This window comes from Pseudopodoces humilis, chromosome 2, assembly GCF_049639895.1.
Source record: "Pseudopodoces humilis isolate 2021_Gansu_Grassland_sample_001 chromosome 2, ASM4963989v1, whole genome shotgun sequence".
NCBI classification, from domain to species: Eukaryota; Metazoa; Chordata; class Aves; order Passeriformes; family Paridae; genus Pseudopodoces; species Pseudopodoces humilis.
Window position 1 is genome coordinate 49,419,156 of NC_142201.1, and position 288,358 is coordinate 49,707,513.

Consider the following 288,358-nt stretch of genomic DNA (forward strand, 5'->3'; position numbering starts at 1 on the left):
AAGACAGAGTGGAATGCAAAATTATCAGGAGCCATAGAGAACACAAGACAGTGGGAGTTACAGGGAAAATTGGGAAAGATTGTCCTATACTAAGTCTCTATCTTACCATAAGAAATGGTAGCTCTAGTAAGAAATGGTAGCTGTAGTAAGAAATAGTAGCTCTAATGTTCCTGTGAGACTAGTGTGCCTCTCTTTATAAAACAGTTTAAGGGATGATCCCCATTTTTTTGTTTCTAAAACAACCAAACAACACAGTGTTTAATGCAAGGAGCTGAGATAATGGAATTGAATGCAGACTTTAAAATGATGTAAGAAATTTCATTAGGGTGCTATTTAAGTTCATAAATTCAGCTACAAACTGCAAATTTTTGAAATTAAAATCCAGAGCTATCCATTCCATTCATGGGCATTGCATTGACACGGTATTCAGATCCAGGAAGTGCTCATCTCCATTTTTTTGTTTGCTTTTTGTTTTGCAAGAATGTTAACCAAACATTAACAACATACACATATCAAACCTTCCCCAGAACATGTCCTTTGATGATTTCTTACTCCCTTTTAAATTTTGCCAGTCTCAGGTTATACTAAATAAGGAACTGTTCCTCCTGTTCTTCTAGATCTTGAATAAGATCATAAGCCTTTAAGGGCTCTTTCTAAAAGAAGGCAAGTTTGGAATAAAAAAAAAAAAAATAATGCATGATCTCAGTCCAAGGTTATAAAAAGGGCACAGAGCTTTTGGAGCAAGGGTGTGAAGCCTTAATACTTTGTGGCCCCTCTTTCCTAGAATATGTCTTGGCAACATTAGTAGTCTAAATCTGGCAAATTGAGTATTTTGATCTCTGTCCCTGGTGAAAAACATGCACCTATTAATTATATCAGATTATAATTTTCCTGTCTTGTGCAGTGTAACTGAACTACTCCCCATTATATACTTTATTGTATCATAGAGGCTACATTGAGTACACACTGCCATTTATGCAATGAGCTAGGTTGTGTATTTTTAAGGGGGTTTAATGACAGTGGGCTGAAGGAAAGATTTCTGATAGCCTGTTTAAGAACGAACAATTAGTTTATATGAAATACAGGCAAAAATACAGACACAGTGTCCAAAAGGTTCAACTATCATACCCAAGGAATAGTACTGCTGATGTTTGAGCAAGGCCTATGAAATACAACCCTAATACTTGATAGTTGTACTTCCATGTTTTAGACTGACTGTTTTGGTTAATGGCCACCTAGGAGTTGACTATAAAGCTTAGCATTTGATGGCAGTGCCATGCATGTTGAAACACTTCCTAAGTAGATTCAAAGAAACAGAAGTTGATGTCCTAGCCCAAAAGAGCCTGTACTCTCATGCTTGATGGCAGATGTCAGATAAAGGGACAAAGTCCACATATTCATGTTGACCACCATGTTAACACCAGTTTGAATGGAGAAGGAGTGGAGGAAGCACTTGGCAGATGTTCATAGGCTGGATTGCAAGACAGCAACCACACCTGAAAGGCTGTATCTGCTGGTGTGGTCAATTTCTTGGCAATGAAAACACGTTTATTTGCCTGTATCCAAAAGGGAAGGCTTGTAAAAGGAATTAGTAATACAATCCCTCAGCTGTAGGTATTTGAATTGATTATCTGTCAACCCAAAGGTTTCTCTAAGTTCAGCAAATGAACACAATCTGTCTTCTAAAATGCATCAAGTAATTTGTTAAAGCTTTTGTCTAACCATGCATCCCAAATAAAAATGCATTTAGGTTTCGGTTTGGGTAGTAAGGTTGATTTTTTTTGGTGTTGTTTATTTGAATTAGAAAATTGAGTACAATCTGAAATGGAATAAACAATAGGTAACTTAAGTGGTTTGGTTTTTTTAACTGGTATTAATTTAAATTACAAAATCTCTCAACATACACATTACTGATGTATTTCAGAAGTATTTTTTATGTGTTTCAGGCAGACATTGTTAAAATATGTTATTGATTTTCTGTTTTCTTTTGTTCTGAGGTTCCAGTGTGCTCTCTGCTGGTGGTGCCATTCTCCATTTTGAAAAATGATAAGTTATTAATACAAAAATAACCTTAATACGAGCCTAAAGGTAGAAGTTGCTAGATTGTTAAATTGTGTTGAAGAGTATTATTCATTTGCACATGGATTAAGATGTAAGAAAAAATTATAAAACACAGAAGACAATTAAGAAAATTTTCTATCAGTGGAGGACAAAAACAGTAGAGATGAGAGGCTGAGGAACATTAAGGGGAGATTTTGTAGTGCCTTGTTTCTGGTAAGTTTTGGGAAACTCCATTAGGGGAAGAACAGCTACAGGAAGACGGGATAGAGCCATCTGATATTGTAAGCAGCTGGACTCAATAAAAGTGATTCAGTAGTACTTCTCTGTAGGTAATTGGGCAGAATTGGAGCAGAACTACAGAAAAAGTCTAAAATCACACATAAACACACTTGTCAAGCTTTAGAAAATACAAGCAACCAAAAATGGTCAGTGGGCTGATTTGTTCTCCTGGCTTCAAAAGTAGGATTTTCTAATTTTAGAATAATATATGGCAGTACACTTTTAAGGTTCCTATTTCAAAATTTAGGACCATGTTTCTGCAAAAATGTTGAAAAGTCCTGTTGATTCAGAGGAAATATAATTAAAGTTTCTTCTTTCAAGCAAAAAAATAAAGAAGAAAAAAGAGCTTTCTAAATCTTGAGAAATATTAAATACTTTCAAAGTATTCTGTGTTAAAATGTAAGCCAGAACATTTTCAAACTAACGATGTATGCTCAGTTTTGTTAAGCTAGATGAGACTGGAAATAGAGGGGTCAGGTGTACAGAGTGAGCCAAGATGGTGATTTAGTAGGACAGGTTTTCCATAAAAGCATGTGATTGAGAACTACATTTCTCTATAAATCTGTGTTATATATCAAATACTAATGTGTAATATCCTTACTTCTGTATCAATCTATTGACATATAATCATGTAATACATTTCTCTTGCAAATGTAGCCACATATTTTTTTGCTTTAAATACTGCCCTGCAAATTCATGTATATAGGTAATAGTTTTTAGTAGCAGGCAATAGACCATGTAAACAGCCAACATAGCACATAATGAAACTCATGAAGAACAAATTTTATCATCCAATGTCAGTCAGCTAACCCCTCTTCTGGATGATTTCTTTAGATATTTTATATAAATGAATAAAATATTTCTAAGTATGACAAATATTGCTGTTTTAAAATATTTTATCTGAAATTCAATGGAAATGAGCTTTGTCTTTTTCTCAGGGCATAGCAATGTGTGTAATGTGATGTTTCTCTGTTACGCACCTTATCACACTGTCTACATGCAATCTTCCTGCTATCACTATTCATTTTTCATGTGCCAAGTATTCATTAATCCTTTAACCCCAGTAGGTAGAAACCAGTTTTTTTTCTGCAGAACACTCAGCGCTCCATGTTCCAAGTGGTTAAGAAGGATGAATGTTGTTAATACATTTTTTTTATTGATAAATCTGAATATAAGCTATGCATCTGTCCAGGGAATGTTTCCAGCTGTCTTCTATAGTAGCCCCCTTCCTATGGGATTGCATATTTTATCTTTTAAAACAAGTGTTACAATGTTAACTTTTGACTTGGGTGAAATCTAATGAATCACATATGTGACTTACCCAGAGTAGTTGGAGCTGGTTCTGATCTAAAGTACTAGCATAAGGAAATATGTTGCTTGGGTCATTAGACTGTATTTTAACTCTATGCTCACTTTTCTCCAAAGGAAATTATTAGACCAGAGGCAACATTACAATAGCAAATCATGCCTAATCCCCTTTACAGCTTGTTGAGACATATTTCTGTTTATAGCCATTTTAACATTTCTTATTTATTATTCTGCCTTTTTCTTTTTTTCCTTGTGGAAATAGAGGTAAGATGCGGAGACAAATAGTGAAGGACTGTATTATCCAAACCATTTATGCCAAGAGGAGGCAGAGGACCATTACAGGGAAAGACATGAGTAGATGTATTTCTGAGAGCTGGCATGAAATCCTCTTTGGGAACAAACATTGGTTCTGGTTCTTCTGGCTTCCTCGGTAAATACTGTGATGAGCAGCAAATATTAGTTTGTATTCACTGAAAGTAATAGCATTTTAGCAGTAATTATTTACCTGCGCTCCGCCTGGCTTTCTGTGTAAATACACAAGCTGTATGGGCATTTACAAACACCCTCACATGACAGGCCAACCTCCTGGACACGAGATCCATCCCTCTTTTTGCTTTTTATTTACCCAATAATTGCTATGACTGTGACTCTCAGAACTGTTGAGCTGACTGTGAATTTGAGAGAATAAGGGGGTTGGACTCATCAAGAACTTCCCATTTTCTACCTGCTCTGACCACGGCTTCTGCCACGGGCCGGTACAGCACCCTGATTATTAAAAAGGCCATTAAGGTTCCTTAAATTGAATGGCCCCCGACCATTGCCCAGAAACCATCTGAGCAGGCAGCGCTGGTCAAAGCTCACCTGTGCTCTGGCCACACCGCGTTTCCTTCATGCAACACGAACCACAGGAGAGGAGGCAGAAAACAGCCACATCAGCTTTACATTAACAAAAGGCTCTCCAAGGCAAGAGAATCCCTAGGTAACCTGTCAGGCCAGCTTAATAGCTTCAATACTGCCCAGGCATGGACCAGGATCTTTCCACCAAATATTTCACTGTGTAAACACGTGTAAGAATGCTTTTGAAAAGAAATAGAGGTTTGCTTCTTAAGGCTTAACTGACTCTTAGGGTTTGTATTTTTATTTCCTAAGGTTCTGAGAGTTCTTCTTTTAAAATGTTAACGTAACAAAGACTTTCTGTTTCAAACAAACTTTAAGATTATGGAATCTGTTCCCCTGTATGTTGTTATTAAAACCTTTACAATCCAGTATCTGCAGCCCTTACGTGAGAAAATTCTTCCCCATAAAGGAAGTTCTCAGTTTGCAGGGGCGCGACTCGGGCTTACAAGCGCTGACCAAAAAAAAAAAAAAAAAAAACCAAAAATCCAGCCCGCAGCCCCACGCCTCGCATACTTCTCACGAGCTGCAGGAAACAAAATAAAAGAGAAGGGAAAGGCTTGCAGCGCTCAGCCCCAGGTAACAGCGGGGGCCTGGCCCGCTCAGACCCTCCGGGCGGCCCTGGGGCGCACACATTGCCCAGTGTGTCCTCTCCCCCCGGGACGCCCCTCAGTGTCGCGACCGCGTGTCCCCCCCCGGGGCCCCCTCAGCGCTGCTACCGCCCCGTGCCGACCCCTCGGGGCTCCGCCGAGGCGTCCCCACCGCTTCGCCCCCCTCACTGTCCCCTCGGCGCTGCCATAACCCCGAGTCCCCCCCGGGCCCCCCCGTGGCCCCGCACCCCTCTGAGCCTCCCCCGGCGCCTCCTTCACCCGCCCCGCCCTCGGCGCCCCCGCTGCCGGCCCCGCCCGGCCCCTCCCCGCGGCGCCCCGCTGCCCTGCCCCTCCCCGCGGCCGGGCCGGGCCCGGGGCCGGGGCCGGGGCCGGGGCCGGGAGGCGCGGCCGGGCGTTCCCGTCCCCACCCCCCGGGGCGGGGCGGGCGGCGCACCGGGGCGGCCGCGGGGCGGGGGCGCGGCCCCTCCCTCCCTCCCCTCCCTCCGCCCGGCTGCCGGTGGGGGCGGGGACGCGCCGCATGCCAGCGACGCCACCGGCGCCCGCCGTGGCCGGAGCAGGGGCCGGGAGCTGGGGAGGGGGACACCGGTCCGGACCCTTTGTCTGAGCGGCCGGCGGGGTGTCGCGGCGGCCCCACGCGAGGCGCGGCCAGGCGGTGCCGGGAGCCTCCACCCCCGGCCCACCCTGCCCGGGCTCATCATGTGACGCGGGTAAGTCGGCGGCGAGCGAGCGCCGCGGCTCCCCGGGTGCCCCCATTCATTTCCCGGGGACGGCCGCCGGCTGGCTCCGCCGGTGCGGGGTGCGGGTGTGCGGGGCACTGCCCGGGAAGCGCGGGGCGGGCGGACAGACAGACACAGAGCGGGGACCCTGTGTCAGGGAAGGAAACAGTTTCTTCTCCTGCTCTGCCGCTTCTGCTCAGGTCTGTGCCGATTCCCTTTCTTACCAGGATAAACGGCTAACGTGTGTGGGTTTTGCTGCTGCTGTCCCAGCCGGCCCTCTATTTAAACAAACAAGCAAACAAACAATCGCTCCAATACTGAAGTTAAATAATTTTAAAGAACAGGAGGGGGGGCAGGGCGCAGCCCCCCCCCCCCCCCGCGCCCCCCCGGCCCCGCGGGCCCGAGCCGGGGGTTAACGGCGGTGCCCTCCCTCCCCCGCTCCCTCCCCCGCTCCATCCATCCCCTCCTCCCTCCTGCCTCCATCCCTGCCGGTGCCCCGGCGGCAGCGACACCGGGGTAGGGTGCTAGGGGCCGGCCCGAACTTTTCCCTTAACTTTCCCGCTGAGGCTTTAGGAGGGGAAAAAAAGGGGTGGGGGTGGCGGTGAAAAAAGCGGTGGGGCAAATAAGAAGCGATAAGCGGGGAACGATGAGCAGCGAGCTGGGAGCGCCCAGCCCTTTGTGCTGCCGTCCCCGGGGGGGGTGTGGGTGGGGGCGGATGGCCCCCGTGCGCATTCGGGGCTGGGCAATTAATATATAAAGACAAATATCAAGAAAGTAGAAAGTGGAGTGCTCTGTGGAGGGGAAAATCGGAGTGTAACGCTGTATGGGGGAAAAAATCGGAGTATAACACGCAGTGGGGAGAAAAAAAAAAGCGAGAGTGTCGTGCTGTATTACCTTCTACAGAAATAATTACCTTCTGTGGAACAAATGCTCGTTCTTGCAGAAGTCGGGAGCTTGGGGAGCAAACCGCTGGTATTTACATTTAACGCGTGAGCTCAGAGCCGCTGCGGGAGATTGGTTACCCCATGGCATCAGCGTCACCCTGTGAAGCCCTCCGAAAGCTTTCCGCTGCTGGGATGAAATTTCCTCTGGGATGAGATGTGGGCTCTATCCGCCTCCCCCAAAATCCTGCACCACCGCTGGTGGCTGGATGTTGGGGGAGGCGGATAGGAGCTACCAGACGGGTTATTTTATATTCCCCTCCCCGTGGTTTGCAGGGATGCGATGCTCTGGTCCAGACAGCGGTTTTTTGGGCTTTTTTTTTTTTTCGGATCTTGGCGTGGCGTTCAGTCCCGCAAACGGGCTTGCCTGGGAAATAAGATATTTTACGCGCTTAAGGAGGACGTACGAGCCCTTTCGGTAGGAAGCACTGAAGAGAAGTTCACTTGATCGGGGTCTGTATAGAGCTTGTAAAATCCTGCTAGCTCTTGGCAGCCCCCTTCCCCTGAGCAAGCCAGTAAACTAGTTTATTTTTTTAATTATCCATCGTGAAGTAAATGGTACTCTTCTCCCTCCCTCCACCACCCCTTTTTTTGGTATTTTTTTTTTTTTTTTTGCTTTCCACTTTTGGTCTCGCCACGGCAGGTAGATTATTCGCGGCAACTTTGCGAGGCTGCTTTATATAGCGCTGGCATATGGGCTCCATTTTCTGCTCTCTGGTTGGTCTACAACTCCGAAATGCACAGGAACAGCAAAGTGGTCGCAGCGTGGGATTAGTAACTGTGCTGAATAGGTCACAGATGGGGCGATAGGAACATTTTATTAGTGACGTAAGGCTGCATAAACCGAGCCTCCTGGTTTTCTTTTTTTTTTTTTTTTTCTTATAGATATTTATAATTTTCTTGCTGGGAGAGGGGGAGTGTCTTGAATATCTTTCTAATGGGACGTAATCAATTTGAAACCGCTCTCTGAAAGCTGGCATGTCACCTATCGTCACAAACCAACCGCGCATAGCGAAGGGAAACATTGCGGATTTTTTTTTTTTTTTTTTAATGTCTTTTTATTTTTTTCCCCTCCCCGTGCTGCCGGAGGCTTTGGCAGCCGCTGCTACGCTGCTGCTGGCAGGTGCCCGGGCTGGAGGCTGGTGGATGACATCACCCCCTTGGTGACACCCATGCGCGCCCCTCCCCGGGCCAGCACCCCCGCCCGCCCCCCCCCACTGCCTCCAGAACAACAGTGGTGGCATTTTCCTCTTTTAATTTATTTTTCTTTGCGCTTTTAGTATTTTCTTCCCACCCCCCCCCCCCCCACTGTTCGCGGTACCTGGAACTGGGAGGAGGGGGACAGTCTGAGGAGCCCCCTTTTTGTGTGGAAAAAAGCTTTTTGACAAATACGTAATGCTATAGGCCATTAGATAAGTGAGTGCACCTATGCTGGATGGGCTGTGAAGGAGTTTAGGATATGGGAGATACTGTTTGTTTTCTGCTTCTGATAGTGAGGCAATATTAGATATATAAATAGGGGGCATGGGAGATGATGTATTTTAAATTCTGTCTTTTTCCCTCAGCAGTAGTTCATGATAATATTTCCAGGCCTTTCTTCACTTTCTTGTAAAAAAGCATTTTCTGGAAAGGCTCCTGATAGCCCAAGAAGACTGTGTAACAACTTTTAAAAATAAACTTTAAGATTCCAGGACAGGCTAATCATGGAGTCCTCTGCCAGCTGTTTCTGTCAGGATCAGCCAGACCTGAACATGCATGTGCAGAGTTTCACTCCAGATGCGAGGGGGCTGAAATAGCTCTTCCCCTGGGAGATGTTTGAATGGGGTCAGCAGAGGGCTTGGGCTGCAGAACTCTCTGATAGTGACCGTTTTCCTCTTTGCCTAGACCAAGGTGGTGTGTGATGGTAACCACCACAGACAAATAGAAATACAGACCATGTATTTGGCTGCTTGGGGAGCTTTCTGCTGCACAGGGCGGGTTGCAAACCATCTGTTGGTAGAGTTTCCAGTGGTTCTAGGTTATCTCATTATTTAGATTTTGGAAGGTCTGTAAGATAATGTAAACTTGTGTGTCTTTTCTCATGGCTGGGTGCATGATGTCCAGTTATGCAAGCACATCCAGAGATAGAGTACTGTAGCCTCCTTGCTTCAGGCTGCTGGATGACTTATGCGAACCTTGCACAGCTGTGGGCACCACTTCTCTGTATGGCAAACCTCCTTGCTCTTTCCTTCAGTAAGTGTTGTTTGCTTTGTGGAACAGGTCTCATTAGTACAAAGTTGGTTTTGACCAAGTCTTAGTTTGAATCAAATAAAACAGGAGAGTCTGAATGATGTGTTTGTTCATTAATAAAGATGGAAATATGAAAACACTTTTACTGAAGTGTCTTGCTTGTGACTTTTGAAATATTTTATCTTGATTTCTTTTCTTGGAGAATGATTGTGGTTTGCCTTTCCTTGACATAACTACAAAATAAGTAAAAAAATCAATTTCCTGAAATAAAAATTTTGTTTTTAGAACAGCTGAAATGGATGCAGCACCCAGACTTTGACCTTCTCAGCTCCTGACTAGTGGTTGTTTACTACAGCTGCAGCTGTGCGTCTTTGAAAGAGGAGGAGCTGCAAACACAAGCATGCTCACTTTTCCTGCTAAGAAGAAAACATGTAATAAACATGCTCTGTTTCAAAGTGAGATGTTAAGTAAAGTGTTGAGCAGCCAGGTTGTGGCTTTTCCTGTCCTTTGTGCAAATTGCGCTGTGCTGTATCTGTAAGACAAGTTTTGAGTCTTGCAAGTGCAAAACATGAAAGCATGAAATGAGTACGTTTCTTATGCAGTAAAAAATAATTTAGTTTTTTTAAAAAATTAAATTCGTGCTTACGCTAGAAAGGAGAAATGCTTTTGCGCTGTAGTACTGAGGACACTGTCAACATTGTTTGTCATTGGAAAAAGTTCCATGTAACCTTACCCTGTGTTCAACAACTGAACTTTAGACAGTCCTCTTGCTTCAACTGAATAATTTTTTTTGAAGCTGCTACTAAATGCAACCCCCCCAAACAACAGCAAAAGTTATATTTGACGATTCCATTAGTTTATATGATTGCATTAATTTATAGCTAGACAGACGCGTGTTGACAAACTTGAAGTGTTGATCAGACTTTGTGGCACTGTTGCAAAAGTGGGTAAAGCTGGACCAATCTGAGGAAAGTTGCGGTGTCAATTTTGGTTTATATATATACATGTGTGTATGTATATATGTAAATATATGTATATAAACCCCAGCCCTAATTAGGCTGTGTTTGCATTTTGAACCTCTCTTCTGTGCAGAAAGTTTGCTTAGATTTTTGTGCCCTAAAAGTGTATGTAAGTATAAAAGTATGTAAAAGAAGTATGAAAAGTGAACTTTTTCATACTTCTGCAGAGTTTGGTGTGATTGATAGGTTTGAAGTTTGTATGAAGTCTATGCTCTTGTTTGCTCCCAAGCAATGACTATAGGAGATTAGCTCAGTTGGTCAGAGCATGGTGCTAATAATGCCAAGGCAGTGTGTTTGGTCCCTGTGTGGGCCATTCATTTAAGAGTTTGACTCAGTGATCTCGCAGGTCCCTTCCAAGTCAGAATATTCTGTGATTCTACAATATGAAAAAGGTGGACTGTTCTTCAATTAGTTCTATTTACCTTTTGACTGTAGAGAACTCTTAAAATAATACTGAGAGATAGAAAGAAGAGGGAAAATGAATGTGGTTTTGCCACAAGATGTATCTATGCTGTATGTAACACTTAGCTTATGTGGACTTTCTTGAGTTTAGTGTAATAGCTCTTCATATTAATTAGAAAGCCTTATCTAAACTTGGGACTAAACCAAAATTGAATTACTATATAATTTTTTTCTTTTTTTTCTTTTTTTGCATCTATATCTGCTGCAGAATGATGTGTTTTGATCTGGAGAAGACACATTTAAATTATGGCATGTCTTGGTTCCATAGGTTTTTCTGTAATTTCCTGGATTTTTGGGATGGTATGGTGGCATGAACCATCCCAGTGTTTCTCAGATTTATGTTAAAACTTGGGAGTGAATATGTACAGTCGTGTGATACATACTCAGGGACTGTATGCTCTATACTGTCTGTTTCTTCATGCACTCAACATCTGTATACATCAACTCCTGTGCCAGAAGAGTCCCTTCAGCCACAGCTATAAGGATAGAACTTACTCGGTGTTGGCTTGCTGATTTTTTTGTTTTGTTTTTTTTCAGTTCAGTAAGATCACAAGGATGCAAAAGCTAAGATTTATTGGAACTAAAACTGTCAGGAGCAAGGGAGATGATATGATTAAAGACTATTAAAAGTATATGCTCAGTGATACTGAATAAAGTCTGCCAAGACTGTGGCACAATGACGTTTCTAACCCTCTGAATGCGATCCTAGTAATGTCTGTGCTTTTTTAAAAAATCTGGTTTGTTTATTTGTACGTAGATTTGTGGGTTTTTTTTGGTTTTTTCTTTTTTTTTTTTTTGGTTTGTTTCTTGTAACAAACGCCCTCATGTGCAGTGGTGTTTATCCTTTTGTGGGTGGCTGGCAGTGCTGGCAGCCTTTGGAATTGCAGTGCAGACCAGCACCACTTGAGTTAAGGAATGTCTGGTTAGCAGTAGAAGCTTTTGTCCTCTCTGTGAACCAGCCTTCAGGACGGGAATGAGGCGTGCTCTTTGCTAATGGCTGGCACGGTATTTGCTACATAGCAGAGTAATGATGGGACTCAAAAATCCCGAGCTTTGTTCCTGGCCTGGCTGTGGGGCGAGCGTGTTCTCGTTGTTTAAACATAGAACAATCAAATGCATGACCTTGGACATCAGCGCTGCTGAGGGGATAATTAATCAGATGATGTATCATGCCGGGAGACCCGAGTTCTAGTCTCGTTTTTGTCATGTGTCACCTGGGACAGGCACTTTGTTACCTTCTCTGTAAGGTGGTAAGAAGTGACCCTAATTCCCTATTAATGCGGGCTGTTGTCCTGTGGTCAGAGCAGCAAAGGGCACAAGGTTTTGCGTGCTAATGCTGATCCTCCTGATGACTGCCTAAATAATTTCTTTTTCTCTGCCTTGTCCAAGAAGAGCTTTTCTGGCGGTGGTGGTGTGTCTGTTCTGGAGCCTTACAGGTCCCTGACAGCAGCATGGGCAGCACAGTGATGCTGGCAGGCTGCGTGGGTGCAGGGGGTGTGTGCTCAGAGCTCAGGCCAGCTGGAAATAAGGTCAGCTCCATTCGCAGAGTTGGAGATGCTATCAGTGAGCTCTGGAAGCCTTCCTGAGCATGAGTGAACTGTAGTTCTCATATACTTTGTTCAAGTCTTGACAGGCTGCCATTGACAGGGGTAAAGGCAACTATCTGTAACCCAGCATTTTCTCTCTGTAGATACCAGAAGGAAAAGCTTTCAAAAAAAGTACTCTTTACAGAAGCAATACTGAATTTGTTTTTGCTTTTTATTTCACTACCTAAACTGTCAGAAGTGCCTGGTGTGTTCTCAGACACTTCCAAATCAGACTTTGAAGAACCACTGAGCATTTCTGTTGAATTGATTGCAGTGTTAACTGGAATATGCAGTATTAAAAATTTGTTACATTAGTTTAAAGGAATACCTGTGGCTCATTGCTTAGCGTGGATATTATGCCTTTGTTTTTTCCCCCATGGTACCAGCATTTTCAGATGGTCTGCAAAGAACTGAGGTGGCTTTTATAGCAGACATAATGTTGTCAGCTGAGGTAGCCACTGAGATATTTAGGATTAATTGTATCAATTGCCAATTCCTCCTAGAAAAAAAGGAAAATAAGGACTATGAGTATTATGTAGTAACATTTGACAGGGATCTGAGCAGGACTTAATTTAAAATCAGAATGATATAGAAATGGGTAGGTTTTTTTTGGTTTTTTGTATCTGTCTTTGAGTGTTTAATGCTGGCATGAAACAGTTTTGAGTTAGACTTCAAATACTGGTTGGCAGTGCTCTAGAAGAGCATGTAAAGAGCTGTGATTGATGACACTTTAAACTCTTTTAAAGTGTTGGACAGTAGTTGGAGCTCTTCCAGTTCCTTTTTCAGAGAATCTTTCAGTTGCAAGAAAATTGCAAGTGGGAAATGAAAAGATTTTTCATAAGAAAAAAAGAAAAGTAGAGAAAAACATTCCTTTCCACTTTTATAAATTGGTAATAGTTACAGGGTGACTTAATTTTTTACTTGTTCCATCTAGCCAAGGAAATCTTTAGTATAGACAGTGCCCTACACAATTCTGAAAGGAAACATGAGCTTTTGAAAGTGAGAACATGCAGTAGGTCTAGTTAGGAGGCAGGTTTTGGGGGCTGCTATTTCTGATAGCATTGCCATTTTCACTTTTTTTTTTGAGGTCTGTATTCTACTAAATCAACATTTGACTAAACTGTTTTTGTTGAAAGAGTATATCTTAATACTTGGAGACCTCCTGTTTTGAGAAGGTGGTAGATTTGTAATTTTTGATTGCGACTTTAGTGGGATAAAGTTTACAGTAGTCACATCAAACAAACTTAGTAAACTGTAAAAAATAATGAGATTTAGTGCACTTTCTCTGCTTTGTATCCCGGCCAGTGTCCAAGATAGATTTATTTTGTGCTTGCTGTAGATGTGCTGTCCTTTGGGCTTCACATGTTGCTGGATTTAGGAGCACAGCGTTTACTTTGCATTGTGATGCTAAAGAAGTATGTGGGATAGGCAGGGATGGAAGGCTGAACTCTAAGCATAGCAGTCACAGACACCTGCCTAAGTCTGTTCTGTTAGAGAGTTTGTATAATATACTTTCCTCTTCCAAAAAAGAAGAGCTGAGCTCATTGTTGCCTCAGAAGTGTGTACTAAAATCACGACACCAGAATAATTCTTATGGTCAAAAGACCTTCAGAAAACCTCTCTGTTGGCTGACGGTACAGGAAGTCTCAGATGTTTAGTTCACACGTAAATGAGTACATTGTACTTGCTAAAAAGTAAGTGAGAGAGCACTTGCAGTGCTTAAATCCTGTGAGAAGCACTGGAGGCCCTGAAAGGTTTGGTGGTGGTGAGGAAGGAATAGTAGTTTCTGTGGGTTCTTCTTATGGCTCTAGTTGTTTGGTGTTTAACTTAGCCCATATATTGTAAGAGCAGGTAGACCCAGCCAGTCCGTGATTTTCTATAGTAGGGACAGCATCAGGGGCTTAGTGGTTTGGTACTCAAGTCCTCTTTAGGGCATAGCCTGAAGCCTATCAACAGAAATGAAAGATAATTGTACCTTCAGATCCCATTTCTTCCCACCCCCCCAAATACTTCTGAAGTTCCACTTGTGTGGCTTTCATGGACACATCTTTTTTTTCTTGCCTTAAACAAAAAGGAAATAAAAAAGAGGAATCAAAGTAAAAGAAGGAAGTTTCTTCTTGTGATGGATTATGAGTGCAGTTGATGCTGCATGTTCCCATCCATCAGTTCTCATCCCTGTGTGTTTAGTTATTGCGCTGCTTTCTGCTGCTTGCCAGCAGCACTGCCTGGCCTCTCTTTGGGCGAGGAATGCTGCCCTCTTCCTCTTGCTGTAACCCTTCTGTTGATAACCTTGTCCTTAAAAAGCTTCTGAATTCTTAAAAGCAACCATATTTTCTGGTTCCTGGATTATTTGAAAGTGGCTTCCCGTTCACAAAAACCATAGCCACTTTGACTACTCCCCACCCCTGTTTTTTCTTAGCATTTCCACTTGTACAGTTTTCAAGACATCTGACTAAAGAAGCCTTTATAGATTACATTTATATGTGTGTATGTGCATTTGCTGAAATGGGTACGTGCTTTGCATCAGGTTTATTTTCTCAGTAGCTCTATGCCTCACTGGCAAGCCCCTGGAGCAGGCCTGCCCTCCTGAAAGCACGGCTTTCTGTGACAGAGGGAAAGGTGGGGTGAAGGTGTTCCCCCTGCATTTGGCTGTGGGTGCCATAATATCTTTCAGCAGACCAGAGCAGGCCAGGGTTACTTCCATACCCAAGCTGACTCCTTGGATATTACTGTGTTATCAAAAATAGAAACATGAGGTTAGTGTGAAAAGTTTTTTCATATTGCTAATGTATTAGAAAGACAAAAATAATCAGTGGAAATATTCTCCTTGTAAGACAGTGCAAGAGCTAGTTCAGAAAATGCAAAAATTATAAACTCTCAATCTGTAACAGTAATTTTTAAAGGAGAAAACAGAAAGGAGACACATACTATGGCAATCACTTGGTGTGATCTAAAACAGCAATTCCAGTCAGTATTTGACAGACATTATAGAGTTTTCAGTTTAAAAGTTGAATGACTAGACTGCAGTTCTTTTGAAGCTTGAGGTTTGGCAGCTGCGTCAAGTACAGAAATTGTGTCCATAGAAGAAACGAAGCCACAAAGCCACATTTAACCAACATAGAAGTTGCAAAGACTTTTAAGGATTTCTGTCTGGATGAGCAAGTTTGAATTTAGCCACAGGTGTTCAGAGTTCAGAGTCTTAGCTGGTGGTGGACAGGTTGGCATTTAAGCAGATAGCACAGGAAGTGTACAGATTTAATATAGTGTACGCACTGGAGTCAGGTCTTAATGAAGATATATATTATATATTATAGTAATAATATATAATATATTATAGTATCTCTCATGGTATCAAATTGTGGTTTCATTGGTTTGTATATCAGAGGAGATCATTGTGATCATCTAATTCAACTTAAATACTTCCAGCAGTAGAGTATCACCTTGTCCTGCACAAACTGTGCGTGGTCTCTTGGAGCTGGAACATTCTGTGAGTAGATGTTTGTAATGTAAAAAACTTTATGCAGTGGGAAATCAGCTGTTGTCTTTGGTGAGAGGTTCCAGTGGTTCTAATTACTCTAATCTCTATGCGTTATTTCCTCCCTGAATTTATCCATATATTTGACTTCCAGCCACTTAACCTTGTTATACTTCTGTCTCTTAAATGAGTGGTCAACCAGTCTCCTGTCAATTCCTTCTCTGTCTTCATTCTCCGAATATGCATAATTGAACAGTGTTTTACTTCATGGCTTTAAAAGATGGTGAGTTGATTGAAATAATTTTGACTTCAAAGTAGTGGGCAGGAAAACTTGATTTAAACAATCAAGTTTAAACGGTTTAAACAGTTTAAATCTTGTTTGGTTTCTGCAATTCTTACTCATTTTCCATTCTCAGTACTGTCTTTTGGGTAAGTGATGCTTGCCAATGCTGATACACAGCAGACAATATAGTCTTTACGCAGAGTATACTCAAATTTTTATTTGAGAGAATGGATTGTATGCACACCCATATATTTTAAAAACTCATGGAGTTAATGTTCATTTGTTGCATTTGAATTCTCAGATGTTTAATATTACGGTATGGCTGATGTGTTTCTGATTTACTACATATTTCAGTTTTACCATTGACTTTATATTGACTTTGTCAACTATACTTAGAAATTGTGACTTGTAAACTGTGGAAAACATCATTAAAATAATTTTTAATAATATCTTGATTTCTTTTTGATATGCCAGGTTACTTTAAATATCTTAATAAAATGTATTAATGTTATAATTAAATTTCATAATGAATAAAGGAAAAGTAGTACTTAGTTTTAAGAGAAACTCTGAATTTCTGTTAAAAATACCCTGGGGACTTTTAGAACTAGTAGCTATCACTCTTCAGCATATTGTTTACATTAAAAGACTGTAATAGAAACATATTTACCTAGTTTATTTTGCTTGTGGTAGATTTTTCAACTTCTGAATGATCCGGTAATTTGTGGTGGTTGAATAAGCTGTGAGAAATAAGATACTCTGTTCTGCACCTGCTTATTGATTAGTTTGTGTTTCAGTTTTGTTTGGTCTGTATTTTTTACAGGGTAAGTAGTTTCTTTGAAACTTTAACAGCAAATGAGTACTGCTTGGGCACTGGTGAAAGAAGGAATGTAAATTGGTTTCATAAATTCAAGTGTAATTGTGGTGAGAAATTTAAGTAAGAGTCAGAATTTGTCACTGGAGCATATAATAATGATACTGGAAAAACCAATTTCTTTACCAGACAGGTTTTGGAGCAGCCTTGGTTAGCCTGTTCTTCTGAGCATTGTCAAAAGGTAGAATTGGCCAACTACTCTTGTTTTGTGAAACTGCATATGGAAATTTTTTTTTTCAAGTACTTAATTTATTCTCAGCTGATGACACTGTTCTGATGAGCCCCAGTTCTCACGTGCCTTTTTGGGCATGTCTATTCAGTGTATTATCTACACTATGAAATAGGATGCTCATTGGCCAAATGTACCAGCTGAGCAGGAGCACCCATGCCTCCAGTATTTGGTGTGCTTACCTTGTGCTTCATTTCTCAGACCTTCAAGTCTCTTACTCTGTTTGGGGTTTTATTTCCTATGCTTTTCCAGGATCATTTCAAATTTAATAATGCTGTTATTGGGATAGTCTGCTCACTCTCCCCTGCAACTGCTTTTCATTAATCATACCAATTTTAAAAGCAGTACTAAGAACACCTGGTGATTTTGCTGAGCTCTGCTCAATTTGGGGAAGTTTTGCTCTTCAGTGGTAATCTTATCTTTGAAGTCCTGCTGGTACTCAAACAAACCAGACCTTTTCACTTCAATTATTTCATGTTTTTTGGAGACATTTTTCAATGTTTAGGTATATGCTGCTCTAATTCCTCAGTCTTTTCAAAGAGATACAGTTATCTAAATAAAAATTTCTGCATGTTCTGGCTTCAAAACTGTGATCATAAGTAACCTTATTTTACAGGGAAACTAAAGATGTGCCTTTCTCATTTTTTTTCCCTGCCTTCTCCCTAACTTCTTGAAATAGCAGCTAAAGACCAAAGCAAGATTTTTCTTATTTGCCAGTTTTTTCATTGTGTAGTTTCATTCAGTGTGATAACTGCCTTTCTACCTGTATTTGTCATGAAGCCAGGCAAAATGATGTAGGACACATAGCTATCAAAAAGCAGTATGGTTGGAAAGGTAATTTGCTTCTTCCTCAAAGAGGGTGAAGGAAGCTTGTTGGCTGTTCTGCTTTCTTTTTGCAAATTGACGTAACTAGTGCAGATCCTGTGAGAAGGATCAGGGCTAGAAACAAGGACCATTGTGCAGTCTAACCTTGTGCAGCAAGTTAGAAAATTGGAAAGTGGTGGTCAGAGGAAAGGTTTTATTAATGCTTCAAGCTGCCTGAGAGCAAAATGAACCAGGTAAAGAGCACTAGAAATACATCTCAGCACGATGGAGACTCTCTGATGAAAGAGTATCTCTTTATGCTCTTGAGAGAAGTCCAAATGGGTGTTTACTGATCTTTGTTTTAAAAAAGGAAAACTAAATACGTTACAAAGCTAATTTTAGAATCACTTCATGCACTGCTGCTGCTGCAAAACAAATTGGCATGTGAGGAAAGATATAACCTTTATATGATTCAGATTAAGATAAGATTAACTTTTGGTGATTTGTTAGTCCCAGCATTTGATGCAGTTCTTCCTACTTGACAGACTGTTCTTCAGTGCAGTGAAGAGGTTGAGGCTTCCAGTGGGATGCTTTCACTTTCCTCTGTTGAGCTTGCAGCTCTACTGTTTGTGATCTTTATGTTCTTTAGGAACCACCAGATCATTAATCTATCATAATAGAATGTAGATCATAATCTACATACTATCCAGCAGTGATGTGCAAGGCTCCTGAATGAAGCTCATGAACGTCTCGACATGGAACTTCTGAACTTTGTCATCTGAGTACAGTGCTTTGCTTGGCAAAGAAGAAATGTGAGCCTAAAGTATTTGTGGTCATTAGCTTAAAATCTTTTCCCTGCAAAGGCTAATACTGATTTCATTTTTTTTTATTCAAGGGGAATGTTTAGGTGTCGTTTCTTCTTCTTCTTCATCAGTAATGTTGCTCTTGCTTTCTCCGTGGAATGACTGTTAGTCCTTTTATCTGTTTTTACTTTTAAGTTTTTAGGGGTTATTTAAATACAAAATCAGTTTCTATTGCACAATTCTCAATGTTAAAACCAGTCATACCTTAATTTACATTTTCATGTTATAGATTACATAGCATGTTATAGGTCCCTGGAGCCCTGTGTTTCTGCTGAGGATTTATTGCAGCAGTTCCTGAAAATAGTGTGGTGAAGCAGTAACCCCTTGGTTTCTGGGTTGGTGCCATAGGCAGCTGGAGCAGAACCTGTGGTGGTTCAGTGCTAGTGTCTTGTGTTACTGGAAAAACTTGTAATACTTCATAAGTTGCTACATGGAAAGCGATTCCGTTTCTTTCATTTAGGTCAGGCTGCCAGATGCTTTTTGTGTCCTGCTCTTCCCTAACTGGGACAGCTGAGCTGTGAGGTGACCATGACTTCACTTGCAATCTAGCAGGAGAATCCCGGGAGTCCTTTCCTCTCCTTGCAGTGTGGGTGTGGTCTGCCTTTTCCATGTGTCCTTGTTTGTTCTGCCTCCAGGATCTTGGGAAATATTTCTGTTCTTTCCCATCTGTTCCCCAGTTGTACTCTTGGACTTCATGTACTTCTCTGGGATGAAGGCAGGATGCAAGGGGAGAGAAGCTACTAAATAAAGGCATGTGGGGAGGGCTTAAATGGTCCAAGAAAAGTGAAGGTGTATGTTTCATGAGTAAATGGTGGCAAAAGAAAGCCCTTTGTTGCTCAGTGTTGACTTAAGGTCTTTTGAAAACTACTTACTGTGCAACATGGATTTCTCTTACCGCAGCACTGGTTATTATCCCCTGAACATCTTGTCCGTTACTATCATCTCAGTCATGAGCTGTGAAATGGCATTTTTTATTCTGCTGACGACTTTGAGACTTCCTGCAAGACAGGAACTGGTTTTCACTACTTGCCAAAGAAGTTTAATTACCTAGTGTGATGCCTGGTATGTTGCATTAAGGGATTCTGTTGCAGTGGGTTCATTTTTGTTGTTAGAACAATCCTCTGTTGTAATGTCAGAAGTCTTCTGACTTGTACTCCTTCAAGGTTTTGGGTTTTATTTTATGTGCTGTTCCTGAATATGTGTCTTTGTGGGTTGTAGATTTGTGCTGGATGCAGTGAATTGCTGCAGCCGAAGTCCATGAGTTTGACTCGATGCTTATTACATCTGGAGGAGGTTCTCAAAGGGCTGGTGTTTCTTTGTTTACCCTGAGCCACCAAAAAGCATCCATGTCTTAACTAGCGTTGAGTTTCTCTGAGTAAGCAAAATGTAGCATCCTAAGTTCTGGGTATGTTTTGTGTACTAAAACAGTTACTGAAGCTGTCTTGCAGGTAGATGTGAGCTGATGAGATGATGCGATATGTATCTTTCTAGTCTGTATTCTTTTGGTGATGCTTCACAATCTTTTTTCAGCAAAAATGTTTGGACACAAATGCTCTCTAAATATATAATTTTAAAACACTTTAACTGGCTATTTGGAAACAGAAGTCTTACAGAACTTCTAACAGACAGGAAAATTAATATATGTGTTGCTTTGATCTTCAGTGTGCAAGAACACAAAAATACCGTTGCAGGCATTTTGTTTTAAAGTTTTAAGTCTTCACATTTATCAAAGTGGAATTCATAAATTTGTTATTTCTGTTTAAGACTTCACTTTTTCCTCCTTTCTTCTTCGGGTAGAGATGTTATTGCTATTTAGCTTATAATCTTGTTTCTTCCAAAGATCCCATCAACAAAATTACTTTGAGTATATTTTGTGCTCCTCACCATTTATTTTATGTCTGCAGGATGCAGTGAGCAGTCATGCCTTAAATAGTTGTAAATATCTGTCAAATAAGAAAAATAGTAAAAAATATCAAGTAAGCAGCATTTATTACAACATGCTACACTGTTCCTAGATTTGGTTTCTATCTTCATTAACATTTGAACATTACTATGTGATGCATAATAATGTTTTTAGAGAGGTGGGTGAGATATGGACTGTAAGCAATGTACTGACTGATAATTTGGAAGTCATTTAATAAGTGCCTCATTTTCACATGTGCAAAATGAATGTAATGCTATTTACTCAGGACACTTCTAGGTCTGCCATTAGAAAAAATACGTACAAAAACTGAGTAATACAATGGTTATAAGATGTGTGCTTCAGACGTAAGGGTCCACGGAGATTTCTGTAGATGCTTGCAGTGTACATTACTTCAGTTGCCTCTGCATGATGATATCTTTTTTGGAAGATATAAGGAAAAGTGTAACTTCTTTGTCAGACTGAGAATAACTTCTGTGAGCCTTGTAGCCATGAAAAGTGTATTGAAGAAGGCTGTTTGCAAGAGGTATTACCCACTTGGTTTCCTTGGAAACATGAAACATGATTTACAAATATTGACTTCAGAAAGCTGCAGCTTAGAGGTAATCCTAAACTGTTGGTTCAGGCTTTTAAATTAATATCTCTAAAGAGTTCTGGCCATGTTGAAAGTCACTGCATGTCCACAAAATGACTTTTCTAATAATTCTGTGTTTCTTGGTGTAATAGCCAATTCTGAATGATGGAGGACTGGAAAGAATCTGAGTTCTGCTGGAAAAGGGATATTGAACTCAGAGCCCTGGCTCCAGTTTCACCTGTGTTAGACAGCTGAAGTCTGGACAAAATGAAAAAATTGATGCTCTTAGAAGTCAGATAGTTAGTGCCTTACCACTGATGGAGTTCACCTTGGAATGCTTTCTTCATGGTGAAGTTTAAACACTGTAAATTATCATTCGTGTCTTGTAAATGTTTTAAAACTCAGTGGAGGATGATTTGAATGCTCCTTGTTATGTTCGTGCAAGAGATTGTGTTATAAGCTTAAGTAAATGCCATTTACTGGATAACTTACTTTTATTGTATATTAATTTTCATATACACCTGCTTATAAAGACTGCTGGTCATAATTTGGTCTTGCTGGCCTTGTTAATTTTTTTTAAGTGAAAGCTGCTTTATCCCTGGAGCAAAGTGTTTGGCTACTTTGAAATTGGTGTTAAATTCATGCCGGGAGGATGGAAAGGGGCACCAATATGAGAGAAGAAGCATACAGCAGAGTATTGCATACATGTTGTGAATGCTGATGGCTGGGTAATGATTGCATCTGTGCACTCATTAGTGAGGAGCAGGTCTTGGTTCAGTCAGTCTAACTGAGGTGCTGCTGACTGTGGTGTAGTTTGTTCTTGTAGTGTCACTACTGGCTTATGTGGTTCCAGTTACCACCCATCTCCTAGGGTGCATGTCCCTCTGTCACTCAGCTTCTGCTGTCAGCAGACTGTCCAGGATCAAAAGATTGCCCAAACTTCTTCAGTTTCACTGAGTCTTCTTAACTTGCATTATTTTCCCAGTTCATCTCCCAAACAGCTATGGGCTCTGCAAGCGTAACCAGGTGGTTGGAGGCATGAAAGCACCTCTAGATATTCCCAAAGGTAAGAGTAGGAAAGCCTTGTATTCCCTGCGCTCTTAATCTAGAGGAGAATACCTCCTGAGAAGAGATGAAGAGATCTTGGGTTTTCTTGCAGAAAAGCCATGTCTGTTGGTTGTGGTGATAGTAGTTTCATGGCCATGAGGAAGTGGCAAGGCACAGTTTTTAAGAAGGTAGGATGCATTAGGATGAAAATGTAACATACTTTGAAAAAATACGAACATACAGGTCTGTGCTTCTGTTTTAGACCAGGGTAAGACTTTGTGTCTCAAGCCATTGGATTCTTTCCCCCCACGATGTCTTTCACGTTTTATACAAAATATCATTATTCCTTATGAACTGTGCTTTGCTTGGAGATTATAAATGTGTTTATGGTGGAGGGCTTAAGGAGGCCTTATGTAGCTATGTTAATTAAGGTAGGATAAGCCTAGGTGCGCCTTCATCTGGGTTTGCAGGAGGATTTTACCCTGGAAGTAGGAGGTGGGATGCAGGCAATTGTCTTGTAAGGATCAGGTTCTCAATATGCACAGGCATTGGTGATGTAGACAAGCAAGGACTGCTGGAACCTGTAGGTCATTGTGTCAGATAAGATGGCTATGTCTGTGAGCTGTAAGTCTTGTGAGTCAAAGGACTGAGAGCAGATAGGACAACACAGAAGCCTTCCTGCATGGGCCAAGCAGTGCTACTTTTCTCATCAAGCCAGTTGAAGTAAGCAGAAATGTTTTGCCCAATGGTTCTGTAAATAGTATCTGATATCCTGAAGGCTGCAAAATTGTTTATCTCTCTGGATGCTAGGGAAGGATTCATCTGTATTGTTATTCAGTGGCTGGTTCTAGCTGGTGAGGGCAGCTTGCTCTTGACTTACCCCATGCAATAGCTATGAATTACGGTGGAAGAAGCTGTGAGGAGGCCGAAGGATTAATGAACAGGAGGAGGGAATTAGGGACCCTGTGTGTGTGGGAGTGATGTTTTTCCTTAACACAAACTGCGCGCTTCTTCTTCCCCCTCTCTTGCTCCCAAAGCCAGTCTTAAAGGTGCAGAACTTAATATATAACATAAACCAGACGATTCGGGATACCAGTATCATAAAGTCACCCCAGGACACTGTGGAAAGAAAAAATACAGAAAAGTGGAAAATGGCAATGTTGCAAAATCCGAGAAAACAATAGAGAGACTCTTGTTGTTGGTAATTTGTGTGCTGAAGCTTTAAGCTGAAAGGGAGGTCAGTAAACTGCAAAAAAGTCTTCTTGGTGTTTGCAGAAGGAAGACTGAGAAAGGGCAGCACTTGAGTCTTGGGGTGCATGGTTTTTTGTTTGGTTATTTTTAAAGTCCATGGATAATCAAAGCAGAAGGTAGGCTTGTGTGTATGGCTGAAGTCAGAACAGATATACAGAATTGTTCATTGAGGATTGTAACCATGCCTCAAAAATTGAGTATGAAGGCGTAGGATGGCGAACATAGGAAGATAATGGTATCAAATGAACTCTAGGTTTTTGTGTAACCAAATAAAGTACATGGATTGCTGCAAAGTCAGTCAAGATGGGAACAAGGATTTACAGCGTAAGGGTTCTGCTAAAATTAGGGTTGTTTTCATGTGAAGCCATTGTGCCAGTACAAACTGAATTTCATATTGCAGGATTGATTGTAAGATAAATGCCTCCAGAGAAATCTGGAGAGAAGAAACTAACTTAAACTTAGAGGGACAAAGGAATTACTGCAGTGAAGACGTACAGAGAATTTTTAGAATACAAAAGTAGAAGATAAAAATGTACGAGATGGCAGTGTGATACTGCTTTTATTATTCTGGGTTCTTTCATTTTGTAATATGATGAGTGTCTTCCAAGTATCACTCACTTTAAGTGATTAGAACAGCCGTATAAGGTATGCAACCTCTAAGGGAGAAACTGGGAAAAAAACCTCCTTAGACCTGTTACTTTTTACTGATTTTCTAGGGCATTACCACTAAATCAGTAGTTGCAAAAACTCACTCCTGTAGAAAAATCAAGGGAACTTCATATATTCACTGGTTTTTTGGTAAAATGTTGATAATATTTTTAGGTTTAGAATCCTTGCTGTCCTTAGCATGTATAGGTAGATTTAGAAGCAGTTATGTGATATTTATTTAGCTGTTGCTTGTATATCAGAGCACCTCTCATCTTTGTGGTGGCTCTAAAGCAGCTCCAACCAGTATTAGTGTCAGTCTTCAGAGACATCAGCTCTTACTCTAGGTTGTATTGAATTTTGTGGATAAGGTGATCAAAGAAGTGAGAGATCACATTAGGCACAGATAAAGAGAAATACCAATTCAAGTAGAAAGTATCTCGTTCTTGTTTACCTAAAGCCTGTAATGTGTGTGTATCTCTGACTATCAGCCAGTTGTCTTACCAGGCATGAGAGCTATAAGGTGTTAAAGCTTTCTGGACAGAGCACTTGTGTTATTTGTAACCCAATTATGAAAGAAAGAGAGCTGTTTCTGCTAGAGGAAGATGGAGACTTCTGTTTTTGGCTCCATAATAAGGTGTTTCTCATGTTGAAGCTGAAATCACCATTTGAAGTGTTAAAGGCCAGGTTGGATGGGGCTTTGAGCAACCTAGTTTAGTGAAAAGTGTCCCTGCCCATGGCAGGGGGGTTTGGAGCTAGTTGATTTTCAAAGACCCTTCCAATTCGAGCCATTCTGTAATTCTGCATGAGAGGAGCTAGTGTGGAGGTGAGTTGGAGATGGCAAGTCCTTTGAATCAGAAAGGGCCATTTCATGTCTTCTGTTCTGTGTCTGTCACCAGGCTGTCATTGCTGAGTGTGAGGTTTGAGTCAGTGGCAGCTAGCTTCCTCTGAGAAGAGGAAAGGACGAGGAAGAAAAGTTATGGTAGAATTGGCAAAGCCCAAAGAGTCATTCTCACTGATTGAAAGGAACTAATTATTCTAGACTTGTGTTCCAGATTTACTTGATCTGGACTGGGATCTGTATGACTTGAAAATACATTAACAAAACAGCAATACACTGGACTAGGCATAGGTAAATAGTAAAGTTACTGGGAGAATAAAAATTACTAGGTTTAAGAGGGAATGATTCAATTATCAAATGGCAAGTTAAAGTAGCCCATTTTTAATGTACTCTTAAAAAAACAATTCCAAATCTGACATACTGCCAGATACCCTCTTCAGTTAGCAAACTGCAGAAGCATGTCTGTGCAAAATGGGAAATGTGTTTACTTGTCTAGCTTTTTTTAATGGAAACATTATAGGTGTTGTGAAATACTGTAGAATGTACAAATGAGCACGTTGTCCAGCAAATCACATTGCAACATATGGGGCAGTTCATACACTGTGGTGTGTCTCACTTAGTCATGGTTGTGGTCCCAAACTAATGAATGTTGAGATTTTGTGGACAGGACTTAAGAATCTACTCTTAATTGAAGCATTGTGAATATTTTTCTATGCGTGATGGGGTGAGATAGAGGAGGGAGGAGGAGGAGCATCCGCTTCTTACTGATTTTTGTAGACAGAACAAAAGGTGTTTTGCTTTTCTGAAATTATTCAGTAATTGAATTAAAGCAAGGCAGAGTTGGGGATCAAGGTGAGCAATTGAGAGGGGAGCTGCTGGAGAACCAAAGCGTTTTTGGGTAAGGGAGCAGTGGAGGTAGAGTGGAACACAGCATCTTGTGTCTTCGTAGTGAATCTGAGGACTGGCTAAGTTCCCACCTGTCAACAGGCTGTTTGGGAGAATAGCAGAGGATAACAGAATAAGGGCAGCAAGACCCAGATTGACTCACCAAATAGCACAGAATGAGGGAATAAGGTTGTGCTGCTCAGAAATGTTAAACTATCAAAAGTGCTGTGCTGAAAGTGCTGGGGTTCACCTGCATTGGTGAACAAGGAATATTGAAATGCGTTGGTGGGCTTTGTAATTCCCCGCTGTAGAGCCTGTGCCTCTGCAGGGGTACATCCAGCTTGTTTGGTTGTAAGAGCAGCTCTTTTCACGGAGTTGTGCACCTGCACAGCATCTGGCTCTTTTCTGACTCTAGCTCACTTTCCACTCATTAGCAGAAGCTTCATCCTTGCAGTGGACTGGAGAGCACACCTCTGAAGCAGAGGTTCATCTCAGCTGGAGCTGAGATGCTCTACAAATACTCAAAGACTGTGGCATAGGGAGAAAAAAAAAACCAACTATGTTAACCTTGGATTTACTGAAAGTTTAAAGAGTAAAGTTTTCACTGTTTACACAGTAGATAGAAGAGTATCTATTAAGGGAAATAAGCCACTTCATGTCAAAATCTAAAATGGCCACTGAGGGTTTTTTTTTGAAACAGCTGTGTTTTTGAAAAGTCTGGTTTTTTTAAATTTGCGAGCAGAAGGCACATTGCATAGTGGAGTTTCACATTCAGTTCTGTCACTAGCTGCTTTTTGCTTGGGGTATTACTTCAGCGTGTCCTGAACACCTCTATAGCTAAACTAAAGTATTCCTTCATAGTTTCTTTACAGTGTTTGGATTTCCAATAGTGAAAAATCCTGTAGTTTATAGATACTTTGGGGCCTTCCTTGCTGACTTTTCACCGATATTTAAGGTAACCTTCCTTCATGCAGATTTTCATTTTTTTCATTTTGTTTTGGCTTCAAGTTTACAAAAAAGTTTTTGTTTTTTTTTTTTTTTTTTGCTTTTTAATATTTGATAATTTGAGCTGCTGTTTGCTTCCTTTTCATAATAAAAGCAGAGCAGATAGAGGCCTCCATTCACATGCAGGTGATACCAAAGTAATTAAATACAGACTGCTGCATTGGCTACTTTTATTTCCCTCTCTAAGAAAATAGCTAACTTCATTGGGAAAATACAGGAGCTCTGCACTGTTCATCTTGTCCAAGCATAATACATAGAAGAAACTTAATTCAAGCTTACACTTACATTCTTCATAGCACTTAAAAGTTCCTCCAGTCTTATTGCCAGCTGTTCCCTCTTAATTAATCTCTGTGTATAATTTCCTTTTCCCCTTTTTTGTGGTGTTGTTACACTGTCCTTTATTGTTTGGGCTTTGAAATCTAACCTGGTAATTGGGCAACAGCCTTCTCCAAATTCACTTTCCAGTGGCTAACTTCTCTAGCTGATGCAGTAGTGTACAGAGGAAGATACAGACTGGGGAATGTAGGAGTGCAGGCAAGGGCTTTCCCTTTCTATTCCTGGTACAGGTTGTCTGTGTGAATTTGGAAATAGTATCAGTGTTCATTTTTCTCTGACTTAAGTATTGATGATAATACTTGAGGCAGGTGAGTGTTGCTGTAAAGCTACTAAAACTGGGAGTTATGTTAGAGTGGATTGAGACAGCCTGGGTGCAGACTAGAGGTGCAGAGCTTCAGTGCATTTGCTGAAGTAGTAAAATTAGCCTAAAAAATTACCCATAGGATAGTTGGTACTGAAAAAGTGCGTCTCCTTTTGAAACAGAACAGATTCTGGTATTAGTCTTCATACTGAGACTTTGAAAAATGTGGAGTTTGTATGTATTTATAAATAAGCATAGGATGTTAATGAGAAGCATTCTTTATAGATGACTCTTTTTAAAAGTTCTTGCGCAAGTAAGTAACTAAAGACAGTTATTACCTTTCCACATTTGGGTGGTACTGAGAGGCAACCAAAGAAATGATTACCTTTGCATATTTGCCTTTGTGTTCACAGGCATAAAACTTGGTTTAATATCAACACAAAGGAGATAGTAACCCTTTTCTCGAGAAGTGTTGCTGTCATTTTCACCAGTACAGATTGTGAATGGTATGAGATGTTCTTCACATTGTATCACTCAAAAGGTTTACAGATTTTACCAGGATAATGGTTTCAGACAGATGAAAACGGGATTCAGGTTTTAACTCTTGCGAATTGTAGCATAGTAGTGACAAGGAGCTGAAATCTTGGAGAGGCTGGCTTTGGTTAGTATGGGATATCTGCCAGTGTTTCTACTAGAATGAAGGGAGGAAGAACAATTTTGATCTCTCCAGATACCAGTTCTATGAATAGGTAACCCTATTTGTGTTCAGTGCATCAGAACTCAGTTAAACTGAAATTAGAAAAGTAAGGTTTTAAAACTATTTTTTCTGTCTTCATGAATTACATCAGAGTTACAGTGCATCCAAATGGATTATTCCTCTTCAGTAAGTCTTTCAGAAAGTGTATGAATACTATAATCAACCTGTTTGCCAAGATCTTTCATACAGGATTTTTTGTAGTTAAATCGGTACTCAAAGTGCACTTCAGTTTTGCTAACAGTAGCGCCTGATCAGAAGGCCATGAGGAATAACACCGAGTACATGGGTGGTCCCTTTGAAGAGAAGCTGATCTCCTCATTTGGGTCTGTCCAAAGACTCAGCGACTGTAAATTGTGTAATTTGCTTTGAGAGCACAAAAGCTATTCACTTAATCAGTGGTTCTCCATCATCACAGAGTTGAGCTGTGCTTTTCGTGTTCTGTCAGAGAATTTTATCTATAAATATGTTGTAAATGTTTCATTTTCAAATAATTAATTTGCTTTATTTGTACAAGACAGGTTATAGGTCAGGATCCTCTTATAAGCATTCTAAAAAGGAATTTTTAAGAGTCTTTAGAGTAAGACACTGAGGAATAGATGGACACAAGTAGACACACAGGAAAGCAATGAGGTGATACATATCACAAAAAAAAAAAAAGCCACAAACAAGTCAAAACAGATGGAAAAAGAACCCAGGTCTTAGCACATCAGCATCATGCAGAAAGCTTGAATGTGGACACACCCTTCTTGTGACTACAAAATGCACTCTGTAGTGTTTGTATATATAAAAAAATACTTTCTATAGATAATATACTTATGTATGTAGATAAAGATGGTCTTTTCTGTGTGTTTCAACCATTCTTCATTTGATTGTTGCTGTGTTGTACACGGACTTGTTCTTTTCTGTGTGTTTATTGTTGCAATACAACTGGTGCTTGTGCAGCAAAGGAGCTCGTTTATAGCAGTGATGGTTCACTGCTCTCAGTGGCTGTTTGCTCTTATTGACCTCCTGTTTTTCCTCTCTACTTACAAAGCAACTCCTTGCATCAAATCTACCCGAGATGCATTAAAATTACTTTTCCTTTAGCTTTTAAAACCATTTGCAACCCTTTATGGTTGAGGTTGGTTGGTTGGTTTGGTTACCCCCACCGCCACCACCACCTCCCCCAATCCCACCATGTCTCGTCTTTGTTGTTGCCATTCATTTTCCTCCTATTTTACCGAACTGGTTGACATTCAGGCCAGTTCAGACTAAAGGATACATGCATTCACGTCTGTCATATTTGCTCAAAATTCTTATTTGTCAAGGAGACAACTTTGTCCCTTACTGCGTGTTGAGTATCTTCTGGTCTGTGTCTTTACTGTGTCTTCTTTTGGAGACTTTGATTCTCCTGGATACACACTTAATCTGAAGTTGGGCTTCATGATGGTGCTCAAAACTGCTCCCCCACTCCAGCAGCCTGTTAGCCCTCACCCATCAGTAAAAGCTGAAAGAAGGACTTAGGACTGCCAGAGCCCGGTGAGGGGAGACAGGAGGCATAGAGTTAAGGGCTTTGTTGCCTCTGAAAGTGGAGAGCACCTCTGCCTGTGGCAGCTGCTGTGCTCTTGGCACGCCTCTTATTTTGGTGCTCTAGCCTGTGCGTGGGGAGGGTGCTTGCAGGCAGGACTAGTCCTGCTGGGTTTGCAGCCCTGTGCACAGGGAAAGAGCGTTTTGAGTGGAAAAGAGGGTTACCAGCACAGCACTGCTGTGTGAGCTGTGACAGTGAGAAGGGTGAAACATGATGCTGTGTGGTCAGCAACTTCGATGAAAAAAAGAAAGGTGGGGCAAAAGACGGTGCTAACAGTTTAATGGCAACTGGGAGGTTTTTACAGAAGTCTTCAAAGTTTATGACAGTTGTTGATAATAGCATGCAAATCCTTATGCTTAACAAAGCTTTAGTCAGCTATCAAGTGACACTAGCTGCTGACATGGTGCTTAACTCTTACGGCATAACATGTATAGCTGAACAAGAAATGAAAAAATGAGGGTGCTTCATGTCATTACTGGCTGAAAATGCCATCAGAGGTTGAGCGCTTACTTGGGCGGTGTTTGTTCTGTTTTGTTGAGTTTTGTTTTGTTTTTTTGGTGCATTATTGTGTGTATAGCAAGATCTTCAGGCAAGAGTGACTTGCCCAGGACGGGTTCCTCAGCCGAGGCATTTTCTGTGATGTGCTATAATGGTTTGGTCCCTGTGGTTCTGTGGTGTTGGTGCTTTGTGTGCCAGAGCTTCTGACAGCCTGTGGAACGGCCTTTGCACGGCCAGACTTCAAAGCTCACTCCTTCACCTCTGATTCATGCAGCGGCTGGGGCACTGACGTTGAATCCTGCTATGTTGGAAGCGAAAAAGAAAGTCCGTTGTGGACTGTTTTTAGAGAAAGCTTTACAGAGAATTTCCTCAAGGAGCCCAGAGCAGGATTTGGTACTTCCATGTATCTTTGTGGGAGGGAGTGGTTGGAGAGAGGAGGCATCATTGGGCATACTAGGGCCAGCATGTATTTCAGGAATCACTTACATTTTCACTGATGGTAACTTAGTTTTTCAAATACATGTCTTAAAAATGGCGTAAATAAATTCCTAATATATCTTATATAGTTTTAGAAGTAAAAAAATTCTGGAGTAGGTGGGGCTCTGCTGTACCTCTGATTTTCACCTGTTTTTCTTTGCCATTCAGTTGTCTTACACGTGTGTAACTTCAGTTGAAGTTAGAAACTCGGATAAGCTCAAGGTCAGACTTTTCCAGATGGTGACTTCCACTGTCTGGGGCATGAGCAGGCTGTGCCAGATAGATTCTTACTTGGCAATTATGTCTGCTCAGCAGTAACAAATGTAGCAAGGTATTAAGGAGATTTTAATGCTCGTTTGAACAAGTTGATAAAACATGATGGAAATAAGCCAGAGATGAATTGAGTGGAGTTTGTTAATAGTACTGCAGCAATTCATGGTAGCTTGAGTGTTGCCCACCAGCCAAGTTCCTCACTCTTCTACTCAAAAGTACCTCTGCTGTGCTGTAGAGAAGTGGAAATACTTCAGTCTAGTTTCTCCTTTACCTTCCTCTTTATAGCTTCTACCATCATCAGCCTTCATTGTCCTTGAGTTTTTGGCAGCATTCTGTTTTGGAGCCGAATACCCCAGTTACTTCTCTGTAGACTGCAGGAGGATGTGCTGGTGGTGGTGGGAGTCCCTCACCATGCTGTCTGTTAGTAAACATTGTAAGAGATGTCAAGTGTTTCCTTAATTTTGACTTGAAGAATGAGCCTTAGATGTAAGTACTAAAGATCCTTCCACTACTGGTTCTTAACCTGTGTATTCATCCCTCTGTTTGTCCCCCAAGAAATTAAAATTCTATGTATTTTGTATATTTTCTCTAGGTTATTTTCTTCCAAGTGCCCAGTAGTTCTGTCACCTTGTGGACTGAGAGGGTGAAAGTTGAGGAGGCTGATGCAGAAAATGTTGAGTAACAAAACTCGAAGAGGGTGCAATAGTTTTGGTGTTTGATGTATCCCCACAACAAGGCCTGAGTAAAAAGGTAAAGTTTCTTGAAAACTTGATTTACGTAACATGCAAGGGATTGTCAGATCAGTCTGGCACTCAGGTGAACATGCATGTGTAAATTTTCTCATTAGCTGCTCTTTTCTTTCCTTTTACTCTGAATTCCTATCTTTCTGTTCCATGATTTAGTGGAGCTATTAAAAAAAAAAATCAAAACAAATTCCTTACTTTTTTCTTCTTTTTTTCCTCCTAATTTCTTCCCTACTTCTGATCTGCCTCTTTGCAAATCAGGTTTATTCCCTCACTCCCTTCACTCAACAGTAAGTATATTCTGTTTTAGCTGAGGAAGAGGCATGAAACTGTCTTCCTCTCTTCCTTCTGAAAAGTCTATTTGGCAAGTTAATGAATTTCCTTTATTCCCAGGAGCAGCTCATAAAGGGAGGGTTTCTTCTCCCAGTGGCAGTGAATGTGAGGTGATTGCCAGAGCATTGTTCTTCTAAATAGCTTATTTTTGTCTGTGGCAGGACCCTCCCCCCAAATATTTTTAGAGTACTGATTAAGTGATAATTTGTGTTTAGGCTTCCATGAAGTACTCGGTAAGATAATGCCGGTTGCCAGTGGGTTTGGTATTCTGAGTGGAGCATCAGCAAACTGGTTCCCTGAAGCTCAGATGAAAAATGTAACCCAAGTTTTCCCAGGAGGGTTCAGGGATCCCTTTGCCCATCCATTCCACTCTGCAGTGTTGTCAGTATTCAGCTGGGCTGTTTGAGGTGGCAAGGAGAAGACAGGTCACCATGGTGAAGTGGCTGTATCAGTACTCACAGTTGCTATGTAAGCAGAAGTGTCCAGCAGCAGGGCTGCCCTGGCACAGAGCTTTTGGATGACTGGAGTGCACAGCTGTAGAAGGAGCCAACAGCCTCTCTCAAGGCTGATGTTTCTGGACTTCTTCACACAGAGCACTGTGTCCTGCTCTTGAGAACGAGACCCACTGGATCCATTGACACCTCCCCCCATCTCCTTCAAGGCTGATGGACATGTTTTGTGTTCCTCAGAACACAGGGCAAGTTTGGTGTGTGGGCTTGGTCATTCTGGCCTGAATTGCTGCCTCTCTGAGGAACTTCCTCTCCTTTCCTGCGCTCCCACCCAGTGCAGCTGGGTTGTGCCCTGGCTGCTGCTTCTGCATCTCTTCCCTTCTGTGAAAGGCTTGTGAACCTTGCTGTTGACCTCTCTCCTTTGCTAGAAGGTTGATGCATCTCCAGCACAGTCACTTTGTCCTGGGAAGAAGTGTTGCTTGCTTTCCCTGGCCACTAGCTCAAGTAGTCACTGGCCCAGTTGAAGTGCCATTCTGGGATTGAATAATTTGTGCCAGTGAGCCCTTTCAGGGGCCTATGGGCCTGACAGCTGTGAAATGACTCCTTAGTGGACAGTTCCCAGCAACTTTCCAGTGTTCTTTTAGTAATGTTTTTAGGTGTTGTAAAAATTTTGCTTCACATTGGGCTTGCAGTGATCCTGTGCTGTGTGGCAGGAGACAACTGAGCAGTTCTATTGAGCTCTGGTCATCCTGACTGAGGAGCTCTTACCTGCAATAACCTGCCAGGTAATTGCTGTTGAAAGTTCTACCGATGCTGTTGGCCTGTCAGCTGGGATTAATTTCTTTTGAAGTACAAAACTCTCAGAAGTATTTACAGCAAAGGTGCAGTTTGTGAGAGTGTTCACAGAAGCCATCTAGCAGTTGTGCAAGCTAGCCCTAAAGCATTAGGGTAAATAATGGTTGTTTTGTTAAAAGTAGAAATATCTCCTTAGGAGCACCTACTTGGAAAGGGCACTTTCTAGTAGGGAGGAAGTGAAGACCTGTGCAGCCATGAGATAGGTGACCAGGACACCCTGTCTTGCTGCCATCATGATGACTTTCTGGCATGGGTGTCACAGCTGCTGTTAAAACCAGTTCCTTGTCCAGTTCCTTCCTATTTCATGGTTTTTCATAGTGAATTTTTCTCTTCAAACCACTCATATTTAATTTATTTCTGGACATAAATCAAGAGTTAAAATTTCAAGAAGCTTCTTGGTGATTTTGACTTTGAATGAGAATAGGCTCCAAGACCTAGCAGCTTTAGCAATGTTTCTGAAGCATTTAAAGTGGAGACATAATTTGGAAAATGACCTGGGTGATAGTGAAATAGCATAGATTTCTCACATATACTCAGTTCAAACATTTTTGCCTTACAAAACCTCCTGTAGTATTGGCACCCATGACTGCTGCCAGAGCACTGTGACCACCCCTGGGCTTGGGTTAATATCTTACATGGGCGACTCACATCTTTGGTAATCTGATCCTGAAAAGATGTGGCCAAAAAAAAAAAGTGTGTTGACCATGCTGCCTCACCTGTAAACACAAATTGAGGTTGCTCCTCTGCACCTTGAGGTGCACAAGGGAGATGCTGAAGTCTCCTGAAACACAGCTCTGCAAGCCTGGGTGGTTGGGGCAGATGCAGCTGTGGCAGCATTGCTCTTCAGACTCTGTCTGGAGGCAGGACTGTGAAGTTGTGATGCATCATAGGCACTTGCACTCTGCATCAGTTTGTGCACTGAAATGTAAAACATTGATTTTAAAATATAGCCCACTCATTTACAATCCTAGTGGAGCAAAGCTTACCACAAATGTCCTTATGGTGAACTTGCTGATAGGCATTTAAGAAAGTGTACTGAATTTAGATCATCTTCTGGATTATCTTGTACTGTTTAGCAGGCTGAACATCCATCTCCTCCCACTCCTGGTTACATCTGAGGTGTTCTGGGTCCTATCACTCGTGCGCACTTTTCATTACTCCAGTTTTGGTGTGCCCCTCTTTACATCTCTTTCTAGTCAGCCCCTCCAGAGTACCTTGAAGTTATGGCAGAATAGCAGAAGTGTGAAATTTGAGCTTGCTTGTCAGTTTTGGGGCTGTCCCCAGGTTTTCTGGACAGGAATGCTTTTGTTCTGAAGTGGTGCAAAGAACTAGATCAACAACACAGAGCATTTCTGCATTGCTTTGCTATAAACTTGCTTGTGTTTGAGAGGTTATCTCTGTAGTCAGAACTTTCAGGTTGTCTTAATTTTTGAACAAAAGATTAGTTTTTGGAGACCCAGATTACACTGGTGAAGTTTTCTTACTTGCCAGGAATAGGTAGATGTGTGAATTTTTCAGATTATGTGTTCAAAAGAGAAATATTTTCTTTTTTTTTCCCATGTAGTCAAAATGAAAGTGAAAATTCAGACTTGGGGAGCAGGAAATAATAAACTATCCTTTTCTACCCAGAACAGGACTGCTGCTTCTGCCAACTGGCCTCTCTGAAGGAGCCCAGTGAAGTTGTCAAGCCCATCTGTTTTCATCCACTGACACAGTGCACTAAGGCAGCTGGAAGTGCAGATACACAACAAGCTAGGGAGGGAAGGTGGGGTTTATTTTTCCTTGTTTTGCTCTTTGAGCAGCAGAATTTTTTCCTTGCTCACTGTCAGCATCACCTGCTGTCAATATTTTGGTAGATGGAGTCATCTAAAGGGGTTGGAAACTTCTCAGCTAGAAGTGTTGAAGGGACGCCTCAACATTTGTCATTTAAAGAAGTTGGTCTTGGCCTCTCATGCATTTGTTTCAAGGTCAAGGTGCTGTTACTGACTGGGTTGCTGGGGGTAGGTGAAGCAGTAACCATTAGGGGCTGCAGGCAGAATCCTTAATTTAAACAGCAGAATGGTAATTATTGTTATGAAGTAAAGGTCAGAAATGCTAAGGCTGCTATTAGCTGACTCAATCCTGGAAGAGATGATAAGAAAAGTGGTACTACCAGAAGTAGGACACACATAATTTATAATTTATCAGTGTATAAGAAAACACATTTAATGTCCTGCTGTGCAATAAATGTATCCGCTACAGGATCACCAGAGAGCGATAAGATGCTCTGCTTGTTCTTTTAATTCACCCTTTTTTCACCTAGTTAAAGAGAAGTTGCTTTTGTTCTTTATTGTCCAGTTAATCTAAGAGCTTTATTTCCTGTGCTTGTGTGTCCAGGGTTAGAAGAGTGAATGACAAATAGGAGCCTGCCTTGAGGATTACATATTTGCCACCACAGCGTATTTAAAGGTGTACCATGAAGTTCATATTGCAGGCAATTAGTGAAAACTGTTTCTTCTGAAACATGAAAATGTGATTAACTGAAGGCAGCCTGAAGGAGTGTGCTGGCAGCCTCTTGGCTGGCTTAGGGAGGAGGCAGGCTGTTTTGGAGGTAGGCACTGAAGTGCTATCTCACTGCGGTGTAGTTAATGGAACTAGACAGAGTTGTGGCATGACTGCGTTCAGGGGTCACGGCGGTGAGGGATGCCATGATTCAACCTGATGTAGCAAGGGAGCCTTGGCAGGAAGCCGCTGTGTTTATAAGAAGCGGAGTAACCACAACTGCCAGCGGCCTTGAAAGATTCCGCTGTGGCTTTCGCTATGAATAGCAGGCAAGGCTGCTGAAAGCTCGGGTTAAAGAAAAAAAAGTAGATACCAGCAGGAGACACCGTGTGGAGGAGACATGAGTTTTGTCTCCCAATAACAATAAAAATTTGTGGTTCTGCACCTGTCATGGTTGTTGTAAGACAGAAAAGGATTGAAGATCAAGTAACTCCAAAACACCAATTATGCTGATGTGTGGGAGGAGTGGGGAGAGAGGACAGCCACCATAGTTCTAGTTTGTTTCAGTAGATGTGGAAAAAGATGGGCTTCTTACATTCTGCTGCTTACTTTATTGGATTAAAAGACCTCTCCTATCAGTGGTTTTGTTCTGTTGCAGAAATCAGATGGGTTTGTTTTTATTTTAAAATGCATTCTGAAAATGATAGGCTGCATTAGCCCAACTGTAGAAATAATGTCTTAATAATTTGGCTGCCACACAGATACATCTCACTTGCAGCCTAACTTGGAATTTAGATCAAAACGGTTAAATAAACTCCAAGTTCTGCAGTAGTTTTTATTTTGTAAAAGGGATATGCTTTTCTGTCTTAAGGGAAGGGAAATCCCTGGAAGTTACACACCTCAGTTAAGGCTGACTCTATCCCAATGTGTTTTGCAGTGTAGGTAGATTATATTTATGCATAAAGCGTCAGATGTGAACTTCCTAGTCTGTGGCTGTGATAACAAACAAAGCATAAGAGCCAGGATTTTTGGCTGATGTGTTGTGAAACAAAGTGTCAGTCAGTTTTGCCTTCTCAACATTATTTATGTGAAAATCGTTTAAATTGCCAAAGATGAATTGAGAATTTTTGCCCAAGATTTTCCACTGCAAATCTGTTTCTCTACCATGAAGGAGGCGTGGATTTTGCTTTTAACCTGCTATATTATTCCACATAAGAGGTGGTATAAATCAACTTTCAAAAGAAGTTTTGTTTTCTTTGTTGGCTTTTCATTCTGCAGCCTATTCATCTCTTTACTCTTTCAAGTCTTGGTTATCTTTCTCTAGTGTGTTACTGTGAATGCTTAAAAGGATGCTGAGCCTTTGTGGTACCAGGTTCAGTCCTGACTTCTGTTTCTTCTGTGTAAGTACCGACTTGTATGAGATTCCTCGTATTTTGTAGCTCTGAGCTGGGCTTGTCTTGATCGTTATAGGGCTAGGTAACTGGTTGGCAAAACCAGTGCCTTGTGCTGCTTCTGCTGTGCGTGGGACATCTCTCCTGGCTTTGCTTGCCCCTCCCAGGGAGTCAGGTCAAGGGCAGCCTGCCCTTGCCACCCATTGCTAACCTGCCACAAGGTTATTTGTGATGAATTGCATAAGCACAGTGCGTGAAATCAGTGAAGGGAAGGGGTGGGTTGGGGGTGGGGGGAATGCAGGGAAGGTTGCTGCACATTTATAGTTTGGTTCCTAACTGTTGCATCTTGGCATTTTGCATCAGAGGGAAATTTGACAAAATATAGTTAGTTTTGAACTTCACTGGTGTTACCTGCTTCTTCAGGAGTCAGGAAAAAGAAAATTTGAGCTTGGTTTGGTCACTGTTGGGTTTGAATTACTAGTATGGCATGTGGGTTGGGTGTATGAGGAACCCTCCAGCTGGGAAAGGAGGAACAAAGAGATGGAATCTGGCTGGTCTACATCTCATTTTGTAACTGAGTAACTAGATTAGAGTCCTTTTACCTGGTACCTTGCTTTTGACCAGCATTCACAAATAACATGTAGTTATGGGTGGTCTAGATTCCTGATAGCTTGGTTAAATGTAGTGGTATTGTCATAAAACGTCTTGATGGGTTGCAGAGGTGATGACACCAGTCCCCTGTCTTTTGATGTCTTTGTAGAGAATGTGAAATTTCCTTATATAGCTTGTTTGCATGGCTTTTTGTTTGACTTACCATCAGTAAATCTCTGGAGAGCAGCATGTTGTAAGAACCTCTTCCTGTCTGATACCTCTGCTCTTTCTCATCCTCTGATGAGAAAAATTACTTGAACCAGAGTATTTGCCACATTGAGACTGTTATTAACAAGAGGCTTTCCATGGGAGCTTTGGACTTTGGACTTGATGAATTTTCCCAGATTGGTGTTTGCTGTAGAGCACAGTGCAAACCACTCATGCCTGGATGTCTTCTGAAGAGCAGGGATCATTGTGATTTGTGTGCTAAGAAATGCATTTTGCAGCTGGCTTGGGTTTTGCCTTTGGTTTCAGCAGTTCCTGGCTGCTTTCTTGTGTTAGTAAATTTACCAAATTCAGGAAGTGCCTAAAACTTTGTAGAGGGGTTTTTGGTTGTTGGGTGGTTTTGGTTTTTTTTTTGTTGTGTTTGTTTTTTGATTGTTTTGTTTTTGCTAGTTTTATTTGTTTAGTTTGTTTTTTTTTTGTTTGATTTTTTTTCCCTTTTGCTCCCCTGTGATACTGCTGGGTCAGAAAACTTCAGTATTGTAGAGCAATGTAAATACATAAGGAGGCAGTAATGGCCTTAAGTCTGTTACAACAAATTAGTCTTCTGATGTCTTCATGGAAGAACTGAAGTTCAGAGTGCTGTTTTGCATTGACTCCCAAACTTTCTGAAAGCCACAAGAGTCTTAGATTTTTTGACAATTTGCTTCCAGCCTTAAAGACTAGCTTTGAAAGGAATAGCAAGCATAAAATCTAACCACTTTAGGACCTGTCCAGTTGGATACATAAGCTCTGAGAAGACCAGTCTTCTCTGAAAATGCTGGCTGACAATGCAGTTTTATTTCATTTTTTAATGTTCTTGGTGTTTGGATTTTTTTCTGTGGACTCCAGAGCTGGCAAAGTTGAGACCATAGGGTTTGCAGCAGCCTGAAAAAGCCCTGTGAGGGAGTCAGGGATGCATTGGAGATTGGACACTGTTTCTCTTCCATGCCCCTGTCTGTCCCCAGCACAAGGGTTTTGGTGGAGCACTTCATCTGGTGAAAGAAGCCTGGGTTTACTTTCATGTTGCTGTGATGCAAGTGAAGGGATGTGTAACTGAATGCAAAGACCTGAGGGTGTTTGGGTCTGGGAAAATGAGAAAGCAGCAGGCCCAGAGGACTGATCAGTCTAAGAGATGGGAGAGTGCACATGGGTGTGGGGAAAGGTGGTGGGGAGGCACAACACATGGTGTGGGGGTCTTGCACCCTGTCACATCTCTAGACATTGTTCTCCAGTGGGAAAGAAGGGGTTCACAGTCCCTGTGTGCTGCTGGCCTGACTGGAGCAAGTGATAGCTGCCTGTGAGAGCATGAGCCAGTGGTCTTCAGTAGCAGACATCCTCAAGAGGGGATTTTTCCCTCCTAAGTGAAATTTGTCAGGTTCTGTGATAAACTTCAGATTTTGGCTGCTCCCACCTACCTGTCCAGAGCTTTCCGTTTAGGTATTTAGCTTCAAAAGACATTGAAGAACTATTTGGGTTGGGCCTCAGAGATCTGGAATTTAAAAATGGGTTGGTAGACCAAGATTTGATTTTTGGAAGTTCATAGTGACTTCTCTTAGTTTCGCTGAAGTCTAAGGGTAGAAATGTGCTATGTCTTAACAGCCTGTACGTGAATGAGAAAGATACAGTACATTTGCCAAATCAAAGAGCAGGTGGTCTGATGACAGAAAAGCCAGTAAGGGAAGCCCTGGGAAGTAAGCATAGTGATTCAAGAGACTTTCCCAGCACAGATGTTTAAGTAAAACATGAAGGGTTTTTTTACGGGGTAGGAGAGGTAGAAGGGAAGATCTTTGAAGATGTTTTGGTGGTGATGGTGCAAGTCATGATTGAGAAGAACTAATTCAGTTGTGGACATGGTTACATTTTTGCCTCTTCTGTCCTTCAGAATTGGGCAGAAAGCTGTAATCTTTGTCTTTTCCAAACCAAATTCTGCTTTCCAGGCACAGCATACGTGTGGGAACTTGAATGCTGAATGGTAGGAGCTTCCTGCTGAAGTGACTGCAAGAGAGTTAGGGTTGCAATGCTTGTGTGACTCCAGGGTTCTCCAGGGTTAGAGTGCCCAATTTAACACCTTGTAATTAATTTGCATTACCCACTTTCCTTTTTGAGTATTTTCTGTTCTGAAGAGAGGGACATTAAACTTCATATTGGTTGCTGTCTGTAAATACCTCCTTGTGTCTGGGTCTGTGATGTGGTAACCAGTTAACAGTTGTGTTACTTTAAAATTGCCTGCAGTGCCTGAAAGATGAAATAAAGCCTAAGTGACATTCTCAGATGTTGCCTGGTACTTGTCAAATACATTGCAGTTTTGTCTTCCTCTTTGGGGCTGTTTCTTGTTTGAATGTGGTGGGGTTACGTCAAGAAACTTAGGTACTTTTTTTGTCCATTTATGATCTCGGAGTGGGATACTCAACCAGTAATTGCCTTTAATTATTAAGGAAAGAAAAAAGGAAACTGCTTTTATGGTGAGAGGCAATTGAAATGAAAAGAGTATGTTTGGGGTCTCTATCTTATGACACTTAGAAAACACTGAAAACCTTAATCTTCCCCAATATAATCCTTTTTTCTAGTCATTTAGAAAATTGAAGATGCACATAGTGTGTGTTGATTTTTATACATCTTGGATAAAGTGAGTTGTAGCTTATGTTTTCCCCTTTTTGACTTTTCTCAGTTCCTTGCTACAGACTATCTATTTCCTTAATGATGCTTAGACTCATCTAGATCTTGCTGCTCTATTCGTCTTCCCTGAGGCCGTTACCAAATCATCCATGTTCTCATGACTAAGGATAAACAAATGTGCAGATGCATGTGAGGGACAAAAAGAAGGATGAAAAAACTCCAGATCCCCGAAACACTGCAGTGCATGTGTGTCTCTTCCCAGGAGAGGTTTGATAGACTGAGCCTAAGATGACATGTATTAATTATGTTTCTTTGCATAATTTTAGAAGATGCTCAGACACTGTAGAGCAAAGGACCTGAATTCATTCTATTTGTTTAAATATACTTAATATACTTAAATATAATACTTAATATATAAGTATATATATATACAAGTACTTAATATATTTAAATATTCTCATACCTTTTACATTTTGCTTTCTTTATCTCAAGTCAGCGGACTTGAGATTGTTCTATAACTGCTTGATCTTTTTTTCCTGCCTGAGGCAAATATTTTAAATGTACTAACAATGCATGAAACCCTTTTTGAAACTAACATTTTTTTACTTATTTAGAATTACTCATACACCAAAAAAAAAAAATACCAGAATGTTGTAAGAGCAGGTTTACTCTTAGTACATTGATCTCTGCAGTTGTGAAACCCCTTACATGATAATCATCTAAAATTTCTGTGACAAAGGTTTGGCTTCTTAATGCCAAAGCATTTCCTGGATTTGGTTTTTACCTAGTATTTGTCAAGACAGTGGCATTTGTTTTGATTTCAAAGCAGCTCATTTTTCAGCCGGAAGAAGTCTGAAGCTGTATTTTTGATTCCAGACAAGAAGATAGAAGGCTAGCAATTCATTCTTCCTTCTGTGGCAAACTTCCTATAGAAAGCTGCTGAACTGCTCGACTCTTCTGCACTTCACTGTGTGCTTCAGTAATTTGAAATGTTAATGCTCTGGAAATTATTACTTTGGTAATTTAACTAAATTTGGAGATCATTGCATGAAGGTGATCTCATGCAGAGTTGATATCTTCATTATATAAATATACAATTTATATAAATGATATATATTTAATGCCTTACATTTAAAGATAAATATCTTAGCAATAAATGGCATTATCTAAAAGAGAAGGGGTTTTAATCTTTAAAATTCAAAATTATTCTTTTGAGAGCAGCTTACCATTTGCTCTTGATATGTTTTTTGTTTTGGCTTTCAGAATTCTACATAGGTTAGTTGTGATTCTTTTTCTCAGCCGTTACTGGGTGACATGATAAATACTTCAGGACTGGGAGGTGATGAGTAAGAACTGGAAAATAAGGGAGGGTAGTTTAAAGAAGCAGTGGGAGCCAAGCAGAGTAAAGGGAACCATAAAATACCCAACAAATACTGATCTAGTAATATTAAAGAAACATATATCTTAAGTCATGAAACATGACTTCTTCTTAAAAGAGATTTAAGGTGGTTGCAGGACCTTGACATTACCAGATTTAGACTTGTTTTTCCTACCTATGTGCTGGAGGCCATGTCTACATGAGCAGGTGATGTGCAGCAGCAGATGGAGGAGAGGGGAGCAGTTGTTATTGCAGGCCCTTACTACCTTTTTGGGATTTGTAGTACATTTTTGTGCCTCTGGAGAGGGGTTTCTGGTTTAGCTTTCCCCAGAAGCAGCCTGGTTTAAGTGCACTATGTTTCTCCTGGGAACCAGGGTAAGCTGATAGTCCAGACCAGTGTGCTGGAACAGAGGTGGTCTCTGTTGGAAGCTATCTCCAGAAATGGGCACATCTGCAGGGGAAGTTCAGCTCTTCTCTCTCTTGAGTGTGTTTGAAACTTAGGGTCACTAAACTAATTAGGAGGGCTTGGTATTTAGAGCTTACATGTAGTGAAGCTTCTACTGCTTGAAGATGGGTGAAAAATTGCTCATTTTGCAGCAGAGTTTATCATCTTGTCATGTAACTCTTGTTCTCACTTGTTTTGATGAAAGATTTCTTCCATACTAAATTTTCTGAAGTTTAGAGCAGACCCAAATTTGCTCAAGAATGCTTCTTCCCCTTCTCAGAAAGGTATGAGGTCTCACTTGATTTAATCTGAACTTGGTTTGTGGAAGGTTCTCTTTATCTGGCATCCTTATTTGGCCTGGATATTCCCAGGGGCACACGAATGAATCATTTGTCTCTGCACAGGGTGAGACACTTCAGTTTTTTAATGAACAGTACTGTGGCAGAACTTGTGCTTTGGTTTTTTTCCTTGGGAATTGCTGCTGCATAGATCAACCAAGTAAGAACATACAAAAGCAATTTGCCCCTTGCCTTCCTGTGTACTGGAGGATGTCCCTGGGGGTCACAGTGCAACATGCCATGTGCATGCTGTCCATTTAGGATTTAACCTTATAGAGGACCATTCTCCCACGTCCCCTCACTTGGGGTCTCTGTCCCTTTTGGTACTTGGAGAGTCAGTTAATTTAGTTCTTCCGTATTCCCGTATCTCCTACAAGCAGGATGTGTTGCCTTATAGTAAATAGATAATTGGAGCTCTAGATGTGTTTTATAATTTGTGTATCTTGCTTAATGTGTCATAATCATTTGGACTTTCCTGCCCATCTGATAAATGAGCTGTAGAATTTATATAATTATTGGCTTACACCATAATTTGTGTTTTATTTGTGCTTTGGACCAAAGGGCAAGGGAAAGGCAATAACAGTCATGAAGGGTTTAAAGTAATTTGACTTAAGTCAAACCCCCAAGAAGTTAATTCTCAGAGAATATTGGGATAGGAATGTATTTGAGAATTTCAAATACATGGACTTGCAGCATGGCTAATTACCTTAAGTTTCTTTAAAAATACCTTGAAATTCAGTTATCTGTTACATACAAATTACTGGGTTTTTTTATGCTACATGCAGGTTTTTGTAGAAAAAAGATTGGTTGTCCAAGCAGATTAATGCCTCTCACATCTGCAAGTCTTAGATCAGGTCAAAAGTGAAACAAGCCATACGTGTTCAGAGCGGACACATGCATACATCACAAACGCTGGCCTGGTTTGAGAGTTAAAAGCTCCTTTTTGTCTGTAGGAAGGATTCATGCTAAAATCCAAGTGTTTCATAAGCATTACAGATTTAGCCTCAATTATTACTGTCTTATTGGAAAATTTCAGTCAAACTTTTTTTCCTTTTTTAATTAAAATTAAATGTATGCTACAATTTTGAAGTCACATAGCCACAGGATTTGAAGGACTTGCATTGTCTGGCATTTTTCCAGCTAGTCCAGCTGTCTTCAGAGAAACTGAGTAGGTTGGCAAAGTGTGGTGCGAGCTCCTTTGTTAAATGCATCAGAGAGTGAGAGAAACAGGCAGTAGCAGTGGTGAGGGCTTTATTGTATGGGTACTTCGTCTTTTCATCTTGATCTCCTAAAATTCTCTCTTCTTCCGAGGCCTTTCTCTTTTTTATGCCAGGTTTCCTGATGATGTTCAGACATGGTAAGCCTGGAGTTACTACTCTGCTGTCTTCTCAGGAGCTTTTCGGGGAGCAGCATGAGGTTCTGTTATATTTTTTTCTGGAGTCTGTGCTGCCCTGAGGTATCCTACAAAAATGAGTGACACAGGCTTTGTCCTGAGAGTCTCCAGCTACAGGAATGACATCTGAGCATCCTGGAAGGCAGGAGCAGCATTCTCATCTTTCAGTCGTAATGTGTGAGGGATAAGATTTCTGAGACTTGTTAAGACCACTGGTGAGTGTGGGACTGGGGCTCTCAGGTGCTTATTTGACATGGCTTATTTGGAAGTATGGGTGAACAAATACAAAGATTAAAGCAAGCAGTGAGCTGCAGGTGTGGACACTTCAGCAAAAACAGCCGAGAAAAATCAATTTTTCACAAATTAAAGAGGAGGGAAAAAATCAATAGGGAAAGGACTGTTATTTTCAATTTAAAGCCAGAGGAGTTAGGGTTTGATGTTGGAGTTTATGCATTCCTGTTCTCATTCACATGTTGCATGGCTCTTTTATTGGGAGAACTGTAGACTATGTTGTATAGAGATCATAAAATATAAATGGTTGACAGAATGTGAAATGCTCCCCATTCTTATTTATTTATTTACTTGTCTGCCTGCAAACACTTCACCCACTGTACTTAATTCTTGTGGATGCTAACTCCTTGTATAGAGTATTGGAGTGCATTGAGATTTCTGTGCTGTGAAGTCCACCAGCCTTTTCCTCCTGCATGTTTTGACAATATTTAAAGCACACAAATCAGACTGTAGTTATTGATCTGTGTTTGTTTCTTTTCAACAGACTGTGATTCCATCTGTCTACCTGATGGTGTGTGAGTGCCCCAGAAAAACATGACCAATATTTTAAGTAGAAATACAGAATTTGACTTTGCAGTACAATCTACATGAGGTCTGGTAAATGCAGCGTGAGTGGACAGAACCAGGTGGAATGCAGAGGATCCTCTTGTCTCATCTTGCTGCAGCCTGCTGTAATGGCAGGGCAGAATGCCAGTTTTTGATGTTAAAAACAGAAGCAAACCAGTATTTTTGGCTGATTCCTAATTGCTAGATTCCACATTGCCAAACGCATGTGTATGATCAGTAACTGCGGGAGAGCCATGCCACCTTGTTAATCCCGTTGTCTGGGAGGTAGTAGGCAAAAGTGTGTACTGATTCTTCTGACTCTTTCTTTACTAAAGCTCTGCCTGCTTGGAAACAGCTGCTTGCCAGGTCTTGGCTCCAGTGGCAACGCAGGAAAGCAAGCAGAAGTGATCATTAGGAAGGTACTGCCAAATTCATGAGTGAGCTGCAAAACTACGCATCTGTCACTCTCTTTAATCTATGGTAACTACTTTTTCTGGAATATATATTTTAACTTAATTTGGATTATTTCTCTGTTGTGTATGACTCTAGCTATGCCAGTGTAAAAGTCTTTTGGGAGCAACGCCCTCACCCACTAAAGGCTTAGAGGTTCTGTAAAGGTGGGTAGAAGAAGTAAGTCTGTTCTGGCTTGTATCAATTAATTAACTTGCTAAAACAGTTTACTGCTTGAATGCAAGAATATCAAGAGCAGTTTTGCTGAGGAATGTGTAATTGCATGTATATGTATGTATTTCTATGTACTCATTCATGAAGATGTGTTGTATGTGTAGATTGGATATGAAATATCAATAACGGAAGATGACCTAGGCTTATTTCATTTTAACACCTGGTGGAGGCACTGTGCTCAGCTAAATGTGTAGCCAGCACAGTGCTGTTATGAAGGGAGAGCTGAAGAGCTAAAAAACCCCTCTAGATTTTGTGTGGGCTGTGACAACCTCCAGAGATGCCTGTTTCAGTGTAAACTGTCTGTACTGAGAGTCTAGAACATCTTAGGTCCCCATCTGATTGCTTTGATTATGTGCCTGACAGGGGGAAAGAGACAAAGACTATGATGGCAAAAAATCATGCAAAAGGTAGGAATTTTCAAATTGAATGTGACCATGGCTTGCAGTGGGGTGTGTCTGAATGGCTGAGATGCTCTTAAAAATGCCTCTAAATAAATGCTAATATGTAAGGACTTTCAAACTAAACCATAAGAAGCATACAAATGGCAAACCGTGTGATACCACATTCCCATATTCTAGGAGCTCCATCAGAAACCTGATACCCCTACCTCATCCCATCATAAGTTGCTACATACTCAAGTGTTTATGGTATTTGAGTGTGTTATTGTTCCATAACGGGAAATACTGGGTCTGAAGAGAGGGTAGCCACTGTCTGGGACAGATGTGCCTGAACCCTCTGGCACATTGCGTCACTGTTTGGAGAGTGGTGGGAAATCACAGCTCAGTCCCGTGTTTCTCTCAGTTCCTTGGCGGTTTCTTGAGGCTGTGCTGCTTTTTGTCCCTGCAGCTTCTGATGTGAAGTTAAGCTGGTGCATCTAATGAGGGAGAGTTGTTGAAGGAAGAATCTTTTCCAAATGTTTTGAGGAAAGGTGATGTAACCATTCTAATTTTTTTTTTTTTGGCTGGAACTGAATGATGATATGAGAGACAAACAGGGAAAAAAGAGAGCAATTTATGTTGGAAAAGATCTTTAAATCATTGAGTCCAACTGTTACTCCTCTTGAATACTCAGACTAACATTTTTAGGGAATTCTTATAATTACTATATATGTATGCACCTGGTGGGAAAGCAGACAAAGAAGCTGGAAGAAAACAAGATGTTTACTAACTAGAGAGCAGAAAATACAGAAGTGTGCTGGACCCAGAGTGCTGCTGCACTTCTAGGTGAGGTTAATGGTAGAGGGAATAAAACTAGCTCAAGGCTTTAAAAGCAATCCTCAGCTTTAATTGGCTACTGTAGGTAGGGGTTGGAAAAAGCAGGAACTTCTCTAGTATAGTACAGATCTCTCTTGCTGTGGGGTTTTATTCCTTCCACTGAGGTTATTGTAGTAGCCAGCAACTGAAAGTACTTTCGAGAAATTGTTCTTCAAGTTAAGCAGCAACCTGTGTGGAGGGAGGGCTCCTGTGCTCCTGCAGAGCTGGGGCATGAGTACAGTAGATGTTATTTCCTCTTTCTTTCTTGCTGCTGGTTTGCTAAAACCCAGAATAGCCAGAAATACTGGTATAATGAAAGTATTCCTTACCATTCCTATCACCATTTTATTATGCTTGTAAATACAGGACATTGCTAGATATGTGTATTGTACGAGCACAAACATTACCGCTATGTAACTTGATATTCTGCATTTTTCTGATTTTTTTTTTGTTCTCTCATTTCTTTGAATGCATTTTTTTATCTTTTTTCTGTATCTGGTTCATCTGCATACTAGTGTCTTATATTTGTCTGATGGCTCTTTTTTATGGTTCACTCACCTTTTTGTGTCTCTTTTCATTCTAGTCTCTTCTTAAGAGTATGCATATGCAAGGTGCTCTTGCTGTTTAAAAACTTGTAAAATCAATAGATAAAGCTTGTCTTAGTGACTTCATTTTACTTCCTGATAGTGGTTAACTCAATCAATTTTCTGATCTAACAATTTCTATATAAGCAGAAGTAGGAAAATAAAATCCCACTACACTTAATAAAGCAGCAGCAACTGAAAGGACTATTTTCCATCAGAGCCTCATTCTGAAGCTTCTTAATATACTTCAAAATTTTCCATACTGAAAGAACAACTGAAGTGTACACCATTTCTTCTGTATTTTGTCATTCCATCTCTTAGCCTGTTTTTCTTCCTTTTGCCCATAATTTTTTATTTGTATACTCTGTTTTTGTCCTCGTGCTTATCCATCTAGTGCTCTTTTCCCTTCCTTTGTCCATCATTTTTCTTTTTAGAGAGGAGGTTATACTGCTGCTGTTCTTCCTGTCCCTAAAGGTAACTGCTCCTGCTTGCCATCTCCCTCTTTGTTTTCCTGTTAGTGAAAGACTTAGAGGGGGCACTCCTCTGCTCTTGTGCAGCTGCGTTCTTTGTTGGATGGCTCACATGCTTGGTCTGTTCATCTTCTTCCTTCAGGGTAAAAGTTTAAGTGCCTAAAGCCTATTGAAAAATCAGTGTAACCTTATGTACTGATGAAATTACTGCCCCAGTGACTGTTTTAGGAGCTTCAAAGAAGAGTCTGGCCTAGTCATAGAGCAAGGCAAGGCAACTTGGTGTCCACCAGGGATGGTCATCCAAGGTATGCATGATGCTGGACGTCAGTGGGTGATCTAGCAACTTTCTCCAATGAGTATCCAAATGCCTGAAACAGTGCTGGGAAGGTGGGTCTGCCTTTGCTACGTTGGTTGTGCTGTCCTGTGCTTCTCAGTGGCTTCTGGAAGAGTGAGTCTCTTGTTCTTGACTGGAAGAAGCTGAGCATGGGTTTTCACCCTCTTGACTCAAGGGGAGCAGTTTAGTCCTCTCTGCAGCTTCTAATGGGTGTGGAGTGGTGCTAACCCTCTGTTGTTGCTGCTTTGTTTTAGTCTAGAAGAATGAAGCACTGTCAGCTCTTCTCAAGCGAATGTTTGTTCTTTGGATGTGGGAACCACGGAACTGGTACCTTGTGCAGAGGATTTGGGTTTAAGATCAGCCTCTTTTTGGTGCCTTAGCAGTTTGCTAATTCTGGTCAGCTCTTAAAAGTGTGGGTGGGGGCTTTGATCCTGCTGTGAAGTGTCTCTCTCTTCCCATGCACAAAATCCCCATCATGGGCTTTGAATGCCAGCGCTGCAGGACTGGGTACCTGTGAGCTTGGAGCTGCAGTGGGGGATGTGTGGACACTGCTGTATACTGGATCTGATCTTCAAGTCTGTTTGTAGGTGCCAAAAAATTACACAAAATGAGGAAGTTCCTTTAGCCTTGCTTTCTAAGCATCATAGTTTATGGGGATCCTTTTGTTTGTGGTTCTGATGCTGGAAGGTAGTTGGTATTAAAAATAGCTAGCTGGTGGTGAAAAATCATTGGGACAAAGTCAAAATGAAGTAGTTTGATCTGTAGTTTGAAGGATACTTCATTGCAAAAAGTTGTAAAAAAGAAAGAAGAAAGCTTTTAAAATGAAGGTGAGATAAGCACTATCTGTGAAAGGACTTAAAAATGTTGCAGCTTGTGGTCATAAAGATAGGATATGTATGGAAGCAATTGTAGATAATGGTTTACCTTGAACTGTCCATTTCTTTTTATACTGTTACCATAAAAGTTTTTGATAATCTTAAGTAGCTGAAATCCCATATTTCTTTTACCATCTCAAGTTAAATATGTCTGCTGGAAATCTCTGTCTTCAGGGACTGATAAGTCTCAGCTGTAAAAACGTGTTCTGGGCAGAAACTTTGCATAGGATAACTCAACAGAAATAGTCCCATCAGGTATAAATTACTGTCTGCCTGTAGAAAACAAATTAACAGGACTGGAGGAGACCTATTGTACTGTACTGCAAGGAAGTCCTCTGTATAACAGAAATGATGTATTGTCCAGAGAAAGGAAGCTAAAGATCTGGATATGAGTGAAGTTAAGGTGTTGCTCAGTAATACTGGTAGCTTTGAATTACCTCGGAGGGATCAGCTTTCTTAAAGAAAATGTTGTCTGTAGAGACTATGCCAAGCTATTTCTAAGTGTATGTAGGAGTGTGTGCTCTCCACTGGCTTAGCAGTTGGGTCCAGAATACTGCTTATCTTTTGCTGGACTTAGAAGCAAATCTTGGAGGTTTCATTGTAATTTTATTTTTTCCTCAATAAATAAAAATGTAATTTAAATATAACTTTTGTACTGCCTGTTGTCAGAGGCCATTCAAGTATAGATTTGAGCACCTTCACTTGTATGGAAGCCAGGTTCTGAAAATCATCACAGTCTATTCTACTTGGTCTCCAATTGCCTGGTCCTTGTTGAAGTGCCTGTTGACATTGTAACTGACAGATAAATAGCACTTGTGAGTTAATTCAGTTTGTTTCTAAAGTATATCTGTAAAGTAAAGAGAGAGTGTTGAGAAATAAAAATACTCCTGTGGACTTTTCATATCCTTTTGTGTTTGAAGAGTTCTTTTTATGTTGCACTTACTGTTTTGGGAGTAGAGTTACATTAAGGATTGATCCCAGTGAAGTTTAATGAGAAAATGTATAGATATCTCTGTCAACAGTAGACAAGTCCTGAGACAATTTCAGAATTTCAGGAAAAATGAAGTGATTACAGAGCCAGAGAACATCATTCTGCCAGCTCTTGCTGATGAATTCTTGACATCTCTATCTTGATATACCAATCTGAAGTGTTGTCTTATATGATTTTAAAAATTCATGCCATTAATGAAGACTGTAAAAAGTTTTGGGAACTTTTTCAGTTCTGCAGTAGCAGCAGTTTTCATGTTCTCTGATCTGTCCACCAGTTATAGTTTGGATGAGACCCTCAGCAAACCCTGCACCTTGCTGTGCCGAAAGCAGCGGTCTCCATTGGCCCTTCTCCTGCCATTTGTACTCGCTTCTGTGTGTTGGTTCCAGCAGTGATTTGGCCTCTGGGCAAGCAGAGTTCACAAATCTGGCTGAAAACTAATTATTTTTAAAAGTCAATCATAGATGTGCCCATTTGGTGACCTTAGTCCTCCAAAGCATTCAGTTCAACATCAGAGGTGCAGAACTTCTTGTGAACCAAGAGTCAGTGATGTCAGCTGAGAGTGGGGGCGGGGGGGAAAGAAGGAGCTGGTGGCATCATTGCATTTAGATATATCCCTCTGTTCTGGTGAATTGTGCCCTCCACCAGGAACGTGACTGTCTTCTGATAGAGTTGCTGCTCTGTTTTACAACTGAGGAAGCTGTGGCTGGGGTGGACAAAGGATTTCCTACGTAGTACAGAACGAAAAACATTGCTGGAGTTGGGAACTGCCTTCTGCTCTGTCTGGCACCTCACACAATGGAGGCAGTGTTTTTATGTGTGGATAAACGAAACACTAGTAATGCCTGTAGCATTACTAATACATTATCTTGAAAGATTAGTTACAAATTTCTAAAACTAAAATTTTGAACTAGACCAATGCAGGACTTTTCCCCTGCCTTGATTTATATTTATGCAGTTGTAATAATTGTCACAAATGCTTTTTATCCTCTGATTTTCAGTGAGAGCTAATAAGTAAAACTGTTTGCCATATTTCCCTTAATACTTTTATTACTCACCAATATAATAATTAAATCACCTGTGTTTTCCTCTTCAAAATCCAGGAGGGTGAAACTGGCTTTGTATTTCATGAATAGCAGTATGACAGTGAATGTGTCAATTAACAAGATGTCTTAGGCAACATGTATTTATCCTCCCGCCTTCCATCCCTCCCCTGGAGAATATGGGTTAAAAGTTAAAACAGCTAAGTCTTGTGACTGTATTTTGAGAAAGAGGATTCTTTGCTTTTGTGGTTGGGCTATGTTTTTTTCTCTCTTGGTGGTGTAGGTTTGGGTTTTTTTCCTCTTTTGTCTCCAGAGCTGTATATTTTTGTTAGCATATGATTTGATCACTTAAAAAATGTGGTGTTTCTCTTTGAAATTACTGTTGCAATGCAGATGGTTATGGGACAGAGAGCTGGATATTTGGTGTCAGTTCTGGGGTTTGTTGTTTTGTGGTTTTTTTTTTTTTATTTTGCATTGAGTACTGCTGCCAGTTTCTCAGTTGCTGCTTGCTTATACAGAAATGTTAAATGCTTATTACCCCTGGTGTGATGCTACACAGGGAGGAAGGTATGGTTGCTTGCCCTTGGGCACTTGATGGTGTAGTCTGTGGAGAGCTGTGCTGGTGAGCATTCATTGCTGAGGGCGGTGGCTGCTCTGGAGAGATGCCCAGGGGTGCTGTGCATGTAGTGAGCTGAACCAAGGCAGAGCTACTTTGCTCTGTTTGAGATATTTCCCAAGGATAGGTCTGTCCCATGACCTGAAACCAAGCGTGACCTTCATGATTTATGGTTGAAATGCAGGCAGAATTTTACACAGTGTGCTTTGTGTTCATTCTTGCTCTTTCTATATGGAATCAGTTACACTACTGAAAAAAAATAAAAATAAATTACTGATGTTGCTGAAAACTTCAGTTTTAATGTGGAGTTAAGTGTTTTGGAACTGACATACAATCTGGACACTGTTATCTTTCTAGAAGGGAGAAGGAATGCCATCTGAGGCTGTACCACTTTTGAAGTGAAAAGGGAACTGAATGTGTCCTCTCAGTGCTGTGTGGAGTCTAACTTTAGCATCAAAGTACAATAATAGTTGTGGATTCCATATGTAATTCTGCTGATGCAATCTGTGGAGTCCTGGGTGATTAATATCATGTATGTGTCCTGGTGCTCTGTTCACAGATGATGGGAAAATACAGAAATCTGTTGCTCCTTATGTTTTGTCCTGTGAGCTGTATTCTTTGTTTGTACATAAAAATCTGAAACTTTAAATTTCATTTTGGCATAAATTTTGTATCTCAGATGGATTATACTTGCTTACATAAGCGTATCATGTGTGCATAGAAAAAAACAATCCAAGCTGGTGGAATTACTATTACTTTGCTTTTCATGTCTTGAAAGTTTACAAAGTCTTTGCCAGAGTGGTTGATTTGAGCTACTGAAGTCCTCTAGATGTAGTCTAATAGTATGTACTAGTGGTGGCATTGATTTAGCACTGAAGTAATGCAGGTCTTTATTTTCAGTTGGAAACATTCTGTCACTTTTCTGGTGTCTGTACGAGCTGTGGCTATAGCTCTTGTTACACTAGTCGGCATCACAAGTACAGGAAACGCATTACACAGGAACTGATTTAAAATACAGTTTGTATTATGAAATGTCAGTAAGATAAATAAGCAATAAACAGTGAGAATTAACTATGTGATTTGTATTTCTGTGGCATAGTACTTAAATATGAAGCTGCTGCATTCTTTTACCTCTTCAGAACCATGAGTATTTGGAGGCTTCAAGATATGTTAGCAAATACATACAAATAGGCAATATATATTTTTGCATACACACTTATTTGCATATTTATGATTAAGTGTTCTGAAGAAAAAGTGCCTTTCTGTTTTAGTAGCTTAGAAGGAAAACAGAATTTGGAGGGGTTTTTTTTCATTCCAATTTTAAGAATGCTAAAACTTGTGTGAAGCACCCCTGAACTCTGGGTTTTAAAAATTTGTGTCACTGGAATGGAATCTTTTTATATTCTCAAGAACTGTATTGTCAAAGTCTTAATGCTTAGAGAAACCTGATATACATAGGAAAAAAGCCTCTAAATGACAAACTGACATAGGTTGCAGGTGTGTCTGTAGACCACTCATTTGGTTCAGTCCTTGCTCAAAGCAGGAGCCAAGTTCATTGAGGTTGCTCCAACTCTTGGGTAAGTAAAGTGTTGAGTATCTCCAAGGATGAAGATTCAGTGACCTTTTAGTCAATCTGCTGCAGTTTTTGATAACCTTTATAATAAAAAATCCATTTTCTAATTTCCTTAATTGAAATTCTTCTTGCTGCAGTTGTGGCCTTTACCTTGGGTTATGTTCCTGCCCGCTTCAGGGAGGAGCTAGACTCTGTTGTCATTGCACTGTGTTAAGCAGTTGCAGAGACCACTGAGTTCCCCACCAATTCTTCTCCTTCCTGAGGCGCAGCAGCTCCAACTCTTACTGCCGGGCCTCAAGAACCGTCATGTGCTTTAGCTTGGTGACCCGTCCTGGACACTGTTGTGTTCATGTCTGTCTTGTACTGGGAAGCTCAGCACTGGACCCAGTACACCAGATGTCTCAACAGAGCAGTGAGGGAGGATCATCTCCCTGGACTTGCTGATGATGCTCTTCCTAATGTATTCCATAAGGCTGTTGGCCTTCTTTGCCAAGAAGGCCTCTTTCTGGCTCATGGTCAACTTTTTGCCTGCTGGGACCCCAGCTCCTTTCCTGCCAAATTGCTTGTCAGCCCCCAGCATGTACTGGTGCTTGGAATTATTCTTCCCTAGTGCAGGACCTGCCACTGAATTTGCCTTTTCTGAATTTCACAGTGTTCCTGACAAAATATTTCTCTAACTTCACTTCAAATGGCAGTGCTGCCCTTGAGTGTACTCTGCCTCCCCAGATTTTGTCACCTGTAGACCTGCTGAAACTTTGTCCTGTCTTACCAGTTTTAATGAAGCTGTTGTACAGTGTTGGCACCTAGAAGTTGGCTGCTAGTGAGACTTTGAGTAGCTGGTGAATATATCATGAGGCCAAGTGATCTAGCTGTGCTGTGTAGTCCAGTAATTGGAGGTGAAAGATAATTTATTTGGTGTATGTCATAAATCATAGTGAGTTTTTTTGCTTTGCTCTAGATAGCAATTTTAACCCTTCCTCTTCTAGACTGCTAATCTATTATCTCATTTTTCTGGTTTTACATGAAAACCTCTGTCTTGGCCATGCTTCTTCCTTGCACCTCTCCCTGCACCCTGTTTGTAACTTCGGAGGCAGGGTTTCCTGTTAGCATGTGAAAGAAAACATTTAAGCTCAGGCTTGTTCACACAGGAAGGAATCACTAAAAATGACAAAACTGGGGCACTGGAGTGTGAGCAAGAAAGCAAAAATTTACAGTTACACCTGTTTTAAAGGCAGTAGGAGGGCACAGTCACAAAAGACCTGTCAGTTGCTGGCCTCATCTGCTACTTCCCTGAAAAAAACTCATAAAAATATTAGACTTACATAGAGAAATTAACAAAGCAAAATAAATGTAAATAGTATTTTTTCATTACCTGTATTTTACATATCTGTTTAATATTTTAAAGAAATTTTATGTAGAACCCTAGTTTTACGCTGTAGGGTTTGGAGGTTTCTTCTGTGGTGGCAGTAAGCTTGATGGTCTTCCCTGTGATTAATACACTTATGTTTCCATTTCTGAGGAGTTGAGAAAACGCAAATGTAGTAGAGTGAGTTGCAGCGAACGTATTTGTTTTCCTTCTCTACTTCTCAGCTGTGTTTGAGTAATCTTTTTTTTCCCCCTTCTTACTATCTCCTTCCCATTTCTGTTAGTCTGGCCTTGTCTTTCCCAAGTGTGTATTGATGCTTGTTGCTGCTTTAAACAGCATTGTTGTCTCATGTGATTGTAACATGTAAGAGAAGATAATTAAAAGTTACACAATTGCTCCATACCAGTGAAAGCTTACAATAATGGCTTTATTAGTACCCTTTTCAGACAGCGCATCCCTATGTCACAGTACAGCACTGAAGAATTCTGTCTGACCATTACCTATCTAAATATCCTTATAGCTAGAAGTACATTAACATTGTATGATCAAATTATAGTAATATTAAATAAATTAGCTTGTAAGGTCTTGTTATGCAATAGAAAATAAATCCTGGTATTATTTTTGGTGAACCTCTGTGTGTGACTAATCAGATATAACCAAATCCCAAGCGATCAGAGGTATTTAGAAGTGTCTAACTTCTTCATGTGATTACCTTGAGAGCGTCTACATTTTCTTGTGTCTTTTTACTGTACTAGAAAGATTTTCATTGTAGTTGTGAAAATAGTGTTGAGTGCATTCACTACTGTTCATTGCTAACATACAGACTTGGGTGTTGATTTACACTCACAGATTTACATTTGTCTTTTTGTATCTTGAGTTGAGATGCATTGAAATTAAAAAACAACAAAACAAAGCATGGACCAAGTACTGACTCATACTTCAGTAGGGATCACAACCCATTAGATCATCAGCTCCGCAGACTTTGTAATGACCTAGATGTGCCAGTATTAGAGTTCAGCAGTATTTCCAAACATTGTCTGACTAGGGTTAGCAATAGCCTTGCCTCTCTGGGAAAATAAATTTAGCCAAGGCAGCATAGACTTCTGCATGAAGGAACTGCCTTTTGTCACTCCTGTTATTTTTTGGGGGGCATGGATCACAAAGCTTGTGTATGAAGTCAGTTTTAAAGAAGCTGGAGGAATGATTGCTATTGTGTATGGATTTTTTTTTTCAATTTAAACGAGCACTCTGTTATCTCATACTGAGGAATGAAAACATATTTTTCTTATATTCACTTCTGTTCTTGACAGCTAAAACTTTGTCATAGAAGTTCATATTGCTTTTCATCTTGAAATAATTTTGCAGACATCATCTATGATAGTTGATTTGGAGAACACCCTTAAGAGACATGTAATTAGTAACACTTTGTGGGGGGGGGTTTAATCCTAATTTTGTGTTGAAAAATGTTTACTTCATAGACTTACTTAGGAGCAATTGAAGTAAATATTAGAGCTCTGGCAAGCTCCCAGCTCCGTATCCTGAGTATTGTTCTATTTATGGTCCTAGTTTCATGCTAAAGCAGGTGTTCTGTCTTCAGAATGAATCAGGGTGAAATCTTGGTGCTACAGGCAGTTTTTCTTTGCAGGTCCAGTGATTCTTTGCCTGAAGCTTGTCTATAATAGATATAATAAAGACGGAATGATTTTTTTAGGTAATCACAGTGGTTTGAATTGGAGGGAGAGACTAGATGATCTTTTGAGGTTTCCTTTACCCCTAGTTTCTACAATTTATGTGAATTTTTCATTGATGACTCTTTAGATGGCAACAGAGAAAATGAAATTGTGAAAGCAAGAAAGAGCCAGGTGATGAGGATCCTGATCTGACCTACTGCTGGCAGGAGTGGTGGAAATAATCAGATACTGTTCTAGCTATACAACCCCTTCCTGCTCAATTCTTTCTGTTTGGGAACAGCTTGGAGGACACCATGATCTTGTGGCGTCTTGCCTCCAGAGTGGTCGCAGCTTCAGCTCAAGCTAATGTAGACCAGTGCTTGAAGCTTAATGTTTGCTTAATATAGTGTAAATGCCCCTCACTTCTGTGGAAGGGGTGCTTTGTCTTGGTCTAGCTTGGGAGATGAAAGGGGAGATGACTTTGGCTGGAAGCTGAGTCCTGGAGTGGTAGAACTCAACACAGCAACGTCTTGTCCTTGTAGCTCTCCTCAAGAGAAGGTATGTTATGACTATCTACTAAGTCTTCTGTCTTGAGAATTTATTCTCCTTTTCTTAGCTGAGTCCAGAAATAGTGAAAGTCTGAGCGCACTGGGTGCAGGGTATGAAAAAGCTCGTAAGAGAGAGCGGTTACTGCGGTTGCCCTTTCTGGCATGCTGGTCCTCGGGAAGCTTTTCAAGAGCAGCTTCTGTGAAACTTCTGCATCCCTGATACAGTGTAGAGATGTTTGTTTGAGAGCATTTACAGGATAGTAGGAAGGTGTTGGTGAATGTCATCCCTGGGTATTAATACAAATGTGTCTCTCTGTTTAGATAATATGCTCCTCCTGAACTCATTCAATAGAGTGTTTCCTTGTGGGCTCTTTTCAAATGCAGATAAGAAAAACAACAATAAAGGAAATATGGCATTATTTATTTCAATACATGTTTGAAAGAGCTTACTTGTATTTGCTGAAATACTCAGGTTAAGATGTTTCCAGTTAAGCTTGTGGCTTTTTGGTGAATTTGCTTATTCAGAAGCCAGACCTCTTTGCTTTTCATTTTGAAATGGTGCTGGCTTGTTTTAATCCTTCTCTGCTTGTCAAAACCCTTTAAACTGCTGGCCATGGTCCATGAGATTTTTTTCCATATAAGAGGATGACTTAAACCATATTTGATGCCTTTAAGATAAGGGGCTTGTCGAGATTTGTTGACTGCTTGACACTTGTATTTTAACGTGCCTGCTGTGCGCAGCAGGACAGAGAAGCAGACAGGAGGATGCATCACTGGACTGATCTCACATTGTTGTCACTTGGTCAGTTGATAGATGAGAAAAGTGGGCTTTCTCCATGGATCAGGTTGGAAAAGCAAAATAATCTGACTAATGCTTGAATGGGATTAAGAATAAAAGTGATGGAGCTAGTGAAAATGGCTCTTAAATGTAAGAAGCCTTCCCCTGTTAGGCCTCCCCAGCTGTAAGCCTTTGGTTTGGTACCAGGGCCTGATGGGCCAGGGAGGGATAGTAAATCTGCCTGTGCTGAATATCGCCCTGTTGGGAGCAGTTTGGCTTTTGACCCTTTGTATGCATTTCCGGTGTGGGTTTGTAGAAATATCTGCATGTATTTTTTAATTTATTTTTTTCTTTTCTTTTTTTTTAAACTAAGCTGTGAAGGGTCTAGTAGAGCAGACATTGTTTTCACCTCCATATTTTCTCCCATATCAACTTCAGGCCTATAACACTGATTTTTGTTCTGTTCTTTTTAAACTGTAAATGCACACTCAGGGAACTCTTATTTTCAGTGGTTTACTTTTTATCGTCTATAAAACTTGGTCTGTATAACCAAAATTTATTATTTTTATATGTTTTTATATTACTTTTTCCCATATATATTGAAATTGGTTTGATTCCCTTTTTCCCCCCAAGAGGCTAACCTTTATTTTGTTTTTCTAATTTTTAATTCATTGTCTTACGAAAATCATCAAGTTACAACCTGCTTCATATTATAAGTCTGAATTACAGTTAATTAAAAATAGTTATTTCTAATGGGTATTTTAGCAGAATCTTAATTGTGATAACTCTACAGGATGCAACTCGGTAGGGGTTATCATTAGGATGATGACATTTGCCACTTGTGGGAATGAAAGTTGTTTGCATTATTCCTTATATTTATTAAAAGACTATTGCAGCTACCTCTGCTTTTAATAAAACTGTTCTCAGAAAGTCTTAATATTCCAATGTGCAGTGAAATTTGCTGTCTGGACCACTGTCAGTACTTTGTGTGTGGTGACGTTATTAACTGAAGTTTGCTCCTGTGGTGATGCTCTCATAATTGCTTTGTCTTTCGTAACAAAACCTTTCCAGCAGGAGAGCATTGTGTGAGACAGGTTCTGTTTCATGGTGTCTTGGAGTAGATAGCACCAGCCACCTCTGCTGCTAGCAGTGAATTCAGGATATTGAAAACTCAGAATGTAGAGAATAGGGAATATTTGTACCCAATGAATGATCAGGAGCACGTATAGGATATAGAAGAAATAATTAGCTTTTGTATTTAAAAAAGAAACCCAGCCTTGAAATCTTTCTTAGTAATGGATTAAACAGCAGGATGGAGTCAGGATTTGGCTTTTTAGTGGGAATAAAGCCACACTTTCAGTGAAACTGAGAGGGTTGTTGTTGGATTAGTGCCACTGGATGAGTGGTCTGCCCAAGAATGAAGCTCAGGGAAGAGGGTGAAGGGAGAACTATGGTAAGAGTAGTGATGAGGGTAGGTGGGACAAGTCACAGAGGAGTGTTGGGCTCGCAAATTCTACATCACCTTGTTTCAGATCATAATTTTAAACTCTTCTGAAGCCACTGAATGTCAGGCAGCGTAACATGAGACTGCTCACTCCATGGGGTGAGGATAGGGTGGTCTGGCTAACAGGCTCACACCCTCAAGTGTGGAGCTGTGAAGGTGCCAGTTATGGCACTGATGCTAGGGTGTGCATAGAGGCAGCTGCATTTGAGCTGCAGAAGCTGCCAGCTCACCTACCAGAAGTCTATCCTGGAAGCAGGGGAGGTGAAAGGCGATGTCCAGTGATTGAGAGGGGGGAGCATTTCCCTCCTGGGCCAGGACCCTGTGTCTCAAGGGTGTCTGAAAGGTTAAAGAACCTGAGAGAGATGGGAGGATCCTTAAGGATTGAGAGGGACAACTCTGCAAGTCAAAAAAGTAATCAAAGGGAACTGATAGAAAAACAAAAGCCTTGATTGTCAAGGATTTTTTGAATTTAATCTTTGGGGAAGTGGTGAGTCTAGTTGTTCATGTAATTCATGGTATTTTGAGTTGGGATAGTTCGTGGGGGTTGTGGATCATGGTGGTTAGGAAAGTATGGGTCTTTTGGGTGTCTTGGGTAGAAGGCATACTTAATTCAAAACAGCATCCAATATTGTCACATTGGTTTTGTTACACCTGGAATACTAAGGGGGAAGAAAAAGTTTCTTCTCAGTGGTATTGCCTCTGGTTTTCATGTCTCTTGTGATTAAGTGTGTTTATTAATTAATTTGTTGATTTCTCTTCCCTGAAAGATAATTAAATACACTTTCTACTATGGTAGTGGGAATACTAGGAGCATCAACTTAGGGTTTATTTGTTTCTCTGGAGTGACACAGAATATGGGATCAGCAGCCTGGCCAAGTTTGTGAAAAACCTTGGTCTTTACATTTGTGTGTTTCCCTGTGAAATACAGGATTTTTTCATTGCAGTGTTTTTGTCTCTCATTTAGTAAATCAGGCAATGTGACATTCTTACCATTCTCAGTTTCTGATTTTTGTAATAATTTTTTTATGGTGGTGTCTGTATAACTGATGAACTTTGGTGTATGGGAAACATAACATGGCTGATGTCACTAGTTCCTGACAGTAGTATTTAACCAACTCCAGTTAACTTTCTATTTTCCCTATTTTCCCTCTAAGCTCTTGTAGAAATGGATTGCTTTTCCAAGTCCTCCTGGCTCCATTAAAATGGTGTCTTCTTAAGTCTTAAAATTTAGTTTGATCAGGAAAACAAATGAACCCAAGTCTTGTTTTAAAAAACCAAAGCTCTGAAAACTTAAAGTACCCTTCAGTTTGCAGACAACTAAGTACTGTTTCATTTAAAATGCTTCTTGGTCAAAAACATATGCTGGACTGGCTACAGTGACAGTGACTCAGGCCCTTACACAGCTTCTTTCTGTCCTTTAGCTGCAGAGCCATGAAGGGCACCTAGTGCAGGTGTAGGTGTCCATCAGTAGGTGAGATGAACCCGCCCATTGGAAAGAACTTTGTCTGCAGAAGTTGCCCTTTAGGTTATGGTTTCTGGGCTGTGAATGTGAACAATTGGCAAGCCACAATTAAGGGGGTTGTTTGCCCACATTGGTCTGCAGAGTGAAATGTCACTGGCTTGCTTCATACAGATGGCGAGTCCTGCAGGCTGCTGCAGTCACCTCAGTAGGAGATTGGAAGGTAAAAATTACCTTTGGAAATCAGGCTGCTTATGGATTTTGGACTTCAAGTATGTAGTCAGATTTGCAGATTAATGTCCCCCTGGAATACTGCATGAAGTTATTTCCCAACCATATAAGAGGCAAATATATTTCTTTCTTAGCAAGGACAGGAAAATAATCAGAGCATCTGCATGTCCTGTCAAAACTGGGAGGGCTTTTGGAACAAGGAGAAAAATGATGAGGCCTAGGGAGGCTGATGGAATATGACCAGGTATGTATTGGTTGGATCTCCAGACACATGTAGCATTTCCTAAGGTTAATGATGGCTTTTGCTGACCTTTACTATGTATTGAGAAGCTTGAAAAGCTGGGATGAAGAGTTTTCAATAGAAATTCTCTAGGAACAGTACAGAGAGAAATTTTATTCTACTCATTCCTTCCGAAGGCATCAAGAGCATGAGTATGCTTCAGTGATTTTCTCTGGATTTCAAATTGCTACTAAAAGATTTGTAGCTGCTGAATCTGGTAGTGAAGCTGTTCCAAGCTGGTCAGTACCTGATGGGAGTGTTGTATTGACAAGTTGTGCGATTTCTTCCTTTTCTGAACCTTTTACCTCCAATACGCTGAGCGGTGATCATTAGTAATAATTCCAGTGTGCACTTTGAAGGAAGGGCAGGCTAGGAGAAAAGACATTAAAAATTATTAATTGAAACACTTGTGGTCAATTGATCAATTTTAGAGAGTGTACTTTCCTATTAAAATAGACACTCATCACCCACATTTGTAGGATGCCAGCCAAATAGGCTCCTTAAATTGATTAATAGCATCACTGATGTCATGTAGTGTCCCTCGTTTAGAGCCCGATTATGTAACTGCAGTCACATAGATAGACACAATGCTGTAGATACCATGCTGTTTTCTTGGAAAACCATTTTATTGATGTATTTCTAATGGAAAGCAAAAGAAGGGACCCAAATTCTCAAAAATGTAGTGTTGGAATTTGTTGTGGGTTGTGCAGAGGAAGGAATAGGACCTGATCATTATTATCCACTATGAAGAGCAGATGCATTCAGCTTTTGACTTTATTTCTTGGAAGCATAACTCTTAGCCTGGAAGCTGGGTTTCTTCAGTGTGTATCACAACTTGGAATAGTGCTTATTTGATTTTCTTTGCTCTTTTTTCCCAACTTCTGGGTAAATTGTGGAAGCCTATCCTCTCTTAAGTGCTGTGGCTGTAGCTTAGAGAGGTCAAGGCCACTTCATAACTATTGCCACCTCTGCTTTGGAGGATCAGAATAGATTTGTTCAAGCAGTTTGGCTTTTTGCTAACTTACCGTGCATTTATTGATGCAGTGAGGTAGAAGTTACATATGTGGTCACACCTAAAGTGGTGACCATCTCCAGGCTGGGGCTTGGTGGGATGAGGTGTTGGCTCTAGCTGCCTATGAAGGCCTCAGCAACATCAACACTGATTTTCCAAATTCCTTTTGGTGATGTATAAACTTGAAGCTTGTTTAGCTTTTTTCTGCTGCTTGTGGGAACAATACTGTTCCCTCTTTTAAAGGAATTCTAATGGGCACAACTTCTCTGTTTTTGTTTATTCTTTAAAATGGCTTTGCTGTGAAAGTTGGCTCAGAGTGCTTGACACTGTGGTTGAGAACTGCACAGTATTTTGTCCGTGGTGGGATGGTGGTTACTGCTGTTTTCTAACTTCTTTTACAACATCTTGCACAGTGTAAAATGGGAAGACATGCCAGGGTTTGTATAAGCTACTACATAGTGTTACATTTTTCATTCATGCTCTGATTTTTCCATTGTCTGTGTTCCCTCTGAAGTCAACTGTGAGGATATACTTTAATAAATTTTGAGTCACATAAGGGTAGTATTTGCCATCTGAGGCAGTATTGATCTGTTTCAGGTATTCATGTGTTTCAGACTTCTTTCCAGGCTTAAGCCACTGGTAGCTCTGCTCACAACAGCTGGCTTGACCAAAGAGCTGATTTTGACTCAGGTGTGCAGTGAAGTTGTCCTCATTCCTTTGGACTTGTAGCATGAGGCCTTAGGAGTTCATCCACCCTCCCTCAGATCAGGTAATCAGGAGGTTCCTGTCACATTGAGAAACATCAGAGACATGGTCCACACAGAAATTGTAGTCCTAAGTAAACTGGTTCTTAAGATCTGGTCATTTCATTTATAAGTGCATACAAGTGTAAGGATTATTTGTTCTTCTGGTGGTCTCTGGGATTCAGCAGCATCCTAACAGAATATAAAGAAAATCCTTGTTTTATTTTTGGAATGAACTAGAATATGAAAGATTATATTGCAACTTTGAGATGAGAGAAAAAGTACTGCTGCTTCTACCTCAAGTAAAGCTGGCTTGATTTTGGACTGAGCATAAGCCTAGTTTGAGTAAAAGCTTTAAGCCAGAAGTGGGACAGTGGGTAATAGTATCTGGTAATGCTAATCTGTATTATCAGGGCAAAATAAGAGTAGGAAACCTAAAAAGTTAGGACCTTTCCCGTGCAGCACCTATTGCGTCAGTCTAGATGAATCTTTTCTGCTGGTGAGGTTGGTCTTTATCCCTTCCCCCACTGTGGAGATATGGAAAAATCACTAGCAGGTATCTTCCCTCTTACTCTCCTCGAGGCATGAGCCGTTTTCCCATGGTTTACCTTGCTTTTCATTTAAAGTTTGACTTAATTTTTAGTACACCTAATCACATTTGTTTCATCTGAAGTCCAAACAAAATGTAGAAACAGAACATACATAATCCCAACCTGAAATTAGGAATAATCACTTCCAAAATTTTAAATATTATTTTAAATACTTCTTTCAGATGCCCATAAGCCCTTATGAGTGCAAATCTTGTATAATCCTTATATGGAGAGTAATATATACTGTTTGCTGGAGAAAGGGGAAAAACAAAGTCTAAAGGGGAGAAGATGACTTTTTTTATTAATTGCAGTTCTTTGTGAATTCAGAAATGGAGTTAGGCTTTTCATCCAACCTTTAAAATATGTGTTATTTTGAATGATATATTAGAAAGTATGCTTTCTGCACATTCCTTCAGAAAATTACTTACAAAAAAAAAAAACTAACCAAAAATTTGTGACTAAAATACATGCATATTTTTATATTAATATATGTACAAGTGTATATATATATTTAAAAAAAATACCATTTTTGTAATAAGAAACTGCTCATCAAGTTCTTTGACATTGTGCACAGGCTGGCAAATAAAATTTTAACTCTAATGGAGTTTGAGCTGTGTGCAAGGATAAGGTGGTGAGCTGACAGACCTTGTCCTGCACTGTAACATGAGCATTTCCGTATGTCAGAGAAGCTGCCCAAAGTGATGGGTGACTGTGTTTATCACTATTTGTTTTATTAGCATCTAATGAAAAACAATGCCATTCGGTTTAAGCTAGAATTGTGAAGGGAGTATCAAGGTTTCAGAGCTATCCACTCAAACAACTGAGTGTCAAAGTTTACTTCTTTTAGAATTAGAAGTCAAGGAGTAGTATTTGACTATTTTTTTCTCTGCTCCTTGCAATTTATTGCACTCTTCTAGATTGACTACTGATTCTTGGCTAAATCCAGTCATTTGAGGGCTCTACTATTTCTCCAGAGTTTAATTAATGAAGTCCTACTCTGTCTTTACAATATTATCAGTGTCCACATACACTTTCTAATTTCATGTGTACACTGATGCAGTAGCAGGGCTTTTTAAGTATTACTGAAGGATACTGTCTTTCTCTGGAACTTTATCTAATAATTGTCAAACTAGACACTTAAGTTCTAGGGTGAACAAATTGTTCGTGGAATTCATCTTGAAGACTCAGAAGGACTGGGATTTAGCCTTGAAGTTGTTAAGTTCAGAATAATTCATTAATGTCAAATAAAAGACCCTGTAAAGAATAATGTTTATTCCTGTAATCCTCTACTGAAGGACTGTGTAAACTTCTTGAACCTTTAGTATAAACCTTTTAAAGTGAGGAACAGGAGAAACATGGCATGAAGGTTGTGTGTGTTTGGTTGATTAATTATTCATCCACATTTGCCCAACTGCATGCTTTCTTCTATGGAAATCTGTTGCCAGAGTATAATGGTTTGGGTAAAAGTACCCCAAGCATCAGGAAAACAACATTGCTGTATGGTCAGGTAGCCAAGGATGTATTTACCTGAACTGCCACAGTTGCAATGGCATTGAGGTCATTCTGGTTTGGCATGAATGTATTGAAGATATCACTCCATAAAGGCTCAGAGAAAATTGGGGTAGATGCTTAGGAGAAGCTGCATCACCCCCATCCCAGACTGCAGTCTCCTCATCTTAGGTGCCATAGGGACCAAGCAGGTGGCAGAGCTGCTACTTCTTACTTTGAATCCTGATGTACTTTAGTACGTGTGTGTCTCTTCTCTGTGCTAGATGTCATTCTTTGTGGGAGTCTGGATAAATATTTCAGTCTGTAGGAGTTCAAGAGAGCTAGGTATCACCTAGCAACAAGCATCCCACTCTCCATCTCCTGCTTATCTTTACTTTTATTAAAGTATCTGAAAACCAGAAGTTGAAGCATTAAGGTAATTTTCAGAAATATTTTGAGCAACTTTAGATATTTTTGTTATTACATTATGCAGAGGAGCAAAGATATTGGTGTGGGGGTTGGCATCTTTAAGTGACTGTACCTTGTCTGAACAGCAGTCACAATCAAAAATTAGCAAAAACTTCAGCTGTTGGCAGAATAACCCTTATGATCACAATTGTTGGGATGCATAGCAAGTGATCCTTGTCTTGTGAGGTCTGCAGTTACACTTAACCTAAACTGAATTAGTTTTCAGCTGTACTGCCTGGTTCATCTTGGCACCTTGTAGTGACTGCTGGTGGGACAGTGCTGTATGTTGGAATTTAAAATAAATTTGTTTTGCAGACAGCTTTGTGGCGAAGTGTATTGGCTAGTTTCAGTCACAGTGGTACAGCACTCTATTTACAAAGCTCCTGGGGACCAGGCCCAAGCCAGGAAAGGGAGATACTTGAATTACAGTTGAGGAAGACTTTGGGATATGCTCAGTACAGTGCTGGACTGTATGCCAACATCTCCTACCCCTTGTCAGTTTTAAATGTCAAGGACTGTTGTGGATCTGTAGCTTGCGGTTAATGTATATTTTATTTGTAGCTTCTTTATGGAATTTATGGAGTTTATGAATGTCCCTGTAAGAGTCAGAATCTCAGGGGAAAAGGATTCATGTGTGGCTACTGTTATTACAAGGGTAGCTATCCTTAACACTGGGTTGAGGATAACTTGGGTTCCTTCATCTCTGAATAGTGCTGAAACTGAGCTTTCAGGAATCCTGCCTTACCTAATGGCCAGGGTGGTCTTGATGAGTTTGGGAGAAGTCATGCTGTTTCGGGGGGAAGTTTGGTGTGACTCAGGGGCCTTGAAAGGGGTTGCACAAGTCAAAATACAGATCTAAGAGCTTTAAAGAAGAAAAGTGCATACTTTAAAATAGATGATCTAAGAAAGTGACTAGCCCTCTTATGCCCAAATAAGGATTTTTTTTTTGTAGAGGGAAAAGTTAAGAAATCCTGATTCAGCAAATGACTTAACTTTGCAAATGAGATGGTCTTTTCCAAATGTATGTTCCCATACCTGAATCAGGAAAGAGTAAAAATAGCACAAGAAGTAATTTGTTACTATATTAATGTGAGTTTCCTTTAAGATTATCTGTTCGTAAAAGATAAGTAAAAGTGATAACAGTGCAGACTTTTTTTTTAAATGAACAAATGTGTTTTATATGTTCAAAAGTGTTCTTTTTTAGAGGTGTGGCTACCTCCGTACCCACAGGGACTTCCATTTTTCTGAAATATGTGCAGCATGATTGTCCTGAAACTCTTTTCATGCTCCATAATGTGGTCCAGGAGTCTTGCTCATCTTCACCAGGGGATGGCCATGCTGGTTGGGGTGGGACTACCAGGACATCTAATCTGATCAAGACAGGTTTTCAAAATGGACTGTTTGGTGTAACCAAATTTATTCAGTTTCTTCTTGCTGTAGAAAAAGGAATCTAATGTTTGGTGCCATTTGTAAACTCCTGGGGTCCTAAAACACTATTTTAAGGTGTTAGTTAGGCTTTGGGTAGAAGAGGACGTAATTTTGTTTGCTACTTAAATTTAATTATTTCCTTTGAAAATGATGGTTTGTGCTTTGCTCTGTGATTACTTCAAGAGCCTTTTTGACTTAAAGGTTTCAAATCAGAAATCTTGTGCAGTTGTCTCATTGGATAGATTTTCTTCAGCTATAAAACCTGCTGGATGCAAATGGAAAATGTTTCTACTTGCACTTCAATGTCTGATTTCGTCTTTCTTACACATATTTCATATACATTTCAGGGTAAGGGACTGAAAACCAAAGTCCAAAATGGGTTTCATGACAGTGATGCATTTGGCAGAATGGATGGTTCCTTTTTTCATATGCATTTCAGAGTCCTTTCATCTGAAATCAGAGCTTTTCAGCACTTTTCAGAAAATCAGGCAGAAGATTTGCAAAGTTACTAGTTAAATGTCATTTTCAGAGGAATGGTTTGCTATTAATCTCCTCAAAAGCAGCCTAAAATAGAAGCCCTTCCACAGAGGAGAACACCCCAAAGGTGTGAGGATATGGGCAGTTTAGTGTTTATTAATTGTGCAGACCTGAAGAGAACTAATAAGCAAACCCAGTTACTTGTCATTGCTAAAAAAGTAGCTTTTCCACGAGGAGGATCGTTGGACATGATTTAATAACGCAAAACCAGCTGCAGCTGTGGCTGGATGGATAGTGGTTTGTTAGTTCTGAAACACAGACCCGTGTTTGCTGCGTCACCATAGCCACCGTAACATAATAGGACTCCAGTGTTGGTGTGTAACTTGAAGCTAAGTTGTGTTGTAGGAACATGTGTGTCAGTGTGCATGTAGAGAGGAGTAATGATGAGAAAACCTGGAGAACTGGAAACATTTACAGGTTAAACTCCTGTCTTCCTCTCATGGAGACTCCATGAAGCTTTTGGCTACATTGCATTTAATTTAAAAAAAGGAAATTACTGTGTCATTTCCCATTCATGTTAGATGACCACATGATGTAAGTCCAGGATATGGAAAATGTGGTTCAGTTGTCCCATTTCTGGACAAGAGCACAGAGGAAAGAGGAATAATATATATTAATATTTAAGTTACAATAAATTAATTTATTTATTATAACATAATTTATTATAGCAGCTAGAAACTCAAATGTGATTCTTCAGGTGTGCAGTTTTAGAAGAAAAAAAAAAGTGGAATCTGCTACATGAAATTCTGAAGTAATCCAAATAATGCCAAGGGAGATGGTATAACAAAAGGGAAAGAAAGTCTACAAGATGCATGAGAGAAGACAAATGGTCTGCAACAGTTAGCATGCTTAAAGGCTATGGTATTTGGTTACTTTTAGTTAGGTCAGTGTCTGTGGTAACTTTGCAGCTTTTTATAATTCATACAAATATTTGAAACTTAATTTCTTCTATTAAACTTAAAATTTGCTTAGAAATAAAATCTAAGTGCATGATGTTTAGTCAGTATGATAGTAGCACACTATATGAATGGGCTATTTTTATTTTCTTAAGGGAGCTTCTTGTCTTTTTACTGTAAAAATTTGTGTAGTATTTAGAAACCTGTCATGTTGTCATGTATACAGCAGAAATGAAATACTGGAATGTGGTTTAAAATCAGGCAGGTGATGCTCTACTGCTATTTGAAGGATGACCTTATTTTGAATGATAGAAAAATAACAGCAGATTGTTTATAATAACTGACAGCAGATTTAGATTCTTGACTTCACACCATTTCCATTATTAAGAGAGACATATGTATGTAGCATTTGCTCCCAGATATATGCACGTATTCTGTCAAGGAGTCTAAGACATCCTGTCTATTATTTAAGTTTCGGACATCTGAAGATTTTTTCTCCCCCAAGGTTTTTCTAAAAAGTTAGACTACCAGGTCTGTCTATTTTCTTAAACCTGAAGGGGCCTCACAAAACATAATATAATAGCTGAATTTCTATATGCTTTTTGCTTTTATAGATTAACACAGAATCATAGGATGTTTTGAGTTGGATGGGACTTAATGTTCATCTAGTTCCAACCTCCCTGTCATGGAAGGGGATGCCACCACACAGATTAGGTTGCTCAAAACCTCATCCAGTCTGGCCTTGAACACTTTTAGGGATGGAGCATTCACGACTTTTCTGGGCAACCTGTGCCAATGCCTTGCCACCCTCACAGTAAAGAATTTATTTCTAACATCTAATTTACATCTCTCCTCATTTAGTTTGAAACCTTATCTTCTGGTATGTGCCCATGTAAAAAGTCCTTCTCCAGCTCTCTTGTAGCCTCTTTAGGTATTGGAAGGTGCTGTAAGGTCTCCCCAGAGCCTTCTCTTCTCCAGGCTGAGCAACCCTAACTCTTTCAGCCCCTTCTCACAGGAGAGGTGCTCTAGCCCTCTGTTCTTCTTTGTGGTCCTCATAACTAAACTGATCATGTATCTATAGGAAACTGAAAGAGTACATATTCAGATTTTGTAGTGGTCTTGGACAGTTTTTTTATGTGTTACCTGTTGGGACTGTGCATGGTATTTCTGGGAAATACAGTTTGAAATATTGGTAAAGAATGTTTGCCCTGTGTAGCTGCTGGAAGGTTCACCTGTACAAATGCAGGGTACTGGTACATAATGGGCTTAGAAGACTAATTAAAGCAGTTGGGATTTAGTGAGCTGAAATAGCAGCTCAGAAGTTAAAAACACAGAGCTTTGACTAAAATAATTGCTTAAGAGGAAACATTAGGCTTTCTCCAGTATACTTTTTTTGTTGTATTTATCCATTTTTCCTTTAAGTGCTTATAAACTTACTGTTCTTCTGACCTCTGTTTCACTATGGAATAGACGTCTATGGTTAGATTTTTTTATATTTACGTACACAACATATTTGAGAAATTACTGAACTTCTCAGAAAATACACAAATTAAATGATTTAATATTTTCTTTTTTAGGATTGAAGTGGATCTAGGGACAAATGGATGACTGAATATTCATATGAAGAGGAAAGCCATAAAAGTTGGTTGACATTTTTACAGCCATCTGCATTACATGTATTAATGCTGTTATCAAAAATTTATATTGTGTTAGAATAGCTTAAATAACTGCCCTGAGCTTTGTATGCTGTATTGTCTTTGAGGCCAAGGAAATACTGTAGCTTAACAGCTGTGGTTTGATGCAATGTTTGCTGACAACACCTTCCTGCTCAGCAGAAAACCCAGCAGTATGTTAAGGAAATGGGCAATTCCTTAGAAGCCAGGTGTTTGACTAGGCTTACACGTAGTGGTGCTCATCATTCTTCCTGCAAGGATGAAGAGAGAATTAGAGGGGTGTTGTCTTCCATTAAAGCTGCTGACTATGACACTTAGTGTGTTGTGGAGTGGCACTCAGATTCCACATTGGCAGGTGCTGTTTAAGAAATCAAACAGGAGATGATCTCTTTGGAAGGTATCTTGGTGCTTTGTTTTCTTGTGATAGAGAGAAGGTTGTTTTACACTGCCTTTTCTGTGATAGTTAAAAAGGAAGAAGCTATTGGTGGACCTCCATGACTGCTACTAAGCCTTGATTACTTCTAGTCTGAGTTATTGGTGACTATGAAGAATAATTTTTCCTCGGATGCTAAGATAACCAGTTCCTACCAAGGCTATTTAAACACAGCTGATGCTGCCTGTGGATTAACAGCAGAGCTAATGAATTGTATTGACAATTGCAGGGTGTTGTGCAGTGGGATGCAGGGCACAGTCCAGAGGGATGCTGCACAACAGCTTGGCTAAATAAAGCATTCTGAAAACTCTAGTAGTCAAGGAGGGGTCTTATTGTGGGAAGCTTGTTTCCTTGAGAGCTGCTTTCAACCCCTGAATCCCAGTCAGGGGCAGAAACAATAAAAAAAAAAAAACAACAAAAAACACAGTTTTTTTCTTTCAAAGCACAGTATTACTTCAGCAAAAGAAATGTAAGTCTACAGTTCTGTTAACTTAGCAAAGTAGTTCAAGAGGACAGAGTCTTATTTTTCTCAGTGCTAATTCAGTTTTATCAAGCTTTTAGTGGTTCAGAAATTTTACAGTTTTATGAACTACTGATCTGAATACAGAAGAGTGTAATTTGTTCTTGGGTAAACTTCTTGAATGTTCACTACAGGTAGTGGACATGCGTCCTCATACCTCCAAATTCACAAGCAGCATGAGATTTGAGGGAATTATCTGTGTCTTTGAATTTTGTCTCCTGAAATGACAGCCAGCAAAGCAATCTTCAGAAGCATCCATGGAACATCTTCTTTGTATGCTGTAGGTCCTGGAAAACACCTCCAGCCTCCCAGAGCCAAATTTAAACCATGATAGAGACAAAGTGGTATTAGTAGCTGTGCAGTAATGTACACAATTTTTTCCATGGTGTCAGGGGCCCATATGCCCACATGAGGCAGCAGTTGTTGCCTGCTAAAACCAGAGCACAGAATCTTGAGGAATTTCCCTTTGGTTTGATTGCTGACAAGTCAGCGGCTGCTGCCCATACCAATGTCTAATAGCTTGGGACGGGCCAGCGTCATGGCAGAGCAAACGCTTCCCTGCTCAGATCTCTTGGCTATGAATAGCAGAGTGAAAAACTGATACTGTCCAAACCTTACTTGCGTCTTTCAGAACTGCGGTGATAAAATTCTCTATGTACAAACTTGGGGAGGCACTTCACTGACAGAAAGTATGAGAGGGTAAAAATACCAAACTAATTACCTGGAAGTCATCTCTGGATATCATTATGTTGCAGTGGACTACTCTTGCTGTCCAGGAGACAGCGCAGAGCAGTACTACCATAGTGTGGTAGTGCTCTGTGTTGGATTGAGAAGTAAGTGGGACAGGCTGTATCTTAGGTATTTGCTTTGGGAAATGACACCAGGGCAGAAAATATTTCTTGGGAGGGGCTATCGTGCCCAGAGTCTATGCAGAGGATGGATGGCTTCCAGATCAAGCAAAAGCAAAAGACTCTTGAAAGAATTTGACCTTTTTGCAGGTTTCTGTAATTGCATGAGAGCTGTATCTCCTATTAGCTCTCTATCTCTGTTCCTCTCTCTGATTTTGCTTGTCTGGTGTAACACAGAGTAGTGGAATGAGGAAGGAAGAACTGGAGAACAGGGTGACTTCTTTCTTGTCAAGCCGTACTTCCACTCTCTCATGCCCTTCTGATGACATCCCACAGTAATTGTGGGGAAGCTGCTCAAAATCTGTACAGATAAGGAAGGGGGTACTGAGTTACTTCTTTACATGTTTTCTGTTTGGCAGCCTTTGCAAATGTAGGACTCTGAATCCTGCTGGTAGTCTTTTATATTAGGAAAGTACCATGACTAAATCATATCACTGAATAAGAAAAAAAATGTGGTTACATGGAGGAATTCAAAGTTCAAGGCTAAAAATGCCTTTTCTGGGAAGAAATAATTCCAGAAAGCTTAAGCAATAGAGGTGGAGAAGGCTTCTCTGTGGTCACTGTTAAGATCTGTTGATAAAGTTCTTGCTCCAATAGGGAAGAGGTTGGATTTCAGCCAGCACCTTGCCTTAGCTGTTTTATTGCTTCTCTACTAATCTAGTTTTGAAAGATTTTCACTGCTAACATGAAAATGTTGGTGTACTGTTGGGAGTGTAAACCACATGTGTTGCATTTTCTGTATGTTATATTGGTATATTTAAGGTCTTCTTTGGTCTGCCTCAAAATATATGTAAACATGGTGTTGTATAAATAAGTGACATCTAAGTACATATGCAACTGATTAAGGAAAAATGAACATAATTCTTTCTGTCTCAAAATGAGGTTAAGTGAATATCTACAAGAAAAAAGAAGTGCGCAAAATTAAACCTGCCATCAAATGTACATATTGAATACATGCAGCTTATGATGCTTCTGCATTTTCTATAATACTAACAGCTGCGTCCAGAGGTTCATATGTCTGTTGAATCAGATATTTAAAGTTTGTTTTTCAGTGTACAGTGGCTGAGTAGGGGTGAGACTTGGGTAGGTGCTGGCAAGGAAATGGGTAACTGAAAGAGAAAAACTATAGCTCAAAGGTTCTAGGCAAAATAGGCTTTCAAAACCAAGTAAACAGGACTGAAAGATGGTCTGAGAGCAAAACTAAAGGGGAAAGGAGGTTGTTCAGATTGTAAAAGCACGGATCTGGGTTGTACTTAACGAGTGGCCGTGGGTGCAGTCACACCACTTGCGCTGTGGTTTCATGAACAGCTTCTAGAAATAGCACCGCGTAGTTTAGTTGATCAGGTTTAATGATCTAAGTTATTTAATGCTGGAAAAGTGATTAACAACACTGAGTTTAATGGTGTAAGGATGACTCCTAAATTTCTGTGTGTCATGTCTTGGAAAAAACCCAAAACCAAACCAACCAAGAGCAAACTTTAGCTCACCTGTTTAGAGGAAGGGACTCAAGGAGGTGTTTCTTGAACTGTCAGAAGTCTCCCAACCTCTTAGGTGCCCTTGCCTCACCTCCTTTGGCTCCTGCGTGGAGCAGGGCATGGGAGGCTGCAGAACTTGCTAGCTGCTGGTTACATGCCTGGACTTCTACACCATGCTCCACTGCAGGCTGGGCAAACTCCCTGGGTCATCTCGTGTGACTCAGGATCTACCCTGGTTTTGTGTGGAGCTTGGATTCACTGGACTTCATCTTTTTGCTTTTTCATGCTTTTTAAAGTCTGGTCATGATAAAAAGTGATTTTTTAAAAAATGTATTTGAGAATGTTTCAAGGAAGTTTTATGGTTTTATTTGCATAGAGAGGATAGTGGTAACAATGTGGTGGTGTGTTTGGTTTTCCTTGTCATCTGTCCTCTCTGTATTGCAAACAAATGCCGTTTTTCTAGAAAGAAAGCAGCTGCTCTTAAGGCGTCTTTCTTGTCTGGCGTCATTCAGTGGATTCTTGGAATATAATTATGACTGGAAACATCAGCTTGGTAAAATATATTAATCTAGAGGGAATTACTTAGCACTGACCATCAATCTGTCTTTCTGTCATGTGCTTTTCAGTTTAGATTACTCTCAGGCAAAAGGGCTGTAGTTTGATGTTTTGTCTTAATTCATTATGGTTATAAATTAGTTGGATAAAACAATGTAACAAATGACTACTTGAAAATGACTGATGGCCCCATTCAGCAAGGCAGAGGGACTGTGAAGTTCTTTTGGTTTGGTCTGTTGTCTAGCATTTATCAAGATGGGTCCCTTAACAGTCGATTGGTGGTTGATTTTTAATGAATATTTCACAATGTAAATAGATAGCAGGCAGTTGTCTGGAGCTCAGTCATATTCGTAGGACAGATCCACTTTTACTTGCTGTCACTGAAGAATGTAAAAGTTACGCTGAAACTGTGGAGTGGGAGGAAAGCTTTTCCCCAAATCTTGTACTGTGGAAAGGGAGGAGCGGCAGTGAATTTCTTTCTTTTCCTGTTTCTTACATCAGCAGCCGTATACTGTGCTGTCTCTTTCTCCTGTCTTTCCCACTGGGTGCTGGAGGGCTGTGCATGGTGAGCGCTGTAACCTCAGGTTTGCTCAGTTGTAGACTCAGCCCTGCTGCAAGTGAGGTGAGGTGAATTTCAAGCTGAGGCCCATGGCTGAAAAACTGCTGGGGTCGTTTCCAAAACTGATATTTTCCAAGGAGAAGAAGGCATTTAAGATGGTTTGCAACAAACCACTTTAGCTTTGTGAGTTTGCATATGAGCTCCTTCCTGTTCCCCTTGCATTTGCAAAGTTATGGAATGATTTCTGGAAAGACCCTGGTGTTCTTACTAAGCTTTCCTTATGAACAGCAGTACAAAATTTGTTCTACACAGCTCATTTCTTCAATTCTGCCAGACAGATGCTTTCATAATCTAAATGGTTTCTTGTTTATGGATCCTGGGTCTTGGCTACATTCCATTCATTTCCCAACTATTTTGGTGACACACATACATGTAGATTATGGACAAATCATATTTAGCAGTTGGCTTGTGAGCTGACCTTGTTTAAATAAAACTGGGTTATGATTTTGAGGGTTTTGTTTTTGTATTTAGTTTCTGCCAGTGTGGATCGGGGGTAAAACGTCCATGAGGTATCCTAAGTTTTATGTATAAAAAATACAGTATATTTCAGAAGTGTTATTTTACTAGTTGAAGATAGCAGTGATCTTTTGCACTCACACTTTCAGAAAGGCATAGAAAGTAGGCACAGAGTGAGTTAGACTTGCCTTGTCAAAGTCCGGTCTTCGGCAAAATCTCAAGCTTTGCTCTAAAAGCAAAGGGATAATAATATAATACTATAATATAATATAATTATAATATAATATAATATAAAGGGATCTTCAAATGTTATAAATAAGGTTGTATTCTCAAATAGAGCAAAGTTGCCCAAAAGGCTTTGTTCATAATTGGGAAAAAGGTCTTTGGCTCAGCAGTGGTGTTCAGGGTTTGCATCCAGTGTCTGCACAGACTTCTGCTCTGCTTGGAGCTGCTGTGGAATATTTCAGGTGCATTGGTTTTTGAATTAAAATCTTTTTTATTAAACAATTTTTTGAAATAGGAAGAATGGAGAATTGTATAAAAGAGGATGGCAGCAATTTTCATGTGAGGTGATACGTGGGGGGAGTAAGGCAGCCCACATTGTAGTGCAATTCACAGGAGAGTAGTTTGTCTAGAATTAACAAAATGTGATAAAAATGTGGAATGCTTAAAATGTTCTTTTCACAGTTCAAGTCATTAAAATTACTGAATGTCATTGTAAAGCAAAGGTAGATCTTGCTGGTGTTGCCTGGATCACTTCTCCATAGAGACAGGTGATGAGGATGGTCTGTGGGTAGTAAATTGTGGATGTAGGTGAAAGCTGTTTAAGAGCTTGCTTCAGCACCTACTAACATAACTCAGTTCTGTAGAGTGCCTTTTAAGCTACTTCTGAAAGTTAATAACTAACCCTTTATCATCTTATTTATTAAATGCGTCAACATCTATAATTTGTATTACTTATTGCTGTTGATCATAAGGCTTGGGGTGTGGTAACTTCATCTGATTATTTAAGGTCATAGCTTTTAAATGCATCCTGTGATCACAATTCTCCTGTAGATGTTGCTTTGTTTTTTAAAGTTCAAGGATTTTTTGTCGGGTTGACGGCTTTCTTTCTTTGGTTTTTAGTTCATATTGGGAGTGAAAAAAAAAAAAATCCGAAAAACTTAATCTTGAAAAGATCAGCAAGAGCTGAAAACAGAGTTAGCAAAAATTAGCCTATGAGTATAAAATAACAAACAGCTTTATAATGTGAGCAAAGACACCCTTGGTTCCCATTTCTGGTGTTGAAAATATGTGGTGTGTGTTGGTGTGTGTTGGTGTTCCCCTACTGGGAGGGAGAGATGTGTTAAAAACAGAGTTTCTGCATCTCAGGTGGAGCAGAAACTGATACTGTGGCCTCTTGTCTCCAAAATTTGTCTTGTAGGCTATTATATATAAAGTAAAGCCTAAAGATCTAGATGAAAAAATTTCAGGTGAGCATTTCCTAGGTTCTGGCTATGCTGGGAAGTGAACCCAAGAGTGTTACTGGTTTAATATAGGTCCAGAAAATCTTCCATGCATGTGTTGGTCCATAGCAGGCTATGTTTCACCTCATGGCATGGCCCAGGGCTGCACAAGGTAGGTGACTTGGAAGAAACCTGGTTTGGTGTTTCCAAACCACTGTCTGTTTCAAACCACTTTCTTCAGTTCCTTTTTCCATCTTGACATCTCTTCTGGGGACTAGTTTTAACTGATGGGACATAATACACAGAGAACTAGATCACGAATGCCTGGATTCGTTCTTTTCAATTTCAGTCATTTTGCTGAAGGCTCCTGTCTTCTACTAGTCAGCAGAGAGCAGTAAGCATCTCCAGAGGGCAGTTCTTCCCATGGGATTTCTCTGTCCTCCCTGGAAGGACATCTCTTCTGCCTGTAAGATATGATGGTACAGACACTGAGTACATGAGGCTCCACTCTGCTGGACTCATTCTCCAGCCCTTGGGTTTCCAAAACAGCCCTGAGCATCCCTGCTCTTGCAGCCTGACATCTCTGCTGCCATGTGTTCTCTTGGGAATGAAAGAGCAGTCACCACGCTCATTTCACCTTTTAATCCTAGTGCACTTACTGAACAATTACACTAATTCTAGTAATGACTAAATTTATACTGCTCCAGAGGGGGAAGCACAAGGCATTTAATTTTAAAGCTGTTTGACAAGACCATTTTGATGTGTGTATTTGCAGAAGTATGACACAAGTTTCCAAAGTACCTGATGGGGAGAAAAATGTTTAAATTCATACTCTCAGGTTTTCAATTTCCAAGAAACAGAATAATCTTCATTTCTGTTAAGCATGAGCCATCAAATAAAACAGTTTTAAAACAGATACACAGGACTTGCTACTTCAGTTTATTTAATAATGACCTCTCTCTGGTCATTAGTTATAAGCATGGAAAAAAAAAGATACGTCTCTTGTGTGGAGTTACTAATTCTCATTATCATGAAGTGTCACAACTAATTGCGTTTTGGAGTTAATCTTTCCTTTGTGATGAGGAGGGGAAGAATCTTGTCCGTCTGAATAGTGGTGTTGATTAAGATACATTGAACCAGATACTGAAAGATTGTGTGTTCCTGATTTCCTTTTCCTACATATCTGACAATAAGAATTTATTGGTAGAAATAAATGGGTTTGGATTTTTGACATCCTGTGGAGAGCATGATGTCAAACAACAGCAATTTGTCACTTCTCATATGATGCTGTAGAAGAATGTGTTAGAATTCAGTAGCTAGCACATAAGGAGAAGACAATTAGTTTAAAACTGATACCCACTGCTAACAGACCTGAATAATGATTCCACTGGATATGATTTTTCCTGTACCCAAGGACATGTGTCTAAAAGAGAAAACAAGTTCCCAGTATTAATCTAAATCTCAACTCACTCTTGTGCTTCCCATGTGGTGATTCATTAAGTCTTTCTTGTGCAGAGGTCTAGTGATGAGTCAGGAAAGGGCAAGTTTTCTGCTTTGAGGCTGACACCTTCTTTTGAACTTTGCTATTTACTGGAGTTTTTTGGTGTTCAGTTTGATAGCAGTCAGCTGCAGCTGTGATTGCAGTCAGCTGTGATGGACATGTGGGCATAGCTCAAGTGAAAACAAAAACCTAGGCTTTCAAACATTATAGGTAAATGTGTTGAGTTCCCACCCTAATTTTTAAGTAATATAGAAGTATTTCAGTATTTGTATTAGTGAAAAAATACAAACAAAAAATTCCCCAACCAGTAAAGCATAAACGCATGATAAAAAGTGTCTTAGAAATAAAGAAATACAAAACATTTTTTTTCCTTGTCTTTATTTTTCCTTTTTTTTTTTTTTCTTTTTTAATGAGGATGGTACAACCTTCAAAAAGCAAACATTTGGAGTTCAGTCTGAGTTTCATTTAGAATAATATGAGCTTAGGTGTTTCTGAAGTAAGATGACAGTGAGAATCTCTCTTGCAAATTAAAAAGTAAGGAGTGTCTGTTGGTCTTAGGAAGATGAAAATTAACTTAGATGTGTAGGTTGTCTTAAGTGCAGTGGAACTGAAATGATGTTTGCTGAACTACTCTTTGGAGATTTACATAATGGATGAGATACAGGAGCTGCAGGCAGCATGACAGTGGAGTTTATTTTATCACAGGATGTAAAGCAAGTGAATTGCCTTAATAATCTCTGCAGAAAGCAAGGGTATTCTTTTTTTTTTTATTATTTTTATATAGAGAAGGAGAGCCAGAAAGTTCGTAATATCCTGGCTGTTCATGTACAAGGAACCAAACCTTTCTTTAGAATGACCTGAACCCATTCAGCCGTCATGCTTTCTTACTGAGGACCTCCAAAGCTCTTCAGGGAAGACAAGCAACATACATCTCTGAAAGTACGTCTTTTATGTTGTAAAATGAGTTGATATAAGGTGCTCATAACAGGCTGGGTATTTATTCTAACTGCTGTATATTTAATATATGGAAAGCATATATAAACCAAGTGTACCTGCTGTTTAATTCTATAGTGGTAATGACAATTTCAAAAGTTTTAGAACCTTTATCATTTCAAAGTGGGTGCATTTTGGAAAGAAGCTATAATATTAAAAGGTTGCAGGATTTAATTTTTTATCAAACCAATTAACCCACTTTGGTTGGCATGGAAGTTTCTGTTTTTCTGCTTCAGCTGATGATATCTTTTCAGCATAGAAAATGGACAGAGAAACACTGGAAAAGTAAAATAGTTAACTGTAGGTGGTAATAACAACACCCATCTCCTGTTGTATGCTTTTCAGCTGTGTACTTGGCTTCAGGCAAGAGTCAGACTCCTATGTTATTCTGAATATAAATGTGCCATTGCTCTTTGATCTGTAGCAAAACTTCCTAATGATCAAGGCTACTTAGCACTTTTGCTTGAAGGAAAAGATTTACTTTTGGGCATAGCAAGTTTCCAGAAGAGTTAATGATGTCCTTAGGTTCTGGTTTTTGAGAACTGTATGCAGCCTAAAAACTCTTTTGTATTAATCTTACGTCAGTTGCTAGGTCTTCTAGAAGAGCCTGGGCAAGTTACTTATTATAAATTGTTGCACAGAAAAAAGGCATTTATTTACCTAATGTGAAACCAGATTATCAGGAAAAAAAAAAATCGTAATTTCTTGAATGTAGTATTATGTGAGTTACTGTTTTTGTTAATGAGAAAACATATTTCCAGGAATTTCAGCAGTGATGTACAATACCTAGTCAATCTGCTAGGTATGCTGTGCTCCAGTATTTAGTGGATGCAGGCTGGGATTAGTTATGCTAGATTTCCTCTGGATACTGGATTGGATAGCATTTATTGTTTATCAGCTGATGTACAAAGTTAGATTTTTCTTTTTGCCAGTCAGGTTTTTTTTCCCTGTGTTTCTAGTGAATGTGTTACTTCTGTCAAGTCGAAAGTCTATATCAGTAACAGTTACTGCAGTGTGCAAGGAATGGCACCAAAGTGATAACCCATCTGCTTGTATTTGTTGGTGCCTCTCCACAGTGCCAGCCTGGTGGGATCAGAGACCAAGGAATCTTTTATAAGAACAGAGTTGTTTTCATCAGAAAGTGTTTTAAAACACTGAAATTCTTCCACCCCGTTGGCTCTGAAATCTCCCACATGGGGATCTTTAGAGTAAATAAATAAAAGATCACACCAGGAAAATGTGATTTAAAGTGTTTGTAACTGTTCCCCAAACAGCAGTAAAATCCTAAATATGATATGAGCAAGGCAAACAAGGGGAAAAGTTCACTTCAGCCTCCAGACTTTCTATTTGCACTATGTAGCTATGCAGCACCAGACCCTGTGGACACAGGAGAGGATTCTGAGGAGTCCTGGTGTCCAAAGGACACCCCTCCTTGGGTTAAGACAGCTTACTTGTGCCCTACTTCTACACAGCTTGCCCTTCTTTGGGATGTGTGTACATTTGTATCAGAGAAGTCTCTTATTTCTAACCAGACCTAAGTGACCTACCAGTGTTTGCCTGCACAGAGCCAGAAATATTAAATAGTTTGGGCTGGACAGGACCTTAAACATGCAATCCCCCTGCTGTGGGCATAGACACCTTTCACTAGACCAGGTTACTCAGAGCACTATTCAAAGAAGCATTGAACACTTCAGGGGTGGGGCATCCACAGCTTCTCTGGGAAAGCTTTTTCATTGCCTCACCACCCTCACAGTAAAGAATTTTTTCCTAGTATCTAAACCAAGCCTACCCTCTTTCAGTTTGAAACCATTCCCCCTTATCCTATTACTATGTGCACTTGTAAAAAATCTTTCTCCATCTTTCTTGTAGGTCCATACAGGTACTGGAAGGCTGCTGTAAGTTGTCCCTGAATCCTTCTCTTGTCCAGGCTGAACAATCCCAATTCTCCCACCCTTTCTTCATATGAGAGCTGTTTCATCCCTCTGAATATCTTGGTGGCTCTCCTGTGGACTCACTCCAACAGGTCCATGTCCTTGTTGTGCTGGCACCCCAGAGCTGGTGCAGCCCTGCAGGTGGGGTCTCAGCAGAGCAGAGGGGCAGAATCCCCGACCTGGCCCTGCTGCCCACGCTGCTCTGGATGCAGCCCAGGACACCTTTGGCTCTCTGGGCTGGGAGTGCCCATGGCTGGCTCATGTCCAGCCTCTCAGCCTCAGCACCCCCAAGCCCTTCTCAGCAGGGCTGGTCTTGATGTGCTCTAGCATGACTGTGATGGTTTTGTTAAACTGTTGTTCATTTAGTAAAATATCATGAAGGTTTCAGTTGCTAAAGTTTGCAAGTTGTACAAAGCTTTAAGAGTAAGCATTTGCTGCTTGTTGTGGTGTTGTACTGTGAAGTGTCTGCTGCCTTCAGCTCTTTCTGAGATAACTCAGAAACGCTTATCACACTTTGATGAACCCGTACTCCTTGCTAGTGAGGAGTGAAGGTGGGTATTTCCATCTTGTATTGGCTCAGACTGCTTTGAACCCTGGGGGAACATTCCAGAGAGTCAGCCATGGTTCTGCCCTGCATGGGTGCGTGTTATTACTAACCTCTTCGTAGGCATTTCGAGTGATGAGCATGTGAAGCACTTACTGGTATCCACCTGCAAAATTTCAACAAAAATTATCCAATCCAAGTATAAATCTTTACATCTGACCCAAAAGCAGTGGTATGGCAGAATGGGAAGGAATTTTTGGGAACCCATTTTAACAGGTTTGCTTTGCCCAAATAGGGTTCTACAGGACTTGATAATTAGGTATAGTCATAACAATATTAACAATGATGTCTTGAATTAATCTAGTAGTTCTTCACAGTTGAATGGTGACATGGCTACTTTTTTTTTTCCTTCACAGTTGTGGTATATTATAGCTAATACTTAATTTTGTGCTTTGGAGTAAGAGAGCAATCCATTGATTTTGCAAGTATTCTTTCATGTTGCAAATAAATTTGGAGTTCTGTTGTTTTTCAAGCATGTGACTAACAGAGTTGTCATTACTTAAAAAAACCTAACCAAAACAAACTCCAAAACCAAAACAACAGCAAGAACAAAACTTCCAAAGAAATGAGAAAATACAAGCAGGAAACAGGAAAACCCCTGAATGTTTTAGAGACCATTTTAAGCTTAAAAATAAATAATGGTAGAATTTCACATTTTTCACTTAAGAGTGGATAATTTATTCTCTCTGGCACCAAACAGGTGATAAAATCACCAACCTTTTTTCTAAAATTCTTGAAAGTATGAGTTCATTAATGTCTTCAGACAGTATAGAGCATACTTCCATATACTAAAGGTGTGCACATGCTCCCAGTCATTGGATGGAAGCTCTGTCTTGATGGTGCTGAGCCAAGGGATGGACATTGTAGGAAACAGCACTAACAGTGATGTAACTTTGGTGCTTTTATCATGAAACCGAGATTCTTTTAGCTGAAGTCCCATGAGGAGTGATTTTTAAGAAAAGTATGTTTTAATGAAAAGTTTCTTAAATTTTTTTTACTTTGCATGTGAGGTGGTGACTTGGCATGAGCTTTCAGCACAGAAAGCACTTCTGTGAATCAGCTACACTGATCGAGGGAATCACTCACCAGATTTGTGTCCAGCATCATTCATTGTCTGATAAACACTGCTCTTGAAATGACTGTGGCTGTGATTTTAGTGCTGAGAATATTTTAGTAATGTTTATTGAATTTCAGCATCCAGAATAATGATGAAGATAGTTTGTCATGTTATTGATGGTAGAGGTCTGGGTATCTTCAGAAGGATGCAGTACACATAACACTTTGTCTGTACAGAGATCGTTGTTTAAAAATATGAGCAGCTTAACCCATCCAGTTCTTGTGGTGCAAAGTAAATCTAATAAAAGCATTTTAGTCTATGTGAGACATATCTAATATGGACAGGAAATCATTTTCATCATTTTACACAGTGTAACTAAGCCACGTGTTGGGAATAAATATGTGATTTATACAGGCATAATTTCTTTTTATGTCCTAATGAGAAATGTTAAATATATTAGTATGACTTGGGGCTTGACACATGCTCTAAAGGCTATGTATGATGCCAAGCAACCAATTATCTCAGTGCATTATTTCTTGAAAGCCTTGACATGGGTAAGGTCACTATACATTTTTAAAGGGAGCGTGATGCTAGTTTGATACAGGATGAAAGGATGATACAAATAACAATACTTTGTTAGATCTTCCTGCTGCGCAATGTATAATCAGGTGCTCTGACTTCAAGAACGCTAATGAGGATTTAAAGACCCAGCGGTGCACATTTAGCAGTCACACATGATTCTGTCAGATGCTTTTGCGAAGGGCACCTCTGATGCAAGGTATGGTTCAGAAGCAGGTAGGAATGAATAGTTTTATTGTATAGTTTGGTGTAATACTTCTCAATGTTTCAGAGAGCACAGCAATAGGTTGCAATGTGCTGGTACTTTGCCAGCTGCTGTTGTTTGGCTGTGATTTTTACCAGTCATGAAACCAACCGGGAGCAGTAGTACCTGTGGACAGGCTACATCACTGCGTTTTCAGCCATTGAGTAGTCACTGAGAGGAACAAAAGGAGAGCGTTCCGAAGCTACTATTTTAAGTCCATACTGAGCTATATATGCTGTGTGCTGACCATCTCATTTACCTCCACAGTAAATGTCAGGTAGTGAAATCCTGCAGAAGAACAGACGGTGGGCTACCTAGCTTAAGGTAACTTTTGGCAGGGATTTGTACCAGATACTTGGCAGAAGAATGTCAATTCATTCTGGAGTGCAGCTCTTGAGACTGGAATGCCAAGATTTAGAGCTGATTTAACTTGGATGTTTTTGGCATGTATTATACATGAAGAAAAGACATAAAAACAGAAATGTGTTTTCTGTTAGAACAAATGCCCATCTACCTTACCTGCTTCTGCTTTCAATAGTCAATAATGGATGCTTAGGGAAAGGATGTAGCGAGGCTGTTGTGTGAGTGATGGTATTGACCCAGCATCTCTTCCAACTTTGCAAAATATCTAGGACACAGATAGTTGCATAGCCAGAGGTTGTATCTATATTTTTGTGCTTGATGAGATCTCTTGGTAAGCAAATCTGTCGAAAAGTCCAATTGTTTTTCAGCCAATATCCAGGTCATCAGACAAGTAGACGTGTCACGAGACCAGCTTCTCTCTGGGTGTAAGTTATGGCTTCTAGTGCAAATCCCATGGTTTCCAGTTAGAACCTGTTTTGGGTAGGAGGTTGGACTGGAGACCTCCTGAGATGCTTTCCCACTAAATTATCCTGTGATCCTAAATAAAAAGAGCTTGGCTATAGCATTCATTGTTCCCCAGTTTTTCCATGATATTTCATGCTGTAAAATGATGTGGTATAAATGAATTATGTATTAGCTTGTCTTTTGCCTAGACACAAACTCATGTATTTTGTTTATAACCTCTAATTTAATATAACTGCCAAGTTTGATTTGCTTTATATAGCAAATTCAGTATCTCTGCCTTTTAAATAAGTTTTAATGAAAGTTCAAAGCGTCTGTTAATGTACTACTATATGTTCTACTTGTAGATCTCTTTCTGATGTTTTCCTATGATTTTTATGGCTCTGTCTGCAGTTACTGAAACTATTCTTTAATCTTGAAGTTTGCCATTATTTTAATAATGGGCAGTAATTTTGTGCAGAGCACTTGTTTTTTAAATGTGTGTGAGGAGTCACAATTTCTTTGAGAACCTGTGGGAAATGCATGTTGGTGACATTTAAAACTTGTTAATTAGAAATTCTTAACACTTAATTAGATTTGCCTTTAAAATGGGCCCTAATTCTACTATAATTTATTGCTTGTGGCATCTAATTTGGCAGTTTTGTACATAAGCATTTTGATCATTCTGTCGTGAGTAAGAAAATACCTCAAGAGTAGTTACGTACTGGTTTGATCTAGCAGTTGATGCAACCAGTCTGAGAACAAAATGTTATTTTATACAATTTTAAAAAAATATTTGGTGGATACTTAAAAATTCTTACTCATGAATTGATGTGCTTTGTATTTCATTCACTAAGTGAACAGAAGTCAAGAGCTTTCCCTTTTTTTGAACTGTGTTTTTTCCCTTTTTTTGTGCTTTGTACTATTCACCAGCTTTAATATTAATATTTTCTCAGGAGTTTCCACTGAAGCCTGCAGGGAGCAGGAAACCTCAAACTGTTGTTAAATAAAACAGAGATTGGGTTGGGACAGGGTGTTAAACATTTGCAGTTTGGAAGTTTCATCGCAGCACACACCCTTTCTTTAAACATGTCAGAATAAGCATTGCGTTTGCTCTATGATGAGAAGCATGTACAGCAATTGCTGTTCCTCCACATGCATGGGAAAGGTCATGGAGTAATGCTTAGTTTCTAGCATGTAGTTTGACTTTTTCATCTGAGTGTGCAATCAGTCAGTTTTATTTAATTATTCCTGTGTTATTTTGGCCTTGTCCATGAGTCAAATGAGCTTTATATATGCTTTTGCTAATTGACTGCTTCTGAGGCTGAGCCTGTGGTCACAGCTCTAACTGGCAGCTGGACCAGGGCCATTGAAGGAACACTTGGTTTCACCATTTACTGCCTGTGGTACCTGTGACTTTGTACATGAGCTGTGACAGATGGTTTCTGAGGGTCTGTGTGAACCGTCTGTGCGCTTTGCATGTGTGTCCTACAATACCTGGTGCTGGAAGGTGCAACTGCACACAAGGTGTCCTCCTCCTCCTCAAGACTGTGGTTCCTGTCATAGGCAGCATGACAGGCTGAGCTGGAAATGAGCCACTGACTTCTGGGAACAAGTTGTTCTCTTATGGTTGTCATACACTGCTCTGTCTAAAAGTAAAAAACCCCGAAAGGTTTTAAAAATTGCATGTAAAGTAAATCTGAAATAAAAAAATAAGTCTTAGCTGAAATTCCTAAATTTTAGTTGTTAGTAAAGTTTACCTTCTTTCCCTTTTAGTTCTGCCTCTATGCTGGAGTTCCCAGATCAGTGAGAAACAAGGAATTACCCTTATGTACCTGCTGTATAGAAGAACTGTTAGTTACCTAACATTCCTGAGGCTCAGCTGCTAGAAGGTACTAGGCATATTTAATGTCAGCATAACCTTATATTGCTGTCATTCAGAGCATACAGGTTGTAATGTCTGTGGTTTATAAGAAGCCAGATTTTGGCCCTGACTGACAATTTATTGCTGTGTTTTATTCTGGGGGAGTGAACATGGCACCTGGTGGATTATCAGTTTTGTTGCTGAGCTGAATGGGTATGATCCCATGCAGCAGTGGGACACACAGTATTATTGGTAGTGTGTTTGTTTTCTTAGAAACACAAGTGGCAAGAGCCAGGGTAATATCTGGAGAAAGTGATGATGCCCAGGCCTGTGAAAGTGCTTACAAAGTGGTTTCACTGTGGAGCTTTGCAGTCGTAGAGCTGAAGGTGCTGTTGCTTTGAGGTGATGGTCCCTTTGCACTGCATGGAATGATAGCGCCAAGCAGATCTTGTATTTAGCATCTTCTCTTCTTGGCAAACAGCAATGATGTTTGGCCTGCCACATAACATCTCGTGCCCAAGTTTTGGACTAAACTGTGGCTACCGTGACATGCTAAATGTTCTTACTGTTCTCCAGTGTGCAGAGTCCATGTTGTATCTGTCTTTATGGAAAAAGACTTTGCATAGTGGCAGGTGGAGGAACAGTGCCAGCCAGCTCCCTGTGCATTTTTTCAGAAAATTGCCAGCAGCTAATTTTCTGACCAGAGCAGGTACAGTCAGAATTCAGAGTAAATTTGTAGTCACTCTGTATCTGCTGGCAAGCTCCTGGGCAATGCCATTTAATATTTTTTTGCTCAGCAAGTACAAAATAATCAAAATTTAGACAACAGTGAAGGTAACCTTTAAGTAATATGTGCAAATTTGGTCAATGAAATACTAGAATAATTTTTCTATGTTTCCTGTTACAATTTTTTTTGCCAGGTGGTGAGGTTTTTAATTTTAAGTCTTATTCAAACTCTTCTTTAAGCTCTTCTCCATTCTTAAGGGCAGTTGAAATAAGGTAGTAGAACACTGCTTTGGAAATTGAGCAAGAGTTTTTTAAAAACACTTGCTTTATAATAGTGGTCAAGTAGAAGCGGAAATCTAAATCCATTACTAGAGTTTTTGGGTTTTTTTGGGAAAAAGTAATGAGTTTTGTCTTGACAGTAGTCTTTACAACTTGTCTGTACTTCAAAAACTGAAAGGAGAAACTATCAAGACTTTAGTTTATTGTTGCTTATCATGAAGTCTTCTAAAAAGATATATTTTAAAATAATTCTAGTGTAAAGATAAATGTAGTACATGCTTCTTGCACATGTACCCTTTCTTAAATATGTCTCACTCTTAAATGATGGCTCTTTCCCAGCTCTCTTTTTGATGGAGAGGTTGGGCTTTTTTGTTACGCAAGAATTTTTAGTGTAAGGTTAAGAAAATCCACAAATACTTAATTAATCCATTGATATTCACAAAAACCAAGTATTCTGTGAATATTGTATTAGAAGGAAAACTAAGGAGCCATTGATGTTGATGGAAGTTAACTGTGAGGCTCTGGTGTAAGTACTGTTGGTTGTAACCTGTTGTATCTGAATTCCGTTACATAGGAAGAATCCATAATTCTCTGTGGAAGCACTAAAACTGGCAGGACAGCAGAACTGATGTAAAGGGATTTTAAGACATCAAAGCTGACAGGGTTGCCTGCTGAGTTTGAGAAATAGCAGATTGACCTCTAGTTGCCAGTGCACTCAATGATCCTCTGTCACCTGGAAGCTGACCACATCTCTTCAGTTCTATTTATATTCCCTAAAACTAGCTTAAACCCAACCTAATAAAAAAGATTTTAGCAGCAAAATTTGAGATCTGTGTTATCTTCACTGAATAATGTCTTGACTTGAAGTCTTTTCCTGAAGACAGATCTGTAAAAATATGTTGCAAATTACAACATAGCTACATCCTTAGGGATTGGAGTACTTCATAACTTTGGAAGTCTGCTGTTTTTAAAATCAGTATTATTTTCTTCAAGAGATCTAGGCAATGGACTAGGAATTTGAGAAGCTTGTGTTGCATGTGCACATCTTTGTACTGTGGCATACATCTGGATATGGTCTGGCACTTCTAGGGAGGGTCTGAGCTGGGGAGCATGAGCTGAAGGCCAACCCCTGCATGTGCCTCAGGCACTGACAGCATCAAGTCACAGCTGCTGTTGAAGTCTGGGCTCTACCTGGCACGCACAGTTGTAATAGGAGACCACACTCAGAAGCCTTCCTAGAAAGCTTAGAGCTGTGATGCCTCCCTGTTTACTGGATGCCATGCAGTTAAATGTCTGTGTGCCTTCTCACCAAAGAAATTTAATTTTGAATTGAAATGAACTTGAATCAACCCCACTCAGTTTCATGTGAAAACAGTAAGAAATCTAAGGCTTCACTTCTTTCACACAAATTGTTTTGGCTTTCCTTGAAGCATCAGTAAAGGCAAACTGTAGTTTTCTGAATTTGACTGAAAATTCACGTTTGGAGTAAAATGCAGAACTACCAGAATCTCTGCTTTCATTATGAACATTTCACACAGCTATAGATATAACTACATATGATGAAGATCTTACGGCAAGACATGGGCTGCTAACCCCAATTCCCTGGCAGAACTCCCAGTTAAGGGATTCTCTTCTAGCCACATGAATGTACTTCCTTGAACAACCGGTATGTTTCATCCTAAAGAGAACTCCATTTAAGTGAAGAACAAAATTCCTTGTATGGTGTATAAAGGTCTTCAGAAAACTGAGTTAGGTGACAGCTTTCCTTGGCTTCCTCTCCCCATGAAGATTGTTATACTTGATAAGAGATGGTAATCCTTCATTGTTGTATTATCCCTTGAAACTAAGAGAAAAAAACAATTTCACATTATGAAAAGCTTATGTAGTCATACCATTAAAAGGGTCTACTTTACCTCAAATGGATCACTTCACATTTTTTTCTTGATGTGCTATGCTTACTCTTGCATCATCTTGACTGATGAGTAACTTCAGTGTAGTAATTAATGCAAGCAAAGAGATTAATATCAATTTGGGTATATGTGTTGGAAAAATAAACAAGGTAATCTTATTTATAGGGCATATAACTGACATAGGTTGTTTCATGGTTGGTTCAGTGATGTTTCTCAGATGTCTGTATAAAAAACCAAGACTTAAAAAACTTTGTGTTTATCAACTGTCAAGAACATTGTTATAACATAAATTACCCCAAGAATATAATGATGAATTAAGAGATTATTACAGGTACAGAAAACTTGTCTTAAAAGAACTAGAAGATGAGGCAGGGAAAATCTTGCGTCGTAGCTTTGAGACAGAAGGACTGTCTGGAGGTTGTTTACAGCTCTTAACTGTTCAAATGTACTCTCCTTAGGCTTGAAACTTTTTACTGTAGCTTGATTGGTGAATTTGAGACTGCTCTGCCCCCAATTGATACTTCATTTCTCAAAATCAAAGTGTGTCGTGTTAGAGTTAAGTTTGTACAGAAAAGTAAAGGCAGGTTTGGAAGGAAGCTGGGTCTTGGGCAGAAGGAAGCTCTGGATGTGGAGGTGCTTAGTTTTAGTCTTTGTCTCTCACCATCCAACTCTATTGGTAATAAATTAATTTTCCCTAAATCAAGTCCATTTTGCCTGTGTCAGCACCCCGTAAGTGATGTTCCTGTCTTTGTCTCATCTCCTAAGCTTTTCTATATTCTGTTTTTCCCCTCTGCTGTTGAGGGAGAGGAGTAATGCAGCAGTGGCTTGGGTGGGCATATGGTAGATGGCTAAAGTCAAGCTCACCAGAGTTTTGAAGACTGAATTGACAGCTGGACCTTTTAGGTCACCGTGGGAAAAAGAACTATCAGTGTCTCTGTCTTACCAGTATGCAGCTCTTCAGTGAGACTAAGCCTTTCATCAGTGGCAGCAGTAACGAGCATCATCTGCCTTGCCTCTGCGTTGCTTGTATGTTCACAAGTGAGGCAAGAGGAGGAGACTTTCTTTCATAGGAGTGTAAATGTTTGTCAATCCACGCAGGAAATGTGAGGTCTGAATTCCAGGTGCTCTGAAGCCTGAGCTCACTGCTTTCTTTCTGGGGCTGCCTGGGGTAGGGCCTATCTGTGGGATAGAGTGTCTTGGTTCTAGAAGACAGGTGTCTGCTAGGGAGAGCAGGAGCCTCCCTTGGGATGAAAGAATGTAGACCCCCTCCCTCCGAATTATTATAAATTTGAAATCAAGGGGGCTTTCAGGCAGAGATCTGGGGATAGGAATAACAGTTCTTTACTAGTATAACCAGGCAAACAAACAAACAATAACTACAGCAATAACAAGAACACAGAACCAGGGACCCCGGGACAGCTCTCTCAGCTGAGATGGGATGGAGGAGACGTTTTGTTTTTCACAAACCCCTCGGGCAGTCAGTCCCGGTGCTCCTGCAGGGCTCCGAGGAACAGTCGGCTGGAAACAGCAGGGACGAGCTGAGATCCTGGGCTGGTGGATGAGGTGTATCAGCAGGGATGAGCTGAGATCCTGGGCTGGTGGATGAGGTGTATCAGCAGGGATGAGCTGAGATCCTGGGCTGGTGGATGAGGTGTATCAGCAGGGACGAGCTGAGATCCTGGGCCGGTGGCTGAGGTGTATCAGCAGCTCCGCGGCGGTGGCTGCCACACGTCCCGGCAGGGCAGGGGGTGCGAGGCCACCAGCAAAGAGGGGAGAAGAAGCAGCAACTCCGTCTGGGTGATGGCGAAAAATCCCTTCTCCCCACCGCAGCAGCTCCGCGACCCAGCACACGAACGTCCTTCCCCGAAGCCGAAGAAAACCAGCTAAACACTGTCCCCACCCTCCTTTTCTGCCCCCTTCCCCCCGCCCTGGGCCCGGCTACTCTTTGTCCGTTGTCAATCACCCCTAAGTACCGGTAGTTAGGATGTCCCAGCACATAATGGGTAAAAATTCCCCGGGCAGGCCAGAACGACAAAACAAAAAAAAAAAAAAAAGGACACCTAACCCTCAACGTAGGGCTTTAGTACTGAGCAGCTAGATGTGAAATTCTTGGGGAGTGGGAGAGGACAACTATGCTGTGGGGTAGGGATAGCTGGTTTCTGTCTTAAATCTTCTTGGAAGAAATTATAAAGGGGGGTTTAGGGGTGTCTTTGGTAGTGTCTCAGAAAAAGATGTCAGTTGTGGCATTAGATTGTCTCTGATTGTTAAAAGTTTACAGTGTGATTCTCAAAATGTATGGCTTGCCAAATAAAAAACTTGGCTACAAAACCTTAGCACTTCTTGTGGATGGCAGATGTCATAATAGTGTAATTCATAACTAAATAAACACTACAGGGTGTAGAGGGAGTTTGTATCGGGATGAGACAATGAGATTTGGGGTTTTTTTTTCTTCCTCTAAAGTAGCAAAAGGTAATTTGATTAAAAGTTGCAATGGAAAGCCATCCTCATGAAGGAAATACCAGTCAGTGATGGTTGTAGAGGTGCTGTGCTGAAAATGTAGGCCTTTCAGGAGTGGGGAGAGTTCTGGTTATTAACTGACTACTACAGCTTCTCAGAAGAGCTTGTAAGCTTGAAAGCTTATCTGTCTTGTGTAACAACTGCTCTAATAGCAGTTGTCCATACGGACCTGGGTATGATTTGTGTTTTTAATTAATATTTCAAGGGAATAAATGTCCAAAAGTGATTAGTGGCAAGTTCCAGTGGATGGCACTGCGAAAGAGAGCATTATCTCTTTCAGGATGAGTTACTCATCCAAGAGAACAGATGTTTTGGTGAGGTCATGCAGTGTTTGGCTTGATTGTATGCCAAGTTTAGGACCTACATCTGCTGTGCGTTTTACCAAGGTGGGAAAGGAGTCCACCAGCAGGGTTGAGGTGGGAGACTAGAAGAGGAAGAACTATCACACAAATTAAGGTACCCTTCACCTGAGCAATTTTGGAGACTGGACGTTAGCTACCACAGTTAATGAAGAAATTGAGTGGCCTGAATAATGCATTGACTCAATGCATCACATCACCTATCTCTGCCGGTGGGTTTTAAGAGTGTAATCAGGTAATGTGGGCACTGGAGCAGCCATGCCTCGCTCTGGTGTGGTTGCTCCATCTGCTTGTGCCTTGACCCTTGGAGGCTCCTGGAAGAACTCAATTCTCATCTCAAGCCCCAGTGGGAGTAACTCAAGCCCTTTTGCCTTAGGTGACAGCCCACTGTATGCAAACCTCAACAATTATACCTGTTTTGCTGCATGGCTTTGGACGTACTATAGTGCAAGCACTGGTTATGGCAGGAGAGCGCTGTTTGGAACTATCAGCTCTCCAGGTGACTTTGGGCTGAATGTGTCATCCCTGTGATCACACACAGACTGGATCTACTCAGCAGTGGCCCCTCAGGATGTATCACACAACATACTTCAAGTTATAAATGCAGAAGAAATCAAATAGTTTGGAAATAATTTACTCCTGTGATTATTGCTCCTGTGAATTATAAATTACCCAAAAGTCAAAGCTGTTCACAGCCAGAGTATTTGCTCTTCAGACCAGCACTCGAAAATCTTTTCGGAGAACAAAAGGGGAAGTGAACACTATGAAAATTTAGTTAAATGTAAATGTGTTAAATGGTACATGAACTAGTCAGGTTTTCTTGATTTATCAGTTTTAAACTTCAAAGGCTCTGTTTAGCTTGCATTTTTAAAACTAATGAGTTTATCACAGCCAGTGGGGAAAAATGGTTCAAGTATATCAGCTGTAAATTGGTACAGAGCACTAAAAGGGACATTAGCCTCTAATCAGATTCTAACAGTTCATTAAACCTGCCTTTCCTCCGTGGCGCTTTGTCTTCCCCCCACCCTCCTTCTGCCTGTGCCTCCTGTGTAAGCCAGCCTCCTCCCTCTGCTCAGGAGGGTAAAACTTCCTCAGGGACACAATGCAGCATCAGCTCATCCTTATTTGTCTATGAGCTAAACAGCCTAAGGGATGTTCGATGATGGTGTTATTCCTGATCTTGCTGTAAAATTCAGCTGTGCTGCCTATAAATCAAGAAAGCAGAAGGACCTCTCAACTTGCAAAATAGGCATTGGGGGAACCAGGAATGCCACACTGGCTCCTGCTCCACCTCAAACCACATCCAAACTGATGTAGCTCAGTGACACCTGAGATCTGCTGCTAATAAGTAAACAGTACACCTCCCTTGCTGGGGAGAAAGACATGAAGCCAGGCACAATTTTATCCAGCTTCTTTGTTGCGTCAGAGACCCTTCCTGCGTTTTTTCCACCCCATGTCTCAAACACTGATTAATTAAGATCAAGGTGCACTAAATAATTTGCTCAGCAAACATAGGAAGAACTTGTTTTTCTTCCTCTTCCTGTTGTGTCAAGCTTTAAAAGTACAGTAGAGGTACATCAGTAGCGTAGCATAAACTGAGACATCTCAATAGCTTGACTGGTTTTCATTCTTCCATGTTTGAACACAGAAGTGTCCTGCGGAAAATTACTTGTTCGATCTGCAGTTTTCTAACTCCAAGCCTTTAGATATGAATGATGTATATCTACTTTTAAAGGAAATAAAATAGAGACTGCACGTGCTTATCTGCTTCACTGTGAAGTTTCTTCCTGTCCTGTTGTAAGTAACCACAGCTCTGGGTGCTAACATACACAGGGCTCAAAGTGAGAGTGACAGGGATTTTAAGAAAGTAATTTGCTCTGCTTTTGGCACCGTGTTGGAGCATGGGCATATCAGTTTTCTTGCTTTTCAACATGTTCTTTAAATTACAATGAAGGAGTATACAAAAATAAGCAGTTTCTGCAGTACTTATATCCTGAAAGGTGGAGATCCTGGGATGAGGTGTATTGATTGGAAAAAAAATAAAATGTTTAAAGTAGTTTCAGTTCTTAAAACATGTTTTGGAAGCTCCATTTGAATGGACAATTTTCACTAAAATTCCACTGAAGCAGCCATGATAAGAAACAGGGCTATGAATGTATTCCTTATGAATAATGGCAACACACAGTGCTCAATGGATCTGCTGCCTGTGAAACACAGGGAAAATGTTTTTTTTTCCCATGCTCATGCAGTAACTGAGGACTACGAGGTACCAGAGCAGAGGTGAGTTTCCAGTCTAGAGCCTTCTAGACAGGGCTGCAAATTAATAAATGACTGTGAATGAGTCACTTTTAAGTGATGTGTGCTCCAGTTACATTATTTGAAAAATGGGTGTGATGTCTCTGCATTTCTGTAGCACTGACCAAGGTGTCTGGATTTGTAAAGTCACATTCTAGCCTGAAGGATAAAATGGTTTTTATATTCTCTATGTTGTCCAAGCTAAATGGCAGCTGAAGACATTTGTGTTCAAACACCAGCCTTGAGCCTTGGCTGGAGTAGATGATTGATTCAGGTTGAGGTACTGTTTGAATTGAAGGTGCAAGGTACAACTGTTGGTGTGTCCTCATAAACTGCTCCAGTAACAGCAAAAATGTTGATTCAGGGAAGCACAGTTCTGCAAATCTTTACTCAGCTTGAAGCTCTTGGCATATAGTGTCCATAACTACATGGATAGTGCATGTTTTTAACTTCATCTCTCATCTCAGAGGTGTGTGGAGATTTTCATTGACAAATGCTGATAACTTTATAAGACAATGATAAGAAATTTGAGCAATTATGTGTTAATTTATAATGTGTATGGATACAGGCCGTCACTGTAACTTCTCTCCATATAAGCCTATACTTTCTCTACCAGAAATACAAATGTTTTGACTGAAATTAACTATACTTAAGCATACTGCCAAAACCTTTAAACTTTTTGACACCAGTGCTTTCCTTTTCAATTCTAAAGTAAGGAATTAATATATGTGTACCTGTGTAATGAATTTCAAGTTACAAAACAGTAATTGGAGATGATTTTCCCTTGTTGCTTACAAGGACTTAGTTCTCCTTTAAGGATAACTGAAAGTATGATTTACTGTTTTAGGAGAAGTTATAACTTGGCAACTACTCCTTGAAATTACTATTACATCCTCCTTGTTAGCTTAATTTCCACTGAAAGAAACATACTTCTTCTATCATAGAACTTAAATCAGTGAACTGAAACAAGTGTTTTTTTCATAATTTTTTGATTAACCTTTTCCTTTTTTGCCTTAGGACATCAGCGCCTTTGAGAACAGAATGTTAATGCTTGATGGGATGCCGGCAGTCAGAGTCAAAACAGAGCTGCTGGAATCTGAGCAAGGGGTAAGCAGAGGTTTGTGTGACCTCACCCTGGTAACCCTTCCCCAGTTTCTCTGTGGTTAGCTGTCCCTCCCATTTTCTTTTCTATGTTTTTCTTTGTTTCCACTGTTTTGGAGCATATTTTCTTGGGACTTGTACTGGTGAGCATCTAGTTAGATCTGCTGGGAGCACAGAACAAAACTCTGCAGAAGACTGCCTGAAATCATCTGGGATAGCTGAGATGCTGTTGGTGTAATTTTACACCTATTTTAAAAAGGTGCAGTTTAATAACAGAAAAAAAAAAAAGGAATGGATTTCAGTAAAGGAAGACAAATTCATATGTCTGGGAATTCCATATGTATATGTATGTATGTTTGCTATTCTGCCTCCTGGGGATATTTGCCTTACTGCAATTGTTTCATCCTTCATATGCTCGTCCTAACCCATATTCTGTTGTGGAAACCTGCTCTCTCTCTCTGGTGAAATGCGCTTGTTTATCATTAAGATAAGAGTACTAAAGCTGGTATCACATCAACTGCTGAATACAGGACAGATGCTGAACTGGATTTTGACTTTTTTGCAGAACTTGGCGTTGGAGTGATAGTTCTTAGGAAGATGGGGAGGGTATTTTCTTGCATATGTGGTATCAATGATTGTGGATTACAGCAAGGGTATCTATATTTAATGTATTTTTTATTATCATGAAGCTTTGTTTCCTTGTGTACATTGTGTTATTCCAAAGAATCTAAGCCACTTTACTAAAGATGCCTTCAACAAGCAGCCTAATAGAAGCAGCATTGCTATTGCCTTGTAGGGATGGGCTTTTGCCTAATTCTGTTACTTGGCTTTTTCCCTTTCTGCTGTTTTCTCAGTTATTTAATTGAGAATTTAAATGACATGGAAGAGAGGAAATTAACTTTTAGGATGACTTAATTTGAAATACTTGCACAGAAATACCAGTTATTCAAGGTGTTTTTGAGGGTTTAAGTTTGAGAGGGGGAAAAAGGTTGACAGTTAATCGAGCTCTTGCTCACCTCTGCCTACTTGAGAGAAAGTACCCTCAGAAATTACTCCAATACAGCGTGGTTTGTGGGAATGTAAAAATTGAACTACTGTATGAGCCACAATGATGAAAAGACAGATCCATTCATTTTTAATACCTTCTGGATGCTTTGCATTATGTCTTTGTATGTAACAGAAATGCTTCTCTATAGTGTTCAGAAGACAAAGGTTCCATTGGCATTTGCCTTTGTTTGGTTTAAAATAAATTCTGTGCGTGATACATATTGCTGGGTCCTTTATGAAGAATACTTCCTTTAGCAAAGCAGGAGTTGATTCTGGAAGACCTACTTGGTATCTTAGGAACTGGAAGGAAATGAATGATCTATATAATTTTTTTAATTTCCTAAGAGTTTTTTAATAAAATTTTATGGACTTCTGTACAAGCAGAAAATGATGTCATTTTTTCCCCAGTGACTAAACCACTGGACAAAGAGCTCATTTGATTTGGAGTTTTATGCACTTTGGTACTAATTAAGTAGTGTCTGGTCCAGAGTCTCTGGCACCTTTATGATTCTTCATTAGGGAACAATCAATAAATACAAAATGAATTCTCCAGTTCACTAACAGAGGAGCTGGCCATTAGGATGGCAATTTTCCAGCAAACAGTTTTAACTCTAAAGAGAGCTGGTTGAAACAGATGTTTGGCATGTACTTCGGAGACTGCTTTGAATATGTAGATGTTGGTATACATAACAGGGACAAGTGTTTGAAGGATGTGATTACCAAAATCAGCACGTGGAGCTGTTTGGGAAGATGAATATCATAACTGGGAAGCATGGAGTGGGAACTGAAGTGTGATTAAGTAGTAGGAGTTTGAAATTGTGGTGTCTGTCTGTGTTGTCACAGCGCCCAAAGTCCCTAGAGTTGCGCCCCCATCACAGCATATGTGTGTACAGGGAGATGTGACTTCTACTTGAAACTTGGGGAACTAAGATGGCATTTTGAGTCTTCTGAACATAATGGCCAAAGCTTCATCACTTAGACAAAGTCTTCCAAACCCCAGAGGAAGACATTTGGGTTTTTTGCTGTTCTGGCTTAGTATCAGCTGTTGGCTCTGGGTTTGTTAGTTTGCAAGGGCAAAAGTGAGACACAGATTAAGGGTTATGAAAAAAAGGTTTTATCTGTGACTGGAGAATCATGAAGGCATTATTAATTGTGGACGAGTGAAATCAACAAGGTCTGGAGCACCAGTAGCCCTTGACCAGTATGTTGAGCATTGCTCTACCAGACCAGAGAGCACTGAGTTGTCATGTTTTGCCCATGACGCTTTAGGGTGCTGTTGTCTTAGAAGGGCTACAGGGCCACTTTGAGTTGTCTCCTGTTTAAGTATGAGCCCATATTTCAAATAAATATCTTCTTGATTTTAAAGATTTTTTTAAGGATATGTGCCTGTTCATTGTAGGAATATTGAAAGCTTTTCTGCAGGACACATGAATATGTCATCCGTAACAGTGTTCTCTCTGTAGTTGTGCCTTCGTTAACTCTTCCTAGTGATTCATGGCCTCCAAGGTGGGGTTCACAGACAGGACCTTGCTGGGGGAGTTTGGATATTGTCTGGCCATTTATGAATGAAGGGCTGTGTTGCACACCCAGCTGGTCCTCCCTTTGACCTATTGACTAAAGATGTTGGAAAATACCCAGCTTGGCATTGTTGGTGAAGTGATCTCTCAGCTACGTATGATGGTAGTAGAAGTCATGCATGCTGTAGATGAGAACCAGGACAGAGCAGATACTAGCATTTTCTGCTGTATTTGGATACCAAACTAGGCAATCAGTTCATTATATTCTGTTGTTTCTTTTTAATTTCGAGACTTCAGTCTTTTTGCAAAAGAGGCTGAATATAATGTAAGGTTCTTCTCTACCATTTGTGCATGAGCTCCAAGGTTTTTAAACTTTTGTGTTACATGTTTTCTGTTGTTTCATGATTCCTCTGTGTCTCTTGCTGTATTTGGGTGCTCCATCCAAACCTGGTCTGATACCACTGAAAAGTTTTATAAGTTTTCTTAAACAGAGAAAACTTCTCATCCCTTACACTGCACAGGTGTTCCTTACCTAGAGCAACTGAAGGTGAATTTAAAATGCAGTACTGCAGGAGGAATAAGCAAAGAAAGTGTAGTCCAGCTGAGATTTCAGGGTAGCCCTGGGAGAATGAAACTGTGTGAGGTACTCCCAGCTGCAAAGCAGCCCAGTCTCTAGCTGAGTCTGAAAGGAAATTGGAGCTGACATTTCATCTATGTGCCATGCACTAGATCCTTGGAGCCTGTGACTGGAGAAGAGGTGAGCAGGACTCTGGAACTGCAGCCTTTGTTGGTGCAGTGAAGACAAACCTTTACCAACCCAGATTTAAGACACTGAGTTCCTAAGTTAGATCATTGTGGGAGAATAGGTTTTAGGCAGTCTGTAAGGAAGACACGCCTTGTGAGATAGAGGTTATTAGTCAGATTTGGAACAAAGAGGTATTTACAAGGGAAATTGATTTTGTCTTTGCTTTGGAAAAAGTTGAAACAGTTCTGCATTGTTATATTGTCGCTAATTTAAGAGTAGCTTAATGATTTTTAGGAGGCCATCAGTATTAGCAAGAACACATGCTTATTTTTCCAGTGAGCTACTGTCCTTAATTTTGCACAGGAGATTTAATGCAGTCTATTGTTTGAGGCTTCAGGAGGACACAGTGCTGCTTTAATGACTTTATCACAAATGAAAAAAAGACATTACATAAAAGATACCGCATCGCCCTTTAACAAGGCTTCATTATTATCTCCCCTACTGTGGAACAGGAGCTAGCATTGCTAATAAATTGGGAGAATTACTTTAGAAATATGAATTTGCTTATCATTTAATATCCTCCAGCGACCTACAACTTTAGATCTTTCGGGCTGCAGTAAAATCTCACTCAGTAACCAGCTTCAAAAAAGGATTTGAGGAAGGTGGTCCCTCCCCATGAAGCTGAAGGTGGGGTACTTTAGCAGGAAAAAAAAATCTTCATTCTGTGCCAAAAGCTGTTCTGGAAGTAATACTTCTTATTGTAAGAATGCGGGGAAGCTGGAATAATGTATTGGTAATAGAGGCTGGGTGGAAAATTTATTGCTGGTGGCCATTATTAAGAAATTGGGATGAGTAGTATTGACTGGCTTCAGTGTGGAGTCCTGCTAGTCATTGCAGAATGTGGCCCAGTTTCTAAAAATTGGTAAATGTGTTATTGGAGAATTTAGTGTTCAGTTGCACTTTCTCAAGTATTTGCTGAGTTGGGCCATAAGCTGTTGTTGAAAGGAGATATAAATGTGGGACTTAATGTCTCACAGTCAATCTTCAAATACAGAGAATGATGAACTGCTAATTTTCATCAGTCTTTTTGTTTCCAGATCTGCAGTCTCATCTGTTCCTTTGCCTGCATTTTGTCCTCTCAAACCATCACTGGAGGATTATATATTTTACTCTGAATTCTCCTCACAATTCTTCTTGATCTGTCTCCATTTGAATCACTTATCATGACTGAATTATAATAATAAATTACTAAAATGACAAAGCCCTTTTACAAGCCAATATTGTTCTGTGTCTTTCATAGCCAGCCAAATTATCTCCTTGTCTCATATCTGAAGAATGCCATCCAGCCTTGTGTTGTTATATACGTAAACATGTTTTACCTCAGCCTGGGTAATACTGATATAAATCCTTTATTTTTAAAGATTTCCAAAAATACCTATTCACATTCAGTTGAGAATAGTGTTGGTAGAAAGCTCGCTCCATGACTATATGGGGAACTGTTCTGCGGTGATTCATTCAGTTTGGGTACATTCTTTGTACTAGTAGAAGAAAAAGCACTTCTGATATTTGCTATTTTCATTTGTGAATTTCTGCTTCATTCAATTACTTGTTTTCTGAATTACTTAATGTTTAGCATGACTGATTTGGGGAAACAAGTTGCATATGGACACTGCACATGTACCAATCTCTTCTGCAAAGAAAGCCCTTCTTACTTTCTGTTGGTTTTCTTCATCTTGCAGTTGGTATCACTCAAGGAGCCATGAGGTGTTAGAATCACAGCTGGTGCAATTCATTGCTTGCTTTACAGTGTCATAAATGCAGAATAGCCTTCAAAAAGAGGTCAAGATCTGACTCCAGATCAAGTAAGGAACTAACCTACAGGGCATGATGCAAAGCCATGTGAGATGTACCTAAGGAGATATGCTGTATTTCCTGAGCACTTCTGAAGGTTTGTGCTTGCAGCCCAGAAGGGTGCAAGACACCTCCCAGAAGGGCTATGTCACTTGGATTAATTAAGTCAAATCAAGCATCACAAGCTGATGAGTACTGCAGGTGCTGTTTCGTGTTGCATGGAAGTTTGCATAAAGGAAAAAGGTAGCCAACTCCTACATCTTTGCTGTCATTCTGGCATTCTTGCTCAATCCATTGCCAGTAACTCAATGACATTGGAGAGTGTAGGGTCAACTGATCACGGGTCCAAGTAAAACCTACCCAAAGGGAGAAAGGGAATGGTTGTATATGTCCTGCAAGTCATACTTCCCGTGTGAAATCATGGATATCCTCTATTATATGGAAATGGGGAGAGTGGGAAAAACGTTGTGGGTGCTGCCTTTGATTAGAGCTGGTGACCTATATCTGGAACTACATCCTGAGACGTCTTTACTACTTCTGGGACCCCAGCTGCCCACTTCTGGCATGTCTCTGCCCTGCTGCGTTATCAAACACTGATTCTTTTCAGTGTTTAATGTTCCTTATTCCTTTTGAAGTCAGTTCATGTGTAGAGAGCCAAGGAGTTTTATCATGGATGTAGGTGTGGTTTCCTTACTTGTCTTTCTGTTGTTTGTTTTTTTTTTTCTCTCCAGGGATCACATCCAAAAATGCAATAGAAAGGTAATAGATTTAAGACTAACAGGAAGTGATAGCTTTACCAGCTCAGCACACTTGCCAGGCAGTCTTTTTTGCCAAGTTAACCAAGACTGCAGACTGAAAATGCAGGTGGGGTTTTAAGATGTATGATGCTGTCTGAAATTCACACTAAGTGAAGTATCCCAGATCCTCTGAGACTTAATTTACTGACTGCTGTCTGTCATTGCTTTCCTTTCCTAGGCAGCTAAGTTGACTGTTACAGAGCACAGCAGGGAATGTGCTCCTTATTCTGTCTTGTATTGTTTTTTGTGTGTATGGTAGGAACAGGGGGATTTTCACTTGTGGGTGAAAACTGAATTGTGTGAGGCATTGCACCTCTTGGTGGTCCCAGGGTATCTTGGTTTAATTAAACAGAAGTTTAGACTTTCGTCTTTTAATGGTGTTCTTCAGGTATTAGTGACTGTGCTTATTAGGAATTCAGCAGCAAGTGTAAAGGAGTGAAGCAGAGGAAGATCTCTGCTCCAGCCAACAGTGTCATGCCCAAGAGAGATTTCCTATGTCTATAGTAATAGAAGGGCAGCAGTAAGATGGTTTCAATTACAAGAAATTTAGACTTTTATGAAGAACTATTTATTACAGGAGAAGGATAATACTTCATCTGCCAAGACTGGAGAAAGCTTCATAGAGAACGTGGAATGTTACTCAGAAACTAACATAGCTTAATATTGTTACAGTTCCATAGCAGAAACACAATTACAGAATATATCATATGTTAGATACACGAATCCATAAGTTTTATGTGCTTATATGGGTTAGAAAAACAATGTTGCCTTTGGGACAAGAAAAATTGACCCTTTGATTGGAGCATAGTGCTGAAGTTCATTGCAGGATTATAGTTTGGTTGCCTTCTATCCCCAGTCAACTATTTTGTGAGCTCACCTTCAAGCCAGTTTGCTTTTTTGATAACATATGACCTCTCAGCTTGCTCTGCTACCAGGGCTTATGATGGCAATCTCCTGGAAGATTTATTCAGCTGAGAAACTGGGCATAAAGAAAAAAACAAGCATGATATATACAAGCTGTATATCTGTCAGTTACTGTGAATTCCTAAATCTACATTTTGGGTTAAAAATAGATTCTTTTTTCAAGATGTGAAAGGTCAACATTTCCGTTATTGCACTAAATAAGTCATTGAAAATGGTTTAAAAAAATTGCAAGAAAGATCCAAATATCTGCAATTAATATTCTCCCCCTGATAACCCAAATTCCCATGACACTTGTGTGCTCCATTTCCTTCTCTTTGAGGAATCCAGTATTGACAGTTTAGCTGTAATTTTGATTGAGATTGCAATCCTAATTTAAGTGAAGTACAGATTTTTTGCTTTTATGCATTGTACCAGAAGGGTATTAACAATGTAGTCATGGGAGCTCAGGGCATGTCATGTATCAGCCGCTATACAGCACTGTATTCTAAAATCCTGTTGCACCTCTGCCTTGAAATTCATCACAGGTCTGTGCTGTTTCATATCACAGTGCAGTGGAATTCTAAGATAAAGCAGTGAGCATTTTAGACTCCATGTATGTAACTATTATCGGCATATGAAAAGCAGTTACTCTTCTCATCTGGTAACTCACTTGATTGGGTGTATGAAGTTTAATTCAGGTTGCAATGGCAGTGAAATTCAATAGGTTACAAGTGTACATAACCCCTCTGTTCCTATTAAGAAACTGAGTAGAGTGAGTTTGGTAATACTGCTTTTCTTAAAAGAAAGCTACCTTGAATTACCTCTTGTTTACCTCCATCTATGATTATATATGTGTACGGGTAGTGCAGACCTGCTGATGAATGGTAACTTTTGTGATCCAAAGCTCTTGATTAAAAACGTTTTCAATTGAAATGTCTCTGTGAAGTAATTGTTAACCACACAATCTTTAACTTATTTAGCTAGGAGAAAAGTTAGTCATTAGGTTTCATTTTGTTCTACTCAAAGATGAGTTTAATGGATTTTTTTTGTTTGTTTTAATGCTCATTAGAATAGTCAGTTCATTATGACGGTCTACAGTTTGTTTATAAGGGCATGTTGGTATGTTCAAAGTAGAAATGAGATGGAAGTGACTGGGCTCTTGTCCTTTCCCTTTGTTTTGACTTGGGTAGAGTGAAATCTTCTCTCTTCCCTACTCTCAGTTTGGTAATTGCTACACTTTATTTCTTCAAGGACTCTCAAAGTGAGTATTGTTTAAGTGTGTATTGCAATTTCTATTATATGGGGGCTAGCCTAAGAAAAATAAGCATAAGGCAATATAACAATAATTTACAGTATCATGAGCACTTCAGCAGCATGAGACAAATGCCATTATGTTATGAAAGTACCAAAATTATTTTAATCCTTGCTGTTCATTATGAGAAAGGATTGCTTCTACTTTTCTCTTGTTCATTGATGTTCTGTTAGCTTTTCTTTTCTCTTGGAGGTTTTCTTACAAATAGTCTTTTTAATGTATATTTTACTCTTGTTCTGTATCTTGCTGGGGAAGTACTGAAAGAGCTGTATATATTTTTTAGCATCATTGGCTTTTTTCCTTATTTCTCCCTGCGGAGATGAGTCCTTACATAAATTACTTTAAGGTTTCTGTTTCCTTGAATTTCTTGTTTATTTGTTTTGTTTTGTTTGTTGTTGTTTTTGTTTTTAAATTCCCCTCACAATCCCCTCATTCTCCTCTTCTCCCCACCCCCACCCTGTTTCACATTGTGAGGATGAGTATTTAATAAACTGTTATTTAGGGGAGTATCTGCTTTCAGACATCCTTTTACAGATGTTGTTATTGCTTGGTTGCATCACTTAAACATACCAGAAAGCCATAGGAACTGCAGGCAGAAAAAGCCAGCAGCAACCAGAGGTGGTGTTTGTCCTCCCCTGCCAGCACAGGTCGCTGCTCGTGCTTCCAGTTGCCCAAGGATGGAGTCCAAGCAGACAAGTATGGTAATACCCAGCTCATTGGGATGGGCAGGGAGCAAGGAAGAGGAAGAGAGGTACTGAGGATGCAGTGATCTTCCCAAGCAAGGCTTGTTCATGGAAAGGATCATGTCAGATTCGCAGCCTTAGCCCTGTCTCCTGCAAATTGCCTCCATTCTCCTGGTTCCTGGAGGGAACACCAACCACACAGATGCCACGTGCATCCTGCCTCCTTTGGCTCTGTTCATGTTTGTAGCTTGATTCCTACTTTCATAATATACACTAGAGACTGATACTGATGCTGAGACACTGACTTTGATCTTCCTCTGTGTTGCTGCATGTGGAGCTTATGTCACTGCAGTGAGGGAATTACTGGAAATTCTGTAGCAGTCATCAGTTTGTCCTTGGAAGGCAGCAGCATCACCCTCTCCTGTCTGGTTACAGATCAGCTTGATCAGTTTTTAATATTGTAGGCGCCCTTCCATGACATTTTCCACTTTCTTTGTTAGCTTTTTGCCAGTTTCAAGCACCTTTCACACATGGCAGAGGAAGGTGCTGCAAGGATATCAGCGATCTGTCCCCTGTTTCAGCCACAAATCCACATTTTTCTGGTTCATCCTTATATTGGTGATGTAGTGGAAGAAGTTCTTACTGCAAGTCTGAACTCCAACTGACCTTTGGCTTTCCCAACACCACCCATGTGTTCCTGTGTGATATTTGTGTGTTCATTCTTCTCTTGCTTCTCCTGCTATACTGCCTTTTTGTACTGGAGCTGCTTCATGTGTTTTCCATCTCCCAAACTGATCTCCTAATGCTTGTTGCTTTCTTGAGTGGTTACATATACTAGTGTTGTACTTTGGTCTCCTTAAAGACCTTCCAGTACTCCTGTGCTGTTTGACCCTTTTAGAGGTATCTCCCATGAGATCCCGCTTAGTTCCCTGACAACTTCTACTGTCTCCTACAATTCAGTTCAGAGTCTGGATTGACCTGGACTGGGTGTTTGTTAATACCATTCCTTCTTCACTCTCCTCTAAAACACCATTGCTTAGAGGTCATCACACCCACTGATAACCACTGCTCTGCCTGTTCTTTTTCCACACGAACAGTGGTCATTTTAGTTTTGTCCATATGGGGTGTTAAGAGAGTGCAGGAGTGATTGCAGTGAACCTGATGAGAGGTTCTTTTTATGCATATAATGTCAGCTGTTATCATGTACCTCCAGAAAGCACAGGCAAAAATCAAGCATATAGTAACAGTGCCCTGGTACACTCACCTGTACCTGTCAATTTGCAGCGGGGGACCACATGAGCAGAAAGTGATGTTTAGTATTGCAAGTTTTTAGTATTGTAAGATTCTCCTGATAGCCAGTGGCTGTGGTGTAGGTTTTGACCTGTAAAACCCTGTCTTGCACCTGCCTGCTGCCATCCCAAGACTGCAGTAGGAGCTTAAGATGTAGTGGTATAAATGGTGGTGGCATTGAGAGCATTTTCTGTGACAGACTCTTGATTTATTTTCCCATTACTTATAGTAGAACAGAGCTGTGGACTTGTGGGAAGTCCGTATGATGAGGTGTCTGGGGAAGGCAGAAACTATGGTGCTGAGAACAAAAGAATTTAGTTTTTCTTCCTTTAGCTACTGAGTGTTGTGGAACTGTGTGATAACTTCATGGTGCTGTAAACCTTATGTTTAATAGAGTACTTAAGGCTTTTATACTAATACGTTGTTCTGTTGTTGAATGAAAAGCAGTAAAAAGTAGTAATGTTATTGACAGCTGTCAACAAAAAAAAGTCCCCTGTGGAAGTAGTAGTTGTCTGAAACATGATTTATATGGTAGAACAGCAGTTTAGAAGCTGCTGTCCATTCTTAACTCCTCTGAGGTTGTGCCAGTGCAGGGATGTGCTCTAAACTAGGGGGAAAAAAAAAAAGAAAAAACTAAAATACATTTAACAGTTTTTCCTCTCTAAATTCAGGTTATTTTACAGATCCAGGTATGGTGTAGGTATAAAGTGATTAAAGTGTTAGATGTGCAACATCCACAGTTCTGCCTGATCTGCAGGTTAAAACATGCTGTGCAGACATGGCACAGAAAACATTATTTATTTTCATGATAGAAAACCTGTAAAATAGAATAGAGAACTAGAATAGAAGCCTAAGCAGTCTTGTTGGCTTCTGAATAGTATTCATTTTACAGAATAAGCTAAAAAATCTAGAGTGAAAAGTATTACTTATGTCTGGTCTTGGAAAACAGTTTATAGTTTGCTTTATTGAAGTTTTGAGTTTTGTTCCTTTGTTGTTCATGTTAGTTTTCATGAATGGATTTAGACTGAATGACGGGAAATACACTTTTTTTTTTCTGAATAACCATTCATAGTATTGATGGGATCAAGAGTCAGTTTAAGACAACTGTTAACATAAAATAAGTATGTAAGTTGTTAGTATTGAATACTCAATTTATTCTTTCATTAAAATTCCACAAATACTTCTAGTCTAAAAAGAGGTCGCCTTGAGTTTCATAACAATTTTACTGTGTAGATTGTGACCTTAATGTTGTCAGAAAGAACAAGTATTTCTTAAAGGCTAAGCAATAAAATAGCTGCCTGCTCTAGAAATTTGGTAGCTTTAAATGGATTATGGAGAGACACTTTCAGTTTCTTTTTGAATTGGTATTTGCAAGCTTGTCTGCAAATGCTACGCTGAAAAGAAAAAGAAACAGTACTCAAAGATTCATAGAATCATTAAGGTTGGAAGAGACAGTTATCAAGTCCAGTCTTTGACCTAATAACACCAAGTGCATTAAACCGTTTCTCAAGGTGCCATGTTTACTTGTTTTTTGAACAGTTTCAGGGATGGTGACTCTACCACTTCTCTGGGGATCCTGTCCCTATGTTTAACTTAACCAGTTTCAGTGAACAAGTTTGTCCTAATATCCAACCTGATAAAGTAAATCCAAATCACATACACAGAGTATGAAATACCTGGTCCACAGCAGGAAGCATGCTATGGGCTTGTTTTTGAGAAGTATGGAATATTAAGCATTCAACAGAGAGTAAGTGTCTGCTTGGCTTTTAAGACATGAAGGAGTTCTGTTACTCATGGCACTGACTCAGGTTCAGTGTCTACCATGCAGGAACCTTAAATCTGTAAAAACTGCTACCATAATCTCTAGAAGTCTTTAACAGTCTTTAAAATAATTGGAAGAAATCAATTGGATTAAATGTCCTTGCATTTTAAGGCAGAGTAATGTATTACATGTTAGGTAATACATCACTAACATGCTTGTACTTAGTTTTGTTTAAACCCTGCTGTTAAGCTAATATGCAGTACATCTACAACAAGGAAAGTTTTTGTGAAGTAGTGAACTTTAAATATTCTTTATGGACTAATTTTATTTGTATCAAGTGCTGGGATGAAGTGTGTATGCGAGGGTTTATTGCTGATTATGTACCCTGATTTTTTTAAGATGTTCCTTGCTTTCACTGAAATGATTTTTAAATCCATATAATCTCTGAAAAGATAAATGCTTTCTCCTTATCCATCAGCTAGTGGTGAGTACAAATTACATCAGCCAATGTAGTTAGAGTGCATGCTCTGTTAAGCTAACTTTCTGTTTAAAAATTCCAAAATAACATTAGATGAATTTGCCTTACTCATTTTAAAATAAGGGAAAATGTATTTTGCCATCTAAAGGATCGATGGTGTAGGTCAGTAACTGAGCCCTGACCATTTCTCTGGTCTGTTTAGGAGTTGCTGTTTACATTAAGTGTGTTCCTGAACTGCAGCTCCTCTGCATAATGTCATTGCCAGAGAACACAGTGACTGTGCACACCCATGGGTGCCAGATGTAATTTAAATAAAAGCCCATGTGAAGGAGTATGGTATAGGCAGTAATGGCTTGAAAGGCTGAAGAGGGATCAGTGAAGCTCTCAGTCCTCAGGAACTGAAAGTAGTGAGAGGGATAGAAATTCATGGTGGGAATATGTTGCCATGCCAACCATATAATTTCTCTAACAGGAGGAAACTGGTAATGAATAACTGCTGAGTGGGAACTTTAAGAGAAAAACATGCTCTGTGCAAAAACAAAAGGTTACATTTTTGATAATCAACCTTCACCATTCCCCCTATGAAGTTCTGCGCTGGCAATCTGTCTGTCAGAGCTTCCTGCTGTCCTGTACCAGATCCTGCTGTGCCCATCTGCTAATCTGAGAAGTGTCTGCCTGTGGTGTGGTGATGGGTACCAGTCCTGAGTCCATGCTGCAGGCTGACCCCAGTCCTTTGTGAGTTGTTTCTCAAGCAGCTGTGAAATCCAGATGTGGGTTTCACCAGTCTGTCTCCCTTAGTAGCTGTTTTGGGTGTTCCCTTACATCATTGACTAGCTTATTTACTTTTTGTCTTCCCTATTTCTTCTAACACACTGTGAAAACTCCACAGAGAACTGGCATATTTAAAATATACTTCTTTCTAAACCCTGATAAGCCATGTGTTCTGGAACTTGGACATGTGTTGTTCATGTTTTGTTGTGGCTCTTTATAGCCTTCTGATTTTGTAAAAGAAGGGGCGAAAAAAGACATTGAAAGTTTATCTGAAATGTTGATTTTTCTTTTTGAGTTATTGCAGGAGGATTTAGTAGTGCGAGGTATTTGCATTGCTTTACCTCTAGTGCCCTTAAAGCAGTGTTCAGCTTGCTCTGTGATGTGTTTAGAGGAGTACTCCCACTATGAGGGTTTGTGCACTTAGGGTGGTATGAGCCAATTATGGAATCAGAAGAAGCCAAACATGTTAGTAGGGAGTATCTCTAGAAAAGTTTGCCCCTGCCGAGTTCTGAGTTGCTGCAACTAGGCTGCTGCTGGTCCCTGACATGGCCAGGTGTCATGGAATCATAGGATGGTTTGGGTTTGAAGGGTCCTGAAAGAACATTTAGTTCCAGCCCCCTGGCATGGGCAGGGATACCTTCCGCTACATCAGGTTCCTCAAAGCCATGGGCAACTTGGCCTGGGACAAACAGCTGTGCTGACCTCCTTGTGTGGATGGCTTGTGCTCCTCTACTGCCCCATCTCAATTCCCTTCTCCTTCTGTTGCATACATGCAAATCTCTGCTTTCTGTGCTTTTGTTTTAAGTTATGGCCTCTGCTTTTCTGGACAGGGTGCAAGGAGTGCTCACCAGCTTTAACTAGATTTAATACTCCTTGTAGCAGTAACCTTACTATTAGTTGTAGTGAAGGCTAGGTCAGGCACTTGAAGAGGTTGTCCCATTCCTTTTTCTTCCCACCTCTTTCCTTCCCCAGCTCTTCCACTGCCATCTCTGAACTGATGCTGGTAAACACAGGATTAATTGGTGAGCCAGTTCAACCTGACAATCTGACATTAAAGTAACTTGGAGGGAGGGGTTGAAAAACCCAACAAAATTTTGGCTTTCTTAGGAGTCAGGCAAATGCCTAAGTAGTCTCAAAGCAGGAGTGTGCAGAGAAGGGGAAGAGTGGCAGCATATGCTTGAATATGTGCTGCCCTAATTTATAGTTCGTGCTCTTAGTCATGCTGTGTGGATGAAACTCAGTTTGGGCTTTGCTTTTGCAGTTTGCAGGTGCTAAGTGACTGAACAAGGAAGGTATTTTGACTCCAGCAAAAGACAGCTGAGTGACATGGCATGAAAGAATGGAGCTGCCTGGCAGCACAGCCTGTACTTACCAGGGTGATACAGAGATTTCCCTACAACTCTGTTTTTTCTGATGAAATCTTCTGCTGTTTTGTTTTGGTTTTTTGTTTTGTTTTGTTTTTGAATCTGTTTTTCTGAGCATGAGTTTGCATGTGTAAAAGAACAGCAGTTCTCAGACACCATGAGGAGCTGTGTTTGAGGCTCATCCTTTATAGCACCTCTGTGTAACCTGTGCTGCTGCTGGTAATAGAATATATAAACATTCACAGCCACACAAGGATCAAGGCCTTTATGAGGGTGATGTATCCGTATACTAGAAGTCTTGGGAGCATGTCATGCAAAAAAAAAATAAAATTAAAATGCAGTGGCAGAGATCTCTTAATATTTATTGCATCATTATCTCCCATGAAACAGTAAGATTGTCCTGGCATGACTGAACAAAAACAACAATGTGAGAGTATCATTATTTATTTCTGCTGATTATCCCTAGACATTTCCAGAAGCACATGCATCCTCAGCAGTGAGGTGTTTGTTTCATGTAGTTTCAAATAAAGTCATTTCAAGGAGGGAAGCTGGATCTATATAATGTTTTCTTCTAAAGTGTGTTCCATAGATGGGATTTGTTCATCTCTGAATTAGTGAGACCCCATAAGTCTGGGTATGGTTTCTCCTTCTGGCTTCTATTCGCTTCTCTAAAACCTAACAGATAAGCCCCTGAGCAGTTGACTTGGAGGCTTACACTGAAGAAACATGAAGACTGATCCTTTTCTTTATTGACCTGGAGGAAGAACGAGCTCCATACAATATACACCCTCTCTTCTCAGTGTAATGAATTGGCAATTACAGCTGTCCATAGAACCTGGAAACTGCGCAGCCCAAGATGCAGCCCATGGCATAATGCTGTTCCATCTACAGTCAGGGTTTATCTTTTGGGGACTGTTATTAAGGAGTAATAGTAAGTGCTAATGTAATTCAAGAACCATCTGGACACTGCTTGAGCAGGGAGGACCAGATGACCCACTGTGGTCCTTCCAACCAGACCCATTATGTGATTCTGTAATCTTAATTCGTATCCCAAGAAAGGAACTTGAAATTAATAAACTCTCCATTTTTGTAAGATAAGCTTCATAACCTGAAAGTGATGCACCAAACATGAAATTTAAATGTTTTAACATGGATAGAGCCTATTTCTAGTGGAATGCCTTAAAAATGAAGGTCACTGGCAGATAGCAGAAGGTACTTGCTCAGAATGGCATTTAGCATTCAGGGATCAGTACGGATAGTACTATTATTGGTTGGACATTGTTACTGTTACATACAGCATAAAGGTTTTGAAGCAGTTGCAACACCAGAGTTTCCAGTATGTGCCTAAGATTGTTCTCATTATGCATTTCTTGTTCTTAGTATTTCGTTTATATATAGCACTTTGTGTATTTATAGAGATGTTTCTTAAAATTCACATATCAGTTTGCTCTAGGCAGAACGTGGCTAAATTGAAGCTTTCAAATAGCCTTCTTTGTATGAGATACAGATAAATGTATTCATTTGGTCGAGCTTCGGTTGAAGGCTTGGTCTAATTTTGAATTCAGAGTGCATCTCCTCCCAAGTAACTCATCTACTTTACAGCTACCCACCATTTTAAGTCTGACCTTGAGGAAGTCAGAGAACTTCTCATCATTCTCATAAAGCTTGGAGAGGTGAAATAAAAAGAAGGTTGGACTCTGCTAGGCCAAGGGAAGCACTCTTGTCACGAATGCCCAGAACATCTTAATCTGGTCAGATGTTAGGTGGAGAATCTTATCTGAGTTCATTTGTCAGTGAAGAATGTATGGAGGAGAGTTTATCTGGGCTAACCAGCCTCTGAGTCAGAAAGGAATTAATAGATGAAAAACAACTGCTTCCATTGCACCCTGATAAGAACAAGAAGTGTGCCTTTTGCAAAACCCAGGTATTTGTTTTGTTGCCTGTTTGGGGAGTGAGGTAAATGCTGCTCTAGATGAAGTCCAAATGGACTTTGTGTCCCTAACAGGAAGAAACAGGTTTTCATCCAATATGTCTGCTATCATCTTTACTATGTTTTCCTAACCCTTGTGTCATGTTTCCTCAGTCTAAAAATCATGGTTAAAATCTGGTCATCAACCAGTGTGTTTCACTACTCTTCTTAAATCTAAGTGCAGCTCTTTTTTGAAATGCTTGACAACCTGTTCATTAGATTGTATCCAAATGTCATCTGACTGAGTACACGGTATGACATCAAGTGGTAATATCTACATAGGAGCTTAGCTGACACTTAACCTTTGTTATATGGGCATGTGGTGAAACATACTGCGCATTAAAGCAGTTTATGGTTCCAGTCTGGTTGTGTGAAGTGCTAGCAGTAGCAGGCTGATTTATTCAGAATTCTCATAGCCACCATGGTGGGTCAAGCCAAAGGTGCATTTGGCCACACACTGCAGCAGGATCCCCAACACATGAGGAAAACAGGGAAGATGGAAAGGGTCCATGTTGTGTGATCTTTACTTGGACATAACTTTGATCAGTCAGCATTTTTTAGGTGCTTTTAAGCTTATGCTATACTTGAGCTGTTGTGTTTAATAGCCACTAATGAACTCTTCCCAGTAGAGCTGTTTAAGCCATCTTTTTTAACTGGTTTATCCTGATTTCTGGGACACCTGTGGCAATGCGGTGGCAAATGTAGGCTACTTCTTTTCAGTTATTTTGCAGCTGTTGTCTGCCAATTGCATTAGATTTAATGTTGTGAAGAGCAGTTTCCATGTCAATTTGCATGTTTATCATAGGACTTCAGTCATCATTTTCCAAAACCGAATCATATTATCTGCTTTATGTATCCTTGAACATTCATGTCTCACATCAACCTTGTAAATGTATGCTAACATCCATTTTTAAATACCAGGTTCAGGGTTCTTCTTCTGTAAGTTAAGTATTTAAATGTTAAATAGCAGTGTCTGAGCTAATCATCCTTAATCTCTAGGACCAGCAAGACAAAAATCCTCTGGCCCCTTGATTTTTCACCACTGGGTAGAATGGGTACAGTAGCCAGTGCAGGTTAAGGTGTCAAACATTTCAATAGCTCCAGGATGGATGTACCACTGGCCCAAGCTGTGACCAGTTAGAAATGGTGGTAACACCTCTGTTAAGGTTTAAGAAAGGGAAAAAAAAAAAAAAAAAAAAAAAAAATTTCACAGATATATTTGCAGCCAGAAAAGAGTAGGGTGAGAATATGTGAGGAACAACCCTGCAGACACTAAGGTCAGTGGAGAAGGGGGACAGAAGAGGTGCTCCTCTGAAGACCTGCCAGAGCTGAGATTTCCCTGCAGGCTGTGGTGAAGTAGCTGTCCTCCTGCAGCCTATGGAGGTCCATGGGGATGTGGAGATCCACCTGCAGCCCGTGGAGGAGACCAGCACCAGAGCAGGTGGATGCCTAGGAGGCAGCTAGGACAGCATTGGAGGCCTGTGCTGAAGATGGATCCTATCAGGGACCTGTGGACCCATGGAGAGATAAGCCCAGGCTGGAGCAGGCTTCCTGGTAGGACTTCTGACCCTCTGGGGGATCCATGTTGGAGCAGGCTGTGCCTGAAGGACTGCAGCTTGTGCAAGAGTGACCCACATTGGAGCAGTTTGTGCAGAACTGTTGGCTGTGGGATGGACCCAGTGGAAAAGTTTGTGGAGGACTCTGTCCTTTGGAAGGGACCACACACTGGAGCAGCGGAAGGACTCAACTCCCTGAGCAGCAGCAGGAAAATGTGTGATGAATTGGTCTCAGTCTCCCTGTGCTGCTGCAGGGGAGGAAGTAGAGCTGAGGAAGAGGTAGGAGAAAGGTGTTTTGAGATTTATTTTACATCATGTTATTCTGCTCTGATTTTTTTACTAATAAATTCAGTTAATATCCACAGTTGGAGTCTCTTTTGCCCATAATGCTATTTGGTGAGTGATCTCTCCCTGTCCTTATCTCAACCCATGAACCCTTCCTTGTATTTTCTCTGCCCTGTCCAGTTGTAGAGGGGAGTGATAGAGCAACTTTGGTGGGTGCCTGGCATCCAGCCAGGCTCAACCCACTACAGATTTCCAATGAGTTTTCATACTGTAGGTTTTGGTTGGCTTAAAACAAAAATGTTACCAAAAATGCCCCAGCCCCTGCCAAAATCAGGAAGGTCCTAAATGGAGCTCATTCTTGAAAGATAGGAGGTTATTACCATTTTGCCCATGTCTGTCTTCCATGCAGCATTTAAAATAATGGGTTACATTTCATATATTGTAACCTGGCATCGTCTTGAAGTAAATGTTTTGTTTCCCAAGAGAGCTTCTGTAATATAACCTATTGCAACCAGGACATTTTCATGTCCAGTTTACATGTCATTCTTCTATATGCATGGTAAGGATTAGTTCTCTCACATGCATTTTGTGTCATTACCTTCTCACTCAGTTTTGCAGGTTCATTCTGCAAGTCTTTGTGGATGGATATCAGATATAATGAATATAAGGAAAGTCTCTGAAATGTGACTTAAAAAACAGAAATGCCATATGTTGAGTGTTCTTTAAAGGGCCAAGAATACTGCATATTAAGTAACATGACCTTTAGTGCCAATCTCTTGATGTAATTAGCATCGGTCTTCTCACTTAAGCAACTTCTGTATGTCAAGTGGCAAGTTCTTTCTTGGCACGGTGCTGCTGGGTGTGAAGCCCTCTTGCCTAGGCAGTGTAACTGTGCACATTGTGCTTTGGCTGTTACTTCACTTTTTCATTGATTCTGGGCTTTGATTGGATGGAAAGTATATGTTTTTTAAAAATCCTTCCTGTGTTTACTTTGAAATGTAAAAAATATCCCTCAGAAGTCATGGGATTATGTGTCTTGTATGTGGAAAGTGCTAAGGGGTTTATTGGTTATGTGTTTAAATAGATGCACTGTTCTTTGTAAATACATTGTTTGCAAAGTCAGTGACATGACCAGAGACCATTTGCTGTACAGCTAAATGCTGCTTGATTGTTTGCTGCTATCTCATTGTTCCTAATTGGAACGGTATTGAATTTAGAATCTGCAGAGATCTTAGTTTGTCTTTTAATTAAAAAAATTATACTACTTTTTTTGACCTGCTTACCTGTGCCTGCTCTTCATAAGGGATCATTTGGATGTAATACAGCTTAAATTAAACCTTGTGAGTTTCCACTCTTTTTCTGCTGTTTGTCTTTAACTTCTTCAGCTTCTGAAGTGTAATCTTCCTTTTCTTCCACATGAAGTTTGTCCTTGGCTTTACTGCCCTGTCTTTGGGTCCATTTAGTTTGGTGGGTGTGTTTTAAACATCCATGGAGCCTCATCCCTCTAGGACTTCCATGTGAAGGAGGATTTCTAGAAAGGTTGGCTGGCAGGACAAGCAACACATTTCCTGCACCCTGCTGGGAACAGAAGTGGAGGTTCTGGAGGCATCGATTCCTCTACACTCCAGGGTCTTGGCTTCCTGCGATGTTGAGGCCCAGCTGGTAGGCGTGTATAGCAGTGGGGAATTCAGTAAACCTTGAACTTGGCTTGATCTCCTCTGTGACACGAATAGGAAAGATTTAATATTACTTGAAGTGTTTGAGTGCATCTTCCAGAGGAAATGGAGCACTGAGCAGTCAGCGGTGACAGTGGAGTAACGAGTACAATCTGTTGTCTTTGATGGTTGGTTGTCATGAGCACTGAAGGAACAGAGAGCTTTGCACAAGTGATAGTGTGCAATCACCTTAATGAAAAACGAGGAATATATTTAGGAACAGTGGTACAATGAAGTCCATGCATGGTCCCACTGATCCCAGCAGGATTACTGATGGAAGGCACCACTGAATGTGCTTTGATGATAAAGGAATCTGGCTGCTCAGGCAGATGTCAGTGCCCCTTTTTTGTTGCCCTCAGACCCCCGCTTTATTTCATTGTCATTTCATGGTATTTACCGGTACTGCTACCAGCACACAGTATCTTCCTACCTTGTTGGCTTGGCTGCACATGGTTGACCTCAAGCTCCTTCCTTATCACCAACAGTAGTATTCCTAGTGTATCAGATTGAGGAACGGATATACAATAAAAATGATTAATTTTTTGGGGAGGAAGAGGTGATTTTCAGTCCACCAGTTCCCTAGTGCTGGTGTGCAAGTCCCTATGGCAGCATGAGGGATGAGGCAAGTCAGGGGCAGGAGGGCGGTGGGGTTGCTGCCTCTTGTAATATCAGGTTTTAATATAACTTTGTACTGATGCGGTGCAAATGCTACTCTTGGTTAAAGAGACCAAGTTGATGAGTTAAGTTCTTACCTGGTGGTAGCTAGGCCACTTGTTATTATATGAAGATTTTCAGCCTGAGGGCCTGTTCTTCAGTATTTATAATTTTAAAGTTTGCATAAAAAGCATATCCCTTTGCTTACTAAGAGTGTTTTTTTCCCACTGGAGGGGGAATAAGATCAAGAAACAAAAGAAAGATGTAAAAAAGAAGAGAAAAGGTTGCCTTTTATTCTGAAAATGGATGGTTTTAATTGTTGACTGAACTCCGTGTTACTGCTGGGCAACAATTACAGATTTTCTAGGGTTTGTGGAGAGGTTTCCATAGATTTATGTGAGTCAGCACTTCAGAAATAGAACCTAAATTGCTGTTCACACTCTGGACAGCCTGATAAAATTACTTTCTTTTTTATTTTGAGGTTACACAAAAAAAAATACAGAAAATATTTTTGTTACGATTTTCATTATCTGAGAAACTCGACTTGGAGCCTTTTTGCTAACAGATACAGTTCTTAGTAGGTAAGTACTAGCAGCAGTAGCTTTGTATTTCCTGTAATTCTTTTTAAGTCTATCTTTCTATGAGTTTCAAGTTTAGTTCATGCTAAAGAGGTTGCCTGTGCTTCTTTGGGCAGCAGTCTTAATGGTTCTCTTCAAAAGTCTATCATGAGATACTTGGTGACAAAAATCAATGTCGCAATGGAAGCCAGTAGGAGGAACTTTGGATTGATCTTCTGTTCAAAACTTACTGGCTGTATGGGATATTGTCAGAATAAGGAACATTTTCAAATAAGTCCTCTGTAATTTTGGAGAAGCGGTCAAAATGCTATTGTTAATTGTGAACAATCTAACTTCAGAGCTTGGATCCCTCACTCTCCTGGAATCCAATGGTCCATTCCTTAGCAGAGGTTAATTTCTTTCTCCATTTGTATGAAATGAGTGCAAGAATACTATGCACTTGGCTATGTGGGTGTGTTTTGGATGAGATCTTAAAAACTGAGATCCTGTTTATTCTGTGTGGGTGTTAAAGATGCCCCTGTTATGCTATATGCTGTTTGCAAGTTACTTAATACCATCTACCCTTTTAGATGACTTAATTTCAGCAGTGTTAAGTGTACATAGTTGAAAAATGCTTTGGGATTCTTCAGAGTGGTCTTCCATGTGGAATTGTCTGTGGCACACATTTATTGTGCCTGTTGCTGTAGTGTTCCACACGATTTGTCATCATTGTTTATTACATTCATGATGGTTACTGCGTTAATCACATGGTTTCAGAAAGTAATCATCTGTTTAATATTTTAAGCTGGCATGGTTTAAGTTTCATCCAGACTTTAATAATGATGTGAAAAAATTTATCTGTGAATTGCTCCTTGGCCTTCAGAAAGTGCATTAGTGATTGCTGGGAGCCTTGACTTATCCCTGTTACTGAAACAAGCTGCAGATATGCAACACTCCATGGAATAAAAGCCATGCAACATCAGGCAAGTATTCAGTTTTCTGGGAAGTCCAGGATTTTATCCTTTTATGTAGCATATGTGACTCCTTCTTTGGAATCCCTCAAAGTCAGACAAAATTATCATTTATAATAATCTTATTGGGGTGAGTTAGTCCTTAATTTGTACTAATACTCAAAGAAAAGCATAATAATAGGTTAATAAAGAGGTAATGTGTGGAGCTAAAGACAGCTTGGCCTGCAGATATTTCCATGGCAACAGAAAGGTCCCTACAGATGTCTTCCTTCTAAACCTGATGCTGTTTATTAAAGGCTGTCTGTAGTACAATCTGTAATTATCATTAGCTAAAGAAAGGTTGTGAACGTGGGTGTACTGCTTGGCTGATGCTCTCTGACTGATTTGTTTAGCACAGCTTTGAAATACAGTTGCAAAAGAATATTAAAAACCTGACATCATTTAGCAGTTTCTCTCTGCAGGTAAGCTGAGACTTCATTTGAGACTGTTGGCTAATCTGAACAGCAGTACAAGGATGATAGTTTGAAATGTTGACAAACTCTTTTGGCACTATGGTTATTAAAGATAAAAGAGCATGAGAAGCATGCTGGACAAATTAAAAAATTCTGAACTGCAGATAGTAAGGGATGTAGTGCACAACAAAACATTGTTTTGTAAATAGCAAAAAGCTTCTGTAAGTAAAGTGAGACAAAGGAAACTATAAGGCTGTTATCCAGAGGAGAAATTGAAGACAGAAGCTGAAATCGTTATCTACCTGTCTTCTGTCTTTACAAAGAAGGTTGATTGGCATCAGCTACTTAGCATGGTTGAAGCTTAACAGCAAGGTGGAAGGAACACGGCAGAAAAAGGAAAGAATAGGTTAAAGAGTGCTTTCGAATTACAAGTGTTCAGGTTTGGAAGCTTAAGGTGGAGCTTATTCTTTTCTACCCAAACAACTATTTGAAGCAGTTTTGAGTCCAAGAACCAATTACCTTGTAGAAACCATAAAGGACAGGTGATGCCCCAAAAGAGGGTACATAAAGAGTAATTTCTTTAAAGAGAGAAAGGAAGATCTTGTGATTGCAGACCATTCAAACAAATTTGGCACCATGAAAGATGCTCAAACACATAACTCTTCAAAAGCATATGCTCATGAATAAGTGCAAGCTGATATTTTATGACAGTTTTGTGATAAGGCACATAGACTTCAAGTCTTCCAGTTGATTACAGTACTGAGGACAAAAATGTAATGATGGAATGTAGTGAGCTCGTGAAATGGACTTTACAAAATTTCTACTCAGGATGACGTGGTGACACTCTAGTGCAGCTGGGGTGAAAGAACAGTCCAAGTGTTTCTTCTTGACTTCAGTAATGCTCTGATTGGAATCATGTGACATCTCAGAAACAATCTGGAAGATTTATGGTGTATATGAAATGATTACTATGTGGATGACTGCAAACATGCACAAGCATGTGATGTGGATGACTGCAAACAGATTCAGTGGTGGTAGTCTGTCTAACAGAGGGATATGTATCTGGTGGGGTTAACAAATTACAGATGGTAGGATGCTGTTGAACAAAACCACAGGATCATAGAATAGTTGGAACAGGAAGGCACTTCAGGAGCAGGATGACCCAGAAGGTTGTTCAAGGCTGTATCCCAGTCCATGTGTGCACATCTCCAAGGATGGAGGCTTCACAGCCTTGCCTGGCAACTTATTCCAGTGTTTGATCATCCTGATGGTACAAAACTTTTCTTATGTTTAAATGGAATTTTCTGTGCTTCAGGTTATGCTTGTTCTGCTGGGCACCACTGGGTGCTGACTGGTCTGGTTCCATCTTCTCTACTCCCTCTCATAAGTATTTGTTATAAACATTAAGATTCCTTCCAAATGCTCTCTCCTTGTGGATATATAAGTGTTATGGTTTAGGAATGGTATTCTCTGCTTTAGTGCCCTCACTAAAACTGTGTGCTGCTTGCTCCCCCCTCCTCTCCCTCCATAAGGTGGGCTGGAGAGAAGAATTTGAAGCACAAAAGGCAAAGATCATGTGTTGAGGTAAGAGCAATTGGCAGGAAACATCAATGAGATAAGGAACCAAACAGTAACAGCAAGAATATTAATAACAAAAGTGTACAAAAGAGTGATTCACATGCAAAAAATGTTCACTGCGAAGCTCAACCTGACCCCAGCCATGCCACTGCAGCTACTGCCTCCAGCTTGGAAGTGGTGTTATCCGGCTACTCCTTCCAGTTCAGAACCAGCATTGTCCAACCCCTCTCCAGCTTGTAATTAGCATTATCCAACTACTCTCTCCAGCCCAGAACCAGTGTTAACCAGCCAATCCCTCCAGCTCAGAAGTGGCATTACCAAACCACTCCCTCCAATACAGAACTGACATTACCCAGCTTCTCTCTCCAGTATGGAACCAGCGTTCCCCAACCTCTCCCTCCAGTACAGAACCGACGTTACCCAATTGCGCTCTCCAGTACAGAACCAGCGTTACCCAGCTGCTCTCTCCAATATGGAACTGGTGTTACCCAGCCGCTCCCTCCAGCTCAGAACCAGTTATCCAGCTACTCCCTCTGGCTTGGAACTGACGTTATTCAACTGTTCCCTCCAGCTGGGAACTGCCACCGTGCTGCCTTGACCGGAAGGAACTCCTTCTCCCTAGAAGATACTCCTTTTCCCCTTGCCCCTGGCAGTGACGCGAGGTAGTGTAGAATAGACTTCCTCATCCTTGCCATGCCCCTTCCCCACTACTGCTGAAAGTAGCCCTGTCTTGGCCAGAACCAAGACAAGAAAGCCTGTGAACTTCAAGCTGGACTGCAAGCATTATAGAAGACTAGATTAAAATTGGTAACCTGAAGATGAGATGGAGAATCATTTTAGAGGAAGATCAGTACAGAAAAATAAATAATTTTAGACTGGGAAATCAAGCCAGTAAATGCGTAGCATAAACTAACTGGATAGGAGAAGTTTGATGGATAAATATTCATTTAGTCTAGAAGGAAGAAAAAAGGGCAGCATCCCAATTTTTTAAAAGACTGTTTATAGGCAGCAAAATAATTATTTCATATTCTCTGTGAGTATGATGAGAAAGTTTAGTTATCCAAGGAAAAACCATGTAACTGATGATGTCTAAGCACTCTTTAACAAGTCATCTGAGCTTGTGAAACTTCAGTTCTCAAAGATTTAGCATTAAGTTGAACAAACCTTTTTAAACCAATTTAATTTAACTTCTAGGACAACAAAAGTCATTAGTTTCTACCTTATTATCATATGCAATCTTAGATTTCTCTGCTGCTGTTACCTCCTGTGAAGGGATTTTTCATTGTTGTGAGGGGTGGGGTATCCTTTGAATGTGCTTTAGGATGTGGTCTGTCACTGTTACATTAGAATTTGATTTTTTTAATGTTTTGCCTGGCTTTCAGTTAGGAATTGAAGCAAATGTGAAAACCTGAGTCAGCTGTCAGAATTAGGGTGATCCTGTAACTCCCAGCAGCGTGCGCATGTCTGATTAGGGGCCAACTCTGTCATTACTAGAGGAAAACATTTAGCAGCAGTCCATTTTTACAGTGTTAATAAATTATGCCCTCGTGAGTTTTGCTCACTTGTTTGCCTAGAACTGACATTTAAAATTGTAGCTCAGTCAGAAGATGTTAGTTGATATTCATGGTAAGGTTCACATCTGCATTTGAAATGTAGTGATTTTGGCAGCTAGGTAAACAGCAAGTAAGAGGGGTAGAGAAATGTGGCAAATAGATTTGTGAAATTATTTTTTTATAATAATATCTTGCATGAATAATATGGAAAAGTGCTCTTCTATCATATTGATAGAGAGGCATTTTGCATATTACTGTGTGGTACATGATCTTCGCTGAGATGGGAGCAAGAATGCACCACTGCAATAACAGAAGATCTGCTAAAAACAGAGGGATGTCTCCATGTATCTTAAGACAAGCATATCAACCTTTTATTTATTGCTAGCCTGTCTCAGAAGAGTTTTGCCAGTGTATAATCAATGTCTGAAACTTTCCAAAAATTAAAGAGAAATTCTGGCTGCTTCTACACCATTTAAAATAAAAAGAAAGTAACTCAGACATAGAAGACAAAAGCTACATATAGTTGAGCAAGTACGAAATTTCACCTTCCTCTTATTTTTCTTTTTGATCATCATTTTAGCATCTGCTGAAGATGATTTTATTTTACTGATTATTAAGCTAATTGCAAATTGCAAATTAGGATTAGTGTCTGTGGGGAGATGAGAAAAGCAATGGTGTTGCCATTACAGGGCTGTTCCTTGAGCCTTGTGAACCAGAGCATTTTGTTTCACTTATTTTCTCAGAGCCTTACAATTATTTTGTGCTTAACTGCTGCTTGCCTTAATTGCAGGAAGATTCCTGGGGGGTTGTCTATTTTATTTGAATTAGACAGTGATGGTTGCACAGTTCTAGAAGTGTGAAAGCAGAGATCCTGATGTACTTGCTTGAGGCTAGTCAGTCTCTGAGTTGAATGATAGGCTGACGTATTTCCTTTTTAACCATGTCTTATGCTGAATACACTTTCTTAATGTTGTAAGGGCTTAATCATCTCCTAGTTTTTAATAAAAATGAAAACAAAACCCCAAAAACTTTATTTGTAAAGCTTTTCTTTGTAAATTACGTGGAGAATGAAGGAGGCACTTGCCTCAGCCTCTATGCTTTATGCAAGCATAGATAAAGTGACTGGTGTAGCTATAATCTCTGGCATCTGTAGATGAGATGAGTAACATAGTGCAATCATTACAGTCCTTCCTTCCCTAGTGGTGTTTGAAGTGGGAGTTCAGATCTTCTATTGCCTTGGAGTGTAGAAAATTCTGTCACAGGACAGGAGCTCCTTCTTGTAGGAGCTTGTCTTGTTTCTGGCTCCCTAAGCCTGAAAGAAAACCTGTTCTTTATTCTGTAGACTAATCAGTGCAAAAATATATCTGTATTTGAGCACATAGCTATTTCAGTTTATTTTCCAAGTGTTCTTCAGCAGAAGAGTGGCTAAATCCATATTGATTTAAACTCTCTATAGCTTCCATCAGGTGCAGAAGGGTGCAGGAGGGCTTTTCTGAAGGATTTTGGTGTCTCAAAATTGTACATGACCAAAGCCAAGGCATTTGAATGTGACACTATGTGTTAAATTGCTTGCTTGCTTGTACATCACAGGTGTAGGAGAAATACATGGTTTTTCTGCCCTGTTTGTATGTCCCAGTCATAACAAGAAAAGAGCAGTGGTATATTTGGTGCCTTTTAACACCAGTGTGAAGTTTACATTTTCAGCTCTGCAGGGGTTACAAACATCTAGCAGTGCTACAGTCAGAGCAGTGCTGGAGTGACCTGGAGGGTCTGGGACACTGTGGATTTGTGGACACTTTCAAGTATTTTCTTAGTGTTTGAAAACAAAAATACCATGACAGGCATCGTGTTTCACCCAATTCTGATCTGCTATTGTGTTTTAGGTACTTAAAGCAATGTGGTCACTGCTTGCAACTCAAAACACAAATGAAAGAAATCCAGATGTTTTTTCTTTCAAGTGCTACATGCTGCTGTTTTGCACACTGTGCATATCCAAATCAGAGAGCTGCTGCTTGCCATTTCACTGTTCCCTGGGTCAGTCAAGGTAACTGCTTAGCTTCAAGTGTTGCAAAGAAAATGAGTTTCATATACTTGTATTTAAAAGTTTAGGTTATTTCAAAGTCTGTTGGAGACAAGCTTCATTTCAAGATACCTTCCTGTAGCAGTCATTGTAATAGGTTTCTGAATGGTGTCAAACTGCAAGGCAGCTGTTACCTGAAAGAACTGTGTTTATTACTGCTGGGAAGTAGTAGGGAAAAGGTCTTTGAAAGGAAATTGATAGTTAGCCAGCAAGGGATCAGAGTTGAAAGTGCCTGAGCAGTGAGGGCGCTCTGGAAAATACACATGTTTTAGAGGTGCAGGGAGATAACACATCAGTGAGCTCTGCTGTACAGTGTGAGTCTGAGTGCACAATCTACTTTTTGCAACCATGTCAACTTTACAGTGAATGGCGTTCAAATGCTCAAAATATATCTGTCTGCAGGATTCTAGCTATACTACAATGAAAATTTAGTGTAACCGTAGCAAAAATAACCCCAAATATTGCATAATGGAAGGTATTGGAAAAATACTGAACCAGTATATTTCACTTCCAATGAACTTGCAGTGCTCAGCTGGGGGGGGGGGGAAAAATAGAAGAAAGCCCTAAAGAAGGGAGTCTGAATTGGTGTATGTGTCATGATACTGCTTTCTTTTAAAAAGAGATCCTTTAAATCTACTATCTACTTGGTACTGAATAGAAAAAAAAGATGTCTCTGGGTTTGGTTTCTTTCTTTGCTTGCTTATTTGTATTTTTTTAAACTTTCTAGATTGAGTGGAGTGTTAGAGGACCACTTTCTCTTTATTTTCTAACACCGTTTTTGACATAGTAAAGTTGAGAGACAGTAAACAAGTGTAGTCCATGGAAATGTCTTGGGTTTAGATTGCCTTTACTGACAAGTTTCTGGATTCTTGGTGCGTATATTTGGTTGAAGCCACTCACCAGGGCACTGGAAATATCTGAAGATGTCTCCTGTTGAATTTTCAGTATTTACATTGTGTATTTCCTGACTGAAGTTCATAATCTTTGCCCCATGTATATGGCTGTGGTTAGAACATTTGTTTCTGCATTAAAAAAAAAAACAAACAAAACAAAAACATCAAGAATGTCATCTAATTTTGGTGAAGTTTTCAGTTTCAGACTAACAGCTCTTTTTTCAAGATCAGAGTAAAACCCTGTTGCCCATAGAGTGTTGGTAGTGATTGAAAACAGCTCCTAGTTTAAAAATTGGCTTCTCCTTGATGCAGAACTTCTGATATCAAATTTAATCTCTCCTGCTGTTCCAGTGGTTGGACTAGTATGTCTGGGAAGAAAGTCCAAGTAAATTTTGGAAGATCTTGCACAACAGCATGAATCAGTAATTTTGGAGAAGAAGGTAGTTTCAGGGGCAGCGGTGGGGAGCTAGTGAGAAGACCACACTTTTATTATGGTTTAAGTATGGAGTGCAGGGTAGAGCAAGGAGAGGCTGTGCCGTGTGATCTCTGTGGGTGGCAAGAGATAATGTTTAATGTGTGGGAATGGCCTTTAGGGACATAGTCTTTGTAATGGTATCTGATTTAAAACTAAAAATATGACTTGCTGCAGCCCTCTTAAAATACCTTGTAATTCTGTGCCCTCACAACTGCTCCAAGAACCACGTCATGATGTTTGATAGAAATGGATTTAGCTGCTGTTGTAACTTGCAGTGCCATATCTGTTATTTCCCTCAGGTTTACTTTATTCTTTGGCCTTTGGGTCCCCGGATGTCTTTCTGTGGCATCTCCTGTAAATGCAGTTCTTGTCCCTCTGTAACTGTAAACCAGAAGGAGTTGGCGGTAGTTACTACTACCTCTGTCCAGTTCTGGCTAGAAGATAGGAGTAATCTTCTTTCCAGAAACTTTGTTCCATTCCTCAAAACACATTGTATATTTCAGTTGCTTCTGAGATTTCTTCATTTGGCTTTTAATACCGAGTTGGGTAGTGTAGAAGAAATAGCTAGTAGAAGAAGGTCTGTTAGGAAAGGAGATATTTAGATCATATCAAGAGGATTAGAAATATGTGAAGAAATGTATGAAGAAAGAAAAATGTAGACCATGCTTCTCTCAGAAGGACTTGTAGATGACTACATTAAAGTGGCTGATGGTTCACTAGAGAGCTGATGATGCTCCCAGTGCAACTCAGGCATTTGCCAGGGGACGTATCCTGTTGGACAAAACCACATATGTGGGCCGACTCCTAGGAAATAAACTTATGAACTTGCATTAATTACTGACACATTCTCTTTGAAGACTGGCTGGAATACCCAAAGGAACAAACTGATGTAAAATTCATATCAGAGTTTTCTTTAAATGGATCCTTTCCTAATAACACTGTAAATTCAGTGAATTATGAATGCTGTGTTTGGGGGACGCACATGGATGTAGCACAGACGGAATAGAGCTGAGGTGAGGGGATGTCCACGTTTCTCACAAGCCTCATTGGCCAGTAACATTAAGGAATCAGCACAGGAGTATTTAACTCATGTTTGAGATTGCCCTCCAACCTGTATCTTTGCAAGTTTGGTGATTTTTAGGTGTTTAGATTTGTTGTTTTAAATTTTCACCTTGTAAAAAGAATGATTAATGCAATTTGCAAGTATAAAAAGCTTTAGGAATTGAGGATGGTTTATTTCTGAGTGCTTTTTACCTCTTTAGTTACGATGATTTCAATAACTGTCTGAAGATTAAACTTCTTTACTTTCTCTGGTGGAAAAATCAATGACAGGATCAAAACACTGAAAAGCCGGATCAGGAACTGTTTGACCTGTCTTGAAGACTGAGACAGAACAAAGCTTCTTAGATTTCTTCTGCTTGCATACATTTTCCCTGTAACTTTTTCTGCACCTTTTAATTGGTTTCTTTCTCCGTTAGCAGAAATTCTTGTGCCTTGAGTACCGACTAGCTTTACCAGTAGAAAACTCAGATGTGTCAAGAATTTTATTTGGAAATGCAGTCATTTGGTAACCTTGAGAAGATTTCTCAAAGATGGAACACACTTCAATACAGAAGCTTTGCAAAACTATGTTGTGTTTTGTTTCCAGGTCTTCTAAGTCTTTGAAGAGTTTTGACAGTGCTGTACTTCTGTGTCTCACCTGTGCCTGAGCTGAGATCATATTTGGAGATATCTGAAGATTCCATGAAATAGGGTTGGTTGGAAGGACAGACTGTTTCAGTTGACTGCAATTTTCCTGAATTTTAAACGAGCACTGAATTAGCCCTGGGACATACCCCCTGGGTTCTGGTGAATGCCATTTTACCCAAGTCAGTTCATTCATCCCCAGTGCAAAAATGACGCAGAGGGTTTATTGGGAAATATGTGCCTCTGACTCTTTCCCCTTCCAGTAATCTGTGCTGCAGCAGTTGGGAGGCTGGAGCAGAATAACCTTCCGTGGTTAACTGACAGAGAAGAAAGAAATTGAAGGAACCATTATTTTCCTGTCAAGATTTCCTTGAAACAAAGAGGTGTGGAATTATGCATGCTGAGGGGGTGTCTTTGGGCCTTTGATTAACAGCAGAGGCCCAATTTCGCCATCAAAAGCATTCTTAATTATAAACCCAGTTGAAAAGGCTGCCTTGAACATTGAAGAAATGATACTACAGAGCATGTCTGTCTCTGCTTAGGTGATCTGCAGGCATTTTGTGGGAGTGTTTTATTAAGAACATTGGAAGTACACTGAAAGTAAAAGAGGAAACTAGAAATATGTTATTTGTTTCACTTTAATCACAGCAGAAGGCGTTGCATCACTGAGGAACTCAAATAGCTGTTCCTGGCTTGAGTGTGAGAAAGCTTCCTGCTTTGCTGCCGTAGCAAAGCCTGATACTCTCCCCCTGCAGCTGGTGACATAATGTGTATCACAAGGTCTTCCTCAAATAAAAGACATCCATCTTGGTTATTTTATGAGTCTGCTGATTAAAGAGATTTTATTGTAATTACTATGACTAAAAGGCTACAGCAGAAGATGGAAATGTTAATTTACAATCTGCTTGCTGACCAAGTGTCATGTGATAATGGATTGGGATAGACCGTGGTGGATCTGAATATCTGGAGCCACTAATTTGAAGTGGCAGATACGGTGCCATCATGCAGGTTTCAAAAGGGACACATTTGATTAACCGGCTGCAGCGCAGCAGTGGTTGTGACAGATTGCTTGAGAAATGATCACTTTTGGTTTTACACTGGTGGCAGCCATGTACATGGTAGAGGAGGAGAGGGAAGAAGCAGAAAGACAGATGAACAGGGCTTGAAGGAAAATCTCTGCCCTATAGTCAGCAGCCTGTGCTCCAGATCCACCACAGCACGTACATATCCAATTTCCATTCAACAACAGGGAGTTACATACCTATATAGATATGTAGATCAGCTCTTTAATTCTGTCTCTTAAATACGTGTATATAGTCACAGATTGTTACATAGTTGTATTTTTCCAGCTGTAGCATTGGCCTTGCTCTCTTTTCAGAGGCCTTATAACTCAGGATGCAAGATGTCAGGCACCCACACTCTGATATTGTGCCAAAAAATTAGAGTGTTTTATAGATGTGGGCTCAGGTGTTTCAGACAGTAATAGTGGTGGTAGCCTTATAGCAGTTTAAATGGGCTTTAGTGTTTCTTTGGAAATTTCGAGATAGAATATTCCGTAGCAGAAGGATAATCCTTCCTGAAATCACTCATCTTGGTCTACATGTCCTTTTATAAAGATTACCCTAAAGTGTAAACTTACAAAACAATTTCTACATATTTTAGTTCTTTATGTATGTTACTGAAACCTCATGTAAAGGTTAATTTATTTGCAGTACTGTTGAGTCTTGTTACAGGCTCTTAGTAGTACATGACTGTACTTAAACTTTAATTGCAACTGCCTTGAACTAAAAGGAAAAAAATATCAATTGTTTAAGTTCTTATTTTGGAAAGTGATATAGTTATTTGGAAAGAATAGTTTGCAGTGCAGAACACCTCACTGTGTTTGTATGGTGGTTTTGAAATCAAATTTTTCCATTGGTCACTGTAAAAGTAGTGATGTCTCCAATAACATCATGCAGAATTCTGTGGGTTCTAAAAAAATATGTACTACTGTTGTGTGTGATAATCTAAGGATAGAACTTACATGCAGATTCAGGATAACTGATAAAGGGATGTTTAGGTAGACATTGTTGCTTTACAGAGCAATGTATGACACGTTTTCTGTGTTATCCTTTAAATTATGTATGATTTGTAAATGATCAATTACAGTTGTGCTCCAGTGGTGACAGTGGAAAAAAGGAGTAGCAATATCCTTGTGGTCTGTTCTGCACACGGAATGATTGCAGGCTGCAAGCTGCAAGCGTGCATTGTATGTTAGGGATTTGTTTCTGGGAAATAGTCACCACAATATATTGTATATTCAGTACAAAAACATTTCTTGCCGAATGTTGTCAGTGGCTACTGAATTTCTGAAGAAGATATAAAAATAAGAAGCCAGAGCTGAAAAAGGCATGTTAGTGATTGGCCCCTAAGGAGCAGATTCATGAGCACAGCTCGAAATCTAATGGGATTAGAGCTTGTATTATTAGAATTCAACTCTTTTCTCTTTTGATCTTTGACAATGTTAGGGCAATATTAGGCTTTTGGTGGTGTCATAAGAAGAAATGAGTCGGAAATTCTCAAACTAAAATACTTATTGGAATATTGAGGGGAATAGTAATAAAAACTTAACTGGCTAAAACAGAACTGGTACTCAGTAGTGTTTGGTTGGTTGCTTTTCTCTAAAGGGCTTGCAAACATGAAAAAAAAAAGATAAAAAATAGTTACTCAAGTGAAGTCTATGTTTCATAGAGATTTCTCAGTTCTATAGGTCACTGAGTAGAAAGTCTGAGTCAATATAGACCTGGCCTCAAAAAATTTGTCTTTATAATACATGTCTATATAACAAATCATATAGTATGTATATAGACACACATATCTATCTGTATACAATTATATTTAAATATTTTAATTTATATTTTATTCTTTTTGTATGTGTGTCTCCATGTAAATAATAATTATTGTTCCACTCTTCTTGATGGATCCCAAAATGAACAGCTTTGGGTTGGACATTAATATAAACAGACGCATTCTCAGGCTCTAGCTTATATAAAAGTGCTGCCACTTGTTGATGTCAGTTTAAAGTCAGAATGAAAAGGATGGAGTAATTTGGTAGGTGATGCCAAGGCAGATGTTTAAATTATGAGGTGCCAGTTTTGGGGTGGCAAAAGGAAATCTGTTTTAGGGATTTTGGATTCCACCATAGTAAACACTAAAGCAAAAGCACTGATCTCACCCATTCACTACCCTGAAGCACATATGATGTGTTTATTGACTTTGTCACATCTCTTAACGCTGAGGCAAAATGTCAGTGGATCTGTTATAATTTTATTAAGATGTCATTTGTGATACAGCTGATATGCCACAGAAAATAGTTGCTGACCTATATGTAATTATCTTGTGACTAAGAGCACTGCTGCAGTGGAAATTTGTGTTCAAGAGATCATGGAAGTGTATACCATAAGCCTGGTCAGTCCTTGAGCTAATGCCAGATTCTGAGTTGAGAGGCAAAGGGGGAGGAGGGCAATAAATCTTGACAATGCACAGCACTGCTTGAAGAGCACGTGCACTGTAGTTCCAAATAAAGATGCAGCATCTCACTGCCATCAGTGTGGGTTTGGAAGGTAGCCGCAGTGCCATTTCTGGCCCATGATGACATCGGGTAGGTCTCCTGGCCCTGGTCCCAAGCAGCCTGTGGTGAGGCTGTCAAGGGCTTTGTGGGGAGCGTGATTTCAGAGATGTGCTTCAGCTGAGTGTATGAAAATGTTGTTCAGTCATTTTTTTTCCAATTTTTGCTCATTTATTCCAGGTTTTGATAGAACTCGGAAGTATTATTTTGTGATGTGACTTGACTTCAGTTTCAAGTGGCTCACAAGGGAGGGGTCCTAGCTTTCTCCCTTGCTGTCATTGTTGACACCTTGCATGCCTTCATTGCATCCTCAGTTTCCCTTCAAGGAAGGGAAAGGTGATCCTTACTGACTATAAACAGACTTCTGGAGATCTCCTGGCAAGTAGTCCCATATTCCCAGGGCTTGATGTGTGGCTGGAAAATGATAGTGAGCTGTACTGCACACAACCACCTTTGGTCGTAAGATCTTCTGATCTCTCCAAAGCTGTCTTTTGACATGACTCTACCAGGAGAGGTGTTCATTGTCCTGCCATCAGCCCCTTGCATGAAAGAGGTTTTCTGTGCAGTGAATGTACCAGCACTGTGTGGCTGGGATAAAAGTGGTGATTCATCACCCAAAAATAAGTGCTGTGCTGATTATAGCTGCCAAATTCTCAGTCATCAGTTTCCTCTCTGTTAAGCATTTGCCACCTCTCTGACTGTGGTATAAGCAGATGGAGGGCAGTGAGAGTTAACCATTGATGAAGTCAGTCATTGCTGGACTGAGTGGTGGTCTTGTAGCTGCCCCAAGGCTTTTAGGACGTGTGAGGCCAGGTCTGCAGTCCTCCCCTTATTTTTGGTAGTAATCTTGGTAGTTTAAGCAAGCAAAAATCTACAGCTTATTGTTCTTGGAGAAGAGTTAAATTTAGTTGCTATTAATGGAAATTAAATTTGTTTTTCATGTTTGCAGTCTTCTTCACTGGAAATTCCATAAGGTGGACCAATACATTGACTTCAGCGCCAAAATGAACTTGGTCGCAGGCACCTGTGCTATTAACCACACAAGTGTATTTTCTTTCCATTTGTTTCATATCTATAGTAACAGTATGTAAATCACAAATTGTATCAGGCTACATTGTGGCTTCAGTAATATAAACTCTTTTATATAAATAATATTTTAATTTTCAGTAGTTTTATGATACACTGTAAAACAGAAAAGACAGCAATTCATATGTGCCCTGCTCATTCTCTCTAATCGCCTATGTATTTTTAATTTTCCTTTTCAAAGATGTCTCCGTCATGAATGCAAATAAGGAACCTTACTCCATTTTGTCAAAGTAATTCATTACTGTAGAGATATTTTTATTGTGGTGGTTACTTTAGAGTTTTTCGTTGAGAATAAATTGAAACACTTCACTGGTTTCTGATATTAAAAATGCTTAATAACAGTAGTTCTCTTGATTGCCCTAAAGGTGTTAATACCCTTCCTGGGAAAGCCAAGCTGAAGTTAAAATTTGGGATTCTGAACATCCTTCAAATCTAATGCCTTCAAAAAGCCTATAAATGGTGCCTCATTTCAAGAAGAAGAAAATAAGTCTTTCTGGAGCATCCTGTTGTCAACTCTGTTTTAGTTTGGATGAATAACATTGAGCTATTTGTGCTCCCTACTGTGCTTTTAATATTCTTACTGCAGCTTCGTTCTAACCCATGTGTACCTTTGGCCACTAGTTAATATGGACAAAATGAAAGGGATGTTGGCAGATGGAGGAAATCAGGTTTTCCCAATGAGATTGTCCTTTTATAGAGATACTTTGCTTCCCTTCTTCATTACTTACCCACCTGTAGCTTGAGGTCTACAGTTGAGTTAGAAAGGAGCTGATTATGCAGCAAACATGAAATCTTGCTTATTCTTTGGAATGATCTATTTAGGGTGAGAGATCTCTTTTTTCACCATACAGGTTGAATATTAGAAAAATCACCAAGGGATGTGTTTTCTCTACCTTAGTTTTAGCCCATTTCAATGCATGGATATAAACTGGACCTGTTTAATAAGGGGAAGCTTTTTTAGGTGGAGGCCCAGATCTCATTCTTTGGGGAGACAGCAGCCCCCTGCTTGGCCCAGGAGCTCTCTGGCCTCTCCTGGCTTTACTGATTATAGGCAAAAATTACTTTCCCATAGCTCACCTGTGAACAATTATGTTGTAGACATTGAAATGCAGGATCAGAGAATTTTAGCCTGCCTGAAGCTTGTTTGTGGTATACTATTAAGATGGCAGGTCCTAGTGGATTCCTTAAAATATTCAAAGTACACTCTCCCCAGGTATTCATATTTAAGTCTAACACACGTTATTGTAATAATAAAATCAATTTGACACATTTCTTTCGCCATTACTAAATTTTCTGGATTTTATCTTGTGTAATGTAGGTTATTGGTTTATTGACTTAAGTTGTAGTGTTTATTGAGTTTATTTGGTTAACTTAAACTGAACTAAAACCCAGCTCTTAAAACTTACAGCAAGATTCCAAGAGGCATGTTGACCCATGAATACCATAAGTAGAGCAATATTTGATAACTAAGTGCCTCACAAATTTTTGTAAGCTCTACTTATCTGTTAAGGAAGGAGGTTTGTCTGGATTAATTGAATAGTAGTAACATACCAGAAAGACCATGTTATGATAAAGAGATAATATATTCTTGGGTTTAAGCCATTTTATTCTAGGTTTGTTTGTTGTTTTTTTTTTAATTTAATTTGCATATATCCTTTTGCTTGAGGAATGGAGTTCAGTGATTGTTGTGGTTTTGAGATCACCTTGTCCAGAGATCTCTTTCCCTGTTTGTACATTGAACACTTCAATTTCAAAAGGAGGGCTTGATTTTCCTGATTCTCTTTCTTAGATCCTCCAGTTTGGAGCTAGGTGAACTAAATGAGTTGATCTATTCAAATTTCTCTCTGTTTTGTGTAATTTTTAATTTTTTTTATTCTTCCTCAGTTTTCACAGTCTCTGTGACATTATGAAAAATGTATATGCAAGGAAAATCAGTGGCATACTTCTTACTTCTTACTTCTTACTATTTATGTATAATGGATTTGACTTTTCTGACAGATCTGAAATATTGAAGGCAAGAGGCAGAAACATCTGTTCCCCAGGAGGATTTGATTGCTCGTTTGAGTATAGCCTGACTAGTTCTTTTACTGGACAAAGCTAATCTGTAAGGGAAATACTGGGAAAAACACATTATTCACAACCTTTCATGCAGGAGAGGCCTATTGAACTCAACGTGAACTTAATGATACCTTTCCAAGCACTGCCAGTTACTATATTTGTTGCTTTTGTTGTACACAATTGCTACTACAAGTGCTGCATTATCATCCTAAGACTTGTTTTGGTATCTTGAAAGATACAAAGTAAACTGATTTTCCAGAGGTAACTGGTTTAGCCATACAGTGATAAACATACCCCTGCATGGTAGTGTCTGTTACTTTAGGATGTAAGGAAGATGGGATTTGAAATCCCAGATTGTAGTTGTGTTGTGTAATCAGTATTTCTAAGATCAGATGTGTTAATACTGTTATGTATAAAATAGTCTTTGGAGACAGGTAGGATGAAGGCAAAGCATGAATTAAGTTTTACTTGGCCAGCTTCTCCTTTTATTTGGTTTACATCTTACATAATACTATAAAAAGATTGGTTGTTTTGTCTTACTTCCATTCCTAAGTCTTTCACGTTTAGGCACATCATGACCAGCATTTTGAGAGAGCACTGATGCCTGAAGCAGGATACAGTCTTCAAACTCTGGCCTAAACAAATGTTCTTTCTCTTCTGAGATCCTCAGTATGAATAAATAACCTGAGATTTCCCTCAGTAAATTTACGCATTAGATTTTTGGAGTTTTTTTGGCAGGTAGCCGGCCCTACTATTTTAACTATCATCTCTGTTGGGATGTATTTTTAATAGTCAGAGTGGATTGCATGGTAAGCTGGCTTTTTTGGACATTTGGAAAGTGCTTCCCTCAGAACAGGAGTCATTAGTTGGTTCAGCAGCAGGTCACTCTACTGGTCACTCTAAGCAAAGTGTGTGTCCCACAGGACTGGTAACTGAGCTGATTCACCATCTAATGTTATGCTGAACACATTATACATCATAAAATGAAATTAGCTTCCTTTAATCTACAAGTATATCAGCTTTGTTGTATTCCTTCATGTAGCATAGTCACTGTAGTAAAGTCTTTGGGCTCGTACAGCTGGCTTTGTAAAGACCAAATGAATACCTGTCAGTATGATAATGAACTTCCTATGAATTTAATGAAGTGTAGTGTCTATGATGGATAGTAAAATAAAACTGTTATTTTCATTTCCTATGAGAAGCTAACATTTTAAAAGGGAGAAAAGGGGCAAAAAATGGTGATCAATCTTGTAATTAGATTCCAGGATAATAAAGCTATTGATTATATCCTATGCAGGCACCGGATTAGTTAGTAGTTAAAGGGCTATCTAAGCTGTAAATTCACTGGGTTTGAAGTTGAACATTGTTCAGAAATGCTTAGTGCACTTGAGGAGTAGTCCCTTGTGTATAAAAAGTTCTTGTTACCATGAAATGTCTTAAAGTACTTCATCTGTCTGTGAAGACCACCTTGGTTTATATGAAGTGTGAGCCCTTCTATTAAAGTCTCGTAATGGGATTATAAAACCTTTTCACAACACTGTTGTTAAATGATGCCCATGTCAACTAGCCATGTGGACACCTAGTCATAGGCAAGTGTTAATACTTTCTTCTAATGCCCTACACAGCAAAATAAATGGGTGTTTAGCCTGATCTGTTCCTGAAGTGGACCATCAACAAAGGTTTCAGTAACAGAATTCAAAAGTGAAATCCTTAAATCTTCTGTTTGACTACAAAAATTTGGAAGAATGTAATTGTTTTTAGTAATAATGTATTATGTTTCTTAAGGCCTAAAATCGTGTTTACGTGTTTGTGGATCCCTTAAAGGCAGAGCATCTCAGTGCTGCGTGCCTCTAATCAGGACTAGGAAGAGAGGCGATGTGTATCTCTCCCATTGAGGGTATCTGACCTGGTGGATGAAATACTAAAATTTCCACTGCTGTGACTCAGACTCTGTTTAGATGCCCTGAAACCCCATATTTTAAAGTACAGAAATAGCAGGTAATGTTCCTGCTCTCTTTTTTACTAGGAAGCATGGGTCACTTAACCACTAATTATGTGAAAGACCCAGGTTCAGTTTGCACCAGTGCTTGAAGGGATTCAAGTCTGTCTCCCACTCCATGCAAGGAGAGCTCTATTTATGAGGCTTTTTGCAGTTTATGAGGTGCAGTTATGAGGCTGTTGTTCTGAGATGGGATCTTCTGATGCATCCTCTTCAAACTGGTCTGCTTTACAGAGTCTGAGATTTACAAGACAGCAGTGAGAGAGAGAAAGAGAGTATTTTGATCAGAGTTTACTTGCTAGGCAAATTTTCAAGAATTGTTCTCAGCAGGATTTTTCTCTTAACTGGCTGTGTATTACCAGAGAGGTAATTCATGATATCTTGATTCTCTGAAAGACAGATGATTTTAGCATCTAATTCCTGCTGTGTGCTACTCACAGTCTACCCACATGCCACAGTTTAGCATGTAAGCCAGAGGCTGCTGACAGCTGTGCTAGAGGAAAACAGGCTTACTCCACCTCACGCACTGCTTACAAAATACACTTCACTGATTTCATCCAGTGATTCTCTAAATAAATGTAGAATCAGAACTCCAGACTCTCTCCTCAGTGTCATCATTTTCCTATAAAATGCAAAGTGAAGGTTGGTGTGAGACTCTGTTTTCCCAAGTGAACTTTCCTTTTTCCAGAGGGACTTCACTGCTGAAGTTTAGTGGCAGGTGGTGAGGGTGCTGGGTGGTTTAGCCCAGCACCAGCTGGATGGGTAGTGAGGTGTTCTGCTGCCTTGGGAAACCACTTTCCTGCTGGATAAGCCAGGGTTTTTATGCAGTGTGATAGGGTTTTTTCTGTTGGGGATTTTTTTTGTTGTTGTTGTTTCCTCCTTACAAAATTAATCTGAAGGGAGTAACTCCCTTTAGCATGTGATTACTGAGGGTATTTGAAACCCTTCCTTGCTGTCAGAATTTTCCATACCTGATTCAGTCTTTCTTGGGAAAATTGGTCTGTTCACAATTGGTAGACCTGCTGTTCTTCGCTGGTGCAGCTGTTACTGTGAAGTCTGAAGTTATTTGGGAAGTACACAAAGCTTTTTGAGCTTTTTGCTGTGGCCAAAATATCTGTACAGATGGGCCATAGCTGCCAATTTTACTCCTGTGTAGTGTACTGCAAGTCATGGAGTAGACAGGGTGTTGAAGCAGCAAGGAGAGTACTGCAAAAGGGTATTACATATACTATCAGAGCATGATTTTAATTTATTTAAATCACTGTGCCTCTAGAAAAGCAGTATGGTGGGGTGGGGAGTGGTTGGCTCTGTATCAACTGTTTCTGTGTTATGGAATAACATTTAGACTTGGTCCAGAGTGGGGCTACAAAACTGAGCAGTAGACTGGAACAACACTCTTATGAAGAAAGGCTGAGAGAGGAGTTGCTCACTCTGGAGAAGAAAAATACCAGGAGAAGCTCCAGGGAGATCATATTGCAGCCTTTCAGTATTTAAACAGGGCTTACAAGAAAGATGAATAAAGGCCTATGGCAACAGCACAAGGGACAATGATTTTAAGCTGAAAGTGCTTAGAGTTAGACTGAACATAAGGAAGGGATGTAAGTTTTATGATGAGGTTGGTGAGACTCAAGAATCAGTTGCTCAGAAAAGCTGTATATTTCCCATCCTTGGAAATATTTAAGGCCAGGTTGGATGGGGCTTTGAACAACCTGGTGCAGTGAAAGATGTACTTGCCCACAGCAGGCAGGTTGACTGGATGGTTTTTCAAGGTCCATTTTCCAACCCAAGCTTTCCTACTATTCCTTTCATTTGTGTTGTGAGTGTGCAGGGCAGTAGAGGTGAAATAGAGCAAAGTGTTGAGTGTCCAGGCATTCTGAAGGAGGAACATGAGCTAATCAGCACAGTCACACTGTGGCCCACAGGCAGCCCCACAGAGGAACCATGGCCCTGTCTGTGCAGCTGTTGCTCTGTGTCAAAATCTGTCTTCTCTCTTACTTGAAAGCAGAAGTCTTGAACTTCTGAAGCAAAGTTATGAGATGGCAAGCCACTTTGAAACACCTGCACTTTGCAGCTTTTAGTTTTCTCCTGTTATATTTTCATGCCTGTAACATGCAATTACATATATATTGAGGCTACACATACTCCTTGAAATTTAGTGGTAAAAGAGCCCCTAAACCAAAGTGTGAATTCCCCTGTTTAATTTGTAACATATTAGGAGCTGTCAGTACTAATTAGCACTGTAAAATAGTTTAAGCATAAGACTCACATGTCAACAAGAGTGATAGTGACTGTGTCTAAGAAGAAGCAGAATTTTGAGTATGCCTATTCAGAGATGTATTTGGTGTGGTCGTATCCATTTGGCTGGGCATGCATGGAAAAAGAGAGTGATTGAATTTATAGTTTCTTTTTGGGTTACCTCATGCACCTTTCCCAAAGTAAATAAACACACTGGATTTGCAAGTCTTCCTTCTGAATCAGAGCAGCAAGACGGCACACGTGTAGGGTTCAGTTCTTGCACTTTAAACAATTGTGCTCCTCAAACAGTCAGGAGTGGTATTTGGAAATGCTTGGTACCTTTGGATCCTCATAAACTTTGTTGAGAAGGTTGAATCCATGTGTGTGTATGCATCTGAAAATGCAGCAGTGAGTTCTCAGAGCTGATGGACACACACAGTTAAGCACCTTCCTTTTTTGACTGCAACAATAATTTCTACTCAAATCTGGGTTGTGATATCGATGTGGCAAAACATCAGCTCTGTAACAACTACCAGGTGTCATGTCCTGTTCAGTCTTACATGGGGAAGTGTGACAGTGCTTACCCTGATGTCACTGTTATGATGTTACACAACATCACCTTGTAGGCATTTATGTCTATATTTTAAAATGAAATTAAGAATTTCAGATTTTTTTTGTTTTTTACCAACAAAAAGCAAAATAAGGTGTTTATTTTTCCTTCTGTCCCCCTGTGTACTTGCAAGAGGTGCTTGTGTGTATCTTTTACTGGGTTTGCATAGGTAGGTAATTGCACAACTGCCAGCATTGTCAACTTGTGCTCTCAGGGTTACTGTGATCTACCCCAGCCACCAGTTTTTCCCCACGAGGGTGGCAGAGCCTGTCCCTGAGCTCAGTGCCATCCTCCACACTCCAGGAGGTCTCAGGTGGCATCATGTGCCCGGATATCTGAGTTCAGCATAAATGATTTTGCTTAGTGAAGGAGCCAAGAGTAAACTTTGTACAGAATATTGTTTTGTTAACAAAGAAAAGGGGTGAGGAAGAGGCAAGGAAAGAGGATTTAGGTCAACCAAAAACTTCTGGGAATTGATTTCAAATGTGCTAGCTTGTTATAATCAGTTAAGAAATAACAAAAAGATCAGAAAATAGCTTGTGTCTGGTTGCCCCTGTCACCATGGGTAGCATATAAGGAGTTTTCTTTAAGTTAAAATGTATATCTCTGAGGGGGGCTCAAGTGCATTGTTTTGCCTATAGTTTGGTTTCAGGTGTCTAATGTGGCATTTTATATGTATTACTTGTCAAAACCCAACAGTTTTGTTTCTAACAGAATTTAATTTTAGGTATAGTTGTATATTCTGAAGTTGATCTAAGCTTAGGAAATGAAAAGTTATTAGGAAGCTATTACAAACACTTTCTTTGAAAGTTGATGTTTCTTCTGTTTAAAAGCAGTTAGTTCTTCAGAATAAACTTGGAGTGGTGTCATCCTTAACTAATAACATGGTGATCATAGTTTTGTATTAACTCTGGTCTGAGAAAAACGAGTAAATACCCAGTTTCGTCTGATGTGCAGTAATATCACTGTAATATTGTTGGCTATTAAAAAATAATCAGTTTGAGTTCATTTTAGTTCAGTTGCTAAGATGTTTATTGTTTTAAGATTAAAAGTATAATGAAATATTGAGTGTGTACAGTTGTCTCAGATTTCAGATGTGAGCCTTTCAAATAATGGAGGTTGTTATAGATACACATTGCAGGCTTCACTTAGAGCAGGAGAAGTACTATGAATAATGATACTTTGATTTATGCTATTTTTATTCAGCACTTAAAAGTCAGAAAGAATAAAATAATTTGAAGAGGATTTCATAGTTAGAATGCATTTAATTTTTATATTGAGTATTACAGTGTTTTCACTCTACTTTTACAGCTCTAAATTTGATATTGTAGTGTGGGAAAAACTTGTGAGATTCTTCCCTGTATTTCCCCTTCTGTAAAGTGGAAGTGTAGTCTATGTTATCCACATCTAAAGGAGATTTCTGAAGACTAATAATCCTTCGGTAATCAGTAGGTGATTGTTATTGTCATAAACAAGGAAATCTTCATGGTCAGCTCCAGAGTATTGCATTAAATGGTCTGTACTGGAATGTTTGTCTGCTGGTCCATGTGTGGTGTCAGTGGGTTGTCATCTCATAATCCATATGCTGTTCTACTTAGTCTTTAACTTGTGTAAACTTTACACAAAGACTCACAGTAGGTGCGCAGAGAGGGCTTGGTTTTTATTCTTGGTCTTTTCTTCTGTAACAATACATATTGTGATGCACCAGGAGAGTGAATTGAGTCCAAATCCATTCCACAGGCATTAGGAATTAATTTTCCAAATATACATTTTCATAGTTTATATGACTGTTTGCTTTAAGGGTAAAAAGGCAGAAATAGCCATCCCAATTCTACCTTCCCAGAAGCCATGCTAGAGGATCATTGGAGAGCCTAAGCGATGAAGCAGTCTGCCTTTGGGCAGCACTGGGAGGAGGCTGTCCGTGCTAGTTTTGCTCAGAGCCTTTGTGGGCCATTACTGCAATATGTGTTTCTTGTTTCATTTTTTGTGGACAAGTGTCACAGAGGGACAGGATGTTTCACCAGCAGGTTTCTGGGATGTCTGCTGACAGCAGAAGAAGGGTGAACCTCAGCAGTGCCAGGTCCCAGGCACTGGTGGGACATTTTGCTTAGCTGGGCACAAGCCCTTTTGTGTGGTCACTCCAAGCTTGACCCACCTCCTCTTCTCCAGGCTGGGAAGCTCTCCCTGACATCTAGCCAACCCTTGCAGCCTTTCCAGCCAACCCCACACGTAGAGGGATGAGCACCATCTCCTTCTCACCCTCATCTTCATCTTGTAGGCCTCCCTGTTGTATCTGGGGTGACATAAGGTGACTTAATGCTTTGTTTAGGATTTAAAGTGCCCGATTTCTTTAATTTGGAGACTCCCTTGACACAACCCCCTAGAGCACGGGTCCCTTTGCTGGTCATATGCCATCCTTCCCAGCCAAGACTTACTATGTAAGTTATCCCTTTCAGACAGTGCCAGACCAAATTTCTGCATTTTGTTTGCCTCTAGGGGTCTTTTTTTCTAGCCTGTGTTATTCTTTTCATAAATTTGGCTCTTTTTCCTTCCTTGAGGTCAGCTCCATGTCCTCCTCAGTGCTGCCTGCTCCCAGAGGAAGGGCAGCAATGGGAAGCAGGCAAGGATTTCAGGAGGGTTGATGAGGCAGACTGCTTTCATCCAGGTCAATGAGCTTGGAGCAGGGCTACCCACATTTGGAGGTTGAGAGGTTTTGGATATACAAACTCAGGCCATGCTCCCTCAGTACCAGTGAACAGTACCAGCCATGTTTGTTTTACTAGGACCAACAATAAGTGTGAGGCACAGACCACAGAAAGTGTTAGTTTTAGTAAAACTTGATTTAAATGCATTCTCTCTGGAACGAACACATTTTTTTAAAGCCACTGAAAGGGTTAATTTCAGTCAGACCTAACTATACCTGTCTCTGTGCCATCTATTTAATTTACTGAAGAAATGTCAAAACCGAGCGTCTGGGAGGTCAGAAGAATAAAATTAATTTAAACTTCGGCTTAAAGTATAGTAGACAAAAGGAGGTTAATTTGGGAAAAATAATTCTTCTGGTGGAAATTAAGATGAACAAAGACAAGGGAGGAAAGACATGGAGAAGCTCTGTTGCAGAGTATGGATATGTCTTGGTTTTAAAAGACAGGTATCTGCTAAGGAAGGTAGGAGCCTCCCTTGAAATGGAAAACGTAAACCCCCTCCCTCTGAATTATTATAATTTTGAAATTAAGGGGCTCTCACGCAATGATACAGGAGTAGGAATTACAGTTTTTTACTAGTATGCATAAATTAAAAAACAACAACTACAACTTAATAGGAGAATTAAAATAAAATGCAGTAGTGTGAAAAACACTGACAGAGTCAGAATACAACCTGAGACCCTGTTGGTCAGGGTGTTGGAGCAGTCTGATGAAGTGATGGCTGCAGTCCTCCTGGAGTGACAGATGTGGCTTTGTTGAAGCAGTGATCCTGTCAAAGGGTGTAGTTTTCCTTTGAAGGTCCAGTGGTGTAGATGGGTCTGGCCTTCCTCTGGGAATGCAGTGGAGAAAAGCTGCCTGTGGTGTTCCAAGTCTCAGATTATATCCAGGTAGGAATGCTTGGCTTCTCTCTGGCTGGAGCATCTCACAATGGGATGGTGTAATTTTATCAGTCATGCAGTGAGACTCAATTAACAGAAGTTACCTCCTGGAGGGAGGATGGGTCAAGGAAGAGATAAAGAACACTGCCACACCTGATTTTAAATAGCTGGTAATAAAATACATATTTCTGGTTACATCTTGCATTGCAGCCCAAGGCAGCTAACACACTAGATGTGAGTTTCAGGCATGGCACCTCTGTCACCACCACGTATGTGTCCAGTAGGTGTACAGGTACTGAAGCAGTTAATGGAGACCTTCATACCTCAGAGCAAGACTGAGTAATGGGGAGTAATTGAAAAGAAGTACTGCCCAGTCTTTTGTGCCTTTTCCACATCAGCTCTATTTGCCAGGTGCACAGAGTCCTCCTGCAGTATCTGGCATTGCTTGCCCAAGGAGGAATGACTTGGAACCGTGAGACCTGTTTCTGAGTGCTGAGCTCAAAGACTGGTTTGGTCATGGCTGAGTTTTGCCTGGAACTTGGTAACAGCTTGTAGGTTGTTAAAGGGTATAAATAATAGTTTCATGCATTATTTGTCATAGTTCTTTTTGCTAATGTATTTATGAATATTTCAGAGAAACATGCAGGGTAAGAAAATGTCTATCAAAATTTTGCATCAAAATTTTAACTTAAAAAATTGTTGCCTGCAAATTTTTCTTCACACTTTCATTGTTTTCAGTGTAAATTGCCTTATGTGGACACATTTGTTCACATAACAATGACACAATGCTTTCATGTTAGTTTGAAAAAAACCCAGAAAATAATTTGAATATGTTCACCTAGAAATGTAAATGATGCTGAGTACTTTTTATAAAAGTTATTTTCACTAAGCCTGATAATTTGGTGGACCTCTCAATCAACAATTCTGCTTGGTGGAAAGTTCCTGACATGTCTTCTGTGCCAGACAAAGTAACTACTCTAGAGTGACAACAGAAAATTCACTTGAAAATCCCAATGTATGTCTAGTAGAATTTTTCTTATTATTTTTAATGTAAACATCAAGGACTCAAATTTATTAATTCAAGGTTTTGGATAAACAGAATTGTAAAATTCTGATACATGATGGGGCTAGAGAAAAGCAACTGAAATCAAAATTAGGAAATAATCCCAAAAACATGGGGGGAAGGGTTAGAAGGGGAGCTGCTAGGTGATTGTATGAATTCTTGTTGTCTAGAATTTTATAAACTAACTTTTTTAAAATCCCCAAAATTGAACTGGGATAATTGGATCTTTTTTCAAAGTATTTTACCTTCCCTTTAATAATTATTTGTGAATCTGCCATTTATTCAGAAATTACTTTCACATCTAAAATGGATCAGTACAAGGAATACAGATATATTACCAATATTCTTTTTATGCTTAAGTAATAATCCAAGCACTACACCTTTGTAAGACTTGTTTCTTTTCAAGAGTTGTGTCATAGCAATGAGCATAAATTTGTTTCTTTCAACGGGTTCTTCTTTTGACAGAACATTCTAGTAACGCTGCTCAAATATAAATAAAGCATCTAAGCTCAACACCTAGTGTTCTGAATATGTTCATGATTTAAGGAACAAGGGAGTAGGTTTTGTTGCTTATAAAAAATATCACAGCAGACCCATGTAGAATTGGAGGTACTGAAAATTTGTCCTCATTTTCAAGATATGTATCTTTTTTTACATTTAACATGCTGGATAGTACAGGGGCTGATTAGTTTGTTTGGTGTAGAAATCTGTAATCACTGGTTTTTCTTTCTGTGGTGTTACAGAAATCCTTTGGTAAACCTGTCAGTTTTGGGACAGGAGAGCTGGATGCCAAGTAACGTTAACACTTACTCTGTTTTTGTAAATGTATTATTTAAAAACAACTCATTTCATATTAGATGTATTTGCGCTTACTGTTAAACATGTTTAAAAATTAATGCTGTTTGCATAGGGATCTCCTTTCATTTTGAGGCGTGTTTCCCCAGTCCTAATTTGAGCTGTTACTAAAGGTTGCAGCCCATGGTACTTTTTTAATGTTGATGTAGTTGTGGAATAACATCATAGTGTGACAGATCAGAAAAAGTTAGAAGATAGTGTTGACAGTCTTGGAGCTTGAATTCTGCTTGTGTATTTATGAATAGTTGATTTGCATTTGGTCTCCCAATTTCTTAGTTAATTTTCTTTATTTTGGGGCATCTTCTATAGATTCTATGCATTTAGCACCACTGCTAACAAAGCCACCTGTGCTTCATAAGATGTGCTGGGGGAGTTTATTTTGCATCTTCAGACTGACAAAGAGAATAGAAATACTATTTTTAGGCCTTGAGGGTTGGAAACATCCACTTTGAAATCAAACTTCCAAGTGTTATGCAGAGATAATGATACATTAAGTGAATCATGAGTATTTTAAAGTGGGTATCTCAGTGTCTCTTGTTGAATCAATTCCAATTTGGTTAAATGCATTTTCATTGAGCCTTTTTTTATTTTAATAATTCCTGGACTCTACCCTCTGTCTTTCTCAGCACCAGTTGCTGCTTTTTATAAAAGCTTCAATGTGAGTTGTCGTGACAGTCCGAATCAACCTTACTTGGGAATGCCATCTCTTTTCTTCCCTGGAACACAAATTTAACCTTGACCCTGAGCAACTGCTTGTTGAAAACTGACAGTAAGACACATTTTTAATTTGTGCTTCCAGAAAGGAAGCAGAAAGATACAGTTGTCTTGCATTTTGCCCTCTTCTTCAGCATGACCTCCTGTGTTTTTCCAGTGCATCCAAGCTTAGAAGTTCTGTGAGCCTGGGAAAGCCTACAGCAGCAGCTTTGAGCAAAAAGGCAGAAATGCCTGTTCACTTGGTGCTTTAGCATGTGGAAACAAAATTTTAAGTATTTTGCTCCGTTTCAGTTTTCAGCTTTGTATGTGTTTGTCCTTTTGCCTTTATACAGCTGTCTGTTGCCACTGTACTGGTGCACCCTTCATGTATAGATTAATAATAATAGCTTCATCTCAAATTGAGAATAGTTGAGTCTTGGATGTGTCATCTTTTCAGAGGGATAGCAGAGTGTTTCAAGTAGGGATTGTTTTTTTGCAGATTGTATTGCTTCTTTTGCTGAGACTGTTTTTTTGCTTTGGTTAAAGTGGGGATTTTCAGGTAGAACTGAATATTGTAAAGGTAATTTCTCATGCTGGGAAGGGGTTTTAGAAAACATATCTTCCTGTAACTTTAAAGAGCATTCACTCCTAGATTAGCAAAATAAGCCCTAAAAAGACTCTGAGTAAAGTGCAGGGTACTTCAGTCATAACCTACAGGGCTTTTTGAAGTGCCCAGGCAGCTACTTACCAAGCTAGCTGCAGCCTTTTGTGCTCAGCAAGTACCCACTTGGGGTAGGGCAGGAAAAAGGCTGACATAGGCAGATAGGTCTCATGGCCAGCACCTACAGACCTGCAGTTTCAGGGGCATGAACTTTCTACCCTATCACAAGAAAGAGAAGGAAAATATTCCATTTTAATTTTAAAAGCAAACCGTGTACGAAAGATGAGCACACAAATGTTCTAAATGTTCTAAACCAAATCCACCTGCTCATCTCATGGCATTAGAGTTGTAAGCACATCTGTGTGCTATGCAAAAGCAAAATTACTCCTTCTAGAGCAAGTGGGTTTTGTAATTTAAAATGTATTGGTTTTCATTTACTGTGAAGTGTTGGAAAATCTGTGACCTTCACAGTATTTCTGGTTATTAAGGTTTCACCCTCCAGGCATGATGACCAGAGCTGAAAGCTGCTCTAGCCAGCCACAAGTCCTGCACTGCCTGCCCAAGAGAGGCTGCATGCCTGCACTGCCAAGCCTTGGTGTTCTGGTGCTGCAGTGGCAACGATGTGGTTAAAATTGTGGGTAGCTTTTCAGATAGAGTATATTTTTTGTATCTCAGTCTTCTTTAACACTGACAGAACGAAATCATCTTGTCTAAAATTGCTCCTGCCAGAGCAGAATGGGGTGGGGACAGCATGATGAAAACCAAGAAGGGGTTTTGTGTGATTTGACTGAAGAGTTAAATGCTTAGCAATTTATTTTTTAAGTTCCTGTCCTCAAAGCTAGCTTATTTTATAAACGCTAAATTTAGTCTGTTCTGTTTCCGTCATCAAGGACAGCTTTTTTGGTATGCTTTCTTACAAAATGTTTGACCTTGGGAGATTGCTGCCAGAAAGGAAGACACTTCAAAAGCTGACAGCTGATTGTTGGAAGTTTGTAAACTCTGTTGTGTGGTCTCAGTAGCAGTCCACAAAGGCATAAAGACTCGCTGTGGCTTAGTACCCTGTGAAGCTGGTGAACTGCAAGGTGTCAGGATGAGTTGCTAACAACAAAATTATCTTTGCTTTTTCTCTGGTTTTAACCTCAGCTGTGTGCAAACTGTGAGCTCTTCATGGCTTCTTTAGGATGGGAGACAATGCTGATACACAGAGGAGTTGCCATGAGTAGAGTAAGCGTGGAGTCAAAAGAGGCTGCTCCAAAATTTCCTCACAAGTAAGTTAAGAGGTGGAATTCGGGGGGCTGGAAAGAAGATGAAGAGCTGTGCAGGACAGGATGGCTGCCCAGCAAATAGGATGTTACCAGCCGCAGTGTCACCATGTTTCACTCTGGATATTGCGGCTGGTTGTGAGGTAGACTGGTTGTTTTTCCATAATGGTCTGGGAATAAGGAATAAGGAATGCTTTTTTATTCAGCCAAAAAAAGCTTTGTGACTAGGGAAATCACATGTTATGTTCCTGGTGGTATTTATTAATGACAAGCTACTCAAACAGAACACTGCAGAGAATACTGGTATACAGCTTTAAAAGGGCAGGCACAAAAAGCATGAGCCAAGAGCATTGATTAATAGAGGCTGCAGCTTTATTAAAAAGCGTTTTCTAACAGGGAGCCATCCTTACCTGCCTTCCAGTTCTGGCTCAGCCTGGATTTGGATGGATGGTGGACAGCATAAGGATGCAGCAGCAATGTTGCAGAGACATGCATGCTGAGATTTGCTTCCGAGTCCCAGCTGGTGGCAGGGCTGAAGCTATCCCTCTCCGTTGTACCAATGGGCTGAGCAGTGAGATGAGGAAAGCCACGTGGAGATGAACCCTCTTCATGTTGTATTTCCATGGTCTGGGCTGGCATCCAGGGCAGCCCACTGAATTACAGGGACCTTAGGATGAACCCTTTCTAAGCCACCAAGTGTTCTGAAAGCAGCCAAACTCTTAGCAACAGAGTTTAGACTCCTAAAACCAAAATGAAATTTGCAAAACCAACACAGACACTTTTTGGAGCCAGACAGGAAAAGCCTGCTTCAGATGCCCAAACTAGCAATCCTCTGAGCCCACACCACTGCAAGAAGCTCAGTTCACTAGATGAGAATGGAAGGACAGAACTAGAGAGACAGAAGAAATTAACACACAACTATTCGTTTCTCTTCCAGTTGAGCTGACAGAATGGCTGAAGGTACACTGAATATTGCAGCCACAGCTTTATTATCATCTCAGTTAGACAATATATAGCTCCATTAAATAAAACTAACAACACTTATTGTCTAGGGAAATGAACAGTTATTTCTCAGTTAATAACGTTAGTGGGAGATGCTAAGAAGTAGTGTTCTGAGGATTCAGCCATTCCTTTTGGCTTCCTTGCTGCTCTTCTTCCCTTAGTTCCTCATTCTGGAATAGCTGTCATCATTGGGAAAAGTTTACTTATACCATCCATTTTCAGAAAATAATGATAAATTTAATGTTCAAAGTTTTGATTCACATACTGATTAAATAGAATTTTGGCAGCTTAGATAAAATCTGAGGTCATGGGGAAACATCTGTATACCACTTGTAGCTCACTGTTAGGGAGTGTGAGTTGTTGGGGTAGATCTCTTTGTTTACCACCAGCAGAAGAAAATATAGCAGTTGCTTACAATTTTTATCTTAAATATGAGACGTACAAACCTGTTTTGATAAGGATCCTGCTTAATAAGGATCCCTGTCTTTAATAATGCCGGCTGACATCAGTCACATCCTGAATTTACCAGAGGAAAAGCATCCTTAGTCTTAAAGTTTTGTCAGGGAAAGGCAGCTATGGAAGGGCATACCAGTTGTCATCCTCTTTGGAGAAATTCATGAAGGGATTGTAAAGATTTCAAGCTTACTTTCTTACTTTCACTACTTTCACTTTCTTTACTACTTTCACTACTGAAGACTGAAATCATAATATCAACTATTATATTATCAATGTAATATCAACTGTGTAGTACACAGAGACTTGTGGCTCCTTCAGCAGCCCTGGACAAGAAGAGAGTACTTAGGGAAGGATATATAGAATGTAATGAATGTACAAACAAAAGAAAATGTAGAAGAGCTGTTAAAAGATAAAGTGATTTCTTTGATAGTCTGAAGTAACATGTTACTTTTTTTCTGAATTCCCAAAGGAGTAGGTGTAATTACTGTAGTGAAACAAAGGCCTGTTCTTAGCACAGCCTAGAAAAATCGGTGAGTTGTGACCTGTGCTTTGTCTCAAAGACCATTAACTCTATCCATGGGACAAATACTTTGGGTGGTATCAGCTACAGGAGGATTTGGTGGTTCTTTACTCCTCTTGTGAGGGACCTAGTGCTGCTTGCTGCAAAGGCAGGTGGGACTTAGGGGTAGATGCGCTCAGTTTGGCGATAGATTGCTTTTGAGGTCTGTGTGGATCCCTTGTGTCCAGTCCCTTGTGGCAGTGAGTCAACCTGATGTCTGCCTCTGGCACCCAGGGAAAGCCTGGAAGTAAGGCAATGTAGGGACTGCTTGTGTGGTGGATTTATCTACGCTGTGGACAGAGCTAGTGATTCATGCTGTTTCTAGATGACACTTGTGTGGCCACATGCATGAGGGGATCCCTCATCTCTCTTGCACGAGCTGATGTCATTTATCCCTCTTCTCTCAAACATTTAAGGTAGGGGATGCTGCCTTTGGCCTTAGGAGGGTTCAGGTGTAACCTGTGCATGGTGTCCCTCTCCACTTTGCCTTTGCTCTGGCACTCTGGTGCTCTGTCTTGTCAGTTCAGCAGAACCAGTCTGTCTGCCCAAGTGCATATAGATGAGACTTGTCAAGATTTGACAAATTAACTTCTTGTGCCACATATGTTTATGGTTTTGTCTTTAAGATGGCATGGTGGGGGTTCTCATTATGCACAATAGCCAGGATAAGGTGTTTCAGAGGATGTTACCAGGAGTCATCACCTGGTAATTATGGGCAGGCTTGCCTTCTTGAGGGAAGAGTTTTACATAGCCTTGTCACTTATAGCTGGTTATGTGCTTTGAAAAGTAACCTGTTCTTCATTTTGTGTTCTTTTTAGCAGGATTTCACATTGTCTTTATAAAAAGGGATATTTTACTTTTGTTATTTGTATTACAACAGAATAGCAGGATCTAGGGTCCAGGTGAATCCATTATTTAGATGGTGGTCCCTTTATTTTAAATTGATTTGTGTATGAATAAAGGAAGAGAATATTCCAGAGATGTTCCTGCTTTGGGGGGAAATGTCAGATCCAAGAACCAATCTAAATCAGCTGAATAGATGAGAACTACTAGAACATCTCATCTTTCAGTGTGCCAGGAATAATATCCAGTTAGGCCCTTATTACTGCAGTTTTCAATATAACTGTATTTTTCTTTTTCAGTAGAATTTGATTCTCTGTTGAAGCTTGACTCTGACTCAAAACAAGGAGGGCTTTCCTTGGAAATATTTAATGTGGTTGATTATAAAAATCCCAAAGGGAATTCGTAGCTTGATTGATTGTTAGTTTACTGACAGTAGATGCATTAAATATTTCTAGCTTAAATATTTCTGACTTATTATTTTTAGATACTTAGTAAACACTATAATCTAGAGATCAAGTTAATGCATTTAGAGCTGCTTATATCTGTATAGGGAGTAATGTTTTGGGTCAAGTGAGGTTTGAAGGAGCAGTGTTTTGTGTTGAGGTTGGGGTTTGGTACTACACTGTGTGAGTGCCTGTCTGTAGAGAAGCTTTGCTGCAGTGCAGTGCCATGGAGTTCCTTAGCTAAGGAGCTGAGAGCTGTGCTTTGTCTTACGACCAGGTTATCAATGGGTATTTCCATCCTTGCTCTGCCTGGTAAAAATTACATGAAAAAACATTGTTAAAGACTGGTTATTAATGATGTACTGTCAAAATGGAAAGGTATATCAAATTAACTTCTGTAGGGATCCGTCTTTGGTCTAGCATTAGTCAAAAATTCTGTAAACCTCTTTGATGATGGAAATAAGGGAAAACTATAAAAATAGCAGATGGCACTATTCTAGAATAAATATAGTCCAACCAGCTTTGAAAGAATTAATTTAAAGCATAAAATTATTTTGTGAAGTCAGGAAAATGGTTCTCAATTAGTATGAAAATAATAACAATGGGGAAGGCTACCTAATGGGTTAGTTCAGAATAATGAATTGCTGTAATCATTGCTTGCTCTGACAGGGCAATCATACAAATGTGTGGCTCTCTACTGACATGTAAGTTCATTATCAGTGACCATTCAGAGTGCAAAAGTCAAACACAGAACTTAAGGACTGAGGGTGGCAAAGGCACCACCTTCTGAAAAGTGTTGTGGACAAAACTTCAAAGATCACTGTAAAGAGCAAACGAGTACTAAGGCTTGTCCTTTTAAAGCAGACATGACAGAAAGAAGCAGCCAGGTCTGCCTAGTCTAGAAGGTAGACGAGTGGGGAGAAATTACAGTCTTTGAGCATGCAGAAAGTTGTTTGAGGAATGGTGGAAACCATTTTTTCTTCATGTCTGAGTGATGATGACACAAGAGAGTAATGCAGTACTTTAAAATTAGATGTTGGAAGAAAATGTTCTGTCAATATATTTTTTTTTTTCTTTTTAAGATAAATTCTGTTCAAACAGAACATGTCTGTGCTTTCTAACACAATTTGTACTAATGCTATGAGCTGACCCAAGAAGAAGAGGAAATAAGTGCTTTGGCTTTCATGATCAAGCTGTGTGGTGTGCATTAGCAACTGGGTGTGCAAATCATCGTTAGCCACATGTGTAACTATGTCCCTTTGCTCTTCCTCAGCAGTCTCCAAACGTCCACAACTACCCAGATATGGATGCTGTACCCTTATTACTAAACAACATGAAGGCCGACCCCACGGAGGATTCATTATCTACAGACCATTTCCAAACACAGACTGAACCAGTGGACTTGTCAATAAACAAAGCCAGGTCATCCCCTACAGCAGCTTCATCTTCTCCAGTCTCCATGACAGCATCAGCCTCCTCCCCTTCTTCTACTTCTACTTCTTCTTCTTCTAGTCGGCCAGCTTCATCCCCCACAGTAATAACATCAGTCTCCTCAGCAGCGTCTGTACCGTCAGTATTAACTCCAGGTCCTCTTGTGGCCTCTGCATCTGGTGTTGGAGGCCAGCAGTTTTTGCACATTATCCACCCAGTACCACCTTCAAGTCCCATGAACTTGCAGTCCAACAAAATGAGTCACGTGCACCGTATCCCCGTGGTGGTACAGTCGGTACCTGTAGTCTATACAGCTGTGAGATCACCTGGGAATATGAACAACACTATAGTAGTACCACTGTTGGAGGATGGGAGAAGCCATGTCAAAGGTAAGGTGGAGCCAGTTTTGTGGAGCTGTGGCATCTCTGAAACTGGTCTTGTATGAGAAAACGATTATAAAGTTGTAAGTTTCCATACTTACTGTGTTGTTGCTGAAAAGACATACAACTTACAGGATTGGGAGGAACCTTTAAAAGTCTTATGCCAGATGATCTTTAAAGTAAATAAGTTTTTAAATGAAGACTGAGCTCAGCAGTGGTGTTAGATGCTTGGACAACTTGTGGCAGGTTTTGTCCTGAGCCAAATAAATCCTCCCCAGAAGCTGAAGAAGTAAGACAATGGAAAAAATGCCAGTGTATGACATTTATGACAATATATAAAACATCATAGATGAACATGGAAAACTCACCAGTTGTTTCAGATTTAGCAAGGAGAGGAATGTCGGAAGGATTGTTCCCCAGAAAGGAAGAAGCAATCATCAGGCTCTAGGAATGTGTGAAGGGAATGCTTGCAGACCAAAAAGCATTAGGACATGCAGAGAAGTAGGTTTATGAAGTTTAAGGAGTGGCAGTGCAATACTTTGAATTAGGTTTCTTCTTCCAGATTAAACAGCAGAAGGGAAGGAAGCCACCCAGAGTGTTTATGTTGGGAACGAGTTTTGCAGACACAGGACGTGAGAGGCGCGTGGAGGTGTGAAGGAAGGAAGAGGCACATGTCAGTAGGATGGATACACCCTTGAGATGTCCAAAGATCACAGAAAGGGGAGCTGGAAAGCAAGAAAGAGTGAGAGAGAACCCAACAGTTACTGAGGGAGCAATTTAGAGATAGTGACATAATGGGTGGAGGAAGGAAAGAAAAAACCAATGTACCCAGAAATTTTGAAAGCACAGCTTTGTAAAGGGGGAATTAGTGACAGAGATGGGAATATGAGGAAAGGAAAGAGATTCTCATTTCAAGGCTCATTGCATATGAGTGAATAAAATACGGTAATTTTGCACTGAAATGATGTATTGCTTAAGGCAGAAAGGGAGGATATTGACATAAGATAACCTTACTTTGGGGCTTATGATACTGCAGGACATTTAGTCTTATCTCTTGTGTTCCTAATTGCATAGTGAACAGGTCTCAACAGCTTATTTATCACCTCTCACGTCTGTTTTTCATAAACTGGCAACTGTATGTTACTGTAGAGGACTGCAGTGATGGGTCATTCAGATGTTTAGGGGCATCCTGTTGTCTATTAGTCTATGATTCTCCTGCTGTTCCCTCACTATCCAAGTGGGAGCTGTGCCCTCTCAATAGCCTTGGACATAGGAAATGAACTCACTGTGGATCTGAGTCCAGTTTTAAATCTCAAAATGATGGCTTAAGTTTTATTACATTTCATACAGTGATGTCATTTTAGCCCTTTGTGCATTTATGTCAAGAAATTATGAATAAAACCAGAACTTTGTACCATGTAATCTAGGAAAAAAGCCCCCAAACAGAAAAAGGAAATTTTCAGTCTATATTTTGATTTTGGAGCTTTAGGGTGCACCTAACCGTGAGCTCATCAAGAAATTTTCCTGTTTGTTTTCTTTTCAAAGGTGCTGGTTGGCTGTAGAGTACCCTCTATAGGAAGCACCTCCTGATCTTGTAAAATTGGAACTTCTCTACCCCAGTTTCATCAACAAAATTCCGGAATTTAATGTACTGTAGGGATTTCAGCCCATGAACTCCATGCCTTCTGGCCTGCCCTGACAATATGGCCTTTGTGCTCTAATTGGCAGAGGTCATTAGCCGTTAGCCCGTGCATCATCTATTAATGCACAGTTAAAGAAAAAGAAGGGGTTGACAGTTCTTCAATTTATTTTTTTGTCATGAGTTGTACTCATTTTGTTGTCCCTAATTCTTTAGATTAAAAAGTTCAGGTTAATTTAAATAAATACAATAAAAATAAATTAGGCAACAGTCTGCTCTAGATAGTAATCTTTTATCAGCTTTTGCTAGAGTGTTTTTCATTCTTTAATGCAAAACAATATAAATCATTAAATGCAGTGATATCACACAAATTAACCAATTAAATTATTTTCATATGTGCGCAGACTAAATTCCCTTCAATGATCAGCTCTTGTGCTGATAACAAAAAATAGATGTACACACATCCTAACAGGACATTCTTGTCAAATTTAATTAGTTCCTAATTCTCTGCCAGCTAATGGACAAATGCAGGTTTGAAATCATCTAGAGTCACAGCTTTCAACTCCTACATGAACGTTGATAATTTTCAGAAAGAGAATAATAAGCACACTGAAACAGCTGATCCTCAGAAAGCATCAGCAGCATAATCCCTGTGTTATTCCTGCATTGCTAATTCAGAGACCACATTGACGATCCAGGAGTGCCAGTTGGGAAGCATTTAAAGTTATGTTTTACATTAACCTTTATCTAAGCCCTTTTCACACAATTGAGGCTAAGGCACTTTCCTGAAAAGAGATATTTTTAATGCAAAAATTAATGAAAATTACATCAGACCTGAGTTCAGACCTCTCCCATTTATCTACGTTTCAGGTGCTGGGGGGAACAAACAGAAACAGTATTTGTACTGTAAATAGAGAAAAGCTTTTCCCTTGTTTTCCCAATTTTATTTTTCTTCATGCTGAATTTTCCTCTTCCTTCAAGGTTTGACTAGAACTATTTAATTTTTAGGTTTTTTGCAAAACTTTCTCAGGCTATGACCATCCCTCTAATACTGTCTCCAGGTGTTTTGTTCAGGTGGCTTTCTGCTTCCCCTGATGCTCCCCAGTCCTCCTTTTTCTCTCACTCTCACTCTCTCAGATTTTCCTGGTGGCTGCTTTTTTAGGCAGTTCAAACAAATAATTCTGTCTTCATGTTCTGTTTGAATTCTCTCTTCCCTCCAGCACAGGAAATGGCTACCTTGTCTTCTGTTTTCCCTTCTTTTTCGGTTTCTCTATTTCTTCTAGTCCTTCTTATCTTGCTGACTGCTTTTTGAGTGTCGCTTTCAGCAGCTCTGCTTCGTCTTCCCCTCCTTTTCTGTTAATATTTCTAAGCTATACTGTCATCTCCTCCTCCGCCTCTGTGCATCCTTCTCCATGGTGTCATTCATCACAGCATTGTCTCACCATCCTTCAGAAGAGTCTCAGATCTCCTTTTCTGCCTCCCCATTTGCTGTTTATTTCTTCTGTCTATCCTGCCTCCTCTCTCCCTGATTTTTTTATTTTGCTTGCAAGGTTTCTTTTTGTTTCAAAGATGTGTAGCCCTTGTATATACAAGGTGCCAGCAGCATCCCGTCAGGTCCTGTGCCACATGCTACACCCCAAGGCAGGCAGTGGGAGATGGGGCTGTCACACTGCAAAAGCACCCTTATGTCAGAGTGATGTGCTTTTGTAGGATAAAAATATACTCTAAACCAAAAACAGGATTGGTGCATTTTGAGGAAGTTATTTAACAGTGCTTAATTAGAAGGTAATCAGCAAACACTGTTTTCGGTGTTGGTGATACAGCACTTACCGTTTACAAATCTTAGGAAATTCCTACAAGTTGCTGGCACCACAACACTCAGCTATGAACAGACACACAGTTAGGTGCAGACTCCCCTTCTAACCATGCACCTTCCTCCCCTGATGCACCCATTGGGAAGGACACACTCCAGGGAGATCCCCAGGGCAGCGGGGTCTCTGTGCAGCCCCCACAGCACCAGCCTGCCTGTTCAAGTTGCCCCCTACAGCTTTCTCCTCTTGTTGTTTCATACACACAAAGCAGAGTAATGTATTGGGGTTGTCAAGCACAGAACAGGAGGGGAGCCAGGCACAAGGGCTCGTGGACACCAGGGGGCCGGGCTGTGGTCTCTGCCACCCCTACAACATGTCAAGGTTCACTTCCTTCAGTGGTCACTGCTCTTGTCACAGCTTTGAAAAGTGCTTTTGGAGGGTTTTTTTCTGTGAGAATTATGTGGTGGTGACCAGACATTATTGTACATTAAAATATTCCATGAAACAGTATTATAGTCCCAGAAAAACTCATTCCTTGCTTTTTTTCCCTCCCTGTTTAGCAGTGGTTAGTGTTGCTAAAAGTTTAACTAGAGGCCCAGCAGGTAGTAGCACCTGTAGATAAGACTGCCTGAGACTAACCATTGAGCCTGACATTTTCCATCCTGCATGTCTGCCTCAAGCTATTTCTGTTTTCTCTTTTTTTTTCTTCCTTTAAATGGAAATTTTCAAGAAGAAAACCTATTCCACTTTTCCTGAGACTGAGCATAGAGAAAAAAACTGTAGCATTTTCTGTGTTGAACAATTTATTCCAGGTTTTGTGGTTTTTTTCTTTTTTTTTTTGTGAAAAACTGTAGAACCTTGGTGTTTTTAATGACATGAACCTCATGCTTTGTTTGGACCATTGTTCTTTGCTTTCAGCAGATATCCATGAATACTACTGGCACTACTACATCCCTCTAGCAGCTGGTTTTGCCAAATACAATATCCTTAAAAACTGTTTTCTGTAGTTCAGAGGAGTTACTGCATTCATTGAAGAGTCTTTTAGAAGCTCCTTCCTGATAATGGTGCACAAAGGGCTTATGCAACTCTGATATTTTCTAGGGTTTTGGAATCAAATTTATGGATTCTCATTCTTATGTATTTTATGTTTTCTGAAGGCACGATCACTTGCAGAATTCAGCAGTCAGAAGATTATAAATTCAAATTTGCTGAGTGAACTTTGTCTGCTTCCCTTGTACATAAACAGCTGTAATAACAGTTTTGGACTATTTTTATATTATATCTGTATGTAGACCTGGCAAAAATACACAGGTTTTGTCTTTTCACAGTTTGCACATGCCATATTTCTCACTGTGAATATATTAATTCCTCCAGTAAATGCAGTATCTTTTGCTGAAGATGTTTTGTGACTTCAAACAGGTAGTACCAGTAGATTACATTATCCACTGCCCTTGTTTTTTTAAAGCACAGCCTGTTATTTCTGCCTACTGTAAAGTTTATTCTGCAAAAGTAAATGCAATTTGTAGTACAAAGATAGAAATTAAGAGAACTGTTCCATATGTTTAAAGGTCAGATTATATGGTCTGTTTGTATAAATTACGCTGTGGAAGAGACTTGTAATTAAAACCAGTAGCATTGCCTTTTTTGTTTCATGTGGAGTGATCTTCCTTTCTGCATTTTAGTAAATGGTTATTTTGGATTTGAGTGGCGTTGAGGCTGAGAGTTTCTACTTTAGCTACAATTATTTTTTTATTATGTGCAAAAATCTTTTGTGGCTGTGCATATTCCGCCTGTCCACCTCCCTCCTGCTGCCCCCCAGAATGCTGAATCTCTCTCCCCCATTTGGTTGGTTCAGCTGGAAGAAACGCTAGTGGTTCTGGGAAAGCAGTAACAGGTTGGCAATGTCTGGCCAGGAGGAGAAACAGGCAGAGGAAGGGCTTTTGTGTTCAGGGTAGGTCCTGTGCTCGTGAAGATGGTGCACATTATTTAAGAGCTAGAGTAAACAGTAGTTTTTGCCAGAATGGAGAGTTAAAACACAGGCTATAAGATATGCTGTGGTATTTGAAACCATGGAGGTTGATTTAAGACAAAATGGATTAGATTAACTATAGGGACTTCTCTAAACAGTCTTCTACTTAAATTTCCAGAAAAGTACTACTTCTGGTGATTTACTAGTGACATACTTAGGTTTTTTTCACTGTAGAAGCAAATGCTCTTCTAAGATTCATCAATATGATTTGTTCGTGTTGATGTTCATTGTTCATTTTCAACTAGGGGGGATTTGAGGAAGGGAATGAGGTAGAGGCATATTCCAAGTTGATTTGCGAAGCCCAGCATAAGCGGGGTGAGTAAATCTATTTTGACATATCCTGAGTCCCTGCACCTTTTGGAAGCTTTTAGTTCCTTGTTTTATACGCCAAGAATGCCTCTGGCCCTTCAGTTCTGTATTCTCACCAGGGCTGAGCTTTGATCTGCTTGCTTTTATCCCATGAATTTGGATCCAGCAGAAACACATGCCTAAAACTTCTCATTTATTTTATCTCTGCCTTGGGTTTTATTGTGCCTGGACCAACCTGCTGGAAGCTTCTCTATGTCTAAAATATCTCTGGCCTGTTGCAGTGTGTAAGTTGAAGTCTGCTACCATTGTGTAGTAGTTTTGCAGTATTGTATTTAATATTAAATATATTCTGTCCTTATTATTTTCCTTGTTTACTTTTGATGCTAGAGTATTTGTATACTCTATCAGTAGTTATAGTGGTTTCTTTTTTTTGTGTAGATGAGGTCTCCTGGCATTGAAATAGCTTAGAAAGAAAAAAGTCCTTTGTTTAAAAAATGAGTTTGTATGTTTATGTATACAACCCAATGACAGATATGCTTAGGTATGTGCATATATGACATTCTTGCAATCCCTCTTACCTCTGTATTTCTCCATATAGCTATTCTTTTGCAGGTTTATGGCAAATTATTTGACTGTTGAAATTATTTTAAATATTGCCTTTGATTGGATCATAGCAATTAATATTCTCTGCTAGATTAGTTACACTGTGCATTCAGTGCCAGTTCCCATTCTCTGTGAACCATAACCATGCTAGGTGCAGTTAACAGTAACTATAAGCCATATAGTCCCATAAAATCTTAATAAAATCTGAAAACTGTGGAGTATGGGTAATCTTGCTATAAATTGTAATAAAAATTACCCCTGTAGACTCTATATTCTGACCATTATGTTCATGGATACTGCTGCTTTGTACATAAAGTTTTATGAAATAAATCGACCAATTCTGCTGCCCCTACCAGGCACCAAGCTGTTTTGATCAAAAATCTGATAGGTGCACTCAGAGCATTTTTCCGATGCATAAAGCATTTATAATGAACTTTAAATAGCAAGAAAAATGCCATATATGTAGTTTATATTGTATGAACCAGTTTAGGAGAAGGAAATCATGTAACAGCATCATTCACATGCACTCTGTAGGTCTGTAAAGAGACAATTTTGTTTCCTAGAATGCATTAAATAAACCTGAGTACAACACAGTCTCTAAGGTCATAATTTTAAGTAGCTCCTGCACATCTGTATCTGGAAGTGTTGCTTCCACCATTAATAATGCATAGTGATGTCTGTTGCAACCTTTTTTGATGCTCTCCTGCTGAGCAAGTCCATGCTGGTGTCCTCTAAAACAATTTCCAAGAACGGGAATGTTCATTTGTTTCAGACATCAAACTGTGGTGTGAGGCTGCACTTCCACAACTCTAAATCCTACTTTCTAAGAGTAACCAAGAAGGATGGAGATGAGTTTTTCCCTCTGCTTGGTGTTTGATCTGCCCAGATGCATTTATTATCAGAGACATTTAAGAAAGTTTCAGTTTAAGAAAGAGCAGAAGACTTGCTCTTGGCCAGCAGCTTTCTTGCAGTATTTCAGATACTGAACTATGCTGTGTGCCAAAATTAAGTCCAGAGTTATGGTTTAGATACTGCAGTATTCATAACTGCAGTGTTTCTGATGCTGGCTGATTAATTGTGCATTGTGCTAAAACATGAGTGCCATACAATTTTCTTAGCCATATTTTCCATTTCCATCCTTCTAGGAGTTTGGCAGCAAGTGTCTGCTTGTTACTTCAGTCCTTCCTGCTCTGCAGACACAGGGACACACTTGTGTAACAGCAGTACTAATGAGATTGCTGTAAATGTTAATTTTGACATGTGGGGTAGTATTTAATTTTCCATTCCTAATGGAAGTAAGTGCAAAGCAGCAGTGCTTGCAGCTGGAGACAATCTCTAGCCTGTTTTATGCCAACATGGACTGAAATCAACCGGAGAGGAGTTTGGGAACAGCAAAGGTGACCCTTTCTGGCTTATTCGAGGCACCCCATGTTTCTGCTTCATTTAAATTTCTATCACAATAAAAATCTGTGGCTGTATTTCCGAGACCAAACCTAGGTTTTCCTAGACCATCACCCAGGTGTGGATCAGAACTGGCAAGGCTGGAGGAGCTTCCCCACCATCCAGGCTGATGTCTCAGCTAGCACAGGTCTTGGTGTCACTGTGCGCTGCAGAGCCATGTAACCCTGCTTCTGACAGGCAGTCCTAGTGGGTGAATGGCAGGATCAGCTGGAAATCCCATCATGAACAATCATTTTGATTAGTAGGTTGATAAGGCATCCTTCAGAGGAAGCAAAGTGGGGAGTTTAAAATGTGAAACAAAAGAAAACAAACTCTGCATTTGGAAATCCTTTTAAAGAGCAGGAACAGATTTTTAATTATTTTAAGAGAGTGATTCAGCTCTTATGGTGGTGTGGTGTGTTGGCCCTACATGTGGGTAAGTTTACAAAGTTATTAGCTGAGAAGATGAGTAAATGCTGAAAACTGAGTTTTTAAGCTGAAGTGAGACAGAGATATTTCAGAATGCTGAAATTTTCTCTCTCTTTTCACACCAGCAAGCATCATCTCCGAGTCATTTCAACATCAGTTAATTACTACGTGGCTTAGCTATAAATTGAGGCAAAACTCCTAATAGTTACTTAGTTTTCTCCTGCTCTTAAATATTTCATTCATCTTTAGCCCAAGGGGCTCATATGTGCCTTTAAATCAAAGATAGGATGTAGACATAAAATTATTTCTAGTGTGTGTTCATGAGCCTAATGATGGGATGAGTTTTCATCCCTTTCACTCGCAGGAAATCTGACTAGCCAAAGTAAATCAGGTTGCAGTAACTGAGAACTGCCAGTGGTAGCAGCAGTGTTGTGGTGTATGGCCCTTTTCATGCCACCTGCAGGCATATCCAGATGCAGGGCTTCTGGCAGTGCTTGGCTTTTTCTGACCAGATCGGGGCATCTGAGGTGTGTATCCATGATTAATCACTGAAAAGAAGCAAAGATATTAGGACATACCTGAAGCCCAAACATGACAGGGGGAGAAAATTTACCTACCATACTGATATCAGCAGCACATGTGTGAGCAGTAGGAAGGAGGGGTGCTGGGCTCTTGTCAGCCTGGAGTGATTTAATTCCGCAATCCCTTCCTTCCCAAGAGTTTCCAGAATGTGGGCAGGAGCACCAATTCAGAGAAAGAAGAAGGAAAATTGTCTCCCCATGGTGTGGCTATGTGCTGAGGTTATTCTCCTGGGAAGGTAGAGGCTTGATCCCATTCCAAGGGGTTCATCTGCCCTTAGCAACCGACAAGCTGGATCCTTCCCAGAGATTGTGTTTCTGTGACATGGCTAATCCTGTACCATGTCAAAACCAATGCAGCCGTGTGCCAGAAAGCACAAATTCATGCAGTGCTCATTAAAAAGCTCCTATGCAAGTTTAAATCTCCTCCAGCATTGTAGAACAGGCAATTTTGTCCTCAGAAGCAGGATAGGGTATTGTCTGACCCCACAGCCAGAATAAATTTTAAAGCCCCAAACTGTTCAGTTTGACAGAAATAGAAACAAGCTTATATCTGATCCTGATCAGGCTTTTTCCTACTGGCAGCTGGCAGATACAATATTAATGATGATAGACTTAAGTTGTGTAGTATTTACTGGCTGGTATGTGCCTTACATGAGATCCATTTGCACATTTTCCCTTAAAACAAGTGCAGGAAGTGAATTTGCTTGTAGTGCCCAGAGAGAAACTCCTTTTTGGTACCGTTTGGCAAAGGGTATATTGTGTGTATTTGTGCGCATCATGAGCAATTCTCTCTACTTTCTGTAGCAGAAAAGGATCATTGTTTCTTGAGGCTAACAAGAATGGGAAGCACCATGGCTGCTTGCAGCCTTCAGCACTTGCAGACGTTCTTAACTCCCCTGGCTCACCAGTCTGTTCAGAGTGGAGAGCTAACAGCTTGCTTCTGTAACTCCTGTGCACTCAATGGCACCTTTGTCCCATGAAAGCAGCAGTCTCTGACTGGTTTCTTTTTGCTTGCCTCGCCTTAATCTCATTCACACTTCACAAAACCACCAGATAGCTCTGTTGGACAAATCTTGCCTTTCAAGAGGTGTAGCAAGGGCAAGAAAACCAGTTAAGGTTTAGGGCTTGAGCTTTATTAATGTGTCTGCCTGTGTTTGGGAGGACTGGATTCAGTGACCCAGACAAGTCTCTTCTGGCCCCATGGTCCTGGGTTCAAGGAAGAGCTTGGTTGTTAGAGCAAGGTACAGCATGAAGGGAGGTTAAAATGCATTGGCGTGTCTTAACGGGCTTTCCTGCACCTTGCTGGCCAGTTGCATTCTGTTACTCACTTGTCCTCCATCTTTTTTATCTCATCTGCTAAATTATCTCTTGCCTGCATCTCTCCATCCTCTCCCGTTTGATGTTCATTAGGCCAATAATTACTTCTAATTCAGTGCTGAGTTATGAACTGAGACTGGTGTTTATAAACCTGGGTGCCAGGGGTTTGACAGTTGTTCTTAAACATCCAAGAGAAAGTCAAAGCTGTTGACATCAGTAGGAGTCAGGAACTCTTAATGTGCAGCAGTCCTGTGCTGCAGTTTGCACACTGCAGAGAGTGGTGAGGAGGAGATATCTGTTAGGCGTTTGGCCAGTTGGTTATTCACACGGCTCATATCAGGGAGGAGAGTAGCTTTAAAGGCTGTTTTTCCCTAGCAGCTGCAGCCATGCTGATGAGAAAACAGGGCAGTTTACACCAGCTGACAGCAGCAAAGCTCAGCCTCCTGGTCAGTCACCCCAGTTCCCAAGTGCCTTGGCCACCCAAGTCTGCAAGCTGGAAGGAACTGACAGAGAGATGCAAAAAATTATGTATAAGTGGGCTGACATAAAAAGTAATGGAATAATCCCTAGAACATTGTTTTATTTACTTACAAGCTTTAGTTAGGTTTTCTGCGAATATATAACAGTGCTTGAACTACCTGCCTTTGAATTTACATGCTAATACATTTCCATTCCTCACCTTTTGTCCTCTCCTTACTTATGTGTGGCAGCACCTCGTGATGTGCTCAAACATTGGTGTCTGATAGGGCAAACTGTACCCAGTGGGTAAATTCTTCCTGTACTTTTTCACAACCCTATTAGCAACTATGTATCTGTGCTAGAAGTGTACAGAGTAGGACTTACTCACTGAGCAGAAACAAGGAGAAGGCAATTGAGAGCTTTCATCTTGACACATTCCTGTAGTAATCTAAAATCAACACCAAATGTCAGAATCTCAATAGTATCTTAAGAGCCAGCAATCTGCAGTAAAAATGAAACAACATGTCTTACAAAGAACAAAAGTACATAAGATTGTTCTTACACATTTATACCATCTCTTTTTATGTAGGTGTATTCACGCTTAAGTGATCAGAATTCATACGTAAGAACTGTATTACAGACTATGTTATGTAACAACTTCTGTCACTTCAAGTTAGATTTAGCTTCTGAGCTAACTACTTAAAACCTCTGTTGTAGTGCAAGTAATCTAAACCTCAGTTAACATACGTAGTTTTTTGTTGCAGTTTTTAATTCTGTGGGTAAATAACTAGCTTTCTTGAATGCATCTTGAATGCACGTTTAAATATTAGCCAGATAAAGCATAGAAAAAACATAGCTTTTTGTAATGAGATTGACTTTGAGGGGAAAAAAGCTTTTCTCAGAGAGTACTAAGGCACTGAACAGGTTGCCCAGAGAAGTTGTGGATGCGCCATCCGTGGAAGTGTTCAAGATCAGGTTGGATGGGGCTCTGAGAAATGGGATCTAGTGGATGGCATCCCTGCCTATGGCAGGGACGGTTGAAACTCGATCATCTTTAAGGTCCCTACAAACCTAAGCCTTTCTATGAGTCTATGAAAAAACTGGAGAATTAATGAAATACATAGTAATACCCTTATTATTTTAAGAAGGATCATTAGGAAGCAAGGTAGAAGTAGCACTTTGTTTCAAATAGTTTTCTGGGGCTAAATCAGCTGACTAGATGGTTCAGTTGCTTTTAAATAAAATACTAAATTATCCCTAGTTCTCAGGTTGAGGTTACACATTGAATATCATCATGTGTAAGTTGTGATTTTAAGAAGCACGGTCAGAATGGTTCTCATTCTGCCTAAAATAATTGTTTCAAACAGTTTGTAAGTTGTTGTGTTTGTCTCATGTAGGTCATGGTTCACTGTCAACAGCCTTTGCTTTGGTAAGCAAAAGGTGTTTACCATACATGAAGAAATAATCAGCAGACTGAACATAGCCAGCATTACTGAGGCACCTAACCTGTGCCTGTAGAAGGGTAATAGAAGTAGTACTGTGCAACAGTAAATGCACTGTGGTTCCAGAAGGGGTTCTTCCATCAGCTTACTGAACATATTTAACAGTATTTTCCTTATGAAATTCTGTGACATAAAAACCACAGCTGAAGGTTAGTTTATAATCAGTGTTCTTTAACTCACAGGTGGTTTGCAGCTAAGACATAAATTAAAATTTAAGACCAACTTTCCCTGGATTCTTCACTCATTTGTGGAGTGCTTTCTTTTCAAGAGCCCAGCTATTTATCAGTCCTACTGTTATGACTGCACAGGTCCTGAAATATCTGCAGCCCTACCGTTTTTCATTGTAACTCAGTCCCTTTTGTAAAGTCAGTAAACACTGACTTAAAATTTAAACATAAGAAAGATGGCATAATGGCAGATTTAATTACAGCTTTTGGATCTTCTCCCTAGCTGTGGGTCCACTGAGCTGTTCATGATCTCTAAAGGGAGCCTGTGATACCTATTGTCCAGATCTGTGGTTAGCCAGAGTTGAGTAGGAATGAATACCTTTCTCAAAAATCATGTTGCAAGACCCAGAAGAAAGTGTCCTGTCTGTGACATTGCAATACAGGAGAGCACAAACTAACAAACTGAAACAGTTAGCTCTTTATATAAATAACCATGAATTCCCCTATTTCACCAGAGCAGACAAAGCAAACACATTTTTACACAAATCTCTGCCTGTCTTTCCCCTTCCTGTGCCTCCCTTGCAGGGTCAGACATCTCTCCAGTTCTGCTCTCTTCTCCAGCTGCTTTCGGCGTCTCTCAGCACTTACTAATCCTATGTGGTATTTCATGACTAAGGAGAAGTATCTCTTTCTCCATATCACCTCTGAAGTTTGTCTATGGCCCTAGCATCCCCCAGTTCTTCTCAGCACTATCCCAAGTCACAGTTGTGCCCCGTGTTTCCCCTTTATGCCCATCTCTTGGTTCCCTCCCCCTATCCTGCCAAGTTATGCTTTGTTCCCCTTTGGAGGGCAGCAACCAATATAAGAGGGAAGGCAGGTCACCTGCCTTTCTGTTCTCCTCTCCTTTCCTGTTTCTTTTTTGCAGAGAAGATAACTCTGGTGGCCATCTGCCAGATGCACACCCAGCTGCTGTCACTCCTCCACAGAACAGGGGGGAGGATAAGGTGCAAGAGCTCCAGGGTCAAGATAAAGGCAGGGAGATCACTTACCAATTACCTTTACAGGCAAATAGGACTCAGCACAGGGAAAAGTAATTTATTGCTAATTTAAAGTAGATTAGGATGGTGAGAGCCACCATCTTCAACCCCCTTTTCCAGGACTTTATTCCTTGATTTCCAGCTCTTCTTCCTCCTGCATCCCAGGGCAATGAGGACTGGGGGCAGTGGTGAGTCCATAATTGTTCCTCTCTGCTGCCCTTCCTTCTCACACTGTTCCCTTGCTCCACTGTAGATAGTAGTTCCCATCAGGACAGTCTCCTCTAGGGACCACCCCTTATGAAGACCCTTTTGCCCTCCATCTCCTTACATGTTTGGTACCTGTAGAGCTGTTTCACGTGATCCCAGAACTGTTAGTATTGGAAAGGACTTCTGGAGATCAACCAGTCCAACACTCCTGACAAGCCGTGGTCACCTAGAGCAGGTTACACAGGAACACATCCAGGTGGGCTTTGAATGTCTCCAGGGAGGGAGGCTCCACAATCTTCCTGTTCAGCCTGTTCCTGTGCTCTGCCACCCTCAATGTAAAGTATTTCTCACACTTTTTTTCCTCACTCCTCTCTTAGCTAGTTGCTTTGCCTTTCCTAAACCTGTTTTCCCTGACACACCCCCCACTGTCTGCAGGGCTCAGCTGTGCCCAGCAGTGGGTCTGGGAACTGTGTCCAGAACAGGGCAGCTCTGGCTGCTCCTCATGCAAGTCCCTTGCCATGCAGTATACTGTAAGCTGTGGACAGGTAAAACAATCCTGCAATTCCTGGTCTTCAGATATTTGTAAGACCTGAAACTGGGTGACTTTTTCAAAAAAATTTATTAGCCCTGCTGACTCTGGTTACCTGAACATTGGTCACCTGTGTGAGGTTGCGCGTAGTTGGGAGTGAAGATCCTTCATAGGCTGATAATGGTGTTGAATTGTGTCAGAAATCAAGATGACTGGGGTTTTAGGTGCCCAGATTTTAGTTGAGTGGAGTGACACAGGGTCCATCCTGATACCTCATGATGAACGCTCAAAATCAGAGATAGCTCCTGAAATTTTGCTGTCAGTTGTATTCTTGAGTGTTCTGTGTTGTACAAAGCAGATGTAACCCTTTCTCTTCACTTTCTGAAGTCAGGCAGCTGAAGTTACTTGAGGGTAAACTGGGTTTTTGTTGGATGTGGTACGTGCAGTGATATTTCAGTACTGCTGAGTGCATTGGTGTAGCCTTTCAGAATTCACAATCCTGCATGCCCCTGGAAGTGCTCACATCCAGCTGTGGCACCACTGGGTGGCTTAGCCCACCAATCAGCTGATTTGGGAAGCTCAGCACAAGCAGTGCTCTCCAGCCAGAGCAGGCAGATGTGTTATGTGCCCTGATGTTGTTCTGGGACAAGATTAATTTCAGCACACTCATATTAATCCATTATATGTCTCTTTCCAGCACAAATGGACCCCCGAGGCCTATCTCCCAGACAAATTAAAAGTGACAGTGATGATGACGACCTGCCAAATGTGACCTTAGATAGCGTTAATGAAACTGGATCTACAGCGCTCTCCATAGCCAGAGCAGTACAAGAGTAAGTATCACATTGCCAGACAAGATGAGTGTTGCTGAGATGTTCCCAGGCTGACGGAGGCACTGGTGCTGCAGGGGTGTCCTCCTGCCAGCACCTTTTCCATGGAGCTTTATTCCCTTTTGGAAGAGATGACTGTACCTCTTGTCTCTCTCGTGCTCTTTTCCTTTCTTCCTCTCTGCCCTTGTTATTAGGTTGAGTTTCAAATTGGAATTTTTTCTTAATAGACTTGGAAAGCTTGCAGTGGTTTTATATCCTCTCCAAAGAGAGACCAGGTTAGATTACTACTCAAAAAACATGTATTTTTTCCTTGACTGAAAGCAGCATCAGGAACTGGATGCCAGTTGCTGTCAGATAGGAAGTAGCAACATTTCTCCTGAAGGACAGTGTCATTGGAAGGAAATTACTGAGAGGGTTCAAACAGTTTTCCCATTGCTTTTATTTTTCTGTGTACTTTTGCAAACTGGGTGGACAAATTCTTAATTTAGTTCCTGCACTGCTTGTTTGAAAAGAAAGAAACAGTTTGTCATGAACATTAGCAATTCTGTAGATGCATGAGGTTGTTCAGTCACTGTAGCAGCTGGAAGGGAACCAACTGTGAGGTAAATAAGTATTAATATCCCAATTTTATAGGTGAGGAAAATGAGGTTATGCGTAAAGGTCACCCTGTAGATCTGAAGCAAAGCTGGAAATAGAACTAGAGCCTCCAGGCACTGAAGCCTGTGCTAGACCCACAAAACACGTTACTTTATCTAAGAGGTTCAAAGTATGGGCATTCTGGACATTAGTAAATAAAAATGGGTATAATAATGGCCATTAGACATTGCTATTGTATAATTATTATAGATGCATTTTAAATGTCTTAATATGATAACTAAAAACATTTTGCTTTGTTTTCCTGGACGTCAACAGCTAAAAGAGCTGACATTCCTAAGCCATGTTTGGGGAGGGACTGCCTTTGGGTTTTTTGGGGCTTTTTTTTTTTTTTTTTGCATTTTTACCAGACATGTACTACTTCATCTTCCAGCCAAGCACCATAACTGTGAACCTCAAACCAATATTCTCCTTAAGCAGAGAGAGGGGTGTTTGTGGGCAAGGCAAGACAAGGTGTTGGTTCTGTGATTAGCAGGCTCCCCTTTCTAACAGTGATAAAGGAGGGGAAGGTTTCTTCACCACTGAAGGCTACTGCTTGATAGACAGGTTCCATATGTATTTTCAATTTCCTAGTCACAACACCAGGCACTGGAGTGCTAAGTATTTTTTCACAATTTTTAGCACACATAGTGAGCCAGAAAAATAAAACAACACATCATGATTTTGCACTGTCTAATTACAGAAAAAAGGAAATATGGAGCACTAGCAAATAATTTTAATATATGACTGGCAGGCAGATACTGTTCTCTGATGGATATCACTTGAATACTTAAAGAATTGGTCAAACCATGGGAAGCTTTTTTAGCTTTTGTACGATGCATTCTACAGTTTGCAAAGGCAAATACATTGAGTATTACTTGACTGGCTCTGGAGCTTAAGAATTAAATTAAGAAATTTAATAATATAACATCAACTTGTTCTTGTTACAGGTTTTATTTAAACAGTAATCTGTTAGTTTATTTCTAAAGCTCCATTAGGAAAACCTAATTTGACTGTGATCTGTAATTTGTCATCTTTGGTTCATTCTCGGTCACAGACACCACACATTGAGCTTCTGAGTTGAAAAGGAATGTTGGCACTTCATGCCGACTGCACTCAATCTATTTCTTACTTGGTCTGCAATATTGTGCCCTACAGGCAGGCTCTATTTTGATTTTAGGCATCTAATATGTACCTTAATATTCAATGTTTAGCAGAGGAGTCTACTGAAAAAGCAGCTCTCGTTCTACATAGCCTTGTTGAAGAGAGGAAAGTGCCTCTGAAGCCTTCCAAAGGGAGCTCCTGTGTGTTCAATTTCAGCATCTAAACTTAGCAGACAGGAATTTCCTCTGAGGACACGGAAAGGCACCTACTGTTCTGCTGAATAACCGGGCAGCATAGGGACATGCATAAAAAGACTTCTTCAGCAGTCAGTAAAGCATAGGTCAAAGCTTAGTGCTTGAGGGGGGCAGGCTGGCCCTCAAGTCTGGACAACTGTCCCACAAAGTGTTCTTTTCTGAGTGAGCTTGTAAGCGCTTTCTGGTGAATAATTGCCCAGAAAATAACGTCTTGCAAAGAGTGGCTGAGAAGTACGCCACAGTAGCATCCTTTACTTCAGTACCAGTTGGTGTTGTAAAGTCTTGTCGTTGTTAAACACAAACCAGTTTGTAGGTGCTTGGTAGCAGGTACGAGACAACAGCTGACCTTTTGCTGCTTGCTTTTCAGACATGTATTCTCTAAAAGCAGTAAGGGGCTAAAGGGCTTCAGACTCTGGGGATTTCAGTATCTGGTGGTGGGCATTTGCTTTGGGTTGATCCTGTACAGCCCCTCACACAGGGGCTGTGAGGAATTGCCTCAGTGCCTTGCCTCCTGCCTTTCCCTGTGTGCTGTCTGTGAGGCTCAGGATTCATTTTGCCTGTGTGGGTACCTGCATCCGAGCCAGTTACCTCACCCCCTGCATACAGGCCGGGTAGCGCTTGGCACCTTCAGGCAGCAATCCCTGTGCCCTATCTGAGCTGTCTAATTTAGGGACAGAGAGAGGCTTCAGCCTGTGAGCTCCTGTTCCTCCCCATCGCCCACGGGCGGTGCAGACAGCTGCCTGGGACACACGTCAGCACTGCAGATCCGCCGTGCGAGGTGCGGCCACGGCAATCCACAGCGCCTGACTGCGGAGCCACTGTGCCAGGAGCTGGGAGCGACAGGATCATTCTGAGTGCTCCCGCATCCTCCCTGGCATCTCATCTGACAGCTTTTAACCACAGAGAAATCAGCTCTTCTCTAGTTTTTGGGGAGAAACTGTTGTTTTAATACAGCCATTTTTAAGCTTGTTGTTCCGGAAATGGCGCTTACCTAGCTGGGTCACAGAACATTTTGGAATGCCTGTTTGAAAGCTTTGCTTTTCATGTCCTCTTAAACTGGATGGTATCCACCTATTTTGCTGCTTTGTTTCAGGTCCACTGTAATTCTTACAAGAGCAAAATACTTAGGAATAAAAACTGACAATGAAACACTAAGAGCCACGTGTTTGGCATTAGTCCTTATTTACACAAACAGAATGTTATTTGCTTGCATATTTGTAAAGTGACCAAGTATGACTGTTTTTTCTCAGGGAAATTGCCTTCTTGCTGCAAGCTTTGTGTTGGCTGAGCTTCCAGACGTCTTTCTCAGTAGTTCTTTTGGAATGAGTTCACAGTTCTCCTTCAGTTCAACAAACCAAATCAATAATGTAAAGTTATAGATACATAAAGTCATTATTTCAAGCAGGGTACTTTGGTGAAATTTCTTCCTGTGACAGTGCTGCTTTATAGAAGTTGCTAAGCCTTAAAAAATATGGACTAAGAATAATTTATTAATCTCAGATAATATGCTCTGGCTGATAATAAATATTGCAGCATTATGTAGATTTCAGTGGGCTTTGCATTGTAAAAGCAGCATTTTATCCTTTTTGTGGTGTGTTTTACAAACTCACTTTGACATGTAACATCTAACAGAGCAGATTTGCCTCTATATGCCTGACACCACTGATGCTTATTACACAGCAAGGATAGCATCATATATTCAGAGCCAAATCTCAGATACACTCCAGAAATCTTTATGAATCCAGGGGAGGAGAAGGCATTAGTCAACCCCTAGAAGACCAGTAAATATTTTAGGGTCCCTCACAGAGGCAACATGCTGTTCAGCCTGGCAGCCTTTCCATCCCTAGGCAGAACTGATGCAGGATGGCCTCAGGAGCCATGTCCATGGTACATAGTAATGCAGACCCTGAACAGAGCATTCATCTCCTTATTTCCTGCACACTTGTGAGGTAAAATGCATTCTTTTACAGCATGCAGCTCTCCATCCCTGAATATGCATACCTTAAGATCTCCTATTTGCAGAAGCTGAGGGCACAAGCAGTAGAGGCAGAGGGTGACTTTTAGCATGAGCTTTTGACCAGTATATTGGTAATAATCTAAAGATGCAGAAATTCCTCTCTCTAGACTTTTTTTCTCCTTAGGTGTTATAAGTGGAGGAAACTCCTTTGATGGAACCATTTTTTCTTTCAAATGTCAAAGAAAAGAGGAACTGTGCATATAAATTGATGATGCTTCAGATAGTGTATTGTTTTCCTGGAGTAAAAAAGAGAGAGAAATTTCAGAGAGGAAATCCTGTCTACTTGTAGTTATTGCTGCAGTTAATTCACTGAGATGGGATTTGTCATTTGTATGTGACTGTTCTGACCTTTAACATTAATTCCTCTTTGCGCTGAGCTGGGTGCCTCCGAGTGCTTGTACGAAAATGAGATAGGGACCCAACCCCTGTTCTCTTCGGCTACTTTATGTGATCGATACATTGCTGCTAATGTGATCATCTTACTTTATTTGTAAACTCTCTGGCATCTATTACTGCAATACAGTAGGAGTTAGTTTTGGATACTGCACTAGGAAAAGAGAAACACAACAGGGAGACAGCATAGCCACAATAGCAATGAACTATCTTAAATTAGTACATGCTTTTCAAATATGATTTTTTTCCCTAGATCTCTTTTTTTTTCTCCCTCCTCTTCTTCAGTGTAAATCAACTTCTCTGATATATTTTTATTTCTTCTGAAGTTTGTATCTTTGTTTCCATCAGCCATTCATTTGCTACACTGGTATAGTTTATTTTCCTGCTTTGGTTGCAATCATTACTAATGTTGTGCCATTCATTACAGGGAACTTTCACCTCATTTTTTTCTTGCCCTTGCAGAAAAAATACTTTGTCCTGAGTCCCAAGAAACATAAGTGAGGGTGTTTCAGCAGTGCTTGTGTGAACTTTGCTTCCCTCTTCTCTAGTACATCTGCCCACCGTGAACAAATGCTCATTTTAAAACTGGCACGCAATTGAATGGTGATTTTACAGATGGAGAATTGGTTAGTGCTCATCCAGAATTCCTCAATAAAGGATTTTTTTTTTTCACTGGAGAACACTAATTGGTTTGAAGTGAAATTGTGGGAATATATCAATTTCAATTTTACTTGTCTCATGAAGAATACACAAGTCTGGGACGCATTTTTCCATTGCAGCAAGACTTTAGAGCAGAAGGTTGCACAGTTCCTGCAATTGGAGGGAGATTGGACCACACACTGAGGAAGATCTGTCTGTGGGCCTCTGACCTCCTCACAGGCTGTAACATGATGAGGCTTCTCCTTGCTTCCTCCAGAGTTCTTCTACAAACTGAACTGACTTGTTAAAAACATTGAGAGGGATTTGTGCAGATATGTAAGCAGAAGACAGTGGTGACACAGAGCCCTGTAAAGCATCTGTGTTATGGTTGGTGCCCCCACTGAGTCATTATTTCAGGGATGTTTCTCTTCTAGTCTTGTTTTATTTTTTGTCAGCAGTCTCAAGTAAGTATCCTGTGGTAGAACAGAATAGGTTTCTGCAGTGAGAAGTGTTGCTGGGTTGGATGCTGGCTACTGACCCAAGGGCCCTGCTGAGCTGGCAGAGTGTGCTGTCTCTCATCTACCTTAGGCAACCTGTGGGCAGTGATGGCTTGTCCGATTTGGACATAGCCTTGCAGCAAAGTTCATCTCTCACAGTGCAAGCTATCTGAAAGCTAGGCTCATATATTTTGGATTTCTTTAGTGGAGAAATATTTCAAGGTCCAATCATCTTACCAGTTATGATCATCTACCTTTCTAAAGGTATCTGTCTTCCCTAGCAGCTGTAAAGAAGCCTCGACAAGTGGTTTAGGGAGAGTGATAAAACTTTACATTGCTGCAGTTCTATATGAGGACATGCCATCTATGTTATTTTCTAAGGCCATGCTGGAACTCTGTGACTTGAGAAGCTGACCTAATACATCTAAATTTGACCTGTGGCAGCTACTTACAGTTGTGATTTCTCCTACCTACATGCACTCCCTACAAGAAGTTCAGACAGCTTGTTGAAGAAGTACTGACTTCTTCTACGGTGTATTTATATGGCATTTTATAAACTTGTTTCTAGCAAAATCTGAATTATCAGAAATATCTGTTTGTATATAAAAATGAATTGGCCTAAAGCCCTTATTAAGGACTTCAAGAGCTTGAAAGACCTATATACTTTTAGGAATTGCTCTTTAGGCAGTAAGTATGAAGCTGGGGTTCAATAAACCCATACTATTCTAAAAAGGTTTTTTTAAATATGTGATTTTTTTATATGTGATTTTAAATGTGTGATGTTTGATAGAAGAAAAATTCAGTAACTTGACAGTTGGGCAGTAAAATCAAAGGGTGACATCCTGTGCATGCAGTAGGATTTTTTGGTGTGCATATTTTCTGCTATATGTCCCAAGGCCTTTTGCCAAGTTAACAAGATTCCTGATCAGCCAATGATCATTAGAAACCAGGGCCAGGTGAATGGCAACTGTAAATCAAAAACAGCTTCTACAGAGAAAATATCACTTTCTGCTTTGAAAGGGCTGTATTGCTTAAACAGAAGTGTATCAGGAGATAGGGGTGTTGTCAAAATGTTCCCTGAAGAAAGCTGATTCAGAAATAAGAGTGCTTTTACCTTGGTCTACACAAAAATCATATCTTCCTGACTCCTCTGTAAGACTAAATTTCCATGACTGATTAGTAGGTCATTCTAGAGCTTTTACCACACCATTGCTAGGAGTAATATTTTCCTTTTGAGAGAAATATTTAAATTAATTGCATCATAAGCTTGAAGAACTAAGGAATCCTGGTTCTGTTGGAGTCCAAAAAGGTCTGTTTCTGTTTGCCATTAACTTTTTTTGGTCTAATGATTAGTCCTGAAACTAAGAGAAGTCTGGATGCTAAAAAAAAGAAAACTCAACACTTGGGCTATTTGGGGTACCATTATCTTGCACTGAAAGAGTTTCTTGTAACATGTATTGTTTCATTCCTTCTGTATATCTCTTTCACTTCCTTTATCTGTTACACAGAAACTTTCAAAGATCTTGTTTCCCAGCTTCAGTTTAGCATCTGTATTGAATTCACATATAAATGTCTTCTTAAACAGAAGTTAAATTTGTTAATTAATTTAAATTTTAGTCTGAGAAGTGGCGATCATTTCAAGGTAGTTGTCAAACTTAGCCATGGCTGGAATTCAACATTTCTAAACATGTTTACACAAACATGCTTTGGAATAAAATGCCATGAAACAATAGGATGTGATTATCATTCATATAGCATTTTTTATCTTCGGAGTGCTTTGCAAACATTAACTAATTAAATTGTACCGGTCCCCTGTGTGTTCAAATATTATAATTATCCACAGGTTAGTGAATTGCTTAAGGCCATGCAGCAAAGCAGAGAATGACTTGGGATCAAGTACATCTGCCTCTTACTCCTGTGCTTAATCCACATTCACTCTGTTGCTCCAGAGTGAAGCTCAAGTCATTACTTGTTAGATATGTGAAATGCATTGTATGGACAGTGAGGCAGGCATTCTGTAATTGCTTGAAGAACACGACACCAAAGAATGAATTATAAATAACATTATGAATTACTGCTACCCAGTTAGCAGTTTGTACACCTGTTTGGCATCTCCTTCCCCAGTGATTCGTTATTCAGCTTTTTATGTTTTTTCTTTCTAAATCAGCACAGAAAGCAGGGGCAGAGCCATGTGCCTTAGGAAATTTAGAGCTATAACAAATACTTTTAGGTGTGGATTGGATAGCAGAACACTACCAGGAAAAGCCACAATAAAACTACCTCGGTGAACTGCTACTTTGACTTACTGATAAGAAAAAGAAAGAGCATTGTCCTCTGCTGTCACTTGAGCCAAAATTACTTCTTGTTTCATTATCTAGATTAGATAAGTTTTTCTCTTTCCTTTTCCATAAGGCAGTTCCTGTGATTTTGTGACAGACATACATGCAGCACAATTAAATCTTAATAGCAGTGCTTACACTGATTTATGGAAATATTGTCCTGAGAGTTTAGGTCAACGCATGCAAAAACACAAAAGTTGTGCAGGTCACGGGTATGTAAACTGCATGTAAATGAGGGAACTATTAAGAGGGGAACACTGTTTGGCAAGGCATAACTGAATGAGCATGTAAATACAGGGATGATAAAAAAAAAATTAACCTACTATTTTTTTTTTTTCCCCTGCCATTTTCCTTTCTCCTGCATAATGGGAAAAGATTGTGGTAGGTTTTCCCATCTGTTAGTTCAATCCTCTTTGACTTGTAATGATTTCACCACAACCTCATTTCTCATGGCAAATTTTTTTTAGGCTGGAGATAAAAGAGGAGTGAATGGAAGTTCTTGGATGATGGATATGAAGAGAGGTTTTATTGTGTTGAGCCTGTGTGCCAAGGAGGTGTCACTGTCCATGTGTGTGTGACTTAGAACATGAGCATTACTATTTTTAATGTATCTCAGAAAGGATACTTGGTTCTTACAGCCACCACACATATGAAATTACTCTAGTCAAAATAAAGGAATTGGAGGCTAAAACAAGAGGTAAAGTAGCACAGTGGCTGGTATTACAGCATCTAATCCCAAAGTAATGACAGTCACAGGTTTCAGAGTCAAACTCTGCACCTCCATCATTAGAGCAGTGACAAAAGATGTGTCAAGCATGAGGTTCTGGGTCATGTTTTTCTTTATTTATCCTTGTGAGGTATACTGAGTTGCCACAGGATAAAGTAGTGCAAGGAAATATGAAAGCTGAGGCAGGCAGAAAATAAGGAAGAGACCAGGATGGATCAGAGCAGGCAGCAACAGCCAGAGCTCTTGTCTATCCTGTGTTGCTAGCTCAGGGGGGCATGGAGCAGGCTGGCAGGCACTGAGGCCAGAGGCTGCCCTAGAAAGTGCTCACCCTACAGCAGATACAGGATCTGCTGCTGGCTGAAAAGCCTAGCATTGCAAACAGAGCCTGAAAAATAAATTAACCTGGGAATGACCAGAAGCTGACATCAGGCAGTAAAAGAAATACTTGGTTTATGTACTCATTAAAAGTCAGCAGTCCCAGTCCTGTCAAAATATGTCTCCCAATTATTTGCATGAAAAGTACAATATTTAGCATAGTGCTGGGATAATGCATGATAAATTGGGGACACACAATGCTGTCAGATAGATATATAAGACACCATGATATTTCTCTTAGGAACTGATGAGTACTGCTGTTTCTGTAATCAGTTGCTTGTCAGGGCCAAAGAGTCAAACCATTGATATATAAATCCACAGGAGGAACTATAATAATGACCAAAATCTCAGTCATAAAAGTTTCAAAAGTACAATAACAGGGTAATGTTGTATAATAAATTGTTTGCTGAAAATTATTTACCAAGCTGAACAGGTTGATTCCTTTTACACTCAATTTTTCCACTTCAGAACTGCTTGCTGTCTATATCACCACATAATTTCTGAGATCCTTTGCCATTCCTAAAGCATAGTCAGGATAATAGATGTGGTTTTCCTTTGGCTTGAGAGGAACTACAAGTACATGTAATTCTGTAACAGGTACATTCTTGTCAATATAGTGTGTGACACAGAGGTTGCACTATCCTCAAATGCTTGCAACACATGAAGTACTGCAGGTACTCAGGAGCACGATGAGCCAAAATTTGATCGAGACAAAATGCAGATTTTCTGCCTTTGGGAGAGGTCTGGTGGAGGTGTTGTGAGGTTCTGAAATAGGTGATTGGCTCCAGCAGTGCAGTAGAGCACCTGCACAAGGCATTAACACTCCCACAGTATAGTCAACAAAGAGTTAAAGGCTTTGAAGTTCAATGGGAAGAGCAATCAGCTTCCTAGAGCTGTCTCCACTTACATCCTGGCTAGGTATTGTGAGTTGTGTCTGCTCTCTTTGGAGCTTGGTCTTCTGAACTGTAGTACTCCATTAAAGTAGTTTGGAAAAAAAAAAGAGCAGCTCACATTCCCAACTTTCCGTTGTGGAAATGAAGAGGTCAAGCTGTGAGCTTACCTGTTTCTGCATGTTGTAACGCCCAGAGCATGCTGTCCTCATCCCATCGGCCATCTCTGTGTAAAAATGTGACAGACAGCAGTGGTGCCCACCTGTGGCATAAAAGCCTGGTGGTTAGAGCACTAACTCAGGAAGCCAGATACCTACATTTATATGCAAAAGATACCCAGGAGTGGTCCTTTTCCTCTTCTTTATTTTACACCTGTGTTTTGGATTGGGAAGTGACTGTTACAGATCCTTTTTGTGCTGATTATGTGGTCTGAGATGTGTTTAAGCCATTTTCATAGCACATATAAGCTTCAAGTTCCAGAGGCAAGGGTTAGGTACTTCTCTCCATGGTTTCTGGGTTGTATAGGAGGATGGGTGGGAGGCCACAGCCCTTTGGCTTTCAGGCCAAACAGAGAGAAGCATAGAAAGTTTTAGGTGTCTGTGAGATTGGTTGGATGATGCCTGAGTGTCTTTTGCTTCAGTGCCTGGATACTGTAGGTTCTAAACAGTTGTTCTAGTTGTCTGCTAAATTTTCTACTGTTAAAAGTTCAGCATGCAAATACTCAACCTCAACAACTGTATTTTGGTCTGCCCTGTTGCTTAATTGTTAAAAAGGGAACTTTATGAAAAGGAGTGTCCAAAATTTACAGTTACAACTTCTAGGTTATGTATTGTTGCTTATTATCACTTGTGCGAATAAATGATTTTCCAATAAGACACAAAGATGACTACAAATTAATTGACATGGAAGAGAACAATTGGTGTTAATGGTTTCCAGTAACCATTTTTCCATTGCATATTGCTTTCAGTTGAGGGCTGATGAGGCAGGGGAGATTTTGTCGCAGTGCTCTTTGATTAGGTACTGACACAGCTGTAAAATAAAATCTGGACCTATTTGATACTGTGGGACAAATACTTGATACATATTTCTGTGAAGGAAGAGACTACATGGAGAGTGGAAAAAGAGTGTGGAAAAATGCATAACATTTTTGTGTTAGGCAGTGTTAGAGCTAGTAACTTATACTACAGAAGTTAGTTAGATAATTTTGTCATCTGCATAGCGTATTTCTGTCATTATCAGAAATTTAGCATCTAACAAATGACAAAAACAGTAAAGAAAGCCAATATTTACTGTACATTTGAAGCAGGGAGATGCGACAGGTTCAAAGCATGCAGTGCAAAATTTTGAGAGAAAACAGATTATTTGTAGGTTTCCAAGGGCCAGTGGAAAATGCAGTTACAGCAATCAAGAAAAGTTGTTCTGAAAATTTCCTTTTCACTTTCAACAATTCCTATGCCAACCTGGACATTTTAATTGAGCATTATAAAAGATCCAAAACATTTTCAGTGCACATACATTCAACTGTGCTAGCTATTTTATGATTCATATTGGTATTCTAATATTTTTGCTAGTTTCTTGGGCATTTGCCTCAGACTACTTTCACAGCACATTTGAGGTGTGAACCACAGAGAGAAGGACTAAAGGGACTTATTCATGTTCTTGGCTTTCTACAGGTCTTTCATTTTTAACCCTTTTTTTAACCTTTTTTTTGTTTTTTCCGAAAACCATCTGTTTGATGCTTCTTACTTGAGCACATGCGGTAGATCACAATTTGTCAGTGAAAAGGAACATTTCACATAGTCCAAATCTCAACCAGCATAGGAGTTTATGCAGCTATAGCACTGTGCATTTGTGTTGTTCATTATTAAAAATAGTATTTTAGAAGATTGTCTCTTTTTCCTGGAGTCCCAGTTCTAAGTAGAAATGTTAAAGCCTAAGTTTTTTGGTGTTATGTCAGAAATAATATTACTGATGCAGCAGAATTCTGGGAGCAGACGTTCTCTGCAGCAGCTGTTTCCTCTTAATGTAATGATGTCTACCTGCTGTAGATTCTCATTAGAGTTTACCTCTTTGTCACTGATTATTTTTAATAAGAAAATATGATCCATCATGATCCAGAATTACCACTGAGTGACATGTGGGCCCTTTAAGCTTTGACTTTGCTCCCATGAAAATTAATCACAGAGTTCCTAATGACTTACTTATCATTAGCTGGGACATCTACAGAGCAAATTCAGTTCGAGAAGATTTTTGAGTGAATGGGAAAATTCTAAAGGGCCTTCCACACTGAGGCTATGTGCCTTACTTTGCAGTAAGTGTTCCTCAAACTTGTCTTAGTCCCCTTCGATTATTTGGGGTAACTTAAAATTCCTAATTGTCTGTGTTCAATTTCCAGAGAGAGCATGTGGGGCTGTGCCAGGTCAGCTGTTAACCCTTTTCGTTTTTTCAACTCCAGGTATGAAGCATTTTATTGTGTATTATATAATATTCTGTTTTATTGATAAAGTCTAGTAGCAGTGCTTTTCAGGTTTCTCTCCCTCTTTATGTCATGACTGGGGGATATGTGGGGCTAGACAAGATCTGAAGTTGAGGGTTTTTTTTTATCTTGGGGCTCAGAGGGTGGTGGGAAAGCTGCAGTTCTTATTTTTTTATTTACCAATCGCAGTGTTTAAAATATGAGAATAGAAAATACCTTGTCTGATGTTTAATAATATAAAGTGTTCAAAGTAGTCTACTGAAATTGAGTGATCAAGTTAACGTGCATCAATGTAGCTCATGTTATATTAAGTCATTGCCAGGTACCATGAAGCAAAGCTGCAAAATGTAGGAAGGGCTCTTCACAAATATCTCCTTGTTTTAATTTCAAGGAGGGCAGAATTTTAAAACTGTACTGTGTAATGTGCCTAGTAGATTCCCTGTTTTTTGGGATGTCAATCCAGTGTGGGGGGGTGACTGGGAGACTTCAGCAAGTGTTTTGATGCTGTGAGGGCCCTCGGGTTCACCCCACTTGCCCAGGTGGAAATGATGTCAAATGACAGAAGGATGTACCAAAGCTGGTAGGGTTCTTGTTTTTGTGGGATTCATGGCTGTTGCTTTAGTGGGTTTTAAAATAGTATGCAGTGAAATGTCAACTCCCAGTGTGCTTGCTTGCTTGTCTGTCCTTCTCCCTTCTTTTGTTTCTTTTGTGGGCCCCTCAGAAGATTCCTTTGTAGTTTTATTTATTATGGGACATGTCAACCCATCAACTCACTGCTTTTTCTGCTCTTAGTGACCTGTGTGCCCTCTGTCTGTGGAGTACAGAAGAAAAAAACAACTTTACACATTCAATATAAGCAAACACTGTACAGAACAAATCAAATCCTTCACATTTATAAGCTTAGTAATAAAATTAAGAAGAAAGCATGTTTAGGAGCAATTATACTTTTAAATTGCTAATAAGTAGTCAAATACAGAAGTCATTCCTCAAGACTACTCCTATCTCCAATCTGCAGTTAATTACACTACAACTGGTATATTTATATTAAAAATTTGCAGAATCTTATTACTCAAACATTTTCAAAGTAGCAGCAGGAGCAATTTCTCTGTTAGAGGCAATAAAAATCTTTTAAGGTATCCTTGGCTATGAAATTGAAACAATACATTAGTTTTTAAAAATCCTTAGAACTTTCTTTGATCTGATTTTATTATCAGTGCAACCTCAGAAATTATTCTGAAGAACCTACTAGTCTCTCAAAATGTTTTGTTTCTAAAATATATGCATATTTCAGAGACAATTTTTAATGCAAGCTTCTTTAGCTTGCATTAAATTAACTGTAATATTTTGCATATTGGCTTTTATTCTGCAGGAGGCATTTTCAAGAAGGAAATTTATGTTGTTAATTTTTTGCTCTTTGTTAATGTGGTCAGTGTTTTGCTTAAAAAATCCCTTTATGAATTTATGTTGTATTTACGTACCATAGTAGTGAATATGAAATCCTACTAATGAGACTCCCTGAAAAACATGCATGGTTAGATGAAGATGAAGATGGCATAAGTCAGCTCTAAACTGCTGAAAGTTAGTGTGCTCTGACTGGAGTGAGAGGAGACTGAAAGGTAATATTTAGCAAGGCAAATAGGTTCTAATAAGAACATTAATTTGGAAAAGAGCTGTAGGGTTTTTTATGTCTTTTTAAAATAAAGAACCAAATTGATCAAGAAATCACATCTGTCAAACCTCATTTGGGCCATGTGGACCTGCATGAAAAGTGGAAATGAGATAAGTGATATTAACATTAAAGTCAGTGCATTATTTGAAAGTATGAATTATTAAGGTGCACTTCAAACTGCTGACAGTGGTAGGAGTCTTCCTTGCAGCTGCTCCTGCTTCTTGGGGTGTGGCATTGTTGGAGTTTGGGAACAGTAACTGCTTGTCAGAAGTGAATTCTGCTGCAATTAAATGCAGCCATATGAGTGGATATATATAATTTGAATTAATTTTCCAGCCTACCCGGATCTGGGTATTTTTCAACTTCATATTCCTAAACTTTTTTTCACTAAATCGCAAGAAAGTTATCCTTCCATAAAATTACACTCAAAATTAATGGTATTCCAGTTAGGAAAGTATAGAAACATTCCTTGATACTTCTATTTCTTTGTGATGACAGAGGAACAGAGTGGATCACAAAGTCTTGAAGAAACATTCTTTGTAGGTTTTGGGGGGGGGGGGTTTCCTATTTTTTCTTACTGGGTTCATCAAATCTACTAAAAATTGTAAGTTTTATTCAAAACCAATTCCACACGAATCTGCATCTGCTGAGCTCTGTGGATGGCCAGGGGCTGGGATGGTTGCCTCAGTTCATGCACATCTAACTGTTAATTTCCTCTAAAATGTGGAGCATTTTGTCCATACTGCCTCCTCTGATCCACTGGGAGCAAAGTGATAATGTGTGTGAGTTTCACGTGTTTGGGGCACAATGTGCCTCTTCATCTTTGCTGTCTTGCAAAGGGTATTGCTTTTACTACTGTATAATCTCCCCCAGTCTTCTTTTTAACACCTCGTCCACAGGCTCAGCCAGATGGGAGATGTTTGGCAGCTGGAGGACCCAGATGCCAAATTCTGGAATACAGCTTTACTGCATTGGCAAATGGGTTCATGGCTGGCTTCTTGGCTTGCACCTCTGCTAAATTCTTGGCTACTGTCTAGCTGGCAGCTGTGGCACTGCCTCTGGGGCTGTGTTCAGGTCAAGCTGCTTTGGAGTTGGATGGCTTTCCTGATCTGAATTACTCTGCTGGACACCGTTTTCACCTTAGTTCGCTTTGACTCTCCATTGTTCCAAGATAAACGCTTGCAGTGTTCTGTTGTATTCCTGACATTTGTAAGACTAATTCGAAGCAGTCATTCTCATTTGTCACCAGTTCAAAGAGAAAATAAGCATTGCAGTGCAGAGTACTGCTTTACTTGTTAGCATTCCCATTAGTTAGTAAGAATGTTAAGGCCCAAGTCTTGTATTTGCAATTCATCTCCAGGACCAAATTGTTAACTGAAGAGAACAGGCTTTAAAGGATATATTTCTTACATCTAAACTTTGATTGCTTTCAGCCAAAAGTGAATCTAGCATCTTTTATACAGAAAAAAACCCACACACATTTGCAGAGGTAATTTGGATAATTTTTAAAGAACAGGATAAAGAATAATGATGATGATAATAAATAGGAAGTTACTGGTAATAATTAAGAGCATTGCCAGCAGAAAATGCTTGATCTTCTCTTTGCCGGATTTGGAATGTCCTCATTTCACATTTTAGTTTTACCTCAGGTTTTTTATTAGGCTTTTTTTGTTAGTTTGTTGTGGGGTTTGGGGTTTTTTTCATAAATGAGGTAATGAAAAATTAATGCATCTAGGATAGCCAAAGCATTTGAAGTAATTCCCTAATCTATTTATTTTCCTTTATGCAGCTCAGTGCATAAACACTACTTTCAATGGGAAAAACTGCAAAATCAGGAGGTCACTTACACTCTGCATACTTATAGTAAAGATCAGATTAGTCATACCTACTATGAAATTTTCATTCCATTTCTCAGCTAGACTGAGACTATGTTGTGCTACACTAGAGGCACTGGTATCTCTGTTACACTCTCAGAAAACTTTCTTCATGCTTGAGTGAATAGCACTTGTGCATCACTGTGAAATGAAACTTCTACTTGTATATTATATTATGGTTAAGCTTTGCAGGTTGATCTGATCTCTGAGGAAGAACAGTTGAATTCCTCATTATAGTCACTAGAGGAAATTGCATGTCCCGAGAACAACCAAAAGGAAACCCTTACCTGTCTAGTTTAGGTGTATACTTTGCTGATGGCCTAGGGAATGTAAGTGCTTCTCTGGGAAAACAGGTCAGTTACATCAGGTCAATCATTATGGACTGTATAGGGAACCAGTAGGAAATAAGAGCATTGTTTTCCCTCAGAGTAGTCTCTGTAGCCCTTTCTGGACTATGATGGAGCAGAGATAGTCTTTTGTCTAACAAGCTGGCAGCAGCAACAGCAATTTTGCCACTTTTGCAGATGAGCTTCATTATTTAGCTCGTCAACAGTGGGAGACCTGAGCACAAGCTTATGTCATTGGGATCCTTGCTGCAGGCCCAGTCAGATTAGATATGAGGGGAGCAGGGAAGTGTTATTTCCCTTCTTGCTGGGTATGGGCAGTTGTATGGACAGGAACATGGAAGTCACGGCATAGGGAATGAGAGTGGGAAAGAAGAACCTGTATCCTTGCCTGAGTAGGCAATGAATAGGATTGGGACTGTAGGCTCCATTCCCTGGAGCAGCATCAGACCAGAAACAGTTGTAGATACTGAAATAAACCTTCCACTATTCCCCTCTAAATGCATAGTGTCCAGATTTATAGTATGGAGCCAGGATTCCCCTTTTCTGCCCAATCTTTTAGCCTTGTGGTTCTTGCATTCCTGATTACAGAGTAGCCTCACTTCCATGGACACTTAAGCAGAAGACCCTACATCCTTACAGCCAGATTATTCCTGGAGTCATGCTCCTTCTCTGGGTGAATTACCTGACTGCAGGGCTACAGTACAGCATCTTGCCAGTTCCACCACCGTCAGAACTCTGCCTGCCATTTGGGTCGTCTAAACAAGGCACAGGCAAAGTTCAGGACAGGGCTCTGCCTGTAGGTGGAAAATAGGTAGCTGCCAGAATGAGTATGTGTGGACATGTGCCTAGTGATTGGTTCCTAAAGAAACTCCATCTTAACAGTGAAGGACTTCATGGGTTTGGGGGGAGGCTGTGTAGGACTCTTCATGGGACAGTGAGTAGGGATGGGGTCTTGGACCTTGGCAGGCTTTTGGGTATCTACCTCCATCAGGATTCCAGCATGCCCATTTTCACACTTCACCACTTTCCGAACTGTATTTTCTTCTTTCAAATTAACAAGCTTTCAGTGCTTTCTAATGTAGTAGAATTAAAGATGTTATTCCATTACCTAGACTATTCCTTTTCCCTGCTTACCTGTTTCTGCCCTTTTGCAAATCAAAATATGGGTCTGATTCTTCTTAATTTTTTGTCTCAGCCACTGCTTTTGCCCCATCAAAGAGATTCTTGTCACTTTCTGTATCCTACAGGCTTTGGAAACCATATTCATGTATAAGGTTGAGTTAATTCTCTTTTTCCTTCTTTTATTTTTTAAAGCACCAATGATTGTTATCCCTTATGCATTATATTCAAGCAGAGAAACAATGTGTGCTGTTAAAAAAGGAAAATAAGCAACCACAAAGATATTTTTCCCTTCTCTTGCACCTCCAGTACATTCTGTAACCCAGTTACTGTAATTGTTTTTAAACTTTTTTTAAACATGCATACTGTCAAGAGATTGCAGTAAAACAAGTGTTTCTCATAAGGCCAATGAGACTGCAAGGGATAAAAAAAGATGGCAGAGCAAACAGAAAATTCCATGTTTTGTTTATCAGCTTTTTTTTTTTTTTTTTTTTTTTTTTTTGCCTAATGGCAGATTCTTGGAGAAAGGATCTGTTTACTTCAATGGAATACTAGCTTAGGGTTTGCTGATTCCCAAGGCAAAAAGAAGGCATAGTTTCCAATTTGCAAGCTATTCAGTGTGTGTGATGAACTGAAGTCATTTGTGGATTTGTATGTTGCGTTTTGACGTGATTAAATGTTTTAAGTCTATTGATTTCATGCTGGGGATTAATGATGCTGAATGAAAGAGCATCAAAGAATAAAATGTGTTTACATGCTCGATTAAAATACCTTTAAAAAAAGCGCCAGAGTACCTATTGTTGGATAGGAATGTGATAAGAAAAGCACAGGACCAATCAGACATTCTGCATCAACAGGAAAAAATGCATTAACTTCTTTAGGCATAGAAAGAAGAAAAGCAAAGATTTGATAAGGATTGACTGTACCTTTCTGAATGCTTAACACTCGTGTTTGACTTGGTTTTTTTGGAAGCGGGGATTAAAGAGGTTTCATTATCAGTTACCACAGATCTGTTTTACTGAATCAATCAAAGCATGATGCTTAGCTGCTTGGGATTAATGAGATGATCTTTTAACTGGAGAACTTGTTGGTAACAGCAGTGTTAATAAAGGACAAGACCTAATGATACTCAGTGCGGCTGTGGACATGAGATACAGTAAAGATGGTGTTTGCTGCTTTGAATTTGCATAATACTTTAGATCTGTTTGCCTTAGCATATTAGCTCAAAAACATCATTATCTTAAAATGCTCATAGTGCTAATTGGTTTGTATCTGCTCTCTGCAAGTGTTCCTAATGGCTGTCTAGATTCATGGGTTGTATCTGGAATTGCAGTTAGGTGTCACATTCTGTTTACCAAGATAATAGTAGATAGGGGTGAAAAAGACCTATTTGCTTGTTAAATCCACCCTAATGCAAGCACAATATAGGCTTTTCCAATAGTATTAAACTGTTAGTACCCCTTATGTCAGCCAGAATGTCAGGTAGAGAATTTATTTGTGGTGTGTCTGGGGAGAAGGATGCCTTAATGATCAGGTTAGCATGTGAAATACTCACTGCACGTGAAATACTCCCTACTGAGCTAGGGAGAAGTTTAAATGTGCAATTTAATGCAGCTGAGTAAATGTCTGACAAGACCAACTCAAGCACCCATTGCTCTTTCTCTTCTGGTGTTCTGATCTGGATTAGCATATGTAAGATAAACTCAGCATCAGTCCGATACACCCTACAATTCATTTGTCTCAGAACAGGGTTGAATGATTATCCTGGGTTTGAGGCAGGAGAGGGGGGTTGACAACATGCAGTTATTTTTTTTTTTTCTCCCATTTCTATTGCTTAATACAAGACCTGAAGCCCTTGGTTACAGAACAAAGTGTCTGAGCAGTAACCAAGCTTGTGCAAACCCAAGAGAAGAGTAATGACTGTTCCTCGCAAGCTTCCTGCCTCAGTGCAGGTGCAGGAATCAGGAGGGCCTGAATAATTCATAAGGTGCAAATTAGCCCCAGCTTGCTCCCACTGCTCGAATTTTGCTTCTGCTTACCTACCTAGTTGCTGGAAAGAACGGAATAAAGAATGCTTGGGAAACCAGGGAGAGAAAGGCAAAGAGTGTTACAGTTTAAAGGCCAGAGTCACAGGGGCTGCTGAATGCTGGGTGTGTTTGAAGGCTCGGTGCTTTTGAGGAATTGGACTTTACATTGATTATTCATAGAGTGTTTTCTCAGGAAGAAGGAAGCTCTGGGGACCCGTTCCATTGCTCTTGGAGAGGAAAAAAACTTCCTTTTAAGAATTAGGTTTTTCCTGCTTTTATTGTTACTGTTTCTAAAAATTATTGGGTAAAAGAAATGTTAAAAGTTCATTTAAAGCCTGTTAAGGTATTGGAGAGAGTAAATATTTATGGTGTCGCTCAACTCAAGGGTTCAGAGAAATTTGATGAGACATCTTGGATGTTAGGATGGTTACTGCTTTGAGTAAATATGGATTTCAAGGGCTTGTATGAAACTAGTTAGATATGGAAATGCAGTGTGCAATTAGCTTGTATTTTTATCATTTAAAAGTCAGCCTTTCTCTCTTTTAAATAGTTAGTGATGGTTACCTTTTCTGTTGGATTAGTTATCTGCTTTTTCTGCCCAGAAAACCAGAATGAGGGGCAAGTAGTGTTTAATCTTTCTGTTATACAACATTGCATCTTACCCAAACATCAGTTTAAAGTTTTTGCAGAGCACCGTTGTGGAAGAAGGGAATTCTTTACGCAGCTCTTGGAACAGCTTGTGTGTAGCCATGCAGTACAAAGATCTGGCCTGAAAAAGGCAGGTTGTTTCTGCTGTGTACCTGAATATCCCTTTGACATCTCTCATATGGGATGATGGAAACATCTAGCAACTCCAGCAGGAGCAGGAAGAAGGTAGCTACTTTTCCCTATTGACAGGTGTTCAGATGGAGAGAAACTCTCCTAATGTTTTTGTTCTGCTGAATATAAAAAGCAGGAAAAAAGCTTCCTTTTAGCGGTTTTGGAGGTTTTCTGTTTTGTTTTGGCTTTGGATTTTTTTTTTCATTTGTTTTGGGGTTTTGTTTGGGTCCAACATTGACCCCTTTTTTATCTGTCTCCTCTACCCCACCCCCTCTTGGCTCTCACCTGCAGCAGCTAGATCATGTTGCCATTATCTGTTTTTGTATTTCCCTCATTTGGGTTGCTGGAATAGAAGCTGGCTCTCATTTCTAGCTGATTCTGTCATTTCCGCTAGGCCCCAGCTTGGGAAGGTGCCAAGACCAACAGGTGATCCTTGTAGCTGCAAAGCAGCAGGAAGAAGGCTGCACATGGAGGAGACAGTGCACCAGAGGGGCTGCCTGGCCCTGCTCCATCTTGCTGTATAATTAATGCCCCCCTCCCCAACCCCTCATACTGAGCAGAAAATCTGTGCAGAGCAGCTCAGCTGTAGGGAAAATGGTAATAAAGAGTCCTGGAAGAATATAGGCTATGTAAGTGCAGACGCACTCCATCTTGAGGAGAAACTGCGGCTGGTCCTTTGTAAGGAATGGGGACAAAGTTGTATTAGCTTCTCTAAAGTAATATGCACTCCATCAACCCGTGCAAGAAAGTAAGCCTTTCAATAAATTTCAGTGTTATGCTCACAGGACTTCTTATTTGTATAGGAACTAATTTGGAATGAGGTGATGATTTAGTTGAGCTTTTCTCTACAAGGAATAGCTTGCAAAGTCACATGGAAATTATTTGGGAAGAGAGTTAACTCTGGCTGGGAAGGACCACCTCAAGCTATAGGACTGGGGGCACCTGGAGTAGGAGCCATACAAGCTCTGCATTCTCTGGACAGTGCTGATGGGGAGGTATGACTGTGCAGGGCTTCATAAGGATGATTCTTAGAACATGTGAAAAAATTCCAGGAACCCTCAGGATGGCCTCAAAAATTATTTTTTTCAGAGGAAACTCCTAAAGGACCTTTTTTTTTTCCTCTGTGAAAACAAAGTTGTATTTAGTAGATGACAGTGGCTTAGAAAAAACAGTTTTAAAATGTACCTCCAAGGCTTAGGTTAACCCTTGGCTTATACCATGATGTGAGATAATGTGTCCATGAGGACCATAACTGCATGTTTGTATTTGTGAGGCAGGCTGATGTTTTGAGATAGACACATGTTAGCTTTAATCCTTTGAAAAATAGATGGTATCTCTACTTCTTTCTGCTGAGTGTACATGGAAGTCAAATTGTTTCTTCCATCTGTGGACTCACTGCTAGTAGTTTGAAAGCTGAAGGTTTAATGTAGACAAATTTTCTGTAGGGAGCTGGGCTCTCTCAGTGCACCACAGTACATTCCCACAGCAAGGGGAAGCTGTGGGGAGCAGGGAACTGGAAAGCCTGGATCAATTCCACCAGTGAAACTGAAGTGCTGCAGCAGATCTGCACAGGAAAAACATCACCTTCACTGGCTCTTCCTGCTGTACACAAACCAAAAACACAAACAGCAGTGAGATCAAACTGTTACGAAAGATCAACATATTTATTAATGCTTCTAGCAGCTATCTGTCTGCAATCCTTTTGACTAAGCCAGCAATAGTTTTTCTTTGTATTGTTCTGCAGTTTGTCAGCCATCTGATGGGGATGAAGTGGGGGATACATTGCATCTCAGGGGTATGTTCTGTGGGTGCTGCAAGACCTGAACTGGCAGCAGATTGCTCATGAATACACACTTCCCTGGACATGTCTCCCCATTCTAAATGGTGCACCATTGCAAAGGTGCAATGGCCACTGGCAAAATACTTTTTCCCCGTTTTGTCCTTTCCTTTCTTCATGCTGGTCTACTGCTTTTGGCCCCTACCAAAACCTCTGGTCTAAGAAGCTGTTACAGCAGGGAGTGAGGTGTTTCTGTCAGCCTTTGGTGAATTTTTCATCTGTGACTTGGAGACCGTCGTAATCCCTGCATTTGCACTGGGTCCTGGGCAAACCTGGTAGCCTTCGTTGTTACTTTTGTTTTCCCTTGGGTTACAGGACTAGAGGGAATGATTCCTTTCTAAGATGCTCACCCGTGCCTCTAGTGACCGCTAAAAAGCCCCATGGGCATGGCAGGGTGTCATGGAACCAGAAGCTTTTATCTGTAGGGTGGTGAGGGATCCCAATGACTGTTCCATCAGGAAGCAACAGTACCAATTGGAGAGGCTGGAGAAGTGAGCAGGGATACTTCCATTTGGCTACAGTATAGCCTGGTCTGGACAAAAGCCCTCCAAAGAGTACTGCAGGCAGGAGAAAAGCATCCTTGAGCAGCCTCTGTAAAGTCAAGTTTTCCAGTGCCTTTGGCTGGCAGCCTGAAGCAGATCCATTCCTTATGCCAGCCCCGTGGAGCGCTACCCCTTGTGGTTCTCCCTCCTGCTGCAGCACATACCTTACTATTATTAATATTCTGGAGGCGCCAGCAGCATGCTTTGTTCTGGATGGAATGTGGTTGCCTAGAGTGCAGGGAACTGTGTGTCCATTGTTTTAGTGTTGGTAGATGGATTTGGTAATGAGTGCTGTAGTTTTTCCTGGTCATTTTTTTAAAATTCACCTTCCTCTACTCTGCCTCATCCCTGGGCTGCCCCCAATGCCCTCAGCATGTGAAGGATGCTGTAATTCCTTGGCAGAAGAGAGGGAAGAGCTCTTGGGACACCAAGGTGCATGTAGGGGCAGGCTCACACAGCATCATAGCATTTCAGTGGGAATAGACTACACGCTTGGCTACACTTCGTGGTCTGCATGGTTCCCTAGGTGTGCAGAGCCCCTCAGCGTGGGTTGTCGGTGCACTTTGCAGTGTGTAGGGAAAGGAGCTGCTCCTGTGTATTTGGCCTACTGCGTCTTGGCCCGAAGTCATGGACTCTATTGTGCCACCACTGTAAAATCAGTGAAAGTTTCAAAATCTGTGGCTGCTGCTGCTGAATCCTTAATAGGCATATTTATTTTGGAACTTTTAAATATATCTGCTTTCAGGCTGCAGCACCTTCACACAAAAAGATTAAGATTAGCATGCAAGCAAACAGGACTTCTGGAAAAAATCAGTGGATTTGGAAAGCATGCTAACAGAATGTCCAGCCACAGGGATTCCTGTGACCTCAGTGTGGAATAAGAAGAGGCATCGTGCACTGAACCTCATATCCCCCAGATTAGTAACTGTTTAATGTTATCCCTGTAACCTGTATACTTCCTCCTGTTACACCACCTCCTCCTGTTTTTCCGCCCTGTGTAGTTCTACTGTTTCACCAAGTATTAGCCCTTCATAGCACGGTTTGTCTTTTAAACTACTTTGTGAAGTACCTAATGTTCTTTTGGGTGCCACATAAGTGATAATAATAATAATAATAGTAATAATAAAAATTTTCCAGGTGTACTATATCAAGTTGTGTTGTTTATTGCACAGATACAGAGTAGGGGGGGTCTGCTGAATGCTGATAACTCAGCTGTAAGGTAAGCCTCTAACACAGGAAGGGAAATGCTCTGGTTTATTTATGAGTACACTCACAAGCAATGTCTGCCTTCCAGTATACCCATGCTTTTTAAGACAGCACATTATACTTGGATGCATTATTGCCAGAGGTCAATAATAATCAGGGCTAAATTGCTTACAACGCAAAGGTAATGAAACATTCTCATTACACTCCAGTCCTCATTTTCATTGTTAATTCAGTGTTGTTCAACTTTTCACTGGTTTCTCCCTTACAAATGTGGCAGTGAGACAGCCAGGCTGAGCCATCTGCTGCTGGTGCTTGAGAGGTGCAAAGAGACGCCACAAAGAAAATTGATTGACTGCAGTTGACTGTATTAGGGAGAGACCTTATTTGAACCGGCAGTAACTGGAGGGAAGTGTGAACTGGCTTTAATTCTTGAGCAGACCTCTGAATATTAAGGATGTACACGGCAGTTGGAAGGATACATTCAGAGTCCAGTCATGTTCGAGATCACATCCCCTTGGCTTTCTCATTGTCGCTGTGGTTGTTCACAGCTGAGGGGAATTCTCTAGCTTTTGGATTTAATGTTAGATATGTAATTGGGTGGAAAATTAATGTAAACTTAAAATAATTCGGTTTCACAGTCATTATACTCCTTAGTGTTAAATTATTAAGCTTTGTGTCTCTCATATCTCCCAAAAGCCCTGCCATTACCGATCGTCTGACTGTCTTTATTAGCTTATATTTTTTCCCTAAAAGCAAGGCCTCATGTACAGTGTAATTATCCAGCAGTGCTGATTAATGGCGTAATTCCCTTTTTCTGTAAAACTGCTGTGTAAATTATTTTCATTTCATAAAAATTACTTGTCAGGCAATTTTGTGAAGGGATTTTTTGATTTTTTGGGGGGGTTTTTTGGGTTGGGGTTTTTTTTTGTTTTTATCCACCCTCTCTATCACTGTGTCATGGTAATATCATTAAACACTGTTGTGTCTGAGCTTGGTATCAGCAGTAAATGTTACAATGATTTCAGTGGAGAAAATTAAAGTAGTTTCCATGCTATTGTTACTTCTACCACCAGACCTGATGAACAAAAGTAGCTTAGATACCCTGTTCTGAGAACAGGAGTGTTTTTGGTGGTACCTGTCTTAATGGCAATATCAAAAAGACTTCATGTGTTGAGCCAGCTATTGATGGCTGAATCTCTGCCACTTCTCAACCTTTCAGATTTCCTGTTTTTCCTTTCAGATTTTCCTTTTTTTCTGCTGTCCCTTCCCCTTTTGCCTTGGCAGAGGCTCCTTACCCTTCTTCTAGCCTCTCTCAGTGAGTCTGAGAAGCCCACTCACCACTTTCCTATGCCCTTAGATATTTCTTCATGCTCCCTACACGTGTTTCCTGGACTAGATGATAACTGAGAAGATTCCTGGCATGCCCTTCTTGGCCTATGAAATGTGCTTGAATAGGAAGTAGTACTATGCTCATCATCTTGTCATCTGGGTTTGATGTGAACAAAACAATGGACAGCGTACAGTGAAGAGCCCTGCCTTGCTGGACTGCAGGACAGCCTGGTATTGCAAGCTGAGCCTTCTCCTTTCTGATGAGTGTGTTTCCTTTGGTCTGCTGTTTTTAAAGCTATCATCTGTTACGTGTGCCATGTATTTGTAAGCACTCAAGTAATATGGAGGTCCTTCTAGTCCTGTTGGCATAAGAACTAGCAAACCTACTCCTCTGATATAAGAGTCCTTCACTAAAGCTGGCATTTAAAAGCTGGTTTCAAAAGGGCAAGTTTCACTAGTGTGTGTGTGTGTGTGTGTAGAAACAACTGGCTAAAGTCTAAAATCCTTCCCACTGAGGTCCAAGTGAACCCAGTAACCTGGCTAGTGTTTACCAAAAGAGCAGAGAAACAAGTTTGTGATAGAGTGATTCTTCCTCTGGAATACCTGCATCCCCTCCCTCTATCCACCTTTTACCTTACAGCATTAAAAGAACTCAAGTAGTTTCTGCCTCTCAGCCTCTGAGGCTATTGCTCTACCTTAATGTTTAATATCCATATATGGCCCTGCCCTTTGTGAACTTGTCTAATCCTCATTTAAGCTCATCTGTATCCTTTGCCCCTACAGTATGCAGTGGCTGTAAGCTCTAAGTATGTGATATGTAAAAAAAATAAAAAAGAAGTTATACCCTGTGCTCAGTTTAAGTCCCTAGTTCTTTGAAAGAAATAGTGAATAATCACTTCCTATCATTACATTCTTGGCTGTGCAGGGCTCTACTGTCTCCCCTCAGTTATCTGACAAATTTGGCATTCACAGGGTAACATGGTTGTGGGCCAGCTGTCAAAGAGGTGACTGAAATAATTTTCCTGGGGAGCCTTTTCCACTCTGAACTCTCTTCTTGAGACCAAATTAATTCTAGATCCACCATTGTTTGAATCTATTACTAAGAATAGGATAAATTAAAGAAACGTGCTTACCAAGGACTGCTCTGTCACTCATTACATTCAGAACATCACTTCTTCTGGCACAAATACTTACAAAGCGTAAAACTGCTGAAGTGCCAGTCGTTTAGCTGCTCTCATCACTTGCTTCTAAAGACAAGGTAGTTTGTTCAACTCTCATTTTTAGGTATGGCAAAATTATGCTCATTGCTCGTTCAGCTGCTTGACCTGTTGGCATATCCCTACAGAACTCCTCATTTCTGCAGTGCCAGGAAGAACTAGAATTACTTTGCCTATTGGTATCATTATTTCCAAATTCCTCTTTAGCTTGTGTTTCTGAAATAATTTGTTGTCTTTTTGCATTATTTTGTGTCCTTTTTGTTGTTGTTTAATCCTGTGCACCTGTGTTTTTATACATCCTTTCGCTGATGCTGTTTGCTGCTGTGAGCTACAGCAAGGAGCAGATGGAGTCAGATGAATCTCTTACGAATTTAAAAATGTTTATTTAATGTGTTTAAAAATGAAAATGTGTATTTAGCATTACATATTTCCCTGAGTTATAGACTTCTACCACTTGTTTTAAAAATGGTCCTGATATTTTTTCCCCAGTTCTTCTAGTGTCGGTGACCTTAACAATCAGTATTTTTGTTGACACATGGCTTGGCAAATAAAGGCGGAAACAGTAAATGGACTGTCCTCTCTGGTGTGTTTCATAACTGTTTTCCATCAGGCATTTGCAATACTGATTTTAAATGTTTAATTATACTCAAAGTCATTAGAAACCTATTTACATATGTCTGACTTGGAAGTGAGAGAAGTAACCCCTTCAATAAACTTCTCCCCCTTCCCCCAATTCCACTATAACATTGTGACTGATAATATTTTCTCAATTCATTAGTTTTGTAGGTATCACTGTCTTTAAATCTCCCCAGGCCTTCAGTTAAGGGTGGTTGTTGAGGAAAGATGTTTGCAGGACATTAGGGAACATTGTTCAGAGCAGCATAAACCTACTGTGTTTCAGTGCACCTCCCTACTGCAGAAGGGATTTGCATGAGGATGTGTATTAAACAGTAGCTCTACTTTAGTGGTCCTTATAATTGGGGGAGGAAAAAAAAAAAGCAGAAATCTGTTGCTTTGCAGTAAGGCTCTGCTTAATTGTAACAGAGGTAGGGCTGTAAACCATGCAAAGTCATAAAGGTCACAGCTTCTGTGAGAAGTTTCTCTATTAATAGTCTATAAGTATTTTGTTTCTGCCAAGCTAGTGCTTACAACCAAATTAGTCCCTTATTACAAGTCTGATACATTAAAGTCAAGGGTGTATCAGCATGCCCCCTGTTGCCTCCAGACACCTTCCACTGTGCCTCACTCAGGCTGCATTTTCATAAATGCACACATATGTAAATATAAGTAGGCAAATGACTTAACAGTTTGTTGAGCAAACAACTTCTAAACCAAATGTCTCCTTTTTTTTCCCATTCCGTTTTCTCAGTTCTTAACAATATTTTGCAAATCACTGCCTTTTTTTATCAGCTGTGTGAAAATAGTTGCCATGATTTCCCAGTGTCACCTGTTGCCTTCAGCGTAGCAGCTAAAGATACTATCATGGATAAATAAATATTAGGTGCTTCTATTGGTACAACTCCTTTCATCAGTGGAGTTCATTCTGTATTTACTCGAGAGGTGGACTTCTCCATCCCATTTGAAAACATTTATGTCTAAGACAAATGAAGTGAATTATCCCAAGAATTGTCAGTTTATCCCTGGGGCTGTTTTTCCTTTAGCCATCAAAGGAGACTTAGCCAAACCATTTAACTAAGTTAGAACAGAAAAAAAGAATGAGTCTGAAAAAGAACGTAACAAATGGAGACGTAAAGATATTGTTCTGGAGAAAAAAAATCCCTCTTTGAAAGTTATTATATGAGTTCTAATCCTAAATGGCATTCTAATCCTAAACTGAGCTAGTAAAGGCCAGAAAAACAGAGTTTGAAGGATGAGTTAGTTTGAATCACACACACCTTTGCATTCAGTAGGTATATGGGTCTGTGACTAAGGATTTCTTATCTGCCAAATGCCACCTGGTTATCACAGATTTCTGATTTTTAAGGATATCCATATTTTTCATTTTATTCTGTATTTCTGTTCCATTTCTATTGTAAAAGAGAATACAAAAAAGGAAAGTAGAATATAGAAGATAAAATTGGGCAGTTAATTATTCTCTGTGTCATTCCTTTCTCTGAAAAATAGTGGTAACATTGTCCTTCAGCCTCACTTGGGTATTGAGAAAATAAATTCATAAATCTGAACTCTGTTCAGATTTTACGTTGATTCTCATAGCAAAACCAATGAATTATAGATAAACCTGATAATAATTGAGAGTAAAGGTAAGATGGAGGTTTACTGCTTTGTTTGCTCTCTTTTTGCTCTCTCTGGTAGCACAAAAATGAATTGTTCATTACTGTAGTCCTAAGGGTGAGACCACTGGTGATTTCTGCTGCTCTCATAAATTGTGTTAGGCCCTTGAGATGCAGTTTTTAAAGTGGCCATGGCTCAGTTGCCATTTCTGAATTGTAATTGTGTTAGACCCAAAAGCAAAGATTTTGATCCCAGTGGTGCAAGTACACTCATGCAAACAAGCCTTGCACCTTCAGAGAATGCCTTTCATTTTTGTGGGGTCCCACACTGACACAAGTTTGACCATCTGGATCCAAGGGCAGGATTTAATGTTTAGATCCACCAGTTTCAAGGGTTTTTTATCCACACACAAGACAGAACTATTTCTGTTGGTCTTGGATAGTTGGGGATTGCTCCTTAAAAAGCATTTGGGATTGTGTGAGCGTGGTCTTGTAAGAAGACGCTTTGTGTCTGGGGCACTTCAGTTGTGATGTGACAAGGAAATCTAGTTTTGGAATAGATATGAGTGGAAGTCTTCATTTGTTGATTTGATGTTTGAGCTCTTTAGTATTGACATAACTTGGTAATGCAGTTTCTTTTCCAAAAATAGCAGGGATAACTTGATTGCACAGATGAATGGACAAGTCTAACCAGCAGAGTCCAGTCCCTGTCCCAAGTCATGGGTATTCACCACTTGTCTTATGTGGGTACCCAAGTTCAGCTGAGTTCTGGTGAATCATGCCAGGGAGGGCACTGGCACATGTTAGCTCCCTAACCTGCTTCTCCATAGGGTTAAAGGTATCTGCGGCTTGGGGTGGAGGGGGTTAAAGTTTTGAAAATAGTCCAAACATAGCATGTTGATGCTCTAGAGCGCTACAGTAAGTGCCTTCCATCTGTAACTATTCCAAAAGGCTGTTCTTTGAATGCTTTCTGCTGTCCCTGTGTGTCCCAGCCATGGCCACAGATGTATGTGGGAATCCTCAAAATTCTGATAGTATCTGTGAACTTAGTCTAGTAGCTTGGCTTTTAAAACACGTTTATGGGAAACTGCGCAGAGGGGACTGATCCAGCTGAACTGGGATTGTTCGCCCAAATAAAGTGTCTTGTGTGCGAAAGGGCTCTCAGAATCAGCTCTAATTGCAGCAGTTTACAGATGTTAAGGAATTATGCATGCATGGACCTCTGGAAATCTCTGTTTAAGGTGTTTCTGTGTTTCAGTTCCATTCATGTAAATGTTGGAGTTGTGATCACGTCAAAGGGTGTGTGAGAAATACTAACGAGCTGGAGGAGGTACAGTATCCAACCTAAACCCATTGTGGGGAGGGAAGACACTAGCAACAGAAAGGACATACTGGCCAATACTAGTGGCTGAATGTCAAAGCTACAGGTAAATATTAGGAGAAAAGGAGAGGTTTTCAGACAAGGTGTTTTTCCTTGAGCAGTAGCTTTCTTTATGTGTTGAGTTTTATGATACATGAAGTAGCCTCAGCTCATCTAATAGACTCTGCCAGCATAGTGTCAGTATACCGTGTCCAGAGAGAGATTTTTAAAATTGTTCAGTGCTTTAAAAACCATATTGTTTAGGTAGACTTTTTTCCCAGTTCAGATTCATTATGAAATGGCACCTTTTTGTTCCATTTCTTCGGTGACTCTTTTCTTTTTTCTCTGTCCTTTGCCCCTTCTTTTCTGAGGGGCTGTTCTTAGCTTTAAAAAAGCACTATTTTCCAATATTTCTCCAGGTGACTGATAGGGAAAGGGGGAGGGGAAAAAAAATCTTTTTTTTTTCCCCATTTCAGGCCTCAATTATTCTATGTGCTTTGAAGAACCTTGTAGTTTAACTGCAGGAATGGCCTGATTTCTTTAACTGAAAATGCCTTCCAGTCACCTTCCCCAAACTGTGTAGCTTGGAGCACTGAAGTCTTTATTTTGGGGGAAGAGAAGGAAGTATAGGATTGTTTGGAGGATTAAGAAACAAAGACCAGGACACTAGGGAAGGAGAAAAGCAAAATCTAAAGGAGGCTGCTGCCATCTAGAGTCGAGACCTGATGTTGTTTGCCTCTTCAGGAGTGGCATTCGAGTAATGTGTATGTGAAAACAATAGTAGAGGAAAAACCCCTCAGAGCAACGGAACTGCTTTTTTTGCTTTTCATTTTAGTAGCAATAATAGGAAATTCTAAACGTATTTTTTATTTTTAGTAAGTGCTTTTTTGTTTACATGTAATCTAATACATTAATTTCAATTAAAATGTTCTCATCTTGTGAAAAATGAGACTTAGCATAGTGCTAAAAAGGAGGACAATATTCCTACAATACAAATGTAATTAATGCACGATTAGAGTCGACAAAGAATCTTGGCTAAGCTGGGTACAGATAGCTAGGACTGAAAACATTCCTTTCAACATTGTATTCAGTATGATGTAGTTTTCACTCCTATATATGATATTGCTAGGATATGCAGAAATACCTGTTTTACTTTTTTCATCTTTTAAAATGTTTATTTTTATAATACAGTATTGAATTTTAAACTTCATCTAATGGCTGAATTGAGTTGTAGGGGTGTTTCGAGTTTTTTTTAAATTTTAATTTGAAGCACAAACTGTGTAATATGACAATAGACCTGAAAGTATGTGTGTAGCAGGTAACCAAGGTGGTTAGAAGATAAGCTTCTGAGGTGGCATGGCCTCTTTCTGGCCAGCTTAACATTTGACCTGAATTTTAAATCCTACTGTGGCTGTATTCTTTTAAGTAGTTTCACTGAAAGCAAGTTAGATTTAGAAGAGTACACGTAAAGATGCTATGAGAATTGTGGTCTGTATTAGGACTTGTTAAAACAACAAGTATCTTTTTGCTTGCTCTTGCTTGATTTTAAAAGTCTGCTCAGTACTTTCCAGGGCAATAGCAGTCTTTGCAAGGGCTTGCGGAGTATCCTGGGAGCATGGATGGAAAGTCAACTTGTATGTAAAAGGGTCTATACAGAGGGGCTGTTCCCACTGAGGTGTTGCAGGGCTTTTTTCATCTCCTTTGTGCCCTCCCCCTCCGATTGTTCTCCAGCTCCAGCCTCTCAGTCCTTTGTGTAACACCATATTGACGTTAGCACACACAACAAGAGGCAGCTTAATGGGGTAGATGGAACACTGCAGGTGCACAGAAAAGATACAGTGTGGAGCTGATTGGAGTTAGGCTGTGATTTTGGATTCAAAAGTCAAAAAGAAGAACTGCTTATTTAGTTGTCTTACGATTTACCCGACTCATGATTGCCCTTAGAATTAATGATCTCAGTCAGCACAACTTGAAGACTTGTACCTTGGACTGGGATAACAGCAGACATATTTTCTCCTGTGTCACATTTTATGCCTTCACTTGTCTTTGTCTCCTTTGCTGCTCCATCTGCTCCTCATCGTCTGGTTTCACAGCCCCAAGGGAAGATCCAGTGATGGGTCCTTCCCGGGAGAGAGCCTCTCTTGCACAAGGCCAGTCTCTCCCATCAAGGCAGCACCCTACCAATGTCTGAGCTTGCAGGAACAAGTATACTCTGTAGATGAGACCAGGTACCTGTGCTCTCCTGCTGTGGGGCGAGCAGAAACTCCTGTTTCAATGAAGACTGGGAGGCAAGCTGCCTCATAGCACAGCCATTGTATAAAGCAGCACATCCCATCCAGTTCCTGAAGTGTGGTGGATCCTGTTGCATACGTGTAGGAGTAGCAGTACGGCATTTCAAGCAGACTGTCCTGACTTGAATGTATGAGAATGGCCCATCCCTAGTGTATGGCTTGCGGGGTGGTGGAACAGCCTCGTTCTCCATGGTGGGCTGTAGGTGGGGCCGGGGGAAAGAGGGCAAACATCAGGTAGAGCAGAGCAGGACTGGGCTCAGCATGGCGTGTACAGGCTTGAAATACTGTGCCCTAACAATTGGTTCTGCATGTGCTTTCAGAAAAGATACCTACTGGCATTAAAGGATCATTATATCTTTTCATCTATGGTGCACCCTACTTCCAGAGCCTTGATATAACTGTTAATTAGAAAAAGCATTTTGAGTAAGTTTGCATATTTCCATTCTCTATATATTTCAATTAGCCTCCTTTTCACTTGTGTCATTGAATACTCTTAATTTTCAGCTCTTCAGACTTTGACCTCTCAGTTTTAGTCAATTAAATGTGTAAACACACTCTGTGCTCGGGGACCACATTTTAGCTAGATACATAGAGGCACTTGTGTCTATACATGCAGCACTCCCTAATTTAAAATCAGAAAATGCTCTTTGTCCTTTCCTTCGGCGCTGGCAGCGCTTCTTTGACCTACAAACAGAAAGGAATATGATTCTGTTTTTGTGGAAGTTCAGCCTAGGATCAAGCATTTCACATACTTTGATAAATCTGCTCAGCTGCTTTTTAAAAAGAGGGCTGTCAAAAATCGCTTTATAGTTTTATTCTTCCTTTTTGTTCTTAGTTCTTTGAATTATCCTATTCTGAATCTTGAAAATGACTTCACATTCGTTAATAGTTTTGGTTTTTTTCCATTTTCCCCCAGTATGCTCTTGTCTTGTTATGGCAGCGTAGACACAACTGTTAAGAAGAAGTTAAATTCACAAAGTACATGAAGTCTTTTTTATTTCATGTTCTTTGAACTACTTGATCTCTGTATTTAATTCGGAAGTCTAAAATGAAACTCTGGCACTGTATCTACCTTGCTCAGTTCTCCACAGCTCTGGAAGAATTAGACATATGACACATTACCCATACTATTTTTCTTTGTAGTTGTGGCAATTAAAAAGATTCACCAAAAACTTTTTGAGGGTTTTGGGGGGATTAAAATTCTCTGCTTGCTGGCCTAACATGATTACCACCTTCTCAATCTCCTTTTCCTGCTTCTGGCTTAATAAACTTCTACACTGATCTTCTACAAAGATTTCTGTTCACTTTCTTACTTGCACATCTCAGAATTTATGACCAGGACCTTGGTTTAAAAAAAAAGGTAAATTAGTTTGCATTCTCTGACAAATAGAACATTTATTCATTAATAAATCCATTGCTTTCTTTGAAGTAAGAGCTTGGAAGGAAAAAAATATGGAAGGGAAGAGTACTTCACATCAGATATTTACCTGGATTTTAAGTTTCTGCATGCTTGCTTCATTCTTTATGCTGACCACCTATCCTCATTCACAATGGCTTTTCCTATATGTCATCCACACAAAGTAATATTAGATTATAGAAACAGCACATGGGTGTCATCCTGCAAATGCTCCTGTCCTGCATTTGCTGAGAACATGGCATTGTTTCAGGGAAGGGTGCTGCATTCAGTACACATACAGGCCTGAATGAAACCTGAGAGGAACAGCAAACTGCTTAGATTGCTGGAGGGCACAGCTGAGAGGGCAGAATAAAAGAGTTATGTACATTTGGCTTGTCTAAACAGCAGTTCAGGGCAAAACAGCCTCATGTCTTGGAAATGCAGAGAAGATGGAACAAGAAAGAATCAATTAAGACTGTACAGCAAAGTATTAGGTGAGAGCAGTGACAGCAGATTAATTTAGTCAATTTAGCCATCAATTTAAAATCTGTCAGCACCTTACTTTTGCATCACAGCATATGGTAGGAAAAAAACCCTTTAGGTTATTTAGGAGAAGAAAAAGAATGTAAGGATCTTTTGTGAGCGATCTTTATAAGTGGGAAACAAGAAAGTATGACAGTGAGCTCTCAGTTTGTTGGGTGTGAAATTTAAGGGAATCTCCTAGTCCTGTTGTAAAGAGTAGGATGTGTCACTGCTGCTTCTTGAATGGTTTATATTACATCCCCCTTTCTTCTGTCAAGATGTCCTGTAGGACTTTTGTTATTACAGGTGATGTCCCTATGCAGCTGCCTTCAGGAGAGAGGATGAGGTATCAGGTGAAGCATATATGATTCAGAATTCTGCTACCTGCAATGTCTTGTCTGTTCTGGGAAAAAGGGCATGACCCATGCTGTGTGCACGGCTCCTTATAATCCCATCATGTTAATCCATGTTTCTGTATCAGTTGTTACGCTGATAGTCCTGGCAGTTTTAGTTAGTTGTAGGCCTAAACCCAGGCTTGAGCTGCAAAGAGAGTGGAGAGGGATGGCTGAAATGATGGCTCCATGGCAATCAGTAGGAGGTTGTTAACCAGTGTGACCAGAATTTTCCCCCAAGATAACAATGTGTTAGTAGAGTTATTTTCTTGTAAGTTGACTCTTCTGTGTTTAAGAATTCGAGTCATTAGAGATTTTACTATTTTAATTATTTATTTTCTTCTGATACTCAGTGAACAGCTCTTCATCAAGATGCCTTGTTGGATTTTAGTTAGCTCAAATAAAAAAATATTTACATTACTGTGTTTCCATTTAAATAAGCACTACTGTCCTTGAAATGTCAAATAAAATACGACGTGTCAATTACTGTATGTCAAGCACATGATGTATTTTCAGCCACTGTTGATTTAGATGGGTTTTGATGTGTGCTTGACGTATTCTAATGGTGCTTCTTCAGTTCAGTGAATGTCTTGAAAACAACAGTGAATGGCACATAAATCACAGCACCACCTTTTTCAGGGACTTCTGCCATAACATGGAGTAGCAGCTTTGAGTTCCTTTGAATATTTGGTCTATAATGGCTCTTTTGTCCCAGAGTTGGGAGCCTGTAGTTTCTGGCAGGTTTGCCAGCAGAGCAGAAGCAGTCTGGTCATAAAACTGTTTTATTCAATTATTTTTTAAACCACTACTTTAGAAAAAGAAAACATAATATTTTCCTAAGAGATCTTTCAGAAATCCCATGCCACTATTTGTCTTGTATTTTGTCCAGTGATGTGTATATGGTAGAAAAGCATGAAGTAGCACCATAGACATCATCACCATATTATTGTCAGTAAGGGTTTCTCTTAACTGTATTCACCTAAAATGTGCATCTGCTTGAAGGATGAAACAGTCACTTCTATCACTGCAAACAGTAAGTAGCATTTCTGACTTAACAGCCCAGTCAGAAATGAGGTCAGGTTATTTTCTGATCTTTCCTACTACGTACTTCATTTACTCTTCTGCCTGGAAAACATGTGCATTCACACAGCCACATGATTCAGTCAGGTCCCAAAAAGATGATACAACTTTGATACTATGGTGGCAAGAGGAAGAGGGAGAGGGGGGAAAGGCTGGTATGCCCACAATTGCCCCCACAAAAATGATACAGAACAGGACTAAGAATATCCAGGAAAAATAATTTGCAGTGCTCTGGGGCTCCAAGCCATGTTTTCCTCCTTTCCCAGTCTTTGCTCCATTAAAATGTAACACATTGCTTTAATGAGAAGATGTGCATTTAATTTGTCTATACTTTCAAAGGGTGTTGTCGAGTAAGAGAGACTTTGAAATAATGTGAGACTTCATAACAGAGTTGTCTTTCAAAATGGCTTTTAAATGCATTGTTTTCAGATGGGTAGGGTCAGGCTTCAGCCCTTCAGAAATACAAGCTCACCCATGGGACATCTGTGTAAACCACATCTCTGCTCCTTGAACTCAAAAGGCTGAAATAAAAGCAGCCTATCACAAAACCAGATGAGCACTGGAAAATTTTTTGTTATTGCTCAATTTTTTGTCACAGCAATGAGACACTAAAATTTACCATCCTTATGTGAAACAGAGAGCAGCGTGCTATGCACCACTTGTTTGGCTGAAATTCTGCGATTTTACACGCCCTCTCCCTGCCTGCTTTTTCCAGAAGACGTTTGTCAGGCTTCTAGTATGAAAAATGCAAGAGGTCCACCTAAGAGGCCATCAGCCACTGAAGAGGTTAAAGATATTTTGAAAATTACTGTAATTTACTGAACATAAAACATACTGAAATTCAGACGGCTTGTAGGAAGGACCCTAACAAGAGTAAGAAATAACTGGCCAAGGAACACAGCTGTTTAACACTACATGGAGCAAATACATTGGCAAAAGTGCTACAGCTTCATTCTCTGCCTGCTGTGGGACAAGTGCATGTCAGGAGAGGTTCTTCACTATGCCACAAGATGCTTCCAGGTCACAATTAACATCATTACTACTAAAAATTTGTTCCATCCATATTAAAGACTGCCTATGTATGTGTAGCTCACATGTTTGCATTTGAGTGGCCAAGTGTGAGATGTAAATGGGAAACTGATTTTGAGGTTGCTGTTACAGCTAATATGAAACTCATTACAGGCTTCCACTTTCCTACTCAGGCAAAGGGGAAGAAGGTGGCCTTGGAAATGGGAGCTTTCAAAGAGGATTTAGGAATGTAATTGAAGTGAATGGCTTCCCAAAAACAATAAAATGTTTAGAACATCAAGTTGTGTGTCCAGATTGTGGTCTTGTGTCAAACTCTACTTCAGTCTACAACAACAGTCCTCATCACTCCATCCCTTGTCTATAGGATAAAAGTATGTAATGGGGCAAAGAAATGAGAAGAGGGGTGGAAAGGAAGAGCCCTGCTCTTTCTGCCTCTTGAAATGTGTTTCATCGCCTCTGAGCGGGTGTCACAGGTGCCTTGAGCAAGCACCCTCATGTCCAAGGCAGTGTCAGCAGGGACACCTGCCCAGAGTGGAGGTGGCTTCATGGAATTATGGGACGCCAATGCCAGGGTGAGATGTCTGGCTTGTGTTATCGAGGCAGTTTCTTGTGATGGCCATCGTTGTCTCATCTGATCCTGTGCTGAATGCTGCTCTGATGGCTCCCTCCATCTGTCCAACACTTTCTCTTATTCACTGCAGTTACAGCAATGCCATTCTGTTATGCTGAGAGTTTTGGATTTGGATTTGGTTCTTTTTTTCCTGTGCCTCTTCCAAATGAACAATTGTGACAACAAATTGCTTTGATAATTACCCCTTTTTACTGCATGCAAAGCTCCAAATGTTTTAGGAAATTATGGGTGTTTTTTGATCTTTAAAGTTCTGGTATGTTCCATCCCATTTAACAAAACAAAGCAAAACAACATATGTGTAGAGTTGAGTTTTGCTACATTTTAACAGACTCACATTTCTCCCCCAAAAGCTTGAGTGTAAGCACACTAGTTGTTCTTAATTACTATATTGGCAGCACTAGCTGATGTTTTATTTGGTGACTGATACTGTTTGTAAAATCTCATATAGTAAACAGGCAGAGATTTTAACAGATTAGAAAGGGGAAAATATCTAGGAATAGGAATAGGAATAGGAATAGGAATAGGAATAGGAATAGGAATAGGAATAGGAATAGGAATAGGAATAGGAATAGGAATAGGAAGTGTATGTGGGCATTTTCTAGTTGTTTTTTTCTCCAAAATGGAAATCTTAAAAGTAGAACTAAATGAGTCCTGATGTGGATTTAAATTATTAAGCCAAATGTCCTGTTGGTGAAGATTTGGGAGAATAAATGTTTTCAGGGAAGTAATAGGCATTCCACAGATGAACAAGTTGGATCCTGCATCAGCACAGCTGGCTTTGGGCTGATACATGCAGGAAACTCTGATAAACAAGGGACCACTGGGTCCTAGACTGGTGCTGCTGAGTGCGCAGTTAAGATACTTGAAATTCAGATCACTGTCTTCAGCCACCCAGATCTGTTGACCTGCGCTAATGAGCAACATGCATAAATTAGCAGGGTGAATGGAGTGTCCCATTGTTACCATCCCTTGATTCTGAGCATTGTAGGAGATGCAGTTGGGAGGGATATCACAGCTTCTGAGAGAGCAGATTTCCTTTGCTTCTTTGCAAGGTTTTGTTTGTAATTTGAGTGTACTTCCAGGTGTGAAAATAAATTATAATGATGGTAGTGTAAATAATAAATATATCAAGTATTGATATTCTGTAGCACTAAATAGGACAAGGAGCATCAAAAGGTTTTTCTCTGCCCATCTGAGAAACTCTTGGAAGGACATCTGATCTCCATTACTAAGGTGTCTGCAAGAAATTCTGCTGATGACAGAATGATTTTTCTGCATAGATTGAAACTTGGTTCCTTCCCTCATCCCTGAGACAATTTCAAATCAAAGGAAAAAGTTTGCTAACCTGAAAAATTTAACCTTCTGTTAAAAAAATGTTAATTTAACTACTGTACTATATGACTGTGAATTCTCTTACTTTTGTTGCATTGTTTCTGAGTGATGAACCTAACTAATTCTTGTGGGATGAAATGAAATAAAATTGATTTCATAAAGCCTACCAGCATAGAATTTTTCCCTGTTGCTAGTGTGTAGGGAAGGGTCAGGTTAAAAATCTGATGGTTGCAAAGCTTGTTCAACTTTGTATGTTTTTATCCTTTCCTGAACAGAGCATGAAATGTCTGTTGAAAATAGCAGAATACTTTCTGTCAAGTAATTGAATACTTAGCATCCCAAGGAGAGACATACACCCTTTTACGAGTAGGAAAAAATTTCTTGACAGCAGAAGGCATTATGTTGTGTTTCAAAAAAACCTGAAGAGGCAACTTAATTTGAATCTTACCCAGTTTAAATCCTTGCATAAATTCACATGGAAAGTAATAGTGAATATAAACACCCAAGTCCTCAGTTCAGTTTTTTGTTTTAGCAGGGGTGGAGCATGTTTTGAGTGCAATCTTGACCTTTATTTTGATGGCAAAAATCCATCAGGATATTGTTCTTGCCTTACTAAAGAAGATTATTGTCATCTTAAAGATGTTTGTGGTTTTCCTTGACAAGGGAATAGCCACAGTGAAGGCCCACCTAGTTTTTCAGGAGGATGACCATGAGAGCAAGCCCATGAAGCCACCTTGACCCAGTGAAGTCCAGAGGAGTGGAGTTGCTTGGCTACCAGCCTGATCAAGGCTCTTGGAAAAGTGTTACAGTGTATTTATTAGGAAAAATGGACTTTGCAACTGGAACAATTTCTGTGACGAGCAAATGTGTTAAAGATGTATTTCCTAGTACAAAATGTACCCTGTAGCCAATATGCCTGCTTACAGAAGAAATTTTGATCTTAATCAAACCTTGCCTTGCTCGTGAGACTTGAGAGCCTAAATGCAATTCTGCCTTGGTGAGAAAGTGTTGAGGACCCATTCATGAAAACAATACTCTGGTTTCCTCCTTCTGTTGGGAAATCCTATGTTTGACTCCACTGAAGAGAATGGGAGCTTTGCCAGACTTTGAGGCCTGTGTCCAAGCTGGATATCTTTGTGGCTGCTGAGCTGGTGTAATGATAAACAAAGAATTGTTGAAATTTGGCTTTGTGGTATGTGTGAAAAATACATTAGTGCTCTGCTGCATAATGAATTACAAGTGGAAAAACTCTACTTACTACAGACTGACTATTTGCTGTGTGGAAATCAGGATGATTTTAATAATGGAGAGAAGAAAAGGAGTGTTGCCCACATGACGCAGGAGATCTGTGCAAGGCCAGTAAAAAGATGCAGTAACTCTTCCAGCTCATGTAGTCATGAGTTCCCCTCTCTCAGGAGCTGTGTGTCTGAGTGGTTTCTGCTCCTTTCAGGGTAACTTTCTATCCCAGGGTGCAGATGAAGCCACCAGAAATCTTCCAAATACTTGCAAATACAGAAACTACAACTGTGTAAATTTCTACCTCTGCAAACTATGACGCTCTGTGACAAAACCTAACCTTGTATGAGACAGTGCCCAGCTGGGGAATTGGCAGCAAGTCTGGGGGAAGAGGGGAGAAATTAAGGAAGAGAAAAGAAGTGGCAGTCCTTGGGAAAGGACTATGAGAAGCTGGGACTGGTGAAGCCCAGAACATTGCTTCAGGTGAGACTACTGCTATAAATAGGTGTGGAAAACCACAGCTGCAAGGAGAGGTAGTGTTTTTTCTTCATATTGCAGTAGTGTATCAGTACTCTGTTCATGTACTGGGACCTCACTGTGCTTTGTTTTGCAAACACAAAACAGCCATAAAGGTGTGGCAAGGATCTCGTAATCCAAATGAAGGAATACATACATCATTGATATGCATGTCTGTAAAGCCTGGTACAAGGTAGTATATTAAACAGAAAAGCTTCTTATACAAAATAAATACATCAGGATTCCTTGTTAACAAAAATGCTCGGTAACATAATCTGTATGGCCCCTGAGGGTTACTGTTTAGGTTTATAGGATGTTTTTCTCTTGTTCTTTTATAAAAAGAATCCCTTTCATTGGGAGAGGGTGCTCTGGAAGAACAAAGCAAGCAAAACTATAAATCTCAGAATTTATTGATTAGAAAGTATGTTAGGAAAAGAAACCCAAATCCCTGAAGTATGATCTTGCGCTCAGTAACTTTTTTGTCCCCCAAATGAATTAAATTATTTAGTTCCTTTTTTCCTAGACAGATGAAACAGGTATGATAGTTTTCTCAGTTACAGATGAATACTTGGCAGTATATACTCTCACAAAGGAGCTTTTAAAGGGCTATGGGGCATATAAAACCTAGTCTTCTGAGATGGCTTTCTGTTGGGGGTGGCAGGCTGTTTTCACACAGAAATATATATATTTATAAACACCAGAATGTACACTTCAGTATGGTCAACCATTTAGTAGTTAACAAAATCTGCTTAATGACACAGAGTATGACAGATGACCACCCTTAATTGTATTACACATAGATATCTGGGGTAATCAAATATTTAACTTATCCATAATAACCCTTCTGAACAGGAAGAAAGCAAAGGTCATTCGCATGAGCTTCAGTCCCGGTGGAAACAATGTTCTCATTTAATATCACTGACTTGGCAAGATGTTAGTGGCAATTTTGTCAGCTAAGGATACAGAGCAGAGAATTTTTAATCACCACTGCAGTGATCAGTTCCACATTTGCTACTCTGACCAGCAAGAGAAGGTGGATGTACACTGGGACTGACTACAGTGTTGTACAGTGTGAAGAATCAGAATTAGAGATAGAATTAGAATTAGGATAGAATCAGAATTAGAGATAGGAGAAGAAAGTAAAAGCAAGGTAGAATTCAGTGAGTCCTGCACTAGAAAGGAGGGTCTGTGCTCTTCGAACAAATAACTGGAACAAAGGTGAAAGACATGCATATATGCACACACCCATCTTTTCTCTATGATGAAAATTTCAGCTCATCATATGTCTGCAACACAGTTATTTTTATTTTCCTTTAAAAAAAATTTCTGCTGAGATTACCAGTATTGACAAGGCTTGTTTGCAATATGTGTTGACAGAAAAGTGTGAAGAAAAAGTATGAATCAGAAACAAGAGAGGTAAAAAGCAGGGCCCTGTGATCTCAGAGCTGAGCTGTAGGTGCTCAGTTACCCAATTTTCTGCTCTGTTTAGAAAGAAGCAAAAAAGAAAGAACAGACTTGGCATTGACGCAACCTTCGTCTGGAGGGAGAGTTAGTGCGGCTGGTGCTGGAGATCCTGTGAATGATCACTGCTGTTCTGCAGCTCTGAAACCAGGGGACAAAATAAGATGCTTTTTCTCTGCTGCTTCAGGTTCAGCTCCCAGGCCTGAACTAGCATGCATTAAACATGTGTGGCACACAAGATTTCAGGAATTATTCCTGCTTTCAGGAAGATATAGAATGCTTTGTCTTCAGATCCAAAGAATAGACCCATTAGTTCACTTGCAAGTTCATTGTGAAGATATGTTTCCCCATTGCTTGAGGTTTCCTTTTTTTCATGAATTTTCACTCCAGTTCAGAAAAACAGTTGGCTAAGGCAAAGGAAGCTAATTTTGGAGATTTTTCTAAGTGAAGGTTTATGTTGGCTCATGTTCACTTAGTAGTCTTTCATTATAATGTGTAGATACATGTATTTATGCATATATGCACTTTGTAGGAACTATTTAGAATATGAGTATGGCTGAGCACTGGAACTCACTGCCCAGATAAATGTTTGCTTTTTTTTTTTTTTTTTTCTGTCTTTGAACATTTTCAGCCTTAAACAGGACAAGGTATGAACAACTTGGTCTACCTCTGAAGAATCTTGCCGAGCAGAAAATTTATAGTTCTTCCACAAATGTGTTTTAATGTTAGTCTTTATTCCATGATAACAGACCATGTTACAAAAAGGGTGTTAACATGCAGAGCAGTCTTTGCATTTTGTTCAGCCATCCTGATGAGCTGGAAGGGTCAGTATTGCAGCTGTGCATCCTCTATAACATGTACATGTTAGCAGAAATACTTACAAACATATGTAAACTGCTGTCATGTGTCACCTCAGAATCTCTGACAAAATTTAAGGACAGGTGTCTCACTTAATATGAGTCCATCTGTCCAAACCAAGGGAAAGGCAGAGCAGGGAAATGGAATTATGTTTAGTATTACTGAAAATGTTGAGTCTGTGTGTAAAACACGATAGCCTTCCTGTCAAATGTTTCTAAAACCTTTACAGGTAGAAACAAACTCTGTATGCCCTGGTATGTTAGGAGAAACATGAAATTCATCCTTGTTAAGGAGCATCTCAGTAATTCAGTAGGGCTGGTCTGGGAGTTGATGTTGCTCAGGTTTGGCTACTGCTGGATGTAGTAGTGCAAGTTGTCATACAGCCACGAATTTTCTCAAAACCAGGAAGAAACATTTTAATGATGTAGGCAATGTCTAGGTGCAAAGTAGTTAGCATGTAATTCCTTTGCTTTTGTACACAGTATCTCGCTAGGGTAAAACTTTGTCAGTTAATAAGGGTTAAATAGATGGAAAGGCTTTGGTGTTGTTCTTGTTTTTTACTTGTGACATTTCAGAGATCATCATAGATTTGATGAATGGATTTTCTCAGTCAGAAGTGCCTTACAGTCCTCCAGTCAGCAGATCTGGGAGGTGTGCTGGAGCACCTCATAGATGCTTACTGGCCCAGCTTTCTTTCCTTAAAAACTCAGAACAGAGGAGCAGTGTGAAAGAGGATAATAGGGTGTGTATTTGGGTCTCAGCCCACTGTGGAGCTGGGATGCACCTCAGAACACCAAAGGGGAAGAGCTGGAAAGTGCTTCTGGATCCCTCAGCACGAGTATAGATCAGGAGGATCAAATATCTCATGTCCCAGCTTAATGCAGCTGATAACAGAAGTGATGAATAGTTTTGGTAAGGTGTGCCATGCTTTAAGTTAGTGCTTTTCTTAGTAGGTTCTTTCCTTTTGCCAGAAGTTTGTTCCTTGTATAGTTGAATTTCCACTCCCACCCCAGCCAGAACAATGTTGTGACACACTTGGGTTTTGCAAGGCAGCTCATCAGTTCAAGTACCTGTAACTGGTTTCAACAGTAAATGCTGCAGATGAAGTCAAGATCAAAGATGTGCAGTTTGCTGACTGCCCAAGTCAGGGATATAACAGATGGGAATGACCATATGGACCTGGAGCAGAGGATCCTCTTTACCAGGGCACTGCCTCTGGCAGCAGCCAGCAGTGGACACCTAGAACAGTGCATAACAGGAGAAACTTACTCTGCTCCTACTCCCATCTGCCCATCTGCTCCTAGTGCAATTTCACTCCCAGCTCAGGCACTTTCTCAACCAAATGTATTCGAACCATCTTTTATCTCTGTCTTGTTTATCCATGTAATTGTCCCATTTAATATGTGTGCTGTTTGTGTATGCTGCCAAATTCCTTCTTTCCTTCTTGACAAAAAGTATAATTTCCAGTATATCATCACCTTAAAGTACAGTGATTGAAGTAACGACTGCTAATAAAAGAGTAGGACATATTTTCCTTTTATGATAGCCTTAAGTACTGCTTGATATGTTTTAATGTCTAACATTCCTAAGGCAGCTGTTTTCCTTTCATGAAACATTAATTAGAATCTAAGATTCAAAGAGGAGAAAAAAATACATGTGTATATACGCATGTGCATCTGTTTATGAATAGGAGACAGTAGCAACTTTGTATTTTTTTTAAAAAAGTAAATATTTGAGTGAGAGAAGATTTTAGCAGGAGACAACACTGATATTTAAGCATCTTATAACAAAAAACCTACTGTATTCTTATATAGTAGGATTTTGGCATCTGACTATGAGGAGGAGTTTTATAAACTGTAATGAGAAATAATCTGTTTCATATTTCTTCACATTGTAGTGTGTAGTATTATCACTATCCTGAATGGGGCGGTAACATTACATAACCTACCAGAAAATGAAATTACATTATGTGAAAAACTGCTACAAAATAAAGTAATTGACAGCTGGAATCTGGGAAATGTGATTCAAAGCCATTTTCAAAAAAAGCACATAGTACCCACATGTCTGTTAGGGTGTGAAACTTAAGGTCTTAACTAATAGAAGGTACGTTGTCTTAAGTGACATCATCTCCATGAATGAATGGTGTGCTGCTGTGGATGTGTTCATTCAGAAAAGTGCCAGAGGAGCCCAGCAAAGGTGTTGGGACCATGGTCGTCTCTGCTTCTGAGGGACCTTGGTGGGTAGCTGCTCTGAGAACTAAAGGAGGAGTGGCAGCTGCAATGGGAGTGTGTGAGCATGCTGTTCAATGTGCTCACAGGATGCCATCCCACAATCCAAAGGCTAGGATTTAAAAAAAAATATGTCTGTAGTTAGTCACTTAACAGCTCTAGTTTCTATAAATGTTAAGCAGCCAAAACCCATGATGCTTCTTTCTGCAGCCCTGGTTCCCTTTGAACACTGAGCAAATGCTAGAGGTCCAAGGATTTTCTTCAGCTTCTCATTACCGCCTGAATGCAGGCATGCTGTACTCTAGCTTTCTGCTTTTATTTAATTTGCCTGTACTTTTAATTACTATAACTTACAGGTTGACCCAGAAGCTTTGCATGTCTCATAAAGTGAAGATTCACATTGCTGTATTTATACACTGTTTGAATATTTGAGTATTGTATAGTGACATCTTTTTCCCTTTAAAAACATAAAACCTGTAAATATCTGTCCAAAACTGAACTGTGGGTGGGCGGGATATGAGTGGTTCTGGCATGTGTTGCCAAAGCATATCGTCAGCTCATAGTTATTTGACATGGTCATATCTCCCAAATTTTGTTTTCAGCTTATCTATTTAAGTAGTTATTTCTCTGTGTCTTTTATAGTCAAACATTACAAGAAGCAACTTTTCTGTGGAGCAGAAGCTGGATTTTCCAGTTGTTCCTGGTGTTGATTGCTTATGTCCATGTTCTCGATTTCTTCACACATATTCTAAATTTAGATGGAAGCTGTGGTAATCACAGCTGGTTGCCACTAAAAGGGGTGATGACACTTCCCTTAACCCATGGCCACAAGTTCCCATCCTCTGCCAGTGGATGTCAGTGCAGGTATTTGGCAGACTCTCCTACTTAGGAAGGCAAACTACCAGAAGCTTCTCAGATTTTTTTTGGCAGGATTTTCTTTTCATCATTGTGCGTCCTGCACTGGCTTGCTGCAGAATCAGGCGGGTGCTGGTGCCAGCACAACTGAAAGCAGCTAGAGTGGGACTGTCCTGATGTGCCATCTCAGCCAAATCCTGTACTCCAGCACCCAGGGGCTGAGAAGCACAAGAGGACCACAAATTGTGTTACACGGTCAGGCTTGCTGAGCCCTTCATCCAGGCTGAGCGGATACTGCACGGGCCTGAGCCCCATCTGGTTTTTCCTTCTGTAGTAGCCATAGTGGAGGGACATGGCTGATACATCCTGGGTCTCACCCCAAAGGGAAGAGAGCATCTGCTTTTAGCAGCCATGGGCTGTTACTAGGGTGCAGCCACAAGTCTCTCAATTAAATACAGGGCCCATAAAGCCCTGGCAATGTGACCTGATTGCTGTAGAGGAGAGACTTAGGTAAGGTGACAGGGATGTTGGGCACAAACTGGTGTGACATGTTAGCCCTGGGCCAATGTGTTCTCCATGAGGTCTTTGGAGGCAGGCAGGATACGTAGCCAAAGAGTCTGAGCTCATAGTGGAGGGGCCATGGAAAAGTAGAAATGGTAATCACAAGGATGAAGATGCAACACTGGGACACTGTTTGGGTTTGTAGAGCAAAGAGCAAAGCATGGCTCGCTGCACGTCCCTGGCTCCTTGCTGGCCGTGTCAGCCAGCCCTTGGCCAGCTCACTGGGATGCCAGCAGCACCCAGGAGCTCATGCTTGGGTGGCCAAAGGCAACTCTGTGTGTTTGCCCCAGGGTGAGCGCACTTGAGCACTGTTCAAGGCTTTAATAAACAAACTGTGCTTCCTAGGCCGCTCTGCTCTGCATACTGCTCAGAAAACACAGCATCAGTATAAAGACACCCATTACACGTAGTTTTTAACAGTGTTACTGCCTGTGCCAAGGGCTGTTCACAGTCCACACAGAACAGAGGCAAAACACCTAGGAGGTCATGGGCAGCATTCATAGAAAGGAAAAATAATTCTGCAACCAGGGTCACATCTCATGCAGCGCGGATCACGTTCAGCAGAACTTGATGGCCATCTAGTGGTGAAGTCCCAGTCGGTGTTAGGTTTTGTGACTTTTTATCTGACAGACAAGAACTTCGCCATGTGTGAGTTGCAAAGATGTGTGTTTTCACTTGTAACTGGAAGTAACACAGCTGTATTTTTATAAATCACCCTAAATGCTCACATTGGTTTTATTCATTCCACCCTACCAACCATACTGACTACAGGAGTTGCCGCTGCTCATGGAGGTAGCCAGCAGTCTCCCAGGGTTCCCATTAGGTGTAACAATTTCTACACTAACAAAGAATTTACACTGCTTTTAGAAATAACAAACTGAAAATAAATAAAGATCAATCTGACAGGTCAGAACCCAGTTTTCTTCTTTAATTTATCACTCAAGCTTCATGTTTCAGCAGTTATTTAATACATCCTGCTGAGCTGTTAAGTGTGGCATCAGTCCTACTGCAAAAGCCCACCTTGAGCCTTAAAGGCTGCCTGAGATCCTGGCCATTCACAGAAGACTTGGCAGCTCCTCCTCAGGGTACCATGGTAGATCTTGGCTGATGACAGGTTTCCAAGTCTTCCCTCTGTGCAGTTGCTGGGGGACACTTAAATTTTCAAATTTTGATACTTAAATTTTTAAATTGAAAGAGGCTGCTACAATATGGTTTGTTTGGGTTTTGGCTGGGAGAGGAGGAGCATTGGGGGTTTTTTTGTGGTGAATTTTGTAGAATTTTAAAATGCATTTTAAATAAAAAGGCAAAGTAAGTTAGTTGAAAAAATAAATGCCTGTGAATTCCCTGACACATCAATTTCAAAGTCTTTGTCTACCATGGTGCCATCAAACAGTAGTTTTGGGAACCCTGCACTGACCAGAGACACCTGACACAGACCATGGCCTTCAAAAGACACAAAATGTTGTTTTGAGGACTTTCCTTCTGTTTGTCTGGTCAGTGAGGGTATTTCATAGAAATTGCTTGAGAAAGAAGAAAGTGTTCCTTTACTGTTTGCATGGCAGAGGGAAAGAACATCAGCAAATCATCTGGAAGTTACTGTGAGAGGGACTAATCTGAGGAAGCTCAAAAAAGCACTTCGTGCTTTTTTTTAGGGTCTTTGGTGATATCCCCATTTAAAGTCCCACAACTCTTGAAAGGCTGACACAAAGCTGGTAGTGTCAGGTAGATTCTGGATCCTTTTCCACCAGTGAACATGTCTGCACTGGGGGTCCCCCTGAGCCACAGGAATTGAAGTGGCAGAGGAAAACCACCTTGGACATACGCTCTCACTTGCCATGTGGGTCTCCTCTGCTGGTTAGTTTGTCATTTGTGCTGCACGGCTGCAAGGGGAAGGAGTGAGGTGATATTTGCTGGTTCAAGCTGACAGTAGCTTTTCTCCTTGCTGTGCTGAGCAAGTGATGACTGTGAAGCTCTCAGAGGATAGTGACAATATTTGTCACCTTCTTTGGCTTGCTCAGTTATTTTCCCTCCTGTGGGATAAGTAAGGTCCTACACTTTTCAGAAAGTGGGAGCAATCCAGTTAAAAAGCAGCAGCACTGATCATTTGCCACCTTCATGGCACTGCTCTGTGCTGTTCTCTTCTGTATAAATATCTGGGAAAGCACAGAGCAGTTCCCAGCAGTGAGATCACTTTCTCGTATGTGACAAATAGCTTTTTATGAGGTGCTGACTCTTCTCAAGGTTCATTTTGTCTCGGGGCTGGAAATTGCAGCAGCATTTTAAGCTTGATCCTCCTCTTATTTAAGTGGGCTGTACTATCCAGGATCTGAACACTCTGTTTCAAAATAGGGTTTTAAGACAATTCATAAGTTGCTTGCAGCAAAAGAGATGCACAAATACTTATTTTTAAAGATCAGGATTTCCTGATTTTGAGCACTAGATATATGTTCAGTATTGAGTTTTAACATGTGATTTACACATTTGCTTTTATTTAATCTGGTGGGATGTTTAAAAAACCCCAACTAGACTGGTGAAACCATTCTCAGTGAATCGTATAACCCACGACTTTTATTTGTTCTGAGATTCAGATGCTTAAATGCAATTCCTGAGCCATTTCTGTGAGAGCTAGACATATCTGTATTCCAGTCATATGGTTAAAGTGCTAATGTTTCTTACTCTCTTGGGGACAACTTTTTGCCAGCTAACGTTGTTACTACAGCTCTCTGTCCACTTCTTCCTCCATTTCACGAATTCTTTGCACATCTGTTTATATGCATCATATTGTAGGCAGAAATAATTAATCTGGAGAATCTCTTGCCTAGAGGTGAAAAATGAATATGTATTAAAAGAGTACTGTTCAGAAAGAAAGTACTTTTTTGTCCCCCATTAGTGCTTCAAATTAGGATTGTACTCTGAAAATATTTAAACAAAAATAAAAACGCGTTATTTGGACTACCACTAATTCAAGGCTTAGAGATTTGTATGCAGAGAATAGAACATCAGTAAAATCATGTGCTAATGGTGTGAAATGCTTTATGCGAAGTTTTAACCCCATATAAATAGAACTCGGCAAGCTCTGGAAAGCACTAGGAGTTCAGTGTGTGCCGTAACAGCTATAGCTGTACAGGATCTCCTCTATAACAGGGGCTTGCAGGTCAGTGTTAACAGAGGTGCTTCCCAGCAGATGCATCAACATCAGTGCTCATTTCAAATGCCTGACTTAGTACCATGGTTCCCCAAAGGTTCATTCTTTTTGTTCAGATTGATCTTACGAGTCTAAAAGAGCAGGCTAATGAATCTGTAGCCCATTTACCATGAGTCTCAATAAATCTGGGAAGCCCCAGAAACCTGATGAAGGATGGAGTTGTTCCAGTACTTAACTAAAAAGGCTGATGTAGCTGTGGGTGACTGTGATGGCTGTGCAGTATAATCATAGTGAGGTTGATAGGATGATCAGTTAATAATGATTTATGAATGGGTAGTACAATTACTGGCAGTCAATCAGAGTTTGAATCTTGGCCTTCCAATTTGATAATTCTTTAATCGACTCAAATGCATTGCTGTAGCAAGGCTTTCTTCAAGTATTAGGTCCAGCACGGTTAGAAACTCATGCAACATTACTTCAATGCTGTATTTTTCATTGCTTAAAATTTGCGTAGTTGATAGGCCATAGGACATTGCTGTAAATGGGGTACCTTTGATAAGTATTTATGTGTTTCTGTGCAGGTTGTTCTCTGGCCTTGTTCTAATAAACTACATTGATCAGTGGTCTGAAAGAAAATAAATTTCATTGGCTTGCAAGTGATGGATTGAAAACTGTTAAATGAGAAAATGAGAAAATCGCTGCTGCAGGGTGATCCACATCTGTTGGCAGTCTGTATTCAAGCAAACAACAGGTGTTTGGCCTAATGCGGGGATCCATAGTTCAGATCTGGGTACTGGAAACTGTACCACTAACAGTACAGTAACAGTAACTGGAAAAGGTTTCAGGCTTTTTATCTATTTAAACTTGTCAAAGAGAAGTTACGGAGGCTATATATAAAGTTGTTTAGAAAACAGTTCAGTGAGCTTGTACCTGGACATATGTCAAATAGAAATAGAGCTCAGATAAAGTCAGGCTGCTTCATTATTGGAGCAGTATTTCAAGGATCATGGTGGGTTTTCTGGGCAGTAAACAGTTCTAAATCAAGACTTCTGTTATTTCACATTGCAGAATATGTTTCAGTTCAAGCACTAATTGTGTCAGAATGTATAAAGGGAAGTAGTTAATTCATTGTTTATGTCACTTCCTTGCACAGTCACTTCTGTTACAGCTGATTTTTTGGGGCCTGGGATATACACCATTCTCTGGCTTAATTTTTTTGCTTCTGTTCTGTTTTTCAGTTCAATTTCACCGTTCAGTATTGAGAGCACAAGGCGTCAGAGGAGGTCTGAGTCTCCAGACTCCAGGAAGCGGCGCATCCATCGATGTGACTTTGAGGGATGCAATAAAGTATACACAAAAAGCTCCCACCTGAAGGCTCACCGGAGAACGCACACAGGTAAGATCTTCTGGCACTGTGCACTGTGGCTAAGACAAGCAGGTGCCTTTCTGTCCAATTTAGGGCATAGTGAGCTTGTCATCCTACACTAAGAGCCAAAGGCCTGTAACTGAATAACAGAGATGTCTGTCAGTGCATTGACATTCTGGTGCTGCTCAGGAGTTTACTTTTGAAAGGAACTTCCCTGTCATCCCTTCTGGCAGCACAAGACTGGTGTCAGCATCAACCAGACTCTTCTCAGATGAAACTCAACAGAAAAAGTGGCCTCTAGGGACCTACTTGCTGTGCTTTAACAAAGTGTGGTCATTACTTGGGACCAGCCAGATCTAGTCCAGAGAAAACCCTCAAGAGCAATACAGTGTGGTCATGAATCTCCATCAGCATTTTTCTCACTCTACAGACCTGTTTCTTTTGAAACTACTTGCTGTTACAGATGTAGCCTTTGGATGCCAGGAGCTCATGAAATCCTTCAGTTCAATTCAAGAGTGAACTCAAGTCCTCAGTATGTCTTTCTGGAGGCTTTCAGAGGCACCTACCCCATATTGGAGAGTGAAGTCATCACTGTATGAGAATTGGTCGCACTAGATCCCTACAGCAGAGATGCAAGAGAGGTGCCTAGAGGAGCTGGGTCCCATTCAGGGGTGACCAAACTTAACACTCAATCAGTACCTGATGTCCTTGTTAACTTTATGGGCTGTTACTAGGCTGTATGACAGGCATGTAAGGATTGCTGAAGCAGTGATATGTAATAGTTGTAATTTTATTGGGGGTAAACTCAGGAGCAACAATTTTAAGTTACCAAGAACAAGTCTAAAAGGCGATTGATTGGATAGCTAGAAAGGCAGTGGACAGAACACTCTGAGCTTCAGTGCTACTCCTTAATCTGATGCTGATTTGCTTAAATTAAATTTATTGATTTCTCTGCTCTTAATGGACTTCAGCATTCCTGTAACTCCCTGGAGGAAAGATGGTGTTTATCCAGCATGTAGGAAAATGTTCTTCTTTGCTGGGAATCTGCTGGCGCTTTCTGTGATCTGATGTACTCTTAAGAGTATAAGATATTATTTTAGAAAATTAAGTGAAGGCTTCTCCGTTTCAGTTGAGGCTGCATCTCCATCACTCTTCCCAATATGTCTTTTGGCTGGTAGGACTTTTGTTGAGAGGAGTTCTGAACAAGGCTTCATCCTAATATCCCCTACTAAAACAATTTCTATGAAGTTCGAGTCCCTTAAATAACAGAAATATTCTGGTGATCTGGAAATTTCATTACATTTCCTCCCAGTCCAATTTTCCTGGTTTCTTCACATCTTCCCATTAAAACAAGCCTTCTTCTCTCTAATTCTTTGTCATGTTTTGTCTTAATTCTTTTTTTTTATTCCCATTTCTTTCCCATTTTAAATGTAGTCTTTCATTCCTACTCTTCTAATACCTTTTATATGCCCTTACCCTGTCACCTTTTTCTGGCATTCTTGTTTTACCTCTTTTATCCCAGTCTAACCCTACTCTGTCCCTTTCTTTCTCCCTGCCTGGATTTCCATGTTGTTTCTTTTTTTGCCTTTATCCCCTTTGAGCACTACATGGCTGTAACAGATTCAAAGACAGAGAGCCCAGCAGAGAAGAGCCGCAGAGTGTTTAGTTTGAAACAAAAATACCATTTATCGGCTGACACCACAGGGAAGTCACTCTCCTCTATCCTGCCAGACTGGCGACCAGCCCAGGAGTATAAGCAATCATTGTGTGAGTTACCAAACTAGATGTGGACAACCTCAGAAATGTCACACCCAAGTGAGCCCAGAAACAGAAGAGACTCTTTTCTGCCCTGACATTTTAAGACACTGAGAATTACATTTGTCAGACGTCTGTAATTCTTCAGTGATCTCATGGGGCAGACCAGTGCTTGCAGGTAATGTACCCAAATCAGTGTTAGATAGTCAACACCGCTGAATCTCAGGCTGTGTGCACTTAAATGCTCAGAAGTAGGCACTAAAGGCTTGAGAGAATTTAGGTAAATCCCAGTTTAAGCATATGTATCTCTCCACCAGCACAAAAGGAGTTTGTCTACCTGCTGTAATTGTAGGATCCATATCCGCAGCCGTGGTTCCCTGGCAGCTGGGTGTCAAGGCTGTGCTATCTGTCTGGGATCTCTGGGTAGTCAGAGCAGAGGGATTGGCACCTCTGGGGCATGTTATTCCATCTTCAGGTGTACCCAGGGATTGGCTTGCAAAGGTGCTTCTCTTTCGCTGCTGAGTACAGAGGAAGCCCAGATACCTGCCAGGCTGTGAGTTGGCTGAAATCAATTTCCACACCAAAATACAACTGCCTGAACTGTTTCATAGTCATGCTGGAAGTTGGTTTTATTATTTCAGGGAAAAAGAAAGATAATATCAAATCGAAAACCTTCATTAGTCAACTGGTAACTGCTTTGTATTGACATTGCAGCAGGCATGATGAAAGATGTGTAGTCTAGAAAAATGGCCAGTGCTAAATCAGCCAGTGAGAAAACCCGTGTCATGCTGTTAAAATTGAACGTGTTTTATGGGACATTTCAGGGGTCTTGATAAGAAGTTGTTATATTCAGACTTATATGTAGCATTGGCCATGAGCGTCCTTGATGTACTAATCTCATCTTGCATTTTTTATCTTGGCCTTTGCTTTAGGCAAAAGAAGTTAATTATTCACGTATGACCCACAATAATTAGTGCAGTTTTGGATAAGTATAAATGAAATATGACAGCTATGCACGCAAGAGTGAGCAAGTTTCAGTAGGAAAGTTTCTGAGAAAAGATCACAGAAACTCAGCATTGCATAATCTGTACCTTATTTTTTTCAGGCAGGCTGATCTTGCTGACAGTTGTTTACCTAAGCAGTATGTGTTTCAGAACTTTTTTTTTTTTTTTGATTTACTCAATGATCCTAAAGATCTTTTCCAATCTACATGATTTTCTGTGGACAGACACTGAAACATTCACAGTAGTTTAGACATGGAGGAATAAACAATGTGGTATAATGACAGGATGAACAGATTTGTTGGTTGGAAGGTATACTTCTTTTCATCCTAATGAAGAACGAAAAGACAATATTGTAGATGGTAACAGTTAAATTTAATTCTCTTGGAGTAATGCCTTGGTTTTTTAAGTATGCTGTCATCTAGCTCCTCAATACTTGCCACCAGTGTCCTCAAAACTTAGTGTGCTGGAGTCCACTGGGGGGCGGACTTGAATTATGTATTGTCTCTCTGGGAAAACTGCAAGTGAAACCTCTGATAGATAGAGCATTGCATAAGTCACAAGCACTGGTATTAAATTTCTCTTTCTAGTATCAGCTTCTTGTTGTTGTTTTGCCAGATCATCAAATAAAGCTATCAGGAGGTATCAGGTGTGATGCAGCGCCTTTGGGGCTCGCAGGCAATCTTGCAGCTCAGGTTTATCAACTCTTTCTGCAGGGAGAAACTATGAGAAATTGGCTCACTGGACTTGCATTGAGTTAGTTTCTGCTTCAGTGAACTTAAAGAAAATTGCTAATCTGACTCTACAAAGGAATAATCTTTAAAAATGGGAATAGCAGCAGCAGTGGGTTGCATTCTCAGTTTGTGTTCATGTGTGTTGCACTTGGCACAGGTGCTGGCCCCAGGAACAGGGAGAGTGTAACTGCTGTTTCTCAGGGGTCTGCACCTCTGCAGCCCTGGTGGGACTCACCTTCACTTTGTTGTTTTTACAGTGAAGATGGAGAGGGAGACAAGTCAGAATGCTATTTTATGATCTGTAGCGGCTATTTCAATCATTTTAGGCAGTACTAATGTTGCCATTGACACTTCCAGTAGGACAGCTGAGTCCTACAGAATAGAAAGGAATACTGGTTCTTTCCACTGTATGAACATCTAAACATCTGAAGTGCTCATGGTTAAATCCAGTTCTAAATCTTGGCTACCCCCTTATCACATGGAGAAGCCTAAGGAGTTTAAAACATTGTGTGAATCATGCTGAAGAAGTCAACAAAGAAAGAAGATGCATGCTTTGAGGTTATGCGGGACATAATTTTACAGTGTCTGAAACACAAGAGATTTGTTCCCTGTCTCATACCTCCACAGGATCTTCATTTACTGTAGTAGTAATCAGCATTCTGTATTTCTATGCAACCTTATTTCAGTTGTTAGTTAAAACTTTATGGAAGACTGTGACAGTGCAGCTTTCTGGGTTCAACAGCTGCAAAAGCCTGGGACTTTCCAGGTGGCATGAAGTGGGAATGGATTTAATCCATGGGTGTAGGCACCATGTATCCACAGGCATGGCTTTGCTCCTGCCTCGGAGGAGTGGAGGAGGCCAAGGTCTGTAAAAAAGCACTTTTGTGCTAAAAGAGCACTTTTGTGGGACTCAGATACTGGGCTGCAACTGCTGCTCTTTGTCCATGAGCCCCAGTTGGCACTGGGTCTGAATCACCCTTCTCAGTGCTGCTGATGCAGTAGAGGGGCTGTTCTGTCAGGCTCTAACAGTGCCAGGCTGAATATAGCCCCTGGGCCAAGTGAATTTTTTAGTGTTTGGTGCTTTGTCCTTGATCAACGCCTATATCATTCCTGAGAGATGAGAGCAAATACCTTTGCCACAGACGTAATGAAGCCTATTTGTCAGTGTCAAGGGGTCTTCAGCAGTTTTACGTGGAGACAGTAAACATCTCAAAAGTACAGATTTGTACCTGAGAAAATGACAGCATTCCCTTCCCAAGATGTTCCTTTGTAGCTGGGTTGAGACACCACCCTAAAAGAGAGAGGACTAGTGAGTACATGGGTGTTTTATTTAGTCTGTGCTTTTCCAAACATTGCATTCCTCTCACTCACTGTTGCTCCATATATTATTTTAATATGAAAGGGCCCCTGTCATTAGTCTTTGTTCACATTTTCCTTTGAGCGCTTTCAGAGTGGACTTAAAAAGTCAGAGGCACCAAAAAAGCTATTTTTGTTCTGTAGGTTTTAAAATTCCATTCATTACCTGTTGTTTTCTTAAGGTCTGTTTAATGCCTTTTGCTAACTATAAGTTCCAGAGAGATATTTACAGATTTGTAATCCCTTCTTTAGACAAATATTGGGAAGAAGCAACATTTTTAAAATAATCTGTCTGGATTTTACTTGAACAGTGTAGATTTTTGGTCTCTAACACCTCTTTGTGTTACAACCACCCACCAGACTCACTCTTCAAAACCTCAGCTTTTCTTTCTCATGTCCTATATTCTCCTTGTCCCTGAGCTCTTCCTGCACCATGGAAATCTGTCAGGTGAAAAAACCTCCAACAGCAGGTTCATATGCTGTTTCAGAAACTGGGAATTTAAATAAACAAAGCAAATTTTAAAAGTAACCCATTTTAATAGGAGGTCCTATTTGTGTTGGGTGATGCTTTTATTTTTTAAGAAATACTTTCTTTTAGTATTTAAAATTTACTGCCAGTTTCAATAAACAGTAGAGCTTTCCAATGTGAAAATGAGTATACTTCACAGAAATTTTCCTTTCTAGCCTTTCTGCTCTTTTCTTACACAGTTTCTCTGTAGAAGATAAACAGATTATTTAATAAATGAAACCTCAGCCTTCTCCCATTGATGTGATGGGCTTCACATTTCAGGACAGAAATACATTTAAAAGCAGATATCTGCTGGTGCAGTATGTATCAGGGGTGTAAGGGCAGGCTCACCAAAGCCACCATAGCCTAGACAGGTGATGTAGAAGTGGGAACCTCTGGATGTAGTGAGATAGTTGTCCGAGTCCAGATCATTACAGGCAAGTGTCCACACCAAAAGGTGCTTGTACATCCAGTTCTCTTCCAGTAGTCGCTGGAAAGTTAAATGATTTAATTTCTGGCACATTTTGCAAACTCTGAATTCACCTTACACACAGAGAGCAATTCCTCTGCATTGTAGGTCTGATGCTGTGCCGATATGGAAGAGTGCCCGCGTGGTTATTCCAAGGCACTTTGATGGGAAATCAAGTCTAATTGTGTCTGTGATTACTTTCAGTCTCAAGGTTATGAAAAATACTTTCAACAGTGCCCCTTGACTTTGTAAATATGGGGTGCATATGTGTTTTGTCTGTGTGTGGCACGAGGGAATAATGATAATTTCATTATGCAGAATAAGATTTTCTCTAAGACAACCATTTAGTACTTAATGCTCTACCTCCAAAGAACTGCAGTTCATCTAAGGTCTCTGGCGTGATTGTGGTCTACCATGTGTAGCCCTGAAGTGCCATGAAAGCAAGAAAGATGTCTTTACTCCCACCACTTCCAAAACACTTTCCCAGATGTTGCACCCAGACCTGGAGGAATTAATGCACAGTACAGGGTTTCCAACTCTTGCAGCCCACTCAGTCCCCAGCAGAGGGAACAAGTGTTTGTTGCTGATGATACCCCATGTCCTTTGGGAAGTGTGTCTGAAGTTGCTCATGCCCATCCTGTCCTTGTCAGACCAACTTTTGATCAGAAGCAGTCTTTGAGAGTGCAGCATGCTCAAAACTGCAAGTAAGCATCATAAAAGCCTTCTTAAAAATGTTTTAGTCAGGTTTTCTTCTTTCTTGCCTTACTTTTTTTTTTTTGTACATAAAAGCAAACAAGAGGTAGACCCTGAAAATTAGTGTTTTCGCACTTCACTTTTTTTGCAAATAAGCAATTAGAAACCTGGGTAAATTCTACAAAAACTTCTTGTTTCATGGGAAAGTAAAAAGATATAATGAAATCTGTGTGGGATGAGGAGTTATTTTTGCGGTGTTTTCAGTGTTTTCTCCATGTAGGTTATGAAATAGTGGTATTTTGATCACATTAATGAGCTTTCACCTTGTCCCTTTTCATGCATAATTTTGTCAGTTAATCTTTCTTTAGAATTGTATATATTTAATCTGTTTTTTATTGTGGTAAAAAATTGGTATATCTTCTTTTGGAAAGTTTAATTCCGTTTCCAACTCACTTAAATGGGAGGTGTGTGTTTTTAATGCTCTATTTCTATACACAGCTCAGCACACCAGTGCCCATCCTCTGCTTGAGTCTGAGTTCTAGCACAGTGCAAACACCAAATAATCAGTTGTGCAAAACTGTGTGAGACAAAGCTCATGCCTTGGAGCCTTTTAGTTGTTTTTTGTTTGTTTGGGGTTTTTTTGTTATTTCTTTGGCAGGTTTTTGTTGCTGGTTTGGGTTTGGGGTTTTTTTTCAAAAAACAAAAGGAAGGTGTAAGTTTCATACTGAGAAACAGAAGTATTCTTCTTGATGAATGCGATGGAGCAATGCTGGGAGGAGTGACACTGCCAGCATTGACGGCAGATGTGTAGGGAAGTGTGACTTGTTTGCTGTCCCCCTTGCAGTTGTAGACCACAGTGAAGGAAAGTTGTTTTATTATATACTAATAAATAATGTCTTATTTGGGAAAGGTCAGACTAAAGCCCAAGCCTGCAGCACCCCAGTTAAGAAGAGTAAATGTGCAGGTCTGCTGGCACCCTCCATACACTTGGCAGCTGATAGAAGTATGGATCTGTTGCATCACCTTTCCCAAATACTTAAGTGAGTAAAGGCTGCTAGAAGAAGCAAAACCCCAGTCTTTTCCCACAGCACTGGAAATTCAGTATATTATTCAGTATATATTTGCTATGGCTGTTGTGAAGAAGAAAACCTCATGTCATCTTCCACTACAGATATATCTAAAATATATATAATACATAATATGGTAAGTGTATATGTATATGCACTTAACATATACTTAAAAACTTATATATAGACACCATGCCATAGAGGAAGCAAATCTCAGGAAGGTTAATAAAACAGTATTTTTCATGAACTGTTGGGATTTGGTTTGACTCCTGGATTCAGGTGCATAGGAAGAGGCTTTTACACTTTAAATTAAACATTTAACATTCAACATTTTAAATTAAACATTTTCAAATGTTTTACTTTTTCTGTTTTTACAGGAGTTAAAATTTATCATACTGCATCAGCAGCGTCCTTGGCAATGTACATAACTAATCCTTGTCCCCAAGCATTAATTCATTCTCATTTCACATAGTATTTAGTAAGGCCCATTCTGGGGCAAAGTCTCTGCAGAAGCCCCAAAAAGAGAAGATGTGGAATTTGCTTGGATTCCTCGTCTTTCTTTCTTTTCTGTGCCTGTGGTTACAGAACAGACTAGAGACTGACATAATGGGTTTTCCTTCTTGAATCACAGCAAATTGAATTTTGTCATTTTAGTCCCAAAGGCTTTTTTTTTTTTTTTTTTTTTTTTTTTCTGGGATTTCTATTTAAATAGCATCAGACTGGGGCAGTCTTATACCTAGAGTGGCATGTGGGAGAACAGTAGTAGAAGGAAAGAAGTAGGGTTGCCAGATTTCATCAGTGCAGTGAAATGAAAATGTGTTCGTGTGTTTTGATGTGAGAAAAGGACTCCCACCTGAACTATCACAAGTGGAGTTCGTAAATAATGAGTTCAAGGGCTGCCAAAGTGTAATGAATGTCTCTTCTTCTAGAGAGGATGTTGTCACTGTAAATTTGAATGGAAGAAATAGTTCTGTTCCTTATTTCCACATGAAGAAACCATGTCCCTGTGCTTTGCATAAGTCAGACCGAGAACAAGAAGAGAACAAGAAATAATAACCTGAACTTCAAGACGTGTCCCAGGCAGCACAGTATGTTCCTGCTCTGCTTGTAGAAATTGTTTTGCCAGACTTGCTCAACTTACACAAAACTTATCTCTTCCCGGAAAGATATTTTATTTGCATATTTTGACAATACTGAAACATAAAAGTCAGATTGCCTATGCTTACCACATAGAGAGAGTGAATTAATAACTGCATTAAGTAAATAATTGAATTATATTTTTGCATCAAATTTATTGAAAATATTTCAAAGTTTTAAAGGGTTTAAGCTAAGATCTAGCGCTTTCATTATAGAAAGTAAGGTGTTCCTAATGAGTAAATTATAGCCTTGCTGTTCACTCTTGGCAGTTTTGGGAAGGCTGATGCTTTCTGATTTGGTTTTCCTACCTGCAGAATGGACTTGATATTTGTTACACAGTACTACTGTGAAGAGAGACTTTTATGAGGAATTACATTTCAGAAAAGCTTTATAAGGCACTTCAAAGTTGTAAAGTGCTTCATAAGTGCTTTTTTTTTTTCATTAAAAAGTTATACTAATAAAAATACCACATAAAATGTAAGAATTGTCATTTTTCCCTTTCCCCCACGTCTGAAAGCTAAGCTCCTCTCTTCCTCTGGGAGTGCCTGATAGTGTTTTTGCTGTAAAAGATTCTTTGCTGCCTGAAATTTCTTATTTTTAATAGAAATGCAGAATCTAATTAGCCATCATTTGTGGTTTTCAATGTATGATTTCTTCTCCTAGAGTCCTGTCAGTTAGACTGTCCCATATGCTTCAGAACAATTCTGGTGCATACATGGGAGCTGAAAACAGCTGACATAAATACTACACATTACATATATTGTATAACTATAGCAGAAACCAAACCAGGAATCACCAGGAGATGTCCTCAACCCTGCAGATCTGTTCACTTTGACAAGAAAATGGAGAATATCAGACATAGGCAGAGGCATGCTTGCTGGCTTATTTATTTTCTTCCAATTTGTTTCAGGCTAAATCCTTAGGACCTCACTCTGTTTTTATGTGAGAAATACTCCAAAATAATGACAGTAGAAACCTGGTGCATAAAGATCTATATAGCAGAACTGGGCATGTTCCATCTATTAAACTGTGCAAGTTTCACTAAACCCATTGTATTTGGTGAAAGGGGTAAGCAGTGTCATCTCTTTCATGTCCACATCCTCCCCATCTAGAATTACTACACAAACTTATACATCAGATTTTGTTTTCATGTGCTTTTTAACTTTGTCTTTCACAGGGTGATGAAAGCTTAAACATAGAAAAAATCAGACTAGATTACTAAACCTTTATCCCTGAACAGTCCCCTATGTTTATTTCCTCGTTATCTCTTATTCAAAATAAAAGTGTTAGCAACATTTCAAAATTCTGTGTGCCACTGCAGGAGGGAGCTGCAGAGAAGTGACATAATAACTCAACAGTCATGGTGACAATCCCATGTGCAGAAAAAGTGAATAGATAGAGGTGTCTGAAGAGGACATAAGAAGGGACAGAGCACTTGTCTGTAATACCAGAAAGAGAGGGGAGTTGATGCCAGAGGAAGAAGGCTGTTTACAGCTTGAGCACTGGGATATTTTCTGTCCTGGTAGTAGACAGTGTTACCTCATGGTTGCCAAGAGCCTGCTAAACTGCTAGAAAAATGAAACTTAAATAATACACCAATGAAAGGAACTGCAAGTGCGCAGGGAGTACATGGGGCATCTGCAGTTGCCATAAATAACGTTCCTCGCCTAAGGAATGAATAAAAGCCCAGCTCTGTTTTCTGGAGTTCCAGAACAGTTTCCTTGCTGGCAGAATAACCCATAAGTGTTTACATGGTGGTTTTGTGGTGTCTGTCTTTGAAACATCTGGTCTGGCATCAAATACTGTTGATACCAGCTAGCTGATGGGCAGAGGATAGCTGCTGAGGAACATCGCATGTGGGAAATTCTGCATGGCACATAAAAGACCCTGGTCCCTTAGTTTGTTACATGGCATGTCTTGGGCTGGTGCCTACACAGAGTTTTTTAAATAAAGAATATGTGGATGTCATCGGGTTATAAAGTAAAAGTTTAAGAGATTTATTTCCCTGGGAGAATGGTCTTCCAGATATCAGGGTACATGAATAAAGATATGGGAAGACAGATGATGAGCTGTGTGAAGGGTGGAAAATTTGGAAATGGCTGAACAGTGGTCATTATTCAGCATTATTAATTCAATATTTGAAGAGTTTTGGAGGATTTAACAAGCAGCAGTTGTAATCATGTTTTTAAGTGCCTAAGTGAGAGGAGTCACGGAAGGTTAGGAAAAATAATATGGTAAAAGTAATTAAACTAATTTGGTTTGTCGCATCTGGACTACAAAAGACATGGTTTTGGAGGGCTCTCAGAAATAGATGTTGTGTTAATAGAAGATTGAAAAATTACTTCCCATTTGGAGCATTGACTCATCCCTTCAAAACTTTGGTAATTAACTTCCCCAAATAATAGAAAATACTCATTTTTGACAGAGAGCTGTCAAGAAATGCTTTTTCATGCTCCAAGGTCCTGCTTGATCTATGTAAATGGCTGTTGTGGTGTTAACTGTCCATATATTGCAGGACAAAGCTGCAGAATAGCATCAGAATTTCTCTGTGTTTTTGTGAGATTTCAGGACAAAACAATAGAGCTCTCAAAGACACATGCGAAAGTAGAGGGTCAGCAAATGTTTGCAGCTTCAGGCATCTATTTTCAAATTGAAAGGTTCTTTAAAACTTCACAGATTCAGAATATTGAACTAATAGGATTTTATCATCTTCCGCTTTTCCTTTTCTCCTCCTCCTAATTGCCACATTTTTAGTCCCTTTCTGCAGTTCTTTTCACTTCCAATTTCCCAAAACTGTCTACTGTTTTGACTTCTTCATTCCTGTATTTCCACCACCCCAGGCATAACTCACACAGCCTGCATTTGTTCCTTAAAGCTGAATGAGAATTGGAGTGCCTGGGTGCATGAGGAGTCAGAATGTGCCCATACTTTTAAGCCCAAGAGTTTCTTAAACACTTGAATTCAAGTGCTAGCACAGAGACAGAAGTGTCTGAGTTAGAATGTTAGAGCGTTTGATTTCAACTCCACTGCAATCCAGTCTTGAAATGCAGATAGATAGATAGTGAGAGAGAGAGAGAGAGAGAGAGAGAGAGATGCACTGAAGTTAAGTTCTTCCAGTTTTGTCCACATCCTCACACACACACCTCACACTCTGGGTTGCCCTGCTGAGCAGCTCCTCTCTGTTGGTTGTACTGATAATTTCAGCCATGAATGCTCAAGATCTCATCAGGCAAAGCTGGTGTGGGATAGCTGATACCAGCTTCTCAGATTGTGGCAATACTGTTCCTGCTGGTCCTTTCTCCATCATTTCAGGTCCTGGATCTTCTGGTTTTGAGAAACTCAGTGGTTAGTCTTCATGTCTGGGATGACACAAAACAAAAGGTTAAGAGTTAGTATATGAAGGAAATTTTTTTTCTAGCATTTGAGCATGCACAAATAATGTACCTGTTTAAGAGAAAAGTAGTAGTATTCTTGCCCTAGAAATTAGACTTGTGTAAAATGTTGATTAACCTTCATGAACAATCATATCTTTCATAGTTGTCTTTACAGTGGCCTTTTTAAGGTGCGTATGAGTGAATGTCTTCACATTAACTCTACTTTGGCTGTTTTTTTCTTTCTTACACTAAATGTGTATATTAAATTGAAAACAATGAGAGGTCCTCTTAGGTTGAGCTTTTAAAAGTGATTCTCCTTCAGTGGGCTAAATACCTTGCAAGGAATGTTGTCAGTCCTGTCTCTTTCACATAGTTCTGTGAGGGCTGGGTAGGCAGGACTCGATGAGGAGGGACACTGGAAGCAACACATGGGAACTCCAGCTGAGTGATCTGCATTCACATCCTTCCATCAGCTGACTTTCATTTCTTACCTGAAATTACACTATTTTAATGGGTGAACTAAAAAATCAATTTCTGATATTTCTCATGCAAAACATCCCTTTCTGAATTGGGTTCTCTGCTGAGGGAAGGAAGATCTCGAATTCGGTGTACCAAGGGGAAGGATTTTATAGATATCTTTAATATCATCATCGGTGACCTGAACGAGGGGATCAAGTGCATCCTTAGTAAGTTTGCAGATGACACCAAGTTGTGGAGTGTTGATCTGCTGGAGGGTAGGAAAGCTCTGCAGTCTGGACAGGCTGGATTCATGGGCCAAGGCCAATTGTATGAGACAACAAGGCAAAGTGCTGGATCCTGCACTTGGGTCACAACAACCCCAGGCAGCACTACAGGCTGGGGTAAGAGAGGCTGGAAAGCTGCTCAGCAGAAAAGGATTTGGGAATGCTGATCAACAGCTGCTGAACATGAGCCAGTGTGTGCCCAGGTGGCCAAGAAGGTAAATGGCATCCTGGCCTGTATCAGCAATGGTGTGGCCAGCAGGGCCAGGGCAGTGATCGTGCCCCAGTATTTGGTGCTGGTGAGGCCACACCTTGAATCCTATGTTGAATTTTGTCATTCTCACTAAATGAAGAGCATTGAGCTGCTGGAGTGTGTCCAGAGAAGGGCAGTGGAGCTGGTGAAGGGTGTGAGCACAAGTCTTAGAGGAATGTCTGAGAGAAGTGGGGCTCCTCAGCCTGGAGAAAGAGAGGGTCAGGGGGAACCTTTTTGATTTCTACAAATACCTGAAAAGTCGTTGCAAGGTGGGTCTTTCCTCACAGATAATAAGCGACAGGACAAAGGGAAATGGCCTCCAGTTACACCAAGGTTGCACCAAAGTAGGTTTAGATTGGATATTAGGAAAAAAGATATTTCACCCTGGTTGTCCAGTGAAGTAGTTGATACTCCATCCATGAAGATGCTGAAAATTTCAGATGCTTTTAAGTAAGAATCCATAGCCTAAGAAATAACTGTTGTCTGAAAGCGTGCGTGGCCGAAGAAGCCGACCAAGGTAGTATCTGGTGAACAAGAGAGTTTAAAAGTGTGTTGAGGGATGGGCAGGACAAGCCCTGCACTTGGAAAGTGTTGCTGTGGCGTGAGGAGAGAGTTGGAATCAACCTGCCAAGCTGGATGGGGGTGCTGCCATATTTGTACAGTGCTCTGCACCGTTTGTGGCAAGAATATTTATGTAAGACAGTTTGGTGGTGAATTTGAGCACATTTTGTAGCACTGTGTCATTGGCAAGAGTGTGCATCCCACCATCTGCCGTGTAGCTTGTGCCTGCCTATCCAGCTCACTGCAGCTGCTGGATTTGAGATGCCCAACACTGTGGCCACGTGGTGGCAATGAGCACTATTTGGTGCTCTCTGCTTGGTTGGGGAGTACAAAATTATCTAGGCTGAGTTGCTGCTGGTGCAACTACAGATTGTGGTCAGAGCCCTGATTGCTGGGTTCTCCTCTCAGCAACTGTTTCCCACCCCCATCTGACATCGAAACTGCAGCACAGCCCAGATGGTGCACAGAAGGTACCAACCCAAGGAGCTCAAATGTTGCTGACAACCTTGCTGACATGTCGTGCTGGTGTCTGTACAGCACTGAATTTCCTTACAGAGGCTGTTTCAGCTGGATTTTTCAGGGCTGTTTGAACTTTGTGATGATACTCTTACTTGGGAATTTCCTTTTGAAACCAAGGGCTCTCTGCAGAGCATTTATTGACTTTTGAAGAGACGCAAGGAGGGAGGTTCTGCCTACGAAAAAGCAAGCGTTGCATCACTGGTTCATGTAATTGAAATAGTTCCTTGCAAGTTGCTCATGAGTCATAAAAGATAATAAATAACTGAAGAATGATTTTACCTAACAAAGGAAACAGTTGTTGCAGAGATGCTCTTATGTTGTTCAGGTTGTGATTAACTGGTTTCAGAAGGGGAAGTAAAATTTTAGACCCACAAAAGGAAGATAAATATGGACCTCACACAGTTTCCTTTCCTCAGTTTTGGTTTACGCTGAACTGTGGGATCAAGGTAACTGCCAAGAGCATTTCTATAGACACTGAAGGTGAGTGATAGAAGTCACAAAGAAGTATAGCCTAAAAACATGGCAAAAATGGGATTTTAAACCGTTTGCTTTAAGCAAGCACCAAAATCCAGTTTGGCTGTGTTAATCCTCTCCTCTGACATGATGCAACATCATTCTTACCCTTAAATAAAAAGCAAGGTGGTGGGATTTTCCAAAAATCTACATTAGCCCAAGAATGAGCTCACTAAAGTAAATGGATATTTTTGAACAGTGTTGTGCAAGTGCCGTGACTAAGTACATTTTAAAATTGTACACCATTCCTAGTAACATCTTATGCAAAATTAATTTTACTGAAAGTAAGTGCAGTGAATAAAGAGGATGTTTTACAGATGGAATTTTATATTTCATTGGGAAGTTGTAGTTGATTTTTACCAGCTTACTAAGAAATGTCTTGGAGTGCTGTTTACACAAATAATCAGAAACCTTCATAAACATCATAGAATAATGGGAAGTCTGTGTCAGACCATGGTAAATTACAGAAATGTCAGGTAATCAGGTCATCTGGGGAGAAAGCGTAGCCCGACAAGATGAGGGTTGCAAACCTGTATGGTAATCATGAGAATAATTACACAGCTCTCTGTCCTGATGTTAATCCTCGCATCACCCCTGCAAGGTAGGATCTATATTGTTGCCTTAATCCTGTTGATTTTCTTAGTCATGTGGATGCCACAGGAATGATAAATCTCAAGGCTCTTTTTCTTATATTCAGCAGATCCAGTACCTCATAATTGTGTAATTTGGCCTAAAGCAACCCCTAGGCAGTGCGTGTTCATGGGAAGTGTGCAGAGGGGATTGTGGGGATTAATAGCAACAAGGGGAAAGTCACAACCTGCTTTTCCCCCTTCCCCTCTTTCTTTTGTTTCTCCCAGGAGAAAAACCCTACAAATGTACCTGGGAAGGCTGCACCTGGAAGTTTGCTCGATCCGATGAACTGACGAGGCATTACCGCAAGCACACGGGAGTGAAGCCATTCAAGTGTGCAGACTGTGACCGCAGCTTCTCCCGCTCGGATCACTTGGCGCTCCACCGCCGCAGGCACATGCTGGTTTGAGAAATGCTACCTGTTCCAGCTGAGTTTAAGAGCTGGGTCTCTTAACTACCCACAGTGAATTCAGCAGGGCTGAATCCCCCCTCTACAGTGTTAACAGGCAGGGCTTTCCCTGATGTCTGTAACAAAAAATAATAACAGAAATAATGAAAAAAAGCAGGAAAAGAAGTGCCACTCTTCTCCTCGCCATCTGAAGTTAACCCTGTCTGCCCCTCAGCATGGCTACCCCCTGAAAGTGTCATCACAATCACCTGGGAAATAGCAGCCGAGATGCTACAGGAATGGGCATTATTTCACATGCTGCATCCTTTGACAAAAAATGTTTATAGCTTGTATGTTTTCTCAGCTGCCAGACGTTTTGTTCCTGAAGAATCACTGCTGATTGGAGGATAGATACCACGAACTGATGATGATGATGACGATGATGATGATGATGAGAGCAAGACCGCTAGATCTGTATTATGCCATCCTTGCCCCTAGTTTTCAATACCATCTGTCCGGTGTCAGCACTGCACCGGAGCTGTGCTGCAGACAAGCTGCGTGTGAGTAGGCAACAAGATTCTGCTGGAGAGGTCCCGCTGCCGGAGCTGGAGGGTTGCTTGATCAGACTTCTGCAATAATGATGGTGGCATTTTAATATCATACCATAATTTGTTGTTATGCCCTAGAGGACACCAGCCATTTAACCTTTTTCTTTTATCTTTTTATTTCCTTCTTTTCTTTCATTGTTGTTGTTGTTGAAGTCTGTAAAATAAGCAAAGGGCAGCAGCATCTCTGCTGAAATACCGTATTAAGTATCTGTATTTTACCATGGACTTACTTAGATCCATTTTCTGATTTGTGTAGAAAGAGCCCACCTAAAATCTACCACCCTATTCTCAATGTGCTGTTTTCTTTCATGCAGGTATCCTCTTCCCCACAACCATTATTTGAACCCAAGGAAATAGTCAGATCTTGTACTTGCTGGTACCAAGGTTAGTGGTATAGCCATTCATGAAATGGAATTGAATGTATTATCAAAACAAAACAGAGAAGAAACGGCTGCATCTCTTGCAGAGAAAAAGCAATAATGAATAAAATGGCTCTTGAGACAATAAATAACTCCACACTAGCAGAAGTGGGGGGTATGCAGAAACAACATGTAAAATTTAAGCATTTAAGTTAATCTTGTTGCTGGTTTCACTGACCTGCTAGGTGCCACAATTAAGTACTTTTATTACCTTTAACATCATACTTGTGTCTGGAAAGCAGGAAAGATAAAGCAAAGAGTTGATTGTTGAGGAGGTAGTGGATGAACTGTAAGTAGGACAGAGAAATATTTCTGCAGTGGTGCTCTGCAAAACATTAGATTTCTCCCTGGGAGTTAGGGAATAAGAGATTTTGCCAGCTGTCCAGTATGATATAAATGGCCTTCTATATGGGTACCAGTGTCTGCCTCTGCTGGGATTTTCAATCCAAGCCTTTTCAGATTAAATAAAAGGAAATTCTTGATCATTCCCATACAGCCCTATAATTGCAAACCGATTTGTATTAATTGTATTATGTAGGAAAGAGAGAAACTCTTAGTCATCAGTTACTCACGCAAACAGAACAGTGTTTTTCTGTTTTCTTTCCTCATAAGGATCTGCTTATTCAGCTAAATTTGACGAAGGGCTTGGCGATATTTTCTAAGTGGTGATATTTTCATAGTTTGGAGATGAAAGATGTAAACATAAAGGTCTTTTACAATGCATTTAATTATGAATATTTTGTTCCAGGAATTGCACAGATTAAATTTGTGATGCCACTTGTTTGATTTTAAACATTTGACTATATCAGTTAATATCAGATGCCTGGATCAAATGTAGTAATGTTCAGGGGATTCTGAAATCAAGGTAATCTTTTAAGAAAAAACAACACAGAATACCCATACAGATACAAAAGCAATTAGTTAATTGAAGATCAATATGACTGGGATAATAGCATATTAGACCCCAGAGTTTCATTGTCTTTAAATATCCTGAATATTCCCCAGTATGGATAGTTTATCAGCTCTCTGAAAGAATTTACTGCTGTTAAAGCTCAGGCTTCCCACTGCTGAGTGGTCAGCAGAGAAACTCAACACAAATTATTCACAGCTGTAGTGGGAAAAATGCCTCTATCAATTCCCATTTACCATGTCAGTGATCTACTTCTGCCAAATTTGATGACATTCTAGAATCCATCCCCAAAATCAGGGACACAGCAGGGCTTCTGGATAGACCATGAGGCATTGCAGGGCAGCAGAACTGTGTCTTTACCAGCAGCATTGCTACTGTTGATTTAAAAAACTGGTTGTCATAGTATTGTGCCATGAGGTGCTTCATGGATTATGTCTGAGGTCTGGTTTTTGTATACTTCAATATCATCACCTCAAAAGCATCTGTCATTGTTGGCATTTAGGGAAAGAAGTTGTATCAGGCAGAATTCCAGTGATAATTTTTTTTTTCCTGCCCAAGAATATTTTACCAACTAATTATTGGAATAACAGTAATTCAGTTAAGAACCAATGGCATACAGAATTCCTTTTGGGATCTGTGATTTTATTTTTTTTTCTCTCACAGAAAATTAAGTTTGCTTGAGCAGAAAGTCTTACTGGGCATTCTGTTAGCATACAGGAGGATGTGATGTTACTCTCAAAGGCAGGGTGCAACTGGGAGAGATCAGTGTTCCTCTTTAGGCTTCCCTTGTAGTCAGTGAAGACAAAGAAACTACAAGAGCAATGGAGAGGCCTTAAATTTCAGCGTTCAGCTCTGATATGCCCTGTGAAGGAGCCATATGTATGACAGATCCTGGAGAGGCTCATCTCCCAAGGCTGAGGTTGGTCTGCATGAATCCCTGGTTTTTCAGCTGGTTACATGTTACTTTATGCATTGGAAACACTGCAACAGAAAGGGGGTCTGATTTTATTCAAAAAACCCCAAAGTGAATTGAGTTAAAGCAGTACTAATGCCGATGGACACAGGCAGAGTGTAGCAGTGGTAGGAGAATGAAGCCAAAAGGTAAAGGAGCGTGTGCTACATTTTGTTATTTCACAGGCACCTCCTCAACCTTTCCAGCACATGTACAAAGGCTTCTGCTGTAGCCAACTTGCACAACCAGCAGAAGTCCACCACTGGGTTTCAAGTACACAGTATGGTTCTTGTTGAGGTTCTCATTCATACCAGTGCCTGCAGGCTTTGATCCCAGTTACTCCATGGGGTTCTTTTCTAGCTTTTGGCCCCTTCAGAAGTATTTTAAGAAAAGTTACTCAATGGGATGGGGGTGCTTGAATGTGGAGCTGATGTCCCCCACATCCTCAGTGTGTCTTTTGCCTTTATTGGCTGTGGTTCAGACCTGTCAAGTTTCCATGCTCTTGCAAAGACCACGGGGATTGCTCCAGGGTAGTTCCTCAAAAATCCTGGTACCCCACCACAGGTCTGTGATGTTTCATGGCTGTGGCAAAGGCTTACATCATATGTAGCATGCAGAAATACCAGGTCTCATCCTGACATGATCCCGTAAGTCCATCTTAACTGGGTAGTTGGGATACACAAATATACAGTGTCTCATTCCTTCAGAAAGACAGAGATTTCAGTCCACCATGCTGTGACATTGCATGTTACAGCTTGCAAGGGAATTATGCCATGAAGTGTCAGATTTCATAAATTTTGAAAAAGTTCTAAATGGGTTTGTCAGGAAACCTCAGGAGCCAGCATTTTAGGAAAACGTAATGAGCAAACAGCTTTGATACAGAACTTTTAAAATTTTTAATTGTGTCATTATTTTTTGAACACCCCTTATATTCAGCACTGTAAAATTAGCTCATTGCAACAGCAGTTTTTACTTGGGAATGAAGATGCAGTATTCCTTATTATCTCTCATGCTTACATAATTATTAACTAGATTTAGACTGACTTGTATATATGATTATTTGCTGGAGTAATGTATAACAAAATTAACAGTGTTGAAAATTACATCAGTGATTTTGATGTTTGGGTAAACTTGCAGTGCAGAGCATGGACAAATAGCTGGACAGCCTTTCTCCCCTTTTAATAATAACAGTGATCATAAGTCTTGTTTTCCATTAGCCACATTGAAAATGTATTCTAGTTGCCATTTATAAATTTATCTTCTGATAATAAATGCTGTTTAATGTAAAAAAATCTCTTTCTCCTTTATTGAAGGTGGGTACCTAAAAATCAGAGTGAGTGTGACTAATAATATCTCACTTACTTTTTAGTATGAATCTGGATTTGGAAAGGTCATTGTATGAAACTGTGTCTTCCACAGCAGTCAAGTCTTAAGATCATTCAGTAAATCCATGCTACTCCCACATGCTCACCCTTACACTCATGCCTTTGAACCCCAGCACTTCCAAGTGTCTGTACCCATGTGCAGGTAATAAACAAGTTTATTTAAAATCAAAATCGGAGGGGGGGGGGGGGGGGATCCCCAAAAAAATAGAAAAGGAAGAATTTTAAGTAAGCACTGTTTTAGAAAATACTACCTTAAGAAACCAGCTCATGTTATTGTGTTATGCCTTTGCCTGTGATAGGTGACTGGAGAATTGCACAAAGACATTGTTGCATTTTCACAGTTTTGCTATAGTGTAGCATTTGCTGTGTAATGTATGCTTATGAAATCATGCCCACTGGAACACTGAAAAGGCTTAAATTCTCCACAATAAATCAGGTTTTGGCATAAAAATGTAACTGTAAGGATACTGCATCTTTAGAAATCAAAGTAACGTGAAAGTATTTTACTATACTTGTAAACAATTAAAATATTCTGTAATATATGTGATAATGGAAAAGTATTTTCAAACTCACGGTTTTACATGAGGTGTTAAATAGCTTAAATAAAATACATTTTTAAACAATCCTTACCTTCAGTTTTCATCGGGACGACTATTAGGATAATGCCTTGGAAAGCTTAAACACAAAACACGAGAAGTAAAGTGTTCTGTTTTATCAGAGCATGTTTTCTCTGCAAAATGGAGTGGCCACTTCTTTGCTGTTTTGCAGATGGTGTGTGATAGAGCAAAGTTATACTGAGTCCTTCAGTGTCAAATAAGTCAATGCTCAATGTCTTTGACTGAATAAAGGAAAAAACCACTTAAAATGAAAACCATATGAAAGGTTTGGCGGTTTGTGATTTCTTTTTTCCTTCTGGCATTTTACAATGAACTGCAGATACAGGAATGGCAAACACTCATATGATTTTATTTCTTCTTGTAGTTCCCCAACTACAGTGCATCCTGATTAAAGGTTGCAGAGCTGAAATAGGCAGCTGTTTTTTGCTGATTCCAGGGGAGTTTAGTCTTCTAGGTGCAGTAACATGTCAAGAATATCCATTGTAGCAGGACAGTTCTGACATTTAAAATACATGTACACTTCAGTGAGATAGCCTGAAATCTGTTTTAAAGGTGAAACTGAAAGTGCCTGTAATTAGAACTGATGGGATGTTCCTATACTTTTACACAGCAATAACTTAATGGGATTCTGTTAACAATAAGGTGAAAATGAAATTTTACTTTGAGAACAATAATGCAGCACAGAAACAAACACAAAGTGCCATTTGTATGTTCACATGTTGAGATACTGTGTTAGAGGTTTTAGTTATTTTCTCAGATAACATCTGTCATATATTTGTAAGAAGAAAATAAATCTTAGTTTACAAATTACTCGTAGCTGTACCAATTCTCAGTAGGTGTGATTGCAGGTCGTTGTCAAAGCAGTGTTTTAGGGGATTTCTTCCCAATTTATGTTGGATATGCCCATATATCCAGGGTTATTCTCTAGTGAAGTAATCCAAAACCAGCAATAAGCCCAATGGAGCTTTTTTTAGGGAATATGATAGAAGAGGGATTCTCTTGAAAAATCCTCTGCATTGAACTCTGGAAACACAAGAGTTCACCTTATGTCTCCTTTCTCTTCATCACGTAATGCTCATAGTATTTAATGCCATCTTGGTTGACTTCATGAGTGGACAAAATATATCACTTCTCCTTCTTTTGGGGACAAGTGAGTGAAAAATTGGGGACTGTCAGTCTAGACACTATTTGAATAGCAAACAAGAAGTCGATATTCCTAAAATGAAGTATGGAGATTTTTATATTGAGTGGCCTAAACATTTGCATCAGTAGACTAATTGATCTTACCAGAAAATGGCCAGCTGTGACTCTTGCACTCTTACTTTTTCTCAATTTTTTTGTAAGTATTAACTACTGCTAATGGATTCTTAAAATAGCAGTGTAATTCCAGCCCTCATGCTTCTTCTATTTTTAAAAATTAATTTATTGGAAATCAAAATGTAACTGGTTGTTCTGATGCCTTTGCCAAGGAAGATTGCTTTCCATTCTCTGAATTTGTACCTGTCATTTATCCAGGCAAAATTTGGTATTTGAAAAATCCTGCATTTTGTCTAGACTTCTGCTGCCATCAGCAGCAGGTTGCTGCTGGAGTCTCAGTGTGGCTCATACACAGATGAAAGTGCAGGTGCAAAAACAACACCCTCCCCCCACCCAAAAGAAAAAAATGCACTTGGACACATGTGTAACAATTAGATATTCATGCACAAGTTGATAACGTGACAAGGTTGCTTGTTCAGTACCAAATTTAAATGTTAACCACTGGCAGAAATAATCCCATCAGAACATATATATACTTACTCTGTTGTCCCGAGCTTATCTCCAGATATTAAGCACATAAAAGAATTCAACTCATGCTGGGGATTTCAGGAGAGTACCAGGGATTTTGTTGTCAGGACAAAGGAATCTAGTTTCTTACTCAGTACGTGAGCCCTTCTTGGAGAGGAGTGTTTGGTTCTTTGTTCTGGAGCAACAATACTACGAGGGGGCACCCTTAGAAAGCTGCCATGTTGGAAAGTTTGGCCGATTCCAGCCCTGCATGTGTTAGTTCTTCAGTAGGAAAGGGCACCTTGTCTTCACCATCCCAAAATGAGACAGGTTTTTTTCCCTTCATTCTGAAAAGCAAACTCTGAGTAAGGGTCCTTATTTTTATTGATGGGTTTTTTAGTCTGTCTTGTTTTGGTTTTACTTTTGTGTGTTTTTTTGGGTTTTTTTGGGGTTTGGGTTTTTTTTTTTCGCTTTGCCAGCATTACTCTATAGCAGCTCATGCTCACTGACTTTGAATTATGAAATAATTACCCTTGTGGTAAGTTTTACATTATTCAATACAGAGTTTTTCAGTCCTCCAGAGAAGCAAAACTGGGCATGTGAATTTTAGCTCTTACAAAAATAAGAGTAAAAAAAAATTACTTGAGATCCTGTTGTCCATGTGAATGAACTGCAGTATCTTTCCCAGTTCAGAGTCAGAAGTTTCAGTGAGCCAAGGTACTCTCAGTTATAAAAGCAGAGGTGGTTCACACATTGACTTGCTAAACCTTGCTCTGCGCTGTGACCTCAGCATTGAAAAACCAGTAGTGTCTGATATGGGACTATAGGTGATGGCTTTGATGGATTGTCATAAGCATGAACCATGAAATACACAAATAGGTTCAGATACCACTTTTCTCCCTCTCCCTGCCTTTCTAGATATAAAAGAGCTTTGCAAAGACAACTCGAGCCAAATCTTCATGGCTGAACTAATATTTTTCATGGTTCAGAGTTGTTGTTGTCATTTCTGGTTTCAGACTTTTTCACTGCTACATATCCATCTTAAAAAAACCCACATGGTTTATTTCTTTCCTGATTGTCCTATACATGGCTTCCTTGGTAATATAAGTTCTTCACGAAACACCTACACAACATGCTCTCTTGACCCTCTGTCTGTCCTTACAAAGTTGTATTTCCCATTTGCACATTTGTAGAATACACACAGAGAAGTAATGAATTACTTAAGTTTCATGCACCATCAGCCTTAAGACCTTCAACCCATACACAGACACATGCATTCATACACATCAAGGGAAAGAGAGATTTGGACACTGCTATCAACATGTGGGGTCAAAAATACCATTAAATCAGAAAGTTCTTTCAGCTGTGTTCAGGAGAAAACAACAATACTGAAAATATCATTCTTGGCCAAGTTACTTATGGACTAAGCAAATTCCCCCATGGCGTTATTTGAATGAAAACCTAAGGATGGGATTGTATTTGGCCCCAGATTGTTCCTTCTAATCAGGTCATTACTGTTGTATGTACTAATGAGCGTTCATTTGATCCTCCTGTGTAAAAATACAAAAACATCCCGTAGTTTACCAAGCAATTCATTTGGGACTGAAGCTTCACAGCAATGGAATTAGTATGTACAGCACCTCAATCTTTTCCTAGATAAGATGTGAAAGGGAGGGCCATTATCAGTAACCCCATAGAGATAGTAGTGTCAATAGAGCTCCTACATTTAAAAGGAATAAAAATACCAGTGCTAGCAGGCAAACATATTTGTTTCATTTTAGACTTTCTTTTGCCTTCTTTTCAAAAGCTTTTAAATACAAAGACTACTTTTCTTCAAAACTTAAACTTCTGCAGATCTAATTTCCCAATAGTTTCCTCTGCATTTATATACTATGTAGTGTTTAGGCAATGCCTATGTTATAAGTTTATTAATATTATGTAAGTGTTGTTCTTGTATTTATGTATAGTGTATGTATTGTAAATATACTCAGAGCTTTTTTTCCTCTTACTGTAAAAAGGTGATTTTTGCCCTATGATAATGTAAAGGGAGTCCCCTAATGAAATTCTGTCAGAGGATGATTATTCCACTCTATTCTCAAAGATTTAAATGAACAAGTGTTATTGTTTTAAATGGTGTCTCAGACATACTTTGTTGGTGCATTGCTTTTCTGTATTCAACTTTCCTATGAATTGAGCTGTGAACTGAAATAGAGTTTAAACCTTTAAATGTATGCATTTGTACAATTATCTGAATGGAGGCATGAAGGTTAAATAAAGCATTTTGTATGGAACAAACCCCCTAATTATTACTGTGGATGACTCAAACCTTCTGGAATACCTACTTATTAACTTTTTAAAATTAAATCTTCATTTTCTATAAACATATAGTGATTTTTTTTTAATGGCATGTGTGCTTAAGAAATGGATTTTACTTACTTTTCTGATTTTTTAAAAGCCACTATAGAGAGTAGATGTTCTTTCTCATTTCACAGAATTTGTGCATCTGTGGCAAAGCTGGAACAAATAAAAAAGCACTCAACAGTACAAACAAAAATGTCCTGGGATGATATAAAAATATTTTGCATTACTATATAATCTGAGTTCCCCAAGTACTTTAAAGGGGGAACTCTTTGCTTCTGCCCCTGTCCTCTACCTGTGTGTGGGGAGGCTGGTGCAGTTGATGTGCAGCATCTGTGAGGTACCAGTGTAGTCAGGAGAGTTTGTTCACTGTGTGTCCCTGAAGTGAAGGAACAGCTGCTGGAGGAGGGCTGTGGGACACTGGAAAATGCAAGTTCATACCTGGTTGAAGAGAATTGGTATTTGCCATTGCTCTGAGGGCCACTCTGAGGTGTGTGCTTCTCCCTTTGTGTCTGACCATTCAATAAAAAAAGCTTTCTTTATGTTCAAGCCAGTCTAAGACAACTGGATGTAAAGTTAGAGGCTTGGAGCAGCACATTGCCCGTATTGGTGAAATTTCTCCTTAAAATCAATGTTCCCCTTCCCCTGAATTCACATCAGCTTACTTCTAACCAATAAGATAATTTGTCTAGCAAAAGCCATGGTGTTACATGGTTACAGGCAGGGAAACGAGTAAACAAAGTGATTTGGAGACCTTTGAGCCTAAGGAGGAGATGTTTCTCAACCATATCTGTGCTATAACAGATCTTCCATCTCGCAAACCAGTGATGAATTTAAAAATCAGATAGTTGCATTGGCCCTTCCAAAGCACTTCTGCTTTCCACACAATAAGTTGTTTGTTATTCCTCAGTGTCCTGTGTGTGTTTAATTTCATTTTTTTCTCCCAAGAGTGACATAAGTATAAAATGCATCACTGCCTGTTTAGTCTGACCTCCTCAGTGAACGCCCACACCGTCCTCTGCCCTGACCCATGCTCTGTTCCTGAAAAGTTATTTCTTCCACTTGCACAAACAACTGCTCAATTGTCATCTAATCCCTCCCCCTTTCCTCCCCCTTTGTTATTGAACAGTCCACTTGGAATGAAAAGTTGGCACGTTGTGTTAAGTACATCGTACAGGGCATGTCTGGCTCTCCTGTGCATGACAAGGAGTGGCCTCTGGTAACCACCTTCAACTTTGCACATGGAGTTACTAGATCAGATAAGCACAGTTCCCTCTCTACGTGCAGAAAAAAAAATCGCATCAGCATCATCCTTGAACCCAGGGAGATTGCCTGCCTCCCAGATGGAGCTGGAACTCCCCAAGTTCTGGCAGTGCAGACTTTCACCCATGGATTTAGAGTGCAAATCCTCATGTCCAGCCTCTAACAGAGAAGCTCATCCATATGAGAGGTCTGTCTGAAAGGTCTGCTCACTGCACTGTGGCCTGATAGCATCAGATTTTGGTTGGGAGTTGAAAGGGCAATGCTAGGGGGAAAACCTGGTGGTGCTCACCAAGTGTTTGTCCTTTCCAAAGTGAAGCCAGCAGTGGTCCGGGCTGCCACGGATGTAATTGGTCTCTTCAGCAGTGCCTGCGGTGCACACCGTGGAACCTGTCCCTAAACAACCCTCCCATCCGAGCAAACCGGGCAAAGTTAAATCCTTTAAATAGACAAAGAGCCAAAGGCATTTGACTGAAGCTGGAGTGACTCAGTAGTTAAGCAAAAAATGCCAGAATCGCAGAATGTTTGGGGTTGGCAGTGACCACTGGAGGTCATGTGGTCCAGCCCCCTGCTCAAACAGGGACACCTAGGGCCAGTTGCCAGGAAGGTGTTCAGATGGCGCTTGAGAATCTGCAAGAGTGAAGATTCCACAGCCTTGCTAGGCAACCTGAGGCAGGGGTCAGCCACCCTTAGAGTGAGAAAATGTTTCGTAATATTCATAATAGCACCTGACCATTTGGAGTCACTCCCTCTCACTTTGGCCATTAGGCAGAACAGGCTCTCTGGTTAAGGTTCTGACCCATTCTGTAACTGGCTATGGTTTTTATACCCATGGGTGTTTTCTGTGAGAGGTCCCAGATAGCAGCAGTAGCCATACCCTTCCTGTTGAAGTGTACTCACAAAGGCATTTACTGCCTCACATACTTGTCTTACCATAAATATATGGCCCATAATAACTAGACCTGCGCCTTACAAAGGAATGAATAACCAGATTTAGCCAGTAAGCTGAAACATGTCAATATATTTTATCCTTTATGTTTTCATTTGTATCTTTGCACAACCTTGCTCACAGGTGCACTGTGCCCTTTCCTGGTTATCTTTCTCATTTGCTGGGGATATCGATCTATAAAACCTCCTTGTAAAATATTTCAAATAAATTCTTTGTTTTTTTCTGGGGTGACTTCTCTACACCTGTATTTTTGGGCCTATGCAGAATATTAACAGACAGAAACTAACAATAAAGTCCAGAAACTACTGCAAAAGCAAACAGTGAAACCAAGATGCTTGCAAAGCGTTATAAATCTCTGCTGAGCTCGGGTTGCTGTTTAATCTTTATATAGAGGTACGTCTCAAGGTTATCTGCTCCTGAGGGGTTCTCTGGAGGCTTTTGTGATTTGTCATCCGCTCAGCTTCTTATCAGTCACAGGTATTTCCCCTTGTAACATTTATTATGGGCTCCCCTCTGTGTTTCTTTAAAATGCAATGCCCTGAAGAGGCTCTGGTATGCCGTTTTTAAGGAGTTATTAAATCTCCCTCTCCCATGATCAACTGGATCGTAAATGTGGCACATGCGGCATAGCAGGTGCGGCAGCACCGGTGGCTGAACACGCTCGCTGGGACTGGATGGAAACGCAGAAGCCTGCAGCTCTGGAAAGGAGTCTTCTGTCTCCATCTAGCAGTCTCTGGCTGGAAAAGTACAGTTAAATACATTCACTGAATATGTTATGTACATAGAAGCAAATCTACTGCAAGTAGCATAAATAAAATAACCATCGTGGCAGCTTAGCTAAGACACTGTCTGATTTTGAGGTGGAAAAAATCTCAGTCCTTTCCACCAGGATGATCATGGCCATCCTGCTGTGCCATCCATTTCAGCAGAGGCAAATCCAGCCCTGGCTGCTGCAGCAATGTGTCATAATTTCTGAGGAGCTGGCAGACTTGAGAGGGGGACAGTGAAACTCCATCATCAGCAAGATGACAGGGAGCCTCTCTGCTTGTGGCGAAGCTGGGACAGCAGAGGATGTGCTGGGAAATGGCTTCCTCTCCTGTGTCCACAGCCTCATGGAAATGTGCTGCTGAAAGAGAGGGCTGGCTGGTATGGGAAGCACGATGCAACTGTCCCCAGCTATCATTTTATCCAGCAGATAAAGCTGCTTTAATTCCTCATTTATCCTTAAATACCTGCTTTGTCTACACTGACATCTGACTGTTAGCACGTATAGGCATGTAAGTACATGCATATATCTGCTTAGTACATATATATGTGTATTTATACACGCACACATGCATGCACTGTATGCATGTATGTAGGTATGTACTGACCAGCTCTTTCTAAAGGTCATTGGGGCACCAGGAGGACTGCTGGGAACACATTTTGGAGCCAGGTGTTCACACAGGTATGCAACAGCTGAGTAGCAGTTTTAAAGCCCCTTTACTTCGAGATGTTAGAGCCAAAATGGGTGCCACATCCCTAGAGTGTTATAGGCCAAACTGGATGGGGCTTTGGCCTAGTGGAAGGTGCCCCTGCCCATTGCAGGCAATTGGAACAAGATGATCTTTAAGGTGCTTTCCAATTAAAATCATTTTATGTTTCTGTAAAAGGTCAAGGGAGGAGATGAATGCTCAGATTCCTTCTATACCTGTCCCCCTTATCTGAGCTGGTGCTTCAAGGGGTGCTCTGTAGCCCCACGTGCCCCCAGACCTGGCCTGTTCTCATCTCCCCCACTGGCAGCAGGTGTTCACCCCAAGCCTGGACCGCAATGAGCATCCCATAGGAGACAGTGTGGCCTCCCCCATGATGGAGAGGTCCAAGGTCACCTGGCCAGCCTGGGGACCTGCCCACAGCACCATCACCTCAGCACCCAGGTGTGGACAGGGGCAGAGCCCCAGGGGACAGCAGGGGCATGAAAGCAGAAGTTTAGCCTCAGTGGTGCTGGGGGATTTGTTTCACATCTGGGCTGGTGGATGGGTCTGCAGGTAAGGGATGTGAGCAGGAAATGGGAGCTGCTCCTTTGGTGCCCATCTCTCATTCAGCAGAGGTCCGGTACTTCGCTGCTTCCAGTGGGAAGGAGCTTTGTGGAAATTGAAATCCTGGAATTAGCTGAGATGAAATTGATCTCCATCTGTGCAAATTGGTAACATGGCTGTTTCAGTCTGCTGGTGAAGTATGCAATCTGTTTCTGAGGCGTTTTGTAAAAAATTAGAAAAGACTGGTAGAGAGTTTCTGCAGAGCTTTTTTGGTTCTGATTATTCATTTATTTACAAACGATCATTTAGACCATCTGTGGCTTTTCAGTGTAACTGAGAGAAAACTCTGAGCTTCCCAGAACTTTACAAGTGTGCCAAGAAGGCAAGACTGCAAAGGCTTTTGGAGCTAATAAAACAAAGACAGAAAAGCTGCTTGTTGTGATGAGGTGGGGGGAGGAGAACACAAGGCCTTTTTCCTTCCTCAGCCTTGCTTTGTTTCCCATTTTGTTTGACATTTGTAATCAAAGCCTCAGCACCTTTGCTTTAGTTATAATAACTTTACTGTAGTTATTACATGAGCCTCCGCAGATGTACACACAGCCCAAGTTTTTAGCCTCCGGCACTGACCACTCCCCAGACAAGATGCTTGTTCCTGTACCACAGTACGTGTGATTCTGCAAGTTTCATTTATCACAAGGCAGCAGTACAGACACAAGAAAAGTACAGCAGGAGCCAGGGGCTCAAGATGAGGTTTGGCACACAGTACATCAACATCAGAAAAGACTTGTTCCTTCAGCTTTCATCACTAACAACATCTGGGAAGATGAATGTAACTCAGTCACGGTTGCTGCAAATTAAAATAAATGAATAGCCTGCCAAGTGTGGGACAGAAGTGCTACATCCATGTGTTTTTGTGGGAAAACTAATGTGGCCCTTCGGGATTGTCAGCTTTAGTTTGATTCACATGGATGGCCATGTACCCATAAACTTTAAGGAGCTTTCAGGGCTTAAAATATTTTCCTTGACTATCCTAGCAGGAAGGGTTTTGGTAGGAAGTAAGGATGGCATTGATAGCAATTTCATGCTTGAATTCAACTCAGAGAAATAGTGAGAATGTGTTAGTTCACTGGCTGTAACTTGCAGGAGTGGTGGTGATATCCAGCAGATCGATAGCCACTTAGCAAAAACACAGTGGAAGGTGACACCTTGCTGTAGGGGTCAGGAATGGCCTGATAAATATATGAGGGAATATATCTCCTGGATAGCTGGAGAAGAGAAGGCTCCAGGGAGATCCTATAGCAGTTTTCCAGTATTTTTAGGGCTTACAAGAAAGCTGGGGAGGGACTTTTTTCAAAGTGATGTGACAAAGGGTAATGGCTTTCAACTGAAGGAGAGTAGATTTAGTTTTGATATTAGGAGGAAGTTCTTTACTGTGAGGGTATTGAGTTATTGGAAATGGTTTCCTAGAGAAGCTGTGGATGCCCCATCCTTGTAAGTGTTCCAAGGCCAGGTTGGATGGGGCTGCGAGCAACCTGGTATCCCTGCCTGTAGCAGGGGGCTTGGAATTAGATGATCTTTAAGGTCTCTTCCAACCCAAAGCACTCCATACATCTGTGAAACCAAGCACTTTTTTCTCTACAGTAGCTGGAGTCTGAGATGGTGCTTTCATAAGTGGAAGGAGCACAGGACACAGAACTCAGGCTTTTGTGGTATCCTGCTGTAAACATTACAGCTTTACTGCCAGCCACAGAAAGCACCGCCAGGTAACACCTGGTTCCCACCTGGGTGGCCAAGACTTACGCCACACTTCTTGCTCCAAGTAGACTGATTTTCTGGCCTTTCTGCAGGCCAGGTACAGAGGTCCAGCTAGGTCTGTTTGAGGTTGTGATCTTTAATTCCTGCCTGGAAGAGGGTGGCGGGGATGGGGTAGAAGGCAAATAACTACAGTACGAAGAGGTGGTCACACACCTGTAGTATGAGCCAAAGACTAAGGCTGAAGTGAGATGTGAAGTCAGGAAAAAGAATGAAAGGACAAGTGAAAGTATCAGTAACCCTGGGACTGAGATGAGGGTGAAGTATGGTTATACAGTGGTCCTAGGGATCATGCACTAAGATACAAAACACTGAATCAGACAGTGCCGACATAACCATTTATCCTTCCATTACACCTTTATCTGTACATCCCACAAAGATGTTTAGAAGTGTCTTTGCAAGCTTTGTAAGAATTATTGGTGCTGGATGTGTTCTCCTCTTTTACAATAATGCTCCTTACCCCCAAGATTCAAACTAAACAAATACAGAAACACACACTTTAAAAACTTGTCCAAAACCACTCAAAATTATAATTGCATCAGATTTACCTCCATTTTTATTAGAGAAAGAATAAGCATTTTGTATCTCCTGCGAAAATCTTGGCCTTCCCATTCTTTTTGTAGTATAAAACCAGTATCTCTAATCACAGTGGGCAAGACTATGAGCCACGAGCTTAAAGGTTCAAATCAGCTTTAAGTGAGGCAAATACGGAAAGATTGGCATTTACTTCTTTAGGACAGGTGTTAAAAGTTCGGCTGATTCTTGAAAAGCATATATAAAATTACTTTAGGTCCACAAGAAATGTTTTTGTATTTGAAATTATGTTCTAGTCCAGTGTGAGCTCAATCCAAAAAGTTTAGGCATTTCTAGGAAACTTTCAGGTAAGTTCTTTGCAACTGGTTTCACTGAGCTTTTTTTTTTCTTTTTTTTCTTTTTTTTTCACTGCTAACAAAAAATAGTGAAAGTTGACAAGAGTGTGCATCCACTAGGAAGCTGCCAGGGATTCATAGGGTCCAGATAATTGACACCCATTAGATATCTGAAAACCTGCATGGACTCATTAAGCAGGCATTTAAATGTCTTGGCTGGATCAGTGGAGCTCAGTGAACCAACACATTTTCAAAAGAAACTCCCTTGTGGTGAAAAGCTGTTGACCAGTGTTCATCTTAATGTGAGCAAGTAGACTGTGCAGGCCAAGACTGGCAAACAAACAGGAATTAAGGGCTTATTTCCATGTCCCCCCTGGGCATACTGTCTGCATAAGGGGCAAAGATGCCACAGATTGAACCTACAAAACTGAGAAGTGCATGTATCATTTTTTTGTTCTGTGTTTCCGTGTAGAGGTACATTATCATATTTTAAACATGCAAGAACAATAAATTTAAATAAATAAATAAATAAACAAATAAATAATAATATAAAAAGGTAGTGGCCCCAGTGCTTGACTGTAGCATGAACTTGAACTCTGGTGGGTTTATTGTGTAGGCTTAACTGAAACACCAGTGACATATCAGCAGTTTATGGACTGGAAAACAAAGCCATTAAGTTATTTTGGCACTGTGTTTCTGACAAAAAAAAAGGTCTGAAGTAAGGGAGTTACAAAAATGTGTTTTACACTGGAGGGCCATTAGCTCTATTGATCAGAGAAACTGCTTTGCAGCCTCCACCTGCAATATTGTGTGTGAGGGATTTGTTTTATGCTCTATTCATCACAACAAACAGACCTCCCGAGTAGCAATGTGTGTTCTTATATAAAAGATAATCTGGGGGCTCTGAAGACTTGAAACTCAGATTTGGTCATAATTATTGGAAGGTCAGCTAGGAGTTCTGCAGAAGTTTGTTTATCCTGATTCCAGCCTGCTAGGTCCAAGAAAATACACTTAATTCAATCCAGGTGACTTTCCATTAAATATAATCTTGTCTTAATTGGTGCCACCTTGACCTCTACTTGTGAAGTCTGTTTTGTGGTCCACAAGTCTAGCTTTAAATGCTCAAACACACATTTCTCCATCTGATTCCCCGTGATTTCATTATGACAACAATTCACTTCATACCACACTCTGTGTGTGTGTGTGTGTGTGTGTGTTTGTGTGTGTGTGTGTGTGTGAAATGCAGGGAAGGTTTAGGAGCAAGAACACATCTAAGCAGGATAGATGTCTTCCTCAAGCTGCCAGCCATGATGGTCTCTGTTACCTGAGACCAGCTCAGTTATCACAAGCTTTAGGATGTCCAAGGTGTAGGCATCAGATAGTGATTCAAAGGCCCTGCTCCCTGGGGCAGCTCATCCCACTCATTCTCCCCAACAGAGGCCGCAACATCCAATTCATGGGAATCATAAATTGGTAGGTAGGATTCGTGGGCCCCATGAGTTCCAGTTTACATCTCCACCAGTGTGCTTTCCTGCTTGAAGTAAACCTCTCAGCCTGGCAACCCTATATCAGGCTAGAACTCACCCTAGTAAGGTATTCCCAGAAGACCTCAGCCTCTCCTAATGATGACGTTAATAATGACACCTTAGCACTGCTCCAATGAGAGGAGGAAGAGGAAGGCTGAGATGCTCCTACAATGTTGGGCTGAGGAGCATTAAGAACCACAGCTCAAAGCAAATGCCTTCCCCTTGGCATGAGGATTTTAATCTGATCTGGCACTTCAAGCTGATGAAAATATTGCTCTGAATTTCCATTTCTGACAGTGGCAGAGAAACAGAAGCTTCTTTATTTCACCAGAAGCCGCAGTTTCCATTCTGGGAAGAAATACAGGAGTTAAGTAGCCCATATCACAGGCATTAGCCAAGTGGGATCTTGTCATATTTGATCAATTTCTGGTGGTAGGAGATTTTGTGAAATGTGGTAAAAAAATATGTACTCAACCACTGATATAAATTAATACTCTAACAACATTAAACTTTGGCTCCAATAGTAGCTGCTGCTTCAGAAGGCTTGAAAAACTGAAATTCTGAATTATGTACCAAACCCAGGCCACCAACTCATCTGGCAACGTTTACAAATGTCATATCAATGCTTTGCCAGAAAAGAACAAAGGCGAAACACTGACAGGACCCAGCAATCTTGGAAGAGATAGAATTTGGATGGAAATTCACGTGGAGTGCTTCAAACAGGTATGATCTGGATTGACCTGTAGGTTAATGCTTCAGGTACCTTACAGAAGCGGGAGGGAGGTTTGGAAACTTTCAGGGAAATTAGATTAAAATCAATACTATTAATAAAATATGGCACCATGTGCCATAGGGAAACCAAGCACTGCTTGATACAATGCACAAATATATTCATTGCCAAGATGGTATAAAGTGCATTTTATATGCAAAAGACAAATATTTTGGCTTTTGTTCAAAGCTACAGCTTCTGAAGTCATGTGGCATCATGAGATGCACCTCACATTTGAATTTGGGGCAGGAAAAGATGACTCATGGAGTCTCAGAAAAAAATCTAAAAATTGGAATTTCTCAAGAACTACACCGTTATTGTTTTTAAGTAAAGTTCAAAGTTTGAACCCTGACATGAAGATTTTTATAATGGTATTAATAATGCTACTTGACACCTTGGACTAACAGGAAAAATTAGTGTACTTTATTACAGAAAAGATTTTCATATTGCTGCCCAAGAGCAACATACAGTTTCTGGAGCAAAATCCAGAACCTTCAGCTTCCTGATGTGTTGTGTCAGCATGTGCCAGCTCAAGGCACCTGGGTGGGATCTTACTAGAGAAAAGGGAGGGCTGAGTGGCAGAGATGGGTGGGAAGAAATGTAAGACCTGTTAAATCCTCCTAAAAAAGACGCTAAGAGATTTCAAGGTCCTAAGAACACTAAGAGAACAAGAGTCTCTTAAGCAACAACAGTGCTGATTTTTTTGGTATGTTTAAGGGAATCTGTTTAAAGGACTAACAGTATTTTATGAATGTGTGCTGTGAATTAAATTTCTTTTTGCGGAGCTTATGCAGAATGGATGGGTAGAGTGAAGGGATGGATCGGTAATGCTGCACATCATATTGAGAAGACAAGGCCAAAGCTCCTCTGTGGCCTGCAGATTGTGTCAGTCTGCTATTCTGGTGTATGGCACAAATAGGTATCCAAAAGTTCATCTGTGCCAATGGACCTCACTACAAGCCAGGCATCAGTTCCACTATGACTGTCTCTGTTCTTTTAGGAGAAATACATCACCATTTCACCTGAGAGTTCTCCCAAAGTTTTCCCTGAAAGCCCGTGTAGATATGTTGACCTCATTGGGTTGTAGCTATGGAATGTGGTACCAGTGCTCAATTAGAATCTGGAGCCAGAGGAGCAAGGTATGACGCCCCATCAGGGAAAGGATAGGAAGAGAGTCCATGCAGGGAACCACTTCAGATTTTGTGCTGGTTCCAATCCAGCTACATGCTGATAGCGTGGTGAACCACAAGCTACTCCAGAGCTGCTTTATCTAAGCTGAAATAATTAACAAATTATTGCCAGAACCCTCAAATATATATTTTGTTTTCTTTTTTCTTTTTTTATGTTCAGCTAACCACGGTTTCCAAAGCACAACATGTGCACAGAAGAGCACCATTCATTACGCAGGTGAATTGTTCCTCATTTAACAGATGTATTTCCAGAGGAGTTGAATTCACCTGTCTGGTGTTTTCTTTCACAGCAACTTTGGCTTCCTTGATACTATGCCAAGAAAGACATCTTTGTTTGTGCCCTTGACTCTAAGTGGTGTCAGCAAATTACTGGCAACAGCACATATTAGTGTCTTCATCAGTGTGAGAATTTATGAAGTCACCGCTAAATCCATCAGGGACATTACATCCTTATAATTCATAGCTGACTCTTAGAACACATGAAAGGAATGGCAGTGTGCCAGCTAACAAAGAATAATTGCCCTACTTACTTTAGCCATGATAATTTGCTTAAATAATAAAAATATGCTGGTGCAACAAGAAGAAATTAATGCGTTGATAAACACAAAGGAGAAAAACACGTAAGTACTGAGCCATATATTAAATACCCATCTTTCTGGCATTGTCATTCTCAATTTCTGGTATTTTAAGCTGATGGAAGCTTTGATCAATATTTATACTTCATTCAGTCAAGAGGAATATGGCAGCATTATTTAAATTTCAGTTTATGGCCCAAAGGATGGTAGTAGTTCATGGCTGGAAAAAAATGGTACATGCAACAAGTTGCAGTAATTACATATTTTTAATGCAAAATTAATTGACTATGCCTGAGAAAGGATATTAAGGGAGTATTCCAGGAGCCTAATTAATTTGGAAAGGAAGCTGAGATCACTGACAAGAGAAATTGCTAAAAAAAGGCCCCCCAATATAGATTTCTGGACTTTTCACTGTTCAAGTCAGACTCACCTATGGAGAATTAAAAAAACCCAGATTTTTGTGGGACACAAAGCAGTCATCTTGGGACCTACACATCCAGTTGTTTTTTTTTATTTGGGAAGTATCCACTACTGAACCAAAATACCTTTTGCTTTTTTGGTTTTTTTTTCTTTGCGACAGCAGCAGCAAAACAATCTTTTCCCCTCTTTCTCTACTCTTCACCCTGAAAACTCTTTAAAGTATGTTTTCATTAAAATTCAGCTTTTATGGAACACTTTCAGCCAATACAAATGAGTGAGCTTTTGGCAAAACAGACTTTGGTAAAGCAAGATGAAGAGGAGCTGAAGACATTTGCCCTATTAACCCATACCTAACATATTAAAGATTGGAAAGGGCTTTGTAGTTAAAAAGATTTGCTTTTCAAAACATCACACTTAAACTCAGAGGGACGGAGGAGAGAGGGAAAAAGGAAGGGGAAGCTTGGTGCAAGAAATCATCTATACAAGCTACAAAGGCTGCCAGACAAAATATTAGTCTTCTGCTAAATTATACAGCATGATATGAAAACACTTGCATTTCTGAAAGGCAACAAAAGAGAAAAATACTGATGAGGAAACCCAATCTTCAAAGCCAAAGCTAGGGATGTTATTCTATGCTCCACGGTAATCCCCAGCTTACACCAGCTCTGTTTGGTCCCCAGTGCCAAGGGATGGTAAGCTCCACTGATTTCACCACCACTATCCTGCAGCCTATGAATCAGAGGCGTTGTATTACCGCCAGGAAAAAGGAACCTGTTGAAAGAGATGTGCTCTGTAACCATGGCAGTCATCAAGAGGGTTACAAATTTTAACCACATTAGTGAGTAAAGTAAAGCAAAGCAAACTGTCAGCATAAACCTGTGAAGGGGAAAAATCCAGAGGGAGGCAAACTACTGCAGTGATGATATTTCCGTGATTATATGACTCTGGAGAACAGTGCACACCTTGTTATATGACTTATGAAAGAAATTATAATTTGTGCTCCTTTCATTTTGGGAGATGTGTAGTAGAGTGGTTAAGAAAAGTTGTCTATACTTAACTGCAGTAAGATCAACACACAGCCAAACCAGACACTTCTAGTTTCTTATCCAAAACTCACCAAGCACAGCTTTTCCTGCTACTTTTATTGGCGAGCCAGAAATATTAAAATTATTGTTCTACAGTATGCCATGGGTTACCTGGAATACCTAAGTCACTTTGTATTCTACATACCTTTAGTTCTTTTAGTGTTCAGTCTGAATGTTATCATGGTGAGGTGGGATTTATTGCTATAAATATTTTTTTATGACTCTTTCCTAGTGCCTTGACAGTGATAAAAACTAAACTGACATATGTTCATTGTGTGGTAATGGACTTAATCCATGCTTTGTCTCTGGAGTTTTATAATCTGTAGGCTGTGTTACATAAAGGAATGGCTTTTACAGTACTTCAGTCTTTATAAAGCAACCATTTGTGGATTAAGGGTGTCTTTCCCTACTGATACATGTTGGCACACCTACTTCAAATTTCCATTGTATAAGCCAAGAGAAAATTCTGCTTGGTAAGAACATGTAGGTATATTGATGCAGGTGCACTACATCTCAAGGGTTACCTGAGGCCACCTGAAAGCCAAATCTGCTCTTGAGTGTCTGGAAGGCCACAAGGTTGATGCAGGAGAAGAATTTCCTTTGGAACATTTTAGTGCTTTTTGTGCTTAGGCACTGCCAGCACATTTATTATCTATCATCATGCCATGACAGGGTCAGGGTGCAAGTAAGGAAGTCAGGCCAAGCAGACCTGGACAGACTTTTTGGAGGTTGCCTATGAGGAGCTCAGGTGGAGAGGAGGTGGGATTGTGTATTCACAGCTACAGATGTAGCTGTGGCATGTATTGTACAAAGAACACTGAGAACATGGACATGTGGTTAACACAAGGAGGAAGTAAGATCTATGGAACCTTTAATTAAATAAAATGACCAGTGGAATTGGGGCTGAATAACATCTTGTTCCACAGACATGAACCTACAGAGCACATTCACTCAAGTAGCTGAAGAAAATACTGTACCAAGGAATCATTTCCATTGCAGGTGAGTGCTTTGGAATGCTCACGTATGAAATATTAGTCACTTGACCTGCTGTGTAAAAATGTTCGCTTTTATGAATAACTCACCTCAAAAATGTGGCTTGTGTCAATCCATCTGTCCTTAATATGGCATCAGATTCAAAACTTGATCCTGGTTCTTGGATTTGATTCAGATGTGACCAGAAACACAAGTGAATGATTTCTGTATTTGGAAGTACAACTTCTAAAGGTCCGTGCATCATCACTGCTGCATCCAACTGAGCTCCCCCTATTTGTGTGCACATTTTGAACCCTGAAACAAGCACAGCCTACGCCCTCATCTGTGTCTTCAAGGTAACACATTCATACCTAAGTACTCTTCTTTGTGAGCCTTGCAAGAAGCCAAATAATTTATGTATGGCATAAAATGCATTTATGGTCTTTCACAGCTCAGCTTAAGCAACAAAAAAGGCAGCAGCTTCCTCATAACCCACTGTGAGTAAAGAGGGTGGCACCGGTTTAGGAGGTTGAGGTGCTCTTGAGAGCCTTTCAGCAACCTATCCAGGAATCATCGGAAGGCAAGATCAAACCTGTTGATTTACAAGCCAAACAGTCCATAGCTGTGACACATGCTGCAAGTGGGAGATTATTGCAGCAGAACAGCTGTGGTCTCAAGATCACTGACCAGATCCCAGTGCTATCATCCTTGTCCCAAAAGGACTAGATAGGCTGCACAGGCTGTATGGGGCAGTGAGTCAAGGAGCCTGCAAGGCTTCTGAATAAAATAGGATGATAAGAGAATATCACACTTCATCTCTAAATGAAGTATCATGTGGTGATCACCATGTGAGCTAGAGACCAGCTGATGAGGACTGTCTTTTCTGTGCCCCCAGTGCTCTTTCAGCAAGCTGCACTGACAAGGGCAGAAGGAAGGCTGGGTGTGGTGTTGCAGAGGACAGATAATTGCTACCTTAAACCTGAGCTTCCGCATGTTCAACAAGGGAATGAAGATCTATCTCTTTGCTCAGGCTTTTAGCCAACTTCCCTCTCTGATAAAAATAACTTAACAGTGAATGGCAGTTTCCAGAGCAAACTGGCAAAAGTTTCTACTTGTTTTTCTTTTAAAGCTGAAGTGCTTCAGGGGTTCACAAGATGTTTGTTTATCAAATCAGGAAATTTTTCTTTTTAATCTGTTGCTGTACCCCTGTCAGCATCGCCAGTGTGCCCTGAACCCACAGCAAATCTGTGCTGCTCAGAGGACTTCCCAGAGAACCTGAAGAGACTGCATCCATGTGTTGCAGCCTTTGTTCCCAAATGCAGATAGATTAGTTGTGCTATTTTCCTACAAGAACTTGACTATCAGTCAAAATGGTGACATGAGCACCTGTCCATGTCTAACGCTTTGCTCAGCAAAAATTGTTACGTGGAGGGAAGGGAGAGGAAGGAACACCTCTTTGAGTTTTCTTCGTTTTAATGAAACAACAAACTCTGGAAAAGGTTTATATGCACGTTCCCACACCTTCACACATGTTTAGTTTATATAGACAACATGTTGTAGTCAGCATCTCTTCCACTCTTCCTCCCCCATCCTTTCTCTGCAAAGTGACCAGAGGAGTACATGCATTTCTAATTCATCAGTATCCGGTTTCATTCACAAAAGCATTGTTTCTTTCATGCAGGAAGGCTGATTTGAAGGTACTTATGGAGCCTGTTTGCACTGGGCCGGATGTTCAACACGCTGATAGTTCCAAGTTTGGCAACAAAATCTTACTTTAGAGAGGGAATTGCAACTCACAATGACCAAAAGTGCAGACGCACCTCGCTATTAAAAGGGCCCTTCTTTCTAGGTGACATTCCATAGAACTGAAAGTTAGGTATATCTTTCTTTATGAGGGGGACTCTGTATTGTATAAAAGTACTCTCCTTGAGATATTTTCCAATATCTGCTTGATTATAATGTTCTATTTAAACAAACTAGCAAGCCTGTCAGAAATGGTACTTATTGCAGGGCAAGAGGCTTTTGACCTTCTGTGTAATTATTCCCAGCTCACCCTTGGAAGTCTGCATTACTCTAAGCTGAATTTGTGGCATTGTGTGGTGCAAAAAGGAATTGAATTGCATCCATTAGTAAATTTGAACTGGAATGCACAGTAAATGTCAAGACTCTTAATTGAGCTTTCTATAATGGCTTCCAAGCTTACTAAGGAACAATCAAAAGCTATTAGTTATGACTAGGTAAACATTTTAAGGATATTTTTTTTCCAGAAGACTCTTTACTTCTATTTGATGAGCCTTTGTACATGATTTAATGTAAAGCTATGAAAGAATAGATGTGTTTGTGATAAAATTAGTCTGAGGACGTTTATGAGAACTTTCAGGGCTAAACACTCATGGTTTCAAAGTGTTAACTGTAAATCTTTCTGCATTAGTCTATATTATAGAAAAGCCTTTTTTATGCTAAAGTACCTGAGATACATTCTTACCTATGAGTCTAGACTGGGCCAGACCTTTCTCCTGTTAGATATTATCTCTCTCCTGTTCAGCAGTATTAAATTGACCATGGAAGCAATCTTCCTTTTTATGTGAAATCTGTGATAGACAATCTGCTGTTTTCTTTTCTAGAGCAAGATTTTCAAAGCTATACAACAGTCTTATGAAAGATCTGGTCAAGAAGAGCATAAAGAAAATTTCTTCCTTTGTAAATCTCTTACCCAACATTTGACTGAAAGCTAGGCAGAGGGCAAAGACTGTGGCTGCTTGCAACAGCTCCACAAAAACCACTGTTATCGGACCGACAGTAACACGTCCTTATCCAAGATTGAGAATCTGTTCAAAGCCAAAGATAAAGCTGTTGGCTGCTGCAGCAAGACTGGTTAAGATACAATGCTTCTGCAGCTAGCAGCACAAAAGGGAACAATGTGTTTAGCGTTAGATGTAGGTCAGATCTCAGCCCACATAACCACGTACACATTTAAGTTGCACAGAGTGGAAGCAGCTTGCAGGAGGAGAATGAGCTGAATTAAGTGCAGAGCAAGACTTGAATCTTATCAGTGAAGCCCTAGTTCTGACACTAGTATCCACAATCCTATTTAGATATTCAGAAATAGTGTATGTGAAGCTATGTTCCATGGCACTTTGGGTAACTTCTGAACTCTGATATATAGCAATAAACAGCAGCAGCAAAACAGCAATGAAAACAAACAAACCAAAACAACAACAAAAAAATACCAATCAATTAACCAACCAACCAACCAAGCCACTTGCTGAGAAGTAGTTAAGTAACATGAGAAGTGTTGGTACTTATGCATCTGGACATCAAAGTACACTTTCAGACACTGAAAACTTAATTTACAGCCTCCTGTGCTTTGTGTGCCCTGTGTCCCTGAAGATACAGGGATGACCAGGCGTAGGGAAGTAGATGCAATTTAGACTGCCGGAATCTAGGCTCAAGGGCTTTAAAGGACACCCTGCTAAAAATTTCTTCATTCACTGTTCTTAACAACAGCTGTCTTTTAGTGATCATGAAATAAATGTATGCTGATTAACCATTAGAAGATTATGCAGATTTTAGTAGAAGTATGAAATCATTAAGAGATAGTTGCTTACAACTAGTTCCTTTTTTTCCCCCAAATGGAAGCATCTATTAAAGCTGTACAGTTCATCTGAACAGGGATTGCAAAATTAGAGATGTTGTCTCAGTGACTATGTCTGAGAACAAGGATGTTTTTAAGAATGCAGTGAAATAGACATTAGAAACTTTCTGAGAAGAAATCCAGATAGCAAGTTCTTCACAAGCAGTTTTTAAAAAGATTACTCAAGATAAAATGTCAAAATCACCTGACAGTTATTAAAAAATTATATTTTGCATCTTGATTTTTATATATTCTCAAATAATAGTGTCATACAAAATTGAAAGATGTACTCAAGAGGAAGTCATTATAAGGAATATAGGTAAAAAATGGTAACACATCATTGTTACTGCTCATTGTCATACAGTTTGTTCACAAAATTAATTCAGGTTGTGGGTGTATTGATATGAAGAGGTAAACTCTAAGTAGAGAGCAGGAAGGATGAAAGATTACCACAGTAAAGGAGAAGGATTAACTGCCTCTATGCCACTAGAAAAGTGAGAAGACAGACAAAAACACTTCTAGTTTCTTATCCAAAACTCATGAAGCAGTGTAAGATGGTGCCAGTGACGACCTATTTCTTTTTCTAAAGAGAAATATTGCCACACTAATTATTCTGCCAGTGCCCTATCTACATGATATCTGCCCCAGTGCTTTGCAATACAGCTTATTTATCTTTTTGAGGAGGTGTTGCATTTGAGTGGGGTTTGCCTGCCCCATCTCAGATAACTGGGCTGATTCAGTCACCCGTTTGTCATTGGTTCATCTCATCCCTGCACTAGGCTTCACATCCAGTAAGAGACTAACCCTGAGTACTCTGACTGTGGTGGCTAATAGCCACATCCATAACCAACCAGCTGATCCTAAAAGTGACAGCTCATGACCCCACGATGCTGTATTTATGAAAAACTCACAGGATTTGTTAAGATTTAAAATTAGTAGGAAATATGACAGAAGGATGAAGTGAACATACATTAAAAACCCTTTTTTCATCATAAGAACTGGCCACCTCCCAGTCAGAAACCTGACCATCAGGATTATGGCCAGGCACTGCAGCTGTTTGTCTCTCTTGCCTGGGTGGGTAGTGATTCCATGGGGCTGCTGGCTATCACTTGTCACACCCTCAGCAGTGCCTCAGGCTGCTCGGTAGGTTGCACACATGCTGCTTATAGACAAATGTGGCTGCTGGGTAGCCTTCCTCTTCTGTGCCTGGTCTGTCAGGAACTCGCTGCTTTAGACCTGAGGTTCACAGGGAACAAGGCAATCACATGCCCTACAGTGTTCATGAGACAGGAGCATGGCTTGCAGCAAAAAAAAAAAAGGAGGTTGCAAATCCATGGAAATCAACCAAGCCTGAGAGGAATTTGTGGTTTATTTAGTGAGTTCATCCCCCCTGCTAAGGAAAGAGTCAGCCTGATGAACACAAGCACTGAGCTTCTGGCTCTGGCTGTGGTCACACCTGTAAGTCAAGCAGTGGTGAGAAGCACTGACAAGCACCTGTGCTTTTATAGCATTGGGGAGGCCTCTGGCCTGAGTTAGCATTCTTCCAAACAGCACCTGGGAATACTTGAGAACTTAGAATGGCCCACAGCCCCTTCCCAAGAGGCAGCTGGATGCTGCTGTCCTGTTTTGGAGACTAGGAGAGTTGAACAGTGTGGACGAGTGTCCCATGCCAGCAAGCACCAATGCCAGAAGGTGGTTTCAGGGTAGATTTTTAATGTAGTAATGTGCAATTAGGTAGTAGGGAAACTTCTCAGTTCTTGCAGCTTGGTAGACTATGATGTCAGCAGTAAGTTCATCTTCATGTGCTTTTAGAAGTTGATGTAGTTTCTATTTTATCCAACTTTATTGAAATCTGGGTGCTAGCTAAGTGCTGGGAGTCAGACATTTAGGATACCGTAGAATCATATGCTGAGTTGGAAGGGATGCACCAGGATCATCAAAATCCAACTCCTGACCCTGAACAGGACATCCCAAAAAATCACACCACGTGCCTGAGACTGTTATCCAAATGTTTCTTGAACTCTGATAGGCGTGTTTCCCACTTTCCTGGGGAGTCTGGTCCAGTGCTCAAACACCCTCTGAGTGAAAAACTATATATAAACCACATGTTAGGACATATATGAAAGGACTTACACAGCTGTGAAGGGAGAAAACAAAGGTGAGAGGTTTTGTTTTCTTTCCATGTGAAATTTTGAATTAAATTAATTAGCTATTTGTGATGGGCAGAGAGCTGTGCACAGTGATCCAAAGGCTGTGCAACTTGTCAGCAAGTGGTTGTGGGCAGGAGAAGTGATAAGACGTGTGTTTATCTAACTGTGCATATCTAGTATAACCAGAGATGTCCTAGGGTATCACACCTGGCCTCTGCTGCCTCTCCATGAAGGCAAGGGTCACCCAGAGGCCAGGCTGATCCCATGTGGATTGTCTACCTGCCTATATTCAAAGTGCTGGCTTGAATCTTAAAAGAATCTTTGCCTGAAGTAGCTGGAATATCTGCTGTCCTATCTGAGGAAGCCACTGAGGATGAAGACCTTGATGTCTCGGTGGTTGATAGTGGGTGTAGGGAAGAATTAACTGTCTCCTGCAGGCACCTTGTTTTGCAGCTAAGTGCCAACACTTAACTGGAAGAGGTGTCTACCTGTATTTTGGATGCATAGCTTAGGGCAGACAAATTGCAGTGAAGGAGTCTAATAAATTGCTTTGTCACAAGCATAACCAAAGTGGTAATGGGCTCTGATTCAGTGGAGCAGGCAAAGTTCTGTGGAAAACAGCCAGTATGATTAGCACTGGCTTTAGAAGTTCCTTGATGTTGTTTGCTAATGGTGCAATTGTACTTTCGGAAGGACTACACGGAAGAGCAATCACACTGCCTTGCAAAGAAGCCAAAATGACTCAGTGAAGAACAGAAAAATGGCCACACTACACAACCCTCGTGACCATCTCCTCTCTGGCAGAAATGTGGGAGGGTAGGTCAGGCAGACAGTGATGCCTACTTCAAAGTTTAAAAGCCTGGGCTAAGGCTTCTCCCAGTTTTCCCTATACTAGTATCTAAAGTTCATTTAGGGGACTCTCAGAGTCCTTCTTTAACTTGGAGCACGCAGAACCTTCAGCACATGCCTTCAGCCTGTTGGTAGCACGAAACAGCAGTACTCCTTGAGGCAAGCAAGGATTTCCTGGCACAAAGTGCTTGAGCATCCCAGTCCCTGAGAAGCCATGGACGAATTTGCTGCAGTCCCTAGCTTCTTAGTAGCTACCATAGAGGCAGAGAATGGTTCAGGAGGGGAAAACTTTCAGGCTATAAAAACTGACACCAGTGATTAAGATGACACCTCCTCAAGTCCTCAGGAGTGCTCAAAATCCTTCCATTAGAGCTAAACCAAATCCAAATAACTGTGTTGTATTATATAGCAATCAGGGTCATCTTCAATATATCATTTTTTTCCCCTGTAAACAGTTGGAAGAGAAAATGACTGGCAATTAGTGGAGCACTGTGACGAAGACTTTGAATTTTTTTCTATTACCTGAATGAGCTTTTAAATAGCAGAAGCTATTAAAAAAAAGTCCCATTCATGTACACAGGGCAATCCCAGAGGATACTGCTGAATGAAATAGTAAATAATGAAAATAGTAAATAATGGAAAGGTAAATAATTTTAAAAACTGGATTTTAGATATTTGGGCACAGCAAGATAAACAAGGTGGAAAACATATTGTACAGATCCTCAAAATTGCATTAGAGGAACAATAATTAGCCTTTTAATTCTTTTTCTCTCTAGCCAGCTTAGATAAATAACAACTTTTCTGTTTGTTTTATTTGAATCCATTTTTCTTTTTTGTTTTTTTCTTTTGAGGGAGGACATTGCGTGACTGTGCAGGTACTGGAACAGAGAAAAGATCTTAAGGCTTTGGCAGGTAAAAGCTGCTGTAAGTTCGCATATGTGCCTCCCCTACAGTGTTTCTGAAATAAAGAGGAGATTTGTGGTGTATATATTTTTGACAGGATAACAAAAAAATCAGACCTGAGCAAACGAATCTGTGACTTGTTTCCACCTGCAAAGAGGGCCTCCCCAGACTGAGCACACTGGAAGTGACTCACAGTTGCAATTAAGGAAAAATAAGGTTCTCATAAGAATTGCCTGTCTAATCACCAGGGATCTGGACTTGACAACCCAGGCCTGCATTCCTCAAATAGGTTATCAGTGCCAATGTCAAGAGGGTGAAAACAGGAAAAATAGAACCACCTAGAAGATATTTTTTTGAGTCCTCTTCCTCTCATCGGCTAGTTCAATTTTCCAGCCTGGTGGAAGCAGGCAATAGATCAGAAATTTCTGTTGTATGCTCATTTTCCTAGGGACTGAGGACATTTAAGTGGAAGATCAGGTTCTTCTCAGAGAGCCATGCATCCTATCCATGCAAGTGACTTTGATTACACTTCATAAATTGAAAGTAAAAGGGCAGAGAAGTCTAAGAAGGAAAAGGGTTTAGGTGTATCTGATCCAAAAGCAAACAGAAGCCTCACACTTGCTCAGCCCAATCTGATTGAGCTCACCAGACTTGCTGAACTGATTTGCTGTTTGACCTGAAAGTTGCCTTAGTGTTCACTTGTCCCAGCATGTCCCAAAACACTGGTCTGAGTAGTTTCGGGGCTTAGCTCCAGTCTAAAACATGCTGAGATTGAGAGTCTGACAGAGCAGAATGTCCTGATCCAGAGGTTTCAAAGGGTGCTGTCACACACAAATCTGTGTATTGCAGACAGCAGGCACTCATTTTCTCCTCTCCTGGATGAGTATTTATGTCTCCTAGACCCTGGTGCCTGCAACTGGAGTGTTCAAGAACTACACTTGGAAGCATCATCTAGAACCTCAGCCAGATATGTTCCACTGTGCCACTTATAAAATTATTGTTTTATTTACAATATATGAGTATAGAAAATGTAAATTTTCAACAGCTGGGACATACTGTTGATTTATTCAGACAGTTGCAAGCAAATGAAAAAATGTCCAGAATTACTTTCTGCTCTATCAAAATATGTTAACTGTATGGAGGTGTCCCATTTTGTAACAGTGTATGCAAAGTGCTCTTTCTTATATATGGCTTCTGGCTGAAGAACAAGTGCAACAGGAAAAACAGCAGTGTAAACAATTCCATTTAACTACATTTATCTGGGCAAATACACAGAAAAGCCTGGACAAGCTTTGGCTTTCAGAGAGAACCGAGGGACAGAGTGCCAAGATTTCATTACTCTTATGCTGAAAGAGTTGTTGCTGTGCCCAAAAAAAGTTGGAAACCCGCATCCAAATAATGAAAATGAATTTGTACTTAGTATTACATTCCTCCACTGGCAAGGAGAGAATGAACTGGGTGATGTAATAACTGTTTTCCATCTCAAAGTTCTACTAGACTGTATATTTTCTTTGATATTTATTGTGATTTCTCTTAATGACTTGAAGAGGGCCTCAGGCTTTGGCAGAGAAGTGCCTTTTGTTAATTGCAGCATTATTAATTATAATAATTGCATACTTCAATAAATGTTTTATACTATGGCATATTTTGGTGAAATTTGCAGCAATTCCTATTTTAAACTTGATGAGAAACTGCTTAAGACTATGCATTTACTCGAAATCTTGTGGAGACAAAAATAGAAGTCAAATTTTGTTTCAAATCGAGACATTAGAACACACAGTGTCTGCTACTTGGGAAGTTAATTTTTTGAAATTTCTTGCAAACTGGAAATTCCAGAAGAATAAATAAATGTATAATAACTGATTAACTAATTAAAAAACTTGCAAGAAGTTTGGGGTTTTGCTTGTTATACTTTGTCTTCCTCAAGGGATCAAGTATGGACAAATGCAGAAATGTTGTCATAGTCTCTTCAAACAGGTCAAATACAGCTTTAGTGACTGCGTCTTTCTACACTGAGTTACAGGATGAAAGAATACCAGACTGAAAACTATCCAATCACCTAAAGTATCTGCAATGACAATTAGGTGAGAGAGCAGGAAGGATTATCATAAATATTGCAGGAAATAGGGGACACCTCATGCAAGCATTCAAAATTTACTGGCAGTGCAACTTGCTTTGTACATCTCTGGTAGTTTCATTTAGAGCTTTTCATTGTGGATTGATATTTGCCAAACATGCAGTTTGAATTTAATAACTCTCTTCTTCTGTTTTATCAAGTGAAGTAGAAGGAAGAAGAAACTGTGCCATGATTCTGCACTTGCCTTATGAGTAATCATAAGAAAAAAACAGTTCAACAGAGTAGTTCTTATTCTGTTTCACTGCTGAATTGTAATGCAGGATTTAATGTAACTTATGCCTTATGAGCCTGTTATGGGGAGATTTGTAACACAACTCAGAAAAACCACAGAAAAGATTCCAAGGTTAAAGTATTCCAATCTGAGACAAGAGGTGCCAAGACAAGAAATACATGTTTGTGAGAAGAAGAATCCATATATCAGACATGATAGCCTTTTGCAGATAACGAAGCTGTGTCTCAGAAGGAAGCAGGATGGATGTGTTCAATGGCTGGCTTTCTTCTGTATCTGAAAAGAGGCTTTAGGTTGTGTCCATTACGTTCCATGTGGCGGATGGAACAGAGAAGTTATCATCCGTAACTGCAGAAGAGGGATGGAAACATCTGTTGGAGAACTTGCATCTAGAAGTCAAGGAAATAATCCAAGATCTTTGAAGGCCCACCATAAATTTTAGCAAAGTTTGGAAAACTGAGAGAATTCCTGAGGATTTAAAACCAGGATTTTTGGTACTGGTTTGGTTTTTGAAAACAATGAAAGGAATGACAAGGGTAGCTATCAGATAATTATCCTGACAATGTTGGTTAGAAAACACAGGGCCATGGATTTTGGACTTCAGAACAAAGGGTTAGAAGCCGCAAGTATTTTGCTTGGAAGGTAGGGTTTATTTGTTTTCTTTCATTCTAAGCTGGCAGACAATGGTAACTATACTGATGTCACATACTTGGATTTCTCCAAGGCATTTGACTTTCTATAAATTACATTTTGACTAAGAAACATGAATTATATAGAATTAACTCAGCATAACAAATAACAAATGTGTCAATAAGCGACTCCTGGAGAGATCCCAGGCAGTTGTTACAATGGAAGAGCAGATCTGCTTCCAGCACTGACTTCTAAGCTGGCACTGTTCAGTGTTTTCATTAACAACATTGATGACCATACAAAGTGTTTTCAAGTGGGGTTCTTAGGCAACACGAAGTTTGTTGGGTTAAAATAATATGGAAGATAACACAATAAGGGCTGAATCAACATAACTGTCTGCTTAAACAGCTACAGTTCCATAAAATGTGTTTCAGTATGGACACACATGAGACCCCTAGAAACAATTCCTTACACAGGATGGTGGGTTCATTAATTTTTTGATTATAATTATTTTATGAATCTGTTATTATTTAGTCTTTTAATTTTTTATGACCAGCTTAGATGCAATCAGGTGGCCATAGTTGAGGTATAAATTTAGATGACATGTGCGCAGTTCTGGGTCCCACAATACAAGAAGGATGGGAAGGTACTCAAGTGTATCCATAGGAGTGCAAAGAAGTGGTGAAAGGGCTGGAAGGAATGTCCTGTGAGAAGTGGCTGAGGACTTTGGGCTTGTCTAGTTTGGAGAAAAGGAAGCCAAGAGGTGGCCTTGTTGCTCATTCTACAGCTTTCTAAGGAGGTGAAATGGGTATGAAGGTGGTGATCTCTTCTCCCAGAGAACATGTGACAGAACATGTGGGAATGGTTCAAAGATACACCAGGAGAGGACCAGCCTGGACATTAGGAAGCATCACATTACTGAGAGGGTGATCAAATCCTGCTGCAGACTTCTCAGTGAGGTAGTCAATGTCCCAGGCTTATCAATGGCTAAGATGCCTTTGGGCATTGACCTTAATAATATGCTTCATCTTTTGGCTGGCCCTGAATTGGTCAGGCAGTTGGACTAGATAATTGTATGATCCTTCTAGCAACATGAAACATGGTTTCCCATGGTTCATAAAGGAAAGAAAAAACATAGTCCATAGACCTGACACTTCTAACCTCAGGAAGTCAACAGACTAACCCTCACACTTGAATCCAGTTTCTGGGTTGGACCACATCCTCAGCAATATTTCTGACCCTATTCAAGGGACTCTAAATCCACTCTCATCGTAGTTAAACGTTTCTAGACTTTAACTTCTAGGGAAATGCACCTAATGTCAAGGCCATTTTGCCTAAGTTGAACTTCAAGCCATTACCTCTTGTCAAGCCTTTGGCAACAAGATTGGAAAGCATGCCATTATTAGGAGTCACACTGGCATATGGGATAAATGACATCTCCTTTTCAGTGAATTTAGAAAACTGTACACCTTAACTCTTAAGAAAGGTTTGTCTCCCAACCTTTAGGTCTCATTCGTAGCCACACTGGTATTCCCACATTCTTCTTGAAATGAGGATTTTAGGCAGGCTTGGTATCTGTATCACAGTAGCAGTCTTGATAAGTCTCTGTGGACAGCCTTGGCATTTCCCAGTCTTGATGGGATATTCTCCTTTTATATTGGATATTCTCGTTTTTATTGTTCAGGGTCACTGGCACTGTTTTGTCACAGGAATACTATGAGATTAAGTTTTGAAAAATTATTAAATATTTTTTCATAGCTACATTTTCTATGGAGAATAATCAAGACAATAGAGTAAAACAGAATGGAATCTAATTGAATCAATAGAATAGAATAAATTCCATTTGGAAGGGACCTACATCAGTCATCTACTTCAGCTGCCTGACCACTTCATGGCTAGTCAAAAGTTAGAAGCCTGCTCTAAGTGCATTGTTCAGAATTTGAACTTGTTAAATTAATCACAGCCCAGTGTTCCAATCTATCTAGATCCCTCTGCAAGGCCTCTTGTCCCTCCAGAGGGTCCACACCACTTCCCATGTCATGGGGAGATACATGTTTGCTAACTTCCACCTTGTGACAGAGACTTGGAGTGTATATCATATATTGCATTCTGAGTAGATTGCTGAGGATGACTTCTCACTCCTCCTTTTTATTCCTGGTCCAGATACATTTTTATGCTCATGTACTTCTTCCTCCCTCTGAACCAGTGCAGCTTCATCCCAGCTGGAGGAAGGGCTGCCCATCAATGTTCTCAGGGGGAGCAGATGCCAGCTTGATATCTCCTCCTCACATGCTCAGGACACAACTAATCACCAGGTTTGAGTCAGTGCAGGCATCTCTAGGTCTTTCTTGCTCTGTACCTGTGGGATCTCTAACCCTGCTTGATTCAACCCTAGCACATTTAAAATAAAGTATATTTATTTATTTATTTATTTTTGGGACAGGACATGAGGACTAAGGTCTTTAGTAAAAACAGCCTGAACAAAATTGCCAACAAATTGATACCATCATTCTGTAATCATCTGCCATGCTGTCTGCCAGCTACTTCCAATTAAGGATATTTCAAAGTCAGAAATTATGATGAAGTACAGTGCACAGCTGTGGTCTGACTCTAATACAGGCCTGTTCTGCTATACTGTTTCAGCTATGCAAAGCTGAATAAAGAGCAGAGACCTGCTGGCAGTGGTGGAAGTAAGAATTATTTCCTCTTGTGATTTAGAGGGCAAAATCTTCAATGTACTAGTGCTGGAGTTCTCTGAATGTCATTTTACTAAATATATACTGTCAGTATGAGTGATTTTTGGCTCTTGTGTTTTGTGAGGTAATGGTGTACTTAATAATTACACATGAGCAATCTTGATAAAGGAAAACACTTTATACATCATCTTGCATTGCCCACAATCTAAGGCTGAACATTAAATCATCTCCTCCAGTCTGATGCACCTGGGACACTGAATGAGCTTGAGTATTTTAGAAGCACCAAAAGATCTGCTCTCTGATCTTGTACAGTACTCTGAATTCTCTCCTCCTACACATGTGCATTGTCCAAACTTCATATAATTTAACTATTATTAGAAAGTGAAACAGATTTTAAATGCATTGGCACAAAGTGAAGATCAAGTGGTTTAACACAGGTCTCTCCCAGCTATCACAAAATATTTACTTCAATTTCAATAATACTGGTCAAGAAACTGGCAGCAGCAAAAAAACCAGCAAACCCAGCTTTACTTAACTGATCTTCTGAAGTAATGCATTTATCTATTAATTTATTTATTATTGTTATTTATATTAAATTTGGGCTTGGGTTGTGAAAGAGCGTAGGTCCTCTGAAGTCAGCTGAGCCCCTGTAGGCTGCATCAACAGAAGAGCTGGTAGAAGGACAACAGCGACAATCCTTCTGAGAGTAGCAAATTCCTCAGCTGCAAGGTTCTCTGAGTGTGACAGTAAAGCTGGGACTGGCTTTATGTTACAGCTGGAGTATTTCATACAAGTGTATAATATTTTCTGTAATGGTAGCTTGTTAAGTTTTATTTTCCACAAACTATCTCAACTGAGTTCAATTGCATGGGTTTCCCCCTTAATTATTTACTAAATTCATGTCCACCTGCTGGATTATTTTGCCTGGTACTGAAATCAGGATGACACATCTATAATTATCAAGTCACTCCAATTACCCTTTTGAAGTGTTGGCAGAATGCTTGGTTGGGTGGGGGAGAGTGTTATTAATTCTGGTGCTGTTAAATTGTGACAGATGTTTCTGATTGCTCCTCATCTTTTCATTTTACAACTCTATTGTTCAAGAAATGTATGTCTGTATTTTAAGAAATGCCAGTTTTTAGATTTCTTAATTACTGGTATGCTAGAAAGCACTTCTTCAGAGGATGATATTATGATATAATGGAAGAAAGATTTAATTACTTATTCTGTATTTTTGTGCATTAGGAATAAGTTACATGTAAGATTTTCAGATGTTTCTGTAAAGTACAGTTGTTCCAAACCTACTGGAAAGACAGAGATCTTAAAAGTTTACTCCCCCTCTATTTTTATTCTGTTTTCTTAGTGTTTGTCCAAGTTGTGGGGTTATCAGTAGCCCAAAAGATAGCATGTCAGCATTAGATGCTGAGTGAGGATGTACAAGGAATACTCGAGTGATGATAGATCATCTCAGGGCAATTTTAGAAAGTGTTAAAATTAATTCATATTTCACCTTCAGTCTTTTAAAATGGCTGGGTTATAACTACAATGCTTAACATCTCTTCCCTAACATTACCAGTCATTAGCAGATATCACCTGTCACGTTTTCCAGTTCCTGCATTACAACATACATTTCTGCTTCTCGATGACTGCGAATTGCCCCTGTTCAATCCTGAACTGCTGAGACAGCTGGTGGAAACATCCAAGATGTCAATTATCTCATATGCTTGGCAGATGGACAAGACCTTCTCCAGAAGACCTTTCTGACAGACTCTTACTGAAGCTGTCATATCCCCCACCTGACCCTCATCTTACTGCATTTGCTTCTGTCAGAGGACTTTGCTATGTGTTTTCCACAACTTATCATATAACTCATATTCTTAGCAATGAACTGTGAAATGTAACAGATGGGATTGCAAACCCCCAAAATACCAGGAAGCAGACATTTTCCATGGTTGCTATATAATCATGCAGGGATGTTAGTGACATGTGAAATTGCTTGAGACTTCCAAATCTTCCAAGAAAACGTGCAAAAGGGGTGCTGATTTTTTGTTTATAAAGTATCATGAATCTCTATTACTGTTACCCATATTGGGCTGTAAGCTCAACCCTTTGATTTTAAAAAATTACCTTTAACTGTCCACCGGAAAACTTTAGAGTCATGTAAAGCACAAACTTGAAACAAAAAAAAAGGTCTACAATAAAAGTCATTAATGGCTCTGCATTGGTTTTTACACTCAGTGAGAAGATAGAATAAGTCCTACCACTTTAGAGTATTATACTTGTTCTTGCACAGGTGCCAGCTTTGTACCCTTCTGTTAGGCATGTCCCAATAATAATGAGCGTGACTAATGGCACAGAAATTTCACCTTTTCAGAAAGTCTCCTTTGCACCAAGTGTTTTTGATGTGCGTAGTACCTATGCTTCACTTTTACTCTATGTGAAGTATTCCAGGCATCTAGAGAAGGTACATATATTTGAGACTGGTTTTAAAAACTCATTAGAACAAGATCCAATTCCTGTTTTTAAGAAGAATGTTTTCCTGAGGCTCCTGGCCAAATTCCAATCCCACTAATTATGTTTTACTGAAATATGTTATCACCTGAAGTTTTACTTGGATGGAGTACAATTTTTTTGGTTGTTGCCATTCTGCAGAATGGTATGTTTTTGGATAAATAGCTCTGCTTTGAGGCATTATCCCTTTCTGCATTTCATTGATAGGTTTAAATAAGAGATTTTTTTGTTGTTGTTGGTTTGTGGTTTTGGTTTTTTTTTGTTAGTGTTTATTTGTTGTTTTTATTGTGGGGTTTTTGTTTTTGTTGTTATTGTTGTTTGGTTTGGTTTGGTGTGGTCTGGTTTGGTTTTCTTGTGAAGAATACAGACCAGGTCTTTATCACAACTGGACAGGATATTCAGGCTGTTCTGCAGGTGAAGAGGTTGTAAAGCTCCCCTGAGGATTGATTCTGGCCACACTGACTAATGTGTTCAGCAGGTTAAAGCCCCAGTCCAAAATCATGTTTGGCTTTGCGGATTTTTGGACATAATCAACTTCTGCTTAGAGCCTGCTTCTGATGGCACTTACGTGTGGAATCAATTTTATATACATGCTTCCTCATGTTAACTAAACAGAATTAATCACATGCCTGGGATTGAAGTATGAGCTTCTATATTTCTAAAGTGACTTGGAATGCATTTTTTTGTACTTCTGGTTTTAAGTATAAGTAGTATAGAAATCATACTTCTTCGGGAATATTTTAATGCCTCTCAGAAATCTGTTCTGATTTTTTTTTCTATTACAGAAAACAGTTTTTATTATGGCTTCTGAAGACCAGACCTAAACATATATTTAATTTCACTTACAAATTCACATCTCAAACACTATAAAACTGTAGAAAATTCAGTAAGAAAATATTTATATTCACATTCTGGCTATATAACACAAATATTTTTTCATCATTAACATTCCATGGCAGGCTAAAAATCAAATTGCATACAATATATTTATTTCCAAAGTGCTGAATATATTTATTTTCAAAATATTTTCAAATACATTATAATTATTAGGATGAATCACAGAATTTCTTTGCTTTTTGAGCTAGCCAGAAGTCCTATATTTATTCTCTCTTGCTTACACTGGTAATCAAATTTTTGGCTGTTCTCCAGAAATGTTCATTATCCTGAAGAGAGCAGTGAACAGACAGCAGAAAATTGGCATCTTGGAGTATTCCTGCTGGAAGGGTTGTTAAACGCAATCTCTCAGCTTATGGCCAGATATGACTATGAACCAGTCCAGAATTTCTGTGGCCCTCTCAGCAGCTCTGGGCAACATCTGATGCAGCCTATGCTCCCTGTGACCCAGTGCTGTGCTAATGCAGCTCCTGCAATGCATGAATTCCGAGGCTGTTCCTCACCAGCTGAGTACAGATGATCCTTCAGCACCTACCTGGAGGGATGCCCCTCCAGGCCTCCTGTAGCCAAAAGAGAGCTTGTCATGTTTATCCCAAAGTGTCTCCTGTACCATAACTTTCAAATGCAACAATATTATGTGAAATGAAGCAGTCATAAAATATAGTTTGGAATATTCCAGACTAGATGTCAGTACATGTGGGTTTTGCTGCTACCTTCCTGGTGGTTCTGAGCAAGACACACCTCATTTTGTGCTTTGGATTCTTTGGCTTTGCACTGAGGCTAATTACACTTCATGTTTGCTCTCAGTTCTGAGATCTACACTCTTTGGCCAGCAAGTCAAATAGTCCAGTGCTAAGTGTGAGGAAGTCCTTGGAAAGCCAATTGTGGGACTCTGCTTTCCCACACTTGTGCCTGTGATGAAGCTCTTTTCCACACCATGGCTCTATCTTTTCCTGTGAGGGAATGATTGTTACCCATAACAAATCTAAACTATTTGCTGAGAAATGGTTATTTTCCATAATCTGCCACCCATTAGTAAGAATCTAGTTACAGTTAGGGGTAGGATAAAAGCATCCTAAACTCTTCAGCTTAGCTCATTATTGCTCAAACACTGATCTGATCCAAGATGAAGGTTCAGCTTGCCTGCTGTTCAAAACTGCTCCATATTGTATGTTCTTAAGTTTCCTAGATTCTTCCCTATTTACCTGAAAGGTCCCAAGGCACTTAGGTTTAGTAACCTGTGTGCAGTCAGGATCATCTGTTCCTGAAAAATTGCTTCTACCTGTAGGTAAACAGACATCTTAATGCTGTTGGTATTCCCTGAAAAAAGTCTTCAGGCTCACTTGTGGTAAAAACTGCAGTTGGTGTCATTAGGAAGGGTCATCCTTGGTGGTTTGTATGTCTGTCAGGTAGTACCACCTTTTTGCAAGATTTCTTCCTCTCCTTTACAAGGAGAGAAAGATTTCAGTTTTAAGCATACAAGAAGACTTAGGTTTATTGAGTAAGTTCCTGAGGCTCGCAGGTAATGAGATATTCTTTCTGAGCCCAGTATCTGGCACTGAAGCCAGGTCACTGCAAAATCAGGCATCCAAGAATTTTGGATATTTTAAAGAAGTTATGTCACAGCCTACTTATAGTCTAGAGACTCAATTGCTCAGCTGAAGCCACTAGAAATATGTTCTTGAAGTTTCTTAGGAGTTACTGTTCCTTTCCAAGCAAGACTGTTCTTTGCTCAGTATCTTTTGTGACAAGCAGATACATCTGAGGGGCTTGGAGAGGATCTCTGGCTCTGCAGCACATGTATTGCTTGTAAACATAGAGAGAGCTTTTCTTATGAGTGTCTGCACAAGCACTCTGACAGGGCTATCTGGGTTCACCACAATTGATGCTGCCATTGTGCTGCTGCTGCTCTTTCTCCCCAGAATTCTAGAAAAAAATATCAGAGCAGCAAGAAACTGTCATAATCAGCAACGATGGCAGAGAAGCCCTGGAGGATACTTGCACAAGAGTAATACATTTCAGGCGACTATCAGTCATCTGCACATGTTGTATCCAGATTAAGGATTATGTGGGTTGAGACCACAGGGTCATATAAGCTGATTCAAGGTCAAGTCTTCTGTAGTAGCTCAGTATTGGCAGTCCCTGGACATGAATATGTTGCATCTTAGGGATGGCCCGTGAGCAGAAGCATCATAACCTCTTCAGTGTTTCCTATAACCCAGACTAAAAAAACTTGCCAAACTTGTACTTATTCAGGGCAGCACCAGCTCAGCTGCCCCTGCTTCATATTCCTGGGATCCAAACAAGTAAAAAATATGACACATGCTACACCACCAGCTCATGCCTAGCAGGGTTTATTAGCCTTGCCTGACCCGAGTTACCTTTGTACAGTCATTCTGTAGCAAATTAAAGAATCTTTTGTGGTACTCAGAGTGCTGGAAAACATGGATACAGAGGCACCAGAGAGGATTCCCTGGATGTTTTTTGGGTTGTGTTAGTGTTTTGGCTAGTGCTTCTATAGTCTGATGAAAACAAGCCAGTTGAGTTTGACTAGACATTAATACCATGTATTCAGGCACTGTGCTATCCAGGTTCTTCTTTCCTCCTCAGTAGCTCAGATAATGAGGAGGTGCTGGTACATTTCTTACAGAATCACGTTTGAGATTATCTAGAGGTTGATGTTCCTACAGCTGTTATGCATCATGTTGAAAATACAAACTGTAACTTAGAGAGCAACTGATCCCAGGGCAGGCTGAGATTTGATGCTTCACACCAGAGGAAGCCAGTTGTGGAGGGTCTTTGTTTGGAGTGCCCCAACTCTGGATTTCTGACAGCAAGGAAAATTACCAGGTCCTCAGAACCATTTAAAAGAAGACTGGGGAAAAAAAAAATCTTAGTTTGCACAGTCTTACAATTGGAAAGCCCTCAGCTGACTTCTTGAGGGCAATTTTCTTTCTTTTTTTCTTTTCATGTACATTTCTTTGAAGTGTTTTGCATGAAAGTGTTATTGTGTATTTTGGGAAGTATTATTGTCCCTGTGTATTTTCTTCCAATGTAACTATAAATTTCTATCCAAATATGCTCAGAAGATGTTTGCTGTCAGAACATGAAATCAGCTAGTAGATAAGGATACATAAAGGTGGTTATTTCCATAGACAAATCAAAGGCACAAAACAAATGAACAACATTCTTTGAGTCTTAAACACAAGCAGAGCTATATGGGTGGCAGAATAGGTGGTTTTGCCCTTTGAAGTATGTTTCCTTAAGCATAAGTTTGAGTTTTGATGTCCCCAATATTAATTTGCATCTGACTACTGATGTAGTACTTATCTTTTTTTCATAAGAGTTTGCTGATGAAACTCCATGTTTTATCTCAAACTGTGACAGATCATTAATTTTACCTGCTTAAAATTTAGACAGGTAGTATAACGTATGCAATTTACCTGATTTGATAGCCCATGGAAGAAGGGAAGCAGCTCCCAAAGATTCTCATCTCTTACCTTAAATATATTATTTCCTATATTCCATATCAGTCTTAAAATCCAAAGAACTCAAAGCCCTGATCTGGCAAGAATGAAGACCAACTAGATTGGATTAAGAACATAAATTTGCAATGGCTAAAATTAATTAATCCTCTCCAAAAAACATAGATGTCTAACTGAGACTAGGTTTGTACTAACAAATAATTCACCACAACAGGACAGATCAGCACTAACAGCACAGGCCTTGCAGCTATGCTTACTTCAGGCAGTGCTCTGGACTGAACATCCCTGCAAGTCTCATGGTTCAAAGCTGTGTGAAGGGCCAGTCATTGGGTTCAGCCTTTACACCCTGCTCTGGGGGCACAGAACACTGGGGTGCAGCCTCTGGTTTGGTGTCCTTTGGAAGGAATCTAGTTTGTCTCCCCAAAAAACTGCCTTGCAATGGTGCCAACACACTGGGCTACCACTAAAAACTGAGTTGTTTGAGTACAAACTCAGTTTTTTATTAATGTCTGCTAACAGAGAGTGCTGTTGGCCATTAAATCTCAGTGAAATCAATGAGACTCACCAGGGACTGAAGTGTTTCCATGGGCAGATCATTATTCCAGCTGCAAACTCCTATAAACGTATTGATAAGGGTTTTCTGTTGTAACCATATTGATAAAGGTTTTATACCAAAATTAATCCCTTAGGCAAGAATGTGATCTAAATGAGAACTTACAAGCAAATCACAGGACAGTATATTAACCAAATTTAACCAACAAGGTATGGACAGGCCAAAATCATCTATTTTTTTCAGTACTAATTTTCTACATTCTTGTTTATACTTAAAAAGAGTTTTCCCCAATCATTTGTAAAACACAGTTGTTGATAAGCTGCCACTAGAGTAGTTTTTCTATGCAGCAATTCACAGAATCACAGAATGGGTAATGTTGGAATAGATCAGAGGGTCACAGGCTCCAATCTCTCTCCTTATGCCTTATTCCTTCCACCTCATGATTTTTGAAAGATGCTGGATTTCTAAAACTGCAGCAACAAAGACCAGAAGAAATAGTTTAAAAAACATTTAAAACATTTAAAAATAATTTTAAATAGAGAGACTTTGGGGGCTGATTCAACCGCCTGAGATCTGGAGCTCCTTTTGGACGTGACACAGTTCAATTCAGTATCAGGATTTTAATGACTGGCAGTTGTAGTTACCATCTGTTATCAGGTTTTCTTCTGCACACCTGTTCCATGTGATAAATCAGTTGCTTTATAATCAACGTCCCTGCTACGTGAATAGAGTCCTGCTGTTACTTTGACTCGGTATTCCACTAGTTAACAGACTGATTAAAAAGGGTAAACACTACATGAATCAAATACTGAGAAGACAGAAGAGAAATATTTGGCTCCTGCCAGCAGCAAAAGAATCCATCTGGGAGGAGCTCAAAGTGGTATGGCAGAGGCACGACCTGTATATAAAGGAAAGTCAATAGAAAATTTTATTATGGCAAATTTACTAGTGGTTTGGAACTGACTACACTGCTAGAATAATTGGGGAATGCACACTGAATAATATTCAGTGAGCTTTTGGCTCACATTGTGTTTTCAAGCTATCCATATGCCATTAGAAAAATTAAAGATACAAGATTTAATCAACAGTATTTCATGCAGGGTTAAGAGGATAATGGGGAGATGTGGGGCAACACTGACCCACGCTAACTCCAGGCCAAGTGTGTGAGATCCCTGAAAGTTTTCCAAACAAGGTGTATGTACCTCATCTCATAGTAAATGTGTAAAAGACTATTGCCTAATTTTCCTTACCGATACCAGAAGAACAGACTTCCAGCTTCTGCTAATGTAGCCATAAAATATTTTTACATTTCATTTTGCATTTTAAAATGTATTTTTGATTAACATTCTAAAAGTATACAGTTTCAGTGACCTTTCTGCACTGAAATCACTTACTGTTCTTTTGTCAGAGGCAAGTGGAACACTTATAAGATTTACATTTTGTTTTTCATGCTGGTAGGCTGTTTTGCAAAATATCCTCAGGGCTAATTGCTTAATTATTAAATTAATACAAGAACATTATATAAAGTCAGGCAGAACATGTTGGTATGTAATTAACCTGTGGTCAATATTTTGGATCATGTTTTAAGGTACAGGGGGTATGCAAATGTATCTATTTTATTCACAGAGCCTGGACCTTTATATTCTTCAGCAATTCTTAGTCACCAGTCATGAAATCCTGTTCTTCTCTTTGCAGAACTGTGCTCCAGACTATCGGATATGTCCTGGGCACTGAAATACATGAAATAAGTGAAAGTTCTGCTGAATAATTTGTCCGATAAGAGCAAGGAATGTTTTAAGAAGAAAACGCTCATAGCTGGAATTGCAATCATTGCAGTTACTGTGAGCCAGTCTTAAAGCAGATAGATTGAACTTTAATCAATCAGTATGTTTTTTCCAGATGGCCATAAGTATGTGTTTTATAATCTGCGTTTTAAGGAGTGTTTGTTTCTTAACTCCCAAGGTAAATGAAGAAATAACACTGAAATCAGTTTAAAGAATATCACAAACACTATAGCCTATTTTCTTTCCAATATATAAATAAGATATGGCATCTTGAGAGATTGTGACAACCTGCTTTTCTCTGTTTCTCTCACAAGGACAAGTACTGAATACTGTGCTGCCAACACCTTCATTACTTATTCATACACAGAAAAGCCATGAGTCTCTCAGGTCCAAAGTTAATCAGCGTTGCTCCAGACTTTTGCCTTTTGGTCTTGGATGCCACATAAGAACACCAAAAAATTATATGAGGTCTGGAAGAGGCCTTGGACTTCGGGGATCTTTGATTGCCCTCAGTCTACCACTAACCTAACTTTCAGTAAATCCTGTCTGTGCCACAGGTGTATTTCTCTGATCTGTGTTTCTAGACTTGGTCAACTAGAAAGCCCCTTGAGATCCCATAAAACCTCTTTCCTTGGAAACAAGCTCATCTAGAGGTCAACTGGGCATCTAGCTTTACTTTCTACCATGGCAGAGTGCTTCAACTTAGTTTTTCCATCTCTAAAACTTTGGCAGTGCTCACTCAGTTGGCCTCAGATCATTGCTGGAGCCCAACCTGCCTTCCTTGTCTCCCCACACAGCAGATTGCTCCAGAGGGTGTATCTCAGCTGCAAACTTCAGGATCAGGACCCAGCTGAAGCAGGCAGACATCAGCCCAGACCTGGCAAAACACATGTTCCTCTCAGCAACTTCTATTATCCGCCCTCAGGACAGAGCAGATCTGGAGGGAGCCTCAGTTGTATAACACCAGTATTAGCAGCAGGATCAGAAATGCCCTAATTCCTGGAGTAATTTGGGGTTGTATAATGCAGCGAATGAGCTTTGCTTTAGCAAATGCTCTGGAGCAGGAAGGAGGCACTTGGGAAACAGGATGAAATACACTGTGGCTCGAATGGATGCAGTGGATTAAACGGGATTTTAAAACAACACAAGCATTAGTTGTAGTAGCAGCAGAGCCTACCAGAAGGTGCTGTTTCTCCTTCTCTGTAGAAAAAAAGAAATAGAGCAAAAATACACCACAAAGCTTCAGGACAGTGGGAATCTTCAGAGCACTGAGAATATGGCATTCAAGTTTACAAAGTATGGAAAATCCTTTTTAATAAGATTGAGCCTTTCAACAACTACCACTAAGTGCCTTATTCCCAATGAATTCCCCACTAATTTATACTACTGTTTAACATTTTATTACTTAGTATCTCAATACGTGAAACTGTTTTCTTTATGCTCCACTTTCAAGAGGAAACAATAGACTCAAAAAGCAGGGAAGCAAAGACAATGGTACAAAGGAAAACTTAAAAAAAAAGCCTTTTTATCAATATGAATTTTGAACATCTACCAGAGTGCCCTTGAAACACAAAGAGAAAAATGGAACTAGCTTATCCTCAAGATGACAGAAGCTCTTGTAGGTACAGTTTAGATCCAGACTATCAGATTCTTCTAGAAATTTCTCCCCCTCCACTGGCTGTGCAAAGAGGGTAAGAGAGGTCTGCTCCTCACACAGGCTTTTGTGTAGGGACCTAGAGCAAGGTGGGATGAATCTGCAGCTGGATGATTCTCTGTTCACCTGGGTGAACCCTATGCAATTTGCCTCTGAGGACTACAAAAACTAAAAGCAGTGCAGCAGGTCAAGATGTAGCTGCAACTGTAGCTACAACTCTCCAGAGAGCTCTTTATGTTTTTCTTATTTGGCAATAGATGTGTGGGAACAATTTGCTTTCTTTCTCCCTCTACAGTTCCACCTTTTGATTTTGTTTTCTTCAAAGCGCTGTCAAAAGATGTTCCTTCAGGACAGATCTGCACCACAGGCACCACTATGGGTGGAAAAATAATAAGATCTACATGAAATTAAAAATCTGATTTGAAAACAGGCTGCCAGACAGGTATTTCACACTCAGCTTGCTGGTTCTTTGCAAAACACATCCTGGGAGTTTCAATGTATACTGAAAAGCTCCATATTATTTTTTTTTGTTTTGTTTTGGGTTTTTAAAGGTCTCTAAGAAATGCATAAAACATTAATTTATCTACTGGGCTGCCAATACACAAACCCCACATATACAGGATGTAGGAGGGAAACGTCCCTGTAATATTCATGCAATATAACTGATATGGTTTCCTTCCTCTAAGTTACTATGGAAAATCTTCATGAGTGGGCAAATTCTTTCTCAGACCATCACATTCTAAAACCCAGTATTAGAGAAATGCAAAGGCTGCGAATGGAAACAAGACTTGTTTGCTGTATTTAATGTTCTGCATCATGTGGCTACTCACATGCATTTGTGAAAGAGTATTTGTGTGCACAGAAATAGCACCACAAGGAATCTTGGCAGTGCTCTTGAATGTTTTTTTTGAGTATATATATATATATATATATATGTACGTGTATATAAATATATATACACATATATTTGTTTCTTGCTTCTTTAAATTGCTGCCAAGTTGAACTAGAAATTACTTTTGTCCACTTTCTGTCTTCTCAACTCTTTCTGGGTATATTATTACCTCATCTGGTTTATTATTGTGTTCTTTCCTTCTTCATTACAGTCTGTAAAAAGCTTTTGGGCTTATTGTTAATTTTCTCTCTCTTTTTTTTTTTCCCCCCCAGTCTTAATTGTGTATCTCTGAAAATGTGTTTCTGAGGTTTTAGCTTTGGCTGCGAGCACAGTAGTTATATTTATGGGTCTTCCATCAGTTTGCTACAGTTCAAGTAATTTTCTGCTTTTTGCTTGTTATGTTTTTGCCTGGACTTGATATACTTTATGAGTTTTTCTGCGATATTGGCTTGTGTATCTGGCATAGATAATATTTTGCCTTACTCCTAATATCCTATCAGAGACCCAAAGAGTAATAATTTTTTCTTCCTGTGTAATGTTGGGAGATTATTTTTTTAAATGAGCTGGAAAGCTTTATTAGTTTACCAGAAATGAAAGCTTGTAATGAATCCACATGGAATTCTTTAATCATATCTTTGCTATTTTTTAACGGTACCTTCAAGTGGAATGTGTTTATATTTGCAGAGGAAAAAAAAAAAAAACGGTTCTCTTGTTTCTCTTGTTTAGCATTTTGGCATTATGCAGGAATTTTCGGTGCATGAAGTTGCTCATCATTTTTTCCTAAGTACAAAGAGTACTCAGAAGGGAGAGAGGAGAGAGGTGAGAGGTGTTTTTCCAGCCTGAGAAAGGTGAAAGAGCTGCTCCTCTTTGCCATCAGAGATTAGACTTCTGGCAGGCCAATTTGTGTGCTGTCATGTAGAGCTGGGTTGTGATGTTACGGGTGTCACAAATATCTTAATGTTGTACTGTGGGTTTTGGCGAATAGTTCTGCTTTATTAAACATTCTGTGATAAAATTCCAAGGGAATTTTTGGCCTAGAAGATTTTTACCTCCAAAAATTAGTAGCTATCCATACATTTATAGGGTATTTTGACGTGAATAGCATTTCAAACAAATGAACATAATAGAAAAACACATTTATCCATATTTGTTTGTACCTGAGAGATCTCTTAAGGAGACTTTATGAAGTTAGATATGAACTGAGCCTAGCCATGCTTGGAGCTGCACCTCAGCCTGAGCTGCCTGTAGCCCAGGATGGTCTGGGTGGTGAGTTCCAGGCAGTAAGGTCTGCTGGGTGAATCTGCTCTCTACAGGTGGGCTGTAGGCACTCTCAGAGAAGGATGCTAATCACCTACTGCTGTGCTGCTTCTTCTACGTGCCCTCCATGAAAGCTTGCTGACTGCACAGCCTTTACTAGAGGCAGGTGTTTTTGAAGACTGAAGATACTCAATGCAGTGTGAAGGAAGAAATATCTTTGTGATTGTGTGGAAAAGCACCTTAAAGTGGAACAACATAATGGTAAGGGAAAAGGTCCTCTGAGGAGCTGGGGAAATTTCAGTTCTAAATGTTAAACATCGTTATTTAAATACTGGATCCTAACAGATGGCAAATCTGGTTACAGAAAGGTGAGCAATAGGCCTGGAGGTTTTCAGGTGATAGCTGCCTTTCATAACAAAGCATTAACGACTTAGCAAAAGATCTGGGGGCTGTCTGGTTAAAAAAATCTAGGCTAAACAACCTGAATCCTGCCACTTTCTGATGTGCAGAGGAGGTTCCCCTTCTCCCTCACTGCTTTCAGCTGCCTTGCAATTGCTTAACACAGGGAGTAGCATTAGAGTGTCATATTGTTATGAATTTTCATGCTTACTGTAACAAATAAGATAAATTTATTTTTGAAAGCCACATAAGGCTTTATTTTAAGAGTCCTACTGATTTCCAGGTTGCCCAGATTGCTTTCTTAGATTATGGATGGATTGCTGTGTCTCTTTCATATGTCAACTGTTTTTTTCCCAATTGTTATATGACACTCCCCTCATTGCCTTTCATTTATTCTCAATTCTTTTCTTCCTTCCTAATGCAATTGTACCTACATTGTTTCTTTTTACTGTTTTCTTTTTACAGTTTAAATGGGATGGTTTTGCTGTCATTCTCTTTGTTTCTGAAAAACATTTCTACAAAAAAATCATAAATTAAGTAAAAAAAAAAAAAAAAGACAGTTAAGAAGTGGGATCAAATCAGAGAGAAAAGCAGCATCAGCTCACTGAAAACTTTTATGTATTCCTCTGTTTACCCATGCTTCAGACATCTTCTCAGGAAGGCTCAGTGTAGAAAGCATGCAACAAGTAGTAAACAGAAAGGAGCGAGGGAGGGAGGGTGGCGTGGAACTGAAATAGCGGATACACTGTGGAGAGCAAGCCAAGTGCCAAGGGCAGCCCCACACCTGAACAGTCGCCAGAAGACAATGCCGGCAGTTCACAGAGGTTCTGACTGTCTGTGGTTTGCTTCTGGGGGAGAGCTCTGGTGTCTTTTTTTGTGTGGGAGGAAACAGTGGAAAACACCTTGAGAGAGCGCCTGCAGGTGAGTGAGGGCATCTCCTGATGGAGGTAAGCTATGAGGCTCTGCTCCGAGCAGAGCTGAGGCTTTAATCTTACAGACCAGCCAAGTGCTGCAAGCTTTTGCACCACCTTAAGCTCCTGCTCCTTAAGCTCCTCAGTACTCATCTCCTCCCACAAGCTACACAGGTACAGCATGAGACAGTTGCCATGAGATCTTGCTTTAGACAAGGCTTCTTCTAAGGACATGGTTGGTCCATTTTTAAGCTTTCCTCTCTCTGAAAGAAGCACAGAAAGCCTTTAACTTTGGCTGTTCACTTCTGTCACATTTACACATCAACACAGCAAGTCCCTCTTGTACCTATCTGGAGCTTGAGTAGTGGTGCTGCAATCAGGGTTTGTCATAGAGAAAACATCTCAGCCATCTCAAATGAGCTCCTAATTTGGTCTAATACATACCCTGGGGTCCCTTCAACGTGTATTAAATACATATGTAAATGCCTTTTCATTTTTCTGACTTCAATGTCACATTGCACAAGCTGTCTCAAAAAAAACCCGAGAAGTGCAAGTGTTTAGTAGGAGCTGCTGACACACTTCAGAATTCCAAATAAAGTGTTTCTTCAGAGAAGTGTGAGAAACATGACTTCTGCCCTCCTTGGTGTCTCAGCATTCAGTCAAAGACAGTTTTAAAGGACCTTGATTTTCAGAAAGTGCTTTTAGCACCAAGATCTTTTATGCTAGCTACTTAAGCAACCTGAAACAGTTAAAAATCCCTATATAGATTTGAAAATTTAAATCAAGAATTGATTTTTGGATGCTTCTTTTTAGTCAAAATGTGTTCTTTATTTCATCTCTTTACAGGAGATGGACAGTACATTCACACTATGTCTAACTCGTGCATGGATTTTTAGATTGACCTCTCTGTGGACATGTTTTTTTCACTTATATTGAAAGATTTCATTTATCATGGCATTTGCAGTAGCAAGCTTTTTGCACCATGCTACACAGAGAGAATTCAGTGTCTTAGTAAAAATGGCACACTATGTCTGAGATTTTTCTTGTCAAAAGAAAAAAGAGTCAGGTGACACTGGAATAAAGTGAAGCTTTAGTTTTGAGTTAAAATGTTAAAAACACTATAACTTTTAAAAGGTGTAAATTCTAGTGCTGTTATTACATATTTGAAAGGAGAAAAGAGACAGGTCAAGTCATAACACTGTGTGACAAAGAGAAGGAATTTTCTGTTCACTTTTGGAAGTTCACTTAGGCCACACTAAAAACTTTTTATTCCTCAGGGTCTCTGCCATTTCCCTATGTATTTTAATACTTGATTAAAAATGAAGAAATGAACATATGCTGGAGGGATGCAAACACTAGGCTATGAAAATGAAGGAAAGCCAAGATGAGATTAACAGATGGCTGGGCATGAGGTCCCATTTTTAAGACACATACCATCACATTAGACTACTGTTCTTCTGGAAATGTAAATGCAGTCAGAGAAAGAATAATGCTCCCTTGTTAATTTTTCTTCACTATGTATATGTAAAGCCTTTTTATTTCCATTTCTATTTCAGTTTTTTTTTGTTGTAAAGTAAGTGTTGGAGATAGTTGGATAACTGTCCTCTGCAGATGCCAATCTATTTTTGTTATTTCTGTCCACTCATACAGCCTAGAAAATGCTCAGGACTCACTTCTCTATCAACACAATGGAGAGAAAGAGAAAAGGGATTTAAGGACTGTGGCATGAATTTGCTACCAAAGATAGGTGACACGTGGCTTTTATATCTAATTTTTCTGTTTCCTCAGCATTTTTGACTTCTTCATTTTCTTCTCTGTTGTGCTGTCTGTGTGGTCCTAACCTTCTCCTCAGAGGTTGTCTCAGCTTTTTATTTTCACCTTCTTCTGTCTACAACCCCATTTCACTTCTGTATTGTGCTTTCTGAACTCCAGCTTCCCAATCTTCCTCTTCTCCAGAATCAGCGCTTTTCCTACATTTTTTTCCAAGAATGGAAAATGGGGCTACTCTGCTGAGAGGAGGCACTCTTTGATCTTAATGTAGGACTCCACCTTGCCCCTGCCACTTGGGCAGGTTTTGTGCTCTGCAGAGAGATAAGGGGAAGCAACCCTAGGAAGAACCTTCTGACTGACCATACACCAGCAGTCCTTCAGAGGCTTTCTTATCCACTGAACTGGCTATTCCAACCTGCCTTGCTTCCCAGTCTCCCTCAGGACAGGGGGAAGAAGGGCTACACCTGGGGAGCTGAGGCCTCAAACCGATCTCCTCTGTTCTCTACTCACTGTTCCTTTCCCTTGCTTTCAGAGAAAGAAAGCAGATGGAGGTTGTTACCTCTTAAAGACCCATTCGAAAGCCAGAAAGGGATGATCTTCTTTTGCCTGTAGCCCTGCCTTAGATGGCACCCACAACAAAGAGGCAGTGTCCAGAGGTTTTTCTTGGTCCCTTAAAGGAGGGTGGGATGGAAAGAAGCAAGGGTTCCAGTATCTGTCCATGAAATCCAGTCACCATAATGGGAAAGGATATTTTGAGGGCTGCTTCAGGCTTAGCAGTTCATGTTTCAAAAACCCCAGCATCCTGACTAGAAAGATGTCTTTGCTGTGAGGTGAAGTCTGATTTCTGTACATGAACTGGCTATTATAAGCAGGCAGACAGTAAGATCCATTGTAGATGTGTAGTTTCCCAGTACTGCTACAGTCCCACTGCACTTTTCCCTTACAAACAGTGACCAACCCGTGGGTATATATGCCTGCAAAATAGTGCCTTTTCCCTACTCCTTCTGTGAGGCTCAGCTTGGGAACAGGGTACAGGGATACATAGTGCTGGGGCTGTGCCTATGCCATGAAAATCTCCAGACCAAACCCTGTGCCAAAGCTTGGTTCCTCTGTTAGTGCTGGATCCCATGAGCAAATTTCCTTGGGAGGAGCTAGCTGGAGTGCTCCAGACCAAACCCAGGGAATAAGCTACACCCTGTGAAGAGTTGGAACATCAGTAAACTCATGCTAGAGCTCAGTCCCTGGCTTCCTTGTTTTTAGCAGTGTCAACATGCCATAAAAACTCAGTCCTGCACATAATTATTTTTGTAAGAGCCATTTAGCCCAGAGACGATCAGAGAGACAGTGTATTCCAGACAGCCCAATATGCCACAGTCCCAGACCATCTCCCCAGGGATGGGGACTCTGCAGAATCAAATCCCCCACCACTTTGCAATTCTGCAGTCATTTTAAGTCTGGTAATCAACATTTTTTTTCACAGATTTCCCTTCAAATGCACCTCTAATGGTTCTGCACATATTTGTTTCTTCATAATTGTCAGTTTCTATAAAGCTTAATGCCTCCTCTCTAATTTTTCATCTAGAAATATGTGGAGAAGATCTGACATGGGTAGGGCTAGTAATTTTATAAACTCAGCCTTTAATTTTCACACAGGAATCTGTGAGGTAAACAGGGTCTATTAAAAGAAAAAAAAAAAAAAAGAAAAAGGAAAAAACCCATGAGACTCTACTGTTCTTTCAGGAATTGTTCCCTACATTTGTAGCTAGGATATTGTCATCAAAAAGTCCTCCTTTCACAGTAATTTAAATAGACTTTTATGTGTTTCAAATATGGTGATTTATCATTAATAAGTACAGGGGTAAAAAAAGTGCATAGATATTCAAATGGAATTTAATAATGGAGTTAAATGCAGAGTTGATCCAAAGTTTACCTTAGGTTGGATGATTCATGAATTGGTTTGCTTTTTCCCTTTATCTGTGAACTGCTGAAATGTTTACTGCTAATAACAGCTCAGTATAATCAGCCAAAAGCGTGTTTCTTGGACTGTAGATCTTTATGTAAGGGAAGAAAGTAAATTTCCAGTATGTTAAAAAATCCTTTTCCTTCCTTTTAATTTTTCTTTTTTTTTAATTGAAGTAGCCTTAACTTTGATGCCCTAAGACATACACACCCTATTCATAATTGCAAAACCTGATTTTCTGTTCTTTTTAAAAGTGCATTTTAATATAATATCCCTCTGATGTGTACAAATATCAGCATACCCTAAAATGGCACTGAGTGGTTTTAAATTTGATAGGCAATCTAAATATTGTCAAAGTGGAAATTGTATTTAAGAACCTGAATTAAGAGAAACAGCATAGTACAGACATCTCCACGTGTTTTGGAAGAAAAGTCAAGTCCCCAGGGACAGTACCTGAAATATTCTTCCTTAAAACAGAAAGTACAGAAAAACAACTCTAAATTCTATAGAAAACTGCAGGGTTTACAAGGTGGCTGTTAACAATTCTGAAACATTTAGCGTACAGTAAAATGAAGACAGAAGTAATGGAGTAGCTGTAACACACACGATCTGCAGTAACACAAGAAAAGCAATACTATGAAGAGCTGACCACCTCTGATAGACCCCTAAACACACCAAACAGATGATTTTTGAAGAGGCATTGCTTCAGCATTAGCAATGGCAAGCCAAAAGTATAGTTTTTATATATTATTATATATTATAATATATTATATATATATTTTTATATATAAAAAAACAGGAGCTGAGGTGACACTATTTCTACGGAAAATAAAAGACCTGGAAAAATGCGACTGTGGTGAGAATGATTGTTGTCATCTGTTCCTGCTTAATGGAGATGGTGAGAAATGAGGGAGGAACTTACAGTTTAACAATGCTTTTACCCAAACCCACAGGGTATGCCTAACACAGAATGTAATGAAACTTTAATATTACAGGACACCTATCCAGCAGGTGGGATGTGGGAATTGAAAGTACTGTGCTTCTTCCCATCAAAACAGTGCAGGTATTTTTCAAGCTGTAATAAGGCATCAGTATTTGCTGTAACCTGATAAATTGTAGAATATTCTACAGATTCATAGAGATTTCTCAAGTTTACAGCACATACAGAAAATGGTAGCTCAGTACTTGTACTGGTGTTTCAGATGCAGATCCAGAACCATGTAAAAGAGTGGTCTTAGTTTACAGGGTCTGATTCAGAATACTGTTTTCCACTTCCTTTGCTGTCTCACTGCTGAAAAGGGACATCTCATACTGCAAGCCCATTTTAATTTTAAGCCCCCAACCACATGTTGCAGTAAGCATTATATGAAGTTAATAAAAATAAGTCTTTCTAACTGAAATTTATTTTCTACATAGGAAATAGGAAATATTCCCCCGAAACCAAGGTGTGTGGATCCATTCTGTTTCTCAAATTAGAGTAAATTTTAAGCAACCATCATCTCCTTTTCTTGTTTCTATAAGCCCAGCATTGAGTAATTCTTAGTTCTCTGTTGGATCACATCAGCAGACATGACATGATGTACTGTACATGTCAAATGCATTTAATTTTTTCACGCATTCTGTGGGTGGCTGAGAAATATGCACATTCCAGGACCTTGAAAATCTTTCCCTTTCTGCAGAATGGGAAGGCATTTTTTGTATTATTTTTTACAAAAAAAAATTTACAGCTATCATATAGTATTCACACTGAAGGACAAAATGATCTTAAAGGGACAAGAGAGTAAATCAGCCAAATGCAAAGAAGGAAAGAAAATATATCAGCTCCACCCACTGTTTGAATTACATGCTCACCTCCTGAGGTATACAGAACAGGTTAAAAACAGGAAAGTAGTTGTGCTGGCACAGTGAAGAGGCACACGCATGTTCTAGTCATTACAGTTTTGCCAGTAAAATACCACATAATTCTATAGCTGATGCTTCACATTCAGCTTAATCTGCAAGACCTTTTTTTAGCTACAGAATCAGCTGCCTTGGTC

At 40.1% G+C, this 288,358-nt stretch overlaps 1 protein-coding gene across 12 annotated transcripts; it reads left to right on the forward strand.

Annotated features, from left to right (window-relative positions):
* The first annotated feature begins 5,647 nt into the window (after positions 1-5,647).
* On the forward strand, positions 5,648-241,548 carry KLF12 (KLF transcription factor 12). Of its 12 annotated transcripts, none has more exons than XM_088050984.1 (9): positions 5,648-5,860; positions 31,602-31,759; positions 70,119-70,182; positions 95,306-95,395; positions 150,622-151,168; positions 165,916-166,051; positions 178,312-178,371; positions 216,741-216,898; positions 232,406-241,548. In XM_088050984.1, exons 3-9 carry the CDS (start codon positions 70,162-70,164, stop codon positions 232,585-232,587), a joined length of 1,194 nt encoding a protein of 397 aa, XP_087907110.1. In that variant the 5' UTR covers positions 5,648-5,860; positions 31,602-31,759; positions 70,119-70,161; the 3' UTR covers positions 232,588-241,548. The 12 variants fall into 12 exon arrangements, with proteins under 12 accessions (XP_087907110.1, XP_014107233.1, XP_087907119.1 ...); XM_014251758.2 differs by having other exon boundaries at positions 150,625-151,168; XM_088050985.1 differs by lacking the exon at positions 5,648-5,860 and adding an exon at positions 6,011-6,069.
* Positions 241,549-288,358: the final 46,810 nt, after the last annotated feature.

Bases quoted from the DNA above. Each gene is read 5' to 3' on its own strand.
- KLF12 (XM_088050984.1), top strand. From the start codon at position 70,162: ATGAAGAGGAAAGCCATAAAA. The intron at 95,396-150,621 runs GTAAGCAGAGGT...GCTCTTCCTCAG, and splicing joins TGCTGGAATCTGAGCAAGGG to CAGTCTCCAAACGTCCACAA. The intron at 151,169-165,915 runs GTAAGGTGGAGC...GTCTCTTTCCAG, and splicing joins TGGGAGAAGCCATGTCAAAG to CACAAATGGACCCCCGAGGC.